Source organism: Glycine soja, chromosome 19 (genome assembly GCF_004193775.1).
Source record: "Glycine soja cultivar W05 chromosome 19, ASM419377v2, whole genome shotgun sequence".
NCBI lineage: Eukaryota > Viridiplantae > Streptophyta > Magnoliopsida > Fabales > Fabaceae > Glycine > Glycine soja.
The window spans coordinates 44695947-44984304 of NC_041020.1; the positions used below are offsets into that span (position 1 = coordinate 44695947).

Sequence of the window (288358 nt, forward strand, 5' to 3'; positions counted from 1 at the left end):
TATCAACTCTTGAAATAAAAGGCTCTAGGCTGCATGTTCCGGCACCCACATTGTTGGTTCAGTTTTCAAATAAAACCAATCTATATTAATCCCTGCCATATTATAAATGAACCGAAAAGTTAAAATAAATATGGCTTGTTGCTGTACTACTAAATGCCATGCATCAAGACACGCACCAACCAACCTACTATACCCCCATTAAAATTCAGCAACAAGGCATTATGCAGGATGTCAGGACACGTGTGGTTTTGAATGGAGTGCATCGGGTAATAATTATTCAACCTGGAAGGATTATGTGGAGTGATGGCATTGGAGGTGGCACTTGTATGGAGAATCAAAGACTTAAAAAAAGGTTTGTTATTAGTTTCGTGAGGGAAGCTCTGATTTTCGTGGCTTTGGGTATTCCCCTTGTATCTTCCTATATGCAACTATGCCAACTTGTATATAGTAAAATTCTAGTTTTACGGAATCAATTTATATTTGGGATTGGGTGCACTTTTGTGTACAACTTGTGTGGGGGAAATGGATTCCAAAAGGAAAAGGAGGTATCAGTTGGATTTTTTATTCGTAAACATACAAGAATTTTTTATTTATTTTTACTAAAATATACAAATACTTTCATTATTTACTAATATACATGTTTATTATTTACCTGTGTAAATTCAGATTGGAAACCTAAATTTATACTGTGTTTTAATTTATTTATTTTTTTGTAAAAGCCGTTGAGAATTCAGATTTTTCCAAACTGAATTCTCAACGTGATTTTTAATTTATTTATTTTTAGAAAAATTATTTTTTAAAAAATATAAATAAAAGAAATTAATAAAATTAAAGAATATTATGATATAATTTTTTAGTTATTAAATAGGTACTTAAATAAAAAAAATCTCGTGAAACTTCTATTGCTCATTATAGAGATAATTTTTCTTAGTTAAAAAAATGGATCTAATATGCTTTTCATTATTTTTAACAGAGACTGCAAGACTCAGAAAAAGAGAGAGAGAGAGAGAGAGATGCATAGTTTCACGGTTAAATTTGATCTTATGCTACCAATGGAAGGGAGTTTAGTCATCAGTGTGAGAAGCTTTTGATAGAAGGAACTTGGAAGCAGATGAAAAGGAGCATAATAAAGCAATACTAAGATCTAACAAGTACGTACTTCCCTAAAAAAAAATAAAAAATCTAACCAGTACTTCAGCAGTTTGATTAAAATCAAGCAAGTTGCATTCGAATGTTCTTTGTCTTTCAAAAACTGCATTATTTTAAACAGTGTTTTAACTAAGGCAATTGACTAAAAAGTCGTATTATTTTTTACATCATAAATTTGCTAATGAAGAAAATTCATTATGCATTGTGTAAATACCTTGTAAACTAAATTGATTCGATCAAATGTAACTTGCCTAAGAATAGAATCAACGCACTAAAAATAAAGCCACTATTCGGCAAAGCCTCCCGTTTGAAAATGATAGCTATACAGCGCTGGTAACATTAACCTCCAGACGTTGTCAAGTGTCAACGTCAGTATATAAAAATTCGTTGTACATTCCATTCTTTCTCAAACGAACACCATTAAAAGATCTAGTGCTATTAGCACAATCCAGTGTATCTCTTGTGCCAACTTTTGTATCAACCCTGCACACATAGTTGAGAGCTACAAGAAGATCAATTATTGCAGCCTCAGTTTTTGGTTGATTTGCAAAGTAAAGAGTTTGGACAAGTAAAACATTTGTGTTGAAAATCGATTGCTCCTTCTCAAAATTTCTCTCAGAATGCCAGCTTATCATGTTATGTGCCAGAGGAGCCAACCAATCCAATATCTGTGCAAGCACCGGACTCCATTCGGCAGCAAGGTTTGCATCATGACCATTGGAAGATGATTTACTTTTCACATGGCGCTTAAGCTTAGCCCTTAGAGCAGTTCTTACAGTAGTTGGAAGCATATTGTACAGATCATCTCTTGCTGCAAGATCCACAAGGTGAGGTGATGACGCCATCCTCTCAATCAATACAATCATTTTTGCATAATGTAGGGCAAGAGCCGCATCACCAAGGGTAAGTGAGGATGCCTTTAACCGGTTTTTGATGGATAATTTAGAATATATTCTAATTCTGTTGGAGGGAGATAACTTGTCCACTGTTTTCATTTTATCAATAGATTTCAAATGACAATCAGTCAACCTCATGGAACCACCATTTGTCTGCATACAGCTCTGTATGACAGGAGAATTGTTTGCAGCAGACATACAACCTTTGAAGGTTACAATATGTCCTAACTGCTTGCTTTCTGAATGCAGGTTGTTTCTGAATAAAGCTGGTTCGTGACGAGCTTGCTGCAGTTTCTTTTTTCTTCTGCCTTTGTCAACTAAAAAGCCTGATTTTGATACTGGCCTCCCCCCAACAGGTCCTGAATTGAAGCCACAGAGATCATGCTCCGAAGGATGTACAGAAGAATGTATAACAGAAAAGGAATGACTTCGCAGAAGATTGTTAGCATTCATATGCTGATAATCATTTTGTTCTTGAACAGTTGATGGGTGATTATTTGCAAAGACAAGTATGATCCTCTCCAGGATTGTAAATAGTGATCTTGCCAACAACCGGACAACATAATCATAACTTCTATTCCATGGAGACATGTCTCTCAGATTCCTCACCTCCTGGCACTGCAACATGACCTTCTTCTGAAACTCAAGCAATTTCAACTTGTGCAATTCCGGATTTGCCTGCATTCTCCTGAAAGTCTGTTCAACCTCTGCTAGCACCTCAACCTCTTGGCAAAGCTGTGTCATAGCGGCAACAAATTTTTCCATTTTCTTCACTTTCCTCTCCATCTTTTTCCACCTATACTCCCACCCAGACCATTGGAAATAATTCTGAGCCGGGTTATGAACAAAATGTTCAAAACGATGATAAACTGGATCCACACACTTCTTACCCAACCTAGCCACAGACCGTGCTAGAGATTGAAAGTTATCCAGTATCTCGTTCAATGCAAGTTCCATCAAGTAATCGTCATCGTCCGATACCAGTGTTTTGACTCCAACTGAGTTCACTATCCCTTCCCTCAGACTCAATACCTCCGCATCACTCAAAGATTGCCATAAATTAACCACCTTCAACATCAACCCTGCAACTTCTAATGCCAAAACTCCAACTACTGCCTTGTTATCTGATGCACTCTTGCGAGAGACTGGCCACAAAACACTGAACCATGACCCGTTCACCGTTTCACCCCCCATTGACACTTAAATCCCCAATCCAATGGATTAACCTAATCAACAGTCCTAATGCACACTCAGTATCCTGTATGCAACCAAACCCACTAATAAAAATTAGAAAGTCAAAACAGTGAAACACACAATGTCATGGATTAAGACAGTAATAATTGCATAATTATGAAAACTGAAAATATAAAGTAAAAAGAAAAGAAGAAAAAACCCTAACCCCAATTGTCGTCTTGCATTGGTCATAGTAAGACATGAAACAAAACATGAAAGAGAGAGAGAGAGAGAGAGAGAGAGAAACAACAACATACCTTGGAGTAGCATTGAGTTGAAGGAGAAGAAATTGAAGCGTGGGGGGAGAGAGAGGAGAAGAAGAGAGGGATCACAAAGCTGAAACCGTAACGGAGGAGTGAAGAGTGAGTGATTTATGGATGTGGGGAACAGGATAAAGAGAAAGAGAATTCGGTCAAAACGAGGTATGTGGGGTTTCGGGGGAAGTGGATATTACGTTGACAGTTCAGGCTTGATTGGGTTTGGTTATTGCTCCTTCAATTTGAATGTGTCTCATGCTGGATGCTGAGATGCCACTGTTGCTCTTTCTTTGGCCCTTTTAACTTTACCTCCTTAACATTGGGGTTTCGATTTAGCATGAGTTTCATTTTAAAAATTACTAGCTTTCAACCAATTCATGTTGAAAAAAAAAAAAAGTGAATGTTATAAAGAAAAGTAAATTATAGTACTACTGGTATTTAATAATAACAAATGTTGATATCAAAGACATCTAATGTTTATAAATATTAAATATGTTATAATGGCATAATTTAAAAGATTAGATTTATTCATTGATAAAGTAAGTGCGGATAACTAAATGATGTCTATAATAATCACGAATAGTTTGTAGTTTCAAATTACAAAGGTATTGCATAAATATTGTCCAAAACATTGTCTCTTGAAAATTCAAATTTTCTTGTTGAAAATCAATTATTTAATACGCCGAAGCATTAAAGTTTATACATTATTTAATGCGCAAATTAAAAGCAGTAAAACAAAAGATAAAAAAAAGTTGTAATATTGTTGTAATGTGAAAATAAAAGAAAAATGTTGACATAAATACAAAAAAAATTATTAAAAAAAAAAGATAGATTGTTTTGTACATAAAGTAATAACTACACAGTAAGACAACTATTGTACCGTAACATTCAAAACATTAAAGACGTTATCAAACATTTTTTTTCCTTCTTCATTCATTTTTTTAATTTAATTGTATTAGTTCCTAAATACTTTATCCAATTTTAGTTTTTCTGCTGTTTTCTCTATCTTTTTCCCCTGATAAAAAAAACTATCATTTAACATTTATTATATACTCATAATAGTATTTTTTTTTTTTTACACGCCCTTCTTGTTTTCCTCTAAATAACTAATTAAAAGTGAGTTTGAAAAATATTTTTCAAGATAAAATACTTGAATTTTTTATAGAGCCTCGAAGAGACTTGTGTAAACAATACTTTAGCATAAGAGATATCAGTTATATTTTGAACTTGTTATAGTATTTATTTTATCAAGATAAGTTTCTTGTGTGTCTCTCTCTTATTCATCTCACTCAAATCTTGTTTTCCTAACTAATGAAAATATTTATAAAAAAATCTTCTATTTAAAAGTTCACAAATCAATTTTATCATAATACTAAATTTTCAAAGATATCACTAAATCAGATAGCTAGTTGCATGTCTAAAATAAACATTTATTTTGTGCAATGCACAAGCTAATATATTAATTATAATATAATTTATGCTACTAATATATAATATAATTTTAAAAAAGTCTAAACAATAATGTTAATCTTTTTTTTTTAGTTGAATTGGGTGGTGGGAGTGGGACCAATTAATGCAAATGGGTTGTTGGGTTGGATTGTTTGTTGTAGTTGGTACGTATGAGCGCGTGTTTTCTTTTTCTTTAACTTCTCCGTCGTCTCATTCTGTCAGTCACAGTTGGTGAATTTTAAGGGAGTGCATGCCTGTAACGTACGCACTGTGGCTGTTGAATGCATGAGAACAAAAAATCCTATCTGCATTGGAACGCTGTTAATTGGCTGGTTAATGGTAATCGTTTGTTTTTTCCTTTTGCAACTTTGCAAGGCATTTGGGTATGCTTCGTGGACAATTCATTTATCAATATATAAAAAATGTAACAGGGTACAATTATTTGGAATTACTCAATTTACAAGTTTCTATGTTAACCTATAAGAGAATTATTTGAGTTTATTCTAAATATTACTAACAATATTTGTATTAACCATGCACAGAGAAGCAACAATGGTATTTACGTCTCCCTACACTTACAGCGTAGCATCCTAATAAGAACTAGCTAGGAAATAAGAACACGGTCAACTTGACAATAAGATTTGGAACACTGTCCCAAATGACAAGATGATATTGATACTTTCAAAGATAGTTCCAGCACTACTACAGCAAAACAAAACAGGTAGATTAGTGAAGGAAAGAACTTCGCGGCGTATACTAGAATATTTAACATGGCTGTTACGTTAAAAAACTGTACTCATGTAGTGCTATATTTAGCATCAACATTTTTAATAATATGAGACTCTCATTTTTCTCCCTCTTACTATTAGTTGATACCGAAAAAGTTGTATTCTACTTTATCTAAGTTGAATCGATCGAAGACATGACTTTTCACTTTTTATCCTAACAAATATATTTTTATGTAATTTTTTTAATTTATGTAGTATTGTAAGATTTATAAAATTAAGATAAATAACTCATTTAAGCAATCATACATTGTTCTATGTATTCTTTTTAATCAATTAACACTTTCAACTTGAAGACACTGGTTAATTTAAAATATTTGTTCAATATCATTGTTGAGATTTTAATAAGTTAGATTTAGCATTGAATTTGAGTGTAATCTTAATTTTGTGATTTTGTTGCATTTAACACTTACTAGATTAATTAAGTGTGAATTAGAAGAAACTTGTATTGGATAACCGAGTTCATTTAAAGAGATTTCCAATAGATTTCATCCTCCATAGCCTAAGTGAATTTAGCAAAAGAAAGAAATAATGGCTTTATAGAAGTACCAAAATACTTTCCCAAGGTGCAATCTTTTTTATTTTTTAAAGATAACAAGGTGCAAATCTTCAGTGGATGGAAAATGTAGTATCTCTAATTTTGCCTCAAATTTCATAACCCCTCTCTTTTTCAAAATTGTGCTTTTTATAGAGTGAGGTCACTACCCTGCTACCAGCCCTGTCTTCACTAGTGAGGTCGCACTCTCGGTTTTTATTATTTCATTGTTTGCTTCTAATGGACCTTATTAACAGTTAAAGAGTGACCACAAGGCCCATCCATCTGATCCACAAAACATTTTTAAGTCATGTATGTATACTTCAGGCTTATAATTTCCTCGTAACATATAAAAGGATCTATTCACCGTGTGAATTTTTAAGCAACCTTTGCCTCAAGAAACTGCTTTCTAATAATGTCTTCAATTCCTTCACTTCAGAACAGCCAACAAACCATGCAACACAGAAGCTACAACATGCCTCTGTCTGATTTTGATTAACAAACAAGAAATACCATCAAAACCTAAAAGTCAGTCTTCAAGACTAAATATCTTACCCCTTCCATGAGGTTTTTATTTGCATGCAGTGGATTAGCCTGGTCTAGCTAATCGTTAAAACTATTGATTGAATCGTGGCATTAGATTAAATTCCTATCTATGATAAATTTGAAGGAGGAAAATAGAATCCTGAACCTCAATGAATCCACACAGTAAAAGATACTCTTTTCATAAAATAAAACTTAAGAAACAATTATTTTTTATCTCTTAGTTGTTTTAATTTTAATCTCCTTTTAAATTTATTTACGAATTTAATCATTTAACTATGATATTCCATCAAAACATATCATATGACCGTAATACATCCATTAAATATGAACTTGGAATTACATTTATTGAATTGAACATAGTTAGATAATTAAATTCTTAAATAAATTTAAATAAGAATTAAACTCAAAATTAAAGATGACTAAAAGGGCCAGAAATACAATTTTATTAGAATGATATTAACTTCTTTTTAAATTATTCATTTTATAATATTTTTTATTTTTAAATTAAAAATATATTTTATAAAAAAGAAAAAATATATTACAAAACCATTAAAAAATATTAATAACGAAAATATTTTGAAAAAATATAAGTTTAAAATAAATTTATTATTATAATTAAATTAATCATTTTTTTAATCTTATAAATTAGATAATTTGATCTTATATAAAAAAAGAAAGAAAGGAAAAAAATATGCAGATATTAACCTTATCAAGCTTAAAAGCCCACACTTGTTAACCCAGAGCTGCAACACGTGGCAGAGACTTCTAGCATAACCACGAGAGCTCGAAGGCTGGAACATATCCTCCACTTCCATTATATTCTAGTCACCGAATGTGCCAAACACCGAAGCTCTTATAAAAGCATGCACTTGACACTTACTAGGCCATAGCATCATAAGCTTGGAAGAACCTCGCTGAAGAGTTAAGGAGAGAAAACATCAACATCAAACCAAACCATAAAGATGAAGCCCATTGACGACAAACAAGAGACAGTGACGATAAGAACGGTGAGCCACGACGAGGAAGGGAAAAAGAGGGTGGAGAAGACAGAGCTTAGCACTCACAACATCGACACTATAAGGTACGTCGAGAAGAAGCTCATCAACAAGGGTGTCCAGCGACAGGACCGCCACCCCGCCGACGGCATCGGAATCAGCCGGCCACCGCCAAAGTCCGGCCACGGCGGCAAGTTCACGTGGGAGGGCCCTGCTACAGTGGAGAATAGCGAACTCATGGCGGCGCCGGCGGCCATGGACGAGGGAGACCCCAACTATGTGGACTGGGAAGAGAACGGAGAAGAGGCGTCGGAGTTAGTTGTTGGGGAGGTGGAAGTGTCCAAGGTTGCTCAGGAACACGATGGGCTTGCTAGAGTTGACGTTGATCCTCGCTTGCAAGTTAACTAATTAACCATCATCGTCGGTTGATTTGTTTCGTGTAATCGTGTATGGGTTCGCTGATCTATGTTTAATCAATCTTGTTAAGTTTGGGTTTTGATTTGGACTTAATTTGTTTTATATAACTTTTCAAAAACTATGAGCTACTTTTTTATTTATTAAGAACACCTTTTTCAAATAAATACAATAAATTCGATTTTTTAAAATATGATTAAATAGGTTTTAAAAAAAGGCTGTAAATATTCCTAAAGTTAGAATCAGCAAGAACGTTGCATTGGACAAAAATTTGAAATAAAATATTTCTATTTATCTATTTTTTATATAATATCAAATATCTATTTCATCGAATATATATACCAATAATTTACTAACTAGATGGTAGATAATTCGATCAAAATCTGTAACTATTGTGATCTTACATCAATACTTTGAAACCGTAACAATTGTAGATAAAAAATAATTCAAATTTATTCTGTTTCATTTATTTCGAGTTTGGATTAACTTTGTATCCGACATCTTCTGTGTCTCATCACTGCAAACAAAATTATTCACGTTTCATTTACGTGTGACCATTAAAACAACGGATAAAACAAATCCATATCTATGAGGAGTTTGGATTACCTTTGTATCCGACAACTTCAGAAAACAACGGATAAAACAAATCCATATCTATGAGGAGTTTGGACTACCTTTGTATCCGACAACTTCAGTGTCTCATCACTGCAAACAAATTTAATCACGTTTGATTTATGTGTAACCATGAAAACTATGGATAAAAAAAATTCCATATGTAAGAAATTTTTAAAAATTATCTTTAGTCGGGTTTTTTTATTTTTTAAATAAATGATTAAAGTTCTATTGATTGCAGAATGAATGATTCGGACATTCCAATTCATAAATGACAATCTCTTGGGAACACTACCAACAAAGAATAAAAAAGGAAGGTAGATTAACAGAGAAGTAACTTGGAAAAAAGACAAGTAATTAATGACGGATGGGATAGGATGTTACTAAACAGTACATGCATAAATAACAAATATTACAATAACAAAAATTAATAAATCCAACAATCAAAACAGTGGATGCATAAATAAATAATATCACAATTTTAATAAATTAACATCATGAATAAGAAATTTTTTTTATTTAGTTCATATTTTTTTAATTCTTACTCTGTTGCTTTCTTTTGCCAAACACAATTCAATGCTGACTTAATATTTATCACATAACATCACGAGCATTTAAAACATGTTCTCGCACCTAACAAAGGCATACACAGAAAAATACAGCGATCTTTCACTCTTCAGTTTCTCTATCAGTTTAATTTATGCTGAACTATTATATTCTTCTAAACACAAAAAGAAAGACTGCGATATCTTTCTCTCTCTAGCTTTTCGTTTAATTTATGCTGAAACATTGAGTTTTGTTCCAATTTTCATTAAATAATAAATTATGGTTTAACTGCCACAAATTAATCAATAATATTAATACAAATACAAATTAATCAATAAAATTAATACAAATTTATGCACTAGTAAATCAACACCCACGATTCTGAATACCAAAAACAACTTCAATTTATATATAAATTTAAAGTAAATAAATAGAACCATAAAATTTGAAAATCGAATAAAAAGTGAAACATACGTCCATTGAAAACCACATAACACTTCAACTAACCAAAATACTTAAAGCATAACAAAAACCAAAAAAAAAACGAGAGATAAGATACTCAATTTCTTAATTTCCTAATCCCAAGACACATTCTTCAATCCCCTCTCTTTTTGTCAACACATTCTTTCACTGGGGAGTAAAAATTCCAATCTGGATGCGTAGAAGAAATTGCAGGTATTCCAAAAGGATGATCCTTCACGTAAGACTGAACATCAGGAGACTCCATAACACCCTTCAAGTACGTGCACATCAAACCCTTTGGATCTACATTTGAAAAACAACAGAAATAACGAAAAAAACAAAAATAAAAATAAAAATAAATCCTTACATAATTACAAAATATAACATCTCACCTAAAGCTCTATCCGCATAATTATCCGGCTTATACGACTGAGGGAATACAGCTGTATTAGGCTGCATTCAAAAGTAACTGGATCTGTTAAATGTAAAAACAGAATATTAAATAAAGTAGAATATATATATATATATATTACAGGATTGAGGAACGCCTTGTATGGTCTGTCATCAATCAACAGAGTATTTGAAGCAGAATATGGACCTCCCTTCTTCACAGTTTCCCAAACTTTCTTCAATTCCTTGAAAAACAAAGGCTTCGAAGCTTTTTCTAAGGATTTGAAGCCGGAATTAGTACATTGACGTTGATCCTAAAATTAATGAGCAAACAATAAGAAAAATAATGAGACAGAAAAAAAATTTACATTTATTTATTTTTACAAAAACAGCCACTCACCCAAACAAATAACAGTTTGCTTCTTAAAGATCCAATGGCATAATTCAAGGCAGCATCTATGTTGTGCCTGTTTTCATAGCGAAAACTGTATCAGTAAAACACGAATAAGAAAAGAAAATAAAGAGAAAAAAAATTCTAAAAAGCGTGCTACTTACTCCATTGCAGATGACCAAATACCAACTTCAAATCTTTCCAAGCAGAATTTCATAAACTCTTGACTAAATGGTCTCTTAAAAACTACAACAATGATTTTAAAAAATAATACCTTAAATATAACGAAAACAAGCAACTTACGCATTAGCAGTAACCTACGTAAATGAGAATCTTATATACGTTTGAATTTGTATATTTACATACCAAGATAGCCTCTGTAGTGCCCATCAGCTGCACGAGACTTCGGAATTTCACTTTTAGAACAACGATGAACTCTAAGGAGCAGTAACCCGTTAAGGTTCATAATAAGCAACTTCTTTCGTGGTCCAAGATTCAGTTTCTCCAAATGAAGATTCAAGTCAGTCCCCGAGTCGTCGGTTTCATAATCATACTCGTCTTCAGAATCACTAAACTTGATACTCTTGTTCTTTCCTGCCATACTCACAAAGAAGTTTTTTTGTTTTGATGCTTGATGAAACAAAGATTAGTACTATACTTGCTTTATATACATGTACACCTAGAGGTGGAAATAGGGCGCATCATATTCCAATATTCTTTTATGAATGATTTAATGCACCCTCGTTGATCCAAATCTAAAACGTTACCCGTCTTAACCTTATTCTCTTCTTCTTGGAAATATCCATAATTCATGTATTCCAAGATGAGTTAAACCCATGGCATCCTCCTTCCTCGGTCCTGACTTCGGAAATCTTAAACAACACTAACGTTGCGATATATTGGAAATTTATTTATGCCGCACACACAAGTCTACAATGCCACATTAATTCTTGCCCTTTAATTGGAATTTGGAAATTTATATATTGGGTCCCTCAATATCCACCAATAACAAATTAAGGCATGCTGGAGACCACACATTTTAATGCACGTTTTGGTAGAAATAACCAGAATTTTTAGATTTTGGTTGAACATCCTTTCAAGTTCTCTCAACGGAAAAATAAACACGCACTTAAGGATATTAGAGGTTACTACATATTAAAAAAAAACTTAAATATCATTTTAGTCTTTATAATTTAAGATTTTTTTTAACTTTAATCCTTCTTGGAAAATTATTTTTTTTATTTTTAATTTTTATAAACTATGTTTGTTATATTATTCACTCTTATGACACTTTAGATAATATTTTTTCACCGTTGAAAACTCTATTTAAAATGTCTTAATGACTAAAAATAAAAACATAATTTTACAAGAATGAAAATAAACAAATACTAAATTGCGATGACGGAAATATATTTAACCCATAAAAGAATATTAACTAATGTATTTTAGACTAAAAAATATCTCTATTTTATCATGTTGCTGGACCACCATTAGTCGTCAATAATATTTGGATAGTGAAAAGTCTAAAGTCAGTGGGCATTTCCATTAATGGATGGTTAACTACTATTGGCTTGGGTAGTACCTGACTTGGATAACAATAAAAATTAAATACATTAGTAATTATAAACAAAAGTATAATTGATATTATAGTTTTGAATTTGTAAAACATTTTCATTATATATTTTATTATACGTTTTCAACTCTTTATATACATGATTTCTCAACTATTTAAAAATAATAATTATATTTTATCAATTTATATTTTAATTTTAATTTAATTTAAATACATCAACATTGTAAATAGTTTTTATATTTGTCTTATACGTAGTTTTACTTTTAAATAACTACTTAAAAAGTATAATTTGAATGTTTTTCAATTAATTGACATAAAAAACTATTTAAAATCATGCATGAAAATTAAACTCTTTTAATTTTTATTATAACTTGCTTAAATTTAAAAATAAAATGTATTCAAAACTTGTTAGTTATTGACTTATTGTACAAGTACAACCGTAAGAAGATGGACCGGTTCTAAGCTCATCTAAGGTTTCTCAGTAAAATGGCCCACCATCCGTGCGATAGATAAGTTAGTAGTTAGATTGGGCTTGGTTTCTGGCGTTGGGTCTTCAGCTTCAAAATAATTGCTGGACCAACATTTTTGTTAATTCAACACTGTTTGTCGAGGACTCGAGGCACAGTCATTATATTTCATTACTCATTAGCTGCATATTGGCTAGTGATTTTAATTTATACTTTTTTTTTGGTTTTTTAATTTAAAATATAGTACAAAAAATTGTATATAACATTTTTTTTTTTTAATTTCTTGCTGACCAATTTGAATAACTCGAAGTTCAGGTTACTCCTAACAAAATTATTGTAGCTAATTTTGATTAGTTTTCCTTCGTCACCTTTCATTTTTTAGCAATCATCTAAAAAAAAGTCCATCATTGATTAGATGAAGAGAACTTTCACTGTTAGACGGACACTATTGCTTAAACTTTGTCTTGTTATTATAGGAAGAAGTGAAGAACTCAAAGCCCGTAACTATCCAAGTCCCAGATACGATGGAATCTCATGCGCAATTATGCGATAACTTAATCGTGTGAGGGACGACAAGGCCCGTGTATAAAAATTTGGAATCTTAAACAATTTGAATAAATAGTTCATGCAAGGCTTACTTAAATATAATTCTTTAAATTTCGCTTTTATTGTTCTAATCTTTTTAGTTACAAAATTACTTATAAAAAAACTAATTTGTAATTAAGTAATTATTAGCATTTATTCAATACACACGTCATTAATTCATTTAACATAATTTACAACATAATTAATCTCAAATAATTTTAACAACGTATTTATTTGGAAAAAAAATCTAATCTTATAATATAATTTAATATTCTAATGAGTTTTAATTTGGTTGGTCAATATTTCTTTCTTGAGATTTTAAAATTTGAAGGTAAATCCAGTTCATTAATATTTTAAAGCTCAAATGTGTTCATATGTAGAAGACAATTGTGTTAATCTATTTAATGCAAAAAAAATTATATTTGATTTTTTTAGTGAATAAAATTCGGTTGGACCAACAATAATTACTGTAAGCGAAATTAATCTTTGACAGTTATTGAGTTGGAGTACATCCATAATCTTTTACCTACGACCCAAAAAATATATGAAGTGCATACATATGAAAATATAAATATGGAAAACTGGTTATTTAAAAAAAATGAAATTAAAAACCGTTTTCTCAAAACGAAATTGTTCCTTAAATTCTATCATGCAGTGATTATCATAATTAATTATAAAATGTGCTAATGACAAAAAATATGTTATTTTTCTTTTTTCCTCTTCAACAGTATCTATTAATCAAGAATAGTAGATTATTCAAATACCATAAATTACACTTTATGCGTATAAAAAACTGGATTTAATTATTTTAAGTTTCAAAACCTCAAAATAAAATCCTAATATTCCAAACTAAGGATCCCTTGCAACCTTTAATATAGAAAGCATATCATTTATAGGGTTATATATCGCATACCCTCTCCCGTTTTCTCCTCTTTAATTAAGTTCCTTTGTCATTAGGTTTAGGTGCAGGCGTATTAGGGACGTTTTGGGTTGTGCGGTGTAAGAGTAGTAGATGACAAATTGAACAGCAGAACTATCAATGTTAAAAGCCGGTTAAATGGATCTAGAATTTATTGAAGTTCCTAGGATTTAAATAATCAGTTTCAGGTGAGCTTTCTATTACATTAATCAAAGGTCTTGTTCACAACATGAACTCAACGTAAAACTTGTGATTCAAGAACTTTGAAGTTTGAACGGTTGAACACATGAAGTGAAGTATAAAAGAGACCTGTCGAGGATTATGGTCACCTCGAGATGTTACGGAATTTTCAATGTGGTTGTACCGTCACCTTGTGCTTGCCACTAAATGGAAATTTGCTAAACGGGGCAAAAGGCTTGACACTTGAAAATGATTGGATTGCAGAACCAGCTAGAAAGGTTAATGATTGAATTTTAGCTGGCACTTTAATTACAAAGTTTTAATTATTAAGCCTTAATAAGGGGATTTTTTTGTATTAATTTTTAATCATGGGAAAGAAATTCGTGGCTTTTTTTAAAATGGTTGCTTGCGACGCATCACATTTGATTTGTCTTTCCTACTAATTTGAAATTAAGTGTTGAACCACATGTCTAGCTTCCAATTAGTCATCTTTCAAGAAACAGAATCGTTGTCGCAACATGCCTAGTAAAGACCTAACTGCGCATGAAATACTTCAATGTATTGTCTCGTGTTACCATCTGGTTCGGCCAAAGGGTTAAAGTGTTTCAAAAAGGCCAGATCTCAATATTGAAATTATGAACTAACAAGAATTGAGTATGTTGAAGAGGTTAGTTTCTCACAAGTCATGAACCAATGTTAGAATTCTTGTTGAAAGAAGTGTTAATATTTAATGTTTAATCGAATATAATTACCTTTAAGGAATGTGTATGAGAAAAAAAAAATTGAAAATTGAGGAATAAGGGGAGTAAAAACGGATTTTACGTATAAAATAAACAAGTAAAAGTGGATACAATTTTATGGACTTTCTCTAAAACTAATTCTATATTTTTAATAAACTATCATTGTAAAAAAAACTCTATTAATCAAATAAAATTATTTTAAATATAAATTTAAAATTAATTATTATAAAAATTGATATTTTTCAAATATATAACAATATATGAATATATGATTCAATCTTAACATATAAAATCTTTAGAAGATTAATGTATTTCAATTAAATTCTAAAATTAATTTCATTTTAAAAAATAGAAAATAAATGAAATAGAATGTCCTAATAATATAATTTTTATATTATTATCCAATAATAGATTGTTATATAAAGTGATTTTTTCACTTTAAAAGCCGCATTAAAAATAATTCCTTATTAATTAATAATATAAAAAACTTATACAAAGAGTTTAATAAATTAAATTTTAAAAAAAATATTGACCTTTTTTTGTAAAAGGTTATGTCTTTGTGGAGCCGCGTGTCATGTTTATTCCCCTCATTATATTTTTTGATTATTTATTTTTGTTGAGATTATGGGCATCTTTAATTGAAGGCTTTCAAATCGAGTTTGATAAGATTATTAGAAGAAACAAAATTATCTCCTCAGATATTTAATTAAAAATCGATATCACCCATTAAACTGAAATAATCTTACCTAATTAATTTATATTATTATTATTATTATACTTCAGACATGTAGTGTGCGGAAATTAAAATCACAAGATACATTCTTAAGAGAAAAAAAAAAAAGATACCATTAGTATATATTTGATTTACACTTAACATTGTTGTGGCTCATGTCTCAATAACACATCCAACAAATAAAAATCACTTTTACCCCATAATATTTTTTTTTTACCAAATTTCTAAACATGCTTTTAATTCATATCAAGGCAATGATCTCAGCCACTAGAATGGAACAAATTCAACTTTACTGTATTTGGTTAAGCATTCTTTCATGTCTTAGGTGCCTGAGACGATCGAGGAAACTATCTGTTGTAGTCATTGCCATTAGGTAGATGATTAATCACGTTGTTGTGACTGTTTACGTTAATCAATGGTGCTGATCTACTGTTAACTTAAATGTTTAGGCAATATTAATCCTTACTAAGTATTATTTACTGAATGTCTTTTTTTACTAAATAGAACTTAACCAGTAACAAATATTCATATTGTATGGATATATGAGAGAAATTAAAATATCAATAATTATTTTAAAACATCTAAAACATAAATTAAAAGAGAAAAATATTTTAAATTAATAAAAAGTAAATCTTAATTGGTTGAATTTTGTGTTTTTGATACAATACTTTTTAAAAATATTTTTTCTATTTTTTGTATAAATTTAGCGGGGTAATGTGAAATATTTATACTATATAATAATATCTCAACTTTCTTAATTAAAAGAATAAATGTAATATTCTTCAAAAAGAGGATATATATTTCCTTTATCTCATAGTAGTCAAGTATTAAGAGGGTTTAACTCAGATAATTGAATTGAGTATTTGAATTGTTATGAATCTTTTAGTATATGACTTTAATTTTTACAAATAAAAATAATAACAAGAGTCACGTGAGAGTGTAAGAAATAACTATTAAAATAAGTATTATTTTAGTTTTTAAATGTAATATTAATTATCTCTTTTCATTTACATTTTTCATAATATTAATATCAATAATGAACAACAAAAATTATAAATAAATTAATAATAAAAAGGTTAATCTTATAAAATTATTATACTCTTTCAATTAATTACTAACTTTTTTTTGCTTATATAAAAAGTATACATGATGATAACACTCGTTATAAGACAAAGAGAGTATCATAATAAAAAAAATATTTTGATTTATAAATTAGCAATTAAAATATTTTTGTGTCCGTGAATGCAACATATTTCCAGTTAGATTTTTTTTCTAATACACTCAACTATTTTTACCACTTAAAATTTCAATTTTAATTTATGTATTTTACCAACGTTGGTGTGTCACTAAAAAAATTAAAAAATAAAATGATGTTACTTTATTACTAATTTTTGAAAAATGACATCTTTTTATAAACATGATAATAAAATATGTAAAAATAACAAAAAATATGATGATGTGCGGAAAAAAAATTGGATAATAAAATCGTAAAATAATAATAGTTGAATAATAAAATGAGTAATTAATTTTTTTTTTGTATTTTCAAGTCTAAAGTCAATAATTATTTTAATTATCAATATATATATTAAATTTCATTCTTGATCTCTATCAGAAAATACTTTTCCAAATTAGGGTTTAAAATCAAAATATATTCATTCACTAACATTACATTTTATTAATATTGTCGTATACTCATATAGTTATATGAATGTTTTTTTATACATTTATAATTTTATAATTATATCAGCCCAAGAATGTTCTTGTCGCATCTGATGACGGCATCATAGTAGCATCCAAATAATTATTTAAAAAGTTGGTTATAGCACAAATAATTGGGTCAATTTAGAGAAAATGGTTTAATTATTTTCTTAAAATAAACAATAGGTTGACCTTATTAAAAAAATTTAAAAGCTTAACTGAACATTATGATATGACAGAAAAACAAAAATAAAACATTAAATGAAAGAAGACTAACACTACACCATGGAAAGTTACACATTACAATATTTTAATATCTTTTTTATACTAAATATTTTAAGAGAAAAAGGATTATACACTGTAATTTTTTTATATATTCATTTAATCATTTTTTTTACTTTTAAAATAATTATCTTAAAATAATTTAATCAGTTATTTATAATTATATGATAATATAAAATAATTCTACACGCATATATGCACTCACAATTCTTTTATGATATGTTAAGGGGATATAGAAAGAGAAAAAAGTTTATAGAAAGATAATGTAAAAAAATTTATACAATTTTTCAATCATAATTCATTATGTATAGTAAATTCGTTAACTTTTAAAATAATTATTTTAAAGTAGTTTAAATGGTGATTTATGAATGGAGAACAATATAAAAAAATTACATTATCAATATTTAGGCATTAAACTCATAAAAAATACAAAACTATATTAACGGGTGTTGAGTTTATTGTGGAAGAGGTTCAAATGTGGGGCGTATCTCAACTTGTGGCAAATAAGGTTCAAATTTTTATTGGAAGAAATATCCACTATTAAGATTGTCTTATAAAAAAAGATACCCATCAGAAACTAAGGGAATAAAAAATAGATAATGAATTATTTGTTATTAAATTTTAAAAAATGATTTCTAGAAACAAGATTTTATTTCTTTCAATTTTTTTTAATTATTTAAATTTTAAATTTTTTCTCTTTATTTTTATCTTCTAAAACAAAAGGATTTTTTTTTTCAAAAACAAAAAGGATTAAGTATCAATCAAGGTTGGGTCTAACTAAAAAGGGATTAGTCTGCCCATGAAATGATAAACCATGATTCAATTTTTTTTAAAAGAAAAGTGCCCATACTTAATATCAAATAGTACCTTGAATTGCATAGGATTAATCCAAAAGAGGATATCTATAGAGGAAAAGAAACATAGGAAAAGGCTCCATTTTATACTTTCTCAATAATAAAGTAAAGGGGATTAGGTTAAACATCAGATGAAATTAAAATTGATTTTGCTCTAACATTTTATATCTTGTTATTGTGACAACGATATATAATTTGTGATTTTACACTTGCTTATTTTATTTTATTGTTTTTAACGGAACTTTTTTCTAGTCTACTTATAAAGAAATACATATAATTATTTAAGCCAATAAAAATAGTGGAATGTAAGGATAATATATAAAACTAAAAAATGTTGATATAACTTCTTAAAAATAATATTTGTAGGTGTAATAAGTGATAAATTGACAGCTGAGGAGTTAAGTAATAACTTTAAAAGAAGTGTATATTTTACTTTAAAGAAAGGAAAGTATCTATAAATATATTATCACTAGGCGTCAGGGATGAAAGCGGTTTTCCTTAATTTTTAATAAGATATGATTCCTCATTGTTGCAAAAAGAAGCTATCAGATTGGTTGAAGGAAATTACATATCCCATCTGAAATAGAATAACTGGATCGATCCAAAGCAGAGAAACAAGTTTAACTTTTAAGTTTTAACAAAAAAGCACTGTGGAGCATACGTAGATGACAATAGTCAATAAATCTTTCATCATAGTGTGGACACTAATAGCTGTGCATCTGTAATTGGAGTATTGCCTGTCAGCGTGCATGGGTAATAGTAATAACAATGATCACAAAAATGATAAGCAATGAGATAGAATATGAATATGATCATATAAAAGCTATACATACTAATAAAGTATCTAAAGAATTGATCTAGCTTAGCTGTTTACAAGACCTTTCACTGTTTCTCAAACTAGCTTGTAGTACTCCACATATATTCACAGGACCACATGCCCCTCGTGTTGGCAATTTATCAAATTCGAAACTTTTTTTTATTGTTTCTTCTACAATGCTTTAGTACCAAATTACATTAATTAGCTTATACGCGAATATTGAACTGACTATAATAAAGTTTTCTCCTTATTCTTTATCTCATAGTAGTCGATTTTTTTTTAAAAATGATAACTATTAAATAATGACACGGGAAACAAACTATTATTACAATACAAAATTAAGTACATTGGCATAAACAGCAAATTAAAATATTTTGCATGCAGTATAAGCGTCTTGCTTTGTCAACCGAAAGATTAATTGAAATCAAGATTGATTCAAACATGGCAACAATATATATATATATAGTTGATTATATTATACCACAAAACAATGTCTTTTTTTCTCTCTGATTAACACAACAATGGCTGAGCTTTGAACCAATGCAAGCATGGTTAGAATATATAATTGTTTTGGTATATAATGATAACAACAAGATTTGAACTTAAAATTTTGTGCTAACCATCCAAATTCTTCCACCACTAGACCAATCCTGGTATGCCCAAGCTTGGTTAGATATTTAAATGAAGTAGAAAAAAGTGAGAAAAATATAAATATTATAGGTGATAAGAAGAAAAACACAGAAAGAAATGATCAGTATTAATAAAGTATTTTAAAAAAATAAAATATCTAAAAATCATTACTCATTAGGTATTGCCCTTTAACTATATATTGAAATTCAACACTTTTTTGGTGCTTACGGTGCACTTGTTGTGCTTATTAAACAGAAGAATTAAGAAAGTATTTCTTTTTCTAGGCTCATACTTGCTAAAAAAATCAAGAAATTAAAAAATATTTAATAAGAAGTATACATATTTAATAAATTAATTTAATTTAAAACATAAAATTAGTTTTTTTTTATTTTCTATTTGAATTATTGACAAGTAAACTAACACGTAGTAGACGATAGTCAATGCTGTGAGGAAGAAGACGTGTGTGGACAACCTTGGGATTCAAGACTAAGAATGATATGCTGCAGAATAGGCATAAGGGTCGTGAAGAAGGTGCAATGTCTAATCTAAGAAAGGCACACCCACTCAATTCACATGCATATTGCAAGGAATGTGAAAGTTCTGCCACCAATCGTTACCGAACCCAAATGGGGTCTCTGTGTGTTACCGAAACGTTTTGAAGACAAAATAGCTAGAATAGGGAACATCAATCACCCCCAAGTATGGTGTATTATGACATATATAATGGACATAACGTTAGTAGTAGGAGCCCACAGGACTGAATTTGCTCCAAAGTTGTAATAAATTCAACAATTGACTGCATTATACAAGGTTGGCCCTTGCACTTGCTCATTTTTTTACAGGCAAAGAAAATTGTACTTTATAAAAAATGGACCAATAGCACAAGGTACGTGCTAGAGCCCATGGAAATATTCGGTACATATCCTATGAAGACATGTACTTGCTCGTTTTGTTATTAGAATTTCTATTTTGTTCCAAAACAAACAATATAAAAATACTGAATGGGTCATTAATTTTATTTATTATGCCTTTAGAGATTAGAAAGAATTAATAGACAATAGCTTAAAGAAATTGGGAATCTCTCTTAGTCTGCCTTTGAAAACAAAGTTAAAGAAAGTACCTTCAACCATACAGTTGTTGTTTGTTGTTTGTTCTTTGTTTGGCTTTTTCCAGAATTTAACCAAGAATTTAAACGAATTAAAATACGAATGCATATGTTTTTATGGTGCCCTAAACAAATGCCGACGCTTTGTTTAGCTGTTAAAGACAGAGACGTGAAACTAAAATGATAATAATGTGGCAAGGATAATCTAGATGATTCACAATTTTAAATTGAGTTTATCCAAATGATTTTATATTTCCATAGAATGGGAAATGTATTTTTAATTTATTCAATGCACAAGTAGTAGGTGGAAGATTAGAAACTTTTGACTATTTACGTTGATTATATATCTTCCCCAAAAAGCTCGAGTGTATTCTATACAAAAGGTTCATTGTATAGCTTACAATTTCCTCACAACCATTTTAAAACAATACACACGAATAAACAACAGGTATAACAATAACGTCATATTAAATCATCAAATCCTTTTATTTTTAGATAATGATCTGTCTGTCTGCATGAGAGAGACTTAAAACTAAAAGATAATGCTATGGATATTAGTCTAAAATGAATTATAGTTAATGATGTGTTAGTAGAGATTAATCAGAATGTGCCTTTAAGTTAATAAGAAAAGTAATAATTAATTTTACGCATCGGTTAAAATAAACTATATATTGTTTGACCATGGAAAGTGTATTAGGTGAAGATTTAGAGAGATTTGTGACTATTGATAGTATTGATTATTCCCTCTGGTTTCCCCTTAATTTCCCTTATGACAATTTATTTGTTACAAAAGATACATTAAACAACTTACGTTTAGTTCTTCAAACTTTCATTATACAAAGGCCCACAACATGAAGTATGTTGACATAACAATTGTATCATAATGTATTAAGTTCTTTACTTTGCTTAGCTTAAAGCAATTGGCACCTCTAGTATAAAAAAAAATCACTTGGGGGATACTTGTAATGACAGTTTCACTTTTTCTCATCACACCTTCATTCAGTCGGTGTATTCACTCTTGCAATTTCTTACATTTTTTTCTGGTACCATTTTTTATTCAGGAAGAAAAACTCAATTCTGGAAGTATAAAACATCAAACCAAAATTAAAGTCTCATCTTTGTATAGACGAGTTAATGTGTACGCAAAAGATAATTCAATTTTTTTTTTATCAACCTGTTAGTATATTTGTCAAAATTTATAGTTAGCCTGTGTTTGTAGACTTGATTATTAACACATATTTTATGGCTCATTATCACCCACTTTTCCCTTATTTTAATTGGTAAAAGCATATTATTATTGACTTTTTCTTTTCGAGTGGCATATGTCCATCAACTTTAATTCAAACGCCTTTTTTATTTGCAATTCGAATACAAAACCCAGAATACAAAGTTCACTTTATTTTGAATGAAATATAAAGATCGCGTAATGATGTTCATTTTCCTTAAATAAATTGCCCTATAACAAATCGTTTTTGTTGCATTTCGTCTTTATGCCAGATTCAATAGTTCCAAATTTCACACGTGGTGCCAAAGAACTAAAAAAATTCAACAAATTAAGCCCGTTTAATACTGCGTGATTTTCATTTTGGAAAGAAAAATAAAAAGTAATGGCTGTTGTTAACAGAATTGAAGGAACTAGGAAGGACTCAAGGAAGGGCAGGATGCCGCTGACCATAAAGAGATTCGTCATTCGTTGAGTTTGGTCGGTAGACATTTAAGGGTACGAAAGTGACATGCTATTACACCGCCACAACAAAAAGAGTTTCTAATTTTACAAGACTTTATTTCTCTCTGTGAATCAATTTACGGATTAAAAACTAAACACGGACAAATATGTTAGGTTTATTATATACATGTCGGTTGAAATAAGAAAATTGTAAAATAGAATTTGCATAGTTTTCAATTTTTCAAAATGTAAACATTCTATCAATTATTCCTTGGTTCAAATAAAATTGGATTCAATCCTTTTAAATAAAGTTTAATTTAAATTTTATGAATAAATTAAACATGATTAAAAGGAAAAATTCTACTAAGAATAATCAATTAAATTTTTCGATAATAACTAATCATAAATAAAATTAATATATTTTTTCACCAATGTTATGATTAAAAAAATTATAAAATAGTAAATAGTAGTGAGTTAATGTAGTATACTATGCATCCAACTTCTAATGCCTGCTTCATATAATCTTTTTTAAAGCTTGCACAAAAAATAATTGCGGTTATTACACCATGATTTAGGGTTATTTTTGTGTTTGTGGGGTTAGATACAAATTTAAATAATTTGTCCCTAAATATTTACTAGAAAAAAATATAAAGGTAAGATAAACTAAATTTTCCCAATAAATTAAAGTTAAGTTATATATATTTTACTTTTTATAAATTAAATGATAGATTTTTTTAAAAATGATCTCAAACAAAAAATTGAATAATTTTAATGTTAAGAATTTCTTTTAACAATATCAATAATTACAAGTACTGTCAATATAATATTTTAAAAGTAATGCTTGTATTTTAAAAAGAATAAAATCTTTTAATGTAGTTTAAAACTATTATTAAAATATGATTTTCCTTTACTTGTGCTTCTTGCAATGCCTTCAATTCTAAACATAAATCAAGGTTTTTAACAATAATACTTACTAAAACTTGAAATAGTTTTAAAGATTAATGCAATCTTTTTCAATTCATACTCATCCAAAATTTAAAACTTGTCGGTTTAAAATAAGACTAAATAAACAAAATTTAATATTCTAAAAATCTTTTAAAATTGACTTCCAATAGGAAAAGTAAATTAATCTAATATGTACATAAAATAATAAATACAAAAATAAACTTTATGTAAATATGTAATTTATCACCAACATTTTCACTAAAATATTTTTTTATAAATCACATTTATTTATGAAATTTAATTAAGCGTTATATTAATTTAATATCTTTTTTTGAGGGACGGAGAAGTATTCAAAATAGATATAAAACTTTAGAGATTCGATTTCTCTAAATTTGCGAGATTGTACTTAAAGGATAATGTGATATAATATTGATTAGTTAGAAAATAAATGGTTAAAGTTGTAATAAATTTTAAATTTTATTATATACATATTTGATTTTATCGCAATTCTCAATTGTTGAATTTCGATCTCATTATGATTGTGAGTAAACTTTATTCTTTAAGGGACGTTTGGTACAAGAACAAATTTTTCGTGCTTGAAAATAAAGATTTTTGAGAATCATGAATCCTCATGATTCTAAAGATTAATAAAATTTATTTATTTAGTCATAAATATTTTTTGAAATAATTATATAAATTTCATAGAAATTAAAGATTAGTGATATTTCATCAGCTATTTCCATTATTTATCATAATAAATAATTTAATAGAGTATTGTGATATTTTACTGTTTAAAAAAAAATAATCCGGAAAACTTAGGTTCTTATTTCCTCACGAAAATAATTTTGTGTGAAACCTAACTAAAAACCAATCTTAATAAATATTTTTTTAAATAGATATTAAATATGAAAAACCAAAGCTCTTAATTTAAGATTCCTTAAAAACTTACAAATTATCTCCTACTAAATGTACTCACAAAGTGCATAAGTGAGTACCCGAGTATTCACTTCAGAAAAGTCGCATCTCTAATATTTCTGTTTTTTTTTTTAAGAGAATCTAATATTTCTGTTTAAAAACGAAGTATTGTACTATTGCACATTTAAAACTTCCATAACAATATGACTGTTAAGGCTTTATAATTATATGGTTATTCAATGATATTTTATACTATATTACATCGTTAAAAGCAAGTGTGTGGCTTTTGAAATAATTATTTATTTAGTTTTTTAATAATATGATAATGAATGAGTAATTAACAATACCGAAAACTTTGATATCAAGAATATATTAGAATTAAATCTAATATTGTTATAATATTTTCTTACATTAATGTCTTCCATTAAGTATTTATATTCAATATTCAATAATAATATAGTTGTGCATAAGCTTTGACTCACATAACTCTCATAAAATATGGTGGGCCAGGACGACGGGTTGGAAAGAAAAGGAGAAGAGAAATAATACTATTTTTTTAAGAAAGAAATAATACTATTATATTAGTTAAAATAGTTCCAAAAAACGGAAGAAAATATGTGCAATTAATCTAGTATTAGGCCAATCAAATGTCATGTGCCGGGAAAATTAAGGCAAATGATTATAACGTTCTTAAATCATCGTGTGTTTTCCATAATTTTTTTTTTTATATATATTTTGATATTCCCACCCTACCTTACCAAGCTGTTTCCAATTTTATATAAGCCGCACAGTGGCTGCAGAACTTAGTACTTAACAGTTACCTGAGACCTTAAGCATTGTGAAGGTAAACACTAAACACATTATAAAAGGCACAAGAGAGAGAGAGAATGCAAGGCACCCACGTAGAGAACCTCTAAAAACAAAAATAAAAACATTCTCTCCCATTCCTCCCCCCCTTAGCCCTTCCTTCCTTCATTTTTTTTCTCTTTCTTTTGTTGGTTTGTTTGTTCCTTTTGTTGTACGTTCTCCTTTGTTCTCTTCTTCCGCATTTGGTACATGCGGTGTTCTACTTCTCTCTTGGTTTGATAACAGGATTTGACACAAGTGTTGTGGTCTCCCATTTCAGGAGAATCACTCACTGGCATAATATAGAGCTTGTTAAAAGCAAAAAAAAAAAAAAAAGTGAAGTGTTTTGAGATCTGGCATGTTATCCTTTTCTCTCTAGCTTTAATTTCTTTGTGGGGGTGTGTATGTGCTAGAGTAACTGACATTCCAGCTCTGCTTCCTTTGTTTTGCGTGGCCCAGAAGCAAAATAACAATCACCAAAAGAAAAAATACATATATATTCCACCCAAGTGATTCTTTTAAACCCTTTTCGATCCACCATTCTCACCTTGTTGAGCTTGGCCTAGCTAGCTTTGCTTCCCACTCCTCACTAGTTAACTCTCTTTTATTATTTTTCTGACACCAAGCTTGATCAAAACGTACGGTTCCAATGGATCGCTTTTCTTCCAGTACCATTCTCCCCGAAGCGTTTCAAGGTGCCAAAGATGACTTCACCATGCAGCTTGCATTGGTGTGGAACCAAATCAAAGCGCCACTGATTGTCCCGTTGCTGAGACTAGCAGTGTTTCTGTGCTTGATCATGTCGGTGATGATGTTCATTGAGAGAGTCTACATGGGCATTGTCATCACTCTGGTGAAGTTGTTTGGGAGAAAGCCAGAGAAACGTTACAAGTGGGAGCCAATGAAGGACGACATTGAGTTGGGAAACTCTTGTTACCCAATGGTTCTTGTTCAAGTCCCCATGTACAACGAAAGAGAGGTACTATTACCAATAAGGCAATAACTTAGTTTTTTTCCCTCATCATCACTTTTAACACTTATACTATTAAGCACAACACTTTCAAGCCTCGATCTCGATCAGTTTCCCTTGTTACTTAAATGCAGGTTTATCAGTTGTCTATTGGAGCAGCATGTGGGCTTTCTTGGCCTTCAGATAGGATCATCATACAAGTCCTTGATGACTCCACTGACCCAACAATCAAGGTTAATTAGCACTAAATAAATGTTCCATGTGATTACGAATTTTGGATATCATTCTGAGTCATTTTTTTGGTGACTGAATACAAATGCAGGAGTTGGTGCAGCTTGAATGCCAAAGATGGGCAAGCAAAGGGGTGAACATAAAGTATGAGGTTAGGGACAATAGGAATGGGTACAAAGCAGGGGCTCTCAAAGAAGGCATGAAGCGTAGCTACGTGAAACAATGTGATTGTGTTGCTATCTTTGACGCTGATTTTCAACCAGAGCCTGATTTCCTGTGGCGGACCGTTCCATTTCTCGTGCACAATCCCGAATTAGCCCTCATTCAAGCACGGTGGAAATTTGGTAATCATTTTTTTAATTATTTTTCTATTGAGTCTTAACATTCAACATCAACAATCATAAGGACAACAACCCTTGCTTAATTTAGAATTTGGTTTTCTTGATGGCGGCTTTCGTTGCATTAATCTAGACTAGTTAGTATCTTAGATTAGATAGCTTGTCCTAAATTTAGAACTTGTGTTTTAAAAACTGTCGGTGGGTTGTTAGTTTTGAACTTGTTTTCAAGAACTAGTTTGGTTGGGGTGGGGTAGGCCCTACTTTGTGGTTGAACAACCGTGTAACATCACAGTCTATAGTCTACCACCTTCAAATTTCGTGGCTGCCTTTGATTTAGGCCACGTATTCTTTTCTTATCGTTTTTTCACTTCTTTGTGTCTCTGGGACCCACTGTTTCTACTCCCCTCCAAAAACTATAATGGAGAAGTGTTACTTCTCCTTTTTCTTTTAGTTGTCATTTCCGTGGTTTGATTTCTTTTGAGTTTTGTCCCGTGCTCTAGAAAGAAAAAATAAAGTGGGAATGGCAGATTCAGATTGGCAAACCTCTTTTCATTATTTTTGGGGACAGTCTGTCATGAAAAGTCATCTGTGAACTGTTAGATGATTAACCATTGATACAATAATAATGGCTGTCATGTGTATATTGTCCTTGCTAATGAATTCATTTATAGCTGAAAAGGGTTTGGTTGTGTCATTGTGTGGCCGAAAAGTCAGATACATAAACACTGGACCACTGCTTAATGCGGAAACGGGTAATTAAATTTGTAGGTAAAATGGATTGTAGACTGGATAAGTGAGTAACCAAGAAGTTCATAATAGAATGTTTTAACAAACACAGAAATTTCAGTCAAGAACCCTGGTATAATCCGAGTTTCAAAAATTAGTATTTGGCATCTAGTTATACTTTTTTATATATAAAAAATCTCTTTAGTTATACTAGTACTATAGTTCCATGTATTTTACTACATGCTATATATAACTTTCATGAAACAATAACGATTATAAAAGCTTTGATTAAAGCGTAAGTTTCAAAAACAACCGTGCATATGATTAAGGCAAAGTACATTTTTTTATAAAAAAAAAAAGGTTTTTTCTGTAAGAAACCGTGTTCCCGAGTATGTTATCTTATGATAATAAAAGAAAATAAAATAAAATGAAGATGATAATGTTTTGGAAAAGTGTGTGTTCTATGGGTGACTTTCAAGAATACTATAAATTCTAAAATGAGAACTAGTGAAGGGCGACACTCCACTGACATAAAGAGTAGTTTCGGCCCTGAGTAGTACCAATTTTTTTTCTTCGGTGACTATTTTGTTTTTTTGTTAGCAAATTGAATATTTGGCGGGTCCAAATATTATTATTGCTGATTTCTGCTACCGCATAGGTGGGCAATACTTGAAACCTGCATGTATGTATAATTATATTTCAAAGGGTATTTCAGTCTTGTAAAAAACAACACCGTTGTTGATATTATCGTGGTTGTTGTTGTCATCATTGTTCTTGTTGCGCTTCTTCATCTTCTTTTTTCCCCCTTACATGTCTTGTGCTGCTTCCGCAGTTGCATGTGCAAATTTAATGGTGGACCTTATTTCGTAGTCACTGTCTATCTCTACTAACCGACAACTGGATCTATTTTTAACTCCTACAAAATCAATATAATTACAAAAATGGCATTGCAAATTTCATGCCAGCTAAGCTGTTGACGAGGCAATTTATTGATCTTTTTTATTTTGTGATTTTCCAGTGAATGCCGATGAATGTTTGATGACCCGAATGCAAGAGATGTCACTAGATTACCATTTTACTGTGGAACAAGAAGTGGGGTCTTCCACTTACGCCTTCTTTGGTTTCAACGGTAATATGCATGACCAATATTTCACTTTATACAATTAAAAAAATCGAAATAGAATCTTTCCATTTTCCTTTTATGAAAAAAAAAACATGGATTTTTGTGCAATAGTGGAAGCTAGCTCTTTTATGAAAATAGAAGATTTAGCCAAATTTTTTTGTACTCTTGTAAATACATTAGGGACAGCGGGAGTATGGAGAATTTCGGCGCTTAATGAGGCTGGTGGATGGAAGGATAGGACCACAGTGGAAGATATGGACTTGGCCGTGCGAGCCAGTCTCAAAGGATGGAAATTCTTATACTTGTCTGACTTGAAGGTTCGCTTTCTTCAAACTTTGTTATTATATTTCATTTGATGATTTGAATTAAAGTATCTTGGAAACTTACTTTCTTACTTTATAAAATATCTTTAAGTTAGAAGAACTAAATCCTTATAATTAAATATTATCAAAACTTCATGGTTGTGAGAATTCATGTTTAAATCATCTTTTTGTGATATATCACTTCTACTTAATAATACTTTATGTATGTGTGTGTGCTATCAATTTGTTTCTGATATGGGCTATTCAATTGGCTACAGGTTAAAAATGAGTTGCCAAGTACTTTCAAGGCCTACCGCTACCAACAGCACCGTTGGTCTTGTGGTCCAGCCAATCTTTTTAGGAAAATGGTCATGGAGATCATAAATAACAAGGTATATAAGTTTATTTATTTTTTTCCTTGAATTATCAGGAATATATGCAGGAGCAGGACAAAATTTGTTGACTACTTTTGCTCCAAATTCATATGTATGTTATGTCCATTGCAGAAAGTGTCATTGTGGAAGAAGATACATGTGATTTACAGCTTCTTCTTTGTTCGGAAGGTCGTAGCACACATAAACACGTTTGTGTTTTATTGCATTGTATTACCTGCAACAGTTTTGGTGCCTGAGGTTGTGGTCCCAAAGTGGGGAGCTGTCTATATCCCTTCCATCATCACTATTCTTAATGCAGTTGGAACTCCAAGGTCTTGATTTCTCTTGAGTTTTGCTCTATTATCAAATCACATGATCCAATTTTAAAGACAAGGAACTTGTTTTGCAAGTAAGAGTTTGTTGACTTTATTCATTGTGTTTTCTATGTTTCAGGTCACTCCATTTGATGGTCTTCTGGATTCTCTTTGAGAATGTCATGTCTCTGCATCGAACAAAGGCAACGATTATTGGTTTACTTGAGGCAAGTCGAGTGAACGAATGGGTTGTCACTGAAAAACTTGGTGATGCTCTCAAGACTAAAGCAGGAGGTAAAGCACCTAAAAAGCCTCGATTCAGGATTGGAGACAGGTATGAATGAGTATTCTTGGCTCGATTATTTGATAACTTTCACTGATTTCTAAGTAGTAAATTTTATATGATATTGGGCTGCTAACCTATATTTATTGTTTTTGTGTTCAAATATCATTAGGATTCACTTGTTGGAACTTGGTGTCGCATTCTACCTCTTCTTTTGTGGCTGCTATGATATTATGTTTGGGAAAAACCACTTCTTCATCTTCCTCTTTATCCAATCTTTGGCCTTCCTCATCATGGCATTTGGATATGTTGGCACCATTGTTCCCAACTCCTAAGAAGGATTCGGCACTTCATTCGGCTATTTCAGCTTCTGTGCCTTCATGTCAACGTGTATTGTAGTGTTTTCAACATAGTTCTGGAAAATCACAGCTTGTTACTATAAAAAAGAAAGGGTGGTCATTCTTCAAGGTGTTGCATAATCAGAGTCAGTGACTCCAAAGAGTTACTTTTCTTGTGAATATACCGCAAAGATATATAAGCAAATTACTGAAATTCTTCTCATGAAAGGTAAGTATACAGAACAAGATCGCAGCAATCATGTGGCATCGATCCTCCGGGGAGCAAACATTGGATGGATTGTTTATAAGATTTTGTAGTTTTTTTTTTTTAACTTTTGCTTTTCTTTACATTGTATTTGTTTGAAGAAATAAACAGCTTCAAGAAATGGGATAAAATACACAGTTTCATTTTGCATTTCTTCTGTGTTAGTCAAATTTGACAGGAATGGTTGTATGGGGGCAGAGACGAGTCTTTTGAAGTGCAAGCCATAGATTTCCTAATAGAAACAACTAAGTTAATGTTATACCAAAGAAAGTTAATAACTGAATTGGCTTGATTATATATGATGAAATAATTGACGGGGAAATTCAATGGCTGACGAAGTAATTACTACTTCTAACCTCCAAGAATACTGAACAAAATAAATGACATAATAAGACAGAATTTAGTAGAAGCCTTTTGCAATTTCCTTTCTATGTATTCGTTAAAGGCAAGCACAATATGGAAATAGACAAGAGTTGACTTTAGAATACAAACAGAGTCTAAATAAGACTGACGTCATTTTCATGTCATGCAATCATAATTTTTACATCTACCCACTTTATCAAGAAATAAAGTATAGATGACAGAGATTTTTACTTTTTAAAAAGAATAAAATAATATTAAGTTTGTGGTTCGGATTGAATAATTCAATTTGTTATTTAAAATATTAACACATTAACAATATTTAAATACTAACACAATCTTATATAAAAAATCATCCCAAAAAAATAACGCAATTATACTTATTTTAATATTTTCATCTAAGAATTAGTACTTTGGAAAAATATTTCTTATACCACTTAAATAACTGAAGATAATTTATCATATGGACTTTTGTCAACTTATTCTAATCTTTTAACACTTACAAAATTTAAAGACTTCATTCAAAATATAATGAAAGTAAGTCTTATGTTGAATTTTTCTTTTGTAAACTACGGTGTCTTTGGGTTAAGTCTCTTTTAAGTCTCAATAGTTTTTTTCTTTTTGACGTGAATGAAAGATTAAACTTTTATTCACATATTTAAGTAATAAGGTTATCTATTAATTATGTTATACCATTTAAATTGTTCTTAATTTATATTTATTCTTATTATCAATAAAAGATAAAAGATGGTTGTTTAACTTAACTTAAGAATGGTTATTTAACTTAAAGAAAAAATATAATAACATTAAGAATTAAAAAATATTTTTAAAAAATTTGGTTAACTGTTGCATTTTCAATTTTTTAAAATTAAATATATTAGTTTAGATTTAAATGAGATTAAAATTGAATCGTTGAAGATAATATGTGAGTTTGATTTTGGAAGGAAACAATTTTTAGTAAAACTTTTCTTACATAAACGGGAGGATTAAGGAGAAAAAAAAAGTTTAGATTTAAATTGGGTACAGAAACAAATTGGGCCGAAAGCACAGCCCACAAACAATGACCCAAATTATTTGGGAAGCGAGCTACCCATGAAGAATTCCAGTTCCAGCAATGTGAATTACATAGCAGAAGGGGTTTTGGCGCGCCATACAATGGGATTTGGAGCTCGTTCTGCTCTCCGTCTTCGTCCCAATTCGCATTTCAACAATTCCATTTGCTTCTTCTGCTCCCAATCACTCACACTCTGTGAATCCGATCCCCAATACCAGAATCGCCTTCAAAAGGTTCAAAAACTCGAAACCTTACTAAACCGCGGTCGCACGGTCACCGCAAGAAGGTTCCTCAGATCCCTTCTTCTCACCAAAACCGCATTCTCTTCTCTCTCCGAACTCCACGCGCACGTCTCCAAACCCCTCTTTTCGGACACCCTCTTATGGCTCTGTTCCGTTTCCAAAATGCTCGACGAAGCCACTGACTTGTACTCTTCCATGCGAAAAGACGGTTTTATCCCTTCCACCCGTTCCGTCAATCGCTTGCTCCGAACCCTGGTGGATTCCCGACACTTCGAGAAAACCCTCCCTGTCTTCGCCGACGTTGTCGATTCTGGTATTCGACCCGATGCTGTCACTTACGGAAAGGCTGTTCAGGCGGCAGTGATGTTGAAGGACCTCGACAAGGGTTTTGAGTTGATGAAATCCATGGAAAAGGATGGAATGGGCCCTTCTGTGTTCGCTTATAACTTGATACTGGGTGGATTGTGTAAAGTGAGAAGGATCAAGGATGCTCGGAAGCTGTTCGATAAAACGATTCAGAGAAACGTGGTTCCGAATACTGTTACTTATAACACGCTCATTGATGGGTACTGTAAGGTGGGTGATATAGAGGAAGCTTTTGGCTTCAAGGAGAGGATGAGGGAACAAAATGTGGAGTGTAATCTTGTTACATATAATTCCTTGTTAAATGGTCTTTGTGGTTCGGGGAGGGTGGAGGATGCGAAGGAGGTGTTGTTAGAGATGGAGGACAGTGGTTTTTTGCCTGGTGGGTTTTTGAGTTTTGTGTTTGATGATCATTCGAATGTTGCTGGTGACGACAGTTTGTTTGATGGAAAAGAAATAAGGATCGATGAGCAAACTTATTGTATTTTGTTGAATGGACTATGCAGGGTTGGGAGAATTGAAAAGGCTGAAGAGGTTCTGGCCAAACTAGTGGAAAATGGAGTTACTTCAAGCAAGATTTCATATAACATATTGGTGAATGCATATTGCCAAGAGGGTGACTTGAAGAAAGCTATACTGACAACTGAACAAATGGAAGAATGAGGGTTGGAGCCTAATCGAATCACTTTTAATACTCTGATTAGCAAGTTCTGTGAAACTGGGGAGGTGGACCAGGCAGAGACATGGGTTAGGAGAATGGTAGAGAAGGGTGTTTCCCCGACTGTGGAAACCTATAACTTATTGATTAATGGTTATGGCCAGAGGGGCCATTTTGTCAGGTGTTTTGAGTTTCTTGATGAAATGGACAAGGCAGGGATAAAGCCTAATGTCATCAGCCATGGTTCTCTAATAAATTGTCTTTGCAAAGATCGTAAACTTATTGATGCTGAGATTGTGCTTGCAGATATGATAGGTCGTGGGGTTTCTCCGAATGCAGAAAGATATAATATGCTCATTGAAGCTAGTTGCTCATTGAGTAAATTGAAAGATGCTTTCAGATTTTTTGATGAAATGATACAAAGTGGAATAGACGCAACTCTTGTGACTCACAATACTTTGATAAATGGACTCGGAAGAAATGGAAGAGTAAAGGAAGCTGAGGATTTGTTTCTCCAAATGGCAGGCAAGGGATGTAACCCGGATGTAATAACATACCATTCTCTGATCTCAGGATATGCCAAGTCAGTAAACACCCAGAAATGCCTTGAATGGTATGATAAGATGAAGATGCTAGGCATAAAACCTACAGTTGGGACTTTTCACCCTTTGATCTGTGCATGCAGGAAGGAAGGCGTAGTGAAAATGGAGAAAATGTTTCAAGAAATGTTACAAATGGATTTAGTCCCAGATCAATTTGTATATAATGAAATGATTTACAGTTATGCTGAAGATGGAAATGTTCCTAAGGCAATGTCTTTGCACCAGCAGATGGTTGATCAGGGAGTTGATTCCGACAAGGTGACTTACAACTGCTTGATTCTAGCATATCTTAGAGATAGAAGGGTTTCTGAAACGAAGCATCTTGTTGATGATATGAAGGCTAAAGGACTGGTTCCAAAAGTTGATACTTATAACATTCTGGTTAAGGGGCATTGTGACTTAAAAGATTTCAATGGTGCATACTTTTGGTATAGGGAAATGGTAGACGGGGGTTTGCTTTTAAATGCCAGTATGTGCTACCAGCTAATTTCCGGGCTAAGAGAGGAGGGAATGCTGCGAGAGGCTCAAATTGTATCCTCAGAATTGAGCAGTAGAGGACTGAATAACTAGAAAAATGCCAAGGTAAAATCCTTGCCCCATTGTTCAGTGCATATGATTGGAAAATAAGGACAGGTGCCTAATAACACAGGGCATGTGGTATATGTTTGTTCTACATTATCAAACATCACTTTTTGTTGATGTTACGTCTAAATGGGGGTTGTTAACCCTTTGGAGGGGAGACGAAAGTCAGATTCCCAGAGAAGACGAAGTTAATACAAGCTCAAAATGGTAGGTAAGGGCTATTCGCAGTCCTAATTGTTTGTTCAGAGTTCTCTGTGGATTTTAGTTATTGATAATTGAACGTTTAGAAAAGCTTGCGTGAAACTTCTTTGAACATATGAAAATGAATCGTGCCTCTTACGAGTTTTTCTTTAACTTATTTCAATAAACATTTTAGTGAAACTTATCGAAATAATTTTTTTCTTAATTTATTTTGATAAGTTTCATAATTAAATTCATATATATTTATATATAAGCTATCATGTGATACGAACTTATTGAATAAATAATTAACACATTTCCTAACAGTCTGTTTAAAGACGCAATACACATAAATTGTTGTCTGGTTGTACGAGTCAGATATATACACCCTCCTATAATTATTTGGGGATATTCCTGTTTAATTATAAAAACACACCCGAAGCTTGATATTGCTTTTCTTTTTAAAAAAGAAATGGCGTTTGTTAATTATATGCCCAAAACTTTATTCGAGTGTTTAGTAACATTTCATTGATGATATGAAGATTAGAGGGCTGGATCCAAAAGCTTATACGCACATATATTCATGCTAAGGCACATTCGAAGTTCACGATTTCAATGGAGCCTATTTTTTTTTAGTGCAGGAATATGTTTGAGGGAGGTTTTCATGAGTATCAACTTCAAAGAAATATCGTAGGTCTCCATCACCTGCATCTCCTAGCTGGATGTCATTGTTGATGGCTGTTTGTAAGGCTGAAATTCAACCTTTATTTGCCAAAAAGAAACAAACGGTATTAAATTTTCAGCGCATACACGAGGGATGGTGTCGCAATCTTGTCCGAATATGACAAAGATCAAAGGAAAATGCCAGAAGTTTCAGCATCAAAGAATAATTCCAGACTTATGTTTCACATATCCTGCCTCTTTTGCGTAGTGAAACGGCGTTCAATTTTGTTGTGGTGATTACTTCAGTAACTTTGTAAGGGTGATAGTCGAATTGCACAACAAATTTAGCATGAGGTTGGTAGACCTGCTGAAAAGCTTTCGAGTGTGCTTATTGCTGGAGGTTAGGGTGTCTTGTAAACATTAATACTAGCAGAGTGATTTGTGGGTAAATTGTATTGAATAATCTTTGATTTAAATAAATTATATGTATATCCAACAATCAAAGTATTCTAAGATTCTTTGAGAACCACAAATAGATCGTTTTTTGGTTATCCTCTTGTGCAAAATGGGACGGCACAAAACTTGGGTTCCGTTTTCACATTCATATTGTTTTTTTCCTCCATCCATTTTACATCGTTTCAAAGGAATACAAATTCCTTTTACTTGATATAATTATAAAACGTTAAGCTGATAATTAACCACGATTCATTATTTAACTTAATTGAAACTACCTAGGAATACACAAGTTAGAAGGTTTTTGAAAAGTGATCTACTTTACCAGAGAATGTTTTTATAGAAAAGGAACATTGTGATCTCGAGGATGAGGTTACTTTTTTTAAAATCAGGAGGAATCGTATCTTAGAAGTTACTTTTTGTTCAATCAACCAAGTGAAAAACATATTGATTAAAACACATCAGACAAGTCAAAGCATAACGATCATTAAAGGCGTCACTGCAGAGTAAATCCTACCTGTCCAACAGAAGAGGATCTAGGAAGTCCAAAATTGATAAACTTTACACAAGGTCCTGAAAATGCCAAACAAATGGCCACAAAAGCTCAACACCAGCACATGAGTTTCATTATTATAGGCACAGGTAACAGTAACAGCACTGAGGTCCAATTAATCCATCCACGTTATTATGAGAGGAAAGAAACCCTAACCGGATTGAAAAGAGTAGTAACTGGAGTGTGGAATAAACGAAAGAGGAAGAATAATTCAAAGAACATCAAGGATGTCCTGAGCGCCGCTGAAAGTGAAGGCACCCCCTTCCTCCAAATTGAAGAGCTTGACAACCCCATCCTCGGCCAAAAGCGCGTAACGCCTAGACCTAACGCCCAAACCAACGGGCTTGTCGCTGAGATCAAGTTCGACCCCAATGGCTTTGGTGAAGGTTCCGTTACCGTCAGATAACAGGAGGACTTCCTCGTTGACCTTGAGGTCCTCCTTCCATGCCTTCATGACGAAGGCGTCGTTGACCGAAATGCATGCGATTGTGTCGATCCCCTTCGCCCTCAGCTCCCCCGATTTCTCCACGAAGCCCGGCACGTGCTTCTGCGAGCACGTGGGGGTGAAAGCGCCGGGGACCGCGAACAGCACCGCCTTCTTCCCCTTCGTCAGTTCCGACACCGTCGTCGTCTGCACCTCGCCGGACGAGTCCAGGTAGGAGAAGGTGGCCTCCGGGAGCTTGTCGCCGACGGAGATGGTGGCGGTGATGGTGGAGGAGGAGAATCTGAGTGGCTTGGGGTGGCGGCGGGTGGGGAGTCGGAGAGAGGAGAGTTTGGAAGGCAGGGTTATGGGTGGGAAGAAAGAGGCAGTGGTGAGGGTGGAAGAGACGAGCCTGGACAATGTAATGGATGCGGCCATGGTGAGGTGAGTTACTGAACTGAATGAATGAATGGTTTGCGTTTGGCTAGGGTTGGGAGTGAAGAGTGAAGAGTGAAGAATGAAGAGTATGGGGAGGCCTCACGTGTTAGCCCAAAACTATGGGTGCTTCTTTTTGTGCCAAGTCGCACCCTAGTACTTGCTAGTAACACATTTTTTTGTATCACTACTTTAAAAAACAATAATCGCATCATAATTAACGAAATATGTGGGGGAAAATGATTAATTATCAAACAATGTGAGTACACCGCCACTTAATTAAAAATTACATTACATTGTAAATTTTAAACAATTACTAAAAAAATCTTAATATATATGACAAAATATTATGTCAGATTTGAATCTCGGACGGATAATTGAGTTTAATATTAAGAAGAAAACTTCATCATTTATAATAATTTTGTTCGGTTCAAACAATAATATTTTTCATAAAAAAATACTTGTATTCTCTACTAAAAAAACATAATATTATAAAATATTATTACATATATTCTAATTAAATTGATAAAATAAAATATTAATTAATATTCTAAGAGTATTTATAATTATATATTTAAAATAAATAAAAGTTTTGTTTTCACGTATTATTAATATAGAGAAGTTTATGCTATTAACTAATTAGAAATTATCTTATTTTTAACTTAAATTAATCAAATCTAGTATCATTTTAAACAATTTATGGTGTTAAATATAAAGTAAGTAGAATATCTTAAATTATAATTTGTATAATATAAATTTAAAAAATGATGTGGACCAAATTTTTTTATAAAAAAAAGGCTTAATTATATATTTTACTCTCAACTTTTTAATTTTTGGTAAATTTTATCTTCAACAAATTAATTTGATTTATTTTATCCCTAACTTTTAAAAAACTTAAAAATTTCACCTTTCTTGAATTTACTCCTAACATAATTACATTTTTTCCCACAATTTTTTATTATTTTGACAAATTTTGCATCTAACTTTTTTTATTTTTTAGTGAATTTTATTCTTAATTTTTTTTGACAAATTTTATCCTAACTTTTGTACTTATTAATAAAGAAATAATAAATGATAAAATTTGTAAAATTCTTAAAAAATTAGACGTAAAATGTGTAAAGTTAATTTGTTGGATGTAAAATTTAATAAGAAAAAATAGAAATACAAATGCAATTAAACCTTAAAAAAAAAAAAAAGATTTTGGTTAGGTGACAAAAGGATTAGGTGGAAAGTAGCGGTAGACAATTTTCATCATTGTTTAAGCCGTGCTAGCGTGGAGGATCCAAGGCCCAAGGGGGGCAATGAATTGGGACATCCGTCTCCTTTTGTTTCTTTTGAATTTTAATCAATGATATTTCATATTTGTATATGCGGCGGTTGTGTTTGGTATTTTAAAACTTATTATTTTGATACCCTTTTCTCGGCCGGTACTTTTGTATTTTGACATGAGGATATCATTAACTTTAGGAATTTTCTTCATGCACCAAGCGTTTTTTTTAATATATCATTTATTTTTTCTTTAATTCCCATATTGTCTTTATGTATAGTTTATACGAATTGATAATTTGTATGAGACTTACAGATTGATCATATGGATTGAATTTATATATGTACAAAAAAATATTATTATATCAAAATTAATTATGTAAACTTATATGGGTATTAAATATATATTGTAAATTTTAGTTTTATATATAACGATATTAATTATTTTTTAATATAATTAGTCTATTAATTCAGTTTATTAGAGTGTCATACTAATAACACAAAGATCATAATTTGGAGATCTATATGGACTATTAATTTTAAATTATTTCGTAAAATATATTTTTAATATAATATTGGCAATACGGATTTGTATGATCAATCTGTAATCCGTACATCTTATATGGATTATCGTATGAACTATATGTAAAGGTATTTTTTATTTTTCTCTTACTGTTGGGTGTATGAGAAAATATGCTGGGTGCAAAGAAGAAAATCTCTAAACGTTAACTATTTGTGGTCCTAGAACCAATGGGCCATGGGCTATAGCCGTAGCCTTGTCAGCTTTACTACATGCCTGCATGGAAAAGATGAAGCTGGGCTAATCTACATGTCTCTATTCATTGTTTTTCATGTGAACTGAGAACTTGAAGAAAAAAACAAGGAAAAATAAAAGAATGTTTTTGTTTCTACAATTTTTTATTAAAGTTGATTTTAATCCTTATATTTAGTGCAGAATTTGCATTAAGAGGGGCCAAGACCAAATCTTTTTTTTTTCACGGGCGCCATAATATACTTTATATAAGAATCTTAAAGGATTTGAAGGTGACATTGGCATGCATAGGTTTTTCACTCCTTGAATTCTGTTTATATTTTAAAATTGACAAATTTAATCCTTTGATTTTTAAAAGTATTTGACTTTAGCTCCTCTTTCAACTTTACAGCCATAAAAAATTGTCACTAAATATTAAGTTTACATATTTTAAAAAGTTATAGGACTAAATTTATTAATTTAAAATACAGAGACCAAAAAATAATTTTAAATATTTTATTTTCATTAACAAATGTTCAACTTTTTGATATTTTAAACTATTAAACGTGTTTTGTTTTTGTTTAATCTTTAAGCAATATTAAAAAATAATAATGTTTATAATAAAAAAAAATATAACATTAATAAAAGATAAATTACTCACATTTAAATAAGAGAAAAACCTAATAAAGGAGAAAAAGAAATTTCATTTAATTAACTCGATCTGAAATTCCCAAAATGACATAGTATTTGCCAACATTGAATCCCATGAAATTATCCTCACTGTATTCTGGTATGATAGGTGCCATTGTATTCACCGGTAATACTTGGAAGGTATCATTAAAAGGCCAATTTATTGGAGAAGTATGGTAGACATTATTAAAAGGCTTCATTTTTTTCTTATTTTAGTTGTATAATAATAAATTTTATTTTGCTCATAAAATAATATTTTTATTATTACTGCAAAAAAAGAAAGGCATTGCGTAAAAAAAAAAAAGCTTAAAAGAAAGAGAAAGGAGATTAAATCGAAAATGAGAGAGCTTGTGACCGGGAGAAAGGGGGATCAGTCACCACATACAATTAAAGAGTAATAATGTTTTAAAAATGAAAATCAAAGGAGCCTATTATCATTATATATTATCATAGATACTATTTATATTTTTTGAAAAATAATGAAAACATGTATTCCAACAACATTATATTTTTTCGTAAAAAAAATTATCAAAAAAGTCAAGGAAGAAAAAAGGAACTTTTGAAGTAGCATTATAATATCCCTTCATATTTTTTCAATTGCAAGATGGCACTAAAGCTTAACTGTTCATATTTTTAAAAATTTCATCTTACTTCAACACAAAATTCAAACTTAATTAATACCTCTTTTAAGAGTCTAAATTTAACTATTTAAGTTGTCTTGTGTGAGGTAAGAGATAAGAGTTTTTTTAATATTAAATTTAATTATTTAATTAAATTATATGTTTCGGAAAAATGGTTAAATGCTATCGAACAAAAACAATTAAAAATCAATTTTACATATAAGATATAAGAGAACTATTGACAACATTAAACTATAAAACAAATACAATATAAAAAATATTATTCTATTAATATAAGCCATAATTTATTAAAATAATAATATAAATTTTCATGGCACACCTTGAAAACCATGAAAATGGTATAAAAATATTAAACTCAACTTTGTTTCATTAAGTCTAAACTTAAATAGATAGAAATATCATAATCCACATTTTGTGTTAGACATTTCTAAAAATTTATTTGTAAATCACAATAAATATTTTTTGTACGCATTGTCTTCATCTTCAGTTATCAAAATCTCCAATCTCTTTCTAAATGTAACTCTTGATATAATAATATATAACTGGTCATGAGAAAAAATTGATTGTGAGATAAATATTTCAACATGCTTCACGGATTGACCTTGACTTTTGTCAATAATCATTATAGATGAAACAGATAAAAGGAAACTATTTTTAAAAAAAAAATTGAAAGGAATTCTAAGATTTGAATGAGTTAATGGCAGTGTAGGTATGTGAATTTTCATACCCACTTTACTTCCATCCAGATATGACTTTTCCTTCAAGAACATATTTGTCCATTTTTGTAATGATGAGTTTAGTCTCATTAGACAATCAAAATTAGGTATACCCGAAGTAGTAATTGTATTAAAAATTAAAGGATGTAAACATCACCAATTTAGTAAAAAATTATATATTAATAATATTTTATGATTCACTCTAGTTTAGTTCATAGTATAATTGATGATCTAAAATGACCAATCAACATCGTTTCTTAAAATGTTTATATGGAGAAGATTGAAATATGAATATTCTTGATATTTGTATGGATACTTGATGGTTTGTTCTACATATAAAAGAGTCTTAAATGATATTTTTGTGTGTTTTACATATAATTATATACTTAGTAATTGAGTTTTATTTTATGGATTTTTTTTAAGTATTCACAAAAATTAAAAAACATGAAAATTATTTTTAATAATATATAAAGGAATTGGATCATTGTAGGGATTGGGAGTTGGGATACACAACCATTATATTTGAGAGTCATTGCTTGGATTTGGTTCAAAGCCAGATACTTTAGTTCATGTGCTACCCTTAGAAGTTAGAAGTCAATGACTTAGTAGTGGGAGAATATTGTTATATTCATTAGTGCAGCAGCAATTTGATAAATTTAAATTCAATATCTTTAAAAATTACATAAATTTGTAGATATAAATTGACAATAAATTAACTTGAAATGTAAAAGTAGTTCTAAACATATCTTATAATATCTAACAAAATACATATTAATAACTTACCCCAACTTCTTACCATGTTCATTTGCAAAATATATACCGTCATCATCACTTTCGGATTGAGAGTTAGAATCCATTATGGACATCGGATACGAAATTTCAATATCTTGTTGGTCATAAAGTCTCATTTCAAAATTGTTGTGTTCAACATAATCGACATGAATTTCATGTTTTCTATTAAACTTGTAAAATCCATAAAAAATTTCAAAAAACTCAAAAAAAGTGAGCCTTGATATTAGATGTTTTTGTGACTTCAACTTGTATCAATTTTTTTCAACATACTTCAATTTTGTGTTGCTAACTTCAATTTTTTAACAAAAAATACGAGAAAAATCTACCCAAATATAAAATTTCCTACAAAAAAAATTAATGAAAGAAATTGAATAAACCTATTTGAAAGAACAAAAAAAATATAGCATAAAAAAGAAATCAATATACCTCTCCATGAACCAAACCCAATCTAAGTATTTTTTAAAAATCTTCCATAAAATTATTTATAGGCGGTGAAACTTACAAAAATCCAAATGCATAATTTCATGTAATTCCGTATCAAATATTCTTATATGAAAATTATTTTCTCTTATGTAATGAAACATCACAGCATGATCCTCTATCAAGTAATAAAAAGTTGCAAAAATGTTGCCAACTTTATTGATACAAATTGATTGTCTTGAACATCAAATTAAATTTCATGTTCATTGTATTTTCATAGGGATCATTTAAATTAACAACTCCAGCTTCTAAGTCGACTTCATAACAATTCAAGAAATTGGTAGAAAACATTGCACGAAATTTGAGAACAAATTAATTAAAATATGTAGAAGAATATAAATCATGATGAAAAAAATCACATTTAAATATAAAATCAACATACATTTTAAATAAAAAAATGTGTAGAAGAATATAAATTAAAAAAACAAAAAATTACATATAAATAAAAAATCAACAGAAATTCAGAATGAAAAAAAAAAACAATAAGAAATTTAATAGTAACATATTTAACCCAGTTTGGGTTAAATTTAACAGTAAAACTCTTAAACCAATCATGAATTTCACAAGTTGGATGATATCCATCTTACTATTTTTTTAAAGGGGAAAAAATCAATATTGTAGTTTGTGTCACTACTTTAACGGTAAAATCCTGTTTTTTTTTCTTCAAACGCACTCCAATGTTCAACCACACAAACCTCTTAAACTTTAATATTTTCTCTTAATGCTACCTCTTCATCCTTAATGTAGGGATGCTCATGCAATGCTAGCTCCTCAAGTTTTTGTTTTTTTTTTATCCTCCCTTAATGACAAATTTGAAACAAAGGTAAAACCTTTAATGATAATTGACGTGAGGATATGAACGATTGTATTCTTTTAATAATAATATACTAATTTATTAACCTTTAATATATTATCAATTTATAATTATAAATATAACTTTAATGACAATAAAAATAAAGATGTAAAGAAATGAGAATTGGTATTCACATAATATGCAAACGAAAGAAGATTTATATATAATATAGATATAAATTATAGTTAAACCAACAATGTATTCATTCTTATAGTCTTATTTTTTTTATACAATAATTATATTAAAATTTGAACTCATCATCTCATATATATTAGGAATACTCTAATTTTTCACCACTAAATCGATATTAATAGTGTTTTTTTACAGTATAGTTTTATCCGATGGGGCGATAAGAAAATGTTGAATTCTGTACTATAATCCTTTCTGGAAAATTAACAATGCAAACCTATTTTCTATACTAAAAAAATGTCATATAAATTAAAAACATCATTATCAGTTGACAACTACTCAACTAGTAACGATGAAAACAAATGGCATGCGTAATGACGGAGAAACGCACGCTGCAACAATGTACGTCAGAAGGGATCACACTGGGTATAACTACCTACTCTCATTGATTAAATTATAATTATAATTAGTATATAAATTACTATATATAGGCGTCGTTCAACTTGACGGTTTGTTCTAGCAGTGATTCTTTTATTGTATTTTTCATCACAAGTACCATCGACTTATTGTTTTTTTTAAGCTGACTTATTGCTGATATCTAATATTGCAGTCGATTTTTTTTTTTTCGTTCACATTGGTTCATAGTAGTCGTAAAAATAATTCAATTTATATATAATTTGGGACATTATAAAATGTTTAATATATGAACTAGTACCAAGTGCAATTTTAAATAAGGAGTTGTTACTAACACCGAGAATCGGGCTAATATACTTTCTTTTGGTAGTGAGACGTGACACATATTGCAACAAGTCTTGAATGAGCGTCTCGGGTGGGCATTTTTCACTTCAACACCATCACAGGCTCAGCCACATATAATAAAGTTATGTCTATTTTTTCAGTTGAGAGACTCTCAACGCCCGTTTATAAAATAAAACTAAAACAAATATTGTTTACTTTTTAATTAGGTTTAACTGTAAAGTGAATTTTACTTCAATTTTGTTTTGAATCTCAGTTTGAAATAGAAATAAATAAAAGGAGGAACACTTTTGATATTCAGTTTACAAGTTCATTAAAATTTAAGTTTGAAACTCTAGTTCATCTTACAGAATATATATAATTTGTCAAAAGGAAACTTCCAACTTAATTAGTTAAACATGTATGTGAGTTGTGTGAGTTGTGAGTTATTGTAAATTCTTAATACTGTTTTTGTTTTTTATTTTTATGGAATATATATATATATATATATATATATATATATATATATATATATATTCCTCAATAAATCCTTTTCGTTTTCTGATTTTCTTAGTAATTTTAATTAATTATTTTTTAATCTGATTGATAGTAATTAATGGCAATAATCATGAAAACCAAATAAACACAAATTTATTTGTACAGATTAATATTAAACTAGAATAGTTTTTTTTGGTACAACTATCTTTTTTTGGTATGGATTAAACTAGAGTGAGTAATTTCATGTAATCTTTTTATTATATGATAAAACCATACATATAAAAAAATTACACATATGATTCTATTAATAAATGTTAAATAAATAAAAATGATTAAGTTTGTGAAATTCTACTCACATCCCTTCACACTTACATGGACGTGACTAAAGTCTATGCTACTTTATATATTAATATATTATTTTATTATGATTTTTAAGTATAATATAATTAATACTAAAAATATTTATTATTTGAATTTTAATTATTTAAAAAATATTATATACAATATACAATTTAAAATACTAATTTATACATATAAATATCCCCCCCTTAACCCTCAGAACTCAAACACATATATTGTCTGCAAAGGCCCACTTCTCTTGCTCACCAAGCAAACTGAAGACGAAGACAAAATGTAAAACATCTCATGACCAAACCAGCAAAATCGCCACTTCGAATAACTATATTTCTCAGCACTCCTTTAGTTAGTTTCAAGAAAATATTATTAAGCCATCAACATACGGAACACATTTTAAATACCAAGGTTTTTTAATTTAATGCATATTAGCATTTTGTTTTATTTTTATCTGGTCAGAAAATTAGTATCCCTACAATGTAAAATATTAAAATTTTGTTGACATAAAACTGAGCTGATATTTTTAAAAAAAGTTTATTTAATGTAAAATTTGATATTAATGTATCAAAGCTTGATCGAATAGTCCCTTCTGTGCGAGATGTTGTTAGTTGTGATACTCGCTCTGCTTGCGAGTTTGAATAGAACAGTGTAAATGTGGTCCATGCATGCATCCATCCATCAAATCAGTCACCTAACATATTCACTTTGTATGTACTTGCCAATGCTAACTTTCTCTTGCGCATCAAGCAAATTGAAGAGCAAACAAAAAAGTAAACTATCCCATGACCAGAACAGCGAAATCAACAGTTTAGATATAAACATATTTTTCAACACTCAGTGGATTAATTTCATCATAATCAGGCGTGAAAGCATCCGAATGGAAAAAATACTTGTCACATGAGAGCATTTTTGATGCTCATTAAAGTCGTTTAATTGGTACATAAAAGTGTGAGTCATTGATATATTAATTTTTAAAGAATAAAAAATTCATATTTAATTCTTAAATGTAAAATAATACCACAAATTGACTTGAATGGCTTCTGTACGAGATGTTTGTACTCCTGCATAGTGCGGACTTGTTTGAATAAAACTTTGCAGTCTGCACAATTAAAACGTGGTGCATGCATCCACGACCACGAAATTATTTACCCTACAATGTGTACGAGCTGTAGTTGTATGTACTTGTTGGCTGCTGCGAATGCTAACTTTCTCTTGGGCATCAAGCAAATTGAAGAGCAAACCAAAAAAATTAAATATCTCATTACCAGAACGGCAAAATCACCAGTTTAGATATATAATGACTATATTTTTCAGCACTCATTATTGGATTAATTTCAAGAAAATAATGAATCTATCTGGATACCAAACATCAATTTTTCATCACAATCATAGCGTAAAAGCACCCGAATGGAAAAATAGTTATCACATTAAACGAAATACTTTGAAAAGGAAATTAACTTTTTTAAAAATATATATTTTTTCTTGTAGAAAGAAGAAAACAAGAGGAAAAAAAACTAAACAAAAAACCAAAATATACTATTTATGAACATATGTCAAGAGGAGTAATTTTTTTTCCTTTTTCTCTCTCTAGTAATTAGGCATTCCATAATTGAACATTTTTAACCTACAAATAATTAAGCCATCAATCAAACAAGCTAAATATATATTTAATTTTTTTTTGTATTCAAAATAATTTATCCTTATTTTTAGTCAGAAACGAAAGAGTTTTTGAAATCATTAAGAATATAATCAAAATTAAATGGATATTAAGCACTATTTTCTCACTAATTACCTTTTCCAAATCAATAAACTAAGTAATAAATTAACAGCGTTATTTGAATGAAAATATTAAAAAAAATTACACTATTAATTAATTAATTAAAATAAAAATAAATTGTTGACTTTATTATTTTAAAAATTATACTAAACATGATTTTTTTCCCACAAGTATTTTGTTTTGGAGATATTCATATGTTGAGAATAAATCAAACTAACTCCATGATAGTTTGAGATAAACAATTAATTTATTGAACTTGATTCCCAAACAAAATGAGCTTTGAGTTAAATAAATTTATTATGAGATTAAATTAAAAATTAAACTTGTTAAATAAATGAGTTGACATATAATAAGACTCAACTAGTATATAAGTTAAATTGACATACACGCACATGTAATGAACAAGGAACAACATAATTAATAGTTGATTGAATTTCATAAGCATTATGTTAGGAGTTTGATTCATGATCTTATGTATTAAAAAAACAAAATCAAATAATATATACACATCAGAGGATTAGTTTTAAGTTGAACAAGTTAAATCAAATTATTTGTGAACTAAAATTAACTTCGAGCTAAAAAAGAAAAAGAAAATTCATATCAAAATTATTTGTGAACTAAAATTAACTTCGAGCTAAAAAAGAAAATGAAAGTTCATATCAAATTTGAGTTGAACCTTGAGTGAAGTTAGATTCACTTCTAATCATTATTAATTAGTAATGATATCGATAATAATGGTGGCACGACATTAAAGGTGACGATGACAATGATAATAACAATATCAATGATGATGATAGTGAAAGTGCTAATAATATTAGTGGTGATTATGATAATATTGATGATAATAATATCAACAATAATAATGTCAAGATGATTATGGTATTAATATCAATGTCAATTCTGACAACAACTCCTTATCAAATGTAAGGAGAATGTGTTTCTTTCAAATTAAATATTTAAACTTTTTTAATTTTAAAAATAAACATAAAAGTGTTTTAAAATCAAGTTAAAAAAGTTGAGTTTCATGTCAAATTTATTTTATTTTAAAAGTGTTTGATTTTTTTGGTTTAATTATCCATTTAATTTCTATAGTTTTTAAACTTATTTTTTTAAATCCTCAAAGTTAATAAGTGGACTTCTAGTTCATCAAATTTAATAAGTGAATTTTTTAGTTTCTAAAATTTATATTGTAATTTTCAAAAAGTTCCTGCAGTTAATTTTTTTTAATTTTGTTAGTTAAAAAATTTTAATGATAAAAACCTCTTAAAAATTAAAATGTAAATTTTTTTAAAAAAATCTGCATATTAACTATAAAGACTAAGAGAAATAAATTAAAAAAAGACTAAACAAATAATTAAGTTTTTTTTTTAATAGAGTATCATGTGACTTTGAAAGCGAGAAATCACATGATGTTTAAGTTTCCTAAACCTAAAAGTGAGCGACGCTTAGTCGGGCCTATAAATAATCCCAGACACTTGTCCTGCCTCCCAAGACTCACCACATCTTCTTCCCAACCACTACTACTCACTCACTGCAGATCTCAATTGCATCGCTGTCCATGGCTACCATCGTTAGCATCAAGGCCCGCCAGATCTTCGACAGTCGTGGCAATCCAACTGTCGAGGTTCGATTCTTCCTCTTCCTCTTTCATTTCCATACTTCTCCACTTTATTATTCACTTTCCTCATCACTTTTCTGTTAGTATTACTCGTTTTTTTATTCACTCATTTTTTGATAGCTTCTATTCCATAGAGTTTTTTCTTTCCTATTTTTTTCAAGGATGAATTTAAATTTGATGAGGTCTAGTGTTGGTTTATTTTTTGAAACTTATCATGGATGATTGCTATAATAGGTGGATTTGACTTGCTCCGATGGTACTTTTGCCAGAGCTGCTGTTCCAAGTGGTGCATCCACTGGTATACTCACTCACTCATTTCTCTCTATTCCGATTTTGCCACCGCGTTTTGTAGATTCCGAAATTGCTTTCGTGCGTATAAATTGTCATTTAAGAAAGTACAAACGTTATTTTTAGTAGTGTTTTTTTTTTATAAGCCAATCTCTTGTTCGTTTGGCACAACGCACGTAGGATTAGTTTGGACTTTGGATGGATATGTTTTCTCAAATAATATTTTGGATAAGTTTCTAAGATAGCTTCTATGTTTAAAATTTTCCAAGAAATTTAGATAGTTTCTCACATATAGTTCCCACTGCCCATGTATTGACGGTAGCCTGCTTGCTCGATTTTAATTGTATTGATGTTTTTTTAATTTAAAGGGATTTATGAGGCCCTTGAATTGAGAGATGGAGGATCTGACTACCTTGGAAAGGGTGTATCAAAGGTAAGTCTCGTGTTATTATACTAAATAGTGTGGAAGGTCGTCACGTTAGATTGTTCTAATCGTTTATTTTTACCTGGTATTTTCTTTTGCATGCAGGCTGTTGACAATGTGAACACCGTCATTGGCCCTGCTTTGATTGGCAAGGTTGGTTCAGTTTTCGCTTATGTTAGAACTTGCTCATTATGTGGTTAACATTATAGTTCGGTTTATATAAACCTGTAATATGTAATGTAACTTTAGGTCTTTTACTTAAAGATTATTTGGCATGATCTAATTTTTGTGTTACGCATGTGATGATGATCAGGACCCAACTGAGCAGACTGCTATTGACAACTTAATGGTTCAACAGCTTGATGGAACTGTTAACGAATGGGGTTGGTGCAAGCAAAAGGTGCATAGCTGATTATATTTTGAAAATTGCATTTTTAATGTGATCCATATAATTCTAATGCTACTTTTGTTGTTTTAGCTAGGAGCAAATGCCATATTGGCAGTGTCTCTTGCAGTCTGCAAAGCTGGTGCTAGCGTCCTGAAAATTCCTCTTTACAAGGTATTTACCCACGAGCTGCGGTACTTAATCATCTGAAATGAAACTTGTTCATTGAATCCATTATGTGTAATTGAAGCTGTCCTGAAAATTTATATAAATATGCGATGATGAAAAAAATGAAATATTTGTTGCTTGATGGCTTGCTTATAGTCATCTAAATTTTATGAAATTTGGTATTCAAGATCAACATAATAACTAGGTGTTATCTTACAGTCATATTGAGGTTTTCTGTTGTTTTCATATATATGACTTCACTATGGCCATTTCACTCCTTTGGTGCAGCATATTGCTAATATCGCGGGTAACAAAAAGTTGGTTTTGCCTGTTCCTGCTTTCAATGTCATTAATGGTGGATCACATGCTGGAAACAAACTTGCTATGCAGGCATGCTTTCTAAGACCTTTCTTCTGTCTCTCTGTGTGTGTAAGAGAGAGAGAGAGATAAAGCAAGACGAGTTTCATATATTTGTGAAATGTTATGTATATGCAGGAGTTTATGGTTCTTCCTGTGGGAGCTTCCTCGTTCAAGGAAGCCATGAAGATGGGTGTAGAAGTGTATCACAATTTGAAGGTCAGTTTGCTTGTTACATTCATTTACTTCTTCCCAAATGTATTTTTAAATCTTGCCAAACTAGGATAACGCCAATGGATAGTACGCCGTTTCATTATTGGTTTCTAAGCTTTGGTTTTCCCCCATTATTGAGTGCTTTTACTAGAAAGTTAGCTTATAAAGTTATCACAGCCTGTTAGGCCTGGTGTTTATCTGTGAATGCTTCCATTCCTTGATGGTTTGTCAACTTGATTGTAGAGCTGTATGACTGTGATACAGTTAATGATGGGTTTTGCCATTTTGATTTCAGTCTGTGATTAAGAAGAAATATGGTCAAGATGCAATAAATGTTGGTGACGAAGGTGGCTTTGCCCCTAACATCCAGGTCAATATTTTAACTCATTTCTTTTTATGCATGGAACTCTGGTACCTGCTCATCTTTTTGGCCAGTAACTGATAAGCTCTTTTGAGTGTTCAGGAAAACAAGGAAGGCTTGGAATTGCTGAAAACTGCCATCGCCAAAGCTGGTTACACAGGCAAAGTTAGTATTTTCCCCTCATCAAAAATTTGTTTATGGTGCTTTGGCATTTCAGGTGTCTTCATTTACAGGACTTTGACAATTGCTATTATGTTCTTAGGTTGTCATTGGAATGGATGTTGCAGCTTCTGAATTCTACAAGGAAGACAAAACATACGATTTGAACTTCAAGGAAGATGTAAGCTCTTTTAGCTTATTTCTGCTACTGTTAGTCTAATTGGAAAGTGATAAGAAACAGATATCTATTTACAGGCAAATGAGAAAAATCCCCAATTGGAGGAACATGTATAGCAAAGAGGATCTCACACTCATTAGAAACAACATTAAATGAAAACAGTATAGTCAGTAAACACTAAAAAAATAGCAAAGGAAAAAGTAGAAATAGAGCAGACTGCAAGGGTCTTCCAATAATCCAATCTCTACTCTTCCTTCTCTTCATATTTATTCTCACTTACCCCAACTGAATTTATCTTCTCACTCATTTGCAGCTGATCATTATTTTGAATATTCATTATACATAACGGATTACTGTAGAAGAGATCTTGTATTAAGTAATACTGATACAATTGTTACATAATTAGATTTAGATTAGATTGTTTATGTCTTGGCCTTTTCTGTTTGACCTGCAGAACAATGATGGCTCCCAGAGGATCTCTGGAGATGCTTTGAAAGATCTGTACAAGTCATTTGTGTCAGAGTACCCAATTGTTTCAATTGAGGATCCATTTGACCAGGATGACTGGGAGCACTATGCTAAGCTAACTGCTGAGGTTGGAGCCAATGTACAAATTGTTGGTGATGATCTCTTGGTTACCAACCCCAAGGTTTGCATATTGATCAAACAAAATTTCCCCCTCCATCAAAAAATGTTTTTATTCTGTTGGAGAGCCCAGAGGGATTGTCGTTTGACTTTTTGCATTGTGTCCACAGAGGGTTCAGAAGGCAATTGATACTAAAGCATGCAATGCTCTTCTCCTCAAGGTACTCTTATTCCACTCATGTAAATCTTTTAGGGAAAAGTTGTTGGAGCTATGTTGATGTGCATATACACCATAACTTGACACAAACCTTAATTGAACAGGTCAACCAAATTGGTTCTGTGACTGAGAGTATTGAAGCTGTCAGGATGTCCAAAAAAGCTGGATGGGGTGTCATGGCCAGTCACAGAAGGTTTGGAACTGTCTTTAAACGCAGATGACAGCAGTGAAAAATACAAATCCTACAGCTGTAAGATCTTTAACAAGGCAACCACATTCTATGTACTAACATTCTTATATTTTGGTTGCAGTGGAGAGACTGAGGATACCTTCATTGCTGACCTTTCTGTTGGTTTGGCTACGGTATTGCCTTGTTGCATTCAACTTTTGGGTTATTACCACTCCGATGACCAAGTTCAACATATTAATGCTTCCTTTTTCTTGAACAGGGTCAAATTAAGACTGGAGCTCCATGCAGGTCTGAGCGTCTTGCTAAATATAACCAGGTTGGTGTTGTTCATTCATTACACTAGTTTTAGTTTTCATTAAGCCTTTTTCTAAATGTTTTGAGCGCTCTTGGCAGCTCTTGAGAATTGAGGAGGAGCTTGGTGCTGAAGCAGTGTACGCCGGAGCTAACTTCCGTACCCCCGTTGAACCCTACTAAAGTTTTCAAGTGGAAAAAACCTGGAGATCCACACGAGTTTGAGCATTGAGATTTGGATGCGCGGTTTTTGGTGTGATATATAAGTTGATAGTTGGAACATTAGTCTTGGTATGATAAAGACCTTGCCAATAATTTGAGTTCTGATTCACAGAGCTAGGACAGTTATGTCTTAAGACTTTGAAAGGTGTTTAATGATATTTAGCTTTAATACTTGAAGCCTACTTACAGTTTATTTCCAATTTTATGGGCTATCCCCAAATATTTCTTACTCGTTGCTAAGTTATTTTTATTCCTTGATCCGTGATATCCCCAATGCTACGATTTTCAGACAGATGCGACCAATTTTATTTTGTCTCGAGAGTTGGTTTTGATAGGCACAAATTATATTTTATCTTCATCCATGTCAAGCCGAAGGTTGTTGACACACTTGCATTGTCATTCTTATTGGTCTGAAATAAAACCTTGGATGTTATAGTAAAGTAAATTGGCAGTGCATCACTTTTCCATGGTTTCCCAGATTCTGTTTCCAAATCTTTGTGGTCCATTGGAGATGTGCTCTGGGGGGTTACTTAAAAAGTGATACCAGGAGGATGATGTGGTCTTGAGCACCGGATAGTTGACAACTTTAAGACAGTGGAAAGGTTTCACTGAAAATTCCATTGGCGTTGACCATTTCCAGGCCTAATAAAATCGTTCGCTCGAGCCCAGTAAAAACCCTTTGTACTTATGCCTATTCGTGCCATTAACCATTAATGGGAACATTGAAGGAACATGCATGGGAGCTACAAGGGGCAAGTGAATATCCCGTCAACCTCTCACTTCTCATTGCCATACAGATAAGAAATCCCCTCTTTCTGCTACACTATCTTCTCCTTAATATGCTGGATTATACTCACGGTAGTTATAGTGTTTGTAGATGAGATGAAACCGTCCATCCGACATGTAGCAGACAACAGCAGCCTATCAGACTAGTTTGTTTCAGTTCACCACAAACAACAGTAACTTTATTTTTTGATGAAATGAAAAATCATACTAAAAAATTAATCTCTAATAATTAAAGATATTTTATTGGTTTAAGTGGTAGAGAATTTGATTTTTCTTAAATATGTTAAATTGTGTTTTGTGGTATCACATAATCAACGAAAAGTGAATTTAGGAATATCTGGTTCTTATAACATTACTAGGCATTGTTTATTTTCCGGAATATAAAATATTTACTTTTGTTTTACTTATTATTCTTAATATTTGTTTCAGGAATATAACTGATTTTTACTTCATTCTTCTACATCTTTTTTACTTATATTTTTAAATTAAATAACTTTTTTTCTTAAATTACTAAGTGCCAACCAAAAGGTTAAGAATAATAAGTAAAACACGATCCGTGAGAATATAATATTACATTTTGAAACAAACGTCTTTTTTTAAGAGTGAAAAGTGAAACAAACGTTTTCTTAGAACAAAGTATTATGAATGGAAAAAAAGGTGTTAGAAAAGCCTTTTTAAATGAGTTTACCCAATTCGACTTAAATTAGTCTAAATTTAACGTGACTTCCAAATATAAGATAAAAAATAATGAAAAAATGTTAAAGACACACATTAAGAAATCAAAATATTTTTGTATAGAAAATATAACACTATACACCTAATGTTATCAACATATTCCACTATAATTTATAATAAAAAAATATTTGTTATTTTCTTCATTTTTTTGGACAAATATATTTAAATTACTTATTTAATAAGGAAAAAATTTATTTAGGAGATTGCACATGTGGTAATCACATGTTTGAACTGCCATTCATTTTCTTAAAATAAAATAAATATAAGTATATTATTTTTTGAATTTGAAGGTTTTTCTTTTTTAAGAGGAGACATCTTTCTCTGATTTTAAATCTTAATTCATAAAAAAATATTATAAGAAGTTCACATTTTGAATCTTCTTCTTAAATAATGAGAAACTTAAGATGTGTTTGATTAAGAAGATAAAAATGAATTATTTATTTTGAATTAAATTAAAATGCAAAAAATGTGAGACTCGCATAATTTTTTATTCATTTATTTTCTTCTTTTTTTTTTCTCTTAAACACACTCTTGATTAATGTAGTCTTTGGATATAACAAAAACTACCTATATCCTCGTAGCAAATAAGTAGACAACAATACATGGATATTTTTCTAAATTTTAAACATTTTCTATTAAAAATATGTTCCATAATTTAGAATATTATTTACGTGTCATTAATTTAAATTGAATTGAACTAAATTTATACACGTAACACATAAATCAGCCGATAAAAATAATTTTAACTTAGCTACAAATTTCGATTTTTTTTAAAGAGAAACTACATTAAAAACTCAAAACAAATTACTAGTTAATTATAAATTAATTAACTAAATGCAAAAAACAAAAAAAAAAAAGAAAAAACAAAAAAGAGCAGGAGTGTACTGGTTAATGAGTATATAAAAGGATAAGCATCGCGGAGTGCACGAGGAAAAGGAAAGGAAAGGGAAGCCAAAGCGAAACCCTAACCCTAACGGAGAGATGGCGGAGCACTTGGCATCGATATTCGGGACGGAGAAGGACAGGGTGAACTGTCCGTTCTACTTCAAGATCGGCGCGTGCAGGCACGGCGACCGGTGCTCCCGGCTTCACACGAAGCCCACAATTAGCCCAACGTTGGTTCTGTCGAACATGTACCAGAGGCCCGACATGAACATGAACATCATCACCAACCCCGATCAGCCCCAGCCCCAATCTCTCGACCCCGATAAGGTCCAGGATCACTTCGACGACTTCTACGAAGATCTCTTTGAGGAGCTTAGCAAGTACGGCCCCATTCAGAGCTTGAATATTTGCGACAACCTCGCCGATCATATGGTCTCTCTCTCCGCTTCCTTCACGCAATTTTAATTTTTCTTAAATTTAATTGTTTTAATTGTTTATTTTGCTTCTTTCGTTGTTTGCGCAGGTTGGAAATGTGTACGTTCAGTTTAGGGAGGAAGACCATGCAGCCAACGCCCTCATGAATCTGACTGGGAGGTTTTATTCAGGTCCTTCATTTGCCCTTTCACTCCCTTGCTTAGGGTTTTTAACTATTTCGTTTTGTGTGCCTTGATTCCTTGACTACGTGTTGTCATTATTTGTGATTTTGATTCTGTTTGTGTGTTGTGAGTTGTTGTTTGTTGCAACTGTAAAAGTATCGCAGGGGGAGAGCTATGTGTAATAACTGATGAAGATCCCACATAGACTTGTGATATGCCCAAAATTTGCAATCCTCACTTCATGAGTTAGCATTTGGGGTTAAGTTGGGTTCAAACTCAAATTTTAAGATGGTATTAAACCTTGTACAAGTCGTTGTTGTTGGACATGTTGGCCTAGTTGTTATCAGGCTGTTGTTGACCTTCAGTCCTAGAAACTTTAGTGTGTAGGATTGGGTTAGCCGTTATGTTCAAGATGTCCTGTACTCGGCATAAGGTCTGTGTGTTGGATATCTTACATGGATTAGTGATATGGCCAAAATCTTATCTCATGACTTAGTTGGCTAGCTTTTGGGTTTGAGTTAAACTCAAATCCAAATCCATGAATAACAATATGAAAGCCATTTTTTGATATTTTTTCAGTTTTTGATTTCTTGTGTAAGGAATGTTAATGTTCATTTGGTTTTCAGGGCACTAGATTGGAGATAACCCTATTGGTTTAGCATTAGGTCTTTATCATAACCATTTTTCTTGGACCTTCTTTTAGCTGTGTCAGAGCCTTGAGCTTTATATGATGAAAAATGCATTTTGACCAGGTTCCTTCTGCTGGATTTAGCTCCTCTAAAGTGTATTGTATAATTCATACTATGTGATTTCACAAAGCTGTTGTGAATTGTGTGATGACTGGAACAGAACATAATCATATGTAGAAAATTAATTCTCTATATAACATGCTTCTTTTGAAATTTCTGTTGACCCCATTCCCAAATAGGAACTTTATTTTGATGAAATTTATAACTTCATGATTCATCTAGGTCGACCCATCATTGTTGATTTCTCTCCTGTTACGGATTTTCGAGAAGCTACTTGTAGGCAGTATGAGGAAAATGTATGCAATCGAGGTGGCTATTGCAACTTCATGCACCTAAAGAAGATTAGCAGGTTGATTTCTTTGCATAGTTCTCATGCTTTTCAAGATGTTGCACTTGCATTTTAATTTGGCTGTTCTTGGCTTAAAACCTGCTTGTTTAATTTCAGGGATTTGAGAAGGAAATTATTTGGAAGAAATAGGCGATGGAATGGCCGCAGTGGAAGCAGAAGCAAGAGTCCTCCAAGGAATCGTAACCATGGGGAGCATTTACATTCTGGTCGTGGTTCTGGTAGAAGAGATTTTGACAGGTCCCATGGCCACCATGGTAGGAGGCCTAGAAGCCGTAGTCCTCGATATAGAGGGAAACGAAGTAGAAGTCCTGTGGGTAGGGATAGGAGTCCTCCGATCAGAGAAAATAGTGCAGAAAGGAGAGCTAAAATTGAGCAATGGAACAGGGAGAAGGAACAAGGGGAAACTAGTAACAAGAACAATACAAAAAGCAATGATGATTATCAAGAACAGAGTGTTGCACAAAATGGCAGTGAGTCTGGTAATCATCAGATATAGCAACAACAACGTTGAGGTTTGGCCCAAAATCTGCTATCAAGAGTGGCAAGTAATCTGGTTTGTGACTTTGTCGTTTGCGCTGAGTTAGATGGATTCAGTTGCCATTGTTTTTATTCTATTTGGAATTGTCAATTTAGTGATAGAACCTTGTAACATCCATAGCATCAATGTTTTAATTTTCTGCTTCAATTGTAATGTTCTGCAAGGGAGGAAGAAAAATGGAAAAAGCGGCGAGTTTAACTTGTTGCGAGGATGAAGCGATACATTTGATAAAGTTCACCTATGAATGTTTCATATTTTGTTGTCGAGCATTTATTGTATGTCACCAATGTTGAAGGGTATTTAGATGGAAAACAGATGAAATGATGTATGAATTTCGACTATGTGAATAGCTAAAGGTTTTTTTTTTTGTTAAGTAAACGCATTAGCAATTTATTTTTTACTTTTTATCAAAAAAATTCCCTACCTGTGCCTGCCTATCCATAGCGTGGGATTCATTGTGATGAGCTACTTATAAATTGAAATTTATTCAAATTGAATAATCTTAAACACGATTTCGTTATACATGTGTGATGAATAATGAAATTATATTTTTGTTGCATATTTTATCCTATCTCAAACATATATAATAGAAACGTGATTCTGCTTACAATTGTATAACAAAATTGTATCTTGGTTATATTTATTTTTTCCACTTCGAATATAAGTAATGAAAATGCGTTTAAGTTGGAAGGATTTTTAAAATTTTACTCAAGTGAGTGATGAGTAACAATTTGAGGGGTGATAATAACAACTCCTGTTAAGAACGCAATTCTCCCATTGGAGATGCTCCATAGATCAAATGTGAAACATTAAAAAAAGAATTGGAAAAAAATAGGAGATGCACTATAAATTCTCCTCTTACAATTTTATAATTTAAATGCTCCTCCAACAAAACAATTCTCTAATTTTCTGTGTAAAATGTATAGAATACTTCTGTTTCTAAAACATTGTTTACCTTTATTGATATTTTTTTTATAGAATATTAGGAAAATTTCTAAGATATAAATTACTCGTATTTTACACATGTATTATTATTATACTTATTTTACTTAATATATAGTCAAAATTCTCAACAACAAAAAAACATGGCACTATTTAAAGCTTTAAAAGGCATCTTAAAAAATTTGCTTGATGATTGGAAATATACGAACGAAAGTGATAAAAAAATAAAAATACCCTCCATCCAAATAATAATTAGAAACATTGGTTGATGGCTTAGCAACGTTAAATACCAACTTACTTTTGTCAGGAATACCATTTCATGAGTTGTACGGAGTATTTACGCATTTCATCACAGATTCGGTTGAAAGAAGGCCGACATGGGATCAAGGTCAAGGTCAAAGACCAGTTAGCACAAACCCAAGTTGAATACCAAAATCACTAGACCAGCTTTCCTACATCAACTACACTGTTTTTTTACTATCATCCAACACCAGAAACACCAACATTCACTGTCACTGCTCAGGCAAAAAAGCAAGACTTCACTTAGCACTGTGCTTGGCCTTGTTATGAGAACTTAAGGCATCTTCTGTCTTAAATAACCTGCAAGCCAATATAAAAATTATGCGTGAATTGATGTGCCTGATTACTTAGAAAAAAGAAAATAAGGAAAATAAGGAGGCAAATCAACATAAAAAGACATCTCCAATCACCTGTTGCAAGGCTTGCAGCTGTAATCTCCACCTGACTTCGGAGACTGCAGCTTGTTATTTGCAGTTGCTTTACCAGCCTGCTTAGAAGGGTGAGGAGTTGCAGCATGGACAACATTCTTGCTATCTGAACAGATCATTAAATCTCATAATATCGTTTCAGTTTTACTGTGGTCACAACATGCATGCACAGACAAGTAAAACAATCACAGTTAAACTAGCGATAAGGAACAAATTCGTGACCACTTCATAGAGGCTCTCATGCCACATCATTAACTAACTATTCTAAAAGCTTACACATTAACAATTTATATACATCTCCCACATGAACATCAAAAGTTCATTCTACTCGTGACCCGTCAACATTTCCTTTGCTCCAATTCCTCTTTACATAGTGCAACTCCAATTTCATGATAGCTTGAAATTTTTTTATTGCACAATATTGAAACTTGAAAGATATTTCATTCCTACAAAAAATATCAAGCTATGCACTGAACATTTCTAGCCCTTGCTTCTTTATCACAAGCATCATCTATGCTTGTTTGAATTTTCATCTTTTCTAATTAAATAGTTACTTCTGATATACAAGAAATAAATCTGTGCCTTCAATTTCTTTGCACGAGCAGAAAGAGCATCATTTTGATGACACAACTCTTATTCCAATTCAAATATTAATAATTTTTTGCACTTTTTCCTTTTCATCATCTTCCTGCAACTCAGGATGTATGCATCCTTTTTAGCCTTGGTCTTCTCAAAAGCTTCTTTAAACAACTTATTTAGGGGGGATTCTATTACAATAGTTTACATCTCCCTCCCATTACCATTTGGTGTCTATTTTGGCCAGGTAATGCCATTAACAGTAACTTATCCATAGAAATCACCAGTCACACTTAGCAAATATGACTAAAACACATTTGACCATAAGCTATATGAAATCACAATCACCTTAAACAAATAAGTGGGACACAACGTAAAAAAAAAGGGGTAAAGTGAGGGGGTTCCCCTCTGAATAGAATAGTGACAGTGAATGCATGATAGCCAGCAATGAGGACTGTTCCAAGAATATGAGAAGTGATGAGTAAAGCATCATGGGGGAACCAAGCTCAAGTCATGACAACTTGATAACAGCATGAAATGCTGCTATTAACTACCCCCTAAAACCTCACATCTAAATTACAATATTCACATCTTAAAGCACACCCAAAATGAGTATAAAAATAAAACAAACAAAACTTGGGGTGAAAAATATAATAGATGATTTAGAAAAATAAATGTCACAAGAAAAGAGCTTGGAAGGAAAAAAAAACATAACCAACTAACCAGTCTTTTGAGGAGTAACAAACTTTGTCTTCTTCACAGGAACAGGTGTTTTCTTAGAAGACTCAATACCCCTCTTATTGCTTGCTTCAATCTATATGGGGGAAAAAAGGGAAGGTTAAATTCAAATCCAACCACAAAAATGAAACACCTTATAGTCCCTCCATACCTTCTTGGCTGTCTCCTCATCAGATTCATCATCCCCCTCCTCCTCCTCATCATCATCGCTATCATCATCACCTTCACTACTTTCTATGTCGCCATTCGCTGTGGGCTAAACAATAATCATCAATAATCAATTAAACAAACTTAAACATCAATCATTTGAGGGTGAGGCACGGCACAGTAGTAATTTTGTGCCTTGGTCACCAGTTAGCCATGGGTTCAAATCCGGAAACGGCCTCTTGGCATATGTAAAGGTAAGGCTGCGTACAATGACCCTCACCCATACCTTCACATAGCAAGGAGCCTCCGGGCACTGGGTTACATTAAATATCAATCATTTAAAATCTCCTTCAATCGATAATTCACTAATCGGAATAACTAGTCAGAATGCACACATAAAAACATTTCATCTATGTTTACAAGTTTTTATCACTGTAGGAACCATCAAAGGAATGCTTCACTGCCCAACAATCTACTTTCTCTCATATATCTAGCAATGACAATGCCATCATTGTGTTACAATCAACACTTATTATTCTGCCTTTTTTCAGGCCAATCATTAGTATTTTGGACTTAAATTCTTCAAAGCATTTCATTTCACTATATACCATCAGACAAATCATGCAAGAGTCAAGATCATCAGCAGTTCATTATAAAATCTGCTTTCTAGATTATATAAATACCTTATCTTCACTTGAATCATCATCAGAATCAGATTCGGATGAATCGTCATCTTCACCATTTGCATCCCTCTTTCTTGGATCTGCTATCTTCTTCTGTTTAGCTTCATTTGCATCAGGTTTGACGCCAACCTCGGGTTTACCTATTTAAATGTTAGCAATATACACTAGATAAACTGCTTTATGACATTATAACTACAATACCACATAAGATGGACATATTACCATTGACTGCACTAACTGGAATATCTTCATCAATATCTGAAACAAGGATGATAACAGGTGCAAGTAAGTTGTATAATAATAGTATCAAATTAATAATAGTACTCAAATCAAGAAGAGAATCTCACCATCAGAATCTTCATCATCATCAGTAATGATAAAAGAAGAATGAAGTTAAGGACACGTAATATGCATATATGTGAGAGAATATTATAGAATGCATTAGTGACTGTCAAGAGAAAATGTGTTCTTATATCAATGTAAAATAGTATTAAAAAAGGATATGACTCCGACTGAGGTTGAGCTTTAAATCCAGTAAAGAAGACACTTCCATATTTCCAGTTATGGGATAGCTCAAATTCCTTCTCAAATACCAAATCATAAGATATCTGAGGAAATTTATCAGAAGAAAGTGTTCCAAGTACAAACTTCTGGTTACCAAACTTCACATACAGGGCTACTGGTCCACCTCCTATATCCTTAGTGACATCCCCCATGCATGCCTGTCACAAGATGATTTAATCATTCAAACAAAACCATTATCAATTCCAAGTAAGCAGAATGACTCTATGTTTATTTGTCATAAAGATATACATTTGAAAGGTGGATAATCTTGTCATCTCCTGGATCAACCTTGAGAGATTCTCCATTTTTCACCTCAACACCTAAAAAGGATTATAAATAGGCATACGATGTTAATTTAATAATAATGCTTGTTAGATTATCAACTTTTTTGTCCTCATAAGATGCGTTTCTATGACAAAATGATGATTACTTACCTTCATTCAACTTCCACACCCCCAACCCAAGATATCTTTCAACAGGATGAATAAACCCAAATAGGGAAACAAATCTAATTAATTTTGCAACTGTAAATAGTTTGACACTGCACAGGACCCATCTTTAAAACCTCAACATTAAATTTTAATACAAAAGAACATACTAAATTTTCTTTACAAAAGAAACATTGGGGTCAAATACTTCAAAGACACGCTAAAAAATTTGGTAGAACGATGAAGTTCTTCACAAACTCAATTACTCAACAAATGACTTACGAAGTGAACAAACAGTTACTACATAGTGGCACCGGTGGCATATAACAAGCATGATGGTTGATGATGATAATTGGTAAAAGTTGAGTAATGAGTAACTAAAACTATAGAAACAATGATCGCATTTGCACCAACATTATCCAGAAAGCAAAATATACAAAACCTAAGAACAATTACCTTATATAATAAAGTACACATTTATATTATTAATTAAAAAAATATATGCACGAAGATACGTGAATCATGATTATCTAATAAACATAGCAAAAGCACGAGTTCAACACATTCTAACAAAATTAAAGGAATGCTCTTCCCTCCCCGAAAAATGAAAAAAATAAATCAACAAAATTTTCAGAGTTAGAAAACGGAAGAAGGAAAATTCAGAATAAGAAAACACGAAACAGAAGAGACAGGGCAAGGCTAACGAAATGAAGTGAGAACTGAAAAGAAATGGTGTTACCCCAAAACTCCATGGACGCAGAGAGAGAGAGTTGAGAGAAGAAAAAAAGTTTCCAGAAAAACGGAACACTTTCGAGTATTTAATCAATGAATGAATTTATTTATTATTATTTATTTAGGGATCCATTCCGCATATAATAGATTTTGAATTTGAATAAATTATTTATTATTTTATTTTTATATTCCCTCCATTCATCTATATTTATAATTATTAATAATTAAAATTTTACATTTCAATTCATAATTTTATTCTTTAATTATTTCTTAAATTTTAAATTTTTCTTTTAGCTTACATAATTATTAATAATGGGAATGATTTCATTTGATGTATGGGATAATTTTATATTTAAATTTCAAAATTTTCTTCTAACTTATATTAATTTTTCACTACTTTATATTAATGTTTTAATTTATTTTTTAATTAATTATATTTAACTTCTATTTTTTTATCATTTTAAAAATTTAGAGAGACACTTCTCCTACTATTTATAATATCCAATTGTTTAATTCATAATTTTTTTAAATAATTATTAAAAATGAATTTATCTTAAATTTATATATTTTATCAAAATTAATCATATCATTAATAGTCTTCTCTCTTTTCTTTTCTTTGATATGAATTTTTCTGTATCTTCTAATTAGTTGTCCGTCAATATTAATAATTAGGAATATTTTAATTTAAAAATAATTAATATAAAAGATAATATAAATTGTATATTATAAAAAAAACAATTATTACTTTTGATTTGGGTTTTATGAATAGAATTGGAATGAGTATTATTAGACATTTTATAATTTTTATAATTTGCAAGAAAATTTTGTTACTTACATTTTTTTTCCTAACTTGAAATTTTGACCTGATGAACCCGATAAAATTAAGTTTTAAGATATGTGGGACAAAATTATATCAATATAATGACGAGGTAAATTTATATTAATATTATAAGAAACACTCTGTTTCTCTCTTCGTATTTTAAATCTATACTGTTAATAAAAATAGAATAAAATATTTTGGTATGCACATTTATTTCTCATTTTATTCATAAAATTACCTTTTCAAATTTATTTTTTATCCCTATAACTATTCTCTTCAATCAATTCACATTCCACTCATATTTCAAAAACTATCTATTTTTTTTATATAAAAAATATAGAGAAACACGAAGTGTCTTTTTTTCCTACTAAAAATAAAAGAAAAGAAAAAAAGGGATTTATAGGTTAAACAAAAATAAGACTAATAAAAAATAAGTAAGATGAGAATAGTGGAAAATTATCAAAAGAGAGTAATAAAAATATAAAATCTGAAAAATGATAAAATTGTTTAAAATTTATTGACAACAAAAGGAGTATTTCCTTTATTAACAGTGTACATATATAATTATATCATAAAATTTAACAGGTATATAACTTTATTTTAACAATGTTTAAATTATGTGTTTCAGATACTAAAGTAACCTTATATCTAACAATAAAACACTAAATTATTACATTGCACATTATGAAAAAATTATAAGATTATTATATGTAAAATTCTTAAGAAAATTTTAAAGTTTAAAATCATTATATAGATAACAATTTTTGCACCAAAAAAACAAATTCAAAATGATTTTAAATAGTTTTAAACACTAAGTTATTTTTAAACATCATTTAAAATTTTGCATATTAGTTTATTAAAAAAATTATTTGTAATTATTGAATCCTTTTTAACATAGTTTTAAAACTCACACCATCAATTTACCCAATCAAACAATGAGGTAAATGGTATGAGGTAAATGGTTGAATCAATAAATCACTAATTGAACCACAATCAACCTTTATAAAATAAAATAAATAATTAAGGTCACCATATATTATTTTGCTTGTCGTTTATAAGTATTAAAATATTGAATTAGTGTAGTGCCAATGTTGCTCTCTTTGAATGTTCTCCTCCTACATGGGTTTGATTCCAACATTTGTAACATTTGGTCTTCACATTTTAATTTTAATCTAATACTACAAGAGAGTGTTGTGTTTGGTAGTGTGAAAAATTCAGTGTCTGGTGATGTTTACACTAGTTAAACATACTTTTAAGACCGGTTTAATGACGTCAATCACACAACCAATGGAATAATATGGAATTGAGTCATTTGTAGTAGTGATTCTCGATCAGAGTAGATTTTAATTAAAATTATGCGACAATTGAAGTGAAAAATTATTCTTAAATCAACCAATTACAATATTAGGAACATAGTTCTAACTTCTATCAGAATAACAAGGAAAGGTTATGCGAGAGCATGAACTACATGATTGCGACACTACAATGCTTTTGTCTAAAGACATTGTAATGTGTTTTTTTATGTGAAAGGCATTGAAATGTTGAATGAGGACGAGGACAATGACAAGTAAAGTTTTCCAACGATTAGAGTGAAAAATGAAAATCCGACAACGAATGAAGTGGGCAATGCCACCATTGAAAGTTAACTTTGCATTACAAGCAGACTAACTCAACAATGCCACCAATGTTTCCTAGTTGTTTGGTAATGAACTAAGCAACAACAATGTATGTCGTCATCTCCATAGTATTCAGTTGATTCAAAAATTATGAAAACTGCTCATATGTTTACCAATCGAGGTACCATGTACTTTAAGTTTATCAATTTCCAAATCAATAATGCCTTGTTCTATGCATTTTTAGACTCAAGCAAGTCACTCAATTTTTTTCCACAAGTTGTGGGCATTAATTATTAATTGTTATTCATGAACTTTAAATGCATTAAAAATAGGAGAAAAAGTAGCAATGTACCTCTAATTTGTGGTATCTTTTGCGAGATTTGTAAATAATTTATTCTTGTGTGAGTTTATACAATGGAAACTCCATTTTTTGTTGACTAATGTTTAACTTAATTAGGTTTTTAGGCTGAAGAAGATAAGATTTTGAAATGTTGCTTAAGGGTTCACTCAGCGAGCCAGATTGGCTAAGCAAGACTCATCCTCTTAGCGAGCAAGAACAAAACCCTAGAGAATGTTGAGCCAGAGAGCAACACACTTATTGCACAACCAGTCCGCCTAGCGAGGACATTGTTTCTTCTCACACTTAGCACGTACAAACCCGCTTAGCGCACAACCACTTACTCTCGCTTAGTGAGACATGCTCGCTGAGCGCGCCTTCGTAAGCTGAGAAATCCAAAAGTCTTTAAAACATTGAGAAGAAAGGGAAGTGAAGAGGAAGGAGAAGAAAGGAAGAAGGCACCAAGGCTGAAGAAAAGACATTTTCTTCACACTCTTACCATTTTCTTTGATTCCTACATCATTTCACCTTTGTATTAAGCCCTCCTTGCTAATGAAGGGCTAAACACTTCACTATTGGAGAGTTTTTCTACCAAACACTCTTGATGTAAAACTTCTAAGTATATTTAATGTTATTGCCAGTGTTCTTTGCTTCTATCAGTGTTTATTTTACATATTTGTGGCTTAATCACTCATTTATATGCTTTGTTAGGTTTTAAGTATTTGCTTAAAGTCCTTAGAACTTGATAGAATAGTAAGAAGTCTACATTTCTAGGAATAGTGTGGAGTAATCTAGTAAATGTTGCATCTTATGCATAGTGCAACTCGCTTAGAATGAGTTTGTTGAAGAATCAAAAACGAAAATATGAGGGTTAGACTCTTTCATGTAAAAAATTACAGTTAGAGTAATATGACAATACAAGAACATTAGACTAATATTAATTAGAGAAAAACTTATTTAGTTGCATCAAGAAAAAATTCAGTAGAATACTCCTAGATATTTTTATCTTTATTTGTTCTATTATACAATTTTGTGTTTGTTTTGTTATGCATTTTTTAAGTCTAGAAAAAATAATTAAATAATTTGAAACATGAATGGGTTGCTCTACTTTTATTCCACTGCAATTGAAAATATTTACAAACCGGATATGCAACATCCAAGTATAACAAATTCTCTATGGACATGATAATTTAACTTACTGACTACTTGTACAAATTAGTACACTTGTCAATTGGTCTAGCAATAATCTTACTAGATAATGGTTTATCAATTTTTTCATGTTTATTTCTTTACATCCTTTCACAGATTTATTTGCTGTTTTAGTACCATTATTCTCAACGTGATACACAGGTCTTTACAAAATAGCAAGTCTTCCATTTGGAATTTTCAAATGAACTAATTAGTAGCATCCAATCTAATTATAGTATCAACAAGATCACCTTCTCTCATTTTAATAGTAGAAATCAAAGCCCAATTGTTGGAGAAAGATAACAAATAATAACAAATAAACCAAAGCAAACCAAATTTGCTTTTCTTCTTGTGCAATTATCAACTATAACAAATAATAACAACTTGTGTACATAGAGGATATGTGGGGAAGAAGAGAGAGGGTGGGTTCACGATGGCTGTGATTGATGAATTGAAACTTGCCTCTTTAACTGTCTTCTGCGTTCACTTGGGAAAAAGCAAACAAAATTCCCAATGCCACAAGCAAATACACGAGTAAAACATAAAAATACATGGGGATTATGTTTTCAGAAATGTGATGATAATAGCAATTAACTACAATTCAATTCTGATGTTACATTAGCTATATTTCATAATCATTGATACAAGTACAAATTATCGAGCCAAATCGTATGCTTACCTGGTGCAAACGCCAGAGCCTTTGTTCTTCAACGACGTGGACTATTCAATACTTGTCTAATATACAAAGTATGATGTTTCAAATGTTTATTGCCTTCATTTTTTCCAATCATTACATAAACAAATAAGATGACCATCTTTTGCCAATTAAAATATCATCATAATGATATTGGGTTTTCTGTTCCCAACTTTATTCTGTCAATAAAATCATCAACTGGCATGGTTCCAAGCTCCCCACCAAACCTAGATCTAACAGTGACTGTTTCTGTTTCAACTTCCTTTGAGCCCACCACAACCATTAATGGAATTTTCTGCTTCTCTGCATTTCTTATTAGTTTAGGTAGGCGCTCACCATGGCAAACTTCAGCTCGGATGCCATACATTTTAAGTTTGTTGGTCACAACATTGCAATATTCAAGCTGCATTAGATATAATAGAGAAAAATAATTCCCATTATCACTACCATGTTCTCATAAATTTTTTAAAAACATCAGTCTACCTAGTTAGGTACTTGGCAGTCCTATAAATATAACAAATATGCAAATAGTTTTAAAATTAACTAACAAATGCATCTCGTTGTCAATCTGATAGGAACAAGAAAATGATGGAAGAGATATATATGTATTGAACAATGAAAAACCTCAAATGGAACAGTTCATACAAGCAAATACTGATCTGACTTGCAATAAGAAAACAAAATGAGTGCAAAGAAAATGAAGAAAAGGAAATGATATGAACAACTCCTCCCTCAAGCCAGTAGGCTTCCCAAACCTTTTCCAAATACCTTCTCTCCTAGACACTATTCATAGCCAACCCCTTATTAACAGTTGTCCCCTTCTGTTATTTTTCTCTCCTTAACTGAATGGTCCACCTATAGTTGGACCCCTCCTTTCTTACTTCTTTCTTTCATACACTTTGAGGCCTTTATCATTATCATTGGGCCTCTGAGGCTTTCTTCTCTTATACACCTTAGTTTTGGGCCAAACAAAATCATATTGTCTGTTTTTGCATTCTTTGTGGTGATTTTGCTCTATGGGGCTATTTAAACTGAGAAAATGTTTTATTTTTTTCATTTTTAAATATAAATATTGCATCATGTTTTCACTTTATTTCTTATAGATATAGCAGAGGGAAGTACAACATATAATCAGAATATACAAATCACCAAAGATTTCTTAGTAGTCAATTACCTGGGCATCAGTAACAGGTAAAACTCGAGCTTGTATTGGAGAAAGCCATAATGGAAAATCACCAGCATAATGCTCAATGAGAATGCCAAAGAATCTTTCCAATGATCCAAGCACTGCTCTATGGATCATTATAGGCCTCCTTTTCTCAGTATTTGAGTCAACATATGTGATGTCAAAACGCTGTGGTAGATTGAAATCAACCTGTAAGTTAAAAAGAATTTTAAGTTAAGCCAAGACAGAAATAGTTCCCCGCAAATTGATTCATTCAAGATTAAGTAACCAATGTCCAATATATAAGAAATAAACAGAATAGTCACAAGCCTTAAACCCCTGACGAGTTAAGAGATTTAAGAAAAGCTTAGGATACTCCATGCAGGTACGTGATTAGTTTCAATTCTGTAACTTCCTCCCTCATGGGAGATTCTTTGGGCTTAAAGAATGGACAATGTAGAGGCCAAATGTACCTAGTTCTAAATGAGCAGCAGGTGCCACCATGCCAGGGGAAGCAAGGATATACTCCTGACCACTTGGTCACATAAACTCTAATACATGGCCCCATTTGGATAGACAACTAATTTTGATAGCTTAATGAGATTATTTTAGTAAAACTATTACAACAACACCCATCAACTAAGCTGTCTCTAGCTTTTATTGCAGCTTATTTTCATAAGCCAGAACCCCAAAATAGTTTTAGGGGTTTTCTAAGCTGTTTTCATATACTCATTCATCCAAACAAGACAACAATAGCCCCAAAAGTGCAGTAGCCAAAATAAGCAGAAAATCCTATAACAAAAAGAAAACTGAAAATAAGACTTCCCAAATCAGGTCATGTCATCCATTCAAGACTGAATCTCTTCAAACCTAAAGCTATTAGATGAAGGCAAATAAGTGCTTTTATATAGGAACAAATTATGAGTAAAGAATTGCCTGTATGGTTGAGCATTGCCACTTCCTACCAAGAGCATCCTCAATCTTGATATCAACCTTTGGCCCATAAAAGGCACCTCCTCCATCATCAATTTGATAGGTCCAACCTTTATCATCCAAAGCATCTTCTAAAGCAGAGGTAGCTTTTTCCCATATATCATCGTCTCCCACAGCCTTTTCAGGCCTTGTAGATAAATTTACTTCATACTTTTCAAAACCAAATTGCAATAGTATTTCTTCAGTAAGATCTAGGACACCCCTGATCTCATCTTTAATCTGGTCATCTAAACAAAATATATGTGCGTCATCCTGTAAAAACGATATATTGAAGTCAAACAAGAAGCGATTTAACAACCAATTTGCAAAAAAAAAAAAAAAGAAACCAAATGTAGCAATTTGTAGATGCTAAACAATAGTGCACATTAAGGCTCCACGTGAGGGGAAAAAAAAAGGTGACCCAGTGCATGAGGTTTGCACAATTGTAGACTCCAGTCAAATGCACAACCTTACTAGTGAGAAAGGGCACTCTTTCCACTAAGTAGAAGTCAACATTGAGGACAAATTTTAAGATAAACTAGATCAACATAATCTTAGTAGTTCACAAGACGATGAGCTATGTATAACAACAAACCTGTGTGAAACCTCTAACACGGAAAAGGCCATGTAAACTTCCAGATAGTTCATATCTATAAACAGTTCCTAATTCTGCTACCCTGATAGGGAAATCACGATAGGAATGAAGCTTGCTTTTGTACACCAAAATATGATAAGGACAATTCATTGGCCGAAGCTGATAAAGCTCATCCTCAACGCTCATCTGATCATACATATTCTCTTTGTAGAAATCCAAATGACCACTGATCTTCCAAAGATCAGCTTTTGCCACATGCGGTGTGTACAGTAGATCATAGCCACGTTTCATGTGAATTTTTTTCCAGAAATCTTCAATTATGTGTCTGACCATAGCACCCTTTGGGTGCCAGAAAACTAGACCCCCACCAGCATCATCCTGCACGAATGTAGTAAAATTATTTACCCACAAAATTAGGAATAATAAAAATAAACCCTAATATCTGTTCCATCAATAAAATCAAAAATAGAAAGCAAAATCAATGAGCAGAACAATACGAAGTATAAACATCACTGTTAATTTTACCTGTATAGAAAACAAATCAAGATCTTGCCCTAGGCGCCTGTGATCTCGACGCTTGGCTTCCTCTTTGAAGTGAAGGTAAGCTTTCAACTGCTCTTCATTCTCCCATGCAGTACCGTATATCCGTTGCAACATTGGCTTCCTTTCATCTCCTCTCCAGTATGCACCAGCAATAGACTCAAGTTCAACTGCTTTCTTATTGATATGTCCAGTAGAATCAACATGAGGTCCAGCACAGAGGTCCCACCACTCATCACCTTTAAGGAAAAAGGAATACAAGATGAGACAAAAAAACAGATGAGACACCACAGGCAATAACTTCTTTTTAATGCAATGTGAGACCTGCAGCACTCTCTCTGAGCATATCCTTGCCTCGTCATTGTTATTCTACTTTACACTTCCATCTTCACAGTTCCAATATCAGACACATTACATTGTCCATTTTCATTCTGCTGAAGCATGTTAATTGATCATGTTAAAGATGCAGAAGAAGTTCAGTGCTCTAAATACTTAGGCTCAGTGACCATATAGTTTAGAGGCAACTAAGAAATATAACTCCCCAGTTGATTAAGGGTAACCAAACAGATACCACACTACATTATTACCAACTTTAAATATATGGCAACATTAAACATATTCTTGCCATATTAAAATAAGGGTAGGTAAAATGCAGTGGCAAGATTGACAAATAGAAAATCAAAGTATTATGTTATGGCTCAAACTACTAATGAACCGGTTACAAGTGTGGGTGATGATGAGATTGGCAGTGGCTACAGAACTACTAAGTCTACACAAATTTTTTCGTACGCATATCGAGACAGATTCTCACTTGATCCGAGAGAAATCTTAGCAAGTATATAATTCTACCAATCATATGTGCAATAGGATGCGTTAGCAGACTTTTTTAATCAAGTTATAGGTTATAATTATATCAGTAAAAATGTAGGCAAGATTAACATATACACCATAGCATGAGGTAGTGTTTTAAATTGTAATAATTTATGTTAGCTGTTCTTATACTAGCTTGTACAACACTCGAATGATTGGTATAAATCACACAAAAAGTCTAGACATCATGAAGTTATCACATCCATATATCAACTCTTATCTATGCTTTCACCAAAGTGAGTACATGAGCATAGCAATAATGAACTAAGTGCATAGATGACACAGATAATCATTCCCTCTCTCTATAGTCGCTCTCTCACACACATACACTTGGCATGAGAGAATTAAAACGGTAAAAACTGAGAAGAACAAGAACACTACCGATGTGATAAATGGTGATGGGATCATCCTTAATGCTTTCCAAAATCTCCAACTTGTATGGTTCATTCAGAGCCGATATTCTTCTATGAGCTTCGCCTCTTGAAACTTCTTCTCTTACAAGTGGCAAATTTTTTCCAATAATTCGATCCTGCATACAACATGCAAGAATCGCATTCGCGTGGTACGCAGTGTATAATTTGCTTGAGATGCATGAAAAGAAATTAAGAAAAATAAAAAAAGGCCCCTCGAAAAGATTTAATGGACTGTTTCTGCTTACCATCTCTTTCTTAATTCTCTTCAAATCTTTATCAGTCAAAGGCTCCATGTCGAAGTCATAATAAAACCCATTTTCTATCCAAGGCCCAATTGTGACTTTTGCATCAGGGTAAAGCTTTTGAACAGCCATTGCCATCACATGCGCACTCTGCATGCCTGCAACTTGTTAGCGAAACTAAAGATACAGAAGCATTCGGTAAACCACAAAATTGCATTGCACATCACCGTGTGGCGGATTCTGAGAAGCATCTCCGATGATTCGTTGGAAGGGAGAACAAGCTGATTGGGATTAGGGTTAGGGTTGGGGTTGGGATTGGGATTGAAACAAACGGAAGAGTCGGTGGCGACAGCGAGGGTAGTGGTGATTGAGGGGCGTTTTGGTTTTGTGGTTGGAGAAAGGAAGGAGCCAAAACCAAAACCAAAACCAAAACCACGTCGTGCATTAAGGGGAGCGATAGAAGATGTCGAAAGTGTTGTTGCAACCGCGAAGGTAGCCATTCCGAGCGAAGAAGGCCAGACGAGACGATGATGAAAATGTGTGTATCACACTCCCTTATCCACTACATCCTAATCCAACTTAGGTGCATACAGAAATAGGGAAGAAGTAAGACTGGGTTTGGGGTGGTTTTTTTTTTCAATTTCATAATCATTGAAATCTAAATTCAGTATATGTCTTATCTTGCTCCATGATGAGATCATAGAATATATAAAAAAATAAAAAATATATAACTTTTTAAAAATTAAAAAAAATAATGATATAAACATAACACTAGTAATGCTATGTTGAGATATATAGTAATGCTATGTTGAGATATATAAGAAGAAATTGATTTTTCTGTTCTCATTTTCTTATGCTATTGTTTTGCTAGAATAAATAATAATGAAATTATTATTTTAATAAATGATGCAACAGAGGGTAATATTGACATTGATTCACGAGAAGCACAACAAAACTCTTGAAATAGTTGAAGCTAATTTGAATAAGGCAAGAGACCATAATTGAGACAAATCTAGTTCTTAGACGAACTAGGACACGAGTAAAGACTATCAATGTAATTTTATAATATATCAATGTGATTTCATAACAAGTTAATGTGTTCATCCATGTAACTGTGTCAATATTGTGATTGAATTTTAAAATTATGCAGTTACGGAGAAGTCTGATCCTACATAAGACATGTTTCATTCATAAATAACTACTTCTACAACCTATGCATGAGCTTAATGCTCCAATCTGGTGAGTTTAATGAGTTCAACGATACAGAGGTGGTTAACGAGCCATTATTTCTCAATATTATTTAATTAGTTATTATTTCTTATTCGATGTGAATAAAAAATTTAATTTATTAATTATAAAAATTAGTTCATATTATTTAATTTTATTAATTTTTAGTAAAAAAAATAAATTATTTTAAAAATATTTTTCATTGAAATTTATTATCATAAATAAAAAAATATGAAAAAAATAAAAAAAAGTTAAATGAATAATATTCTAAAAATAATAATATTAAATTTAATAAAATTTGTAATATTTACTTATATTTAAATTAACATAACATATAACCTTTTTACTTATACATGAGTTGAGTTTAGAAAGACTGTCATTTGATTTTATTAGTCTAAAAAAGAAAGTCATTTTATTTTCTAAAATAATCTTGATATTTAATTGCATAAAAATATTGAAAACAAAACTCTAATTCATAAATGATAGTCTGAAGATGATATCATTAAATATAAAATAATTAATTAAAATTTATTTATATTTTACTTCGGTAGTATACATCTGTTTTGTTTATATTTCAGTCCATAGAGTATTATTAAAAGTCACATAAATACTCTATTATCTTTTTCTTAATATATTTTTATAATAATTGATTTTTTAAAAATTAAAAATTTTAATAAGTTTAAATTCTTATTTAATGAATGGGGTTATTAAAATTAATACTCTATTATCCTGAATTAGTGAAAAGTTCTTACAATTTATACTGATATTCTGTTCCCTTCATGCAGTTATGAACTCCCTGATTCACATCCTCTTCTGAATGGGGTTAGTTGTTGCTACATTCATTAACATAGTTGTGTTTGTTGATATATGTATAATTTTATTAATTTGTTGTGAACTACAGTGGAACAAGCGAGAACCTGATGATCTAGGCAAATACCTTCTAGCTATATGGACCCCAGGTGGGCAAAAGTAACTTGACCGCCATACCCTTTCTAAATTAAATTGGATTCATTGTAAAGTTTTTGTTGGCATTCTACAGCATTATAAGTTGGAACATTTTGCAATATATGATTGCTTTTGGTTTTCTGGTGTTTCACAATTCATTTTGCCAAATGCAATGTGTTCAACAGGGGAGACAGCAGATTCTATACAGCCACCAGAAAGCAAATGCAGCTCTCAGGACTGTGACCAGCTCTGTAATGAGAAGGAATGTTTTTCATGCAACAGTTTCCGTGAAGCAAATACACAGATAGTTCGAGGGACACTCCTGGTATGAATGCTTAATTAAACATGCATTGTTTATTAATTCTTATGCATTATAACATTATAGTGGAAAAACCAAGTTGAGAAGCAAGTAATTTGCCTATGAATGCAAGTATTATAATAGGCTGACCAAATATAATTCATGAATAGATACCATGTCGAACAGCTATGAGAGGGAGCTTTCCGCTAAACGGCACCTATTTTCAAGTCAACGAGGTAAATAGTGTGGAATCTCATATTATCAAATCTCTTTCCCTTAAATAAATAAGTGTGTGTGTGTGTTTGTAATTTAAGAAGTACTAAAAACATGCCATTTGAAGCAGGTTTTTGCAGACAATGACTCAAGTCTTAATCCAATTAGTGTTCCCTGAAGTTGGATCTGGAACCTTGATAGGCGAACAGTGTATTTTGGAACCTCCATACCATCCATATTCAAAGGTAAACTCTTAAAAATTAACCTATTATAATAGATATCAAACAATAAATTGAGTATATGCTTTTTGTCAACCAGGTTTATCAACACGAGAAATTCAACAATGCTTTTGGAGTGGTAAGATTTAGCTCCCAGAATGTAATCCTGTTTATTGTAATTGGACATCCTAGTTCAGCCTATTTTTATCAGTGCAATAGTATTCATTAGTTTGCAGACTTTGTAGACACACTAAGAGGTCAAAGGAATAAAACCTAACACGCTTGCACAATTTGATTCACTCGTCACATGATGGATGGCATCATCATGTGCCACCAGCTATCTGTTGCTCTTAGGTTAAAATATCTAATTCATCTATAGAAGGACAGTGGAGTATGTAGTCATTTCACAATATGCGCTACACTTCCACTTTTATAAATGCTACTTAAGTTTGAATCTGTAGCACATTAAATAATCAGATAACTGTATACAAACAAGGGCAGAGACATCACCGTTCCAATCAATTAGAAACTGACTTCCTGCACAAGTGATGAGGCATTTGACAACTTTTGACCCAGTTAAGTATACATGGCAACTTCTAGTTCTACACTTCTACTTACTAGTAAAGCCACCCGTGTAGTTTAATTCCAGCAACAACACTCCTTAATCAGAACGAACTGAAAGCCTCAAACCATAGTTGATACTTGACAGGAACTCTCCTTGGTAGGAATTACCTTTTGCCAAAGAACTCTGACCATGGACTTTTTTAATAATGTAGCAAGCAACCACGTTTCTCCTCATCAATTCAACCATTTAATACTTGGTCTTCCATATGCTCTTCTCACATTGGAATATTGGCATGTACATATTAGAATGTTTGCAGTATCTGTTTTATATCTATCTCAATCATCTTATTTTCATACCAATTTGTAAATCTGAAAATCATGATTCCTTTTTTTTTTTTGGAGGAATACATGACATACTACTTTTAAGTGCATCTACAAACAATTTTCATTTCTTTCTCTTCTTTTAGTTAGAGTTTATTTCTAAAACAATGATGAAAAGGCAATTTTTCCTATTAGGAGGAACACAGGATAATCAACAAGAAAAGCAAGTGACCATATAGCTTAACACATCTAAACAAGTAGTGAAAAATGTTTTGCAGGATCTGTCTGTGTGCGAGGATTTGACCGGGAAAAGACCAAAAAAGAGTCCGCATCTCCAAATTCACAAGGATTGAATTTTAAACAAAATCCAGAACAACCAGAATTTCTTTCCAACAATTGGGAGACTGGAGGATCCTGAAGGCCAACAATTGCTCTTGATATTCATCATGTACTCTCTGTATAATAACAATGCCATTGTCACGCTAGGATACTAAGCAGTTTTCCCAGACTAGGACTAGGACTAGGACCAAGACAGTATAATGGTAACAGGAGCTTTTTTGCTCCATGAAAATTAAAGAGGAATGTGAGCTAGGTGAGATATGAGGCTACTTGCGCAAGAGCTCAGTAAAGATACACTCATCAATATTCTTCTGGTTCTAGATTTGAATTCTTATGTCTTTCAATTGACTAGTTCCGGTTGTAGAAATAATCAGATTTTCAACTCGCGATTCAGTTTCTTAGTTGTAGAAAGATGTCATTACTAAATAATTTATAATTCCTCCAAATTCTAGATCTTATAGCAACAAACTAAGGTCACTTATCTTCAAGTTCAAATTGTAAATATAATTGTTAACCGTTGTTAGTAGTATAGTAAAATTTCATGAATGTCGCCAAAAAGATGAACAGATAACTCAAATCAATCATAACGTAGTACAGATATCAAATCGAAGTATTGGAAGGATGAACGGTAAACTGAAGGTATAGAGTTTATTCAGATCAAGAAGTATAGAGAGGTTTCAGATCAAGAAGAGTACCTTTCATTAAGTCTTTGCTTCCAGAACCAAAAACTGGAAAACTGGCTCGCAAAGAGAATGAGAAGAGCGATGTAGATGCGAGCGAGAGAAAAAAGAGTTAACGAGACGTGCAGCAGCATATATACTTCCCCTTTTTTGCCGCCTTACCGCCATTTTCATATGCATTTCCTTCCCTTTTTTTTTTTTTTAATTTTGTTTGCGTCTCGGGAAAGGGATAACTCTGTCTTTGGGTGAATTACTTCTACCTTAAAATGTTTGAACAGTGACTGAATTGATAGTAGTAATTAAGTTTATATTTTTAATATTATATAATATTTTAATTAAAGAAATAGTATAAAATTATAAGAAAAAAATAAAATTAATATAAATCTAATTATACATTCTACGTGATAAAAATTAGCAATAATAAATAAATATTATCTTTGGTCTTATATATAAAAATTAATACATAATCTATGAAAACAAATAAAAGTATTTAAGTTAATAAATTTTAATTAAAAATATCATAAATTTAAATTGTGTTTCAAAAATATGCTTAAAATTAAATTATTCAAGTGTTAGGTATATTTAATGACACTATTTATAAATCAGAAAATGATTTTCAAACAATACGTGGGACTTGTTTTTGTAATTTCTATGGGGAATGAATGTATATATGTTATTAATTGACTCCCGATTAATTAGGATTATTAAAGAAAATTAAGAAATAACATAGAATGTAATTTTATATTGCTGATAATTAGGACATTGAAAATAATATATAATTTATTTCTTGTGTATAGGATTAGAGGTAGTAATTTATGTTTATTTAAAAAAATTAAATGCGTTATTATTATCTTTCTGATTCAAGATTATTTTCATTGATTTTCCACTACTTTGGCTGGTTTTTTATTGGTTCCAACTTCAAGGATATTTTGGCTTTTGGAGTTAATTGACCAGTCATTGGGTTGATTTTTTATTGGCTTGGTTGGACCGAGACCGATTGAACCAATCAATTCGGTTAGTTTTTTAAGACAATGGTTCCACCCTGTAGTTACTTATTAAGGGTGGTCAAAGGTTTGAATGGTTCATCTTTAGAGTAAGATCAAATCAAAATCAATCATATTTTATTTGATCGGTTTAGGTTAGGTTTTAAAAAATTTATCATCCAAAATGAATCAAACTAATCTTATTAGAATTTAGTTAGTTTAGTTTTGAATCAAACTAGAAAGTTATGATGAAAAATAAGTTAGACTTAATTGTATTTTTGGTTTATTTAGTATTATAATTGTGCAATTTTGATTCATTGGATTCCAAAAGCGCAAATTGAATTTCTCAAATACTACTGTAAATGTGTTTTTTAGGTCCCTTCATTGGTATTCTGTAAAATATTTAACAATATTTTCAAATATTACATCAAATAATAACTAGACAAGTATAACCAACTAGTTGTGTTAACACATGTGCAAAAATTACTTAATTATACACTGTATCCCTCATGATTGTGATATCAGAGGAACTAAAGTGTAATTAAGCAACATCAGTTCTATTTGGTTTTACAACCGAAATCAAAATCAAAGCAAGTTGTAAAAATATGCATTTTTTCTTTATTTTTTGTTGGGCCAATTTAACGTTTGACAGTGTTTTTATTTGAATTTGAACACCTTCATATCTTGTATTGTAATATCCTTGACAGGTGGGGAGTGATTGCCATTGAAAAAAAAAAAAAGACAAGCACAACTTTTGGCTCTTGGCTCTTCTTGAAATAAGGATACATGGATGAATTGAATATACACGGAAACGAGAGAGGTATGAAAAGTATGTGCATGTTTCAGAATTTACAATCAAAAAGATAAAAATGATTTGAATAATATTACATAAAGTAACAACATATATAAACTTTATATATAAGTCTGTTATTTAAGAATTTCATAATTTAAATACTTTACTTTGAGCAATTTTGAAATATATAACCTCCAAATATTTAAAAAAAAAAAAAAGCGAGTGAAGACTAATCATGCCAAAAATCTTGTAATGGTTTAAGAGGATCATAAAAGTAATAAAGTGTTACATATAATATAAATTAAAATTTAAAACTTGAAATCCTCTCCATCTCAACCAGAATTCCAACGATATCATTTTTATAGTTGAGAAATGTATTTCACACATTACTTTTGCAATTAATAAAAACTACGTCCCTTGATTGTCTAAAACTATCCTCTTTTATTTATCTCTCTATATATGTTTGATTTTCTTAACTTTATATTAATTTCAATTGTAAAATAATCTTATATCACGATATTAAAAATATTTATTTGCTATATTTGTTTATTATAGTATCATTATATATTTTAAAATATTAATTTATTACAATATTCATTATATAAAAATATTTATCGTATCATATTTGATACTTCTTCAGATGTAATTAATTTTATAAAAGATGATAATTATTAGTTATCTAAACTATGGTGTATATTTAATAAAATTGGTTTTTTTACTATTTTTTTTTGCACCTGTCCATGTGTTGTTCATGTAGTTGTGTTGTAATACAGAGACAACTTAAAAAGGAACATCAAAGAAGTTGGATCCATACTTAATGAGATAAATGTACGTACGAAAATAAACATAAATATAATATATGGTATAATATGATAGAATAAAGAGAGATAGATTTTTTTTTAATATTTATCCTATCACATTTGATACTTTTTCTTAATGTAATTAATTTTATGAAAAATAAAAAAAATGGACAGACATCCAAACTCTGGTCGATAGCTAATGAGATAAAAACACTTAGATCATACTATCTTTATTAACAAACAAATGATTAATTCATCAAGATGAACAAATATGGTTAATTTAGTTGATTTTAATTAATAATATCATGTTTATTTTTTGCTAAAAAATATTCATTAAATTAAATACTTCAAGCACTAATTATATTTATGGCCCTATTATTAACTCAAGAGATCATTTTTTATTAATGGATGTCACTTTTTTAGTTAGTACAATAGTTTTAGTTTTTGAATGGATAAATTGATGACAAATTAGTTTTGAAAGGAATAAACTTTTTTATTCACTTCATAAATATGTAAAATTGTAAAGAAAAACCAATTCCAAAAATCGAATAAAATACTAATAAATTTATTAATTTAAATATTTAATTAAAGAATTTTTTTATAAAAGAAATAATTTGAATTTCATTTTAATAAGAATTCAATTTTGTAATATTTAGTTATAAATTATGATTTAAAAATTTATGTTAAAATTAACGTTAACATGTGATGTATTTATTTTATAACAAAAAGATTTTGTTCTATGCAACTATGTTATGTGATAATCTCATATTCATTCCTTTCAAAAAATAAAATATTAAATGAAATTAAATCATATATTTATCTTTTAAGAATATATAATTTATAGATTAGATTTATAATAATTAATATATTAATTATTTCTATTGTATAAATGATTCCATTGCAAAATCAATCACAATAAATAAATATTTAATAAATCACAAATTTAATTATTCTATTAACTAAATGTATACAGATTTTTTTGTAAATCAATCACAATAATTATTTACAAATACATTGTGCTTTATAATTAGTGGTTAATAGAAAATTTACAAATTTAATTTTTCAAATTCTAAGAATTATTATTATACTTATACTTATTTATAATTAGAGGTAAAATTTACTATTAATATAAGATCTATTTAAGTAATTATAAATGCAATTTAATTTGATATATTATTATTTTGTATACATTTATACTCAATTCTAACAATTATATCTATACTTTCCTTCTAACAAATCATTAATATATATATTTTTATTCAATTTTAATTCCTTACCAGCGAGATCTTTAAAATGCAATGAAATATTTTTTTGTAATTGAGGTGCGTTTAAATTTATAAATTCTAAGAATTATTATTATATTAATTTATAATTATCAATTAAATTTGCTATTAATATAAGCTCTATTTAAAGTACTATAGACATTATTCATGAATTTTGCAAATCTTTAATATATTATTATTTATAACACATTTAGATGCAATTCTAAGAATTATAGTACTGTCTTTTTAACAAGTAATATAGCTTAATCATGGAAAAAAATACTATATATTCAGCCCCAATAACATAGTAAAAAAAAAAGAAAATAAACTAAATCAAATTCTTTTAAAAAAAGTTAAAGAAAGAACATACAAAATCTCACCAAAGTGAATGAGATTCCCTACCTTAGACAATGGTCCCGTGATTAAAAAAAATTGTGACAAATGTGTGGATAAAAATAAATTTAAATGTTCATTGATATCATATCTATTGACATATATTTGTTAGAATTTAAACTAAATAATTTGTGTGGAATCAATTTGTAGATAAAACATAATGATTAAATACTAATTTAACAATAAATCATAAAATTTATGAAAAAAATTATCTTGAAGTTATACCACATAACCTAATTATTGTACCTTTTTACATTTAGAAATTAAATTAATTTTGTTTATCTTTTAGGAACGAAAGTGTATTTGTTTATTTAGGAATTATAATTCTAATTTACTCTTTTTTATGGTTAAAGTAAAATCATTTATTTATTATATAAAAAAATTTGGATACCATCAAGTATTCATGAATGTTCATGTATTCACGCATATACATATATATATTCAAAATCATGTATTGAGTAGTATTCCCTGAGAGATGGAGCATGTATCCAAGAAACGAGAGTGAATCTTCTCCATTAATAAAAAAAATGCATAATTTTAATTAATAAGTAATAACAATTGGATTAAAATTAATAGTTACAGTAGATTTAATAAAACTAATTGTTTTACTTCACTTATTGTTTAATTCATATTAAACTTATTACTCTTGTTGCTTCATTTTGCAACTTCTTTCTCGTTACTTACTCTAACTTCCGAGTTAAAAAAAGGCACACATGATTTATTGGCTTCTCTATCTCCCACCTCATGGAAGTTTTGCTTTTTTTTTTTTTCACCATTCATATCATTGAACTAGTGACAGTCTAAACACAAAGATAAAAGAAGGTTGAGGTTTTTACCAGAGGCATTGTTTTAAGCCCGTGCATTTTATTGGACATTATTAATCTTATTGATGATTAATATGATAATACCTTATAAAATTAGAGATCAAATTAATAATTTATTATTAATAAGATGTTGAGTATATTTTTTCCTTTTGAATTATGATACTAAATATGACAAGAGATTATAAGAATGCAAGTCTAGTTTCAATACAAAAGTTTAATTCCAATGCATCATTTCTCCCAATGAAATTTTCATCTTAAACTTTCATACATACACATCTCAATTATTAAACAAAATCCACCAAAAAGTTTAACTTCTTTAAGTCTTGGTTCTTGCTTCCTATCAGCATTGATGTAATTTTAAACCCTTCTAAAAATTCATTTCAATACAAAAGTTCCCCGACATTTAGTTTCTATAGACGCCAATTTTAGTCCTATAGCAAAAACAATCTCAATGGTAGCAGCATTTTCATCCTGAAAAATAGAAAAACGCATAAAAATACCCATCAAACACTATAAAAAATTTCAACTTAATTAAAGTTATTACCCACAAAATCTTAACAAGTAATTAGTTCTCAAAGTAATTTTAGAGCAATAAATGTGAAGCCGATAAATAAAGAATATATCACAATGCATACTTCATTAATGACTAGCATTTGCCCATTATTTTTATTCACCTTCTTCAATCTTCTCAAAATTAAAAAACTACAAAAATCATCTTTGTCAATAATAATAAAATGATCAATGACCATTCTATATAAAAATATAAAAAAATTCTTAATTTTATTGAATCGGTGATGAATACGAAAAAGAAGAGAAAATCATACCAGACATTTGGTTTGACACACCCTCTCGATGTGGTTGGTGTCTTGTTGTGGAACCTTGTTAATGTCGCTTTGTCGTTTTTGCTCTTTGGTCGCCATCGCGCTCAGGTTGCTAGAGTCACCAAGACGCCGAGATTATCGCGTATTCTTCGAAAACTTGTTCACCCCTTGTCATTAACTTGCGTAGAGCTCTACTTCCGGTCACAGGAGGCCCCACAATATCGAGGTTATTGCGTCCTCTTTGGACCATTAGTTGTCAACCTTCTTAAAAATATCCCGCAAATTGAGCAAACGGTAATGAAAATAGGATTGAAGAGTTGTTTTTACCTACAGTGAAATAGTGAATTTTATTAGGGTGTTGTTAGGTGCACCCAACATTATTGCTGATGCACCCACACTTAACATGAAAAGACAAAAATACCCTTGTGTATTTTTAAAAATATTTTTGTGCACCCTGCTCATTCAAGTTGATCCGCATAGGTTTTAGTTGATCCACAGTTGATATAGATGATCCGCAAGCTTCTCACGGATCAAGTTGATCCACAAGTAGATTTTTAAGACTTACGGATCAAGTTGATCCGTAAGTCTTTTACGAATCAAGTTGATCCGTAAGTTTTTTACGGATCAAGTTGATCTGCAAGTTGATTTATAAGACTTACGAATCAAGTTGATCCGCAAGTCTTTTACGGATCAACTTGATCCGCAAGTTGATTTTTAAGACTTACAGATCAAGTTGATCCTTAAGTCTTAAAAATCAACTTGATCCATAAAGAAAAAAAAAACAAAGATAATTTTACCATTTTTTAAAAATGCTGGGTGCACCAGTAATAATACTAGGTGCACCTAGCAACACTCATTTTATTACCATTCATGGTAACCATTAATTTTTTTTATTTATAAATTGAGGAGATACACTGTTCGAAAGAAGCACTGTTCACTAGTTAATTTTTTTTTTTTTTAAAGTCAAACATTCGTACATTTGAGAAAAAAGGAGAGCTAAAATGGTACTAGGCCGGCGGGGAAATGCAGCGGGACCTGCTGTGCTGCTGATGCAACGTGTGAACGAAAAACCGACTGCGCCACGCTTCGAAAAAGTTACCAAACCGCTAAAATATAATTAAAAAAAAACGAACCATCACAACTGCGCCACCAATAGAAATACCTCGCCCTCCCCGACAACAATCAAATTCTAGAGAGAGAGAAAGGAAAAAAGAAAGACCCAGTCAGAAAGTGAGAAACAAAACGAAACCATTCTGCATTGGCGGGGTTTTAGGGTTTTGTGATCACTGCACAGTGCACAGCGCCTCCATGGAAATGCCTGCCAGAAGATCCGGCAACTACACCCTCCTCAGTCAAACTCCTGACGACAACTTAACGGCGCCGTTGTTCGGTTGCTCCTCCGGCGACGGTCAAATCAACAGCAGCAAGTTCGAGAGAGTCTCCGATTGGGACTCCGGCGTCGAACACCGACAGGGGAATCGGATCGGGAATTTGCACTCCTCGTTCGGGATGCAGCGGCAGTCCAGCGAGGGCAGTTTCGGCGAGAGCTCTCTCTCCGGCGAGTTCTACGCGCCGACTCTGTCGGCTATCGCGGCGAATGAGATCGACGGATTCAGAGGCACGTTTGCGGGAAATTCGGCGGCGAGGAGCGGAGGTTCCTCCGGCAAGAGCTGGGCGCAGCAGACGGAGGAGAGTTACCAATTACAGTTGGCACTGGCTCTTCGGCTTTCCTCGGAGGCCACGTGTGCTGATGATCCCAATTTTCTGGATCCCGTGCCCGACGAATCCGCGTTGAGGTCTTTGTCCTCGTTTTCCGCAGAGGCAGTGTCGCATAGGTTTTGGGTAAGTTGAGTATTAGTTACGCCTGTTGTTCCTTGCTATTGCTATTCCGATTGTGGTTGGCTGGGTTGCTAAGTTTCGGTGATGGTTAAGAACTTGTGAGCTTGAGACTCTGCATTTTAAGTTAATATCTTATATGCGGTATATTCAGCTCAACCAGTAACCAACGAAAAAACATGTGAATGAGCGTTGCCATAGTCTAGTTCTGGACTTCTGGTTCTCGTGACTGTAGCTTGAGAATATTTATTAGTAAAATTAAGACTCTTTTTGGATAAACTTCTTCAAATAAGCACGTATAGGGAAGTTGAAAATGAGAAGGTAAAATAAATTTAGCTTCTTCTATAAGCTAAAATTAACTTGTGCACCTTAGCTTTTGGTGAAGTTAGATGAAGAGTTTTTATAAAAGTTAAGTACGTGAGTTGATTTTAGCATATGGGAGGAGCTTAATTCCTTTTTTCCCTCTTATAAGTGCTCATGGAGAAATTTAATTTATTTTGTCAGGTATAGCTGCAGTTGTTCTATGGTTGATATCATGATATGCGTGTGGAAATTTTTGGGTTTATATAGGTTTGTCTGGATTTTCTAGCTTGTATCGATACCAGTGTGCGGTATTTTTGACGATGGTAAATTTTGTGGGGAATTTTAAGTTCATGAATGAGTGATTCTGGGTATTTGACTTGATTGGATGGGAATGGAACTGCTTTAGTAAAAAAACCCTATTTGAAGTTGTGTTCATTAGTTGCTAAGGGTGGAGTTGGATCTTGAATTACAATGTGCAAGTCTGCTAGGATAAGCAAGTATGTCAGATTTTTTCCTTTTGGTATGCTTGGAAAAAAATATCAACTACTCCCACTTGTTGTGGCACTGACAGTTGAAACATTGCCTCTTGGAATTCTGGCATTTTACTCTTAGTCTGTTCCGTATGTGATGCTTCTTGAAACTAGTATTACTTAAAGAAATCCTTTTCCCACTTTCGTATTTTTTAAAACTCATTTATTGGAATTTTAACTGTTTTAAGGAGTTGAGCCAATCTTGAAAATATGTGATTAATATTTTTGCAATATTGAGGATGACATAACATGCTTGTTACCGACCAACTAGAACTAGTCTCATTTTTTCATTGACAACAGAAAACTAACTTCTTGAATTGTGGCTTTTCACTGTAAATTTGTACTACTTTTGTGTGCTTCTGCCCAAATGGGCAGATTATCCTGTTACTATGTTCCTTAAATGGTGTTTCTTAAAGCTTGCATTGCTTGTTCTAAATATTTACTATGTTCCTGTTGCTTCTTATTAATTGAAAAATGTACTGTTTTAAGGAATCAGGTAAATCTTGAAAATGTATGTTCGATATTTTGTATTTTAAGGATTTGGATAACTCGTGAAAATGTGTGTTTAATATTTTGGCAATATTGTGGGTGACTGAATGTGCTTTTGTACTATAAGTGGAAATTGCTGTCAGTGGGTTTAGTTATCATTTTTGGGGGGAAGAAGTTAAAATATGGTTGTTAAGTTGATGTGTGAATTAAGTTAAATAGGGGCAAAAAAACCTTTCCTCTCTTAATTATGCCCCCCCCCCCCCAAAAAAAAAGAAGAATTGCTCTAATTTTATGTAAAATTTAAAATTTATGGAGTAAACTGGAATTGTCTCCATCTTGATATTCTTGTTTCACTCATTGCTGGGCATGCAATTGATATGCTGTTTTATTAATAACGTGCACCAGGTGAAGGGATGCCTATTATACTTCGACAAAATTCCTGATGGCTTTTATCTAATTCATGGGATGGATCCCTATGTATGGACTGTGTGCACCAATCTTCAGGAAAATGGCCGAATTCCTTCGCTTGAGACACTAAAATCTATAAATCCTTCTGATTCTTCACTTGAAGTAGTTTTTGTGGATAGACGTAATGATCCTAGCTTACGAGAACTGCAAAACAAAGTACAAGACATTTCTTGTTGCTGCATAGCAACAACTGATGTTGTAGACCAGCTTGCGAAGCTGGTTTGCAATTGTATGGGGTGAGTCTCCTTGGCCTTATTGGCTTTGAACTATTTAGCTTGCACCAGTCTAACTATGTTTTATTGTTGTAACAAGGGGCTCAGCTTCTGTATGGGAAGATGATCTTTTTCCTATATGGAGGGAGCGCATTAATGATCTAAGAGATTGCTTAGGATCTGTCGTTGTACCAATTGGAAGTCTATCTACTGGACTTTGCAGGCATCGTGCTGTATTATTCAAAGTAGTACTTCAATTTTATCTGATGGTCAAGGCTGTGATTATGCATTTTGACTAAATTATTATTATTATTATTATTATTATCTTTTTAAGGGGTGGGGGGTGGAATTTCAGTGGTTGAATACAAAATATGGCCTTTGTGTTGTTTTTGCGATGACATGCTTTATACATGATACCTTCAGGTACTAGCTGACACCATTGATTTGCCATGCCGAATTGCTAAGGGCTGTAAATATTGTTCAAGAGATGATGCCTCCTCATGTCTTGTTCGATTTGGACTTGACAGGTATATGTTTCGTTGCTTAGCACATCTGCTATTCTGCTTATAAGCAGGACTGCAATTTCAAAGAATTGTTTTCCCATGAGCTGTGAACCGTGACCATGGAATGATGAAGTGTAAAATTATGAATGCATTGTAGCCTTGCAGTTAACATCCTGTAAACTGACACCTGTCTGAAACCATATAATTACAGGGAATACATGGTTGATCTTATTGGGAAGCCGGGTTGCTTATGCGAGCCTGATTCCTTGGTCAATGGTCCATCTTCCATTTCATTTTCTTCACCCTTGTGCTTTCCGAGACATAAACCAGCTGAACCTACCATTGATTTCAGGTCACTGGCCAAACAATATTTCTCGGATTGTATGTCTGCTGAGCTTGTCTTCGATAGTAGTTCTGCAGGTGACATTCATTTTTCATATTCAATGACTGATACTCTAATTCTGAACTGGTGATATTATCGCTATCATGGTGTCTTGGTGTACTTAGTGCTTATTGTTGTACTGTTTAAAAATTTAAGATCAACTTGTCCTTGCTATTTATTTATTTATTTCTATTTTAATGAATGATATCATTTCTATGCTAGCTCTCCATATTCAATTTGTCAAACTTGCTAATTAAGTATGAACTTAAATAATGTGTTACAGTTTCCGTATTTCAATTGAATTGTGTCCCTTTGCTGTTTTTATCAGTTTTTTTTTCTAAATTTTTTTACCTAGTGATTAGATAGCACCCATTGGTATTTTTGTTGACTGTAATTATGTTACAAATTCCTCTTCTTTTCAATCTAAGATATCCCAAGCATTTGGCTGCCTAAGTAAAACACAAAAAGGAGTTTGGTTCTGCAGATGTTGAAATTGAATGATGTTCCAAGTTTATTATTTTGATTTCTCAATCATGGAAGTGGAAGAACAATTCAAGTGACTTGGTCAAGCCTATTGAATGCCATTACCAATTCCTGTTTAGTTTTATGAAGAGAGGGGCTAAACATGTCAATTATTCTCTTTGCACTTCGCACAATGAACTTGAATAATGACATATTGAAGTATTTTTCTTCAAATACATATAACATTTGATCAATTTGCTGTTAAACAATTTGTGAAATGTGAGCTAGTCAATGTCTAGAATAATGCCAAAAACCATGAACCTTGTATGAATGTTAATGTAGGAAGTTTTATATTAGTTGTAGTTTAACATTCTATTCTGTTTTTTCTACACACCGGAACTTACCTGTGTATGTCTGAATAACTTTTATAACTGGATGCAAGTATAGGATACTCTGAATTTTTTATTACAGTACCTTTTATTTATAAAGATTTTGGATTCTCCATTCCAGAACAGTATGAAAGGCAGTACAGGGACAGGAACCCTGGGTCAATTCCAAATGATAACAACAGAAGTTCTCTCGTTCCTCTGCATCCACAACCTTATCGTTCAAGTGCACATGATCGAGGCTATGAAACATTTAAATCAGGTAAGCCTCCTCAGAATGCTGTAGAGCCGACCATGACAAGCCGGGATTCATTGCCTTTAAAGCATAACCGTCCTGGTCATAGAGATACACAGACCCGACTACTGATTCCTAGCAAACCAACTAGAGAGTTTTCCCTTGATATGGAGGATTTGGACATATCGTGGACTGATCTTGTTTTGAAAGGGAGAATTGGATCAGGTATTTATGCTTTTCTATAAATTGCATAGTATTTAAAGTCTTGTGTTTTTTTTGGTTGATTTGGGTGGGGTGAGGTAGGCATTTAGAAGAGAAACATTGAGAGTGAGAGAGAGCATAGTGAAGGTTAAAAAAGGAAGATAAGGTAGTGGTAGTGTCGATGAAAATAGAAAAGAAGATAATAACAAAGTGAGCTTATCAATACAATGAAGCTTTCCAATCCCTCTGCATATCTGACTGGGAGAGCATCTGTTAAAAGAAGTCATGGTTCAGAGTATCAAACAACAGTCATTTGACTCATTTCAAGTATCTGATTGTATGAAAGCAGTATTACCTTAGCAGTGGAAAGAAGACAAGAAGAAAATAATAAAAAGTTAACTAATTAATGCAATAAAACACTCCAATCCCTCTTCTTATCTGAGGGAGGTTCTGTAATGATGTCATGGTTCACAGAACCAAAGAAAAGTCATTTCAACTATCCTATCGCATAATAGCAGTAGGATAACAATGGGCCTCTAGCACATGTATAAGAGAAGAAAAAAGGAAAATGGACTAGAGGGTGTTGGGCAAAGGAAAGTTATACTTGTTTATGAGAGAAGTAGGCATACTGCTATGAGTAAGGAGGAAACATTGGTGGGAGAGTGTAATATAATATACACATGACATCAAGGATTTCGAGAGGAGAAGCAAGGATTTTGGATCCCTCCTGTTTGTAAATAACAGGATATGGTCCTGTTTGAGAGAGAATGACACAAGAAGAAAAATATAATTGGTGGGTTATAATCAATCAATCATGGTGGACCTTCTCTTGCGTTTTTCTCCAACAAGACCTTATCCTCTTTCCGATCCCCTTTTGGTGCATTTACTGGATAGTTCTGGGCTGTCACTTTCTCCTGTGATAGTGGAAACTGTAAAAATTAGAACACACTGCGATTCTTATGGCGGCCTACCCACTGCTTAAGGGGATTTAAAAACTGATTTAACACATATTGGGTCACAAAGAAATCAACTCCATCTCCATGAATTCTCCTCAAGTACAAGAGATGTTCCAAATCCATTGTGCAATGATGGGAGACAGAAAAAGAAACATGAATTAGGGGGTATAGAAGACTGGAGAGGTATAACAGAATAGTGGGACAGTGGGAGTGAATTGGTGGCATTATGGCATAGGCCTGGGAAGGTAGAGTCCCTGTATCAGCTCTGTTTGTTATCCCTTATTGTTGCATTTTCTGCATCTGTCCAGTATCTGTGTTGCTGTTTATTAAGCAGTATTTTTTCCCTTGTAAAAGATGTCTCCTCCTTGAGTTCTTTTCTATTTCATTAATACCAGTTACTATCAAATAACAATATGCCTAAGAAAATATGATCATTGTTCCCCTATAAAATACACTATAGAAGAGGAAAAATATCACATCACCACAATAATTTCCAATGGTCCTACAAAATGCTCTGTAGTAAATTGTAAACCAATAAAAACTTAGCCTATGTTAAGCACACCGTATTTAATGAATTACTAGCATTACATGCTTCCTTTGGCATGATATGCAACTGGTATCAATAGTCATTAATTAAATTTGGTCTGTTATATTTTCAGGTTCTTTTGGAACTGTACATCACGCAGAGTGGAATGGCTCGGTAAGCCCCTCTCTTTTTTTCTTTCATTGGTGCTGTATAAAATAAGATTAACTCATGGTTGTTTGTTTTTCCATGGGTTGTCTATATTGGTTGTTTTTTCAGCATCTCTATCATTGTATCTTGCAAATTCACCTGAATCATGTGTAATTAGAATATTAATATGTGAATGACCTCTTCATCTCTATATCTGTACAATAATCACATTTTAAAATCAGTTTCTACTCTATATTTGTTAAAGATTGTGTTGGAAAAACCGCCTTACTTGTGGACTCCCTAGCCTGCCTTAGTCATGGCCTCTTTGGGGTTGCCTAAATTGCAACCTTGAGGGTGGTGGTTTAGTCCCACATTGACTAGAGATGGCCAAAATGGAGTATATAAATGGGGGGTAACCTTCACCTTACAAACCGGTTTTGTAAGACTGATTTAGGTCCAAAACCCATATTCTAAGATATTGTTTCAAAAGCATTCAGTTCTTATAGATTATATATAAATAAAGGTATGATAAAATCATCGAGGGCAGTTTTGAAAATAACGTGCCTACTTCTTGCCATATCTAATGATTGCATATTGATCTTGTTATAAGCTACAATTATACTCTTAAAATAGGACTTCTTGCCATTCAAAGGCTGCTGTGCTCTATCAGCAGAGCTCAGTCCATAACCTGTTGTTATTTGTACTTAGTAGCTGATTGGCATCCCATTTGCCAATCTTTTGAATAGCTCATTGCCACACTACAACCAAACCTTGTTAAGCGATTTTCTAACGTAACCACAGGGCACAGGCTTATTAAAAAAAAATCATTGTCCAAGAGAATGCATGTTTTCCATTGAACTGTATTCCCCTCTTTTGCTACGTTACAATAATGAAATGCTTGCAGCATCCAAACATTGTTTTATTTATGGGTGCAGTCAATTTATCTACCCTAAGGCTTCATTTATTAGTAAATAAATGAAGCCTTATTGTTGCAAGGTGGCATATTTTATTAATGCTCTTTTTTGCTTTCAATTGGAAGACTTCTGTCCTTGTACTTTTGCTGCTCTGTCTTTCTTCTTTTTTTTCCCACTATTAGTGTTATGATTTAGAATGCATTTTTTTAAATTTTTTTGGAAGGTGTATGCAAGGGTGTGTATTTATTCATTAAAGTTTGAAGCCGGAGTAGTGCTTAATATTTAATTTTGTTTAATACATCTTTTCCCCTTTCTCTACTTACTTGTTGCATGTGTTCTTTGAGTTTGTTGTATTTACATCTGTCAAAATGTTAAGCACTGCAGGAGGTTGCTGTGAAAATTCTGATGGAACAAGACTTCAAAGGTGAACGCTTCAAGGAATTCCTGAGGGAGGTATGCTCTGAAGTTCTTATCTTGTTTTGTGCAGAAAAAACACCAATTGCACTTTAAGTTTTGCTTGCTATTGATTTGAGCTGTATTTTTACCTCTTTTGCTAGGTTGCAATAATGAAAGGCTTACGGCATCCAAACATTGTTTTACTTATGGGTGCAGTCACTAAGCCTCCTAATTTATCAATTGTCACGGAATATTTGTCAAGGTTTTGCAAGAATATCTCATCTACCAGTTCCTTTACCTTCCCCCCTATAAGAGGGATCTCTTTTCATGGCTATAAAATATCTTACACTTGAGACCTAAAGGATTTGATTGAACTGTGCAGGGGTAGCTTGTACAGGCTGTTGCATAAACCTGGCGCTACAGAGATGTTGGATGAGAGACGTAGGCTTAGTATGGCTTATGATGTGGTAAACTTTCAGAAAATAAATATTATTGTTTTTGGTTCTATTTATTTTTTGAATTAATATGATCATTATGATGTCATAACCTTTGTACCCATTGGTTAAGTAATTTGTCATTTTCATGTGCAGGCTAAGGGAATGAATTATCTTCATAAACGCAATCCTCCCATTGTTCATAGAGATCTGAAATCTCCAAACCTTCTTGTTGACAAGAAATATACAGTGAAGGTAAGAATGCAATTTTCTCGTGTCGGAAAAATTGTTCAGAGTTTCATTTAATCCATAAGTCACCTTTGGTAGTATTGTTCCACTTCTCCGGCACTCACAAATTTCCTTCTACAATCACAAGCCATGTTTGTGTATGCTAGCTTGAAAGCACTAAGATAGTCCATGTTGAGTGACACTGTTTAGCCATCATCTTTTTTTTAACTTTTTGTGAACTGGTGAAAGATAGAAATGCTATCGCAAAACTTGGTCTATGCAGGGTTGATAGAAGTTTCAACATTCTGCTATAGCTGGGCTTCATTTGATTCAAATTTGACATATTGACAAAAATCAATTTAATTCTTAAACTATATGTGAAGTGTCTTAGCAAATTTTATTTTGTGGGAGGGCAAGTTGTTAGGAAGGTTGATCAGATTCAGTCACAGCAGGAGCCAAAGGCCTTGCAAGTGTACCAAATGAGGAATACGGTCCATTAATTGTAGCTAGAGTAATAAAGAGTTTGTTATCATGCTGTTATGACAGTTAGTATCATTCTGTTAGAGCAGTCATGGTAGTTAGGGGTAATGAGAATAAATAGACCTTTTTAGCAATAGCTGGGGATTATGTATTGTACCTTTGGTGTTGACAAGGCTAGTCCTTGTGGAAAGGAGAGTGTTCTTTTGTCAACAGTTACTGATCTTTCATTATAGAAACCATTTTTTTCTCTGTTCTCTCTGAATCTTTACTCTCATATCTCTTTTTTCTCTTCCCACATCCCTATTATCTCCATAATCAACAAGGATGCCTAACGCGAGTTGGTTTTGGTCTTTGCTTGGGCATTATTGGAATAATTTGAATTTTGACAGATCCTTATTTACTTGTACCTCTTCCCTTTAGGTTGGTGATTTTGGGCTTTCCCGACTAAAGGCAAATACATTTCTCTCATCCAAGTCAGCTGCTGGGACTGTAAGTTTACTTTCAAAACGTGTATCAGCCTTTTGAATTGTTTGTCTCAGATGCCATTTTTATTTTTGCAAATTAAGTTGAACTCCTTTTTCTCTACTTAGCCTGAGTGGATGGCTCCAGAAGTTCTTCGTGACGAGCCATCCAATGAGAAGTCAGATGTTTACAGCTTTGGTGTCATCTTGTGGGAGATCGCAACATTGCAACAGCCTTGGAGTAATTTGAATCCACCACAGGTTTGTTGTATAACTTTGATATATTTCAGTGTGCTTATGCTTAGATTTTCCAATACGATTATATTGCTTTGATTTTTATGAAAGATTCTTTAAGATCTGATGACTGTAATAATATAACATCAAATAGAATGCTAATGGTATTGGTAATAGAAATCTGAAAATGATTGCAAGAGATGTATATTGGTGGAAGCATGTATTGTACTGGCCAATGATAACAAGATGAGTTTGGAGTTTTACTCTGTTTCATGGTGGCATGTTATCAACATATATTTTTTTTTTTGCTCAGCAAAAATAGGTATATTATTAATATGGAATAGTATCAGTGGTACTAGAGTTACATATATTGAGGTAAGTATGTAGCTGGTTCGAGTGTATTCACAGAACCAAGCTAATGCGCATGTAGTTGTTACATGATTACAGAACACCCATCCCTTCCTAGTTACTGAATGCTTCCTCTAGGTTAGAGGACCATTGGTTAAAATGTATGGCAAAATCCTTCTCCATGGATTTGACCCACATCCAGAGTAAGAGAACAGCATCATCCAACATTTTACTTCCGTCAAACGTGTGATTTTGGAATACTATTTTATTTCTATGATTCCAAATTGTCCATGTCAGAGCAATCCACCAACATTTCCATCTTGTGAGCCTCTTTCCCTTAGCTATCCCGATTGCATGCTGCAGGTAGTGGTCCCTTGGGTTTTGTGGCAATGCTGTTGCTAGATTAACCAAGACAATGACTCCCACCATAGAGGTAGGGTATTGCTGCAGTTGAAGAATAAGTGAGCAATAAGTGAGCAGCCTCCTCTTCTTTAAGTCCGCATAATGGGCACATCGTGTCATTTACCATCACCTGTCGCCTTCTAAGGTTCATCTTTGTTGGTAGTCTATCCCTGATTAGCCTCCATGCAAACATAGTTGATTTAGCTGGGATTTTTAGCTTCCATATGTCCACAAAGTTAGAATTCTGGTGTGCCCCCATTAGCTCTCCCATATCAGGCCATACCCGCTTTTTGTTGAATAATATCCACTTGGATCATGCTTCCAAATCCAGTTATCTTCCCTGTGAGGCTGTACTTGCTGTTGTGATAGTTCCCCAATAAAAGTATCCGCCATTGCTACTTCAGAGTCAAAAAGATCCCTCCTCCAGGTGAGCTTCCATTCCCATTCGGTGTTGTTGTTGCTCCCCATATGCATAATGATTGCCTTTTGTTGGCATGAGATGTGATACAACCCTGGGTATTTCTCCATTAATGGCATAACATTGTCTGTCTAAGGATCTTTCCAAAATCTAAACTTATCACCACCACCCACCTTCCAAACAGTTTCCCTTTTGATTACTATGTTTTGCTGCTGTTGCTGAATTGAGACCAGGTCCTTCCACCACGTGGATTCATGATTTCCTCTCGTGCCTTCCTCCAATGCCCTCCATCCGCCATACTTCGAGTTGATTATTTTTGCCCATGGTTCCTCCTGCTTGTAAAAGACATCCCAATGCCATTTCCCCATCAGAGCTGAATTAAATGTCCTGAGGTCTTTGATTCCAAGGCCACCTTTGTCTTTTGGTTGACATACCGTCTTCCAGTTGACCCATGCAATCTTCCTATGCTCTGATCCCCTTCCCCATAGAAATCGTTTCTGAATGGCTTCCAATTTGGCTATTATTTTTGAAGGTACCTTGAAAAAAGAGAAAAGATAAATAGGAATTGTTGTTAGGACTGCATTAATGATAGTCACTCTCCCCTCGAAGGATATGTGTTTGTGTTTTTCAAGTGGCTAGTTTTATCTCATACTTTCTGATTAGAGGATCCCAAAGTTCACTACGTCTTGGGTTATCCCGAATAGGGAGACCCAAGTACGTGAAAGGCAAAAACAAGATTCTACAATTAAGGTATTTAGCTGCCTCAATCCCCCATTGCTCAGGCTTCCCGATTGTCCCAAAACTGCTCTTTGCGAAATTTAACTTTAGCCCGGATACAAGTTTGAAACTTCTCAAAATGGACTTAATTGTCTTCACATTCTGCATTGTTGCCTCCCCAAAAAATATGGTGTCATCTGCGTACTGTAGTATGTTGACTGGTGTGTGTTTTTTTCGCACAAGGAAGCTATTGAAGAGGCTCTTATCTAGTGCTTCTCTCATCAAGTCAGTTAAACCTTCAGCGACAATATTGAAAAGAAGAGGTGCTAGTGGTTCACCTTGCCTGAGGCCTCTGTGTGGTATGAATTCATTTGTGGGGCTGCCATTAACTAGGACAGAAACCGAGGCTGATTTAAGACATCCCTCTATCCAGCATATCCACTTAGGGCAGAATCCTAATCTCTTCATCATATATGATCGGAAAGCCCATGAGACTGAGTCATATGCTCTTTCATAGTCCACTTTGAACACCAGAAATGGCTTAGGGCGCCTATTTGCTTCCTTCACTGCCTCATTAGCTATCAACACGCTATGCAACAAGTGTCTTCCACTTATGAATGTAGACTGTCTCTCATCAATTATGTCTGACATCACCTTCTTCAGTCTGTTCGTTAGGAGCTTTGCCACAATCTTATAAACACAGCCTATTAGTGAGATAGGTCTATATTCGTTAAGATTTCGCGGATCTTTCAACTTTGGGATCAGGGCAATAAATGATGCATTGTTGCCCCTCGGGAAGATCCCATTTGCATGGAATTCAGCAAGGAACCGGCTGATGTCAGACTTTAGTACTTCCCAGAACTGTTTAACGAACTTGAAGTTTAGTCCATCCAGTCCAGGGCTTTTTTCACTTCCATAGTCCCATACTGCCGCCCTTATTTCTTCCTCATTGAAAACTCCCACCAACATGTCATTTTGGTGTTGTCCAATACCACAGAATCTGACTCCATTAAGGACTGGTCTGCACTGCTCAGGTTCGCTGAATCTGTTGCTGAAAAAGCGGCGGACCTCCTCTTTCACTCTTAAGGGGTGATCAACCCATGAGCCATCAATAAGTACTCCTTTGACTGCGTTATTTGAGCGTCTAGAATTCATCAAGAAGTGGAAATAGCGTGAATTGCAGCCCCCCTCTTTAGTCCATCTTACTCTCACCTTTTGTCTCATCAAAGACTCATGTGAGAGTGCTGCAGCCCATAATTCCTCCTGTAGTTTTTTGCGGGTCATAAATTCTTGGGAGGTCAGCTGCCTGTTAATACTGACATCTTCCAATCTGTTTAAATCTGTCTCAATTCTTTGTACCTTGTTGAATGTATCTCCATACTGCACCCTGTTCCATACCTTCATTGCCTCCTTGAGTTTCTTGATTTTTCTTTGAGTACAAAGCCCCCCCAGCCCCTTGGGTGAAAGTTTGTCCAACATTCTCTGACTGCCTTTTCAAAAGTTTTATCCTTCAACCAACAATCAAATACCCTAAACAGTTTTGGCCCCCAGTCAATGGATTTAGCCATAAGCAGAATTGGACAGTGGTATGAAAAGTTTCTATCCAAGGTGAAACTTGTGCAGCCTGGCCATTTGAGTAGCCAGTTGAGGGATACAAGGAACCTATCTAATTTGCTCTTTGCGGCCCCGTTTGGCTTAAACCACGTGAATTTTCTCCCCACAGAAGGTATTTCTTTGAGCTCTATGTCAGCTATCCATTCATTGAAATCATTGGTGTTATTGACTTCCCCTCCCCTATGAGACACACCTTCTCTTTCAGAATGATGTCTGATGCTGTTGAAATCAACATATAATTTTACTGACTGAAATTTTCATCAATATTTGTTTCTATTTTATTTTTTTTACTTTTGGACTATCAGGTTATTCACTAATGTGTTAGATGCAGGGAATTTTGTAATTTAGTACCTCTGGTACTCAGTTATCTATCTATCTATCTATCTATCTATATATATATATATATTTATTTTTGCTGATAAAAAAAAAACTAATGTGTTAGATGCAGGGCATTTTGTATTACTTAGTCTTCACAAGTCTGTAATGTTTTGTAGGTTGTGGCAGCTGTTGGCTTTAAGGGAAAAAGACTTGAGATACCACGTGATTTAAATCCTCAATTAGCCTCTATAATTGAGTCTTGTTGGGCCAAGTGAGTGCAGATATTTCTTTCATTTGTAGTCTGCTTCAATATTCTGATCAATTTTATTGATATCCTTGGTTTTCTGCAGTGAACCCTGGAAACGCCCTTCTTTTTCAAGTATAATGGATTCTTTGAAAGTATTGCTCAAGCCCCCTATGCCTCAACCTGGTCGTCCAAGCATGTCATTACTGACCTGAATGGTTGGAATCATAGTTGTTATTCATGCACATACTACAGGATTTTATTAGTTTTGATGTCTAACAGGAATACACTGTTTCAATAGTCCCAGGTGCGTACCAAATTCCGTAATGACTTTGCTTAGCATTAAATCCTGTTTGGATGTAGTCTTTTTCTATAAAAAATATTTGTGTTTTGTGGTGAAGGGAATGATTATCAATTTTCAAGTGGGGAGTGGAGAGATTATCTTCCAAATATTTTGTCACGAATCAACTATCTTGAAAGCTAAAACTGTTAGGTAGAGATACATAAATTATTCAATACTTTTATAACATCTCTAACCCACTTCACACGAGCCAGTTGGACTTGAAATGTGAACAAGGCATAGACCCATTTACCTTGTGTTTGAGTTTGACATTTTTTATTTAGAAGAATAGGGGTGAGAAGGATTTAACTTTATATCACATGATCATAGAAGTTGAATACCATGTCATGAACTAATTAGATCAAAAGCTTAAGCTATTAAGGTAAAGAGACAGGAATGATTTTATACTTTTATAACATCTCTAACAATTATCATTAGAGTGTGAATTACTGACTCCATAGGGATTTTGCAAAAATAAAATTAAACGAGCTAATAAATTCACCAAAATGATTCCTTGTGGTCACCCAAACAAGCATGTTTACCCTTCCATTAGTGTTTCTTCTACCTCACCAATGGAAAGCACGGAAAAATGGCCTTACATGTCCATTCCTTGTCTTAGTTGCTCAAATATGTTTGCAGTCAAATGTGGACAGCTTGGAGTATGCTTCTGGAATGAAACATTTTGAGGGCCTTCACATTTTTGGGTTGCTGTGTTAATGGCTTAGGAGAGAAAGCCAAATATCCCCAATAAGGGTAGACCAACTTATGGTCTGTGAGAGGAAGGACAAAAGGGCTATTTAAGTGAGAGGTTCATATAGTGTTGTAGTTAGGGGAAAGCATGACACTGATGCCTCTTTCAACAATTCAATCCAAAATCAGACCTTGTAACTTCCTCAAATAATTACACGGGATGTAGTTTTTGAGCTCACCAAGCTTTCATCCAATTCAAGAAAGATTTCTAAGAATTTACTGGGATTCATGGTTTTTGATAAACATTTTCATTTGAGAGGATTTGTTAATGCTTTTTTCACTAAGGTGTGGGTCCATATAAAATAATTCGCGGAGTAAATCTAAAATCATCACTCTATTAGCGCCGTGCCGCCATTGCCTTTCTTTAGTAAGGTGGATGGAGCATTGTTAGGTTGGCTACGAGGATTTTAATGAGTTTAAAAGCACTTGTTTTCTTTTCTTTACTTTTATTTTGCATAACCCCTATGATTTGAGGGGGTAATTTACATTCTTTGCCTTTATTATAGTCATTCTTTTCAAAGTAAGAGGTCTAGCTTAGTTGATTGAGCAGGTGTTATAAATCTCTTGGTATTATTTTTTATTCTATGAATTAAAAAAAAGTTTAATATGTTGAGCATAACTTCAACTCAATCAAAATTAATTGGGACTTGGGAGGCTTATGTTGAGTTATGTACTTTATTTTTGGGTGTTGGAGAGGGGTTTGGTTTAAGGGGGTTGGTGGTGTTAACGTTTTTCGTCCTTGATGGTTGTTGCTTGTAAAAGTTAGTGCATGCCGTAGCCCCAATGATCGAACTAATACTTGTTCTTTTTTCGGTTGCAGAGGCACAGTTGTACATTTCTGTTCTAATTCGGAGTAAGAATACCCATTTTCAACGCAAAGCCAGGATACTCCATCTTTATTCCAACAAAATATTGTTTAGTTAGGTGATACTATATTTTGTGAAGAAATGTATAATTTTTTTCATCCATAAATTTGTATGAAAAATTATTCTCATTGTAATTATAATCAGTTAATGATAAGCAGCTTTAACGGTCTTGGCTACTTGATTTTTTTTTGGGGCGTGTTTTTAATTCCCCATTAATCCAGAGTGTCCTCGCTTTTGGGGACTGAATCAACCATTCAAAAAAGATTAGGCTATTTACAGTTCGTTACAAGGGTTGGATCAGTAGATTCGGCTGTCATCAACATTGAGATACCATTTTGAATACAAGCAACTAAAGCATAGCAAAATAAGTGGCAGTGTTATAAAAATCAAATAGGTGATTGACTTGGTAGAGGGACCAAGAGTCTAACTAGTGAGTCAATGATTAAGCTGCATGGATCGGTAAAATTTATAATTAAAATAATTAAATATGGAACATGTACTTTGTTTTGTCTCTTACATATGAATGAATTTAAATGAAGTGGTTTAACGAAATTTTGCAAATGGACCAGTCAGATTGGCTTGTCCTGTCGTGTTTAATAACACTCGATAGAGAGAATATTTTGTGGGAATAGTACGTGAAATGTCCATTCGAAAGCGAGGAGATAACATTAAGAATGTCTAATTAAAAAATTATAATGATAAATATTTACTTCCTAAATTTTGTATTTTAATTTATAATATAAGATTGAGTTATTGTTTTAAAATTAAACTTAAAATAGTAAAATTTTAAGTTAAAAATAAATAACGAAAAGCGGAATTGCTTATGAGGTCTATTTAGTAAATCTCTTGGGGAAGTACCAGTACAAAAAATAGTTAATTAAAGTGAAAAAAAGATTGTGTATGGTACTGGGATTTAATAAAACAAAACTATAACATATAGACTTAAGCTACTTGAGCTAGGTGCACTTCGAAAGTTATTTCGTGCTGTATAGCCAAATTAGTAGCTCTTGTTAATGTGGAATCGTATCCAACCTATGCATGACATTGCCATGATTCGAGCGGTGCCAAATGAGTAGTAACAAGGCAGCAAAATCTTCGAAGTTCTAATATAAAGTGCGAAGCAAAAAGATATTTTCTAATCTTTAACGGGTTAAAATCATGCTATAAATATGATAAATTCCCCCATCGCTAAGGTTTGTTTCAGAAAAAGAGATATGGGCTAATGGGCCATGAGAGTAATATGGGTCCATCCAATGTTGGCTGTAGACGTGGCAACAGAGGGGAAAGAGTGAGAGCAATTTTCCGTTATTATGGTAGAGAGGTTTGAGCCAAAGAGACGAGAGAAGGTGTCTGAAAACCGAAAATGAAGTTTTAGTACTCTGTTTAGAGCAGTATTACACAATCTTGCGTTGCGTTCTCTATTTACAAACGCAATTGCCAGGAAACAATCTCAATCTCAATATGTTTTCCCACCACAAAATATGAACCTAAACTCATACCAGAGGGACCAGTTGTGTTCCCTACCACTCTTTCGTTCTGATCAAGCATTGCCGTTAACCTCTTTACCTTCTCTTCCTTTGAAGCATTCTCGACCATGTCTTCTTCCCAGTTACCTTCCTCAAGTCCTGATTTTGAGACGGTAAATAGTTTGCCACGGCCACTTGAATGCTTGCAAGGGAACCCGGTTCGGGCACTTTTTTCCAAGACTTTCGACCTCGTCGACGATCCGTCGCTGGATCCGATCATATCCTGGGGCTCCTCCGGTGTTAGCTTCGTGGTGTGGGATCGTACCCTGTTTGCAAGACACGTCTTGCCAAGGAATTTCAAGCATAACAATTTCTCCAGTTTTGTTCGCCTGTTAAATACTTATGTGGGTACTCTATATGTATTTTGATGCTTGTAATTTGTAACTGGTTTGATGAAGATCAACCATGTGTAGTTGTGATTTGAGACATGTTTTGTCAACTGGGAATGGATTTTTTTTTTTTGGCATTTTGTTGGTGTATCCGAAGTTTCTCTTGATGCTTAAGATGTGACTTGTAATAAATTTTCTGATTGTATCTTAATTTTCGAATGATTGGATCTGTTTCAGCAGGTACAGTAGTGTGTCAAAAGTCGTTTTTTATTTGAGGTTACTCTGTGTTTTCTTATTTGTCACTTGCTAAAACTCAACTTCCATGTTATGGACTTTTCTATGGTAGTGCCTATTACTACTGATGGAGCAGTGTGATAAGAATATGGTTCAGATATTTTCCTATGTGGATTTTAGAACTAGAAATGGCAGCAGAAGGAGTGCTCTCCGAGTGTCTACTATATTAGGGATTTCACCCTCAGCAGGTAGTGTTTCTATGTTTCTGTGGGGCGTTTGTATGCTGCCAGAACTTACATTATGTTATTACCATCTTGATTATTTCCTTTTGTTTGTGTAAAGCTTGTTTTGGATTCACAGATTGCAAATTCCAACACAGCTTCTTTCATCTGCTCCTAATGACTTTAAACTCTGGTGTGTCTTAACCAAAATTTATTCTGTTCCATTCATTCTTAATTCACTTGGCATTTGTATCCAGGTATTCCGCAAGATTAACACAGATAAGTGGGAGTTTTTTAATGAAGCTTTCCAGCGAGGAAAGAGACATCTTCTGAAGAACATTCGAAGGTGCGGGCCACCTCAGTCCCATCAGGTTGGTAGCTATATTGTGCCTTATTCTGATGCAGGTAAGGCTGGGCTTGAATTTGAGATAGAAAGTCTAAGGAAGGACAGGAGTGTGTTGATGCAAGAGGTGCTTGAGTTGCAACAACAGCAGAGAACAACACTTCAATGTGCGAAACAGGTGAATTAGAGGCTTCAATCTGCAGAACTGATACAGAAACAAATGGTTTCTTTCTTGGCAAGGTTATTTGAAAAGCCAAGTTTTTTAACCCACCTTCAGCATGAGAAGGAACAAAGAGATATAGGGTCTCCTAAGGTGAGAAGGAAGTTTGTCAAGCAGCACCAATGCCAAACAGGAATATCAGATTTTTTGAATGATGGGCATATTGTAAGATACCAACCTGATTGGAGAAATGTATCCATTTTCACCTGAAGAGTCTCCTAATTACCTTTCTCAGGCTTTGGCAAAAGAATTGAGTGAAGGCGCAGAGAATATGATATCAGATGAATTGGCCACAGTCCATGAGGTAATGCCAACTGCTGACACCATTGGGTTAAAGTCATCAAGCTTTGGACTTGAAGATACCCTTTTCAAAGGGAAAAATGTCATGAGCTCAAATCAAGAAGTTCTTCAATTTGACCAAGGGGGCAGGATTTCCAGAGCTTTCACCTCTTGAAACTGAAAGAATCATCAAGCAAGAGGATAAATGGAACACCAGCTTTAATGCTAGTGGCGCTCCTTCAAGGTTTGGGAATGAGCAGTGGGGAAATCCTACCAATTATGAAGTGCCAGAATTTGGAGTCACGAGTGGTATGTCAGACATGTGGGATATTAACTCACTTTTAGCGACAGAAAGTTTCCCAACTGATGATTCAACACTTGATGAAATAGAAAGATAATAAGAATATGGATCCATCGGGCTTCATCTGCTTCTGCACATATTGTGCTGTGTTTAGTTCCCAGAGGTTCAATTATTGAATAAATTGATTTGTAACTGGTGTTCATTCACTAATCACCAGCTTTCATTCTTTTAGATTAGTTGTATATTGTTCATGCGAATAGTCATGAACCAAATTCTTAATTTGAATATTGTTCTCCTTAGTTTCTTTACTTTATGGTTGGATTCATATCTAGTATTTAATGTTAAGGCATGTGATAAATATGAAAGATATGAGAGAAATGCAAGATATAAGAGACATTTGTTTCTAACAGACAATTAACCGAGTCAGGATGAACAGAATTTTTTTTACTTGGTTCCTGTGAGTTATTAATACATGTATTAGAGAATTTGTTGAGGCGTGAGAAGGGTAGATTGAGATGCTTGGTAGAATTAGAATGTAGGACAACGATGATTGGTAAGGATTTGTGGGATGGAGAAGATTCAGAGTGTTTGGAGACATTATCCTGTAATCTTGTTTTGATAGTAAACTCTTCACATATGTTGAGCATTCACCATTTCACAAAAATAACGCCTGAAGCGTCAGCAAACAACGATGTTACCATATGTTGAGGACAAGTTTCCCAAAGTGTCCATGTAAATATCACTTGATGATCCATGCTTGGCTAACCAATTTGCACATTGATTCCCTTCTTGCATGGTATGAGTAAAGTAGAGCTGCCATTGTTCCCTTGCGAAGGCTTTTATTTGATTAAGAATAAATGCATGAGGATGCCAGGTAGCAGATGTATCTCGAGTTAAATTCCAAGCCACGAGAGAATTTGTTTCACATAATACCTTTTTTAAAACCAGCATTCCATACAACACGTAAACCATGAAGAATTGTCATAAACTCTGTTGTCATGTTAGCAGTGTGACCACAACAAACTGAGAATCCCGTCAGCTAGTTCCAAGAGAAATTCTGTCAATACTTTTACAAAATCATATTCAGGTGGAATCCAAGATATTTGACGTTAAGAAGAAGTTTTTGTAGTTGTTGAGGAAGCTAATAAAATTCCTAGAGTAACTTTTACAATGTACCATGTAGACCAAATGCGTTTCTCAAAGATCTCCACGTACCTTGATATCCAAATCAACCAACCAGCAAGTACAAGCAAAAAGATTTCTATGTCGTTTCAGTTGAGTTGCGAACCAAATGTCTTAATTCACAATGAAGAAGTCAACACTGGAATCCATATTTATAAGACTCCATATTTGAGTTTCCTTGCTACAATCTCTCAGTAAGTGAACTATGATTAGCAGACTCGTGAATCAATCATTTGCATGGGTGGACTTGGCAGTGTAGATACCAGATTGGATATGCCCCGAAATGATCACACCATGACTATTTTCATCAAGAATTAAGTTCATCATCTTATGCTTAACATCAATTAGAATAATGGAGGAAAAAATATTTCCAACGCCAATGGCCATCAACAAAGACATCACGAATAAGAAGTTGGGTATCACTTACACGTTGGAATTTTTTGGCCTTATCTCATAAGGATATTTAAATCATGTTAGTGTTTTGATACTGTAATAAAATTCCTAGCATGAAAACAACTTATTATTAATTATATTTAAGTCGGATGTAAGTAATATGTTATGTTGGAAATTAAAGTATCAAAACAACATAATATTAATATTATTACATTGATTTGATTTAGATCGACTGAAGATACTTTAAAACACTAAATTAATTTATTTAAATACGATTGATTTGAATTTTATTTCATCTTAAATCCTATCCAAACACTCCTAATCTAAAAAGATTTTTAAAAATATTTAATTTTAAGGTTAATTTTAAACATTTAAACGTGATATATTCTTTACACAAAAAAGTGATATTTTTTTTTATCAGAAAATGTTTATTTTACTTTAATAAAATTTTATCGTTTAAAATCAAGCTTTAGGAAACCGTTAAAAAATATAAGAACTCCATCATAAGTTTTTGAACTCTTTCTTCTTCGTTTTTTTTTTCCAACCAAGATCACAGCCTACTTATAAACACTCCACCTCCTTCCACCTTCTTCCATCTCTCTCTTTTATTTTTTATTTTTTATTAATTCATGTAAATTAGGATTAGGGTTTATCTCAATTCGCCCTCTACAATTTTAAATCCGAGCTTCTCTTCGATTCATTCCCCCTCCCCAATAAAACCGGCGCGAGAACCAATAAAGGTTAGGATTAGGGTTTTAAATTCGTTTGCATTTGATTCGAATGAACATGGAGAGATCGTTGGACAGATCGAGAGAACCCGGTCCCAAGAAGCCTCGATTAATCGAGGAACTCAGCGCCCGACAATTACCTCTACGCCCTGCGGCAGTTACTACGTTGCCGTCTACGAGGTTCCGAGCATATGACAGAGACTCCGGCGGCGGCGGAGGGTATCAGCCGCAGCCTCCGCCGCACCAAGAGCTTGTGATTCAGTACAAGACCGCGCTTGCTGAGCTCACTTTCAATTCGAAGCCAATAATTACCAACTTGACTATTATTGCTGGAGAGAACTTGTCTGCTGCCAAGGCAATTGCTGCCACCGTTTGTGCTAATATTATAGAGGTGAACAAAATATGCAGTTGTTTATGTCAAGTTTATTGAATTGAATAGTAATGGATTTGGAATGAAGAAAGAGCAATTCAATTAGTTTTATTGTTTGTCATGCTATGCGTTGATGAATTGGGTTAGTGTTGTACTTAGATGGAAATGAATGCTAGTCAGAAAAAGGGCATTCATAGTTTGTTCAAATTGAATTTCATCTCATTTCATTGGCCCTGTAGATGTAGATTGGTTCTTAAGTGGTACACTCTGCCCTGCACCTTAAAAGAACGAAAAACATATTTAGTTTTCCAATCAGAGTTACAAAGAAAAACAAATACTGTCCTTTGGCCAAATTACGGTAGCTTGGTATTTTGACTACGTGTGTAACTGGTAATTAGCACCATTGGGGAGTGGTTTTGGTATGCACAGGGGATTGAGAATCCTGGTAAACATGGATTTTTCCATTTACAAGAGAGAAGTGAACCCTAAAAGTTTCCAATCTCAATCAGTGCTAAAGTCCACTTTTGGTGAAATTTGATACTAACTTTTAATTGGATTAGATATCGTTGATTGCAGCTGTTTCCCTTGTTTTCATATGTCAGGGAAATCTTATTTCTCTCATGGCGTCTTTGTATTATGGAAAAAAGGTCTTGTTTAATTGAAATGAGTTCATGACTTTCCAGGTTCCGAGTGATCAAAAACTGCCATCTCTTTATCTCTTAGACAGTATTGTGAAGAACATTGGACGGGATTATATAAAATATTTTGCTTCCAGACTACCTGAGGTCAGATATTTATTATCTTTAACCACTTTACCTTCATACCTTTTCTTTGATATGCTTATATGATGAATCCTTTAGATTGTGAAGTTATCAAAATGTATACTGAACTATTCTGATAAAAGTCAGTTACATGAATCAAGAGATTGTAAGAATTCTTGTATTTCCCTTAAAAATAAATAATCTATTTATAATGAAATGGAACCAAATTTTCCCTTTGCATTTTTCCTGCAATATATGTTTTCTAATTCTATACACCTATTTTTAACTAGGTACTACTACTTTACATTTTAGGTATTCTGCAAGGCTTACAGACAGGTTGATCCTTGTGTTCATTCAAGTATGAAACATCTTTTTGGAACTTGGAAAGGAGTCTTTCCTCCTCAGTCCCTTCAGATGATTGAGAAGGAACTTGGCTTTGCACCTGCAGTCAATAGTTCAGCTTCAGTATCTGCTACAGTCAGGAGTGATTTGCAGTCACAACGCCCACCTCATAGTATCCATGTGAATCCCAAGTATTTAGAAAGGCAGCGTCTTCAGCAGTCAAGTAGGGTAGGTGCAATTATGTCAAAACTTGTCCTTTAAAGGTTTGAAATGATGCATTTTGATAGGAATCAGTCAAGATTGGACAGTGATACAGAAGCTTTTGTGATGGAACTGAAATTTAGAGTCATGTGTTTCTTGGATGATGAAACAGGACTGGAAGACATGTCATTTTTAATCTTGAATATGAGACAATACAGTATTTTTGCAATAAGTGTAATTGAATTGGAATTTTCATTGAACTAATTTGAATTTCTTTTTTTTTCTTCTTAATCATGAATTATCCTGATTTTGCGGTTCTGTTTATGGTTTGACATGTGACATATGTGCTATTAACCTTTTTAGACATTAGTTAAAAGTAATATTTTGAACATCATCTTCATATTATTTTTATGTACATATTTTAGATTTTTGTTTTCACTTTGTAACTGTATCTTAAAGTCTGATTCACAATTCAAGTCTTTTGGTCCACCATCTCTTGTACTTATTTCTTTTGCCATGTCCTTTTTTTATGTCATGAAGAGTAAAGGAGTAGTTAATGATATGACTGAAGCTGTTTTAAACTCAAATGAGGATTTGGAGAGGCCAGATAGAGCTTTGAGTGCTGCTCGACCATGGCTGGATCCTAGGATTAACATGCTTGTATGTGAAGTAGCTTTTCTTTTCCTCTTTATACTATTCACTCTATCAGTTGTCATATTTTTAATGTAGTGCTGTATATTGCAGAATAATCAGCACACACATAGAGATGCATTTAATGATTCTGTTCCTGAAAAGAGCATGGATGGGTCATCATACGGAGGCAGTGAATATAGTTCTGTCATTTCAAGTAATTTGGGTTCAGGGGCTGGAAGAACTGGAAGTAAGCTCATTGATTTAGGACATGACAGAACATGGTTCAAAACAGATGGTGGTGATGCAGATACTACATCTGGGCAAAGAAATGGTTTCAATCTGAAGCATAGTTTTTCTAATCATGAAGCACCAAAGTCCATGAATTTGGATGCACATTGTCAGCCGAGACAAAGCATAACTAACAAACAGAACGATGTGATGTCATGTAACTGGAAAACTTCTGAAGAAGAGGAGTTCATGTGGGATGAGATTGACAATGGTTTGATTGATCATGGACCCAATGTATCAAAAACTTTGAGCACGGACACATGGATGGCAGATGTTGAAAATTTGGTAAGCTTGAGGAAAGGGTCAGTTGCACTTTGCCATTTATTCATCCAATTGCAGTTTTTCTCCTTTCTCCTAATTTATAAAATGAAGTGCATTCCTCTTTGACTTAACATGATTTTTTTAGGGGGGGAATGGTGTCCCATGTCCTCCAAATTAATAAAATTCTATCTGATTTGAAAAGCACTTGTCCCACCAGTAATTTTTTCACGTAACAATTAAGTCCAGTTAATGGTGTCTAATTTTAATCAGACGGTATAAACAGTGGCAGATCCACTCATTGGGGTGTGGGGGCAATTGCTCCCACAAAGTAAATCTTTTACTTGAATATATTGAATAAATATTTTTTTTGTCCCGATAAAAGAATAGGTCTTGTCCCCACAAGATAATTTTTTTTAATAAGATGAATATAAATAGTTGTAAAAGATAAAAGAGAAAATAAATTGATACTAATTTTACTCACTTTATCCTTTTTAATTTTACTGTTTTAAATTTTTTATTACTATTTTTAATAAAGCTTATACAATTTTTTGTTTGAGAAAATATTAGACTATTTTTTTCCCCCACTTAAAAAAATTTCTGGATCCGCCACTGTTATAAGCTTATCACTTTTTGCACAGATAGAACATCATTTAGAGTCTTTTATCCCATTAAAAAGTCACTTGTGTAAGCTTCTTCTAATTATGAGAATCAATCCCTATCTTGAAAGATGGGGACATTTCAGAAAATCATATTTTAAAGGAAGGGCCAAATTGCTTGGTAGTTAGTGGCTTAGTGCAATAGAACTATTAGTGTGGTAACATGCAATTACCCCTAATATTTAACTTTTGTATCAAAGAAGTTCTTTTATAATCGTTGTAGGGCCGATTGCCTGAATTCCCTAAGATAATATGCCTAATTTTGTTGATTAAATCAAACACTAATTTATCAAAGCCGAGCAATCCAAAGTTCTAAATATCCTAATACAAACGAAGAAAAAAACCCTGATTTAATTTGTTATAAGATAACCCGGTTCCAAAACATTCAAACCCTAATAATTAAACCACTTAATCCCTAATTACAAAGCCTCAAATTATGGATGCATCACAAATTAATACAATCATCTGAAACTATATATATATATATATATATATATATATATATATATATATATTATTGGTTATACTTGGCTGATTTATCTTTTCCATGTGCAGGAAGGTGAAGATCACCTCCAAATTACACGCCCTTTTGGGGCAAAGGTCAATAGAGAAATATCCACTGTTAAGAATCAATTACCTGGTTTGGGGGGCCATCCACCATCATCGTGGCAATTGCAGAATCTAAAGCCAGGCTACTCAGAAGGATTTGTGTCCTCTCATAGTGCCTTACCAGCCAATGCAAGTTCTTTGACTGTCAAGAAGGGGAACCAATCCTTTATGTCGAATTCGGTAGTAGGAAGGGTCAAATTTGTGGGACAACAATTTGATTCTGGGGAAACTGAATCCCCTTCTTGGCAGTCACCTTTGCGGCAACAGTCTCCATCACTGCCAGGAACAGTACACCACCCTCATTCAATGCAAAATTTTGCTGACCAAGAATTACCCCAGAATCTCAAAACCTCTCAATTTTTGGGAGGTCCGATAACTCAGCATATTAGAGATCACTCCCTTACGCTACGCCCGATTGTTCAGGTTGGTAACTTGCGAAGATCACAGGAAAAGGACATGCAGGGCCCGTTATCTTCCATGACTTCTTTTCGACCAAAGCTTCAGCAAAAGCAGCTGGACCCGTCTCAGTCTAAAGTTTCTTTAACCAGAGAAACTTCAGCACAGTTGACCACAAATAATTTGTCAGCTGCACCTGTCAAGAGTGGAGTCATCCCCAAGAAATCAATTACCTGTGATCCGGATCCAAGGAAGCATCCATCTCAGACTGGGGTTCAGCCTACTCAGTCTGGTAGACCTACCACATTAGATCCTCTGCATAATGACTCATCTACACTGCCAAAAAACACTCAAGGAAAGGCTGGACAACCACCACAAAGGCTTTCTACTCAACCACCCGCTTCCTCTAACATTAGCAGTTCCTCAGCTCCGACCTTAAATACTGCCAAAAATAATAAACTAAATCCAATTTCAAACCTTTTAAGCTCATTGGTTGCAAAGGGTTTGATATCTGCAGAAACAGAATCACCAACTATGGTACCAAGTGAGGTTCCGAAGGGATCCAAAGATCAAACTGAAATAATTACCACCAGTTGTTCTTTACCAGTTACATCAATTTCTGGTTCTGCAGCTGTCCCAGTATCGTCTTCCGGAGATGAGGTAGATTCTGCTACAAAAACCTCTCTCGCCTCACCTCAATCAACTAGCACGGAAATCAGAAATCTTGTTGGCTTTGATTTTAGACCTAATGTAATTCGAGAATTCCACCCATCAGTAATTAGGGAATTATGGGATGATTTCCCTCATAATTGCAAAGTTTGTGGTATTAAGCTTAAACAAGAAGAACTGTTTAATAGACATTTGGAGTGGCATGCCACAAGAGAACATGGTCCAATTAAGGCATCAAGAAGTTGGTATGCTGAGTCTAGTGACTGGATTGCTGGCAAGGCAGAATATTCATCTGAGTCTGGGTTTAATGATTCTGTTGATGTACACGAACAAAAAACAGACAGCAGTCAATTGGATACGATGGTTCTAGCAGATGAAAACCAGTGTCTGTGTGTATTGTGTGGCGAGCTATTTGAAGATGCGTACTGTCATGAAAGGAACGAGTGGATGTTCAAAGGGGCCGTTTACATGAACTATTCAGATGTCAACTGTGAGATGGAAAGTAGAAATGTGGGTCCCATCATTCATGCCAAATGCTTATCAGAGAACTCAATCGTCACCAATTTGGTAAGGCCTATTATCTGATATTGGTTGACGTCTTCCAGTTTAATGTTTAAACTTCAAAGCTTCAATTTGTCTACTTGAAGGAGTGTGTTTAAATTTTGGCTTATTGCACTTTTTTCCCTCAACTTTTTAATTTTTGATGCATTTTTATCCCTTACAAAATAATTTAGTGTACTTTATTCTCAACTTTTAAGAAACTTGTGAATTTTACCTTCTATCATTTATCCATTAATAATTGCTAAAATTGGAGTAGGGTTGAAAAAAGGTCAAATGGCCCGTCAGGGCTTGCAGCTTGGCCTGACCTATTTAGGCTCTAGCTAATGCTTTTCATAAAGTCTTTTTAACTAAAAAGGTCAAACTGTAGACTTTAAAAAAAGTCTATTAAACGGGATAGACTGACTTGTTTATACAATAGTATATATAATATTATATATATATATATATATATATATATATATATTTATATTTAATATATAATTATTAATAATTTTATAATAAAAATAATATATGTAAGGATCAAGGTTTGTTGGCCCAGTTAGACCTATTGGCTTGTTTATAGGTCCTTCTATAAAATAGGTTGCTTAAACGGACTTTTAAACAAGACTAAGGCTTAAAGAAAGGTTAGGTAGGCCATGGGCTTTCAATCAAGCCAGGCTCAGGCTTAATAAAAGCCTATTAAGCCTGATAGCTATTTATAATATATATATATATATATATATATATATATATATATATATATATATATATATATATAATATTTTTTATTGGATTTTGCTAACTACACATCCTTGTTTTATAGGCCTTTCTACAAAAACAGATTGCATAAACATTCAGGTCAGATCAGACTTTTATATAAACAAGATTAAGGCTTTAAAAAAGGCCTGTAAAAGGTAAAGGTCAGCCTGCCTGTTTCCAATTGATAGGTTTCTTGTCAACCCTCCTCTCTCCTGTTCAATTGTTTTAAACAGTATTTTTCCTACCTTTAGGATAAGATCAAATTAAAGGTATGTAAAAAAAAAAGGAAATTAAGGGGAAGCCTCCGTTTCAGTATTAGGGGTCTAAAATATAATAATTAATTGAACGAGCTTCGCAAGACGTGAATAAGTGAATCACTAGTGTATTTGTTTTGGCTCCTATTTCTCCTATCCCTTTTCTTTATCCAAAGTTAATAAGATTTCTTGTGTAAAAATAAATTTAATTAATAAATAGAGAAAAAATTAAATGCCAAGTCAAACGTCGGGATTCATATCTCAAGAATGTGAGTTCACATTCTACTTTCGATATATGAATCTTATTGGTGAGCGATAAGTAAGTGTCTCTATTAGTACTTAATGAGCCTTGCGGGTTGAGACATGTCATGACTTGGTAAGCCTTGAGACTCAATTCTCCTAAATTTTTTATAATAAAAAAATCAAATATCAGATGTGAATGCAATGCTAATTTAACACGATCTAGAAAGAAAATTATAGGATCTGGAAGCAGCAGCCCAACAATGATTCCCATGGATGTTTCTTGTCTCAATAGTGCATGTTTAAATTAAAGTTGGAAGAATTCAAAAGTATATTTATCTTAGAAGCTACAATTTTTTTCTTCTTCGACTGGTGTATTAATCCAAACATAAGATTAACATGATTATTAGCCATAAAAATCGTGGATCTATTTTTTAGGCAAGCCGCAAGTCCTTTTACATATATGACTTATTGTATTATATAATACTTCTCTTTTTATATAATGTTTAAAGGTTTTGACACATCAAATAATGTAATTTGTTGAATTTCAAAGAAAACACTAGGTAACTTTTAAATATATCCTTTATCTCTCTAAAATGTATTTAATGCAATATTGATTTTGTAAAATTACCTAATTTTTGTAACAATTTTTTCTCTATAAAATGTTATATAATTTGAAACGATGGGAGTATATGCAATAGGCACATGATCAGAAACAGTTATAATATGGCCTTCTTTTCTTTATGTTTATTAATCTGATACATCTTTTTCTTTATTTATGTTAGGTCTAGGGCTTTTGTGTTTTGTCTTTAATTTTTTGAATTATAAAAAAAAAATAACTATACGTATTGTTATTGGGGATCTGGCTGTGAATATATCCACCAATGGGTTTCCACACTCATCTAAAATGCTCAAGTAATTAAAAAATAATTGTGGGAGTCAATGCAAATATCATTGTAACATGCACGCATATGTTGTAATGTGGTATATACTTCACATGAGTGGAAGGTCATTATAAATTGAAACGGATTCAGTGATTTTAAAGCGGGAAATCACTGTGACTTTTCTCCTTTTTAGGCCATTAGATTAATTTTTAATGGTCTAGGTTTTTGCCATTTATTTTAAAAATATTTTTAATTTAATTATTAATTTGGTTTCTATATTTTATATATTTAAAAGTTATAAAAAATATCACTGAGCATGTAGATTAATTTACACATCATCTGTATCTTCTTTTTGGAGAGAATGTTGTTCAAACTGAAGACTAATATGACCAGTAAAGTTTTTTTAGAGACTACTTGATTAAACTGAAATAATTTATATAATAGTTAATCTATATGCTTAATAATACTTTTTATGGTTTTAAAGTATAAAAAATATAAGATTGAGTTAATAACTTGATTAAAAAAATCTTTTAAAACAAGTGACAAAATATATAGACCAACAAATTAAATTAATGATATAAAAATGAGGGAAATTCACTTCCCTCCACAAAGTCACTGAATTCATGCCCATTGTAATTAGAGAATTGTGTTTTCTCAAGCGTGAAAGTCAACTCCATGAAGAGACGAGAAAAACTAAGGCTTCAGCATATATATGCAGTACACACTAGAGTTTAGATCAATGAGTCAAGAGAAAAAGAGAAGAGAAATATCAATGGATATTGAGCGTTTGAATTGTGGCAAAGTAAAAAAAGTAGAGGAAAAAATTATAAGATAAAAATTCGGAATATATTCTATAGAATAAGAGGAGTTATCACAATTAGTATATGATCTACATATACAAAAGAAAATGTAGCTAATCTACCAATCATCTAACTAATACGATAACAACCAAATGAATTCCAAATTAATTTCAAATTATTTTCTTGTAACATTCTCAGCAAGCTGAGATACATATAAGCTAATATCGCTTGAGATTTGCATATATAATGCAAAATTTATTAAGTAACAACATAAAAAAATAAAATAAACAAGCTGTAATCACTTTGTAAAAATAAATAATAAGCTGAATTCAAGCACAAGCTACATTTTATCCTTTACTTTGATTGAAGTTTTTTTAAGTAAAATTTAGTATGAATCAATTGTTTATAAAATGCTACTTTTACATTATTCTGCATCTTTTATTTACGTTTTCAACCATTAATATTCATTTGTAATATTTTTGTGAAAATTGTTCATACCAAACAACATCTCCCTTTTTTCAATATGTCATCCTTCGTTCTTCAAGTATAAGAGGCAAGAACATGTATTTGAGTAAATAAATGTTTATTTCATAAATTCTTATTAAATGAGAATTAGTGTAATAAATTTGAATCATTTGATTATAAATTTATTTTATTTTTTTATGGAATTTGATTATAAATTTATAAAAAAAAATTAAAAATTATTTTCATGAATGAATTTACTAAAAACTATTAAAATAAACTAAAATTATATATAGTCAAAAATTATTTTTCTGAATCTAAATAAATTTTGTATAAATTCTTTGTGACACTCCTATGACTTAATGAGAACCTTTGTGTGAAATACTAGTTGATTCATAAATAGTCAACCCTTCACTTTAACTTGAAGATTTGTTTAGACCTGAGAGTTTCAACCCTATTGTGCCTTCTGTTAATAATATTTGACAATGAACCAAATTGTACAAATAACATAAAATAGAAAAAGTTCAAGTATTATTTTTTTCAAAGGAGTGGAGTAATATCAAACACTTGCTCACAATTGTCAATTACAATTAATTAATGAATAAAGAATTGAGTTTTCAAAGATGGTTTGATTAAAACTAAAACTATTCTATCCTTGGATTCAATAACAAAATTTAAATAGAATCAAAAGAAGAAAAACTGTTTAGGCTTTTTATCGAACAAGTAATATGCAGTAAAATTAATTAAGAAATAATAAGGAATCGGGGTTGAACTTCATGAGATGTCATTCATCATGTATCATAACAATAATAAAATCAACGCCAACTCACACACTCACTTGATATATCTCCATGCACAAAAGTTCATCAATTTTCAATTCCTTAGACAATTGAAATCAAATTCCACCACTAAACCCCTAATCCCTTAGGAGGTGTTAATAAAGGAATTTGCATTAATCATAAGCATACAAGGAGGTCGTTAAATTTATACCCATTCCTAGGTCTGAATTCAATGACAGTTCCACTTCAATTCAAGCATTAAGAAGAGTTATCCAATCACAAATCAGCTCAACTCATATCATGAGTGGTCAAGCCATGGAGCAATTTAAGCATGGAAGTAGAAAAGCAAAATGTTAAATGAAGAGTTAGGGTTCACAAGCAATATATAAGCGAGTCTCACTAGATCCAACCCCAACAATTCTAGATTTAGCTACTCCTAGCCATTAAGTTGCAAAAATTCCATGGAGAAATGAAGAATTGAAGAGAAGAAGCCATGAGAGCTTTATAGGTCACTATCATGGTTATTACAAAGCAAAAAGGGGTTTGAGAATTTTATAGAACGAAAAAGTGCAAAGCAACAATATGAAAATCTCTTAAGTAGGGTACAACATGCGCCAAATTAAGTCATCACGTGCAAACAAGCGCTTAAGTGCACTTAGAGTGATGCTTAGGCGCTATGAAAATCAAACTGGTTGCTTCTTAATTGGCGCTTAAATGCTTCTCTTCTCTGCCAACCTCTTGCTTGTGGCACTTAAGCGCCAACAACTCCACGCTTAAGATAATGGTCTCCAAAATAATCATTCAAACCAAATTAAAAAGGCAATTATCACCTTCGCTTTTTGATAAGTAACTTTACTTTCTATTCAAAACCCATGGGCTAGTAGTAAATTATTGTATTTGTAGGTCATATTTTGCCGCTAGAAATCTGTGATAAGGCATGGCCATTTCGTCATAGTGGGCTATGGCAACTACACTGATTAAGCGCATTTTGGGGTTATGATCTCAAACACGTGCAGATGGATGGATGGAAATTTAAAACGCGATAATGACAACATGCAATGCAAGTGCGGAAGTGTCCCAATCTTCCCGCTGTTGGAACATGTTGAGGGGGAGGTTGATGAAATTAAATAACTCCACCAATTTTTCTGACTTTATACATACATCAATAACTTTTTGACTGGCTTACACACTTTTTTAATTATGGTTTCACAATTGAACTGCAAAATCTCTTTTTTTTTTGTTTCTAAGTCTCCAAATTACCGTTCTATAAAAAGGAAATCTTTGTTGTGTTTAGTTCTTGAATTTATGATGCCACAAATCCACATAGTGCATGTTTATGTGTGTGAGACTTGAATCTTTTTCTAGTTACCATAAAAACTCATCATAAAATGACATATAAACACTTGAGTCAAAACTATTCTAGACAATGTAGAACTTACCTATTGTGATATCCTTCAAACTACAACATAAAATTGATTTGTAAATGGTACTTATGAACCAAATCACCAAATTGATGCTGGTACTTGTGAACTAAATTCTTAATTTGAATATTGTTCTCCTTAGTTTCTTTATTTCATGGCCAGATTCATATCAAGTATTCAATATTAAGGCATGTGATAAATATGAAAGATATGTGAGAAATGCAAGATGTAGTGGGAAACATTTGTTTTTAACAGAAAATTAACCAAGCTAGGATGAACAGAAAATTACTTGTCAAGCAAGTTCCTGTGAGTTATTAATATATGTATTTGAGAATTTTTTGAGGCGTGAGAAGGGTAGATTGAGATGCTTGGTAGAATTAGAAATGTAGGACAATGATGATAGGTAAGGATTTGCGGGATGGAGGAGATTCAGAGTGTTTGGAGACATTATCTTGTAATCCTGTTTCGATTGTAAACTCTACTCATATTTTGAGCATTCACCATTTTGTAATTAGCAAGAGGATGTATTGTGTATTTGCGTAGGAAGACACTTTACTCGTTATTTTTTTTCTTCTAATAAAAGATTTTAAAAAATATTTGAAATTTTAATGTTAATTTCAAACATTTAAAACTGATACATTCTTTCTTTTATGTTCAAGGATCCAATGCAGTTTCATGATTTATAATAACTCATATTTAATCAACTTAGACGCTATAATAACAGTATATTCTTTACACAAAAAAAGTGATATTTTTTTATCAAGCTTTAGGAAACCGTTAAAAAAAATATAAAAACTCCATTATAAGATTTTGAACTCTTTCTTCTTCGTTTTTTTTTCCAACCAAGATCACAGCCTACTTATAAACACTCCACCTCCTTCCACCTTCTTCCATCTCTCTTATTTTTTTTTTTATTAATTCATGTAAATTAGGATTAGGGTTTATCTCAAATCGCCCTCTACAATTTTAAATCCGAACTTCTCTTCGATTCATTCCCCCTCCCCAATAAAACCGGCGCGAGAACCAATAAAGGTTAGGATTAGGGTTTTAAATTCGTTTGCATTTGATTCGAATGAGCATGGAGAGATCGTTGGACAGATCGAGAGAACCTGGTCCCAAGAAGCCTCGATTGATCGAGGAACTCAACGCCCGACAGTTACCTCAACGCCCTACGGCAGTTACTACGTTGCCGTCTACGAGGTTTCGAGCATATGGCAGAGACTCCGAAATCAGCGATTTGGGTCGTGGCGGTGGCGGCGGGTACCAGCCGCAGCCTCCGCCGCACCAAGAGCTTGTGACTCAGTACAAGACTGCGCTTGCTGAGCTCACTTTCAATTCGAAGCCGATAATTACCAACTTGACTATTATTGCCGGAGAGAACCTTTCTGCTGCCAAGGCAATTGCTGCTGCTGTTTATGATAATATTCTGGAGGTGAACAAAATGTGTAGTTGTTTACGTTAAGTTTGTTGAGTTGAATTGTAATGGATTTGGAATGAAGAAAGAGCAATTCGAGTTAATCTCTCTGACTAGTGAGGAGTGGTGTTATTGTTTGTCATGCTATACGTTGATGAATTGGGTTAGTGTTGTACCTAGATGGAAATGAATGCTAGTCAGAAAAAAGGCATTCATAATTTGTTGAAATTTAATTTCATCTCATTTCATTGGCCCTGTAGATGTAGATTGGTTCTTAAATGGTACACTCTGCCCTGCACCTTAAAAGAACGAAAAACATAATTAGTTTTCCAATCAGAGTTACAAAGAAAAACAAATACTGTCCTTTGGCCAAATGACGGTAGCTTGGTATTTTGACTACGTGGGTAACTGGTAATTAGCACCATTGGGGAGTGGTTTTGGTATGCACAGGGGATTGAGAATCCTGGAAAACATGGATTTTTTCATTTGCAAGAGAAAAGTGAACCCTAACAGTTTCCAATCTCAATGCTAAAGTCCACTTTTGGTGAAATTTGATACTAACTTTTAATTGGATTAGATATCGTTGATTGCTGTTGTTTCCCTTGTTTTCATATGTCAGGGCAATCTTATTTCTCTCATTGTGTCTTTGTATTATGGAAATAAGGTCTTGCTTAATTGAAATGTGTTCTTGACTTTCCAGGTTCCTAGTGATCAAAAACTGCCATCTCTTTATCTCTTAGACAGTATTGTTAAGAATATCGGACGGGATTATATAAAATATTTTGCTTACAGACTACCTGAGGTCAGATATTTATTATCTTTGACCATTTTACCTTCACACCTTTATTTTGATATGCTTATATGATCAATGCTTTAGATTGTGAAGTTATGAAATTTTATAGTGATCTGTTCTGATAAAAGTCAGTTACATGAATCAAGAGATTGTAAGAATTCTTGTATTTGCCTAAAAAATAAATCTATTTATAATGAAATGGAACCAATATTTCCCTTTGCATTTTTCGTGTGATATATGTTTTCTAATTCTATACACCTATTTTTAACTAGGTACTACTACTTTACATTTTAGGTATTCTGCAAGGCTTACAAACAGGTTGATCCTTGTGTTCATTCAAGTATGCAACATCTTTTTGGAACTTGGAAAGGAGTCTTTCCTCCTCAGTCCCTTCAGATGATTGAGAAGGAACTTGGCTTTGCACCTGCAGTCAATAGTTCAGCTTCAGTATCTGCTACAGACAGAAGTGATTTGCAGTCACAACGCCCACCTCATAGTATCCATGTGAATCCCAAGTATTTAGAAAGGCAGCGTCTTCAGCAGTCAAGTAGGGTAAGTGAAACCATTGCATCAAAACTTGTCCTTTAAAGGTTTAAAATGATGGATTTTGATGGGAATCAGTCAAGATTGGATACTGTTACAGAATTTTTTGTGATGTACTGAAATTTGCAGTCATTTGTTCCTTGGATGATGAAACAGGACTGGAAGGCATGCTGTTTTTCATCTTGAATATGAGACACTATACAGTATTCTTGCGATAAGTGTATTTGTATTGGAATTATCCGTTGAACTAATTTGAATTTCTTTATTCTTCTTAATCATGAATTATCTTGATTATGTGGTTCTGTTTATGGTTTGACATGTGACATGTGCTACTGCTATTAAACATTTTAGACATTAGTAATGTTTTGAACACCATCTTCATATTATTTTTATGTACATATTTTAGATTTCTTTTTTGATTTTGTATCTGTATCTTAAAGTTTGATTCACAATTCAAGTCTTTTGGTCCACCATCTCTTGTACTTATTTCTTTTTCCATGCCCTTTTTTATGTCATGAAGAGTAAAGGGGTAGTTAATGATATGACTGGAGCTGTTTTAAACTCAAATGAGGATTCGGAGAGGCCAGATAGAGCTTTGAGTGCTGCACGACCATGGCTGGATCCTAGGATTAACATGCTTGTATGTGAAGTAGCTTTTCTTTTCCTCTTTATACTATTCACTCTATCAGTTGTCATATTTTAATGTAGTGGTGTATATTGCAGAATAATCAGCACACACATAGAGATGTATTTAATGATTCTGTTCCTGAAAAGAGCATGGATGGGTCATCATACGGAGGCAGTGAATATAGTTCTGTCATTTCAAGTAATTTGGTCTCAGGGGCTGGAAGAACTGGAAGTAAGCTCATTGATTTAGGACATGACAAAACATGGTTCAAAACAGATGGTGGTGATGCAGATACTACATCTGGGCAAAGAAATGGTTTCAATCTCAAGCGTAGTTATTCAAATCGTGAAGCACCAAAGCTCACGAATTTGGATGCACATCGTCAGCCAAGACAAAGCACAACTGACATACGGAACAATTTGATGTCAGGTAACTGGAAAACTTCTGAAGAAGAGGAGTTCATGTGGGGTGAGATGAACATTGGTTTGACTGATCATGGAGCCAATGTATCAAGCAATTTGAGCACAGACACATGGATGGCAGATGATGAGAATTTGGTAAGCTTGCCAAAAGGGTCAGTTGCACTTTGCCATTTATTCATCCAATTGCAGTTTTTCTCCTTTCTCCTAATTTATAAAACGAAGTGCATTCCTCTTTGATTTAACATGATTTTTTGTAATTATTTTGCAATTGTGTCCCATGTCCTGGTGCAGCGGTAAAGTTGTGCCTTGGTGACTTGTTGGTCATGGGTTCGAATCCGGAAACAGCCTCTTTGCATATGCAAGGGTAAGGCTGCGTACAATATCCCTCCCCCATACCTTCGCATAGCGAAGAGCCTCTGGGCAATGGGGTACGAAGTTTTTTGTGTCCCATGTCCTCCAAATTAATAAAACTATTGCTGATTTGAAAAGCACTTGCCCCACCAGTAATTTTTTCACGTAACAATTAAGACCAGTTAATGGTGTCTAATTTTAATCAGATCCACTTAAGGTATAAGCTTATCACTTTTTGCACAATTAGAACATCATTCATAGTCGTTTTATCCCATTGAAAGTCACTTGTGTAAGCTTCTTCTAATTATGAGGATCAATCCCTATCTTGAAAGATGGGGAACATTTCAGAAAGTCATATTAAAGGAAGGGGTAAATTGCTTGGTAGTTAGTGCAATAGGATTAATAGTGTGGTAACATGCAATTTTCCCTAATATTTAACTCTTGTATCAAATAAATTCTTTTGTAATCATTCTAGGGCTGAATGCCTGAATTCTCTAAGATAATATCCCTAATTTTGTTGATTAAAACAAACACTAATTTATCAAAACCGAGCAATCCGAAGTTCTAAATATCCTAATACAAACAAATAAAAAATCCTAATTTAATTTGGCATAAGATATCCCGGTTCCAAAACATTCAAACCCTAATAATTAAACCACTTAATCCCTAATTACAAAGCCTTTAATTACGGATGTGTCACAAATTAATACATTGATCTGAAATTATATATATATTTTGTTGGTTATACTTGACTGATTTATTTTTTCCATGTGCAGGAAGGTGAAGATCACCTCCAAATCACACGCCCTTTTGGAGCAAAGGTCGATAGAGAAATATCCACTGCTAAGAAACAACCACCTGGTTTTGGGGGTCATCCACCGTCATCCTGGCAATTGCAGAAGCACCACTCAATTGATAAGTTGAATCTAAAGCCAGGTTACTCAGAAGGATTTGTGTCAACTCTTAGTGGATTACCAGCCAACCCAAGTTCTTTGGCTGTCAAGAAGGGGAACCAATCCTTTACATCGAATGCAGTAGTAGGAATGGCCAAATTTGTGGGACAACAATTTGATTCTGGGGAAACTGAATCCCCTTCTGGGCAGTCACCTTTGCGGCAACAGTCTCCATCACTTCCAGGAGCAGTACACCATACTCATTCAATGCAAAATTTTGCTGACCAAGAATTGCCCCAGAATCTCAAAACCTCTCGATTTTTGGGAGGTCCGATAAGTCAGCATATTAGAGATCGCTCACCTACCGGTCATCCAATTGTTCAGGTTGGTAACTTGCGAAGATCACAGGAAAGGGACATGCACGGCCCATTATCTTCCATGACTTCTTTTCGACCAAAGCTTCAGCAAAAGCAGCTGAACCCATCTCAGACTGAAGTTACTGCTAAAACTAAGCTGCCCCAGTCTAAAGTTTCTTTAACCAGAGAAACTTCAGAACAGTTGAGCACAAATAATTTGTCAGCTGTACCTGTCAAGAGTGGAATCATCCCCAAGAAATCAATTTCCAGTAATCTGGATTCAAGGGAGGATCCATCTCAGACTGGGGTTCAACCTACTCAGTCTGGTAGGCCTACCACATTAATTTCTTCAGGGTCTGCTGTGGCATCACCATCTTCATTAGATCCTCTGCATAATGATTCATCTACTCTGCCAAAAAAACCTCAAGGAAAGGCTGGACAACCACCACAAAGGCTTTCTACTCAACCACCTGCTTCCTCTAGTGTTAGCAGTTCCTCAGCTCCAACCTTAAATGCTGCCAAAAATAATAAATTAAATCCAATTGCAAACCTTTTAAGCTCATTGGTTGCAAAGGGTTTGATATCTGCAGAAACAGAATCACCAACTACGGTACCAAGTGAAGCGCCGAAGGGATCCAAAGATCAAACTGAAATAATTACCACCAGTTGTTCTTTACCAGTTACATCAATTTCTGGTTCTGCAGCTATCCCAGTATCATCTTCCGGAGATAAGGTAGATGCTGCTACAAAAATCTCTCATGCCTCACCTCAATCAACTAGCACGGAAATCAGAAATCTCATCGGCTTTGATTTTAGACCTAATGTAATTCGAGAATTCCACCCATCAGTAATTAGGGAATTATGGGATGATTTCCCTCATAATTGCAAAGTTTGTGGTATTAAGCTTAAACAAGAACTGTTTAATAGACACTTGGAGTGGCATGCCGCAAGAGAACATGGTCCAATTAAGGCATCAAGAAGTTGGTATGCTAAGTCAATTGATTGGATTGCTGGCAGGACAGAATATTCATCTGAGTCCGAGTTTACTGACTCTGTTGATTTACAAGACAAAAAAATAGACAGCAGTCAATTGGATACGATGGTTCTAGCAGATGAAAACCAGTGTCTGTGTGTATTGTGTGGCGAGCTATTTGAAGATGTGTACTGTCATGACAGGAACGAGTGGATGTTCAAAGGGGCCGTTTACATGAACTTTTCAGATGTCAATTGTGAGATGGAAAGTAGAAATGTGGGTCCCATCATTCATGCCAAATGCTTATCAGAGAACTCAGTGATCACCAATTCGGTAAGGCCTATTATCTGATATTAGTGGACGTCTTCCAGTTGAAAAATGCATGTTAGGATAGTAAAATCCGTGCATCTCTCACGAATAACGTGGAAAACAGATTTTTTTTTCTCCTTCCGCTTATTTCTCTCAATTTTCCTCTTCTTTTTTTTTTCGGGTTGTTTCATCCTCCCACCATGCACCTAACATATGCAGCAATTATGAGAGAATGGAGTGCTGAAAGGCATGCTTAAGAATGCGAAATTAGAAGCCATGCTTAACCTATGCCACTGGCATGTCGTGCACCATGGAAGGCAGGTGTGAGAATTGAGAAGCACAAGCACATGGTTTTCAATTGGTTTTGTTGTGTGTATTGCAGCGTGAGCAACAGATAATATAATACCATATTTTCATTTTATTTAGTAAATCTTTTTGCTGTAAGAAAAAAAAATTTATTTAATAAGCTGTGCGTATAATTAGAACAAATAACCTGGGCACGTGTGGGGGAAAGATTTGCACGCTGTTGGTGCAATTCGTGGGATTCGTAACATATAGCACCTCTCCTTCCAGTTTGATGTTTAAACATCAAAGCTTCAATTTGTCTACTTGAAGGGGTGTGTTTAAATTTTTTATAGTAATTTGATTTGACCTGTTCTATTTTTGCAGGATAATGATTAATGGTTTGCTTCTATAGCATTTGAGCTATGGCGTAGTCAGAAGCTTACCAAGGGTAACCCACCCAGTTTCACATTGCATAATAAATTTTGATGGTCTTTTATACTTAAAATTTATTGCCTCTAACTGGTTCTTAGAGCGGTCAAACAAATTTTGTGCTTTTATTTTTCTTGTACCCAAAAAAAGAATTGCGTAGTGGTCAAAATATGTAAATGCGAGATAAGTTTTTGCAGCTAAACTTGGTCGTTGATGTGGTTGTGTTAACTTTATTTCAACTATGGAGAGGCGGATTTTCTGCATTTGTTAATCTAAAATAATTGCGTAGTTGTCAAAATATATAAATGCGATAATACTAGGCAAATGAACCATGACCATGGTAATCCAAATATGTTCGATAACGTTATCTGTGTCTGTAAAATTAAATTTCCCCCGTTGTTCAGGAGGGAATTGGAAGTAACATAACCTGTTTCCTGGACATTGCTTTCCTGAATTTCTCACCTTCATAGGCATGTTTGGTTTGCCGGTGGGAGAGTTTGAAATAATGTTTGATTTCTTCTTAAAAGTATGTTTGATGTTAAAACTTAATCTGAAAATTCAATTTAGGAGAAGCAACTATTGAAACATTTTTGTAAACTGCGATATAAATATGCATATAATCATATTAGGCTCACTATACTTTTTATTGGTAGTCTTTTTAGGTAATTGTTTTGTGCATTAATCGTTTTTTTTCATTTTTTCAAAATTATAAATTTATAGATATGTAATCCATATGAACTAATATAAGATAACATGTGACTTTTAAATTATTAACACAACGCTCTAATTAATTAAGTTAATAGGTCAATTATGTTATAAAATAATTAATGTTATTATATGTAATATTAAAATTTTTAATGTATATTTATTGTACATGTAAATTTATATGATAAATTTTGTGGTAATTAATTTTGGTGTAATAATTTTAATATATATTTAATGTATACGTAAATTTATATAATTAATTTTGTGATAATTAATTTTTGTGTATTAAATAAATTAAAATAAAATTAATTGTGACAAAATTTATTAAGTAAGAGTGCATATAAGTTAATTAAATTTACATGTCAAATATTTAGAAGTACCAAGATCTTAAATATTATAAGACTGCTTAAACTATCTTGGTGACTAAAAGAAGCACGGACACTTTTAAATTATCATGTGATCTTTATTGGTTCAACACAAACAGGCCGTGAGATGATGCAGGCTGCAGCAAAGAGCATCTTGAAACAAGTTTCACTTGAATTAGGAGGCAAGTCACCCCTCAATTTTTTATGAGGCTGAATTGCTGATATAGATAAAGCTGTTGAGAGTTCTACTAGGCATCCTATATAACAAGATGAAATTGCTTTAAGGAAATCCTTTCTTTTCAAATATTATATAGCGTCCAGTTATGGGCTAAATTATTCACAATCTCATGCAAATCCCTCTATTTTGAAGGAGCACTAAGTAAAACAATTAATTTTTAATTTTTTCAAAATTTAAAACATTAACGAAGCACTAATATTTTTAACGGAAAATAAAAAAAAATGACTAAAATAAAATTTTCAAAAACATAAAAAACTAAAACAAAATTTTTAAGTACCAAAAGTAAAAAAAAAAAATACTAAAACATAATGCAAAAAAGATAACATTTAGCCTTAAATCTATTATGTAGTAAATTCTTACTCCCTTTGTTTCCAAATAATAGTTATTTAAGGTTGTTTTAGATAGATCAAAAATAGTAATAAATAGATGAAAGAGAGTAAAAATTTTACAACATTAATCTTATATCATCATTAATTCATTTCTAGATTTTGTAGTTCATCATATAAGGGATAACAAGTGAAAAAAATAATTAATATTGTATTAAAAAAATAAAATGACAATTATATTTAGACAATTTTTTATTTCTTATATGACAATTATAATGAAACAGACGTATAATTAATTGTTACATCTAGAAGGAAATAACATAAAAAAACATCTAGAAGAAAATTAAGGGGAAGTATCAGTTTCAGTTTTAGTTTCAATTTCAATATGAGGGATCTATAATAAAATAACAATTAGGTTAATGACATTCACATTAAGTGAATCATTAGTATATTTGTTTGGAATCAACAAGGTCCAACATAATTGATAGATAGTTGTATTTTTTAAGTATGTTGACAAAGGGGGTTGAACCTCTAGTCATGTGTATGAAAAGAACTTTGTTAGAAGAGACAAAATTAACTTTCGTGATCTCTACGTCTTGAGGATTAGTCTCATGATCTTCACTTATGAAGATATCTTGGTGACGAGAGAAAAAATTGTTTGACTCCTATTTCACCTATTTATTGTTTATCTTTATCCGAATTTAATAAGATTTACCGTGTAAAATAAATTCAATAGAGAAAAAATTAAATGGCTTATCAAATGCCGTATGTGAAAGTAATGCTAATTTCTTCTCCTTTTCTTCCTTTAACTATAAGTCAATCTTATAATTTCCCAATTTTGGCATATGATTTATTGTACTGTATATGCAATGGACTCGTGAACAAAACAGTTAGAATAGGTCTTCCTTTATGTTTATTAATTAATCGGATACATCCTTGCTCTTTTATGTGGTTATACTATCCGTATTGGGGATCTGGCAGTGAGTATGTACACCAATGGGTTCCCACACTAAAAATGCTTGGTAATTAAAACTTAATTATGGGAGTCAATACACGTCATTGCACCATGCACATATGCGCGCACATGTAGAGATGTATATACTACACATGAGCTGAAGATCATTATAGCTAGAGAATTATGTTTTCTCGAGCATGAAAGTCAACTTTGAAGTTCATGGGGAAGAGACCAGGGAAACTAAGGCTTCAGCATATATGCAGTACTTTAGAGTTTAGATCAATGAAATTAAAGATCAAAAGGGAAGAGAAATATAAGAGCATTTTTATAAGAGTAATTCTTTTAAGAGAATTTTTATTTTCTAATAAAAATTATTATTTAAAGAATTAAATATGTTTTTACTTCGTGAGACTTTTTTTTGTCCTTTAAATTTAAGATTATTTTTTTAGTCGTTAGAATACGTAAAATGTTATCTTTTTATCCTTCTACAAAGTAGGAATCAAAAAAAAAAATAAGAAATTCACACTTTTTGATATTTTTTACCATCATAATTTAATTTTCTATTTTATATTTTAAAGTATAATTTTTGGGTAGTTTGAAACTATCAAAATCAACTCAATAAAAAAATTAAAACAACTTTTAAAGTGATTAATGGATTTTTTATTTTTTTTACTGATTTGATTATTATATTTTTTAATCACCGTAAAATATAATTTAAAATATAAAATAAAAAATCAAACTATCATGCTAAAAATATCAAAAATATGATTTTTTTTTTGTTTAGTTCAAAGTTTGCAAAACGACATGGATTCTATATACTAAAAAATAACTTCAAATTTAAAAAATTAAAAAAATAAATTAGATTTAAAAAACTAAAAACATATTTAAGTTTAATTTAAACTGTGGAATAATGTTTTTTATTGGCATTAAATTAAATTGTGAAATAGTAGTTGATTGACAAATAGCCAACCCTTTTAATTGACAGCTGTTTCTGAATGTGAAACCCCTGTGGTGTCTTCACTTTTTTATAAGTAACTTTACACTTTTTATTCAAAATCCATGGGCTAGTAATTAATCTTATTGTATGTCATTTTGCCACTAGAAATCTGTGATAAGACATGGCCATTGTCAAATGTCAACCATTTCGTCTTAGTGAGCTATGGCAACTCCATTGAGCATTTTGGGGTTATGATCTCAAACACGTGCAGATGTATTAGTGAGAATTTAAAACATAACAATGGCTACATGCAATGCAAGTGCGGAAGTGCCCGAATCTTGCCGCTGTTGGAACATGTTGAGGGGGAGGTTGATGAAATTAAATAGCTCCACCAATTCTTCTGACTTTATACATACATCAATAATATTTCTACTGACTTACACACTTTTTGAAGTATTATGCATGATTTCATACTTGAACCGCAAAATCTCCTTTTTTCGGTTTCTAAGTGTTCCTTTCATTTGTAAACATTAATTTTGCATGAACACATAATGACTAATATCAAAAGTTAAATTATAGCACATGAACTTTACTGTAGAGTTTATTGTTAATTATTTATATATAATTCTCATGGTATAATTAAATAGTGTAAAAGATGAAAACTCCTCCTAATGAAATTATTTTTCATATACATGAATCTTAGGATCAACATTTAGAATTGCATATGCTTGAGAAACTTGAATTTCTATCCCGTGAACCAACAAAAATACTGTATTTGGAAATTGAACTGTAAAACATTTTAGTATTCTAGGAAAAAAAATTACTGTGTCGGACTGTCTGTCATTTTAATTTGTTAAAACACATGTATGACTAGTTTTCTTTATTGAGATAATTAAAATAAAATTATAATCTAATCAAAAGTAGTAATATATTTTCTAAAAAATAAAAACTAATGATTCATTGCAAAAAAGTTGTAACAAAAATATAACCAAACACCAACCAACATTAAATTCTAAAAAAGTCATCGCTATTTGTAGATCCAGATTTTCTTTTATTGGTCAATACTAGCTGAGCTAGCTAAGCAGCTTGTCAAATATAACTCTACTAATCTATACTGATTTCTGACTCATTTAGGGTTCACTGCATCCACTTGCCTACACACAACAATGACCTAACTTATTTTAGTTATTTGGAGTCTGGACACTCAGGTTCAACTAAGTTGATATGAGAACTTCGACCTTGTCAATTGAAAGTTAGCTAGAAATCACTACTCAAGTGTACTGGATGTTGGTTAGTCAATTGCATCACTTATTAATAAGTCTCACCTATCTATCAAGCGTGAATTCACTCGTGCAAGATTATTTTTTCTTAATCAATCATTTTTAATTTAAATTTTGAATATACAAACGTTAAATTATACTCTATTTAAAAAAAAATGTTCACCCCATAATAATAATAGTTGTATTAACTTGAAACACGATTGTCTTTGAAAAAAAAAACACTTGTAACTTGTACTTATAAAAAAAAGTATCGCCTGGTTCATTTCAACCCAAAAGCCCACACCTATAAATGGCAGAGATTATCACTGTTCACGTATAAGACTTTCACCTGACCATAGACTTACCACTATTGCCACATCTTCCACCGTGAATTACCACGTACACCCACCAACATCAAAATTCAAAGGACGTTGCAACTTGGAAACTCTACACGTTAACACCACCCATATTATATTATCCATGAGCTCCTCGTTGTTTTCAAAGTGTTGTCACCAAACGTGGTAAGGTTAGAAAATGATCCCAATATGCACTATTATATATCTAAAGTTGTAGTTAAACTGGCGGAAGCTTGTTTAACTTTGATAATAACCCAAATCAAATTAAAATTCAAGATGTGATATATATATATATATATATATATATATATATATATATATATATATATATATATATATATATATGGCCAGTTCGTGTGCAAGACTTCCCAAATTCTTAATTAGAACCGCTTGCATTATTAATCACAAAAGGTGGATGGATATATATACCCTGAATAAAAATAGAGAAAATATATTAATATTTCTCAACAATTTTCATATATTATTTTATTATTTACTTACTTGTTGTATGGGCGGTGAATCCGTTGTTGTTTTCTAAATTCTCCATAAGATAAAAAAAATTATGCATTAATATAAAAAAAATTATGCAATCATTTAATTATAAAACATCATATAAATTATTTTTAAAATTAAAATACTTAATTAATGTGTATTTTGCTTGTTAAGCATTTTGTTCAACAACTAATGTTATTTTATACAGTCTGACAGTCACAGTCTATCAAAAATGTGTACCAATACACGAGCAGCCATATTTTATTTTTCCTTCTCGAACATCTTAAATTAATACTACTGCTGTATGAAATTTTAATTACTCCATTTTATATACAGATAGAGCCTAAACCTTATAAATCTCCTACCACCTTCATCAACTCACTTTCGATATGCTACGCCAAGAACTGTGATGTTCAACATGTTGCAAACTCATCACCTCCAGTTTCTAGCGATTCTCTTTCTATATACGCTGACATGCTCTGAAACCGCAGCCACTTCCATCCCACAAGAGCTTCACATAGGCTTCTCTGTGACGCCAGAGTCTTGGACGACGCCGTTTCAAGCAGTTCTGAGCGATCATAGTGGCAACTTCTCTCTAGGCTTCCTCCGCGTGAACCAAAACCAGCTGGCACTGGCGGTCCTCCACGTGGCATCCTCGGAGCCATTCTGGGTGGCCAACCCATCCCACGCGCCATCATGGTCCGACAACACGCGCCTCTTCTTCAACGGCAGCCTCGTCCTGTCCGACCCCGAAACGCTCGTTTTGTGGTCAACCGCCACAAACGGAGACCGCGTGGTGCTCCTCAACAGCTCCAATTTACAAGTTCACCACAATGGCATTCCCCTATGGGAGAGTTTTCACTTTCCCAAAAATACTCTCGTCCAGGACCAGAATTTCACCTCCAACATGACTCTTTTGTCCTCCAACGGCATTTATTCCATGAGGTTAGGCAACGATTTCATGGGGTTATACGAAAACCATGTCCAATTATATTGGAAACGCACGCCACTGGGAGCAAAAGCGGAAGTAAAGGAAGGGCAGGGACCGATTTACGCCCGAGTCAACCCGGAGGGTTACCTCGGGATGTATCAGACAACCGACGAGAAGCCCACGGATGTTCAAAAGTTCAACACGTTCCAACAAACGTCGTCGTTTTTGTTCGTGCGGTTGGAACCGGACGGGAATCTGAAGGGCTACTACTGGGACGGTTCCACGTGGCAGCTCAACTACCAGGCTATTACTGAAGCCTGCGACCTCCCCCGCTCCTGCGGTTCGTACGGTTTGTGCACTCCGGGAGGGTCTGGGTGCTCCTGTTTAGAAAACCGAACCCGGTTCGAACCGGATGGGTGTTTTAAAGATGTTGGTGGAGAGTCGTCTGGGGACTTGTGTAGTAGTGAAGGGATTGGTGGAAGTAAAAGCAGTTACTGGGTGCTGAGAAGAACGGGAGTGGAAGCACCGCATAAGGAGCTAGTAAGGCACCTAACGACGTCGTCTCGGGCGGATTGTGAGGGATTGTGCCAGAACAACTGTAGCTGCTGGGGGGCGCTGTATAGCAACGCAACCGGGTTTTGTTATATGTTGGACTATCCGATCCAGACAATGGTGGGTACTGGGGATGGGTCAAAAGTGGGTTACTTCAAGGTTAAAAAAGAGGAACGAGGAAAGAACCGGGTTTGGATACGGGTTGGGGTTGTGGTTACGGTTTTGGTTGGGGTTGGGGTTATTATTGTTGGAACCGGATTTTGCGTGACGAGATGGAGAAAGAGGAGAGGGGTGAAGGAAGAGGAATGGGGTTCGCCCGGCCCGTATAAGAATCTTGGATCCGCAAGTTTTAGATTCATAGAAATGAGCAATGCCCATGACGCAAGGGGTGACGCATGTGCTCAAAGTTGACATTGTTGGCAGAATCAGAATGCATTTGGATTGGTGGGGTCCATCTAATCTAATGTTTGTTTTCTCTTATGATCTTCCCACTTGCAAACAATGATAGTGGTTGGCGCACCTCCGCATGTGATGTGACTCTCCTTATTTATACAAAGCAAATGCATGGGTTGAGTTCCGGTGAAAAGGTTGACCAACGCAAGTGCCGGTTTGGAGTGCGGAATGAAACCTTTCAAAAACATGTCACCAATCAGCATCATAGACTCAACTTAAACTAAATAAATTCTTTGTCTAGTTTTGCTGTCGGACGTGTCTTTTTTATATTGCAATTTGACTTCAAACTCTCATTTGAAGTGAGCCTGCATTAGTTAACTTCAAATTCCTTGCTCACAGATATGAATGAATATTGTAATGCAATTCGGCCTGCTCTTCGACCCCTTTTTTATTATTATTATTATTCTACAGTAAGTAAGGTCAAATTACAGGGAGCCAAGGCCATCGTAGCCAAGACACACACACACACAAAAGGTAAAACACTGTCTGGATTGATGATTTTTAGTTTTAGGACAAACTTACTTGAAGTTCTCTTTCACTAGATACACATACACACACAGAGATATCGGACATATGGAATGTGTTTGGCAAACTACTCTAATTGTTTGTAAATTGATTTGACTAAAATAAACTTGTTTAATCTGACACAAAAATTTATTTTAATACCTTCTAACTTATTTTCAAAAACTACTTCAATTAGTGTTATAGTTTATAAGCTGTTTTTTTTTCTTTTTATTTATATTCTCACCAATTTACTTATTTTTTTTTCATTTTTAAAACCCTTTTGTCTACCATGTTACTTTTATGTCATTTTGTATTTATTAACTAACTTATTAGAAAATATCACCACACACTTTAAATTAAATCAATTAGCTTATAAGTTTTCAATTTTTCATCTCTTAACTTTCAATTTATAAACTGTCAGCTAATTTATAATTTTTTGACTAACTTATGAGCTGATTTTTCCAAAGACATTGTGATAACTGATAAGTGAAACGAGGAGTTCCTGTTAAGAACTTTGCCCCTGAAAGGCTTCCAATTTCCAATTTTAAGTTGAGAGGATATTATAAGTAAAATTGATTTATCTGATGCTTGCGCATACTTACCAAACAAAAAATTACCACGGGCTGGATCAATATGGCTAATTATCCTTCTGAACTATTTCTATAATGGGTCTTCTGGAAAATGTGATCCATTGCAAAGCGGGGATTGCTATTATCACCCTCTCAATTGCTAGTTGTACCCCAAGGGATTATAAAATATGACAGAAAATTGCGTTAAGTGAAAAAAATAAATCAATTAAAATTAAAAAGTCATACATAAAGACTAAATCTACATTTTTTTAAGTCTGAGGATCAAATTCATCAATATAAAAAGTATAGAAACCTTATCACCTTTGATCAAGGATTATCTCTATGTATAAAGATTATAAAATGATGAGAGGAGAGTAAGTAAATAAAATCAACCAATTAAAATATAAAAAAATGCTACAAATAATGACTACAACCATATATTTTTTAAGTCTGATCAAATTCATTTACCATCTTTGGTTGAGAGTAAAATTTTTCCATATAAATGCAATAGCCGACTAGATATAACCTTTGCACCTTACAAGTAACCAAATAGGAATGAGTAGGGAACTTGTTCAGTGACTTTGAGGGGGAAAAGTCAGTGATTTTCCCTCACTTTGTATAAGTGAGCAATAAGTTAAATAATGATTTATATAGGTGAACATGGAATTACATAAGTTGCTAACCACTTAATGAAAAATTAAGAAAAAAATCATTGTGATTTTCTCTCGTAAAAGTTACTGAACCCGTTTTTGAATCAGTTGGATATTATAACATAAATCCTTGTATAGTTGCATGTGTTTGAAAAAAAAAAATACTTGGGTTTACAATCATATCGATGCAAGTCACCAATTTTAACATCCAAGTCCATATCTTATATATCTGTGTATTTAAATCCATTACCCGTATTACTGAAATAAAATTATTTTATTTTTTTATGCATATTTTTTTGACAAACAACAAAAAAAAATTTATATCAATATGAGAAAATAATAATAAATTTCTTAATTACAAATGCAACTTCTAACTCAATTAAAAAGTATCCAAACATCTTTTATATTTTAATAAAAAACATATAACAAATAGAAATAACTTAATTAAATCCAAATACAATGTAATCAAGCACTTATTTAAAAATACAATGTACGTTTTAACGCTGATCAATAAATAATAGACAAACACGTGAAACATAAGATCAAGAGTTGGAAAATAGGATTTAGGGTTTTAAGTGACAAAGTTCAATATGTGACTAGCTAAGGGTACCCATTTTTTAGATAGAAGTATAAGGTATTATAATACCTTCCTATCAAATAGTAAGGTTATTCCTATAAGGATTATGGATTGATATGATAGGTGATGTAATATGTGAAAAACAAAACTAAGAGTTATCAAAATATTAAAGATGAGGTTAGAACTTATAACCTCAAACTCTAGTGACAATATATATACTAATTTAATATGTTTCATTAATATGTAATATATATATATATATATATTAATGTCATCATATCTCTGACAAAAATAATTTACTTTTTAAGGAAAGGCTGACAAAATTATCAAATGGTATAATTATGATATTTGAAGGACTTCATTCACTCAATTAAAACTTGAAAAATTCAAATCACACCGTTGAAATATTTGAGGTGACTAAAAATAACAGCCAAATAATAATTCTTAATCCTCTTAGCATATCTTCCTATAATAAATTTTAAATATGTTTTATACTTTCAAAAGATAATAAATATTTTTACTTTTCATTCCATACTTACCATAAAGAGATATTACGAGGATTTGTAGGAAGATTTAGCATTACTCTGAGCCAAAAGATTCATCTCCCAAACCCTTACTTAGACAGGTTTAAACTTTAGTATTCGTCCGAAATCCTATAGAGTAATTACATATACTTGCTTTTAAAAAGATAAAGTACTTATGTACTTGCTCTTCTTTTATTTTTTTTTAAAAACGGTACTTATAGAACATATAAATGAAACTTCACAAATTAGTAAAACAAAATCTCTATTTTAATAAAAAAAAAACAACTGTAAAATTAATAAAGCAAAGAATATTAATTAATTAAAAATGTAATGCCTAACTCAATTAAAAAATTGTAGCACGGTTATAGAACATATAATAATAGAAATTAAATATATTCCAGCACATTAGAGTAATTAATTATAGCATAAAACAAGAGTATATAACAAGTAAATTTGTGAAACAACTAATTCATAATAAACTTACGGGTCCATATACTCTCCATTCTCCAAGATTTATCATGTGTATTGTACAAGTATAATATTAGTTTTTTTTTATTTTAAATTTAATATTAATTGCGGATAAGGGACAGTGCAGGTAAATGCCTAAATCTGGACCTAAATCTATTTAGTAGATAACCTTCCTTTTCATTGTGATTATTTGTTCAAATACCCATTAACTCCGAGATATATCATTAACTCACCTGTATTACTGTATGCATAATATAATGTTTATATTTAAAATTTAATATATTAAAAATATGTTGGGTATAGGTGTGAACACTAATACATTTAATTGGACTTGTACCCATCATATTTTTTCAACATGTCTGTAAATACTTGTACTTCAAACATAAACCTATATATTCCAACATATAATTAATTTCGCTGTCTATATTTGATTAATTTTTGCATGTAAATAGAGACGGAGAGAGATGTCAGGTGGTTGCTTGAATTAATCTTTATGGCGTATATTTTGTGTGGTATTGCTTCATTGCATTGTTTGAACTTAATTTGCAGACGTATTTCGGCATGTCATCTCCTGAAACAATAAAACCTACACGCCATGTAAAGAATAAATGCTCTCGATCAGCTCACTTCATTAAGAGGAAGCATGATAGGATACCACAAGCAAAGGACAGCACTAGAAACAGAAGGCATAACAGTAACCATTGAGGAACCAAAGGTGCAAAAAGCAGAAAAACCCAAAAAGAAAGTCACAAGCCCATCATACCTGAAGGATTACGCTTAAGGGCAGTTTAGGCAATTAGGCAATAGCATCAACACGATTTGGCTTGGTTGATGTTTGTCTCTCTAGGATAGACAAGCATAACAAATTCTATTAGTAGAATATTCCTGTGGGCAAAATGGTATAATTTTGTTATCAAGAAAATGCTATAAATATCTATGTAAATAATCAATCAAGCATGGAAAAATATATTGTCTTTTACTCTTGAATTCCCTTCTTCCTTATACTTCTGGAGGTCCTAGCCCTCAAAGTCAGTCTTTATGCTCTATGTCTTATAATTTGGTGTTTTCGTTGAGAGCCCAATGGATGCCTTCCATGGCTGTCATACCAGCTCCAGCCACTGCAACCCACACCACCTGTCGAACCACCCCTTTCCATGCCATCCTTTCCACATAGCCACCCACTAGCAACCATTTCTGCAGCACCTATCTCCTTTGTTTTCAAACACCCCTCATCCTTTTATACATCCAGCTCAATTCCTTGGGGTTGATTTTGAGAGCACTCGCAAACGTTTGCTATGCTTGTTTGATACCGAGGGAAGTCTTCTTTTATTTTAGCAACCACCTATGTCCCTTCCATTTCAGCACCCACCTCGAATGGCGGACGCCAAACCTTCTCCCGCGGGCGTGAACCGCCTCGAGGCCGTCATGGCCAAACTTACTGCAGCTCAACTCCACCTCGAATCCACACTGGATGACCTTCTTTTAAAATTGCCTCTGAGAACCAGCCACCACTACCCATCTTCTTCCTTCATGCAATCACCACCGCCACTTCCACCTTCCAGGCTGACTGCGTCTCCATGCCCCGTACCAATGCAACACAACCAATCACCCTTATCAATTTCGCTGCCTACGCCGACTCCGTCACCCATGCCGACTGCGCCTCCTTGTCCTACACCCGTGCAACCATTCCTTCCATTATTGTCGGGTCCGCTTCCTATGCCTGCTCTTCATCTTCCCAATCTCGATCTCATTCGCACCGCCATTTCCTTCAACAAGCTCATCAACACGGTTCCTCTTTATGACCATGCAGTTGTTACGAATGACAAGCCTTGGACAAATAAAGACACATCGTTGTTTGAGATGGGACATGTGTCATATGGGATTGCCATGGCCGCATACAAGCTCCAACCAGTTGCCTTTGCACTATGCACAACCACTAAACCAAGTGCAATTCGTTGGAATAGATCTTGGGATCCCGGTATTGTTTTTGGACACCATAGTTTGAAAACCCAACACCTTGAGGACAATGTATTTTTTATGGGCTCGGGAAATGATAGAATACCAGAAGCCAAGGACATAGCACCAGAAACAGAAGGCATAACAGCAACCAATGAGGAACCAAAGATGCAGAAAGCATAAAAGTCCAAAAGGAAAGTCACAAGGTCATCATACTTGAAGGATTATGCTTAAGGGCAGTTTAGACAATTAGGCGGCAGCATCAACACGATCTAGCTTGGTTGATGTTTGTCTCCCTAGGACAGATCAGCATAACAAATTCTGTTAGTAGAATATTTCTGTAGCCAAAATGATATAATTCTGTTATCAGAAAAAAACTATAAATATCTATGTAAATAATCAATCAAACATGGAAAAATATATTGTCTTTTACTCTTGAATTCCTTCTTCCTTATACTTTTGGAGATCCTGGCCCTCCAATTCGGTCTTTATGCTCTGTGCTTAACAAAGCAACTAGCAAGTACTACAATATGTCAATATAAAGAAACGAAGAATATTCTTTCCATTTTTATCCAACGCAACATGCTTATGCTTATACTTTTCAATGTGTTTTATACACGTATATTATATCTTATTATAATATTACTATTTGGTCCCATATGCATCTTCGTGTATACAACCATAATAGGAAGAAAAGGCTAACACATAAATTAATAAACTCAAATAATTAAGAAAAAGTGTGTAGATAATTCACATATAGGAATATGCTTGATTCTGGCATGGCATTTGAATTTGAATGTTAGTTTGAAACATTCATTTTATTACTTGTATCAATTTTTCTTGGATAATTGATATTGGGTATGGAAGCAGAATAAAAATAAATTGGAAGAGGAGTTATTGGTAGATCTGATAAATATTTTGGGTTTTATTTGGGTAGAGGTTTACTAGATCAATATGGGTATGGAAAGAGATTTTTTTTCTGGCATTTTTACAGTTAAGTTAACATATACTTTGTTTCCATCCCAAAATGTTATCTTTTTAGAAGCCATCCCAAAATGTTATTAAGGAGCCCACTCTCTTATTCTTTTATTTAAAAAAAAATAAAAATTGGAAGAGTTGTGTTCCTCTCCAAGTGTTTCGGTATCTTATAATGTTGTTCTAGATAAGTTGTCAGCTCAGGTTCAATTTCAAGAATCATTTTTCACCATACTTCGTATTTCATAACTATTTTCGCTTCAAATTTTTATAATAATTTTTTTTGTTTACTAATACGTCACTTGTACTCACATGGATCGTGTTAGTCTTTGCACATATATCAAAATAATTTATAAATGTAATAGTATATTAACATATACTAAATTTATTCATGTAATTCATGACTGTTACACGGTACTAGTACTTTTTTTAATCAGCAAAGAAATAGAAAAGTTTCAGGTACAAGGAGTACCTTTCCCAATTCCCATGTACAAAGTTACAATACAAGAGACCATTACAAAAATATTAACCACACCCCCGTATGTTTGTTTATACCCTAGTTAGCGGTATAAGTGATTCGGATTGTGTTGTGTTTTGTTTATTTTTTAATTTAATTGAATTTAATTAGATTAGATTTTTTTAATTTAATATTATTATTTTTACTTATTAAACCACTTTAATTTTAAATATTTTATCTCTTTTATATTCTCTTTCATTTCAATCAAATAATCATATTTTCTAGTCTCTTTTATCCCTTTCACTTTTTTTCATTCTTTTTCACTCATCTTTATCAGCCTAAATCATGTTTATAACTTTAAATAAATATGGCATTATATTTTTAGTTTTCACTTGTGGTCCCCTTTTCTCAGGGTCGGATGGCCCAACCTGTATATACTTTATGAAATGTACTTTCATTGTTGTTAGTTTGGAAGTTGTAACCACTATATTAAGCTTTCTGTCAAAAAAAACAACAACACTGTGTTAAGCTGAAAATAAGATGTATACGAATCAAGATGCTCCTCTGCAGGCATGATATGGTCACATACAATCCTAATCAAGAATTAACTGTAATCTAAACTTCTATTTTTTTTCACGACTCATACTTTTCAATGAAACGTGTTTAAGCGTAAATTAACAATTCAGATTAATTTAAATATACATTCCAATTAGGTTGAGCAGTTTAAAATAATTTTTAGAAGGGTCTTACTAATAGGACATTAATTAAGAAATTAAAACAAAAAATATTTATTATTATAAAAATCATATATAACATAATTTTACACATTTCAATAAAAAAAATATTTTTTTAATTTTTTAACAATGCTCCAAGTTAAAAATACTAGTTAACATTTTTCTTTTTAGAAATCAATATTTTTACTCAATTTTAAACAAAATTGACCCTAGTACTACTCGTTCTACTATAGTCTATGGCTGCCTTTTATGTAGCCTTTAGTGGTTATTTGGTGGTGCGCTATTAATTTAACTAACGCAGCCAGCTAGCATATGTTTTTGAGATGAGCTACAGGGCAGAATTAGATTAGGTTACTCTTCATAAAAGTAAATTCTCATTTCTCAATTCTTCCTTTTCCTCTAGTATCGTATTTTTTTCTTCTCTATTGGGTACAAACACTATATTGGGATGAATGATCATGATTCATGCCTGTTTTTCCGTTTGCTAAACAAAATAGTATTTGTGTAGAAGAGGCATGTTGTTCCATTTACATGCATTGGAACACAGGGAGAGAGAATCAAACACACCAATGATGTATTCATTAAATAGGAACAATTAAGTGACTTCCCTATATAATGTCACAAAATGTGTGAAGAATAATTCTTTGCTGGGCCTAGAAAACAGAGATTTTATTTAGCCGTATGCAAGACATTCTCGAGTAAAATTAATAAATTCATATTTGTGACTGTGTTGTTTGTTCCCTCATGAAAGGATGATGTTGGCTGCGTACCATCGTGATGTGTTTCAACTTTCAATTGCTTGTCTGAAATCTGAATGATTTCCGCCAGCGTACACAAGTAACAAAAATTATTGTGGTCATCTCATATCTTCAGTGAAAAACTTGGGTGCATAATCGTATGCATGTGTGACACAAATCAATAGGTTTGTCCATGAAACTTTTCTTGGCCACGAAGCTAAGTCACTTAAAATTACTGTCACTTTAAACAAGTAAATTATAGTATTTTATTAATTTATCTATCATTGAATTAAATTTTTTGTTTACTGTCGGCTTTCTCTTTATAGGCTGTCAATGTGGTTGCAATCAGATGCATCCCGAGACATTAAATTTCTTTTTCATTTGGTCCATGGATATGAAATATTTTTCAAACTCCTATCCTAAGCGACTTTTTTTAATTATTTCTATCCAATTCACCACGCAATAGGCCCATCCGTTCCCTACGTAACTGGGGAGTGAAAAATTGTAATTACTCAGAATGCCTACCCAAAACTTCACTTAACAAATGACTTCATATACTAGTTGATGGGAAGTGCTAGCGAAAAAAAACTGAAAATAGAGTTACTTAAATTAGACCTTTTAACTTCCCTTTATGAGCAAGTTGAATTTGTGCTTCCCACGTAACTGAAAAAGTCCCTTTTTATAAGCACTATGAAAGCAAGTATACGAAAACTTCAATTTGGGTATCCAACCTCGTTTTCCTTTGTCCCTATTTTTAAAAACGGAAAGGATAAAGCTTCTGTAACTTATGGCAATAACTAACACGAAAAAAAAAGGTTAAAGCAAAACTTTCAATCATATTTTGTCTTCAGTTTAAGTAGGTGAATCTCAAGCATGACTTTAATTCGTGGGGTCCAAGTATCACTCTCATCCTTGCATTTTCGTCTCCATTTCCCCGTCAGCTTCGTTATCTTGTCACTGTGTCTGTCATAGTCATAGTCATCCCAACCCACATGTCAACACTTATCAAGGTATCAAGCAAATGAAATTACCCTCCTTCAACCTATAACAGCACCTTGCTTTTCTTTTCGCACAAACCCACAAGCCTAACCAAAATTGCATACTATTCAATGCCTTATGACTTGTATATATTTGCTATGAAACCCATAATTAACCCGGAAATACAATTGACAATGATTTTAATTATAATATAGGGTCAAACCATAACTAATCGCAATTTAATTACATCGAGTGATGGCAAGAGAAGCGTAACGTAACGTAAGCAATTTAAGATGCAGTCATTGCATTTGTTTTAGTAGTTTTCAATTTTCATCCGCTATACTAGTTGTGTAGTAAATTTTTAATTAATTTTAAAGGTTAGAATTATGGTATTGAATGCAGAGCCGAGAATCATGCATTTCATTTTCTTGCATTATATTTTGTCTTTACTAATGTTTCACTCAACAGCCATGCCAGAAAACAGAAAGGACATTTCACACATGGAACATCCCAGGAAGAGAAACTCCCCCTTGTCTTTTGTCACCTTCAAATTCAATCCTTCCCTTTCTCTCTCTTTCTCTCTCACACGGTCCTAGCTAATTCTTTCTACTCCTTCCACCATCATATGCAAGCACAAGCGTAACCAGCAACCTTACTTTTCTTCTTCTATTTCTTCTTCAATTACAAAATTGTCTTGATCCTTTTAATTTTCATGTCGGTTTATTTTTGAACCCCAAAGATAGAAACTTTTTTCTTTTTTATAATGAGAAGCATAGCATCTTGTTACAACGAACATGCAATTAGAGTGTCCGATTCATATTGTTCAAGACCTTCGAACCAGGCGTATCTCTGTCCAGAACTCAACCCTTCCACCAGAGATTCCGTTACCTGCATGTACAAACTCTCCCTCATCAAAACGCAAAAACAACTCTTCATCACAATAACTTGGGCCAAGAAACTCTTGGGCCAAGGCTTCACCATAACCATCTCCAATTCTGAACATTCTCTTTCTCCCTCTAATAATAAATCCAACGCAAGGCAATTGAGAAAGAACAAAGGCAACGAAACATTCCAATCCCAAAATTTTCAAGTCCAAGTCTTGTGGGATCTCTCCGATGCAAAGTACGAGGAAGGACCAGAACCGGTTGGTGGCTTTTACGTCGACGTTTTGGTGGACTCCGAACTGGGCCTACGCCTCGGCGACAAAAATTCCTCAATGGAAGAATTGTTACCAAACTTTGACGCAAAGGAAGCGACTTTCTCGATGGTTTCACGGAGCGAGACGTTTTCCGGCACAACGGTTTACGCGACGAAGGCGAAATTCTCGCAGACGGGAAGTTCTCACGATATATTGATTAGGTGCGGCGCGGAGGCGGAGCGAGGAGAGCCGAAGGGTCACGTGTTGTCCGTGTGCGTGGACAAGAAGACAATGTTCCAGGTTAAGAGGCTGAGGTGGAACTTTCGTGGGAACCAAACAATTTTTGTCGATGGTTTGGTCGTTGATATGATGTGGGACGTGCACGATTGGCTTTTTAATTCGAATTCTGCTTCATCTGCAGTGTTCATGTTCAGGACAAGGAGTGGCCTCGATAGTAGGCTATGGTTGGAGAAGAGTTTGCACGCGCACAAGGAACAGGACAAAATTGGGTTCTCTTTGTTGATTTGTGCCTGTAAGAACAATGACTGATTCAATCTTATATAGATTTTTTTTTCGTTTTAATTCATCTGGATTTTATAAGATTGAAAACACTGACACCTATTTAGATGATTTTTTTCTTCTTCTTAATCTTAATCTCTGTCGATGATATTTGGTCAGTGGTTATGTAATCCTGTCCGTTTGAACCGGAATAGATGAAAGTTTATAGATTATATTAATTATTTGTACCGTTGAAGTATTTTTGTTTTTATTTTTCTTACACGAAACATTGTTCGGCTGAGATATGCGTGTTTTAATGATTTTGTACGTTTTTGTTTATTAATGGGGATGGGTTGGAGGTTTGGACATGCGTGGGGTGCTTGAGGTGGCAAAACTGGAGTTTGGATGTGGTGAGATCATACATGACAGTGCACACTTAAATATCGTTGAACTTTCTGTTTATCATGATGATGTATGGTTTTTTGGGATTACTAGCTCTTTAATTTGTTGAATATAATTCTTTATTGTATAGATTCATATGTGAGATAATTACACTGGCAATTCATACATCTTAGATTTAGAATTTCTAATCAAAATTCCACCTACCTAATTGCTATCAGGTGGGTCGTTTAATTTAGAACATGTTTATGTGAAACGTCAATTTCCATGAGCATCCCGATTCATGTGTTTTCAATGAGAAAATGGAATGGAATTAAAATTATGTTTCACAACTTAGTTTTATATAGACATTGGTGCATGTTTGGATGCTAGGAGTCGAGTTAGCTCAAGAGTATTTTTAACATGTTTGTTTGTGAAAAAGATCTAGAAGTTAAATTATCTTATTTCCCAATTGACGTGAATCTCTCGGGTTATATGTTTGATCAGGGAAAGCCTTGTGCAAAAGAGTTTAAAAAAATTACACAACCAAAATGTAATTATATTGACAAAATCAAAATGGAATCACATTTTTTTTCAACTCTTCTTACACAACAATAATACGTTTACATTGTATACTTTGTTAACAGAATTTTGTTTTCGTGAAAATGGTATTTTAAAAAAAAAAAATTAAAGCGCACGTGTTGGTCGAAAATATAAAAGTGGAGATTAGAATAGCAATTCTTATGATGTGTTGTCCTCCAACACTGGGCTTTTAAAATTATCCAACTGGAAGTGAGTGAAAACCCATCCTACGGTTAATTAAATAATCATAGCTATTACTTTTTGTACCCCAAAAATTGCTTCCCGAACCTTTTTGGAATGTGTTTTCTTACCTTTTGGATTGACCTATCTGTATTGTAAAAGGTTTAATCAATCCAGAATGTAAAACTAGTTTTCGGGTTCACGAATTGAAAAAGCTACAGCCAATAATCACTGACATAACAAAAATATAAAAGTTTTTTTGTCCTAATAATGATGTGTATAAATCACAAATTGAAATGGATTTTTTAAAGTAATTTTATTCAATTATATAGGACTGATTTCAAAAATTCATTTTTTAATTATCGTAATTAGGATGTTTGGTTTTTCTGATGCAATTTTGAGATATTTTCACAAACTTTGATTATTTGGATCGACTATGAGATTAATTCTTGATTTGATAATTAGTCACACTTAAAGTTCATCATTCATCTCCAAAAGTATATTATGTAGAAATTCAAAAATTAATTTGATCTAATTTAAATTGAACATATTGCACATATATAGTTTTATTTATGAAATTATTATATCACTTTTTACATAAGTAGATATTTATCAAATTATTGTAATAATTTATTTAGTCTCTAAATGGTAAAAAGTGTGATATTTACATTTGTCATTAAGTTTTGTAAAATTATTTTATCATTAAGTTATATTTTTATAGAATCTATTTAATATTAAATTATAAAATTTATAGATCAAATTATCATTAAGTTTTATGATAAGATATAATTTTTGTATTTTTTACACATTTAAAGATTAAATAAGGACTTTAATTTTTTTTTAGAGATTAAAGATGATTATTTACCTTTTCACATTTACTTACATGTGTATTTGGTTTAATGTTTAACCCGACAGACAAATATGTGTAAGGGATGTAAATTTCTAAAACTATTGTTACAAACTTTTAAACCTAACATAATGTATATCTAAACATACTATTAATTTTCTTATTGTGCGGACGAAAGATGAAAGGTAGCCTTTTTTATTTTCTTACTTAAATCGATTTAAATTTTTATATATGAAGATAGCAATCGTTGATTTTTTTTACTTTGTTTTTTTTTTTTTTTGTCGAGCATTTTCACTGTTAATGGTGTACTTCTGGTAAAATGTGAGAAACTTAAATACATATTATGTGAAGATTAACCGAGATTATAGACAGAAAAATTCGTGGACAGACGACGAAGTCACGAACACGACCTCAAGGGGAGACATGTGGGCAAATGGTAACGAGGAAAACCATGAACACATCGTGAACTACAATTGCCAATTGCAGACAGAGAAAGGAAGGTCCTACATCTTTTTAGACTGCTTCTAGCACTAGGAGTTGTCACGCAAGTGATGAATTAGGTGATCTCAATAGTTGAAAATTTTCCGTATGCAATCAAGGGACAATTGAGAATCCCATCGAGTTAGATACTTAGATTGTTGTTGGACTGCACACGGAAGATCCTCTACCCTTGAGACCACCTAGTCCAACACCTAATGACTTTCATCTTTTTAACTTGAAAAAAAGTCTAAAGTCCAAACGCAAACCTAAACCTTTTTTTTTTTACTAGATCCAAACCCAAACCTACAACAACCTAACACCCATGCGTTGGCCGATACTTGTCAGTTGGCACCCTCTAATTTTTGTATTCATCAGTTGAATAAACTCTCAATTTTATATTGGAAGTATTATTGTCTTTCTTTAATGATTTTAAAAATTGTATAGTAATTTTTTAAATGTTAAATAGTAAAAAAAAGAAAAACTTTAACATTTGTCCTACAACATGGTTTTGTGTTTTGATTGGAAAATGGAAAAGTTTAAATTTCTTTAATCACTGTAATTAAAATATTTAGCTCACTAGTAAAACTCCAATGAGTTTCAGTCTATTAAATAGGTTACTAGATTAATTATTGATCTAAAATTTAATCATATTAAAGTTTTGCAAATTTTTTTATCATACTCATATCATTAAAATTTGTAGGTAATTAGCCATCTGACCCATATTAATTGAGTTAGAAATTATTCTATCTATCATGAATAATTTTTGTGTATAACCATTGTTCCGGTACTCATTAATCATTACCATCCCTGATAACAATTGGTCAAAAAATAATCTTCCCCAATAACAAAAGTTTCACATGTTTTGTGTATAATTAGTATAGTATTTAGCACAAATCTATAAAATAATTGATTTTGTAAGAAAAAAAAATTGATTTTGCACGAAAACGATGACAATTGTGTAGTACAAATCAGAAAGTGAGATATAATTTTATCGATATGTTTTTTTATAAGGCAGATTCTTTTATTTACTATTATTAATATAATGAATAAGCATCTGATTTTTTTTTTCAATGTTCTATATTATCCTTTATTATCTAAACTTGTGAGTTAAGGTGGTGGTGATGGTTCTCAAGTCACTGGTTCTTCGCGGCGAGTCACTAGTTCTCCGATCTGGATTTGTGGGTGTTGTTTGGGTGGGTTAAGATTGTTGTGATGGAGTTGGTTTTGTAGGTGAAGGATGGAGTTGGAGCGCCAGTGTTGGGGCCTGGGTGGTGGCGTGGCGGCGCAATGGTGGCACGGGGTTTGGGGAATGGGTCCGGGTAGACAGTGGTGGTGGCGCGCACTGTTATGGCTTGTCGAACCTCCCCTCCACCTCGGCCCTTCGCAAAATATCCTCTGACGCGGCCCCCACCCCTTCTTTCTTCTCCGACGACGGTTTGAGAGAGAATGATATAGTTCACTTTTTGCTGCTAGTTGTGTTGTTCGGGGCATTCACGAATTTGATTGCCATAGATTGGTCTAGATCTTTCACTTTGCTTTATTATTGTGCTCCTTTAAATTGAGTTAATAACTTTCTTCAAATTATAATTTTTTGCCACACAGGTATTTGATCTTGAGGCTTCTACCTTTGAATCCTTTTCTCACGCAAGTTATTATCATCCTTTTTGTGTGTATTCTGGTTATTTCTAGCAATTGGTTATCAATGTCGTTCTTGGTGGGGGATAAAACGGTGAATAAATTTGAAGCGCTTGGATTTTTTCTTTATATATAGAAACAATTTGTGGCGGTTTTTAGTTCCGACAATTGTTTTAAAAATAAAATTAAAAAAAGTGTGAAAGTCCGGCCCGAAACATGACTTCGTTAAAAAAAAAACCTTAAAGACCAAAATTAAATCTTTTGGAAACTTTTAAAATAATATGGGGATCAAATTGATAATTAAGCATTTTCTAACCTTGATGAATGTTTTGTTATCTGATTTACTCTGCTTCATATTCTGGCTACCTAAGATGGTAAAAGAAATTTAAATTCATAGATCCAGATTCCGATCTGTGTGTTTGAGGATTGGTTTAATGGAAAAGCTTAAATTGTGTGTTTTGATTGGAAAATAGAGAGCAACATGTGAACTTCGTTGCCTCGCGAAAATTTATCGATTTGATTTTATTTTGATATGCATGTATGTCCCTGAATTCTTTTGTGATTATTTTCTTTTTTTTTTTTCGTTCTTTACATTGAATGGCTTTGGTTGGGATATTCTTTGTATATCTTAATAAACAAGACAAACTATTGGACTATGTTTTTTATAGTAATGTTTAAATCTTGTTTGGGCTCGTTGATTTCTTTCTTGAATTTAGATCTGAGTGGTTGAGCGATAAAGTTGTGCAAACCTGTTAAATAGGGACTGGTTCATGACACATCTTAGGGAAGGGCTGAAAGTGAACAATATTTGACATGCAAAATTGTATTAGTAAACTACAATGTCATTTTTATATATATATAAAATTAAAGTCTAATCAAATGGTTTTTGAAAAATTGAGCGAGGGGCTCGGGGACACTTGCATCCTCTAGATCCCTCCCAATACAATTTAGTAATACTGGATTCGTATAAATTAGTTCAGTTTGTCGGTCTATTTTTTTTTTCCATGGAATTACTTTTATCAGTTTTCAATTTTTTTGCACAAATTTCCATTTTATCTTTGTTCAACTGTTGAGAATTTTTTAGTTTAACCTGTCTTTCTCCTTGTTTATTCATTTCAAGTTGAAGTGAGATCATTCTATTGTGGTAATATTAATATGGCTTGGTTCAAAATTTATATGTTCTACTGGTTAATGTGCTTACATTGGCACCCCAGGGAAGGCTATCCTTGTTGCTGATGAGTCAAGTGGTACAATTGGAAGGCATTTGGCCAGCATTAATTTAATGTCGAGAATGTTGAAGCAAATAGGCGTGCTCTTCGGGAACTCCTATTCACCACACCTGGTGCTTTTGAGTGCCTCAATGGTGTGATCTTGTTTGAGGAAACCCTATACCAAAAGACAGCTTCAGGTATTGATACTCAGTTTTACAATATTTAAAGGATTCATTACTATCTTCTCATGAGTAATAACTAGACATCTTATTTACACCTTTATTATGAATTTATTTATGAAAAACATTTTCCTAACTAAATTTTACCTTGCTTTTCAGTTGAATAATTCTAACTCTACACTATCTAGTATCTACTAATCTAGTAAGAGGATTAGTAGATATACTAAATGCATTGACTTGCTCATATATTATTTTCTTTATAAAGTATTAGGAGGATCAGTAGGATATTGTAGTAAATAACGGTACTCTATTCAGTTTTTGTCCAGACTCTTTCAATTCAATTTTATTAGTTTCTGAGTTTTTCTTTTTTAATGTAATTTATTGTAGGAAGACCCTTCGTAGAGTTGTTGAAGGAAGGTGGAGTTCTTGCTGGTATGAAGGTTGACAAGGGCACAGTAGAGATCGCTGGAACTAATGGGGAAACTACTACTCAAGGTTTGGCCTCAACCTCAACGTCATGAACAAGTACGAGGGAAATTGGAAGGGCAGTTCAGCAGAGCACTCTCAAGGCATGGGGTGGGAAAGATGAAAACATTAAGAAGGCTCAGGGTGCCTTCATTGCTAGGTGCAAGGCAAACTCACGTGCAACTTTGGGAGAACTTACAAGGGTGATGCTACCCTTGCTGAGGGTGCCTCCGAGTCTCTCCATGTCAAGGACTACAAATACTAACTAGAAAAGGTGTTGGCTTCTTTTGGAGAGTTTTTTTCCACTATTTGGCACCAACGTTTTCATGTTCTTTCTTTCATAGAAGTTAGACTCGGCCGTTTTGCTTTGCGATCTCGGTTATAGGAGGTTTACGGATTAAAGAATAATTGCATCAAGCTAAATTGGCTTGTTACCGTTGCTTTACATTTTGGTTTTTCTCTGATTGAGTTTTGCCAAAGATGGAAACAAGAAGCACGAGGAAGAGCCACTCAAGGGGTTGTTTTTACTTGGATAACAATGGTGACCGGTCCTCTATTTATAACCAAGGAGATGTCTATTGTGGTAGTATCAATTACTATTATCAAATGAGTCTCGGAGGCTACAAACAAGTGATGGTTCTTCCAATTCAAATGTTGGAAATGCAATTAGGAGTGATAAATGCTTTAAAGCCTCAATTATGCAACCTCAACGGTCATGGGTCCCAAAGCAGTCAATAATATGGTCACCATGACCTATCAAGCTAAACAACATAAAAGATGTTCTGCTAGACTAAAAGTTGGTATAAATATTTTGATGTTACTTGCACTTTTCTCTATCCATCCTCCTATAACACAATAGAGCATGGTATCGAAAGAGCAACATGGAACTCATAACATTGAAAACATAAAAGCATGTGTTGTCGTCCACAAACATGGAAGAGGAAAAGGGAATCGACAAACATTGAAAGTGTGATATGTGCTTTCCTTATTGAAAAGAGTAGACCCTCCTTTTTTTTCCCACAAAGGTGAAAGTGTGAAAGGTCTGTGGTTGAGGAGGGGAGCTGCAGGTTCCGACTTGCAAGAAGGTTTTGTCATGATGATTGACGATGGAAGAGGCATGTTACGAAATTTAAATTTGAATCGCAATTTTGAAAGGTAATGCTGAGCAAACAAAAGAAATACCTTTATTTCTCCATTTTTCCAATTTTAATTATTTTGCATATTCAATACCTTATGTTATTTTTTCTGAGTTTTTCTCACAAATATTGACTGCAAGTGTTTTGTAGTTTGGTTGGGAATATTTTTTTTTCATTGACCTAGTTTTGTTTGGTGCAGAGAGATTGGTCTAATATTGAATTTTTTTTATTGGTAATTTTGTATTGTTATTAAACTATTCAGAGATTTTATTGTGTAAAATTGTATGTTGTTCTTATCATTTGGTTGAAGTTTACTTATTAGTAGTTTCTTATGTTATAAACTACAGGTTCTGTAAATGGAGGAAATTACAAAGAATTGGCAGCATGACCAGCAAATAGATCATCATTGGTAATTAATCATGTTGATGGGTACTATATATGAACTTTTTTGGGACTCACCAAATTTTTGTCTACAGGTAAATTGATCTATCATAAAAAAGATTTGCAGGTAAGAGTCTACGCATCTTCCGTTTGGTCCTTGAGAGAGACATGGTTTCATCCTCCTTGAAATATATTTAGACCCTTAATTTTATGTTAATTTGCGTTTTTTTGTATGGTACCTATTTTTACTCATTTGTCTCCATTTTACTGATTAACTAATAATTTTTTTTTCTTATTCAAGGTACACTTTTATTATTTTATGATAGATTAGACAATTTAAACTAGTCTAATGCCTAACATTGGCTGCAGATAATGAAAAGAAAGAACCACGGCTGGTGGTTAGTTGCATGCACACTCTTCAGTTTAATCATTTTCAGTTTCATTGTCTTTGTCAAAAAATAAGTTTTAGCTTCTTGAGTGTTGGTTTGATTAAATTTCGAGCATCCTTAATCCTTATGATTCTATTTTTTACTTTGGCAGGTTCAGTGGGGATTTAGGACAACTGAGATGTACTAAAATGGATAAACAATTATTTGGACACTAATGAAATCAGTATTTCAACACGTGTCTTAGGAGATGGTGGACTAGTTCATACGAAGAAACTCTTATCATACAATATGGTTTGAAAATTTTCTTTTAGAAAAAAAATTGCAGGGACTGTCTGTACTGCTAAATACATATTCTTATATGGGAACAAATTCTAAGAACTGAGTATCTTTTCCTAGACTTGTTTCTTTGTTTGGTATGAAATTAATACTTTCCTGGAGCTCTACAACATTAGGAAGTTGATCCTCGTTAATGTATAATAATATGATTGATGAAATATTTTGAATGTTGAAGTTCAGGAATAGAAAAACAAAATCAGGAAAATATATTTAAATTTTCAATGGATTTAATATTCAAGACAACTAGATATTTTAAATTTAAAATTAATTAAAATATAGATGTAACTTTGTTTTCGGCCTAACTCAACCGTAATAAGGCAAAAAAAAATGGTCGTATTTTGGCACCAAAACCACTTGGACCCGCCTGATTCAACCCATAATCTGCAACAACCGACCCGCTGAAATTGACGGTCAATTCTGTCATAAATGGGCCTAAAAATAAAAAGGATGTGGATTGGTATATCAAGAGCTTGGGCTCGGAGATGGAAAATATTGGTTACAACATGAGAGCCTATGCTATTTGTAGCTTCCAATAACCCCTGGGGAACTGCTTGGGCACCCAGCAGTTTTCCAAAATAACATATTAGCTTTTTTCTTTCTGCAGTGCCTTTTTTTTCATAAAACTACACTCTCTTAGTGTAACTTGCTTCCATTAGCGTCCTTTTGTGAGTGTTTGTTATCACCGGTAGTGTACGTGCGTTGTTTACCGATATACGGTGAAATTCGGTGATTTTTCATCGTTGAAAAAGAAGAAGTGCGTATTTCTTTTTCAAACATACGGATTGGCAATCCGCATGGTTCATACGGATTGCCAATCCGTATGGCCATACGGATTGCCAATCCTTATGTTTTGAATTTTTTTTTAAATAATTTATTTAGAATCTTTTATACATTTAATTTATTTATAAATTTGATAATTAAACAAATTTGATATTTAATTGAATGTTGTATTTAGATATTTATTACAATAATTAATAGTTAAAAAAACTTGGTATTTAATTGAATAGTGTATTTAGATGTTTATTACAGTGATTGAAAATTAAAAAAATTTGGTATTTAATTGAATGATGTATTTAGATGTTTATATATATATAAAAATACATTATTAGATCAAAATTAACTGTAATAAGATCAAAAAATACATTAATAAATTTATGTTAATAATGTATTTTTTTTACGTATGTAAAAATTAATTGTCAAAAAATTTATTATGTACATTAAAATTTTAGTGTTACATATAACAACATTAATTATTTTATAACATAATTGATTTGTTAGCTCAGTTGGTTAGACCGTCATGCTAATAATGAAAAAGTCATATGTTCTATGGAAGGGCAAAATTGGAATTTCACATGCTATGCTGGGTGTCCCAGCAAAAATTCTGAGTGTCCAAAGCAACTTCCTAACCCCTGTATTGTCCAATTACCATTTCAAGTGATCCGCCATTGTTTTTTATGTTCTTCACGCTCACTAGTTGGGTGATATTGAGGGCCCATGAGCCCACGTATGCCCACTACTTTCTTACACTGCTACGTCCAAATTTAAAACAAAACAAGGACCCAAAAAGAAAACAAAATCAAAGGAGCCTGGACCAAAAACAAAAGGCCGAAATAAGGCCTTCATATCTATCTAAAGTTTAATCTGTGAGTGCGCCTAGAGAAGCATAGTTTGATCGAAATAATATGAGGAAAAAATAAATAAACATGCATTTACTTTCTCTTTCCTTTTAGTTCCACCCTGATCTCTTTTTTTTCTTTTTTAATCACACAACTTGAGATATTTATCACTTTTTTTCCTACCTTTTCTCTTTTCTTCCTAACACTCTCCTCTATCCATCCTAATCCATTCCATTTTGGGAAATGAAAATGAGATGGACATTAATTAGTGCTAATACTCATAGTATGCCTACCATAGAGGTTCACTCAATAATGCACCGTCTCCACCCTTATTAAAAAAATAAAAGCAAAAGGAAAAATGCTGAAGTCTTGGGCCATGAATTATTCCAATGGCTACGATAGGGTAGTTATTTTTGGTCTAGCCTACTAATCAACTTTATATAGACACAAATATATGAGGAAGCATTCCTCCAGCACCTTCCCTCTAGTCGCCACTCGAGAAGTCAGAACCTGATTGCGTATTTTTAACAATGGGTGAGATGCATAAAGGTTACCTTTTACAGTCCAAAATAATTATTAAAAAGCAAATAGCCCAAGCCAGAATTTCCCATCTTGATTCTGAGTTGGGGTACATTAGTACATAACCTTTTTATTTATTTATTTGTTTTAATTTTTTCCTGAGGTACTTGAGGTGCAGGGTGCAGCTGAGTAAGTAGTCACCTCAGGGGGCATCAGACAAAAAAAGCACATTTTTAAGTATGCATACACTTTAATTTCATACTATCATCTTTCCATTATTGTACACGTGATGCGATTTTGGGTTCGTTTGACTTGGCTAATTACTTAACTGCCTCTTATAAGCGTGAAGACAAAGCAAGGAAGGAACGAGGGTTCAAAAGAGAGAGAGAGGGATAAAAAAAAGCTGAGGCTGAGGGAGAAACGAAACGAAAGTGCTGTGTGTGTTGTGTTATGATAATGACTGCAAGTATGCCTTCCCAACCCTTGCATTTTGGTTTTCCTTTAGCAGGAAACTTCTTTACTCTTTCCCAAGTACGGATTCTGCCTGTTCAGGAGCGTAAGGTGTATCAGTAATATTTATGTAATGCTTATGCATATATATATACATATATATCTGTGTAGTTGTAGCGGTAGTTGTGCCAGTACCACATAGCCTTAAAATGCAACAAAATACTTGGACTGCAGATAAGGCTCAGTGTCATGCTACTGTCACTCACTCGCTTCTGTAACAACAAAATAATAATTTTAATTTTGGGAAGTGGGGTGTTTCACTTTCGTGACTTTACTATAATGTATTTAATGGTTGATTCACCTTTCAATGCCATACATATACGCCAGGGCCAGGACACGCAAGGTAGGGTTTTCATCTTTATATATAGGAAGTCAAAACTCAAAGGCTCACGTATTTGTCAAGGTAGGGTACCCGTTATTCCTCACTAAACTCGCCAGAGCTCACCTTTCAAATCAGTATTCGTATACAAATTTTATCTTAAAATCCTTATTTAATTTCCCCTAAGTATATACTATGATGTATATATAGGACTACTTCCGCTCACGTGCCTAATATAAATATTATTATTAAGTACATACGGCAGCACAAGTGTCCTTAGTCCGTAAAGGATGTAGGTATATATTTAAGAAATTATTCGTGCTTAAATGGAAGGTTATTGGACTAAGAACTGGACCCTGCATTCTTTAGTTCTATATCGACTTAATATGTATCATTTTTTTTCTCATGCTAGCATTTAAAAAAAAAAAAAGAGCACAAAAGAGGTAAGCCGAATGCACCCATGTGGATTTTGCTTCTTTCTTGTTCAATATCAAAACCAACTAGGACCACACAATACAATTGGGAACTGTATATGGCTATAGAGAATTCCCGTGCCGTTACTTTGCTGGGTAACATTTATTGATCCTTCTGTACAAAACCAGCCAATAAGATGGTCACGTTAGTGACCTATCGAACTCAACAGTACAAAGAAGTTCTACTAGAAGCTCGAATATATATTTTGATCTATGTTCCTTGCACTTTTTCTCTATCCGTCTTCCTTTAACAATAAATATAGTTTTAGACCATGCGTAATAGAAAATTTCATTTGCAGTACTAAGGCTGGAGGGGGTTGTGGGTTTAAGTCCATGTTCATTTAGTTAAATAGGCCGAAAAAATACTCAACATTTCTTGTTCTGAATTGCCTTTTTTTTAATTCATTAGATCTAGCTAGTGCTTAGTGGTAAAAGATTTAGAAATTTTGCATAAAATTTTTCGTTGAAACCTTATTACTATTGTAAAAGAAATTATTTGTATAATTAATACATATATATTTTTGCAACCTTTGAATTATACAAATATGGAAGCACTCTCTTTAATTTAATGCGTCTACAATAGTTGGGTGCACGCCAGGATGCAATACATCATATACCTCGCACAATGAAAACTCTAAAAGGTTTCCTATTTAAGTATTTAAGTTCCGTATCATGACTAATCAAATTAAATTGTTATGGTATAGTGAGAAGATATTTAAAATTTTTATTGAACACTCAAGTAATCTCTCATCAAATTGGTCTATTTTTTAGTAAATTAAATTACTGAGTTCATGTTCTTTGGTATTAGGTCTTATGAGTTTTCTCATATTCAGCAGCTTACTGGATTTAGCTTGAATGACTTCTAGATAATTGAGTGTTCCCCTTTTATCATCTAGATTAAATGTATGTCACTATACTCCCTTGCTTTTCAAGATTATTGGCCTGATTCAGGGATGGAGCAGGAAGTCTTTATCTTATGCAGGTAAGCTAGAGTTGATCAGAGCAGTTATTCAAGGAATTGTGAATTTCTTGATGGGAATTTTTCCTTTGCTTCAATCTGTTATGGACCGGATCAACGTTTCGTGCTGTAATTTTCTGTAGGGCAAAACGGATATTGACAAAAACAAGTCATTGGTTGCTTGGTCAGTAGTTTGTTCTCCGAAAAAAGAAAGGGGTTTAGGCCTTTTTAATTTCAAGAACTGGAACCTTGCGCTTCTTTTCCGTATCCTGTGGGACTTTCGTTGTAAGAAAGATTCTCTATGGGTTCGGTGGGTTCATCATTACTATTTCAGAAGGAGCGATGTGTGGAATTACAATACTTTTTCATTAGATTCAGTGTTGATAAAGAAAATCATTCAAATAAGGAATTTTATTATCTCCAAAGAACTAAGTACGAAAGAGGCCAAAAAGAGTATTCAATCTTGGAGCACCAATGAACAATTGCTTGTTGACAAAGTCTATGAATACATTAGAGGTGCCAAGTCTACTGTTAGTTGGTGTTATGTTATATGGAACCCAGCAATCCCGTCTAAGATGACTTTCATTCTATGACTTGCTAAAAGGAATCAACTGCTTACTCTTAACAAAACTGCTTTTTTGAACAAGGATTCCCTCTGCCCTTTATGTTCAAATGAGGCCGAGTCAAATGCTCATTCTTTTCTGGCCGGAAATCTCTCCAAGTTCGGGCTCACATTCGTGATTTGGCTCCTTTCCGCAGGCGTTTCACTTCTTTGCAGCGCATTACTGACTATTTAATTAGGGGCAGATCCACATCAGGTGTTCAAGAAAAATTTCGTTGTCTGACTATAGCAATTACAGTCTACTGCATCTGACTATCTAAGAACAAGCTGATTTTTTAAGATTATCAATTTTCTATAATAGAGGTTATTAGCAAGATTAAGTTTCTTATGTATAGACAAGCGCACCTGTTGCATTTGTTTTAACATCTTGATATAGACTTTCTTGTATTAGGGAGACTTTTGATTTTTTATAACTGCGGGGTATGTCCCGTTTATTGTTGTATCATTTTGGGTTTAATATAATTTACATTTTTCCCAAAAAATAAAGTGAAAAAAAAATGACAAAAACATATCCGAAGAGTTGCAATAATTTAGTCCCGTAGTCTGGAACCAGAAATTATCTGCTTATGTACAAGAACTGCTAGTCTAATTCAAAAAGATCATTCAATAAGTAAATCTGGCCTTTTTTATGCTTGTAACAATGTCCGATGCTTCAACAATATCCATCAATACATCACTTTCTCCCGGTTCATAAAACTATTGACCAATAAATAAATACCAAAGAAATTGCTACCTTTCAGTACACAAACACAAAAGGCCAGCACAGATAAATATCCAAAAAAATTAATTAAAAAAAAGGCAAGATAGGTGTGGAAGGTGGAAACTAGGAGAAAGACGGTGACCAACTAATGAATGATATGAACATTATCGGAAGATGCGACATGTGAAGTAATATAACTGCAAATTCCATTTGCACGCATAAAAGAAATCAGCTAATGGAGAAATTCACCTGAATTAGTGTCATACTCACACCCCAACAATTCAGTGATATTTGCCAATGTGTAGTCTCCCTCATTAAACTTACGTACGTGACTTGAACACATTATTTTTCACCTTGATTCCATAAATATAATAAGATTGAGCACCTTATCATCATCAGTCTCTATACATAAACGACCCTCATCAGTTAGCTCTTGCTTACATAATGTGAGATCATCTGAGATAAAAGGCTGCGAAATTTTCTTGCCTCTTACAAGTGTCAACCATATAATTTCACTCTCATCACTGGTTTTGGCTTGCTTTATTAACCTTTAAGCTATAGTTCTCCCACAAATTTCCACTCTCAGTCATCAAGAAGGGAAAGCAGTTATCAACCGCAACTGTATTTCCAACATTTGAATTGGAAGGTGAAGAGCCATCATTTGTTTGCAGCCTCCCAGTCTTGTGCCTTTGATCGTTGATATCACAATAGGCACCTCCTTGGTTATACAGAGAAGATTGGTCACTGTTATCGAAGTAAAAACAACTTCTTGAGTCTTCCTTGCGCTTCTTGCTTCCATCCTTGACACTCCTTGCATAGTTACTTATACTCTCCCATTTCTCTTTGAAGACCACAGCACTCCTTTCGTAACCAAAACAAGCCATTTTGGTAGCTATTTCCTCCCACATAACCTCTTCTGAACACCCACTTTGCATATACCTTGTCTCCATCTCAGCTCTCAACTGTTGAAGCCTTGCAATCTCAGATTCTGTCCAGCTTTCAGCACCTCTGGCAGTAGTGCTATTTAGTATTTCACTCCCATCTTCATTCTGGTTTTCACTGTGGTTCTGAATTCCAGTTACCATCAAACCATCAGGAGAATGAGTACTCTTTATGATCCCGTTTCCGGTTAATTTGTGCAAAGCCTCCATTAGAGCAGCATCCCTTGCTTCAATCCATGCTCTCTCTTTGGCCCAAAATTTGTGTTCCCTCTCCAACCTTGCAGCTTCTTGTCTCCTCCACTCTTCTTCTCTTAACACCCTCTCCTTCTCCTTCTGTTCCAGTGTCTTTGTGAGTTTATCCAACCACTCCTCTTGCTTCTCCACCAGCTTCCTCATCTGTGAGTCAATGAAGTCCTTTATCTTCACCTTCCAACTTCTTCCACTCACCCTCTTTCTCCTCTTCTCCATGGAGTCATTGTCCTTGAGTCCCCCGCCAGTGCTATTCTGATCATTGTCGTCCGATGATGACGTGTCCAAATCAGTGGAGTTGGTGAGGCTGAGGCTGTCACAATGCTTCTGAGACTGAAACATTTCTTGATTTGTTTGAGAAGGGTTGTTGTGGCTGCTTGTGTGGAAACGAAGGCTACCACTGCCAAAATTGGTTTCTGGCACCGAGGCTTGGTTACTGTTTTCACCATATAAGGCTTCAAGTTGACGAAAGAACCTGTAATGCTTCCCATCTTGTCTTCCTGCTTTCCCTTCCTTTGTCTTCTTGTAATATTTGTATAGGTTCTCGAACTTCTCCCTGCACTTCTTCCCACTCCTTTGATATCCATGTTCTTCAGACATGATCCTTCAACATTAACACAAGAAAACAAAAAGGCTAAGAACTGAGCTCAACGTAGGTGATGGAACATGGAACCCTAGTCTGAGCTGTGAATTAATGATATGATATGAGCATTCCTATGCAATTTCATGCACCGACGTTGTCTATGTTATAGCAACCTAGCTTTAGCAAATAGGACTCAGCTAATGACCATTTCGAATTGGTACAGAAACATGATTCATTGAAGGAAGAGCCTGCTGTTGATGTCATTCCATGAGATAAAAGCTAGAATCAAGAAAGCTAGCTGCTAAAAGCTTCGGAAAGTTGAGTAAGGGAAAAAACTAGTAATAAAAGGGAAGCTAGCACTTGCACTTAAAAGAGGCTAGGAAATTCTCAAAAAAGGGAAAAAGGGACAGTGGTAGAGACGTACTAATATTGGTATATGAACTTAAAGCTAGCACTTGGAAGTACACGTACACGATCAATAATCGAAAAATTGAGTAGCGAGACCACGACCCGTGTATTATAGTACAGTCACTTCCAGCAATTACTGGAGTTTCCAGAAAGTAGCATCACTACAACTAGTAACCAAATTAAAACCAATTAAGTGCAGTCATCTTAGTAGGAAACCGTCAAGAAGGTAGCTACACAAACATTGAATTGTTTTACTTCTTCAATCCCAAGCAAAGAAACAAACAAATAAATAATTATAATTTTCAGATGTTAAAGTTGAAAACAGAAGAGAGTAGTGTTTGAAATGGTACCTAGAAACTTCAACCCATAGGGGGCCTTTTTGATTAGCCTCTTTGAATTTAGAGTCGAGGCGAGATCTGATCTCAAGGAGAGTGAGAGTCTCTTGTCTGGGCCATCTTCCAGTGGAGGCGTCTCCACCGATGCATCCTGCGGTCTCGGCCTCTAAGCAACTAAGCGGAGGAGTAGAGGCGCTAGTGGTGGTGGTGGGAGTGGCAACGGCGATGTTGGTGGCGGAATCAGTGGGGGCGAAGTCGTGAAGACAACGAGGTATTATGTCCGCCACTTGACGACCAAACATCATCATCTCGTAGTGTTGTTGTGTCGCCGCCTGCAGGTTTGGGTGGCCGCCGCCGCCGCCTGGGAACAGCTCCGCCTTGGGCTGCGGAGGCATGGCGGGGAAATGGGTGGGCCGTGGGCCGTTCACCAGCTGCCTCAGATCAGCGATGCCATACTGATGATGGTCCTCCATTTCCATGTGAGAAGGTTAACAAAGAAGAAGAAAGTGGAGAGAAATGAAAATTAAAAAAAAAAAAGAGGTGAGGAAGGAGGATGATGATATGGAGAGGGAAGCGGCAGACTCGGATCCTGCGTCCACGAAAAAGATCAAAATTTAAACGCAGGGGAATGGTCCCATGTATGCTGTACGACACTACGAGAGATATTCAGATTGAAATGAAATGAAATCCTTCTCTCTCACACTCACTCTCACTTTCTCTGTTTAGTATAAGTAACAGTATTAGTGTGGTAATGCGTGTTATCTCTCTCTCGCTTTATGCTGCTTCTTCCTTCTGTGTCGTTGTTCAGTACAGTGTGAGAGGGTGGGCTTGGAGTGTCTTGCGGGTAAGCCTAAGCCCTAAGGCCACCAAAACATACAAAACAAAACTAATGTTAATGTATTATTATTAATATTAAGGTACTCCTATTCTGTATCATAATGTATCAGTTAAATAACTTAAAAAATAAATCATTTATTACATAAATCATACAAAAATTATAAACAATATAATTTTTCTTATCCTAAATAAAATATTTTATTTTAATTTTTTTAATCAATGTCATTAAGATACCTGATATTATTTGCCTTAATACTATTACATGTTTGATTGACTAATGAATGGACGACAGGTGGCCTAAAGTGAAACAACGAATGGAAGACAGCCGAGTTTGTCGTGCTGACGCGTGTATAGTGTCTCCGATGCTACTTTTTGACTTTTGGTAATGATTCCATACAACAACATTAACGTGTTCCCTTCTCTTTTAAGTTGAATTCTTAATTTTACCTTAATTTCTACTTTCCTTATTTATTTTCGTGAAACTTTTTTTTCTTCTTCTTATTTTTACTTTTTATGTGAAGTGCGGTAAAATTTAATTAAATTTTCAATTTATTCGCAAAATTTTCCCGATGTCCCTAATAGTCCTTTTCATCCAACTCTATTCCAGTGAGAAGCTAGCTCTGAGTGGTGAGTACTGAGTAGTATAAAATCACGTGTGGTTCGATCGTGTTTGTTATCAAGTGTTTGATAAGGATAATTTTGCCTTTGATAAAATTGAATTTAAACATGAAAGTAATATATATTTAAATTAATCTTAATTAAATAAAGAAGAATCAAATTATATTAATATAATTTTAAAATTATTATATTATTTTATAACTTTTAATTAAATAATATTTTTTTAAATCTGACGGTTAGATCGAAACTCAATCATAATGTGAAATTACACTTCTACCATGATGCCTTATCATTCTGAAGTCAACTAGAGGAGGATGAAAGCTATCAGTAGGGGAATTTTCGAAGTTTGAACGTTAGTTTGCTTTTTGAAATTGAAATCATTAAAAGAAGAGGGGAATAATTACGAATGTATAAAATCATCATAAAAGGATACGAGTTATCATCTTCGATCTTTATTATGTTGTTTGTGTAATTCTTGGTTCAATTCATGTTCTTTCGTGACTACCATTTTCATGAACCACTCCCTCCATCATAAAAGAATAACATATATTATTTGTATGAATCAAAATCTTTTGAATTAATTATAATGATTGAGTGTATTCTTTTATATTTTTAAATATCTTTTCTTTTAATTTATATTTTCCATAAATATAAAAATAGTACTGAAACTGTCTTGTTAGTTATCTAAAAAAGGTTAAACCGTTAAACTATTAACTGAGCTAGATCAATGATTATAAAGGATTTGATATTTTGTTATCAGCAAACGATCTCAGAACCACAATTTCCTATTGTTAACTTAAAAGTATCCTTAATCCACACAAAAACAAAAAATTTGGGATCAATAGGAACTTAAGAAGGAAATAATGGAAGGCCATGCAGACCAGGGGCAGAGCCCCAGAACTGATTGCTTGCTTTTTGAGTCCCTGGAAAAAAAAATAACTAAACGAGAGATTGATGGGTTTATGGTTTGTGACAGCTTGGGCTATTTGGTTATTGAATAATGTTATTTTTAATAATCAAGAGGTGGAAGCATAATCTTTATGGCACTCATTTGTGATACATATTTGATTGTGAATGTCATGCAAAACAAAACCAAAATATCTCTTTCTTTTATGATTGGTGCACAACCCCGTTCGAGTGCTTAAATCGATTTGTCATGTAGCAAAATTTGTAAGTTTTTGTTTATTTGTGTAGGTAGCTATAAAAGTACTGGTAAGGAATAAGATTAATATTACATGATCTTGTTCTCATTGTTTCTATTTAGAAAATGATTTTAAAAATTAGAACGGTTGTTCTAGTTAATCTGATTTATACGGGACTATTACTTATACTCACCTTAATATACTTATATTTGCCTAAAAAAACAGAAAGAAATTTAAAAGAAAAAAATTAGGCGAGTGTAATTTTTCATTTAACAATTGGTCGCACTAATGTATCAATTATATTTATCGTTATATTTTGTCGTTGTGATAAAATAATTTTTAAGAATTGATATGTTACGTTTTTTAAAAGTTAAGATCACACACAGTGAAAGGGGAAGGGTAATTAAGTACTTTTACGATAACGAAATTTTTTTAATAAAAAATCTAAAAGGTAGAAGCAAAGAGAATAGAGCACGAGCGGGGTGGGCAGTGGCAAACTGGCAATGAACCTGCTGATGAGGTGCAAGATGCCTCCATGGACTTGCATGTTTCTGACGTCGCAACATAAATGACTGAATGCTAAATGGTTAAATAGTATTTTAGATCAGTTTATTTCAAAAAAAAATTTGAGATTGCATCTTGTACGAACATTAGTATTTTTATTTTATTTTTAGATAATATTTTATAATTTAAATTTATTAAATTTAGCATGAAAAGTATTTTTTTATTAATAATAATTCTAAATTTTCCTATTTTATCCTCCTACAAATCTTACTACTACCTTTTATAATGAGTTTTCAATGTGTTTTATACTTTCAAGATATTAAATACTTTTATTTTTTATTTAATATTCTTGTCATAACAGATAGTAGGAGAATTTCTAGAAAGATATAACATTACTTTGTAATAAATATAAATATATATATATATATATATATATATATATATATATATATATATATATATTAGATTCTCAAGATATTATTAGATCATATGTAAATACTGATAAAAATATTCATATTTAAATTGTCAAAATTAAAGAAAAATACATAATTTTTTCAAGTGAATGTGACTATGAAACAAATTTTAATTTTTACCATCTATATATAATTGTATAACTCATCCTTAAAATTTTCATATTTTTAAAATGAGGACTATTCTAACTTAATATATCCTCGTATTTGTGTGTGTGCGCTTATATATATTAGCATATGAAGTATTATTCATTTTTACTTGCATAGGGTTTTATAGTTTTTATGGCATTTCAAAAAATGGAGAGAAATAAACATTTATAAACTATCTATGACCTCAATTCTTAAATGATATAAGTTTTTTTCTTACATCGAAACAACATAGTCCCACAATAAGGCTAACGGTAGTTGGACCTACATGTGTGGTCCAAACTCTTCTTTTTTAAGATTAGTGTTTCAATCTCAAGTTTCTTACATCTTTAGACTTTTCACAGTTGAGGTATTTTGTCTCAAATCAATCTTCACAGTTTTATACTTAAGAGATACGTCAATGAATCAAGGGAGGAAGAATGTTGATAGACTATCCATAAGTTCAATACTAGATTGTACTTTTATACCCAGGAGTGGATCCACATTTTCAGTTATGGGGTAATTTTCCAACAAAGTATTCTTATTTCTTTGAATATATTGAATAATTATTATTTTTGTTCTCATAAAAAATAGATATTACCTCCATTAAAAAAAATTAAAATAAAATAATGTAAAAATTGAAAGAAAAAAAATAATTTGATATTAAATTTACTCACTTTATCTTTCTAAAATTGTAGAAGTTTAGAAATTTTGGTTTTTCTATCATGAGATTGTATATTTTGTAAAAATTTAAAATATTTTTCGTTTATATAAGTATTATAAATTATTTATTTACCCAGTTAAAGAAATTTTCTAAATCCGCTACTGATTAACCCACAATCTCATAACATGTAGATACCATGAAAAATTGGTGATTCGAAGGAAAGTTTGTTTTAGCCCCCGCGGAGTGTGTTTTTATTGACTTATGAATGCTATGAGATACTCTCCAACGATCTTCTCGTGAACTATTTTTTTTTCTCCTTTTGGACTCTAGCTTGCTCGGTTATTCAATTTCCTTCAGGAGTAATGAGAATAATTGCAATATAACTTGGACATAATGTATTTTCTCAGTCTGGTAGTCTCTCATTTTGCTTACATCACTAGTACAACCTGCTGGATAATCATCCTCCTCAGTCCTCAACTACTTATGTCAACCTTTCCACTAAGTACATGCCTCCGTGATAGGTTAATAATGTACGTGACCGAATTATCCAAATTCCGAGACTATACAGTATAACATCCAAACTATAGAAAACCTACTTTATGACTGAAAGCATCAATTTGTTTCTTTTTTTCAATAATGTATGGATTAATTAAACAAATAAATAGGTAAATAATCATTTTTATTAATTCATTTTTAAAAGATGAAAATTCAAATTTTAGTTTTTAAAAATAAAAAAAATGCGACAAATTCATTCATCCATTAATTTTTGTTTATTATCGTTAGTGAAAGAGCCTACCTAACACATTCAGAGATGAATTTTTAGTGTTTTACATATTTAGAAAAAAAATTGACTATTTATCCAAAATATAATTTAGTCTTCATCTTTTTCTCTATTTTAATCGTTGCAAATATAACATTAAAATAAGAACTTAAAAAAAAAACAAGCATAAATTAAAACAAAACATAATAATAAACATAATTTTAATTAATAAATATAATTTGTTTATTTTTTTATATTTATTTTAACTTATGCTTGTTTTCCTATTTTTTAAAATATTTACTATAATGTTATACTTACAATGATTAAAAAAGAGAAGAAGATAAAAATTAAATTATATTTTGAATAAATACTTACTTTCATTACTAAATGAATAGAACGCAGACAAATTCGTTCTTAAATATATCAGGTAAACTTTTTCACTAACGATAGCAAATAGAACTTAATGGATGAATAAATTTATTACACTTTTTATTTTTGAAAGTTAAAATTTAAATTTTTATATTTCAAAAACGAATTTATGAATGTTATGTGTATTTATGAAAAAAATAACTATTTATTCTAAATAATTCATATAAAAGAAAATTGCTAAATTAAAGAGTAATATAGTATTAGTAGTAAGAGGGTGACCTGGTCTCGTGAGGCCGAGGCCCGAGGCTCCTGTCGGGACAGCAAATGGGAAAGTGGGTCCTTCCTAGCTGGCCATCACGCCCGTCCTTTCTACTATTAATAATTCTGTGATGGACGGGTAAGATTGGACTCATGCATCAGAAGTTCACGTTTCACACTTTCTTTTTTTTTTTTTTTTGCAATTTTCTTCACCCTCACTCACTTTTGTCGATTCTTTGATTTCTTTCATGCCCTGAAGCATCGGATCACACAAATTGTAAAGTGTAATCTCAAAAGCAAGCGGACCAAATATCATGAGACCATAGTCAATTCTTGCAACGTGAGCACCAAAAACATTTCAAACCCACATACATGGATACACACAAAAAGACACCCATTTAGATTTTGGTATAAATAAAGAAGGATAAAGTATAAACTACTTAAAAAAATCAGATCGAATTTTTCGCTTTGTGTGAACTAAGAGGGGTGTTAATGTCACAACTTTAGAATATTAAATAAGATGGAAATCAACTTATTCTAAAGTAATTACTTTTAGAGTTATTTTTATTTTTATCAATAATTTTTTTAAAAAATCTGATGATTAAGATTAATTATTTATTATATTTATTAGATTTTAAAAAAATAAGTAACTCTTAAAAAATATTCTTAAAATAAGTTGATTTCTCTTTAATAAATAAATATTATATATGCACGTCAAATCCTTATTTACAATTTTATTTTATGAGTATATCTCTTTTTCTTTCGTTATCATTGTGATATTATGATAAAATTCTAGATATTATTATTATTATCATTCTTATTAGGTTACAATCATATATATATATATATATAGGCCCTTATTTGATAGGGGCGTTTTTTTAAGTAAGGCACATGAATATAATGTAAGTTACGCGGCATACTCGTACGATTGACATTTGCAATGGAGTGTGTTACCCTTTGATTTGATTCGATTCGATCATTACATGGGGTCACTATGAGATACAATATCAACGAAAAAGCTTTGGGTGTCCATTAAAGAGCAGCCCTAAAATTCAAAATTGCTGCTTACGGATGGTTGTCACTATAAGAGATAGTGATTCATCGAGATCAAATGTGGGCCTTTTTTCCCATGATGGCTTCCGGACCCATTTCCTTGAAAAAGAAACTCTCTTGGTAGACTCTCGGGTTGGTTCAATATTTTAGCATGAAAATATCGTTCATCGTTGATTCAAATCTCTCTCTCTCCACACACACACACACACACACATTATATGATACATGTGACATTAAATAAAACAAATTTTATTGACCAAAAAATCAAATAAACAAAACTTTTTCTTTAAAATGGTGGCTATTTTGAAACAGAAAAATGTGTGCAAGAGTGGCGGAATTACAAGGGAAGGAATATATGAAAAGAATGAAAGAGGAGTTTGAGTAGTGGCAAACATCCAGCAGATGATAGAGGGAAATGGAATGGAAATATTTAATTTGTGGTGAATTTAAAAATTGTGTGATATAGCTAGGGTTATGTATATTTACGGGAGTGAGTTGTCAAAGGCTAAAAAAAGGCTTAATGATGAGAAGTGAGAAAGTTAGAGGATATAGATTTAAGCTGTGGTAATTAAAGGCAGTAGCTTTTCGGGCTGCGAAAGTATCTTTGCTTGAATCATTGTATCATTCCCAGCCAAATGTCCAAAGGTGTTTCATGCACATATAGGCATATAGCCGCCGGGTCAATTTTCGATTCTCATTCCTCTATGTTGAAATGGTGCAGCCATTGGATTGCTACGGTTGTGATTAAAATAATTCTTAAACTGTACTATCACATGATTTCTATCTACGGAACATAAGTTTTTAATGGTTTATGGAAGAAATAAAACGAAAGTAGTTTCTCTCACACACAAATTTTATGTTAAGAGTTGTAAAGTTGATCTAACATTGAAGAGATAAAGAAAAAAAAACAATAAATTTAAATCCTTCGCTATCAAAATAAAACCTAATAACTAATATTTACTAATAAAACATATATATTAAATTCAATGTATAATTGCGGATGAAAATTTGAAATTAAGTAAAATAATGGTGTTTTATAGACAATAACGAGTCTAGTAAAGTGACATACACTCAACTGACGGACATTTAAAAGAAGCTCGTGAGGTAATATTATTCGTACAAGTTCTGTGACTCACATTATTTGACTATCCCATCAAGTGGGATTAATTTAAGAAAATGAGTCAACAACATTTAATTAAGGTGAAATTCTACCAAAAGATAATGAACTAGGGAATGGAATTTTAGAGTCACTATCAACGCAAGTGCTTATTGTTGGTGTCACGGAACAGCGGAATATTGGAAGCTCAACAACTCTTCTTTTTCAGCAAAGTATCAAGCAAAAATAATTTGAACAGTAATAATAACGAAGATAAAAAATAACATGCATATTTTGATCTCAATTAATGTTAAATTATAATAAAGTGAATTCTTAAATAAGCTTATAAGAACTGACGGATATTGCCAGTTTCAACCAAGCTCCGTCACTGCTCATAAGTCAGATGATACCTTCATGTAAGTTAGGTTAGATGTTTATAAAAAAAACCTTTTAACATAAACATGTCAAACTTTGATTATATAAATTTAACCAAGGATAGACTCAGACCTAATAAAATTTAATATGATTCGACCTATTTTCATGACTAGTTGCTATCGCTTATTGTGAGAATTAATTCATTCCTATTGTTATATAGTAAAATAAGATTTTCATTTTTAGGAATAATTTTTTATTTTATATATATAATTTTTTAAAGTTCTTTAACATTTTTCAATTTGTTAATGTCAAAAATAACTTTTGTTCCTCTGAACCTTAATTGTTTACATTTTAAAATTAATTAAATTACCTTTTGAAATTAGTTTGTAGTTTTCGAAGAAAACTTAAGCTCCTTATACATTCAATTTTGAAGAAGAATCATGTGACTTTAATTTTTAATTTGAATTTAAAATTTAAAATTTATTAAACATACTTTTTTTAATTTTATTAGTATATGCTTTCAAAATTTTACACGAATATATCTCTTTATACATTCAATTTTGAAGAACAAACATGTGACTTTAATTTTTAATTTGAATTAAAAAAAATTAAATGAATTAAACATACTTTTTTTTTCATTTTAAACGAATACATTTCTTTTATTAATATATGCTTTTAAGATTTAACACGAATATTTTTAAAAATTCAATATTTTAAATCATATCTTTAAATTACTGAAACTTTTAAAAATCTGTGCAATATTCAAAACCTGCTAGTATCCCGTTAACGTAGAGTTTGATTGACTCATTATTACTCATACAACTTTGGGCTTAAATTCTATAATTCAAAATTTCAGATGTCATTTTTTTTTTGTTACAATTCCCATTTCTACATTCCGATTTTCTTTGATGATAAAGAAAGGCTCTTGCTATTTACGTTCCCATTTTTCTAAGTACACTCCCTATCCCTATTTTACATCTCAATTATTCATTATACCCTTTTTCTTAAAGAAATACACCTCTTTTGTTTTCCAAAATTACAAATACCTATTTCAGAAATATATCTCTGAAGCTATGAAATATAGTTTCAGAGATATACTTTTGAAATAGGTATATATTTTTTAATAAAATATCACTTAAGAATTAAGATGGTTGATGAAAAATAAATAAAAAATGATCATGTTTATTTTATACCCATGTTTGTTTTCATCCTATCATTAGTGTTCTTCAAATTTTATTTTCATCTTATCTTTACTATTCCTTAAGCCCTAAATTTAAACTATTCCCACTATATATTCATTATATTATATTGTGTTTTCATCATTATTATGTAATATTTCATGTTTCCCTTCATGTAGCAATGTGTTTTAAGGTACGTTCATCACTAATTTTGCAACATTGTTGATTTTTTATTTCTCGATGACTCTCACACTACGACACTTCATGCAGTGGCACTTCACTCAACATCCTTGTTGGTCAGAACCCTCCGTATTTAGACTTTTCCAATATCTTGACAATCAGGTTTGCCTACTTCTAGGATCATTGAATTACCCCACAAACCGACACGAGACTTTTTAGTATGTTTTGTCCTCACTCACACGTTTTCTGTAAAACTTTCCAAAAGGTCACCTATCCCATAACTACTAAAGTTAAACATGTTTAACTGTGTAATTCTTAAGTGATAGGCTACCCAAAAGCATGGTTGTTAAACTCTCGATTTAAATAATAAAATCTTACGATTTTACGATTCTACTAAGGGTTGGCGAGTTAAATCGGAAGTAGAATCGAAACCGGAGTAGACTCGTCTGATTTTGCGTAGACTTGGACGAGTTTGGGTAGACTCGCGAGTCTGCTCTGAGTCCACGAGTTTATGAAAATTCGAAATGACGTCGTACAACAACCCCCGAAAATGACTCTGACTCTCTCTACTCACTCACTCTACCTTGTTCAAGCTACTAATCCCCCAAAATGACTCTCGTTGAGCTACTCGCGTCGTGGTGGTTGTCGTCATCGTTGTCGTGCTGGACTGCTGAGCTAATCGCGTCGTGGTGGTCCTCGTCATTGTTTGAAACTTGAAAGCCCTCACTCGTCGAAAGCCCTCATTTCCTGACCTAGCTCCAAGCTTTGCTCCATGACGCTAAGGTGTTTTCTTTCTCAAAGCTTCTTTGTTAATTCATCTCTGTTAATTGAAAGTTTGAAACAATGCTTATTAAGGGAGTATCTATTAATTGAAATTCTGGCAATACTATTGTTAGCTTCATTGTAGTGAGTTTTGGGTTCTGTTGCTAAATTAAGGGAATATCTGTTAATTGAAATCTCTGTTAATTGAAACTTTGAAACGATGCTTAGTGTTAAATTCTGGCAACGCCAAGGTGGTCCCCCGAACATGGACAAATTATCTGTTAATTGAAATTTTGGCTTCATCAAGGGTGGGTAGTGGGTTTTGTTGTTGCCTTTTGAGTAAACTTTTACGAGTTTATGATTCGATTATACGAGTCGAGTTTACGGAACCTCTACGATTTTACGTAGAATCGCGAGTTTAACAACCATGCCCAAAAGTAGATAAATCTTGTTGGTATAAGTAGTACCAATTAACCTATTTAAGTCATCCTCAATTGTACAGTCTCATACTTGCATAGCCTCAAAATTTCTTTTATTTTGGTGTGATTTGATTGGAGTGTTACATGTCCACCAGCTTCCGCCTGATTAGTCCTTGAATCACATCACACTGACAAAGATGTTTGCTTTGATACCATTTGTAACATCTCTGATTTTTTTACTTTTTAACGCTCTCACACTATGGCATTTCACCTAACATCCTTGTGGGTCAAAATCCTCCGTAGGTAGCCTTTTTCAAGACTTTGACAATCAGTTATGCATACTTCCAAGATCAACGAATGACCTCATAAACTAACATGACACTTTTCAACATACTTTGTTCTCACTCACATGCTTTTTGGCAAACTACTCCAAAAGGTCACCCATCCTATAATTATTTAAAGCTAAATACGCTTAACTATGAAGTTCTTAAGTGATATGCTACCGAAAAGTAGATGCATCTTGTCGGTATAGGTAATACCAATTAACTTATTTAAGTCATTTTCAGTTATATAGTCTCATACCTTTGGATCTCTTTCATTATGGTGTAATTCAATCGGGTGTTACAAACTTCATGTGACACTAAATCGTTGACGTAGACTTGGATTAGAAGATGAAGGAATGCACTTAAAGGAAAGAAACCATCGTCAAAAGGCTTTGGTTTGTAATTAAGATGTATAATATATGAAGTTAGTGGTGAATGTACCTTGAAATGTACCTTAAACGCAATGCCACATGAAGGAAAACACAAAAATATTGTATAATGATGATGAAAATACAATATTATATAATGAATATATCATGACGATAGTTTAAAATTAGGGTTTAAAAAATAATAAAGATAAGATGAAAATAAAATTTTAGATATAATTTAAAAATACTAATAATAGGATGAAAATAAGACAAACAAGTATGAGAATAAGATGAACGTTTATCATTTTTTTATTTCTTATTAATCATCTTAATTCTTAAGTGATATTTTATTGTAAAAATATATATTTATTCTAAAAGTATATTTTTGGAACTATGAATAATAGTTTCTAAGATACATTTTTTGGAAAACAAAAGAGGTGTACTTCTTTAAGTAAAATGGTATAATTGAGAGGTAGAAAGGAGGTAAGGGAGTGTAAAGGGATTTTCTTTCTGCATTCATTATTTTGCCAATACACCTAACAGTGAGAGGAAAAAAAAAATCAAAAATAGCCTTACATATAATCACATATGGATTGATAATCCATATAGATTATTCATAAAGACAATATAGATTATTCATAAAGACAATGTTAAAATTATAAAAAATATGCTAGAAGAAAAATGACTCAGGAAAAAAATCTCTGGTGTAAAACTAGATTCACAAACCAAAGCCCAAATGCATCAAGCTCAAGCCCGAATGAATACAAAGCTCGGAACTAACGAAACGAAGTTCAACACGACAAAATTCAACATTACACAAAAGAAAGAAAATGTACAGTGTATTGTTTGGATGAAAATAAAATTAAGCAAAAGCTCCTTGGAATCTTCTGGCATTAATTTGTCCGTAAAGCCAATCTGAAACTAATCTGCAACCCATATCCATTTATAAAAGTTTCTCAAAAGGCTTTCAAAGTTAGCCCATTATCAATTGGACAAACTCAGCAGATTGAATCTTGAAATAAGTTACTTTTAATTTGGAGCATATAATAAGAATGTTAGGAGTATTTGGTATTTGGTAACAAATTTCAAACCCCACGCTTTTGAGAGTGTTGTGCATTGAACTACCATTTCTGCTTATGCTAAAACTAATGCTAAATTCTAATGGAATGTTTCCTTCAACAAAAAGAATGTTCCTAATAATTACAGTTTTAATAGTTGCATTAAATTCTTCTATATTTCATTTTATCTTCTTTTTAGGTGCTATTGCTGTATGCTACTCACTCGTTATACCTGCTTAATTTAGTGACATACATGCTTATGTTATCTATTAAATGATTCACTAAATTTAAGAAATATTAGTATAAGTATGAAATGAAATTTTAATAAAAAAGGTTGGATACTATATAAATAAATATATTAACTTAAGTTTTAAGGTTTTGATTTAAGGTGAGATGACAGTTTTATTTATGTGATTACTTATGGTTTATAATTTTTTTAAATATTTATCCCTTGATTTCACAACACACTGTACACACGAAAAAAAGAATACCAAACATCCTATCCGTATCCAGTAGCAATATCTTCCAAATCTGGTGTTTGTCTTGGTGATTGGTGAAACAAAATATCTAACAGCTAAATATATCGAAAGAATTCCGTCAAGTTTAATCTAGGTTTAACAATTAAGAATTATTAAATAAGTTTAGGATATTCAATTATCCCGTGTTAACAATAACAGTAAAAGTTAGTTTAAAAAAACAAACACAAGTTGAAGACTGTATAACAGTTATTTTTTAAAACTTATTTATAAAATAAAATGCAAGGAACCTAGTATTTATCTATTTGTCGTGTGTTCTCTTTCTTCTTTTCAAACTCCTCAATATAACGATCTAAGTCAGCAAATTATCATATTAATTAACATCTCCTTACATATTTAAAATAACTTAGGATGAAAGAAAGAGAAAGAATATATGAGAGAGACAAGAGAGGGAGGGAGGAGGGAGGGGGGAGGGCGAGAAGTAATATGTGTAATGATGCGAAGAAAAAAAATATAAAATATAAAAAACATGGAAATTAAAAATGTAAAAGCATTAAAGTTGTAATAAAAAAAGGCATCAAAATACCAATTACACCTCTCATTTCCAGAATTGAAAAGCACAAAGGAATTTTTGTAACTTACAATATTTATGTAAAATCTATTGAGTATACTATTGTTTATTAATTGATTACCAGTTGGTACGTACGTTTGCAACCACCTGTATGATTGGTCAAGGAAGTGATAATACCGATTCAATTTTTCTCTTTTTTTAAAGTGCATGTACTTGGACCTCATTGCCATGCTCCATTGTGGAGTACAGAAAGTGACTCTTGAATTCCCTGGCTCTTGAGACGGAAGGTACATGGCAGTGATTCTTGTGCCACTGTTGAGAGAATGTGCAAGAAATAGTCCTAAACATAACGTAAATAGATATTATGCTTACAGAAACATTGTGATATTCATATTATTATAGGTTCAAGTATATAGCAATTTCTATTTAGCACTATATCCCTGATGAGTTTTATATGAATGTTTAAATTGACATGTATTAATTATATGTAGAGCTCTGTTGCTTTTAGCTAGTAAAGGAACAAATACGGGCCGGGTGAGTTTCTTTCGGTGTTTCGTTTTTGTACATTAAGAGGAGTGAAATTGATTCTACCGAGGAATAGTTGAGTTACTAATCGATCGGTATAGATGATTTCAAGAAGATAAAAATTGATGAACATTACATCAAAGCAAATTAATACGCTTAAATTTAAAGAAAGGAGGGATACAACATAAATTGCGTTTACAATAACTGAATAACGATATTTTTTTTCCACCATTAAGTCACTAAAAAAATTAAAGAGTTAATTATTTTTTCGAAGCCAAAAAAAATTAAAGAGTTAATTAATGATCAATTTTATTGACAAAAGTTGTTTTTTTTTATCACTGGATCGGAATCACAAAGTTTTTAGCAATATTTTTTTAAATTACAAATAACTCGTTTCATAACTAATTTCAATATTTCTTGTAAGAAAGCTTAAGAAATACCATCCAAATGATGGTTTTGTCCAACACTAATAGTTTTCTTATGTCTTTGAAAAATAGGCATATATATTAGCATGCAAAAAAAAGAAACAATGTGTCCTTGTCTTTACTTTAGATCATTGCATATATAATTACAGTTTAAGTAGCTTACAAACTCATTTTAATTAGTAACCAACAGTTGGAAACAGAAATGAAGAGTTTTATATTAAGATAGATGTATGGACTTGGTTCAAGTCATCAAATTCTTTAGAATGACCCTTTATATGTCCTGTAACTGTTGATGATTGATTACAGTCATTTGAATTCTTTCTAATAGCGAAACTTCAACTTTAATGTTTCCACTCATCTGGATATGTCTCTTCTCAATCAGTTCATTGGTAGTTGCTACGTCTCAAGTTAACTTCTATTTGAAACTTCAAATTTCAGCGTTGAATGAATGCAATGAAAGAGTGATAGTTGTCAAAAGCTAGTGATTTTAAATAGGAAAAATTGACAAGAGCTTAATTAGATAGATTCATATTGAACACTGTTTTTAATTAAGCGGCTCACTAATTGAACAAGTTATATATACGCCAAAATTTAAAGAATATTTATTCTTGAAACTATGGATTTAACCAGCAAGTCCCATGCATATATTTTTGCAGTCCTGTAAATCAATTGTAAATGAGATTTAAGATAGTTAATTAGTTATTATGAAAACCATAAAAAATCTCATCTTCTATAAAACTTTGCTAAATACGTGCATATTGTATGTAATGATCTGTTTCCGGGCTTCAATCTAGGTTTTAACTATAAAAAAAACTAATTGGTGATAAAAATGTGGATTTATATAATGGAACGTATTTTTATTTCTTATCCCAGAACCCCTTCTTCTTGTTTGTACTTTGTTTAGTATAATAGGAAAAAGACATGCATACAAAAAGTAGTAGATAAATGTATTAATTTCTTTTATCATTTAATCTTTTGTGTGTATTTCTAAAAATAAGCGGAAGGCATCCACACTGTTCCATTAGTTTCATAAATATACTTAAATGTATGGGCAATTAATTATGCCTGGGTAGAGCGGTTATAATTTATTTATGCTCATGAATTACATAAATAATTAAATATGGACTAACCTTCTCAGGTGGGGGATAATGCATGTTTTGTTGTATATGCCTAAAGGTATCTCTGCTACCATCTATTATATATAAAGTATATTTTTGCCGATAAAATTAAAAAAACCAGTCTCTGACTCTTTCTAAAATAATAGAATATTAGTACTTACTTTTATGTGTCTGTAAACTCCAGACACCACTAAAGGTCCTCAACCTAGTTAGTTCAAAGTTCAAACCTATTTACATCCCTTAAAGCCTCATCAAGGATGGAGTGATTTATACTTAACACAGTCCCTTTGGCTATTGGAACTAGTTAAAACCCGAAGCTAGCGCTTCTTCGACTCTAATTTTAGAAATTAATTAGATAATAGTAGATGTATAGTCTAGTCTCATACATTGATATGTTTGAAGGCTTTATACAAAATAAGGACTTGCAGCATATAGATAGCAGTCATAGCACATAGTAAAAAGGTAAAATTTGTTTGCAAACATGTGCTGACAAAGAAAACTACGTATGGCCTTCTCATTTCTCATATCAATACTGCAGCAACAGCACCAGCAGCACAAACCCTACGTATAACAAAGGAAATTAATTTAAAGCCTCGTCCGATAAAATTCAGCCATTGAAAAATTTCCACGTCGGTCTTATATTGTGTGCCACAATAATAATAATAAGACGAAAATCATGTTAATCTCAAAGATATCAAAATCCCTGTTGAAAAAAAAACCAAGAATGGTGGTTAGTGATGTGCATATCGATTGACAGACAAAGTGCATTATCACTGTTGATAAATTTGACGTCGTTTAAAGGGGCGCAGCAAGAAGCTAATATAATTCCCTTTTCAATATTTTTTATTTGATAATTTTGTTATTATACAGCAAAACGCTCTCCAACTCCAACCCAGTTATCCAACACACACCACCAAGCTGTCTTACACTCTAATCCTTCACACACCGTAGTTCAGCAACAACTGGTTTGCACTTCTTTCTCAGAACTCCTTCTCCAGCCATCGCAATTCTTACCCTAATAAATGGCTCCCTTCAACTTCCAACAGCCATCACCGAAGTTACTCACCTTCACCTTCAAATGCCAACTGCAAACATCTAACTACTTTCAGGTTCACTTAGCCGAGAATCAGAGACTAATCACTAGAGATACCGAGACCTACTTTTCCTCACATCACCACCAACATGCGTTCCAGCAACGGTACATCAAGCAGCAGGGCCTCCAACGGTAACACAGGGCGCCACCCTGTTTACCGTGGAGTGAGGCGTAGGAGTAGTGGTAAATGGGTTTCTGAAATCCGTGAGCCCAAAAAACCTAACAGGATTTGGTTAGGGACATTTGCCACCCCTGAAATGGCTGCTATTGCCTATGACGTGGCAGCGCTTGCTCTTAAGGGTAAGGATGCTGAGCTCAACTTCCCTAACTCGGCTTCCTCCCTCCCTATCCCTGCATCATCTGCAGCTCACGACATTCAGATGGCTGCAGCACTAGCTGCAACCGCTGTCGAAGCAGCGAATGATGCACTGGAAGGAAGCCAAGGAGGAAATGTTTCGGTTTCATTGGCGGAAGAGTTTTCAGGGGGAAACTTAAATCACTTTGTGGATGAGGACTTGATCTTTGACATGCCGAATATTCTGGTCAATATGGCTGAAGGAATGCTACTCAGCCCTCCTCGTTTTGATAATTTTGCTGCTACCGACTATGAATACATGGATGAAGATCCTAACCTCTGGGGGTTCCCTAATTACTAGTTACTACCCATGGGATAATTAAAAGACTTTTTATATTACTAATGCAAAAATCTTAAGAAGGAAAGGTAAGTAAGCTGTAATAATAAATTATGGGAGAACTCTTACATCCAGACTTTGCTTAGACACCAGGAAAGGGTATGGTGTGTGTGTGGAAAGTGTATCTTTCTTTCCATATGTTTTTTTTCCACCTAGTGTACAGTGGTACCTTCTAGCTATAGTGAGGTTTGCTGCTGTTGCACCTCAAACTCAAATATGTATGTAATGTTTATATAATGTGTTAATTAAATAATCTTTTTTGGTCATTAATATGTTGTCTTAATCCTCAGCAATTAGATTTGCAGGTGCTCTTTCTGGTAAATTAAACAAATGCTGCTTAACTATATGGCACCGGCCATTTTATTTTAGGTTTGTTCGCAAAAACCATAATTGAATGTCTCCCTCGCTTAATTGAAATTGAAATCTAATCAACTCCTTAAAACTTAGTTCTACGTCGATTTGGTTCACACATCCCTCCCTTGATTATATAATTTTTATATAGCCAAAGATTCCCATCCAACTTGTCAGAAACTAGTTTGAAGACATTCTGATCGAGGACCAATTTAGCATCATGCACTCAGGTTGAAAGAGAAAAGAAACTCCAGTATTGATTAATTAATTAACGGTGTGGCTTTCATGTTAGGTTACCTTCATTCTCTCTCTCCCTGGGCGTTAATTTGATTAATTAGAATAAGAATGAACACAAAGTGAGAAAACCATATACCCTACCTACTTTGGTAAAGAAAAGGGGGCAAGTGGTGGGAAGGCTTAAGCATTCAGAATTGATTATTACTTCATAGAATTAATGGGTGCTGGTATCCTAATCATGTTTCAACTTACTATTCTATTGAGATTTCAAGAATAGTATTGTAGGCAAAAAAACTCTAGCTAGCTTCTTGGAGGCTGTTCCAAGTCAAGCATGTGGTCCACCTTAATTGCCCTTTGTTGACGTATCATTCTCAAGAAATTAGGAGTTTTTAAACGGAGTAATTTTATTTTTATAATATATACTATATATAAAAATTATAATTAAGATATAAAAACAAAGAAAGGTGTAAAAGAATAAATGATACTATAAAAAAATGTTACTGTTAAATAAATATTATAAAAAATTATGTATAAAAATAATATTATTGTTTCCATCGTTGTATTTAACTTGAAAAACATATACCATTGAGCATATTTTAGTGACAGTGACACTTTACCTTCCCTTGATGGCTATTGGTCTCTCAAGTCATGCATGCGTGTAGTGCCATACGTATATATTAAAATGTTTGACTATATGTTTCTGCATGTCTTTCAAGCGCCCCAAATTAAGGTAGTTTCAAAAGAAACACGAAGCCATTCTTCACAGGGTAATGATAAACATACACTATGTGAGACATGGGTAGAAAAGATCGAGAGAGATAGAGGGAAAATAAAAAGAAAGAGATAGAAACATGGGTTGAAAAGAGAGACAAAGAAAAAGAAATATAAAAGAAGGAAAAATATGTGATAAAAAATGTGAAGAAAAATAAAATGCAAGAAAAAGTGAGCGTATATTAATATTTTCCTTCTTGCAAAATGAGAAAGTTTGTAACTAGATACTCTATGATGATTAATTAAAACACAGATTGGTGCAAATACAGCAAAAGCACAGTTGATTTTGAAAGGTCCCCGTCGATACTGTATAAGAACATGGCATAATTGAATATATCAATTGTTTATCTTAATTTTATAAATTTTATAATTTTATATAAATTTAAATACTTTATAAAAAATTTACTTTAATGCTAAGAGATTGTTAATGTAAGTGTTTAATTTAATTTTACTTATTTTACTATATTTAAAAATATATTATTTATGATATAAATATTTTAAGCAACAATTACTTATATATCATCCACTTTAATGAGAAAAAAAGTTAAATAACATTGTTTAAAATTAAGTAATTCATGTAAGCACCCCATTAAAAATACACTAATTGAATAAATCCGATAATTTTCATTTACAAATTGTTCTTAAAAATTAGACTATAGAGTACATAATTTCCATTTATACTATTCTCAGTTAGGATATTCGGACTATTTTACTCAATTAGAGTAACAACATATTATGAATTCGTACAGCTTTAAATTAAATATGTTTTAAGTTCTCTGAAATATGATTCTGTCCTATTTTAGTTTTTGTAAAAAAAAACCAACTTTTAGATCCTAACATTTTATATATCGTGCCATTTTTAAGTTCTTATCATTAATTATAGTTAATTTAGTGCTGAAATGACTAATAAAATGAAGAATAATAATTAAGATAATCATAGTAATGAAAAATATTAATTAAGATGGCTAACGTAATTAGGTAATAAAGAATATTTTAAAATGAAATAAGAGTTATTTAAATTTTTAGTCCTTAAGCTTTTTTGAATTAGTCTTTGAACAAGAGTTTCACTGATGAAATTTCTTTAATTTTTTTTATTAAGATTTTTAATCCTTAAACTTTTTAAAAAATCAATTTTTTAATTCCTAAAATCTTATTATATAAATAAAAATAATAAATTCAAACTTTTTTTAGGAACTAAAAAGTAAAATTTCTAAAAATTTAAAAACTTCATCAATCAAACAAAAGTAAAAGAGGAGCTTCATCACTCAAACTTTTGTTTAAGGACTAAAAATTAAATTCTAAAAAATTTAACATATTAAAAACTTAGTTAACCTTAAAACAATTAGATTAGTTTTAGGTGTACAATTCAAAACTATCCTAAATAAACATGAATAAAAAGATTATTAATAAAAAATACTATCCTAAATAAATAAGGTGATTATGTATAATTTATTTTAATTTTTAATATTTTAACGAGACACTCAAGGAACCTGAAGTGTTGCATTGAAATATTTTCTCACAAATCATAGAATGAGTTATAGGATAGATCATACCTAATTAACTTTCACAAGCCATGGGGACAATGAACAAGTGAATAGGCTCAAGTTTGGACAATATACGTGACATAATCTTGGAGTTTTAAAAATGATATTATATACAGTACGTTTATCTTGACCCAGTGATTCCTCCTCAGCTATTAATTGTAGGTCTTCTAGCATCATATTGCACTACATCATCTACATCATCTTATATGTGAAACAACCTTTATTTTGGTAACCTCCCTCACTTTAGTAATGTCGCCTTCTCTAGCACCCTTGTGTCATGTATGTGCTTATAAATCACTCTTATTTCTCCGATAAAAAAATTATAAACCCTTCTCATTTTTAGCTTAAATTAAATCTCAATAGACCGCAAGTTTATCATATCGCAACACTATTATCACAACCTAAAATAGGTGTTGTTTTCTATATCAAATAACTTCCAACATATTACACTACCAGGAGGGATTCTACATCAATTATTTTGGGCACACTTCATCGGTTGGAGGATTGACTGTTTAATTTGATCCAATTATAATTTAACCAAGTCTAAACTTGCAAAAACCAGAAAAACCGAAAAAGAATCAATTTTTTTACAAGGCTTGCTCTCAATTTTTAATTTTTGAATTAAATTTGTTTTTTTTTTTTTACATAATCAGCTACAATTTGCAACCTTAATCGGACTGAATAGTCGATTTTGCCGTCTATAATATCAAGTATTTTAAATTTTATCATTTTTATTATTTTAACTAATATTTTTAATTGTTTATATTTCTTATTTATCTAGCTAATTGTTAAAACCAAACAATTTTATCTCTACGAATTTGTTATGAATTTAAATTTTGATATATCATATTTTATTAATTTATTTATAAATATACTCTTCATTCAGTTTATAAAAAATATCTTTAATTTATTCTTACATAATAAAACAAAAATATTCATTGTCGACAATGAACACATTTCGTATTATATATGTCGTTCTTTCTTAATGGTTTGATAATGATGACGCAATATTCTTCTCTTAATTTATATTTCTGAATTCTATCTAAATTTGAAATTTCCTATACAGTTTACAAAAGAACTAGGTCATGTATTTTAAAGTTTAGTTCATTTTATACTGCTTCCTTCTTTAGTTTCTAGATCTGTCCTAATTCATTAATATTTGGGGAATTATTAGGTGTGATAAAGATATAGTTAAAAATTATAATTATTTTTTTAAAAAAATTAAATGAATAAATAAATATAAATGATTTTATTTTTAAACAAACAAATAAAAATAAAGAGAGTAATTCATTATGTAATATTTAAGATATCATTAATATCAATCTTTATAATGAATTTAAATGAGTAAAAGTAAAAATATTTTATCAAAAAAAGAATTTACTATATTTTTTTAATGCAATGCGGTTTTTAATAAAATATTTTACTAAAATCGAGTTTTTCTTAGTAGTTAGTAGGTAAATGTTTAGGTAAGTTGAATTTTAGCAACTTATTAACATGACTTAAAGACAGGACAAATTTAAGAGTGTGTCAATGGGGACCAAATTGTTTTTTACACAATTATGTAAATATCTAACTTCTAATAAATATTTATTTAATAAATAGTAAGTTTAACAAAAATATTTATTATTAATTTTTGTGTAAAATTTGATATATAATCTAACTACTAAAAAAATTAAGTAAATATTAACTCAAAGGTCTATTTTTCTTATACATTTTCTTTTATTAGTATTTTTTAAAAATAACTTTTCTTCTCATATATACACGCATGCAGGGTCCGAAGAGACTAAGAAAGTGAGAACAAACATGGTGCTTATACCTTAGACTCGTTCCTACTCAAAAATATTTATAAAAACACTTACAAATCATCTGTCAATAACATCCTTACATTAATAACAAAATTCAAATGCCGACCAAAAAAAAAATAACAAAATTCAAACATACAATTTTTCGTACTATATGAGTTTAATCATTATCAAATATACTAACCTTAATCTGTTGGTAGTTAAAATTAAGTTAAGGGATGATGCTATCAGAATTTTTTTACTAAGCACGTCTCGAAAAGAAAATGTATGTTAATGGATGCAGTCAAGAGGTGTGATCATTAGGTAATAAGCATGGTTAAAGCAAAACGTAAAGGTTAATTATCGCTATTATTGACTGTTGTTATGATTATTATGTGTGCGCTTTTCCTGTTCATGTCTATATATAACATGACCCATGTTTTTAGTGTCCCCTGGAGCTCAAATTTCTGCAGATACACCACGTTGCCAGCTATAAAAGAAGTTAAGTTATTTTTTAATCATTTAAGTTTGACTAATTAAATATTTCATTAACTTAGAGTTTGATAACACTCAATTGATTAACTTATTTTTTAAAGGTATTAACTTATTTTATTTAGTTGAGTAAATAAATTAAAACTTAAAATTATTAAATATTTAATTATTTTTTAAAATTTATGAACTTAATATTAATATATAACTTGTGAGTAATGCATATATATGTGTTTACAATTTTTTAAATTAATTTTATAATTTATTTAAAATGTAGTTTTATTTGTTATTTTTATGTTTATCATTTGTGTAATTTTAATTTTTAAGAGTTATATTTTAGATAAAAATATTTTTTAAAAAATATCTACCATTTTGATAATTAAACACTTTATTTTCTAATCTTAAATTAATTTTATAAATTTAATTTATCTTTAACATGAACATATGTATTAAGTATTACATTAATATAATTGAAAAGAATATTAAAAATAATCAAAATAATAAAATATTTTTTTGACATAAAAATAATATAAGAATTAAATAAATGAAACTCAACATTTATAACTGTTGGCACATTTATTTTCTCAGCTAATTCAACTAACTGTTAATAAACTAATATCAACTATAAGCTAATAAACCACTATTAATTTTTTTAAAGTGCAAAAAAAAACCATTATTAATTTTTCTAAGTGCCAACAATTACGATATAAGCAAATTATTATTTTAAACAAACTTTACTTATGATTTTAAGAATTTACATCCTTAACTTACCACTCACTCATGAGAAGTATTTACCTAATCACAAATGATTTGTGTTTATAGAAAAACTCAATTAGAGATTAAAAGAAATTCAACATTTTTTTCTCTCACGAACCAAAACTTACACTTCATGTACAGCCATTTTACATCTGTCTTCATCGAAAACCACTTAATTAGTGCTGAACTATTTGGTACAAAGAATTCTGTCCAAATCTAATCTAATCTACAATTTCAAATAGCATTTTAGTTGTCCACTGTGCCACGGCACACTTTGTCTTCTCGGCCTTCAAACAGTTAAGCCACGTAGGCCCATTTACAAAGACCGTGATAAATGCTTGATTACAATGTTTAGCTAATCCACTGGATAAGAAAAAAAATCAAAGAAAAACTAGACCCCTTTTATTTGATAATGAAATAAATGCTTAACCCTCATATCAGAAAATTACAACCCCTTTAACTAGACTCAACAATATTAAATAAAACTTTATGCCATTTGACAAGAAAAAAGCCACAAACACTTGAATCAGTTAACTTTTTTTAAGATACCCTACTTGTTAAACAAAATATTAATTAAAAGCAAATGAGAACATTTTAAAAAAATTCTCTACTCACATGTACCTTGGTGAAGTTATACTTGTGATTAAGATTAAGATTAAAAATATAAAATTCAACGTTTAAAAAAAATAAATGCAACGGTATCTCTAACTGCACAACATCGTCTTTTTTTGCTATAAAAATGTGACGTAAAGTTGACTTATGTAATACTACATGAAGGCTCTACTTATTCCGTACATATTGAGATCCAGAATTCATAAAATCAAATTCTCATTGAAAACTAAAAAGTGGATAGAGAAGGATCTCAAAATGTTTGCGACTAATACTATATCTGCAATCTACAGTCTAGTTGAACATAATAAAATAAAAGAAATTAATTAGTTCGACTACTTTTATTACTCCTCTTTTAAGTTAGGGTAGAATTAATATATGAAGGAGGCTTAACTTGGACATTAATTAAAGACTAGAATCAGACCTTTAGCAGAGCTTTCAGAAGGAAGTTTGCTAGATATTTGGATAGAATGTGCATAAGGTTTATAAATCCAAAATAGACATGGTTGCGGATAAACTGACGATTAATATCAACGTGTTTCAAACGTTCATATGTCATATATGGGGCTGTTGGCCATTTGAAGTTGGGAGAAACTTCTTAGGCCCTTAATTATCGTTTTAACCAACGCAACTTAGTTGTAAAGGTTGCTAAGGCTTGATATTCAGCTGCTGCAAAAGACCTTGCAATGGTGTTTTGTTTCTTTAAGTGCCATGCAATTGAGGAGTTTTTCAATAGGTTAAAATACCAATTCTTCTCTTTTCTCTGCCAAACTCAGCGCACAAGTATAAGGAACCAATACACATGACTATGCGAATATAGGTAAAAATAATCTCACTCTGGAAATTAAATGAAAGGTCAAATTTGTAATATAAGAATTATTTGATCATAATTTATCCTAATGATTTATATATACAATCACGTCATTAATTTGCGAATATGATTATTAGATCTTCGGTAGTAGTACAATCATGTCTTGCTTATGGCAAACAACTACTTTTCGAAATTAGATTTCTAAGAAATTTAGCATCAGGTTACATATTCATGGATGGATTAAAAATAAAATAAAAAATCATCTTTTTCAATTGCTTTCCTCGCTTGCAATATCATCTACAATTACTGCTCGGACCTTGAATCGACCAAGTTTTCGAGCCAGCGACTGTAGGGGACCAGAACGACCACGAGTTCTGGTTGAATAAGCCCTTTTGGTTAGAATTAAACGCTTCTTTGTGGTTGGATATGGCGTGCAATTATGAGAAGAATTATATAGGTTGCCCTTGCTCTGTTTAAACAAGTAGGGAATATTGGAGCTGAAATTGTACCCATTGGTTGAAGTTGATGCTGCATATTCACCGGGGTGTGCCACGTGTGATTCAAAGGCTCTGTCATTGTTTTGCAATGTTTGCATGTTCTCAGCAGATTGAAAATTAGAAAAAACTAGTGTTGCACCAAACTTTGGTCGGGACTAGTGATTGAGTCCCTTGCAATGAAATGAAAATGATGCAGATGGAATTGGTGCTAGTGCTTATGCTAATGGAAATATTCAATGTTGGAGAATGGATTGGAGAGTATGACTATGATGTGTTGGCCTGTGCGATGCCAAGCTATATATAACGTATGTATATTTGACAATCAAAAGATGCTCTAGACGTTCGACTTGGTCTTAATTTAGGTCAAAACTCGGTTAGACTTCATAAGTTGGAACATTCGCACATTGGTTGCGTGATTTATCTCCAACACTTTGCTTCAACGTTCATTGGTGAGGCCAAGAAGGGTTCAACAAGGCTAGCCATCCTGTTTTCTGTGGAGAAATTCTTAAGTAATTTCCAACTACTGTGTTTATGAATTTAGTCAATCTATCTAACCTTTTCTCTACTGAGAAATTACTGTATTATTATTAAGTAATTTCAAACCCGGTCCTATGTATTTCGGGTTTAGAGTAATCTATGTAATATTCAATTTTTTAACTTACAAATAAAATTAATATCTTATTTTATGTTATATCGAAATTAATTAAAATTATGATGATGTCAAATCATTTAATAATTTTTTCTTCTGCTAACAAAAATTAATTCAATTTGTAATCCAATTCATATTTCACAAGAATGTCAATACAAGTTTTGTCTATAGATAATTAAATATTTTTTAAATCTTTGACACATGTGTGGTGAGTCTTTGAGATTCCATTTACCTCATTTTTTTTAGGAAAAATAATCTCTTCTTTCCTCAACTCTTGATTACACATATTGGATATGTTGTGATTTATTTGACCAACATAGGTCTTTTACAGCTTCTATAAATTGTCATACATACTACTTTTTAATGTATGTTACGCATGCTTTGAGTTGTTACGAGTATATGTACACTTAAAGAAATATCATTAGTTGTGAGTAATATTTTTTTGGCCATTAATATCGTTGATCATTGATAAATTTTTATATGACCCGTCGTTAACTTGACAAGTAACACTTTATATTAATTGGCGTCACTTTTTTTCTATCTGAGTTTTATTGCTTGCAAACAATTATCCTCGGTATATTTTTAATGCCAGTACGTACCCAATAAATGATGTTTTCAAAATTCACATCATTATAATCGTCACTGTCGATAATAATAAAATCTCAGTCATTTCTCAACAAAGATTTGCTCGGTACCTACCACAAGAACTAGTGGAGAGTGGCAACGGAATAATCTAGGTGCACAAATTAACCTAAATCTTTCTCAACTCTTTATCTAGTGCGGATTGCCTACGCAATACATTTAAGCAACATATAAATCCTTCTCAACTCTGGCACCTCTACATAGATTATTATGATCAGACTCCACAATAGCTATATAGTGTTGTCTTATTAACTCAAACAATTGTTTTCCATCCTTTTGATTACGGATCCCACTTGCCTAGTCTTCACTATTCATTTCATGACCAAGGGTAGTTTCAATGTAGTATATAGCAGCATTTCGTAGCAGAATAAATATCCAAGCAAGATATATATATAATACTAGTGCTTGACTGCTTGCTAGATAATTTTTACACACAAAAAATTTAAGGACAATGAGGTTACTAATTTTTAGATCTAAATATTTGTAACTCTCAAAGAAAATATATATAAGATTTAAAATGAATTACTAATAAAAATATATAAGATTTAAAATGAATTACTAATAAAAATAACCAACAAAAATTGAACTTCAACTTTGCACAGTATGCTTTTAACAGTTGAATGATCAGACATCAGTTCATCTCATGCTAAATAGCTTATCATCCATCATCCATGCGTGGAATATCTGATAATTATTTAGATTTTAACTAATCTGAGTTAATAAATCCACTTAATAGAATAAAATTTCTTACTAGCTATCTATTTTTGCAATCAAAAAGTTAACTCAAGTTCTTAAAAGAAAACTAGCTACTATTCCCTTTACCACTTAAACTAAATAAATATTGGTAAACACGAGAATTATCTAATATGTCTGTCTTTTCCCCTTCGTTGTGTGAAGGTGATTATTGTAATTGTGGAATAAATAAATAAATACAAGATAAAAATCCAGTTTGTATTGTAAATAAATTTGATAATCATTATAATATTTTTCTTTAATTTTTTTTTAAAAAAATCTTTAATATGACTTGACTTTCTTTTAGCTCCATTTTGTATTTGTATCACGAAGTTGTTGCTGTCTCGGGGTTCCCGGTTAGAGGTCACTTTACTTACATTTGGATCATACCAATGCCTGCAATTCTCATGTGGTTAAGAGGATTGATTGCAAGTATCGATTGCACTAACAATTTAGATGAAATTGGTTTTTTTTTTTTACTTGAGTAAATATTTGAAAATCTTTAATTCTTATTTCAATATTGTTTAATTTCTATGCGGAAGTCAAAATCACAAGTATAATATGTTTGATTATTATAAATTATAATAAATACTTGAATTCTTAATTAATTGCTTCCATATTAAAGTATTTTTTAATAATTATTGCAAAACTTTTGTGATAACTCAGTATAAGTATAATGAGAATTATAATATTTTTATAATATGTTAACTTATTAAGGTTTTTATTATTTTCTGCTCCTTTAATTTGACAAAAAAAAATAAAATTCATTAATAATAACTAATTAATGTAATTATCTTATAATATTAACTCACACTAATTATTAAAATATAGGTAAACATAACTGAATTGAAAAATAAATTACATTTCAAAAGTAATGAAATAAGCAAGTTGAACAAAGTCTTGTTGTCCTCTTCAACCACATCTTCATAGGGAAAAACAGGTCGAACCTTGAAGCGCTCAAGCTTCTCTTAAATAAGATGCTGAGGAACCACGGGAAGTGGTGTTTTGTGTTTCAGCACGTCTCTTCCTTTTCTTTGCCAACATTTCTTCTAAATTTATGTGGTCTCTAAAACTCACCGGAAGTTTCTCGCCCTTGTCCAAAACGCGATTCACAATTACCAACACGGGCCATTTTCCTTTCTCCCTCTTCTTCTTTTGCCATGGAAGCTTGGTGGCACTGGCACCGCATGGACATAATTCTCATCAATTGATTAATTGTTGTAGTGAGTGACAAAAGATAAGCGATGGTGTAAGTTTGGTACACCAAGTGCATATGCATTGGCCTTGCTAAAGTTGCAATATTTATAAGAGATTCCTAGATTCTCGGACTTACTTGGAAAATATGGCATCAATGAATTTACAATTCAAATGTCAAAATTGATGGTCAAAGAAATAGCGTTTCTTACAGACTGGGGATCATTTCGATTCCTTTGTGATTCAATAAAGATGAAATGATATCTTGATGAGTAGAAGAAAGTGACCACTAGCTAGGGAAATTCTCCAAACCTCCCATGAAGTTGATGTTGTGTTTTTTTTGGCTTTTCCTTTGGTGCGTCATTGTATCAGTTATCAGAGAACATGGATTAATAGAAACCTTCAAACGTTCATCCAGTCCGAGTTTAATTATGAGAATGTTCACATTAGTTAAGGGCCCAATATCTTAATCCAGCCCCGAGGACTCTAAACACGTTTAGTTTGAAATTGCAAAATTAAGTTTGAAGTAAAAATAATTTTTCCAACGAATCAAGATTTTTTATTTTGTATTTATATATTTTATCTTTATCTGTATGTCAAAATATTTTTAACTACAAACAAACATGCACTCTTTCACTGCGTCACCCCCGAAACTGGGATCAGAAGCAAGGGGGGAAATCTATAGTATGCAGCTGAATTTCTTAATGGATATATTTAAATAGATAGTGATGGGTGCAAGCTCATCTATGCAACGTGCATCAGTCCAGCAACCTTGAAGTTGCGATACATGTTCAAATTAGTGGAAGGAGACGGTTCTCATCAGCACCAATATATATTTGACGAGAACTTTACATGGTAAGAACTAAGAAGCTACTGAATGGAGAATGGTCTTAGTCTTGGTCTTGGCCAGTTGCCTTGTAACTCCAGCTCTACAACTGTACGTGGGAATGTGGCATCCAGAGCTGTCGAGAGCTATCGGCTTTTTTGAAATTTCAATTTGTTTGGTCCTACTACCAAAAGGGGATTAGAATTTTCTTTTCCTGAGTATAGAGAAGATTGGTCTTTCCGGGAAAAATAGGGAGCTCCATTTGCTTGGACCTCATACCCTTAAAATTTCAATTTGTTTCGTCCTACCAGAAGGGGATTAGAATTTTCTTTTGGTGAGTGTGGAGAACATTGATCTTTCCTGGAAAAATAGGATGCTCCATTTGCTTAGACAAACTTAAAAGAAGGGCAACTATGACGGGCTTTTAAAAAATAAGGATGTGCAGAAAATAAAAGTCTACTTTATGTTTAATTGGGCTTTCATTTAATCGTAGTGTCTACTAGTTAGCCCGAGTACTCTATATCTAACTTAGCAATCTATAGACTGGGTACCCTTTGCTTGCTTTATGTTTGACTGTGGGAAGAGAAATAGAGTGTAAATAAAGGAGAGAAATAAACTGAAAATATTTTAAAGTTACTTGATTCGAATGAGATGAGAGGAGAGAATTATTTTGAATTAAGTGAGGCTCATTTCATTTGGATAAGAGAGAAATAATTTTGAATCAATCACCTATATCAAACAATTGGTGCTATTTTCGTCTGCAGTAGACTGTCATCTCAGCCAAACAAAGCGTTAGGATTTATTACACCACTTGTTCTTTTTAAGGAAAGGACATTTATTTATCTTTGTTATTTTCAATAAATAATGGTATAGAAATTGTATGTAAAAGGAAGTTATGTTTAAATAAAAATAAGACTTGAAGTGTAATAAACCATGGGTCATGCTAATCAGCCATTAGAGTTCTATGTCAAGGAAGTAATAAATATTTTATTTTATTAAAAAATACAATAAGATACTTTAAAAATTACGAAGGAAATAAATTTGTGGTACTTTATAATAATAATAAAAAAAAATTATTTTTCCTTAAAGAAAGTCATTTTTAATTCATTAACCAATGTCTATGTGTCATAAATAACTCATTTTAATATAATTTAATTATGTCTTGGATAGGATAATTTTTTTTATGTAAGATTAAATTTCAAACTAAATTAGTTTCAACTGATTTAAAGGAATCTAAACTTGTGGAATACCTCATAATTCGAATCCAAAACTCTTAAGTATGATAGTTACAAAACATTATGTTTGGTAAGTTAGTGTAATTACTCTTAATGTAATTTGTTCGTAACTATTCACATTACGTCCTTGATCTGCAGTGCCCCAATTCTGTAACTGTTCCCCAGAAAAACAAAACATAGGTCTAAGAGCACAAATTCGAAGGTTGCAAATGATAGTGATCGATCAATGGCAGCAGAAAAGCATAAACAGAGATGCCACCTGGAGTGATTAGAAAAGGAAAAAGAAAGACCCAGAAATCAAGATGCAAATTTTACAAGTCGTTTATCCATTAAATAATAAAAGGGCCTTGGAAAAGAAAAGAACATGAGATTAAACTGATTAGTCGTTGTCAAATTCCTCCTTCCAAGAGAAATATCACCAAATTACAATATTTGATCCCCTTCCGACAATTGTAATTCTTTTACACTTACTGGCCCCCAGTTATAATATTCCTGCTGGAATGCCCGAGGAGTCAAGGACAGCCATTACAAACAGTCAAACACATTCAAATCCTTCTAAACAAAAGTGCTATCTGTATGTAGAGTTTTGCTTTACATATCTTCATTTTGCTCGTGAAAAATAAAAAAAGATAAATATCTAATTTCATATTTGAATTTATAAGATGTTGATACTTAGAGTTTTAATAGAGTCTTAAATTTTATTTCTGAATTTTTAAAAAATGTGCCAAATTTATTTCACTGTGTGTTGTGTGTGACTGTTATGTGTGCAAACGGATAATCACATAAATGAAATGATGAATAAAATGAACTGATTTGTCACCAAATTTTTTTCGGACAAATTTGATAGTTTATGTAAACCCAAACCCACACTCTCTCCGGCACACCTCCGTTGTAGCTACACTTGATGCAGTTCCAGAAAAACATCAAAGCTCTAAATTGACAAAAAAAGTGAGGAGAGTAAGTAATGATCTTCTTTTATGCTCAGATTTGTGCCCAATTCAAAGTGATTGTGCACAATCCCAAACAGAGAGGGAAAAAACACTCCACACCCACAGATTCACCTGAGTAAAAAAAATCCTAACTTTCTTCAAACACCTCTCAACATCCAATGAGATTTCACACCTAAATCATCAAATTAGAACCATTTCGGCGTATCCAGGACAAAGGGTAAACAAAAAAGGAATCAAATTTAAGAAATTTACCACACCCCCTTTTGATGAATGAGAATAGAATTCTTATTGAGAACACAAAACCACCTCCTCCACCGCAAATCAATCAGCCCCAGACGCAAAAATTGAGGCTGTATATAGAAAAATAGGACCTCGTTGACCCAACACAAACAGAATCCTTAATGCGTTTCAGGAATCACAAAAGGGGCAAAAAAAAGTGAACTTTTTTCGTGAAATGGATTGAGAAAGCAAAAGGGATAATAGGAGCATGTGGAAGATCAGAGAGGAAGAGACAAAAGTAATTCCACAAATAAGAAAGTGAGGAGATGAAGGGACGAAGCTGGTGTGGTTTGGTGTGAGGAGAGAGAAAGAAGAAGAAGAAGAAGAAGAATGTGAACGGAAAAAATCAGGCATGAGGATTATAAGAATCTTGTTTCCTTTATTTTGCCTGGCGAGGACGTGAGCGCAGCCGTAGGAAACTCAAATTATGTGGAGGAGGAGACGGGGAGGGATTGGAGGGAAAGAAATAGAAAAAATAGGAAAAAACAAAACTTACTAAGTAACAATTAAGTCTCACTGAGTCTTCATCACATATTGACACACTTTTTGTGATGACAAACAAGTTCAGAAGTGTCCCGTAGACACTTCCCTTTTAGTTAACAGAAAAAATGATAGGATGAATTTGTTATATTTTTTATAAATTTAAGAATTAAATTTTAATTTTTTAATTTTCAGTAATTTAACTGTCTGCATTTAATAAATTTAAGGATGAAATTGAATATTTAAAAAAAAAAAAAATTGTCAATCGTCATTTATCATCTAATAACATGATTATGACTTATGAGTTGTGACACATTAACATCAACGTTAGGGGTATGCCTTGAATTTTATCTGTATCCCATCCCTACCTAAATCCATACTTTGTTCATTAAATTAAAACAAAAAAAATTATAAGATATCATTGTAAGAATGGGACCAAGAAGTGTAAATTATATTATTACATTAAGAAAGGTAACTTACAGCATCCCCACAGCCAGCTACAAACACGAGTCATGTACATATATACCCTGATTATCTTTTTGGGTTACTTTTTTTTTTTTTTTCAATTACTAGCCTATCCCGTTGAAAGTCAGACTGTACTCTTAATTCTAAGAAAAAGAATAAAGATCATTCATACTAAGTTCTTCAGCTGCTTCAAAATTTAATTCATTAACATACTAGTTCCTCTGAAAATTCCTCCACCAGAAAGCCAAAGATAGCAAGCTCAAGCTCCCCAGCCATATTTCTTATATGCTCTATATTTCTCTTCCACTCACTATCCTCTCTAGAGAAGTCATCTTCTATCATCATGTCAATTGTATTAGACTCCACTTCTTTCCACAATTCCAGCCTCTTGCATATCCTGCTTATCACCATGTCCTTATCTTCTAAGGAATCAAGTGCTCTCTCTTCTTCCAAAATGAGATCAGAAACCAGCTTCTTAAAGTCCTCTGGGATTTGCTGTCTGTCATGGACCCTTGACTGGCACAGAGCTTGGAAAATTAGTTTTCTAAAGTCATTTTCTTTGCATGATGCTTGGTTTTTCTCATCATGGCCATCTTCCTCTTCCATAAATGTTTCATCCTCGTCCTCTTCTTGATCCTGCATTCTTTTCTCAAGTTCCACTGGATCCAACTCCGCCAGTTTCTCAAATCTACGAAGCTTATACAATAACTGCTGCTTGGCTCCTGTAAAATTCAGAGCTATTAGAGGCAAATCTTGAATTGATCATAAATTACTTGTGCTATTGATGAAAGAAAAATTCTGGCTCCACAAAATTCATAACCTTATATCATTAACATGCACTGTGGCGGGACTATAGAGTACTATATATGTAGCAAATAAGGCCAACTTTAACCAGATAGTAAAAAAATTGTGGGATTATAGATGACCATGAGAGTGTGTCAAGCATTATTGGTAAGGAAGTTTTCTCAACAACCAAAAAGTAGCATTTGAAACATGATGATAGGAATTTGCTTGTTCAAATGATATCCAACAAATTGAATGGAAAGGTGCCAATTAAGACATATCTCCTAACAAGAAAAATTGTGGGTCACATTTAAAATTTATAAGAAATGGCCTTATATCTATGAGATGTAAGGGATCCACATTAAATGGGAAATGCTGTTGGGATGTTGAGCAAGTGTGATCTTTTAGATGGAACCCACACGGATAGCACGGTTCAAGATCGACACAATCACATCACAACCATCAGCTTTAGCAACAATTAGCCCCCCCTCTCGTTGTATTGTGATTTTGTAACAGACAAGCAACTTTGAAGAAGCGTGTACGATGGTGCGTTGGTGGAAAACGACCACACAACAACAAACAAAAGAAATGGTACAAAAATAAATACTAAGCTGTGTGTGACAACATACTCTGTACAATCGCATAGCTGCACTCCAAATCAAAACCACCCTCCTCCTCTTCCTCTTCTTCTTCATCACCGTTTCCATGCCCTTCGTCGTCGTCCTCGAATGGTGGGTCTAACACACTCACTGGACTGCACTGTTCCTTATCTTCCTCCTCTTCTTCCCCTGATTCGAATTTCTTCAGACTCTCACCTTCATTACTTTCTTTCTCCTATTAAACATCCACAAAAAACTTTCATTAGTATCACTAAAAATATTAAAACTAGTGACAAAATAATATAATTTTTATTAAAATTGTTATAAACATATTATTAATGAGAAAACAAAGACACAATTTTTTATCACTCAATTATGTCTCTAATTCTTTATTTTTTTTTATTGAATACTAACATTATCATGATTTTTTAATGTCAACATTTTTAGACTTTAACAACTCTTTCATAAGTAGATAGTTATTCACTCCTTTTTTGTTGGGGTTATTTGCTACAGGACCCTCTAAGTAATTCAAACAAAATTACAAATGAGAAACTATGTTGTTCTAGTAAATCGAATGTGGGATCTAACGACAGAGAGAGACAGACAGCAAACAAGAGAACAAACAAAAACATAATTTATCTTATCATCTTTTGAGAAAGTAATTTACCGAACAACCAAGCCAGTACTAGAAGTGAAAAACATAATTTGTCACCCTTTAAGAAAGCAATTTACCAAACAACCCACTAGAAAGGAGAGAGAAGATTTGTATGACTGAAACACGATCGAAAAGTACAATTATGAAAAAAATTCAGAAAAACAAAACAAAAACATGAAATTGACATATGTAACCCTCCCCACAGTCCCACAGGCCCTGTTCTTTAACAATTTTCGGAAAGACTGGGCAGCTATGATTGTCACCGAAAAGCAACATTCCGGCTATTACCGACAAAAAACCATAAAGCTTCTCTCACGACTCACGAGTCCTGTTTTTTTCCTCTTCAACTCAGTCACCACAAACCAAACCAGTAATAAAAATAAATAAATATAATAATAATACAATTACCATAAAAAAGACAAACCTCAGTTGGGTGGCGACTCGGCGAGGGAAGCTCCGGCGTGTGGTGGCCGGAGGAAGGGGTGCTGGTTTGAAGAACAAAACGGAACGGGCTTTCGCAGAAGCACGTGGAGTAGTGTTTGTGTATATTGGTTACGAAGTGAATCTTTTCAGAGTAGCCACTACTTGAGGTTTCAATGTCTAGTGATTTATCTTCATTGCTCTCTGACCAAACAGCACTACTACTAGGCCTACCAATATTGTAAGAACACGCAAACCCCACTTCACTCGCATTCGTATTCACATTCCCTGTTTCCTTGCATTTCCCGTTGGCTTTAGAAGCTTTTCTTCGCCCCACAGAGGAATCCCACTTCAAAACATCCTTCACCGAGACCTTAACGCCACCACCACCACACTCTATCTCTCGCCTTTTATGGCTCCGCTGAGTGAGTCTCTTGTATAGTGACCCAAAGAGGCCGAAGGATTGGGCTTTTGTTTTGGGCTTTGAAGTGTGTTTCTGGATCCTGAGAGCGGCTTCTAGAAGCAGAGCAGCGGTTCTAGAAGGGATGTGAAGAAAAATAGGGTTTGGTGATTTGTAAGGGCTTTTGACTGGGGAAGCGAATTCGAAGAGTGGTGATTTTCTGAGGTCTGGAGTGTCTGTGAGGGAGAAAAGACAAGCGCTTTTGCAGAGATTTCTCGGGAAGTTTGCGTTTGGATTGGTTGATTTGCGTTTCTTCACTTGCAAACTCGTCATCGGGGAAGGCCTTTTCATTTGGCTTCGCCTATCGGAAATGTACTTGTTTAGAAGGAACGGCTCTTGATCCTCTTCAAGTAGCTGGTGCAAGTACCTCTGAGCCATAATAATAATGCTATGATGAACAACTAGAGAAAACTAAAACTCTAAGGTTGAAGAGGTTTCAACTCTGTTCACAAGGGAAGTGTGCGAGAAAGGAACCAAATAAAAGAAACAAGTAATGAGGAGTCTCTCTTCTTTGATTCAAATGAAGATGGGTTATAATATCGAGGCGAGAGAGTGATGAACTGGTTTGGTCATAAACGAATTATTGTAAAATAATGGGACACCGAATATAAATTAAAATTGTAGGTGTGTTTGAGTCCTAAAATCTATACTGGGAAGCTCAAATTAGGAGTATAGGGGGACGATTCTATAACTCATTTCAATTTCAATACACTAGACACGTACAATGCTGCTAGATCGTATATATGCATATAATGCAATAGTGTATAGTACTATATATTTTTAGATATTTATTAGGCTCCTTTTGTTTTTGTTACAGCTGTGTGTGGCGGCTTTTTTACTAAGTGAGTGTATTTTTAACGATTTTTTCTAATTGGGAGTAATTTTGAAATTATTTTCCAAGAGAAGATAAGTAGTGAAATTTTTTTAATATTTGGTTTCAAATTTTATTTTTTAAAATTTAAATATTTAAAATAAAAAAAAATTCAAAAAAAAAAATTAAATTTCATTAAGTTATTTTTATATTTCATTTTAAAAAAATTGCATAACATTATTAAAAAAATTATCTAAATTTTAAATATACAAGAATATATTAAATAAAAAATTAATAAAATATAATATATTTTAAATAAAAAAACATTAAAAATATATATAACATATTAAATAAAATCATAAAAAATATACAATATATTAAATAAAACTAATAACAAGTAAAATTATAATTATTTATTAAATATTTAAATAAATAAAATTGTTTATAATTTTTAAAAAATTGAAAAAAAAGAAAAAAAAACATGGAATAAAACAAAACAAAATTACGAGACTTTAAAGTTGTAATCCTAAAAAAAGAATTTAAAATTGTAAAAGAAAAAAAATATAAAAAATAAATTACGAATTTAAAGTTATAAAATAAATTACGATTAAAGTCCTAAAATTATTTAGGATTTCAGTTAAAAAAATTAAAATTATAATAGATATTACTACTTTTATCTTAAAAATCGTAACACAACTTACCTCTTTTTTAAAAAATAATTTAAAATTATCCCATTTGAAAAAAAAATAGCCCTTATTAAAAAAGCGGTGTGTCTAGTGTATTATTTTACGATGGAATAGGGAAGGGTAGTCCCCCCAGTAACAAGTAACAACAGTACTTGAGTGAGGAGACCAGATGTTGCATATTTTGTCCAAGCTCTCTCTGAGATAACGCCACGTAGCTCTCACTTCCCTTTCCCGATACCTGCAACTGGATCCTTTTTAATTTTTTCGTCCCTCAAAATAATTTCTATATTACAAACCTCACCAGCAATTGTCATTTTTTGGTAAATAAACTATGTCTCGGATTTTATTTTTGCGCCGAAAGCGCTCAGCACAAATTAATTGTGATAATATAGTTATTAAAAAATGAAAGTCTAATTAATTGTGATAATAGTTATTTATTTGAGGGATATATATATATATGTTTAACCAGCTGCGTTGCGTATTTGACTCGCGATGACAACTTACCCAGCAGAACACATGTGGGTTGTCCGTATTATTGTTAAATTTTCGTTGTTTTGATATTGAAAATTTTCTACTAGTTTACTACCCACCCAATCTCAGCCATATATGAAACTCACACATCAACGTCATGTTCTATTAATTGCATCCAAGTTATTGTTTTATATGTAAGTAAAGACAACGCATGCATCAGTAAGCCCACTACCGCACTTCTTAGACCAAGATATTTCAGCCACATGTATCCAATGTTCCTCCACCTCCCTATCAATGGTGTTTTCTTTCTCAAGAACCTATGAACCCCTCCCCTCCCCTCTACGTGGTAATGGCAATTTAGACATTCAATTTTCCATCAACTGTGATTCAAGAACCTATGAAATTTTGAGAACAGTACATTAATCAATAAGTGGGGTGACAAATGAAATTATTCTTTTTTATTTCTTCTTCTTCCTCACGTTTAGCAAATGAAAATATCATTACTAATCATAATTATTTTAAAGCGATGGACCGAGAGTCAGCCATAATAAATATGGTAATATGAGATCGATATTGAGAGACGAGACAAAGTCGTGGCACATACAGAAAGGAAAACGACAAAAGGGTTTGGGGATGGAGGCGAGGAAGATGCTTGTCTTATTTTGTGTAACATACACACTTCCACACAGCCAAGAACCGGATCTTGACCTTCTCAGTCCAATGCAATAACTAAAACTCTTTCCTTCTCTCTATATTTCCACATTTGATATCATAATCTTTTTCATTAGCTTCTACGTTAAAAATGATGGCTAGATCTCGAATCGTTAATTTTTTAGAGTGTAATGCGGATCCTTTCCTTTTGTCAATTAAGCCCGTCTGGTCCTTTTCTATTTCCACTTACTCCACCTTTAATTTAAATTTCAAAAAAACATGCCCCAGTTGTTTTGGTTTTTTTTTTTTTTTTTTATACACAAGCCCTTGGTAAATTCTCCAACCTTTGAGAATTGTCTAGAGTACCACACTTTTATATCTCTGTTTTTGCACTGTTAAAACAAAAAATACACAGGGTTTGTCTCGCCTAGGGAGGAGTGACGCGTGACCCACTCGATTTTATGGTCTCAGAATTTTCGCTCACTTTTTGTGTAAAGCCTTTGCCTTCCAACTTTCAAACTCCAGTGTCTTTATTTTTATTTTTAGAGATAGAAAGAGAGAAAGTGCGTGTCTGGTTGATTTTTGACGTACGAGTCTCACCGCACGCTTGCACTAAATCCAAACCAAGTCAATTTTTACGCTTCACACAATGTATGTTTCTCTAGCAAGGAGTCTGCAAATACCGGCATTTTGTGTATGTAACTATATGTTCATATCATAGCTTATATATTTCTTGTTCTGAACATAATAACAAGGAACGAGATGCATGGTTAAGGACAAGAGGGAGGGAAACAAATGGCATGTCTTTGCGACCATTCAAAATGAAAATAGTACAAATCAAATGGACCCTCTTTTAACACGTGATTATGGTGACGACCCCATACCAATTTAGCTATACACTAATTGACTATTAGTTTTAATAGTACCCACTTTTATGGAATGAATTAACTTCTTTCTTTTGTTGGGGATGCTTCTGTGTGGCGGGGGGAATAACTGAATTTATTTAACTACCACTATTCTTAGCTAAAGATTAATGAAAAATATTTGTCTCTGGCATCTCACATTGATGTGTGACAAGTACGTGCATTAAATCAGATATAAATGGGTTTAAATATATACCTTTTGCATTTTGTTTAATAAACTTGTAGTCTTCCTCCCATTTTGCAAACAGTTTTGATACGTTCATATCTTCTTGCTGCTGTGATTTGAACCCCTTTGTTTATGGTTCAACAATTTTTGGATTATCAAGTTTAAAAGAAAAAGGATATAACTCCTCAAAACTTCAGAATGTATTTTAGAAAAATTTAAAATTAAGATAAAATATAAGTATATATACACAAACATAACATACATATTATACAAATATTCGATTTGCCTTCCCAAAAAAAAACATAACATACTAAATTATGAAATTATATATTAAAAAAACTCAATTATGAATTTTTCAATTAATAATAATTATTCCACACCTGACCTTACAAAGTGCACCAGTATATCACCATCATAAGTGTTTTTTTTATAAAACTACTACCTCTAAATTATGAATTTTTCAATTTATAATTATTATTCCACATCAACTATATATATAATAGGTGGTGCATCAATATATCACCGTCATATAGTGTTCTTTTATAAAACTATTATCTCTAAATTAGACTATTGAGGTTATTTTAAAATGATGTGTCATACTTGTTTTGTTTATAGCTGAGGCATAATAGTTACTTTTCTTTCTTGATCATCACATTGAAACTTTCATATTCATGAAATCGTTTTTGATCTTTCTTATTTATTAGTTGTAAAACTTGAAATATTATAATAATATCTAAATTTCTTGCTTTGTAGGAAAATGGTTATTCTATTCGATTTGGTACTTGCTCAGGCAAGATTGTACTTGTAGCTCCCTGATGCATTCCATAGTTGAATTGAACATAGTCAAACAAGTATAACAAAGTTGTGTAAGACTCTGGATGATTTAGTTTGAATATGATTTGTCACCAATTAAAGTACACATATTTTGGTATAATGAAAGTTTGATACAAAAGTGAAGATATTTAACTATTGGAGAAAATATTGTATTTGGATTGGTGTAATGAAACTATACATATATGTGTTTAATTCTAATATATTTTTTGTCACTCTAATTTTTATAATTATGATTTTGACTCCTATACTTTTAAAGTTTGATTTTTAGTGTCATAGGTTTATTTATTTTAAATAATTATATACTACTGGATTGAAATTATACATGTTCAAGGATTTTAATTTATAAGGTGGTTTTAGAATATTAGGATGTTATTTTTGTTTTTGTTTTAATTCCCTAAAATGAGATGAGACTTGTAGGATTATATTCAATTGTTGGCGATCAATATTACGTTATATAAATGTATTTAACCGTTGTGTTGGCATCAATGAAAATATATGAATATTTATTTTATTCTCTTTGCAGCTTTTAAATATGGCAGGCTTTTTTTTAGGTTCTTACACCATGCTAATGGATGCAGTAATGGTGTATCCAATGCCTTTTAATGGCAGCTTTCTTAGTATTCCCGCATCTTAGAATTATCTTCTTAACAGTATACTGATGGAATCCAACTCCATAGAAATTAAGGATTCGACTTTCCCTTGTGCGTTATGATTATTATTTATCCCTATAATTGCAACATGCATGTTAACTTCTTGAAACTTTGTTTCACATCCAAATACTCATGTAATGACATTTTTTTTTATTTTTTTTTTGAAAAATGAATCTCCTCCTCCCCCTCTTAGCGGTAATTTTGCACAGGTTCTGTTCTAGTTCTTTATATATTTCAAGCACTTAATTAAAGTCCTCTTTTCATTGTTATTTTCCTCTTGAACATACTCATTAGCGCATATATAGAAATATAATAACTTGACTTTAAATTGTAATACGCTTATCTTCAAAATAATTGCTACTATACACTACACAATATGGGAGTAGCTATATTCTATGTTTAGGTTTTACACGACGCGAACTTGTTCTTGAGTGTATAGTTATTTATTTTGCTAACAGTTGCTTACAAGATAAAACATTGTGGATGAGATCGAATGTTGCAAATATAGTCATCATCATCACCATATTTCTAAATTCAATCTTAACAATTATTCTACCACTTTCCAGCACGAAGGCTGTGGAATGAAGGCAGAGAAAGGGGATTCCTCCTCCCTTTACTCCGGAATAAAGAATTAAAAAGAAGAAGTGAAAATGCAAAGAAAATAAATAAGCCAAATGATTGGTTTGATAAAGTGTTTAACCACTTTGACATGCGTTTACAGGTGGATGAATTATATTACCCACTAATTAGCAAATCATATTAGGACAATAAATTAAGATAGACAGATCATAGCCAAAGATTCTCACAATGACCCGTCACCTTTTGTTACCACATTGAGTTTCAGCATTAGGTGAGACGATAAGGAAACGTGCATACAGAAAACTAGTTAATTAATCAATGTTAATTTTGTTGTAATTATGCATGCTGCGTGGATGGCTTTTTAAATTTGGGTTATGCCCAACATATGGAAGTGAGTGTGAATTAAAATAATATGTCATAGGAAGACAATGTTGGGAAATTTACGCGACAGTGAGAAACAAATTGACTGAGGATGAACTCGAACTCTGTAATTTTATATCTTTATTTGGGTTTATGAGCTTCTTCTGTCGTATCAGCATTTTGTAGCCTTGAGAGAAAAAATGAGCGTGCACAAGATTTGTTATTTCTTGGTTAATCTATGCTCTTGTATCTTTGCTGTAAAGTGACTCGTTTTACTACATATAAACGAAGTAGTTAGGTGCACGTTCTGTTTGTATTAAGATTAAATTAAAAATTTCAACCTATAAAATTTGATTAAAAAAACCAACTTACGAGGAAATCATACCTCCACGTACTGTAAAAACAAAAGAGGAGACTATATATTGTTTACTCCATGCATGTTATTATTACTACATTTAGTAAATGAAACAAAATGAGTAACGTTAGTGTCGAAGTTATGAACTGACCTTTTTTAAAAAAATAAAATAAAGTATGTGTAGTATTATTTTGCATGATTTGACTCTTTTAAACACTTACAACTAATAAAAATCATTTCTCTGCAAAGCAAAAAATTTAGATGTTATCATAATATTTTAAGTTTTACAACTAATAAATAAGAAAGATCAAAAACGGTTTCATGAATATAAAAGTTTTAATGTGATGATCAAGAAAAAAAAATGACTATCATGCTTTAGCTATAAACAAAACAAGTATAACACATAATTTTAAAACAGTTTTATAAAAGAACACTAAATGATGATGATATACTAATGCACCACCTATTATATATATAGTTGATGGTTGACCCTAGAATTTACCATGGAAGGAAAACAAAAGAACTGTCCTCACCATACACTAAAAAATAAGATAGAACTAAAAAGAACACCACAAATTATATGCATTTTCATCTATTCATATATTAGATTTAATGGTTGACTTAACAGAAATAACCACAGTCACCAATTTATTGACTTATTAGCTGTTTGAGTTATTAATTGTTCCTAAAAAAATATTTGTGCCAAGAATTTACTTGTTTTAACTTTTCTATAATGAAACACTTTATGACACTTACCACAATTATATCCAGTTATAAAGGTCTGTGAAACCACATGTTGAAACAAAACCAACAAAGTATTAAACAAAAAGGAAGAGAGCAAATTCATAATCATAGCTTGAAAACTTGTTAGTTGAAGTTTGACATGTTATTATGTTACTACATAAATTTCTCATCACATGACTAAGATACTTACGAGTGTTCCAGACTCACAACACGTGCCTTCCTGCCTTTCCTACGGTTGGGGTTCAAACTCACTTGAAGAAAGATGAGATCTGAAGTATATGCTACCACACACCTTCATCAACCCAAACCAAATCCACTGATTGTTATATATAAAACCGTTGATAAACCTTTACTATTTAAGCTTTTGGATTAATTGATCTTAACATGGTAGGTAATATAGCCACTATGACCAAGCTAGTTCTTTCTTCCGGCACAAGTTTTCCAAATACAACACAAATTTTAAGAAAACTAGAAGCTATTTATGGCAACAGGCTCCATGGAATGCAAGCATTAGCACATCAGTGAAAGCCCTCCTAGCTCATGCATTTGGCAATTTCACAAAGATACTCAGAACTGAACATATCCAACAGTAAATATAAGTTATGTACCTATGCAAGGCTTGGCCATCTGAAAGTTTTCCCTTTGCTCTAAACCAGTATCTCAACTGCATTCAAATTTTAATTAAGATAATATGCAACATTAAATTCCCAGACATTAAGGCTCTGTAGATAAGATTTACAAAGAAAGTAAGACAAAGGATTGATGTTTCTGGAACTGGAATGGTACACCAATCCTTTCCCTTCTCATCTCTCTAAATCTTTGTCAACAACCATAGCATAAAAGACAGAGTCATAGACTCCCTCTTAATTTTAATTTACATTTTTGTTTTCCCAATGTATAGCACTTTAGTCTGTTAACTACTGTCCTGAAATTATTTAACTCCAAAAGTCTTGGTTCATATAGCATGGACGATTTAAAAAGCCTCAAATGGGAGAACTTTCAATAGTTTTTCATTTATTATACTTATTTATTAATCTTTCATAAAATTGATTTTTAACATCTTCAAAATCTGTTTTCCATTATTAAATAATGAGCCCCTCCACTCACAATTCAAACCTAAATCCTTTGGAATGTTATACTTCCTTATACAGTTTAGGCTTTCATTTTGGACACCAATACTCAATAAAACTCCTGTTATAGGAATTTGGAAAATGCGAGGACCTTTTATTGCATAGAAATGTTGCTACAGTTATTTCTCTCGTGAGCATTGAATTTCTGTAATCTTGTGAGTTTTTTTTCTTCTTGAGACCCATTTTGCAGATACCTGGAAAAGAAAGGAGGGAGAATCGTTGGGGAATAATATTGCAAAATTGAAATTTATATTACTAATTAAGACAAATATCAGGTCCTAAAATACAAGCTAAGTTTAAGAAAGAGAATTCAAAGCAATAAGTAAACATGTCTTCTAGGCTCAAAGCGTATTGCCAAATTAGTATGTATAAGAAAAGGATCTAACACCAGATCATCTGGTTTCACTGGGCAGAATGATGAAAATGGTATTCTAACCTGTCATTGTAATACAGACAGGAGATATGAAAGCTTCTCGTCAGTGATAAGAAAGATGAAATTTCGAAGTAGGATAGTAAGAATAGAGAAACCATAATTTGTTAAAAGGAAAATGATTCTTACCCTACAAAATCCCACTTTTGTACTAATTCTTGCAAAATACAATCTACTCAGACTTGGATCTACTGAAAGATCAGTGGTTGGATTATAAGTGTAAGGCAAAGTTTCACATCGGATAAAAGTAGAAAAGTTGAACACCATATAAGTGAGGAGAAGACCCATAAATTTAAACTTTAAAATTTTAGATTAAAGTGTGATATCAAATTTATTGATCATAGTAAAAATCAATTTTTTTAATAGCATTTTATCATTTACATGGGAGTTTAAACATCATGCATTATTTGGTATTGTTCTTTACGTGACCTCTTTATACAATGTTTGGTTGGCAGATAGCAGTTATGCAAGGTTAGGACAAATGTGAGAAATGAGGATGCATACATATGCAAAGCAGTTGCATTATTTAAATATAAAAAATTTAATGTCCTGCATAATTTATATCATATATAATTATCTTTATTTTTCTTCTTTTTTTGTTTGCATTTATCTTAAAGTTACTCTCTCAAATTTGAAGGAACGCATTTTTATTGTCCCATTTTTATGTTTGTAAACATTTTCCTTTGCAAAAAAAAATAATAATAACCATTAAGCTAGCGTATAAATAATTGGTGAGAGATTAATTAGCTTAATCAATAGTCTTGAACTCAAGCTTTAATTACTTTTTTTAAAAGGAAATTCAAGCTTTAATTTTGTAGTTATATTAAATATTTAAAAAGAAAAAATATTTAGTGTAAATGATCGATGTCTGTAATCTATGTCAAAAACAGAAGTGTGGGAGAATTTTTTTATATATTTCTATGTAAATGATTAAATGATAGAAAAGGTATATGAGAATAATTGTTGTCTAGATCTTATGGTGACTTTTGTGCACTCATTAAACTTGTGAGCATGCATGTTCTCGCGACTTTTTACCAACTATATAACTAGTTTGCAGCTTAAAAAAAGGATTATATTATTTATTAATGAATCTAAATGTTAAGATGTTGTAAGCTCTAACAAAGGAGCACATTATATAAATGAGAAATCAATGATAGGGAAACAAATTGACACACACGTAAGTATCTATCAGAAGCATTAGTATATAATATGTATAAACCTTTGGAAAAAAAGAATATAATATGAATAAAATAAATGATAGTAGTTACCCTCTTGATAAAAAAAAATTAAAATTGTCTAAAAGAATTGTTTAGCACTAGTCCATGAAAGTCGAATATTCGAATGAAATCTTCCCAAGTTTTCACGGGCAAACTCTGATATATATTTGTAATGACTATGATACTTGTCAATGTTTTTGTAAAAAAATAATGTAAAAAACAGTGTTTTTGTAATAAAAAAAATGTAAAAATTAAAGAGAGAAATACCTAGCCTTTTTTATCTATTATACATTTAGTTTCTTATGAGAGATGACTTGGGAAATATCTCTCGAGGCCAATCTTGTAAGAATTGCTACATCTAATGGATTTTTGGCAATGATTCGTTAATTTGTGTTTGTAACAAGGTTCTCAAGAGGATATTGGCTTAATTTGCTAAACTGATCCAAATTATCTAGAAGTCTAAAGTAATAATCATGCACACAAAAATTTCTCTTGTCCTTAGGTGGCATTTGCCATTCGGTATATACGTGCATGAACTTAAACGTGGCTCCCAAGACATAAGTTAATTCAGAGCTATCAATCTCTAAATGATCCAACTCATAAAGAAACACATCAAATGCAGATTGGTAATTTGAAAACCCTGCCTAACTAATTAGCACACTGCCATTGACAAGGTGAGCATTTGACGGATTTGTCTTTGTAGCATTCAGCAGCAACGATATCTCATGCATGAAAACTGCCTTTGCCAATTGCTACAGTCGAATTGTCGAAATGTGTCTTTGCCAAACTGGTGAACTAGAGGATGCATGACAAGACATGTTAAGTGTTTATAAGATATACAATGACATAATGCCATATCATTCCTATCTTGCTGGTTTGTTTGTGGATATGCACGGATCTATAGCAATATTCTTAAAGACAAAGTCCATTTTTCCTTCTTATTATTGTTCGCTAAGTACATGGCAACATATATATATTATATACCGAAAACTTTTCTGCGTCAACGTCTTTGGTTAATTTATCCTCATTTTATCATTGTTTAACAGGACCTCATCTACTGCATCCCACTTTGAATAGAATAAAGTAAATCATCTAGGCTCTATATTTCTCTTCATATTATTTATTATAAAAGACAACTATTAATGATGGCACAACCACTTACCCTACACTTTCATGTATCTAAAAAACCAAGATAAACTTATTAATTCTATGTTGATTTAACATCAAGTGGATTAGGTTTGAGATTCCTTTTGTTAAAACTTATAAAAAGAGGAGAATTAACTGAACTCTCAAGCCAGCAAAGAAGAGCTTATGGATGCCAGGCAAATGATGAGACATGCGTTCATACATTTCACACACACACGCACCTTTTCGAAAACTATGGGTATAAAGCAAAGAGACATTATTGCATGTACCACACTGCGGCCACGTAACCGATAGTCTAGGTCAATCTTAATTAACATTTTATTTTTTGAAGGAGAATCTTAATTAACATGACTTCTTATAAAATCACTCTCGTTCATCACTTTTCTACTTAAAAATTTTCGTAAGTTAGCTAAAGTTTTGCCACATGTCATGCATGCAAAGAAATTTAAATTTTCCCGAAAATTTTAAATTGATAATTAAAAAACACACGAGTAATTTTTTATATATTTTCAGCAAAGAAAACAAATTTACATATGGATATGAATTCGTTTAATTTTCATCCTTCAAATTTTTTTCATTAGCGCGCAGTTGAAATCATCATATCCATTTCCGTTGCTATATTATTTTCTTCAATCTCCCATATAATTAAGGAATAAAAACCAATTCATATTAATTAACATCATTTTGATTGTATCAATTTATTTAAAGACTAAATTGTTTCCTTAAACTATTATATTTTAAATTTTGATATAAAAAATAAAAGAGACATTAAAGTAAAAATCACTTAAATAAATGATATTTTGATGATAGTCTCGTTAATAATGTCTTTAAAAAAAGAGAAATGTTTTATATGTTATTCTTCTTCCTATTTTATGCTTTTTCCTTCAGTTTTTCTTCATTTATTCAGCTATTACAATTCCAATCGAAGACTGGCCTATTTCAATTCTTGCTGTCATCTTTCTCGCTTAATTAATGCTCTTCTTCTTCTCTTGCAGTCCAATTAAATAATGTTTTAGGCTTTTACCGGTGTGGCGGTCCAAACCATTTGAAACCTCTACATTCAAATTCAACTGTACAAATTAAGCATCTTACCTTTTAATGTTATTTAGAGCATTGTAAGAAAAGTCAAAACAATTTGGAAGCGATTCTGTGATTAACGGGATTAGCAGTGTAGATTCAAAAGTTTGTTATGCTGTAAAAAAATAAATGTTTATTATTTTATTTTTGTTTTTAACATTTTAATTTATTATTTTATCAGAAATTGTTTTGTGCATTTCGTACATAAATCCTTCATATTGATAATTGTGAAATTTGAATTAATTTAATAATTAATTTTGACTAATAATGATAATAATTTCTTTACTTTATTATTGATTTTAATGAAATAATGAAGAAATTAATATCTTTACAATTTTTTATTACCAGAAATCAAAAGAAAAAGATTTCAAACACTTTAGAGGAAATTAATGAAAAATCTAGAAGAAAAAACATTGAAAAAAGATTGGACAACTCCCTCAGCATGCAATTCAGGTTCAGCATGTACTCTCGCTTAGTGGGTAAGTTCAGGCTTTCGCTCAGCGTGCAACCCAGGCTTAGCCCGAGATGAGCAAGAAGGCCCACGAGGAAGCCCAAATGTATGCTTAGCGCGAAAGCCCGTGTTAAGCACGAGATCAACGTGAAAAGTAAACTACCTTAAGCCTATAAAAAATCTAGGAAACAGAAGATACACATTGAATCTCAGAGTTATCTAAAGTTTGAGCCCCTCCTTTAGGAAAAACTCTCTTTTTTAGTCATTCCTCTCTTTCTTGCTATTAGTCATCTCGTCCCTTCTTCTATTAGCTCCTGAAGTGTAAAGCCTCTCATGGATTTACATTTGTTTTGTCCTAAAGAATTTTTGCATCTTTTATCTTAATGTGGTTTGTTATTTTTGTCTCTACAAAGAAATTTGGAAGAAAATGATAAATAAACTAAGGCCCTTCATACTGGAAACCAAAAATAGAATAATTCAATAGAAACAGGTGAAAACAGAGATTTCATTTAATAGATAAAATATTTTACATTACATTATAAGTAGTTCTGACATACGAGGTCTTCGCCCCCAATATTGTTGCACTTCATCTTTTCGCATTTAAACTATTGTTTATTTTTGTTATCTTTTTTCTTTTCTTTTACCCCCAATTTTCACACTCACAATTCCTTATCATTTTCTTCTTCTATTTCTTCTCATTGTTTAATAATTGAATTTGCATCACTTAAGTACAACTAAAGTTCATGTGGATTCGACACTTAGACTTTCATTTTAATCTTTACTACTTGTGATAAAATTGATACATTTACCAATAAGTTTACAAGCACCCCTCTTAAAAGAATTTTCAAGAGCTTCAAATTCAATCTCTTAATTTATTGATTGAGCACGTTTGAACCATGTATATCTTAAAATTTTTGAAAAATAACTATTATCTTTTAAGAAGAAGAAAAAAAGATCATTCTAAAAGCAGGGGAAATGACTAGTTTATAAAAACAAACTAAATTAAGTGTGCATATATTTATTTAAGTATGTGATTTCTTTAAAAGCATCTAGTAATATATATCTAGAGTTTATTATGAGTCATTCTTCATATTGAATATAATAATGATGTAATACACATACTTGGAAAAAAAGAAAGTAAGGGACAGAAGACATAAAGTAAAATAGAAAAACAATTGAAAAATAAATGCACAACAAATAAGTTTTAAGTTTAACTCGATATTTTTCTTAAATGAATTTTTTTTAATAACATTACATTTAAATTTTTTATTTATCATATTTTTCAACATTAGATATGCAAGATTTGAAAATTAAATTTTTTAACCCTATTATTTTATTCATTTTATAGAATACATAAAGTATAATACATACACATTATCTTAATTAAATAAAAAAAGTGAACCAAGATTAATTTTTAAATTTGTCTTAATATTATTTCTTCTGGAATGAATTTTTTTAATAACACCACATTTGAATTTTCTATTTGCCAAATTTTTCGATTGTATTTTTCAGTATTACATGCAAGATTTATAAATTAGAATTTTTAACCCTATAATTTTGTTCATTTTATATAAAATAATACGACTTAATTTTTCTTATATGTAAATTTGCCTATAAATTGAATAACATCTATGCTTTAATTAATTGTTCACTTAAGTATTTGTAATAAATAAAATTCAATTTACTATATTATATACATAAAATAAAAATATGAAAAGATATAAAAAAATGATTGCATTAAATTAATTGTTAGCATATAACAAAATTTTAAATAAGTTTGAACTTATAATTTATTTGATGATATTACTCTTTCTTCTAACTATTGTTATACGTACAAATTACTGAATGAGAGTTTATATATTTAGTGGGGTAGTTTATATGAATTTTACTCGATATCAGAGAATATATTCAAACAAAAATGTTAAAGAATATATTAATGAGATCTTTTTACTTTTGTTTTTTTTTTCTTCTTGCCTGTGGACAAGTGTACATAGCTTAGTCTTTTTCCTAAAACTTTTGCTACGCTAGGGGTGAAGAAATGTGAAAAAAAAAAAAAAAAAGTTGACATGTGATAAACATTATTCTTTAATTGCACTTATTTTTGGGCTCAGTTCAACTCTATATAATATAATAAGCTTGGACTCCGAATGGTACGAAGTTGCATGAGACAGTCGTATAATAATATTGACATAGGTCCCTCCCACAGCAGACATGAAAATCTTTTCGACTTTTCTAAAATCTTTTACGGAGACTGAAGACCCACATAAAACGTCTTCCAAGCTTTTAATTTGGGAAAACGACGCCCAAAATCAATCTCTCCTCTCACTCAAATTTGAGGTTCTCTTTATGTGGCCATGGAATTGGTAGGGTTTGGTTCCCCCTTGAATAAAACATAAGATATGGAAATGAGTATATAGTTTTTATTTATTTACGTACAAATTGATATGTGATTAATTTACATTATATGTATTTGGTCCTATTAGGCTACTGCCTAAGTATATCGAGTGAGAGATTCTGAGATTGAGCAAAATGAGTAACTAGTAATGGGTGGGAATATGGGATTGGGACCAATAATGAGGCATGTCGCGTAGGATTTAGGAATGTTCCTCCATACTGCAGTTGGATGCATTGCAAGGCTTGCCTTGTGGTTTTTCTCTAAAATATATGAATATAAAATTTGTTGCACATGAACATAATTGAATCCAATGTTCGCCTTTGTCTTTCGAATCTTGGTAGTAAAGTCATGGAGGCTTCTTCTTGTACTATATTGCAAGGTCCTCTCATCAATGATCACCCCAACATTTGTATTATTAATTTCAAATTTCAATTCATCAATCTTAGACCGTTTAATTCCTTGTCTGGTTCGATGTATCAGTTCATAGCGACTGACTACTTAACAAAACACTCAAACTAGGGTTTTTTCTCCCCATCCTAACACTCGTTTTAATTTAAAATTTAGGGTTGAAATTAATTTATATTTATATTTTAATTATGTTTAATAATTTAAAATTATTTTTACCTAACTTTGGAATTTAAATTTAGGGTTGAGATTATATTTAATAATTTAAAATGCTCTCACCAAAATTAATTTTAATTTACCAAATTTTTAAACAAAATATTTAGGTCGATTTCTCACGCCAAGTTTGAATTAGGATTGCCATGCCATCCTTTTTGGAAAATGCTGTGAGCGGGTTTGTATTAGTACTCTTTTTCTCTTTCTCTTTAAGGAAGATGATGAGTGTCTTGATTATTTTTCAGGTGAGATATACTAGGAATACACTTTCTACGGGTATCTCTATGAGTTGCTGAATTTTTATCGAATGTCAAAGTATGATAAATATCATGGAGGGGTTTACTTGCACTTTTGTTTTTTGTTTTCTGTTTTCATTTTTTGTTTTTATTTTTAAATTAAAAAAATTTCACCTTATTTTTAATATGTTTCTTGTACCCAATGGTTTGTATGGAAAACGCTAAAATAACATGTTTTGTTTTCTCTGTTTCCTACACAAATCTTTAAAAATAGGAGAAAATAAATTAAAAAAAAGTGGCAGTTTTGCATTTAAAAAGTGTAAAGAGAAAATAAAAGTGCAAGTAAACATTTTCTATTTTTCTCTATTCAACTTGAATGTTTTTTTTTTACTGTTTGAGTACGTATATTTTTATATTTGTTTAGTATTTAATTTTAAATCAAACAACATATCTATCTATGGTCATTTATACGGTATCAAAACTTTGTAGTTTGTAAGAAGAAAGTAACCGTCACAAATTTTCAATTCAGGAGGAAGGACGTGTCAAAAGTCAAAACCATGATAGTGTTAATTTCAGGTCCATGCTACATGCTAGAATGACATGCCACCCTTGATCTAAAACCCATACCCTAAGCAATGGGCCCAAAAATATACAGGATGGGGAGAGGGCACTTAGAATTTAACAACCTGCTGTTTTTGGTCTATCTCACTTTTAAATATTGCAATTTTTGTATGACACGGACAGGAAATAGTACTATAGTCCTTAAAACATTTAGAGAATATAATATCAATTGTGCATTTGTTAGTTCTTAAAAAGAGAAGAAATGTACTATAAGTCTGTATTGTTTGGAAAAGTCATAATAGGTGCGAAGGACACAAGGAGTTTCATTATTTAAATTGTTTGGAACAGCATGAACTGGAAAATAATTTAAATTTAATCCAAAAAAAATCATTTTATTTCATTGAATCTAATCAGTGTGTAAGTATTAATGGGTGATTGGTTGAAAAAATATGTTCTTTTCTAAACATAAAATCTTAAATTTGAGCTTTATATATGAAAAAAATCATTAAAAAGGTTAACTCTGTTATATTATAGTAAAAAATCCATTGTCACAAATTTTCAATTCAGGTAGAAGAAAGTGTCAAAAGTAAAAACCATGATAGTGTCACTTTCCTGGTCCATACTAGAATGACATGCCAGACCAGATTGAAAGCCCATACCGTAACGAAGTGGGCTGGAAAATAAATACATAGTGAGTGGGCACATAAAATTTAACAACGTACTGTTTCTGGTCTCTCCTACACTTCAATTACATTTTTTGTTTGGCACGAACAGAAAATAGCACTATAAATAGCAGTCTTAAAATTTTTTAGGGAAGGTCAATTGTGCATTTATTTAGTTCTAAAAAAACAGAGGAAAAAAATGTACGTTAAGTTTCAATTAATTGGAAAAGATAGAAATGGGTGAAAAGGACGCACGAACAAAGATTAATCCAAGTAGTAACGACTTAGGTATAAAAGAAATTATGTTGAAATAAAAATACATGATCAGAAAAACAAATGAAAAGGGCATAATGTTGCATTGTTTAAATTGTTTGGAACAAGATGAAATGGAATGACATGAACATTTAATCCATTTTTTTTCTTTTCTTTCCTTTTAATCTTCACAGTGAGTTAGTATTAATGAGTGACTGGTTCAAATAGTATATGCTATTATTTTAAAAGATTTAAATAGATTTTTAGTTTGTATAAAAAATTCTGATAGTTTTGGTCCTTATAAAATTTTGTTTTATAATTGTAGTCCTTAAATGGTATTTTTTTAATCTTTATAAACTTATAAGCTTTTGATATTAGTCTCGTTTATATCAAAAGATGTCCATTTTAGTTTGCATTATTTAAGAAACGTCAACCTTGTTTTCCAATAGATAGTTGACATGTCATCAATGAATAGTAAAAAAACTTAAATTATAAAATAAAATTTTAAAGGAAAAAAAATTCATAAGAATAAATTTATAAGAACTTAACATAAAATGAGAGTGTTATAGGGACTAAAAAGACATTAAAGTTTTTTTTTAAAAAAAAAAAAATTTAAGTTCAAGCTTTATATGTTAAAATAAAATCATTAAAAATATAACTTTTAATTATATTATGAATGTTGTTGATTTAAATAAGATTGATTATTGTAAAGCCATCTAGGATTGGTCTAATAGTGAGACATAAGTTGGAATAGTAGAATGAGGTAATATTAACAAGTTCTAACTTCAGTATGATGCATGAAAAAAAGAAAAAGGGTTAACTTTTAACTATTGTAAAGAAAAGTAGAAAACTAAAACAAATACAAATACTATAAGTTTTTGTCGTAAACGGAGTTAATGCATTATTGGTTATTAAGTTTTTAGAAAGTTGAATTATTTTTACGGGTAATTTCTTTCCACTATGTGATGTTTTAACTTTGACGCCCACTTCCAAACAAAAAAATTGCCATCCCTATCTCCCACCTAAAATCCGTAAAGAGCTGCTGTACCTTGATGCTTCTAGCTTCCAACGCTGGAGAATTTGCAGTACCCTGCTATAAACTGATTCTTCATGTTTTGCAGAATAACTTTTAGATTAATCGCGACTATTTTTTATTGGACCCTTACTTTTGAGGTGTATCCTCCTGGCTAAGGGTTAATTTGTGTCAAGTTGTAAGTTATAACCTCAAACCTGAAGTTTCCTCTCATTATTTGATTATTTTTTTAATTATGTTATTAATTTAAAATATTGATCGATTTGGTTGATTATTAATCTGTATTTGAGAACTTAATTGATTGTTTTAATAAAATTATTTTCTTTCAATTACCTTTTTTATTAATAAGATTCAAATTAAAAAAATTCAATATTATTTGATTATAATATAATAAACCACAATTTGTTAACGTAATCTAAGATACTGTCAGAGTTAGGTGCTGCTGTGATCAAGGGATACGGATAGAAAGATAATTTGTACGAATTCCCATATCCACACAACACGTCTCCCCTTTTCTTCGGATGCTTTTAAGAAGCGCGTCACAGGGCGTGGCTTATTCATTTGTGGTAAAACACAACAATTTGGGCATGTTTTACCGTTTATACTATTCCTGTACGCAATCTTTCTAAAGCCTTCATGAATATTAACTACTATAAGTTCCAATGGCAATGAACACTACACGGTGATTACCAGTGACGGTTATTTTTGGTTAAATATTATTTTGTGACGGCTTGGAATAAGCCCAAAATTAACCTATTTATCAAAGACACTCATTCGATATAGAATTAGTAACCGAAATTAATTTAGATATTTCAATCACATTCAACGATAGTACTTATATAATTTTATTTTTTAAGAACTATTTAAGATAGAGGATAATATTCAAGAAACCAAATTGATTAGCAAAATCCATAATATTCAATGATGTTAGTACAATAGTACCCATGGCCAAATCGCATTTCACAGTACAAAAATATAATTTTTGATTTTTTGTACGTTAATAATTGTTCAAGCTAACCCCACCTCCCCCAACTTCCCATAGGCAAAGAATGTATAATAAGTCTCCACGTCATTAGGTCATGCTTCAGCCCTATTAATTATCAATTTATCATTGCTGCGAACGGAATTTAGGATGACAAGGCGTGATTTGCACAGATGAAAATATGGAAAGTGGGAATTGATGTCCCAACAAATCACAATAAAGTTTAATCCGTATTTACTAACTCACTGTCCATGGTTTAAAAGAATCCAAGATGAAAAAACTATAGATCATGTTAAAAATCCTTTTTAAGTGTAAATGACTAATGAGAAGAGCTTTGAACCATAAATGAGAAGAAACGTTTCCCGTGAGAAATCACAACGGATAATTGAGTCTAATTTGTAAAGGTAATAAAACATGGCATATTCAATTCCATTAGAAATATTTCTCCAAGAGCACTGAACTGATGGATCGATTGTGTGAAGTATATAATATAATTTTATACTCAATTATAATTGTAATGGTAAATCATTGAACTAAAATCATAAACACACCAGGACTTTGTTGGAACCATCCTTCGTGGCAACAAAATTCAAATTACATCAATAAATTAAATTATAAGAGAACAAAGCAAAGAAAAGTGAATTGAAGGGAGAAAAAATGACAACAAAACGCAAGTGTTTAGTTACAAGCCTGCCTGTTTGTAGGGTATATAGCCCTCCTAAATTAGCTGATTGTCCCATCAAATGCTAGTTAAACAAACATCAACACCACAAAATTACACAAGCACAAAACAAAACACCCATACATATAAAATATACTATGTCATCATCTTTAATATACCACACAAGGCTAATCAGGAGTCATTAGCAGTTTGGCTAAATCATTGTATCGAATCTATGTTCTTACTCAGCTCCTCCAGCTTCTTCATCCTCAATCTTTCACTTTCACTCACCAACTGAAGAAAATAATAACAATATCCCACATATTAGAATAAGGAAAGTAAATGTATTTAAATTCAAATCATTCACAACCATGATTGAGCATGAGACTAACTAACCTCCATTAACTTGGTGATTAGCTGTACTTTTTCCCTGTTCTTTTCATTAAAAGCTTCAAGGGCGTCTTTGTATTCTTTCTCCTGAAATGCATCAAAATCCCAATTTCAATTGTGTCCCCAATAACATGTCATGGTCCGTATAATTCGGCACTTTATAACATGTTATTCAACCGAGTATTGATGGTTTTCTGTGAAATTCAATAAACTTCACCTTCTTCTGGCAAGTATGACCCAGTGGCTTTAATTCTTTGTTTACGGAATCAATTCTTTTTCGAACAAGCGCAACTTCTTTCCTCATTGGATCTGCCAGGGCTTCAAGCTCCTGATATTCCTCAAATAGAATAAGTTTGGGATTATTCAATTACATATCAATTTGAGTATAAATGACAAAATTGTATACACACACACGCTACATAAATATGTATAACAAGTTTCAGCATGAATCATGGCCAGTTGTTTATTTAAAACAAAAATTTTAAAATTGTAAGGCCAAAGAAATATACGTGATATTTGATATATTGTTTTCTAACAACAGATATTTAAAATCCTAGGTGCCAAATAAATTCTAGAAAGGAAGTATATGAATTATTAGGTTCTTAGCCCGACACTGCTTTCTGAAAAGAATATATTCAAGGGAACATGAAAGTTCAAATTTTGAAATATTTTCCTCAAAAAACCCAACGGAAAATAAAAGGAAAATGTTTTGGGGGCTGCAAATTCACTTTGTCGAGAAAAAAACCACAGATCGGACATATTCAAGTGCTGTAGATGTGCTCTAAACCTCTGGTATTCCCCTTGTTACATGATAACCCGATTTAATTAAATAAAATTTCACAAAAAAAAATACCAACGTTGTTTCCAGCAGGAGCTTTTTTTTATATTAAAAAAAAAAGGGTTTTCCTGTTAAGTGAAAATGAGAAATGGAAGTGAGAGAGAGAGATACCTCACGAATGGTTGCAAGACGCTTAGTTTCTTCTTCGACACGACCAAGCTGAAGCTGAACCTTTTCTCTGACCTCCATCTTCTTCCTTTCAATCTCTTCCTCCTTTGCCCTGAAGGTGGAGAGAGCAGACCGTGAAATCTCTTCATCTTCCTTCGACAAATGGCTGCTGAAGCTCAGGCTCCCCGAATTCTGCACTACCAGCTGGTTGTTCTGGTTCTCACTCTGCATCCTTTCTTTCACACAAACAAACCCTTTCTTCTTCCTTCACTTTATTATCTCTCTAACCCTCTCTTTTTTTTTTTTGCTTTCTCTGCTTTGTGTTGGCCTTGAAATGATGAGGCTGCAGTGCTCTGCTTCCTTCCCCTGTTGCGAGTGCGCTTCTTATGTTATCTGGGTTGGGTTTCCCCTTTTCTAGCGTCAAACCCCCTTTGCCTTTATGGACCCAACATATTTACTTTCTATTCCTAAATTAATAATCAAATACCACCAACGTTCAAATAAAAACAAACAAATTTAATTTCTATAACAATCATTCTAAATATTGTATTAGTTAAGTATCTAGATCAATTCATATTGAATTATTTTAGTTTAACAGTACTTTTAAATGAGTATATAATTATGTTATATTTATATAGTAAATCTTATTTCTTTTAATTATTTGAGTAAGATTATTTTTAATAAAATATTTATAATCTCTATAAAAAAGTTAACTTTTGTTTTCATTATTAAAAGATGAATAAACTTATTATATAATATCAACTTCTTTCAATTTATTAAAAAAAATCGATTAAATTTAACTTAATTAATTGAGTATATAAGTTATTGTAAATATGTTGATACTAGTTTTAACTCTTACAAATAAAAATAGTGATAATAAAAACTTTATTATTCAATTATTTAATTTGAGTAAGATTATTATTTTAGAATTAATGTAATTTGTACCAAAAGCTTATCATCATATAAGTATAAGAATATGTAATTCAATAATAATGTAAAAAATATAATTATAACTAGATGATATTTTAATATTTTGTATGAAATCAGACAATTCTTTGTATTTTCTTTTTCTTTTATCTGTAAAATTAGTAATAGCTGTCTCCTTCAATCTTTTCTGGATTGCTAAACAAATATTATTGGACACTTTGTGGGTGAGCTGTTCCAACTTACTCTCTTTCTTCCCAGCTTGGCAAAGACAAAGATTACAAAAGCAGAAGCTGATCCGGGCCAACTGGCTGACAATCACTGATGATGATAAAGAGGAAGGGAATGAAAGACCTTCTAGCTGCAAGAGAGAATTAGTAGAACGGAACAAACCTTGGAATTTGGCCACGGACTTCCTTCCTACACATTCTTTCCCAATGCGTTCAAATTTCTACCTCAACATAACTCCGCAACTTACTGTAAAAAACACTAATCTTTCCTTCATTCACGTCCTGTCACTTTCTATTAATTAATAACAAATAGGTTAAATTATAATTTTATTCTTTATATAATTTTATATTTATATTTTTAATCTTTTATTTTTATATCAATATATTTAGTTTTTTTTTATTTTTTCAAATAAATTTAAATAAACTGATCAATTGTCATAATAACTAAAATTACTTGTTTTAAAAATTTCTATTAAGAAATTAAATATCTTAATTTAAAAATAAGAGACAAAAAATGTAATTTAACCTAAAAAAATATTATTACATGAAATTTAAATTAGAAAATAACAGCGACGAGTGTGTAATTCACTGCTTATTCATGCAAAATTTTGAAAACAAAATAAGATGGAAGATTCGATACATCTGGCATGGATATGCTAAAAAAAATTTAATGAATTAAGCATGAATTTTTGTTTGATCGAAGATAAACATGTGTTGCGTAAAATAATAATTATCAATTATAAGTTTTAACCGTTAAATGAGAATATTTATTAGTATTGAAAGTCTTCTTTAAATCTTGACAAACGTTTCTACCAGTTTAATTATGTTTGAATGTTTAATAAACATATTAATATTCATACGGTGTGAGTCAATTGAACCCAAATCATAAGCGGCACAATATTATATAGTGCAATAATATAATATGAGTCAATTTGACTTTCTTAAAATAAACATTTAAAGTAAAAAAGGGCATTAAAACCTCAGTTTTTATTTTCTAAAACGAGAGATGACATTATTAAAAAGATATAGATCTTGAATTCTCGATTGGAAATAGCACCTTTGTTTTTACAATTTAAAAATCAGATATGTTAATTACAAATATAAGTACAAAAGAAGCCCCTCAAACTGCAAAGATAATGAAAGGATTATTCTTGCAAAATACATCAGAAAATACACGATGAAGGAGAAAACAATACAAAATAAAGAAATGGTTCATATATATGCATCGCCCTCTTCAATATATATATGCATCCCAATATGTTTAAAAAAGTATGAAATTTGACAATAATATGATAATATATTTTATTATTCGTGCCATATCCTGAATTACTTCAGGTTAAAAGTTTGGTCCTGCCTAAGACTTTGTCTAGAGTTGCACTGATGCATTCATTTTAATTTGCTATTGTTTGACCATTAATGTTTCTTGACAAATTCTTTTTCTCGATCTAAAAGTTGTAAACTAGGTAACTGTTTGTGAGTATTCTTTCTCAATTTGCACAGCCGGCCTCAATTTTACTTTTATGATTGTTCTTTTATTTACCAGTCTACCATAGTAAATGATCCAAAAGCTTCATAGATCAAGTTTTCAGAGAAATCTAAATTTCAATATAATACATCTTGACATCCTATGATCTATATTTAGAGGCTTGTGTGAAATGCACATTTGAAGGAGCAAAACAACAGAGAACAGTGTCATTTCTATGGACTTTATCACAACGTTAAATTATAATAAAGATGCTATCCTCTAGAAATTGAAAGAGCATTTCTCAACTTTACCTAGAAAAATGTTACTCCTAACGGATAATTTTTTTTTTTTTTGAGCGGACTAAGTTGTTAATCAGGTACTTTTGAAAGTTGTTTTTTAATCGGCAAACATTAATTTGTTTATTTTATTAGAAATGTATCTCTCCCTCCTTCTTTCCTCCCCCAGATCAACTTTATATCTTTTTTTTTATTATTACTTGTACATTGTTTTTGCACACTTGTTTGTTGCCAAATTGAACAAGACTTACTTGCAAGAGAAGAAAACTAATACAAAAAAAGAAGTAAAATAAGTCATTTTTTTCTAAGAAATTAAAATTAACTTAAATTTCTCTTCTAAAAACATCCTCATTCAACTTCTTTAATTATAAGAATCCATAAACTTAGTTTCTATTTAGAAATCAAATAAATATCTCAATTTAAAAATTCTTATTCTTATAAAGCTAAAAAATGATCTGAACTAAACCAAAAATGCTTTTCTTATAAGTTATAAGGCTGAATAACATTTAAAAAAGAAAAGGGAAATTAAGATCATAAAAAGTTGGTCAAGTTTAGATATGGCCATGGAAATGAACTGTAAACATTGACGGTTCTAAAGGGACAGGCCTGAGCCTCGATCGGCCACCCTTTAAATTTTTTTATGAAATTCTTATATATAGACTTTATTTTCTTATAAAAAAAAGTAGCAGACGTACTATAATTTAATTATTAATCAATATATATGCACAGTTACGTTTAATTACTTTTAACATTTGCCATACATGTTATTGGGTCTGTCCATGACGGTAAGTTTTACTTATATATATATGCAACCGTTGTATATGTCTATATTCTATAGTAGCCTTTTTGTTTCAAAACGCAGTAAGCACTTGCATAAATTCTAATACAGCCGGCGGGGGTCGCTTTGGAGAGTTTCTCGATCATTTTCTGCTCTGACGTGTTCATCATAACATATGCGCATGTGAAGGAGAGATCATCAAGGACCTGTGGTAATAGATAAGATCCCTAAAGGCTTTGTATCGTTATATATTCGGTTTAATTTGGTAGATTGAAATTTTCAACCAACTCTATTTTTGTTTCTTTTAACTCATTCATATGGCGTGTACTGGTCGGGGGAATTGAGAGAGAGATTAACTGCATAACATATATGATAATGTGTTTAGATAAGAACGTGTATCAGATAGGTCTAACCCACAATGTCAAGCAATCTTCCGGCAGGGTCACCATGCAATTTTTCTGTACGTATGGTTACCAAACTGTGTGGGTCGTTGCAAATTCTATCACAAGAATCTTGTCATTCAGTGTACTAATTTGCTATGTCCCATGAATACTTTTTACTGTCCAAATAAACATTGTGTATTTTTATTAGATATTTTTTATTCAATGCTCTAAAACACTGGTTAGCATTCTTTCATGTTTGGATATAAAACACCATTTGCGCATTGGAAAAGTTAATGTTTAGAATTCAAATTACCATTAACTTATCTTAAGAAAATAATGTTATTTGCTATGAAATAATTTCTACGTCACAAAAATCAACTATTGAATATTATAAATAGAGTAATATTTTATAAAGGCCACAACAGTGTAAACATCTCTTTTATCACGGCAAATTATCTCACATTTATTTAAGTAATAATTAGTCAACGAATGAATGCTAGCGACAATTTTTCTTATATTTTCTTTCTAATATTTCATCTATGATTGTTTTTTTTTAATTATCAATTTTGATAGGTTTTATTTCTAAATAAAGAGAGAGAACAATTAAATTAAATGAAAATTGAGACTCATCCAAATTAATAATTTTTTGTGAATTTCAATAAGTATTAAAAAAAGTATTAGTGATTGTTCTCGGTATTCCTTCCAGTAGATATCTCTTAACATCAAATATAAAAGGGGGTATGAGTCAATCTGATCTATTTTGGTTTGTGTTTAAATAAAATATACTGGGCTAGCGCGTTTATTAAACGTGTTGTGATTTTATTTTATTTTTGTCCAACTAACTTAGCTAGCGGAGTTAATGAATTTTTATGCCACCACAATAATAAAAAATAATAAATAAAAATTGTAAAAAAAATAAACAAAATGATTAAAACTATGAATTTTAAAAAAATATCCACCATAAGATTTAATGAAAAATACAAGAAAATGTATACTTTAGAATGTCAACCCAATAATCAGATTTTAATTATGTTTGGTCGGATTTAAGAAAATAAAATTCATTATTCAATAAGTTCATAATTAGGTTTTTATTATGTTGGGTCGAATTTGATCCTAATATTTTAGAATATCAACCCAATATATTTGAGTTGGATTGAATAATAAATTGATTTAAACCCATAAATATTTTAACTTGTTATATCTAATAAAACTACTTCATACCAATATTATAATAAAAAAATATTAATTAAATGGACCCATGAGTCCAAATACGTCCGCGTTTAAATAGAAAAGCATTTTAACTAATTTTAATCCTCTTGATTCACACATTAAAAGTATTAAGCAGACTGTCTCTGGATTTATTTTCATATACTCATGTCTAACTCTAGACATGTGATTGACACTTATATATTTGTTGTCTCTTTCTTTATTATATTATATTACTTATTATATTTATATTTTTCTTTTATATATATATATATATATATATATATATTCCTACTAATTATCATTTAGAATAAAAAATATTTATTAATCAAATTTTATGCTTCTATGTAATCCAACTTTATTATAAAGTTAAATATGCGCCGAAAAACACTCTGACAAAGCTAAGTTAAAGATTTAATTTGTCAAAATGATTGTATATCCTCATTTATATGGACGTCATGACCATTATCATTACCGTCCTCATTTATACCAGTGCTACCATCATATCGTGCGGATATTGCCATCAAAATGCTCTTTTGTTTTTTCAGTGGAGCCATGCACTGTCCGAATTATCAAAATTACTGTATATCACTGTGTTCGTATAATAACTGACAACTGTTTTGCAAATGTCATAATGTATCCATTATTGTCGTTATTGATCTCAAACCGTCGTTAATAATTGGTAGTATGTATTATACTCCATGTGACATGACTGGGTAGTTATATTTGTTATGTATTCAGGACTAGGAGTAAGGAGTTTGATTATCAAATATATATATATATATATGAAATAATCTGTTGAAAAATATATACCAGCTCAAAAGATTAGTCTCTAATATTTAGTTAGGGTCCAAAATATATCCTGAGTTTAAAAAAAATACACACAATTATCCTCAATTATAAATGATAATTAGTTATTTAAAAGAATTCTTGTGATTCAAAATTCAAACATGTAACTCTAACTTTGGCAAATCATCCAACTTGTAAAAGCAATCTAGTATGCAGGTGCGGAAAACTCTCAATAAAGGACCAGTATGCACCGCTTGATATATTAAATAATCGCTAAATTTTGAGCAAAGGAGGTCGACTACGTTACCGCTGATGTTACATATGAAAAACAAATATTTGTCAAGATTAATATAAATCATTAAATTGTTTAATTTTAAACAATAATATTATAAATTTAAACTTTATTAAAAAATACTCATAAAATTAAATAGTTTAAGTTATAATTGTATTTAATGACAATACTAATGATTCAAGGAGAAAAAATTTGACGGATGAAAAAACAGGAATAATTTTTTTCTACCAATCAACATGACTTAAATTGTTAATAGTCAATAGATGTATCTACTTTGATAAGAAATGAACGGATATCTCATTAATAGAATTTAATTTATAATAAATGAAGAGTATAAAAAAGTTAATAATTATACATTTAAAAGTAATTATATACCAACAAAGTTGGTCTTAATAGTATTGGACTTAATAAAATAAAATGATGAAATTAACAGATAAATACCCACTAAAAGTGATTAATTAAATTCTTCGTAGAAACGAGTCATCCACAAAGTCGCATTACTATACATGTAACATTTAGCAATACTGTTTTGCCTATTACTTAATAAAATATTAATAAAAACTTCTGACAATATTTTAAAAATATTACAAATATAAATAAATATTAAAATACATTTTCATGATATTTTATCAAATGTAAAGTATAATGTATACCAAGTGTTAAACATAAAATGTCGTTAAAAATCACATGTGTAACAGTGTCAATTGATATTTCATATCAATAATATAATTATAAAAAAATAAAAAAGATCATATATTTCTTGCATTTAAGAGTTAAAGAAAAAAAAACTCATTATTTTTTATATATATAGAACAGAAAATAATATATCTTTAAGTTATTATGTTGTAGTCTCTCGTTTCCTGCATTCTAGCGGGAAAGATTAAAGTGCATAGTGCTTCCGTGCTTAAAAAGTAATATATGGAATAAATTATTATTTTGATGTATTTTTTTGTTGGTGTTATTATTTTGATATTTGAAGTGTAGATGTTGCAAATTTAGTTCTTTAAAATGTTGAAAATCTAAAATAGTTTTTTAAATGATTGACCATAAGTTAACCCGGCCCAATTATCACTCTCACTTAAATAATAATATCAAATATTAATTACCATATTGACTTTTACATTGACTCATGTGTGTGGAAATTTTCATTTAAGTATCTAAAATTGTAGGACCTTGTTAATTCAATCCTCTAAAATAGACCCTAAAATTGTATGCTATTGTCCATCAACTTAGTCCCTTCAATTATTGAAATTCTAAAATAGTCTCCAAAATTAAATATTTTTGGTCAAGTTAATCCAATAGTCTTAGTCAACTAATGACATCATGTCAAATACGTTTCACGTGGCATGTTAAATACCTTGTTGGCTCCTATACATTGGCCCACTTGTACATGTGATACGTAATTAACCTAGTCACAAGAACCATTTTACCAAAAAAGAAATTGTAATGTTGATATACTTCCCTTCTTCCTCCTTGCTAAAAACATATCTAGAACCTTAAAATTTTCATGATCAAAAGAGGAAAAACAGAGAGGTGACAAGTGACAATGCAATTGACACCAAAAAAGAAAAACTCAAGTTGGACTTTGATTGCATATTGAGGGTAAATGTTTGGGAAAGGAGAGCTATAATTTGCAATTTTTCTGATGAGATTAAAGAGCAATTATGCAAACATTCAGAACTCAGAAATTTGAGAAGGCTTTCTACACATAAAAAAAACTTCGTACCCCATTGTCCAGAGGCTCTTCGCTATGCGAAGGTATGAGGGAGGGATGTTGTACGCAACCTTACCCTTGCATATGCAAAGAGGCTGTTTCCGGATTCGAACCCATGACCAACAAGTCACCAAGGCACAACTTTACCACTGCACCAGGGCTCGCCCTCAGAAGACTTTCTACACATATACCTACCAAAGTTATTTTGAACATAAATTTAAAATGAGCATGGTTATAAAGCATATTGAATTGTATTTTTAGAGTGATGTATCAAACTATAATTATTTTACAAAAATTGATGAAGGCCTGAGTGAAGTATGTGCTACTAAGGCAAATAGAAGAGAATAAATATATAGCGAGGGAACAATTGATGTCAAAGGTTGATAATTTGGATGTTATCGTAGTTAAAATGGAGGTTAACACTCAACAGTATGTCGAGGGAATGGTACCATAAACCACCTATGAACATGGTACATCAACTTTATATGCCTTGCCGTGATTTCCGTCATACATTCAATTTGTTTTAATCTGATAACATCCTGTTTTTTATTTGCATTTGCACAAAAAGCATTGGTAACTAATAGCAAAGCTGTAATTATAATTTTTAAACAAAAAAATTACAAAGTCTTACATATAACTTTTAACGTTGTTTTGAAGTTAGAACAGAAGAGACTGAGTGAGGATTTGACGGATAAATGAATAAATGAGTGTGAGTCCATACAGACATGGTTGAGGTAAACGCTTTGTGGATGTGAAGTGGGCAGAAAGGGTATTAGGCTGTAGTGGACCTTGGACGCCGAGACAGAAGAGCACGCAGGTTAAGTATTAGTCTTAGAGTATTCCTCAACAAGACGTGAGGTGTAAGGCAAAGTTGGACGAGTAGTGGCGGCACCTTCTCTAACCTTTTTGACAAATATTACATCCTTTGATCTTTCCAATTCTCGCATTCACGTCATTAAACAGAATCGGTATGCTTTTCTTTTTTTTCTTTTCTTGCTATGATTGAATCCGGGTCCGGGTCTACTTTACATATTTTTGTAATTTTGGTAGATAGAACTTTACACGTCCTAAACCAATATTAATCACACTCATAAATCTCTTTCTTTCTCATCGTTGGCGTGAGTGGACCATTATCCACTGAGGCAATGACAATGTATTCTTTTCCAACGTGAAATTCTTAAATGAGAAAACAAAAGGCAGTGATGGTTTTAATTCGACGGTGGTGATTAGGGGTGAAGACATGGAATCAGAGATGCCCATAGAGCAAGGAATCTTCAAGTGGGGGCCACTCCTCATGGTGGATGCCCAAACAAAGTATCAGTCGCCTGCGGCATGGGATTTTTTCTTCAGCTAAACAAATTCAAATTATTTAATTAGCCACCAAAGTAGAAAAGTTTAGCACCTACCCACCAAATATTAAATGAAGAAAGCAAAATATGAACGAGGCCATTAAACAAGCTAAAGGACCTAATGCCTACGTAAGCAATTTGGATTCATTAAAAAAGAGCGCGTTAATGTATTTGTCTCGAAAGGAATTAAAATACTTTGTAGTTTTATTGGATTTGCATTCAGAATTCAATAGTAAAAATTAAAATCATATTAATTACTAATACTTTCCATCACATCACCTTTTTTCAGTTAACATGTCTTCATTTTTTCAAAATTTGCAGAGGATCCACTTTCAATTTTATTATAATTCTGCTTATGTATATTGGTGATAAATATGATTTGATAAACAATTTTTAGGGCTAAGATTAGTGAGATAAACAAATGTTTATCTCTTCTTTTTTTATTAGTGAAAAATTTTCATTTTCATTTTCTTAGAGTCACTTTGGAAAAGAAATTCCAGCAAACATTTATAGAAAAAAAGGTAAAAACGAATTGTCATTTTTATATTATAGAAAAAGTTAAATGATAGAAGCTCTAAAAAGATTGAAATCAATAAATATTGTTTTTACTTATATAAAATAAATTTATTTTATTTTATTTATTTTTCTTCTTTGAATATATTTTTAAAATTTTATTTAAACTAAACTATTAAATATTTTTTGCTCTCTTCATATATATATATATATATGTGCGCGCGCGCGCGCCGGATATGTTTTGCTCTAAGACTGATGCTAGAATGCATGTTTGAGGTTAAAAAAAATGTACTATTATGATGTTATTTCAAAATTGTGAAAGTAGCGGGCGAAGTTAATCATCAGGTGGAGGTGCGCCTGAGAGTTTCCAAAATTCTCAATCGAGTTGGAAGTTCATTATAGTATATATTTTCAAAGGTAATGATGAGTAAGTGTAATTCAGGTTTTCACTTCAGCAACAAAAGAATGGAAACAGGATGTTTTTTTGAAATAGTTGATTTTTCTGAAAGGCTAAAATCCAAAATTGAACTCAAGAGTTTGAAACTTTTTTATTAATTTAATTCTTTATATATAAATGAAAGGAGTTAATTATATTTCATTTATATAATTTTAAGTACCACTATTTCGTCGAGGAAAAAAAAATACAAAGGAAGTGTGGAGGACATGTATATGACAGTATGAGTGTATCTACCGTTGTATGCCACATTTCCACTCTGTACTCACAAGACTGCTGCTTTCCGTAGCCGTTGGGTTTTTGGAGTTAGGTGACCATTACGTTACAGCCGTGACAACTGTTTTTGAAAGATTCGGTTCACGCTATTTATTGTTTTTTTTCTATGACGGAGAATTGTTCTTTTGAAAAATAATCAGTGATCAAAATTGTTATTAACGCTGTATGAATCTTGTAGATGCTCGGTCTTCCGTATAAAAATACCAAATAAGAACCTCTTCAGTTAATTTTATATGCAGCCAAAATCCAGTTAACCTTAAGCGTGTGTTTGATAGCACCTTAATTCGATCAAAGTTGTTCGGCAATGAAATGTACTTAAATTCTTTCACCCCTGCATTTGGAACAACTAAATTATGATGAAAGTTGTTGAGAGAATGTGGGCCCACATGTACATTCTTTCACCCCCTGAAGTCAATGATAACGTTTCCATCTTATCCTCATTTGTCCTGTGTGTGGTGTGTCTCGTTTTCATCCTCACCTCAAAATTGAAAATTTATAATTTTTTTTCTTTTAATATTTATCTGATCAATTGTAGTTTGAAACTTTCATCTTTTTTTATCTCATCTATATCAAATAATCTCACTTTCATGTCTTTTCATCTCTTATCTTTCATCTTTTTTTATTTCTCTCTATCAAATATACCCTAAACAGCTGATATGATAGGTCATTGCACTCTAAAGAGAGATCAATAAGATGAATTGTTTAGATTTTGACTAAAGAGAATATCTTGTTACAGAGGCAAGAGGGATTTTAGTCCAAAAAATAGTGACTTTACACGAGAGTAAAGTTTGGTTTTGTTAAAATATTGTGAAAAGATGAGTTTAATTTCTATGAACTATTTAATTGAGAAGTTTTTATATTATGCTACTAATCAATTTGAAATAATTTTTTATGTAGATTTTAAACTATACAAAAATTAGTTATCTTACCATGATAATTTATGAATAGATTATAGTGTTATTTTTTTTACATGAATTATATCATAGTATAAAAATTATTTATATTGTTAGTATATTTTAATTAAATTAATTCATAAAAAATCACAATTCATCAAACTTAGGTAAAATATGAAATGCATTTTCTTAAATGAATTAAATAATATGATATGTTTCTAAAATGTGTGAATTACTAATAAAATCTTCCAGACATCAATAAGGCCACTAAAAATAAAAAAAAAATCCATTTGATGATATACAATAATAGAATTTGAGAGGGATCTGGCAGCCACGGATTCATGAGTATATTAAAAGAGGAATTTATTTATTTTTACATAATTATTTAAATATTTAAGTTCTAATAAATAATTATTTAACAAATGAAAAGTTTTAAAAAAATATTTATTATTATTCTTATGAAGAAAATTAGAGATATGATCTACAAAAGCAAATATCAATTCAAAAACATATTTTTCTTATATATTTTACTTTATTAATATTTTTTAATGTTATTTTTTGTTTTTCTCTCTTTCATGTATACACAAAGGATCCTACAGTAGGCGGAGCAAGGCCCCTGATTGCCTCACTTGGATTTGTCCCTCAGATTAAGTATCATTTTTTTTTTATTCGATCTTGGGATTAAGTATCATTTTTTGCATTAAAAAAATAATAATACATAATATTTCATTATTTTAAATAGTCTTCCAACACTTTTTATTTTTTTTATATATCTCTTTTTATCACATCAAAATCCTATTATACTTATATATGTTTCTCCCTCCCTCTAAGTGTACAATAACAAATTGAATGTTGAAAGTAACATTTTTCTTTTAAAAAAAGTATCATTTTTTTTTATGTGTGTAAGTCTAGTGCCCTGATCCTAAAGTAGACTTTATATTCTTGATACGGTTTCCATGGGAGAGGTAAATATCTTAATTAGAACGATTAAAAAAAATTGTATAAATAATACAACGCTAAAGAAATTAACATCAACACTAGTAAAAGCACACAATTCAAGTATAAGAGTTTAGTAAATAATAGAGTAAATTACACTAATTATTTTTGAGATTTTGTGAAATTATATAATTTTTTCTCCTTTCATTTATTCTTATGATAATTTTTAAAAATATATACTGACATATTCTTATGTATTACATGAATATCTTTTAATTAATCTTTCATTTCTTTATTAAAAGAAACTACAAGTTGTTAAAGACAGTGGGCATGACATCTAAATGCAAAAGAATAGAAATTTGTTGGGGATGGCAATCTTGGCACAAGAAGAAAGGATAATCTGACGAGGAACCATGGTTGGCCAGCAAATCAACACAAGCATTTTCCTCCCTGAAGTTATGACGAATTATGGAAAGGAGCACAACATAAGAATGATGTTGATTTTGACCACCCTTAACAAGTCTCCAAACCGGAACTGCCTGGATTGTCTCTAGAGCTAGCTACCATCCACGTTAATCTTCACAACGTTTGTTGCTGGAGCAGCCAAAGTAGATGTTGGTGCCTGCTTGCTAAGAAGGTTGTTGAAGGTAGATGTAAGATCATCGATCTGGCCATATTTTATCCTTCAACACCTCAATGTTGCGAGCCTTCCAAACCTTAATAGTAAAACGAATCCCATAATCAGTGCTTGCATGGGTACAAAGCCACTACTCAAACACACATCATCTCTAGGTTGGACACAATCTTCTATTCCCATCATTACCCATATTCTTCTGGCTTTGAAACAATGGAAGACAATATGCATGATTGTTTCCTGATGAATGTCACACCTGCAACAAAAATTATCAACAGCAATGTCTCTATAGACACGAAATACGTTAAAAAAAGCAATAAGAATTTATGTAATTTTACGAAATTTATCTTATATTTACATAACAATTTTTTTTTTTTTTATACTGTGTTAACATAATTTTTTATTGGCTAACGGATTTGGTCTTCTAATCTATTTTCTTAATACTCTAATTATTAAATGATTCAATTTAATCCTTTAATTTTTAAAATTAGTTCAATTAAAATTTTCTGTCTAAATTTGGTTAATGACGTTAATGCAATGGGGACTCGCTTTTACGCTTTCTGGCGAGTAGTTTTCACATACGGAGCGTTTTAAAACGCCACAATTTCTTTATTTGATTTTATAATAATTCATAGCCTTGTTTGTAGACTGGTCATGAAGAAGTTGCAGATCTCCCTCGTTCGTAGTAGGGTTTTGACGACGGTGGCTCGGATTCAATGTTGCGTGTTGACGGCAACTGAGCGAAAGAGTTAAGGTTTGCAGAACCCTCATTCTCGACGACGGAGCGGTTGTCGATTTCTCTCGTTCGCGACAGCAGTTGACACAAATCTGGTGTCGTAGTTGTAGATCCGCCATGAACGAGTAGAGGGTTGCTACTAGGAGGGTCTCTTCCTTCTAGAGTCTCCTCTTCTTTGTGGCGAGTCAATCACGCTGCTTCCACTTATGTTTCTCAAAAGCAGATCTAATGCTATAGAAAATATATTTATTTCTTTTTTCTGGAGGTTGGGGATTTCATTGAACCAATTTATTGTGTGGGGGTGTCGAAGAGTGACGAGGTAGGTGCTATAGGAATTGTAGTTTGGGTCTGGGTGGGGTGTCGAAGCTGAAGGGGTTTGGGTTTATTGGAAATTTTCACTGATGGAAGGTAGACTTTTTTTTAGTATAAGAAATAAAATAAAAAACTAGCAAAACACTTACTGGCGGTTTTCAAACTTCTAGAAAGTATGAAAGTGACATCTGCATCCTACAATGCTAACATCATTAGCCTTAATTGAGAGAAAGACTTAATTCAATCAATTAAAAATAAATTAGGAAAAAAAATAATAATTTAAACTTTTTTATTTTTATCTTTGTTTCCTATTGATGGTCATAGCAAGGTTACTTAGAGAATGCAAATTTTGAAGAAAGTTATAGTTGTAGCATTAAATACCTTCCGCCTGGTCGAAAACTAGACAGAATAGCACGTCAGTTTCAAATTTCAACGGCGTGCTTTGGCAACGGAGTATAATTGAGATGAAATCATGGAATGTAGCCCATATATTCGACATATTTTAAATTTAATATATTCGTTCATAAAATAAAACGATTATGTTACGTTCGTCCAGTGTATTCAAACTAAAAGTCTTGTATATTTTATCTTTATTTTTTTCTCCCGTCAATAATAAGTCGTACCAAGTCTTGGTAAAGGATTAAGACCATTTTGGAGGCTGGCTTGGTTCTCTCGTCGGCAAAGCAAATAAAACACAAATTTGTTACATCCCTATTCTAAACCGTTCGTTTTTAATAATAATAATAATAATAATAATATAATCTTGTTATTAATGTGATTTTGCTAGCTATTAGTACTAAGTATCATGAACTAATAATTCTAAAAATTTAAATTCTTCAGGAAAAATATATGAAAATTTTGCATTATATTTTAATTTATTTTCATACACTCGAGTTTTTTAGATTTGAGGGATAAATAATGCGTAAATTCACCTAAAAAAAAGAATATCGCAAAAAAAAAAAATTGTATTTTAAAAACGGAGATAACAGAAATGAAATTCTAAACTAAGAACTTAATCTCTTGAGTGATCACACATGTAGTTTTACATAGCATCACTAACAATTACAACTATATTGGTTTATTGATGGCCAAGTTTTTACAACTACAATAACTAGTAAAATAGAACATTCAAAAAAAAAGATTATGAATAATTTAAAATTTAACTAAAAAATAAGTAAAATTTAATTAAAAAAATGATTTTCATGGAAAATGAAGTCAAATACTACCCAAATCATGCTTATAATGTTTATTGAGTGGCTTGTTTGGGTAAATAGTAAATACAACTAATAATTACACAAGGGGGGATTAGTATGTTGGAACAAACTGAGTCCTGCCTCCTGCGTTACCGGTTCATGGTGACTGAGCTCTCTCAGTCATTTGATTATGAGTTGTCGCCAAGAACCTTAGACGCCAAAACATAGTCACGTGGCGTGGGACATGATAGCGACTTCAGTTTTGGTTCCACTCTGCGGCCCAGCCCAACTCCAAATCCTTGATGGGCTTCTAGTTATGGAATTGGACTTGCAGTTTGTATTATAGATGCTCATATGTAATTAAAGACTTGTGTTGACAAAAACACTAAAAAAAAAGTTATTTTCTTTGAGTTTAATTTTTAGACACTGTTATTGAAATAATCTTTATACTGTCAATATATTAAATATGAAATTTAAAATAATTTTTATAAAAGTCAATAATTTTTTCATATATGGTAATTTTATGATTATATGAGAATCATGACATTATAAACAACTTTTATTTATTTCGGCTGTAAACCTCTGTTTTTAATCTCAGTAATGACGGGAAACCTTATGTGCGTGCGTCTGCTTGCATTCAGGACTATAACAGTATTTACAAGCTGGATATATTCAAATTAGGATGACCCACACATAATGAACGACTTTATATATTAATGGCATGAAATAGATTTTTTTTAACAATTAGGAAAAAGTTATTACTGAACTAAAATTACGTGATTTACTAACCAATAAATGACAATAAACCATATCATTGATGACACCGTAAATCAACATAAAAATAAATCTTTTTATGCATACTGCATGTAAAAGGGGTAAAATTATGGCTTAAGAAATAGGAATGTGATTAAGAGATCTAGCTCAGTTGGTTAGCTGAGCATGTGTACATTTGTTGTTGTAATTTTTTTGATATTGAAGTTCAACTCCTCCCTGTAAACCAAAAACGAAATAGGAATATGAATATTTTTTTAAGGAATATGAAATATTTTTTTTATAAGAGAGAACCGTGTTAAAAATGGAGGGAGGGGGTTGATTTGCTTGCAATGTTAAATTAGCAGTGAGCTTGTATATAAACCACTACCAACCTTTGAAAGTTGGAACAATTTTTTAGTTATTTTCTCTTTTTTTTAAAAAAAACTTTCGACACCGTATTCAACCTATTTTGTTCAGAGTGGGCCTATATGCCAAAAAAATGGCTTTGTACATTATATGCCAAAAATGTTAATTTTTTTTACAATGACAAAGTTCAAATACAAAATTTCATGTAAATTTCTCAAACTCCTCATTCATCACTATTAACTGACTCTGGTAGGTTGTTAAAATATTAATTTAATCTTTGAGAATAATATTATTAATTAATTGAGTTTTTTGTGTTATGAAAAATAAATTTAATCATTTAATTTAATAATTATTAATTAATTTAATTCTTAATATTAACAATGTGATATTCCTCTAATTTTGTGATTAATAATAATTTAGTACTTTTACTTAGTGTATATAAGTCAATTTAATCTTTAAAATTATAGATTATATTGACTTATGGTTATTAAATTGGAAAATTAAGTTAATTAATTTAATAAATATTAAAAGTTGATTTAATCAATAGTTTTAATTTCATGAAAAAAATTATTTTATAGTTATCCAAATTCAATATTACATTTTGTTCTTTTTATAAGGTTGAATATCAACTTCAATGATGATGCTACTTTGTTTTCAATGACTACATTATTTGCACACCCCAAATTATTCGGATCCGACAAAACAACAATAATAGGGCATTGGTATATTTCGAATAATTTGTGTCATTGAAATTTTTCTTTACGAACGAGTAATCACAGGAGATTTTCTATGACGATGTTTTAAGAAATTTTAAGACATTCTCATAAAACTATCACAAAACTTTACGACTAAAAAAGCCAGGAGAAAGTACAAACAAAAGCAGAATAAACTCATGAACATATCTTTAGAATTAAGCGGCTTAAATTCTTCCTTGTAATTTAATGGTGGTGTAATTTTAGCCTTTTATATTTGTACAATTTAGTGTTTTTAGTTTATTGTTAATTTGCCATCAATTTTTTAATAGAAATTATTGGCTTAATTAACATATAAGTCATAAAATATCCTAATATGACATGATAAATAATATAACAGTTTAACACATTATTAATATCACATCACTTAGATGTTATGTTAATAATTTCTATTGAAAAATTGAGGATAAATAAGAAAGGATCAAAATTGTTAAATTTAAAAACTATTGGACGAAAATTGAATTTAATCCAATTAAAATACATTCAATCGGTCAACAAGTTTCCTACAACATGCTAAATCAAAATGCGCCCCCTCCAAGGAAATTTGGTGGTGTGCTAAGGCTGATTGAAGGGAGCAATTCCAACTAGGTTAACACTCTAACCTTCAACAACCAAAATACAACACTCCATTATATTAAATCCATAAGAGAAAATCAAAATCATGGAGGGACAAAAAAATCAAAATTCATGTACAATCATTTCAACCTATAACAAGAAAGATCATATTTATTCCTATAAAACTCTTTTTGAATAAAAAGTGGAAACGAAATCCCACCAAACAAAACCATTTGTGGAACTACCATGAGAGGTAAGTTTATTTGCACACACACACAAAAAAAAAAAAAAAACCCTCACACTAAATGTGAGAAACACAAAAGGACATATTACAAGTGCTTTATATAGTTTAGCTACCTAATTTTAAGTGTCCAAGGAATTAGCATTGGGAGACTTGAAGGCTTTGAGAACCAGCATGAAATCACGTTGAATCCAAAGCTTTGTGCAACATCTCAAAATGGTGGTTTCAATGGCTAACATAATCATAATAACTCATGTACATTAAGTAACTAATTGAGTTAGACTTTCTTGATCAAATATGTTTATCTGTGAGGAAAAGATGTAAAAAAAAATTATTGGTTGGACAACTCAAGGCCACTTGTAAATAGATTTACACAAATTTATTAGGAGCCTTATTAGAAGAATTAAAATGAACATGGTTCATTGAGGTGATCCAATTAATCTAATATAAAATATAAATTAAACTAAAAACTTTAGTTTTCGAATTATTTTGGCATAATCTGATTCGAATTTTTTATAAAAAAAATAGTCCATCGTGGGATAATTTATGTTGATCCAATGTTTTCTAAAACTTTTGACGTTTGAGAAATTAATAAATTCATTTTTTCACTATGATAAAGGGATTTAATTATACCATATTTGTAACATTTACTCGTGCATGGCATGAGCTATTTTACCGGTGCTTTATAAATGCACATGTTTGTATGATAAGAAAAATCCATCTTAAGAAATTTTTTTGTTAATTTTATGCGAAAGTAAGAATTTTGAATTGAAACGTATCATATTCATAAAATTAAATAGAGTTACCGCTAATATGTACATCAATTAGCAACATTTATTTCAACTTAATCAATAGTCTCACATTTTAAATTTTGGATAAATAATTGCATTTAATACATAAAAATACTTTTCTTCCTTACTATCCAACTCGAGGAGGATAAATTTGTAATACATAAAGAAAAGGATTTTGGGAAAGTTTTAGATAGAGAAAATTTCAGATAAGAAGTGTAAATTAAAAGAAAGTTCGAATAATTTATTTTTTTATGAAGCTTTTTTAATCAATGTTTTTATTTCGAGTATGTGGTGAATGTTTTGTTTAACGTATGCACACAACTTTTTGTTGAATGGTTTTGAAATTTTTTTCATCAATAGTTTTTATTTTTATTAAAAAATATAACAATAAATTTGGCTTAAGGGTAACGGGAGAAGGAGAAAGAGATTACAAGTTTAAATTCTTCCAATATTTATATCCAAACTTGCAAATTAGCATTTGTTAGTAAAAAAATAACAATAAGTTAATCTCTTTTGATTCAATAACATGTAAAAGGCTATTAAAATATAGCCATTTAAGTATTGGGTTAAGACATGAAAAAATTATTAATTTTTTTTATTTGACATGGTTATCATTTTAAATTTCTTTGAATGCAATCCTATTTGAGGTACAGTTGGTTATTAAATATGACCACCTCTCATAACATAGATTTAAACCTTAATTTGTCACGTTATAAAAGTCACGATATAAAAGTTAATTCCTTCTACTAAAAACTTATTTGTATTTATAAAAATAGTTCTTATAATTTGTAATTTGTTTTAATAAATACTTAATTAAGTTTAATGAGTTATATTATTTTCATTTTATTTTAAAATTTCATTTCAATAAATTTAATATATGTTTTAGTTTGGATTTGAAGCTTAATATGAGATAACATAACAAAGTTATTGAGAGTCCAAATTTCGAGTTGAATAAAGGAAGTTTAGATTCCCAATTTTATGAACATATAGTACATGTTTGTGTATCATGTAATGCCAAAACAAGTGGCTTGTCACTGCATTTTTACATTGAAAACTTAATTTCTCCATTCAACATGGGTTAAACGGGGTATCCAAAGTCCAAGCTCACTTATAATCATAAACATATGTCAAGGAACTCAATGCCTCAATTTTTTTTTTTATTTTCTTTTCTATCAAATAACATAAAAACTATCTCATTCTCCCGTCTTTTTCTTTTTCTTTTCTACATCTTTTTGTGTCATTTTTTTTCTTCAACCAAACACGATCTTAGTGTAGAAGTATACATTTGTAAAATAACTTCAACAAGAATTGGCTTAACATAACACTCACTATACACATGCATTCACGTTAGTTAGGTTGGTAGTTAGAAGTAGTTGCCACTGAGTTTTTTTCTTTCGGTTCTGCTTCCTTGGCGTACTTTTACTCAGTGCCTCATTTTTTTCAATTTTCATGATTGTTTTGCTTGCTAAGAGAGAAAGTGGGAGAAAAAAAAATAACTAACGAAATATTTTCTTCTATTTAATTAGAGAGAAAATAAGAGAAAAAGTTATTTTATAGATACAAAAATTTAAAATTTTTCCTTTTTTTTTTCCAATTTTCCTTCCATCCAATCATATAAAAAATAAAGCTTCTCCGTTTTGTTTCAATTGTGGAAACACTCTCGTTAAGGTATTTCAATTGTAAATCAACAACCTCACTTAAAATATTTAAAGTTTGAATTCTCTTGTTATTAACAACCAGGTTGAATATAACATTATAGAACGATGATGATGATGATGATACGCCCATAAAGTCCAAAATGTGAAATGTCATTCGGTCAAATGCTCACTGATGTGATTATCATGAATAATTATATGAGGCACGAAAGTGTGTCCAACAAGACAAAAAAATATAAAGTAAAATAAATGAAGGAAAAGAAAAGACCCTCGAGAAAAGAAGTCACGTGAGATAATCTAAGGCCTCGCGTGCCGGCGTGCCTGGCTTTATCCAACAAAAAATGTTAAAATAAAGAGGTAAGATGGGACCCACGTGAACAGAAGTCTCATCTACTGTCACTAATGACAGTGTTGTGTGAGTGACATATTATTTCAGTTTTGAGACATGTGAATGTCATCACTTTTTTTCTTTACATTTTTTTAATTCTTATTCAACTCTGTGTCTCCACAAACGGACGAATTAAGTTACGTAAACTAAACTATGTTGATCCAATGCTTTTTTACTTCTATTTTGATATTTTCTTTATCTTATACTACTATTGTATTTTACTTAGACCGTTGCCTATTTGGCTATTCCTTCTATATTAAATCTGGAAACTTGAGATTCAACATATTAACAAAGCAAACAGATACAATAAACAATGGGTACGAGATTTGGAATAAATATCTTTCCGCCAGATACTAAAACAAAACACTATTGTTGTAATTGACTATAGTAATTAATTAATAAAATGCTCGTGAAAAATACTAACTGATATTCTTAAGATATTAATTAATAAATTTTTAAAAATATTATAAAAATTATATAAGAGCATAAAAAAAGAATCTTCTACCTTTTAGCACCCTCCTGCTTAAATAACCTTGATAATTAACTCTTAATGTTTTCAAGATCAAAATATTTCAAAATATTATTTATTAAGAAAAAACTAAGATTAAGTTGATTTTAGATTAATTTATAATACTTGTTTAATCAAAATTAAATGATTACATTTTTTTATTATAATATTACTTGACACAATAATATAGATTAATTATAATAATATATTAAATTATTAATATAAACATTTAACAATAGAACTATTTTATTGGTTTTCCACCCTAAGCCATATATACTAATTATATGTAAATATTTAATAGATTAACATTTAAAAAGAGCTATTAGTATACATATTTTTTTTGGTGGTAAAATTAGTATTTCATGATTTATTTATACACAAACTTATTTCTATATCCACATGCCGTTTGCAAACATGCGTAAAATGAAAAAAAAAAAAAACCGAAGAGGCAGGGATACATAACTAGTTAACTAAAAAGCTAGGATTTATGATCCTAATCTGAGACATGCAAATCACCCTTTTGATTTAGTTTGTTCATTTTTACACGATGATGTACATGTGTATGAAAGTAATTTTTACACAAAAAGAAAATATAAGCATAATTTTTATGAGTGTATATTACTTACTCTCATGAAGACGAATGTGTAAGGTGGAGTGAGAGTTTGTCGGAAGTTGGTTAGTTGAGACTGATTGAGAATGGAACACGGGTTAGTTAAGCTGAATGTTTAGTAAATGAATATATTTTACTTTATTTTTAATTTAATTTTCCTATTTTGTTATAAGATTATTTGATTAAGAGATTGAGTAAATTCTAAAAGAAACAACATTTTTCAATGGTTCAATGAAAAGATGTGAGACATTTTATGAGTATGAGGTTTTGAGAAGAGTATATAGTGTGAGATTAAAAAAAAAGTTTTTTAAGGTCTTTTTGAAGACAAAGCCCATGCCAGGTCATAATTAGATTAGGCCATAAAAATCCATATTTAATTTGTGAACAAAATTTTAGTTAAGCTTTTTATTTATTTTGCACAGTCAAAAGAATAGTATATTATATGAAAAAACCAATTAGCCTTTGACACAAGGAGTGACAAAGCTAACCAAGAGAAGTGTTAAACATAGAAAAGTCGTGTCTGATCAGCACTACATTTGCCAAATATAAACATAAAAGCCTCCAACCTGCATATCCAATTGCCGAAAACATTTATCCTCCCATGCAGCAGATTGATTTTGAATGTGGCAACTTTGGAATAATGCAGATAAAGATGACCAAATCCATATTAAGTGCAGCAGTTTGCCACGTGAAGAATTCACCCTGCATAAGGATCTCCCTCTGTCAAGGTTACCAACAATGATTCAAGCTATCTAAGGGGTCAATGCACCAACTATAAAGTGATATATCAAAGTCATTTACAGTGTTGCTTTTAGCCAAGTCCAAGCACAGTACTTAGCAGCATCCAAAACTGCTTCCTTCCAAATCACAGTTAGCATTATTGAACACAATGTCATTGCGGTGTTTCCACAGAGCCCAAACGACTGATAGCCAAACCACCCACCACGCAACCTTGATCTTTGTTACTCCTCATATTGCCACAATGTTGTAAGAAATGCGATTTTTAAACTTAAACCATATATTTCATATAACGATTAAGGTTAGGTTGGTCGTAAGCTCAATTTAAGCTACAAGCTATAGTGGGTTGGATAAAAGAACTCAAATTCAATTCAAGCTTCTAAATGAAGCCGAAGCTTGGGATGTGCTGATATTTTGCCAACTCTGAATTGAGTGGTGATATTACATAAGGCTAACAAGACTTAAATTTAATATATTGCCAAGATCTATTTTCTATCTATTTTTGGTGGAATGAAGGGGAGAACCCCATATCTATATTTAATTAATTAATAATTTGTAAGAAAACTTATTTATTTTTAATATATACATCCTAATCGAAAAATATTTCTCATTCATTTTTTTCGTATCACTTTGGTATGAGATAATATAATTATTAAGTAAGATTTCACGCTTTAGTGTTATAGATAGAAAAAATATGATTAAAAAGAAAAAAATTATTAAAAATAAGTAATTAGATTTTTTATAAAATTAATTTTTAATAAAGTCAATAAATATTTTTTATTAAATCAAGGTAAAAATAAAAGAGAATCATTATGTCATTTGTAGTATCTACATAGGAGAATAAATTAAAAAAAAAAAGGTAAATACACATATGGCTTTCTCACAAGTTTTGCTAATTAATTTTGATTTTAATTACTAAAACCAATTAGTAATTAAGTTTATGATTTACCCATATAATCACCAATGGAAGAGAATAACTCAAATCATAAAATCATCTCCATCGATCAATTACTAAATCTGTTTCTAATTTACCCGGCCCATATTATCTTGGCTAGAAAATAACTGTGCAATTAAACATCTTTGGATCATTAAAAGTCACATGATGTTTATAGAAGATTCGATCAAATAAAAAAAATTGCCTCTATTCATTTTATTGCAATCATAATGTTTAAAATGTGTAACATATCAATTACAAAAGTAATGGTTATAACTTGATACGTGTTAGTCAATTCTGTTGTAGTAAAAAAAAAAAGAAGAAATTTTTCTCTACAATGTTGGATTGATGTTTGTTAGCCAGTTGCAACCAAAACAATTAGATAAAAATATATAATATAATGGTAATTAAAATCAATTAGTGAAAAAATGTGTAACATATCAATTATAAAAGTAATAATTATAACTTGATACGTGTTAGGCAGTTGTGTTGTAGTGAAAAAAAGTTTTTCTCTACAATGTTGGATTAATATTATTCTAGAATCATGTAGATAAATTATTTTAAAGAAGTTTTCCTTCTACTCAGTAACAATTATAACTTTATGCTATTCTAGAATTTTCAGGCTACTAATATCTACCTTGACCTATTACAAAACATAAAAGTCACACATTATTTTCAAGAGTGAGAAATATTGACACCAACTCTAGAATCTGTTGAGCAAGTTAAAAAATGAAATACAAGGTCAATGGTTCACCACTAATTAAGTTCCTAAATGAAATTAAATGTTTTGAAATTCTTAATCACGCGTTGAAGTTAAAGGCTGGAGTCTCCATCATTCTTAAGAGGAACATTGATGAAGCAACTGACCAATGCAATGGAACTAGATTATTGGTTAACGATCTCAGAAATAATATTATATTTATAATTATTTTGACGGGCACTAATATAAGAAACAAAATATTGGTTCCTAGAATGAATATGGGGCCTACCAATTCCGGCTTACCCTTTAAATTCTAAAGGAGACAATTTCCATTGATTTTATGTTTTCAATGATGATTAATAAAAACTAAGATCAGTCTCTATCTTATGTGACCATCTATTTTCCAAGACCTGTTTTCACTCACAATGATCATAAATCTATCTTAAAATTTTGATATCAGACAATGATCATAAAATATGCACATCAATAAAAAAAAAGAAGTGATTTACAGATAAATATTTGACAATGCATAAATAAAAATATCTTTAACTTTTGGCTCACTAAAACAATAGGGTTTCTTCTTCTTTTTTTATTCTCATTTGTATTGGTCTATGTTCATCCATTATACTATTTAAATATATGTTCAAATCATTTTGCTTTATAAGTTCGTAAAATATACATTTTATACTATAAAAAGTTATAGACATGTTAAATTTATAATGGTATAATAGGGCCGAATTTTAGTTTATTATAATATATGTATTAAAATTGTATTTAAGATATCACATAGTATATTCAACAATAATGTGTCAATATATTAAATAAAATTTTTTCTAAGAAAAATATTTAAACATTATATAATATTTAATACAAATTTTAATAAAAATAAAGTGATAGCTATAAACCATTTTATAAAAAATTTCAAAAACAATATTAATCCGCGCGTGTTTGGCACGGATCACCTGATCTAGTTGAGTATAAGCTTAAATAATGTCATATCATAATAAAGAAATAGACATCATGCAGATATGAAATAATTAATAATGTATGCATTTTCCGTTCTAATTAATTAATGAGTTTTCTAATAAAGAATTTCCACATTTTTATTTTTTTCACTTTCAAACTCTCACAATTGAATATTTTATTTTATATATCTGTGACAATTTATACGTATTTTTTAAAATAATTTTTCTCATGAGTTTTGTTTTTATTATATATTAATTTTATGATACTCGATAAACGAATAAATAATGAATCATTGATATTTCATTTTAATAGACGCATAAAGCTTCTTCTAACTATAAAAGTAAAAAATTATTAAAAACCCTCTTACGAGGGCATATAGAATAAACAAATTTTTTGCTTGCTCTTTTGCTTCCACAACAATACCAATTAGTTATTATATTTTCGATTAAATATCTTTATTTAATTTTCTCCTTCAACTATAAATCATAGTAAATTACATAGATTTTTCTTTTTAACTGTATTCTTATCCTTTCCTTTTTGCACAAATGATTGCAAAAGTATATTTTAGTCGACCACTTAGATTTTTTTTATTAAATTCATGAGGAGAATTTAGTGTCATTTATAAGTGGACTGTTCCTTTCAATAAGAATATCTCCATCCGCATTATTCAGAAATCAAACCTTGAATCACATTATTAATGGAAGCAAATTTCAACCGCTTGATTTAATCATCGCTGGTCATAATCCTATCATCTAATTAACTAAGAGTGAGTTTGGATAGAAAAATTTTAAATTTTGAGAAAATTTAAATTTTAAGAATTTTAAATACTTTAATTGAATTTTTTTTATTTTTAAAATTTTATGTTTGGATAAAAAAAATTAAAATTATGAAGGTGAAAAAAAAAATGAAAAAAAAAATGATTGGTGTGCTAATTATACGGTGTTTGTTGAAGAAGAAGACGACTATAAGAAGAGAATTTCATTTTTCACCTTTTATAAGAAAATTGAAATTTCAAATTTTTAATTATTTAAAATTCTGTTTTAAAATTCTGAAATTTTAAATTTTTTTTAAAAAAACATCCAAACAATTCAAATTTTCTGATAAATTATTTTTCTTAATTAAATTTTTTTATCCAAAATAGTGTAAAAACCAAATGTTATTGATATAATATTATTTGTGTATTTTCCATAATAATATACTTAGATCTTAATTTTTTAAAACATCCATAATTTTAAAATAAACTAAAAATTCAAAGCATAAAAAGAGTATATACCATATACTATCATACTAGTTTAATAAATTTAGCAAATGATGGTGGTAGATATTCTATGGTATCATATGATATTATTTAAAATATAAGAAAAAGACAAGATTAGTTAAAATCCCTCTCCCTCGAAATGCTACATGCAAATGACATAATGTTAGACGAAACCCGAGATGTTAGCTCCTTAAATATGCTGAGTTTACAATAAACCTTGATTTTTAGTTCTTCTAGTCAGTCAGTCCCCAGCCCCAGGCTGAAGAAAATCCTCTCAAGCAGCTGCTGCAATGGAGCTGCACTGTCGGATCAAAATCTCCCTATCCCTATGTCCTTTGCATTGCATTGTTTCAGACACCACATTCGTCCAAAACCAACCCAATAAAAGCAGATGAATATAATAATACTATTATTCTATGCCACTCTACTGTTATAGACTCCTAGTAGTTATGATAATATTGTAAAAACTAAAAAGCTTTGGTTTTTCCACTTAGAAGCCCTACATGCTATGCTGCTGCTACTTCTTCCCTCGAGTGGTATTTCCAATGCAAAGCAGAAAGACAAAAACCGCAGGTTCTTTCTTTTATCTCTCTTACCTATCTCCTTATTTTATTATTTCTTAGCTCTTCTTTTTTTCTCTCACCTCAGTCACCTGTCTTGTCTCACTGTCTTTTTCTCAAGTGCTCTTAACCCTTCCCCCACTGCCTTCGAAACAAACTTTGCAGGCTTTGCTGTCAGAAACAAACAACCCTCTCTCTCTCTCTCTCCCTCTCCACCACCCTCTATTTTCTCTCTCCAACACAGGTAGGTATCTGCCAAAGATATAAAGGAACCCGCAGAGGACACTGCTAAAGCTTTTTACAAACTTGGTCTTTACACGTCCAACACACCTAACGAAGTTAATTAGCCACCACACTCACACACTAAGCCAAACTTAATACTAGTAAGTAGCAAGTCTCTCTCTCTCTCTCTCTCTCTCTCTCTCTCTCTCTCCATGGACTTCCATCTGAAGGAATGGAGAAACCAGCATGAGTCAGAGGAACAACAACATTCTACAAAGATGCCAAAACTTCTCCCTGAATCCCATCATCAACAGCCATCTGCCACTGCACTCCCTTTGTTTGTACCTGAACCCAACAGCAGCAGCAAAGTCAGCACCCTGTCAGATTCAACATTAGCAGCTGAAACTGAAACAATGACCACTACAACCACTAACAGATTATTTCCCAGTAAGATTTTTTATTTCCCCTCTTTTTTTCTTTCTTTCTTTTCCTTTTAGCAGAAAGAAAGAAAGTTTGATTAGCTTCAGGCATTAGTTGCCGTGCTTACTTTTTCAAGTTTTTTGCTTCTTCCACTACCACACAACCTTATTACCTACTACCTTTCTTCTTTGGCTCTTACGTTTTTCTCTCTTTTCCTTTTTTTTCCCTTTGTGGGTTGGTGTCTGCTCTTTAATACGCCTGTTCTGTTCAGGGATGGGGAGCTACTTCAGCTTGTCTCAGTGGCAGGAGCTTGAGTTGCAGGCTTTGATATTCAGGTACATGTTGGCTGGTGCTGCTGTTCCTCCTGAACTCCTTCAACCAATCAAGAAAAGCCTTCTTCATTCCCCTCACTATTTCCTCCATCACCCTCTCCAACATTACCAACCTGCTGCTTGTAACTCTCTCTCTCTCTCTCTCTCTCTAAGTATCTTATTATTATTATCTCATATATTCATATTCTTCACTGTCATACACCATTTCCCATATATTACATCATTTTCTCGTGTTTTGTGACTGTTCAACGTCCCCCAAAACTTACTTTTTTTTTAAAAAAAAAACAATAATTTGATCAAAGAAAAAACAACTTACCTCAAAGCTTACATTTTTTACAAGATATACTTGTTGCATCAGTCTTGGTTTCATAGCCGATCTCATGTGCGGATTAAGGAAGATGGTTGAGTTACAGCATGCTTGGAAAACGTTGTTTTCTTTTTGGTATTCAGGATACATGTTTAAGGGAAGTGCTTATCTGCTAACCATGCCACTACATATTAAAAATCTTCAGGCTTTTGATGAAATATGGAACACTTAAGATAAAAAAGACTTCTAACATCGTGAAATGTATGTGGTAAATAGAAATGTTGTATTGTGGAATAGGGTTTTTTGATGTTATATTATGTTGTTGCATCCTATTGGTGCTATAGAAGGTGAACATGGTTTTGTTTGTTGGATCAGTGTTGCAATCAGGGTATTGGGGTAGAGGAGCGATGGATCCGGAGCCAGGGCGGTGCCGGAGAACCGACGGCAAGAAATGGCGGTGCTCGAGGGACGTGGTGGCTGGGCAAAAGTACTGTGAGCGCCACATGCATCGTGGAAGAAACCGTTCAAGAAAGCCTGTGGAACTACCCACACCAACTAGTGCTAATAATTGTGATGGTGGATCTCTAGGACTAGGTGCTTCTTCATCTTCCATTTCTTCACCACCCCTAGCTTCTGCTTCACTCAAATCCCCATTTGATCTTCTTCGTCTTAATGAACGGTAATCTTAATGCCTTTCTTACTTCTCTCGCTCTCACTATCATTCTTATGTGATTTGTTAACCAAGAATATTGCAGCCTAAGTATTCCATTATGATTTTACTTTGGACTATTTAATAATGATGTTTGTGTGTAGTAGTGTATCTAATAAAAGGCAATCAGCGAGTGAGCTTTGCTTTGGAAAAAGGGTGACTAAATGTTAGTTCTATGCGAGCTTGTTCTTAAATATGGTGGGACATACTTTGCTTCTGTGGTTCAGTTTTTTTCTTTTTTGTCATTGTCGTTTTTGAGATTTAATTCATTGACGTTCAAAAAGTAAGTTTGAATTGGATGCATTCCGGTTTGAACAAGTAATCTAAGGAGATGTATATCCTTGTGACTTATTATTACTGTACTGGTGCCTCTGCCTAACTTGGGATGGGGACCCTATATGAGGTATGGCCACTATGTCTCGTACTTGGGAAATAAAGCAGGTTGGATTAGAACAAGATATCAAGTGGGGATCTATTTTCTCTATTTAATGTATCTTCAATGTAAAACACATCAGGAGATATGGGGAAAAAAGTGATACATTTTGTTTCTATTGAAGTGTTATCTTGCAAACTTGTGTCTCAAAATCAATGATTAGGTAATCGATAAAAAGAAGTTTTTATTAAAAAACAATGCCTAGGAGTTCACTAGAATCATAATTGAAGTGGACTAATAACACTTTTTAATGTTTTGTTTTCTTTCATTTTGATTCCTTAAATAGTTTGAGGCACCTTTATCAAAAGAGTGAAAGGACAAAATATATTGTTATGTTTTCGTTAAGTGCATGGCAAACACAACAATAACTTTAGATTTGGCACAAATAATCCCCAACCGTTCCTTTCTAAACTAAATTTAGAAATGATGCCTGTCCCTGTGTTAGAAGACCACAATTTTTATATTGTTGGCACCGTTGTGACATGTGATACAAAGAAAGTCCCAACTTGATATTTTTTGCTGCCTTGTTGATGGGCCACATGTAGTTCCTCTGGGACCAAGAATGAAGACGAAGACCATGTGGGTGGGGATGGCAGATCAGGTGGAGGGGGTGGCCATATGCTGAGGCATTTCTTCGATGATTGGCCACGATCACTGCAAGACTCTGACAACGTTGAAAACAATGCTGCTGGCCCTAGCCTCTCTATTTCAATGCCCGGAAATGCTGCTGCTGCTTCCTCGGATGTGTCATTGAAATTGTCCACGGGCTATGGAGAGGACCCAGGCCCAAGAAATGAGAATGTGGGCCTCGTGGCAGAGCAGCTGCAGTTGAATTGGGCCGGAGGATGGGCCTCGTCTAATCAAGTGGCTTCCATGGGAGGACCACTGGCCGAGGCACTCAGATCATCTATTTCAACTTCATCTCCCACTAGTGTTTTGCATCACTTGCCTCGTGGTTCTGGATCTGAGACCAGCATTATTAGCACCTGAACTTAGTTTGTAGGTGCCCCCAATTAATTTTCTCTTTTTTGTTTTGAGGTTAAGTTCCACTTTTAGAGCATTCTTGGACAACGGTTATGTTCATATCAAACCTCTGGACTACTTTTGTTTCTAAGTGGGCGATGAAAGGATATGGTCGGTTCCTGGTTGCATTTAATTCGTAATACTGGGTTTTGCCCATTAACAACACATTCTTTATGGCATTACTTACGCTAGGTAAATCACTCCAGTTCCTAAAATTTCCGCGAAATGATTACTAGTTAGTCAAACGACTTAAACCGCCTGTCTCTTATTGCTGATTTCCTTCCACCTCCCCTAGTTATTTTTTTTGATAAAAAAACAGAGAAAAAACATGTGAGCCCCTTATTAATACAAAAATTTCATACCAAGGAAAAAACAATACTAATGAACAAAGCAGAACGGAAACGAGATGATTCCAATGCAGCCAGTGGTGAACAAATACAGGATATTGGAACTTCCACGCGAAATCATTTACAAGACGATAACAATTTAGGCTTTTATTGTTCGAGAATTGTATTTTTCATAATTTTTAAAAATACTATATTTTCTGTTTCTTAAGTTCAAAGTGTGTCAGATACTAGGTAACACTCCTCTAAAAGTTAAACGGTGAAAGCAGCTTTGCTTGCTCCAATCTCCCCCAAATTACTTGGCTAAAAGTCATTTTTTTGGGAGGAAAATTAAGAAAAACAGAAAAAATAAGGAAACACTTGTGGGATTTTGAGATTCTAACTCCAGAAGCATCAGCAACCAAAGAAAATAGAAAAGTCTGAAATTTGCACCCATTACCTTGGAGTTAGAATAAATATTTCCTTCCCGAACATTAGACTGATAATTTTGCCACTGGTCACCGCAAAAAAAGGAAACTGATAACTATGGAAAATGAATGTAAACATTCTTTATTATTTTAAAAAAATACATGGTGAAAGGAAGTGAAGGAGCGACCCTATATACAGTAGGCGATTATTTTATTTTCTTTTTTATGACCGTGTACAATGTCTTTATTACACTGCATAGAATACTCTGAGTTGTGCTACAACTCAACTTTGAAATATAAAGGAAACAGTTTAATCAATAAATAAAAATAAAATCTAAAGGAAACATATTTAAAAGCCTCCTGCAAAATTTCCCACGGTAAAAGCCCCTTGGAAGCTTCCAACTCTTAACAGAGTATGCACTTAATGAAGATTGATATGTGCATAGGTACATTGAGTCTCAGGTTCGCGGACCATAGCTTTGTTGATTCACATTTCTCAATCGCGGCGCAACTTATAACATGTCAAGACGATAAATCCTAAAAAGTAAAAATAGGAAGATGGGTGTGCTATCACAACTTATTACCTAGCAAGGCACATGTACTAGATTTCGAGGCTAGTCTCCTGCCTCACTAAAGATGAACTAGCGCTTCACTTATTCCACTTCAAAATTCTGCTTCTTTGATGTTCCAGTGGCGGTTAAACCATCAGACGCTGGTTGGCTAGTTTGACTAGGGGTTTACTGCATCCATGCCTTTGTGCACTCGTAACATTCATCCCAGAAGCTTGTCATCAAGATCAACTGGCTCTGGTTCAGTTGCATCTGCTAGGGCAGGTTCAGCTTCATCTGCTAGGGCATAAACCACTGCTGTTCTAGAAGGTGCATAGATAAGAAAGGATCGAGGTCGGTCATCATACCATCCTTCCTGTAAAATCACCGAAGAGAATTCAAGGAGTTTGTTTATTCCATTGGGATAGTCAAAATGATAAAATTAGGTCTGCAAGAATGTAAAAGAACACGAATAGGAAATACAAACAAGACACAACACAACAACACACTTGGTGTGTCCATGCCAGAGCATGGTGCACACTCAGATACAAGTTTAGAGAAGTTCCATACTGAGGTGAAGTACTCAGCAGCGTGATTGAGCCTACTGAAGCCACCAAACAAGGCATCATCTGAATCCAAGACAATCTGGAAAAAGGAAATGCATAAACCACTTATTAAACATATTCTCAAACTTAGGAAAAGAAAAAGAGAAAATAATATTTGGTCATATCGCTGCACGCATTAGCATCCGGTGTCGGTATCAGTAGTACTCTCGTATCAAAAGTACACGATGGGACCAGACCATCCATAGATGGAATTGGATAAAAGAGTGCAAAACTAGACTATGTTTTTTGGGGACCTTTTGCTCATTGTTCTTGATTAAACTTCCGTTAAGATGAGCTTCAATTTGATGATTTGAATTTTGTGGACAGGGGAAGGCACCTTTGCCTAAACAACTCCAAATAGAATGAGCAGTTACCGATATGGATCGGCTTGAATGCTGGACACCATAGTTAAAGAAGTGAATTTGATGATAGGGCCATTGATTTCAATAATAATATGCTTTAGCATTGAGAGGATTAACTTGGTCCAATAAAGGGTTTTACGATTTAAAACTTAATCCACATATTGCGCATTCCTGAATTGGGATCTGAGTGAGGAGACTAACCAGACAAATGATAAAAATGATTGTTTCTTGAGATGAAAAATAACAGATGGTAGCTTTGCATAGTTATAAAGAAACTTCTAATATCACCATTAGTCTTGCCAGAGAATGACACACAAATATACCTTATATTTCCCAGGGGTTGAGCAGCCAACTCTGTAATCTGAATAGCTGTTGGTCCAATGAAAATTGAAGACAAAGATGAGGTTGCCCCTTTCGAAGACTATAATTTTGTCACCTTCATTTTTCCGTGAAATATACTGGTGCTCAGCAGTCATGAACTGCAGCAAAAAGGTAAGTACTAAGTACAGTTATTTTTCCTTAACTGCTTCTACCACGGGGGATAACTAACCTAGGTTAAAATACTATTAGTACTTGGGTTCCATAACCATGTGGGTAGAAACTGTTTTGGAAGAAAAATAAAATAAAAAATCTGCTTTCACAAGTGTCTATTGTTATCATGATTATGATGATGATCATGGTGTACTCAAAATTACACGTGTTATCTCCAATGATGAGCAATAGCCATAAGATCAAAGTTAGATAACCTTCCAATAGAGATTTCATAGGACAATTCATAGGAAATAGGAGAGGCAGGCGGAAAATGAAGACTTACACCAAACTTTTCTTCTAGGTGCTGCATAGCCTGATCAAATTCTTGCATCCCTTGATATCTTAGATAGTCCGCATCGCCCTGATTAAGAAGTACAGAAGATAAGTTTTGTAACTTTGAACTATTGCCTTGTAAATAATTCTTTTCTCTTTTCCGATAATAAGTACATGTACTGAATGCTTAATGTCAAAGTAATGTAGATAGTAAACAAAACAATGCATTTTTTTTATAGTTTTGCTCACAAAACTGAGATTCTATCAGTCAACAATTCATGATAATCTTTTTCAGATTTTTAAGTTCTATATATATACATGTTGCCCTACCTGGAGCAGGGGCTCTAGTTTCATTTTCTCACTCCATGTGTTTAACTGTTAGCAACTTTATTTGACTTTCATGACATGCATTGTCCGAGATACACATCACAAGCAAGTCATATGCTAGTTTCATCATTACTCCAGGTATTTCAACTGTTCAAATATATCATCTTACTTTAGTAACTGTTACTAAATTAGGATAATAATTTTCAGGAACAAAGAAAAACACTCTACATTTCAGTGGAAGAGGCATCCATGTTGATTATGTAATGGTTTGTAAGAAAACTGGAACAATCAACAATAACAAAGAAAATGCCGAAAGAGAACAATTTTGCCATAGATATCATAGCCATCTAGTTTTTGTCACACAAATATAAGAAATCCATGGTGCTTAGAGAACTTTGACTAGCATGTTAACTAGTTGGTGCATCAAATTATCCTTGTATTCACAAGAAAGAATAAGGATGAAGAAAGAAAAAGTTGCATGACTCTCATTCCTCTAATCTTCAAACATGTTCACATATGATCAGTATGGTTTATAATTCCTCAGTAATAAGATAAACACATTTTTGCAACAAAGTAGTGCTTAACTAACTGCAATCTCATAAAACACAAACACTAAACAGTGGGAATATAAATTAGTAATTGCACAGGTCCTGAATGAAGAAATCATGGACTTACCAAGTCAAATCTACGCCTGCACTTGTCAAAACTGTTGTTATTCCCTGGAACTACTACGCCATTAGGAAGATGTTGATCACCCCTTGGGAAATCAATCCACTCTGAAGTGAGCAACAATGAATGAGCAATGCTAAACTTAACTTGATAATATAAAATCTAACTGGTCATATCATTATTGAATCTCTACGTAAGTAATGACATGACACAAGTCAAATATGATTACCAGGATGGCCGAATTCATTCCCCATAAAATTTAAATACCCTTCACCACCAAGGCCCATGGTAATAAGCCTAATCATTTTGTGCAACGCTATACCACGATCTATAATAGGAGTGGATGGTCTGTCTAAAGCCATGAAGTCATACATATCCTGACGCAGCCAACAGAACATTAGTAAAATATATGTCAAATGGCAAACTGCAGCAATACACTTATAAAGCAAACATAAGTGTCCTCATATAATTTGACAGAAGCTAAGTAAGAACAAATAATTCAAGAAACAGCCAAAGAATTGATGGATGCTATATCAGGCATTCTTTCTAAGCTGATATACTCAACATCAGAAGCTGATTGCAAATGCGTATGATATGTTTACATAAGATTTATAATAGTCAAGCAAGTATTTTTTTATATGCTGTAAATAAGAACTTTATTGCAGCATGCAGTTTCAAATGGATGAGAACACAAAACATTGAAGAGATAAATACCTTGTCCATCAACCAGAATGCAATTGTCTTGTCACCAACCAAGGCCTGGTCATGACTTTCAGCATAAGCTACACATTTTTCCAGCCACCTTCTGTTTGTTAATGTGTGGATGATATCACCCATTTTCCAGTCTTCATCGTTCTTCCTACACAAAAAAAGACACTGCTGAAATCACCCATGGTTTCTTTTCACACTACTTGCAAACAGTAAGAATGAATGACAGTGGTTGTTGGAGATGAAATGATGAGATGGATTTTAAGGGTTTAGGATTTGAATAACAACTTGGAACCAAAAGGTATAGACAATTGCAATGTTAAGACACAAAAAGTGTTGCACCTTTTTAGATGCAAAGAATTAGCTAACACTCTAACAAGCTTCATCAAATTGAAGAACTACCTTGCATATAGTATATCAAAACAAAGAATTATTCTTCATTCACACTTATATCTAAATCTAACATTTTGGAGGGGTATTGAATGAGCTAAGAAGACTTTCACTTTAGCATACCTTTGAAGCTGGCATCTCAAAGTTCCCACTTTCCAAAGGGCTTAACATATTCTATTAGCATTTAGCATACTAGTAATTGATCAGAGAAAACCATGTCATATTTGACTTGCTTATACTATGGAACATTAGATTGGTACAATTTTTTGGGGCCCATTGATGCAGAATAGAGAATCATATTATTAGGATTTTATATTTGATGTAGAACAATAAAGCATTAAACCTGAATTACTCTCTTCTAAGGCAGAGTACTCCTCTAACTTGGGTTTCAAACAATCGGTAGAAACAATAATCTCAATACTATTTTATTAAGTATGAAAACACAAGGCACCTAATCTCAATACTGTTTTGTAAAAAGGTATGAAAATATAAGGCACCTAAAGGGTATTTGTAACCCAAAGATAATGAAAATTCTAGACAAATCATTATTCTAATTCTAATCAAATATAAAAATTCTTGAAAAATCACAAGTAAATATAAAATCCTATTAACATGGTTCTTTCTATGTCACCCACTCTCATTGGGTTTAACCCATTTATAGTCCTTCTTTTGGGTCAAGGTTGCAAAGCAAGAAAGTGTAATTTATGCACATGCCCTATATATAATTTTATATATACATAATCAGGACTATTTAAGAGGAAACATAAGATAACATGATGTATTTGTGCTCCAGAATAAAAGCAGAAGGTTACTTGAGAATCTCAATCCACTTGTCTGCAATGGCCATGTGCAGGCGATAATCAAAGCCAATCCCACCATCTTGTGTAGGAAGGCAGAATGTAGGCATTCCACTCACCTGGAAATGGAAAGAAAATTGAATTGTCAACTGCAAGTTTTCATACAGTCAAATAGAGGGTTCAAACATCATATTGTCTTTTTGCTCTTTACAACAGTTAAAGGACCATCTATATACTTGACCATGGAGAGTCAACTAAAATTTGAGACATGACAACTACTAAACTAAAACAGTTAGAATAAAATGTTAACAGAATTACATTAATTCAAAACTTTAAGAGACAACATACATCTTCACCAATTGTAACAGCCTCAGGGAAGAGCCCATGAATGACATCATTAGTCAGCATCAGGTAAACCACAGCATCAACATCAGTTGCAAAACCAAAATACTCATTGTAATTTCCAGTAAATGCTACCTGCAGCGAGATTCAATAATGCAAAAGAAAAAAAATTAAATGATTGAGAAAGAATATGAGTGAAATATAATCCTTTGCACTCTTTGCAGGGCTAATCGCTGCTAAAATATATTTCATCAGTTCTTCAACATAATTGTAGGTCTTGCACTCTTTGCACTTAGTATTTAGTATGTTGTACTGGTTTGAGGTTAATTGCAGGTCTTGCACTCTTTCCCTTGTTTAATAAGTTTGGGCTTAATTGTGTTCTCAGCATAATTGGGTTGATTCGAATGTACAGATGGAGTGGGGGTGGGGAGAATCCAGAACAGAGTTGCTGCTGCTATAACTTGGCCTTTAGGATGAGATTCGATGCATGATTTGTGATAGAACCAACACAATTCTGGATGGATTTCTTGGGTTGATTTGTTCTGTTAACTCATTGTTTTAACATAAGAAGGAAACAGAAATTTATCTCTGATTAGCTTAAGATAGTGTAGAATCCCCTAATGAAAATTTTAGCATACATAACAGGAAAAGTTACCATGATTAGAAAGACACACTCCATAGTCCATACTGGATTACACCAAAAAGGACCATAAGATGCTCAATCATGAGTAAAATATAGCTTCTGGAATCAAGTAATAAGTTATTGTGCAGAACTATTTTTGAGCCAAGGAAGAAATTTATTAGAAAGGGGAAAGAAGTGTGTAGGGGGAGGGGGGGACAAGGTATCTGCTACAACACATGAGGTATACGAAAACAAACACGCTCATGAAAACAATAAATCTGTCAAATTCTCTGCAATTTTCTGATAAAATACATAATGGCATTTAAAATTTCACCCATTTCTACTTCAATTGGCAATCCAGTAATCCTTGAACACTTAACTAAGAAAAAGGTAGCCAAGTTATCTTAAAATACCAAGAAACTTAAAGACCAAACACAAAATTCAATTACCTCCAATCCATGATGTGTGTACATCATTGATGTAACACCATCAAATCGAAATCCATCAAACTTGTATTCATCCAGCCACCATCGTGCATTCGAAAGTAGATACCTTAGAACCTAAATTAAGAATTAAAGTAAGTCATTTACTGTTGAACAGAAGGTATAGAAATTTTTTTCAGATACTATGCCAATGAATTCTTTGGAGCCAGCACTTACTTCCCAGCTTCCATAGTTAAAAAGGCGAGAATCCCACATCCAATGATAACCTCGTGACCCAGGATGGAAGTAATGACCATCAGTTCCATCAAACATGTTCAGCCCATCCAATGTATTATTTGATGCATGGCTACATTCATAAGATATTGGTAATCAGGTCTAAGCAGAAACTTAAATACCATGGATAAAACCTTACAAATAATATCATTCATGTAATAATAATTGAGGACAAGGTTGAAAGGAAAGAAATAGAGATATTGCCAAAATAATGAAAAGAATAATAACGTATAACCATTACCTGTGTACAATATCCATCAGAACAAGCAGACCCAGTTCATGGGCTCTGTCTATCAGAGACTTAAGTTCCTCTGGAGTTCCAAATCGGCTGCTAGGTGCAAAGAAATTTGTAACATGGTACCTGCATCATGCAGAACAATATTTTTACAATCAGGCCATCAAAGTTAGGAGGAAAACACTAATGCACTGAGAAACAAGAAATATAGGACACAAAACTGCCTGTTATTGTTTGAATCACATTGAAACCATCAGCAATTTGGGAGCAGAGAAAAATAATAACAGAAGAGTTACCCAAAGCTGGCATAATAAGAATGTTCTTGGATAGCCATAATCTGGACAGCATTATAGCCAAGCCTTTTAATGCGAGGCAGTACATCATCTCTAAAATTGACATATGTATTGATTTTTGGCTCCTGCGCCGCATGGTTCACAAAATTGTTAATAGTAGAAAAAGAACTGATACTATACATAGGAACTTTCTTGAACATCATAGATTTAATCTCTAATACAAAACAAAATATTCCGTCATTTAAATTCAATCGACATTCACTGTACAGTGTACAAATGAGATCAATGTCTTCATTGCAAATAAGTCATTCAATATAGAATTAAGTTTTCTTTTACAAAACTTAAAGTCTTTGTTGCACATAGCAACTGATACATTTTGCTTAGCATTTATTGGACATGGAGTCTCAGATGTTACTAGTGTTGCTTCTGCAAATGGTAAGATAGTTTCACTTTAAGACAGATTAAAAGAATTTGGAAACAAGTAACCATTTGCAGTTTGAAGTTTCTAGATTTTTTTTTTTTTTAGAATAATCACCAAATCAGAAAGGTGTCCTGTGAATGTCATTAGGTCAGCCTAGTCATACTTGCCCAAGGTACATCTATTCTGAACCCTGGAAAGAAATATGAGAAATTGATAGAAACAAACAAAGGAACTGAACAATTTTATTGAATGAAAGATAGTAAAAGAAAGAATTCTCCTCCAAAGGTCTCCCCTTCACATAGGGTTCCCCCTTACAAATCTTCTAAATCTCTGAATGAATTCTTCCATCCTTCTTCCCCCTATTTAAATCTAATTAACCCCTCTAACTAACTAACTGATTAGCTTCTTTAACTGTTGCTAACTAATTTTCCCTTCGCTCCTAACTCCTTACAATACTAGCATGTTGAAATTCAACAATGTCCCTAGGTTGAAATTCTGAAATTCAATCCTAGTTTTTCCTTTTGCCCCGTTCAGTAGGGAGGTGAAAAACACCATAAATGTGGGCCTGTTCTGAGATGAGATGCTGGACGGTAAGTGTCTCCATCTGCTTGAGGACCAAATAGAGATCCTGTCCTATTTTCCAATCACAATTTGCTTGTCCCATTAGTTCAAAACATGACCCTAGTTTATACATTTGTAACGTCCCACCTCTTTCTTCACAAACCCAAATACTGAGACAAGGTTGGGCTTGGCCCATTAGGTCAAGAATAAGACCCATTTTGCAGAATGCCATTCTGCTCCTCCTTTCTGTTTCTTCTAACCCAGCAATACATATCTCTCTTGTGCACACCCATGGTGGCTCTGCTGGTAACAATCCACTGGCTTCTGTATGCGAGCTTGTGTCTGGTGATGGTAGGGGTGTAATCAGTCTCTGTATAATCCTGATCTCGGTGCTGCTTCCATGAGAAACATTACCGCATCTTCCCTTTCATCCTCCACCTCAATCTGCTCACTTCACATCTTGTAGAACATTGCTACAATGGTCAAGTTTAGTGGGTTTGGAAGTGGCGGAGCAGTGGCCAATATTAGCATAGGTGGGCTCCTAGAAAATTTGAACTAACCAAGAAAGAATCTATTGCTTGAATTGCAGTTGATGACAAAATCCTAACTGGGTTGTAAGTTGCTTTACTAACCACAACATGTTTTCCACAACATTGAAGCCACCACATGTTCTGGCTGCCTGACCTGAAACATTGGCTATAGGCTTCGTGAAGTAACTATTGTTCTCAACCTATTCAACATTCCTTGCCCAAGAATGGTATTCTTCCATGACACACAATTACCTTGTAGTTTCTTGATTTTGGGGAATCTGGCAAATTCCATGTCTATTGAACAGGTTGTCCATCATTTTCTTTCACCCCAATCTCTTCTACCATTTCACAGCCTCACACAGCTCTATGATGCCATCTGCTACCCTTACTTCCTCACTAGAGTCCCTATTTCTTTATCCCTTGACCCAACAAATTCTTTATTTCTCCTTCCTCTTAAATACTTTTCTTGATCTCTAAAGGTGGTACCTCCACCCTTTTTCATCACAATCGAGTACCCACATCTCCATCAACCAATTCAGTATCTTGGGCTCAGGAATGGTGAATTCCCATGAACGAGGTTGTAATCCATAATTGTTGGTCACCTCTTTCAAGTACAGTGCTGCATTCTCCATTCTTCCCCAACCTGACTAGAGATCCAGCAGATTGGACCAATTGTTACAAACCCAGGAAAGAAATATGAGAAATTGACAAAGAAACTGAAAGTTTTACCGAATGATTCATGATAGGTTAAAAAAATTCTCTTCCAAGAGTTTCCCCTTCACAAAGGGTTTCTCACTTTCTCCTTTCTAACAAAAGTTTAAAATCTCTGAATGAATCCTTCCACCCTTCTTCCCCCTATTTGTATCTACTTAACCCCTCTAATTAAGTAACTTCTCTAACTGTTGCTACCTAACTTTCCCTCCCCTCTTTCCTAACTCTTAACAATAGCAAATTTAGTTTTGGATGGTGTCTACTTAGTAGTGCAAGTCAATTTGATGTCTTCTGGCATAATCATGAATAAAGCTTCCTCAAAGCAACCAAATAAAGATAGCCAATATCTTGGTTTTTAAAAGTTAAATGCAGTGGCTATTAAGAGAAAAAACAACTTTTCCTAGATTATAGGAAAATAATCTGACGAAAACTCACCCATTACTAGGGTGCACAGTAAATAAAGAGGCATAGCTTGGAAGCAATGACTCACAAGCAAGGCTTCAGACAGCTATGTGATTCATGATAGAAAAAAATAAAAAGATCAAACTTTATGATGTAATAGATCATTGACTTTGAAATAAGACAAGGAAAGGGAAAAGAAATTAATCACTTATTGATATCACATAAAGAAAGAAAACTCACCGGACTGCTCATTCCGATGTGTGACTCATATATTCTAAGTGATTTTGGTCTCTTTGGCTGTGGATGTTTGAAGACATATTTTTCCTGTGAAAAGAAAAAAATAAAGCCACCGAACACATTAGTGCATGACATTAAAATGAAAAAATATAAGTAACCATCACATGATATTTTGAAATATACCCAAGTTTTGTACAGATAACTGGGATGACTGCTGTCAACAGATAATTTTTTTTTTTCATTTCATATGCTAATGTTTTAACAGTGCTACCTTCAACATTATTCAGCATTCTGCCAGTTATGAAATATTCTTAAATATTGCAGTATTGACTATCTTTATTTTTGGTTATAATTAAGGAGAGAAATTATATACATCTATTATAGTATTATCCTTCTGAGAAAAGGAGTGGGGGATATTTCTTCCTAATATAAGAAAAAAGCCAGAGTGGCGATGGCTTGAAAAAAACTACAAAACTGTCAACATCATTGCATATCAGCATTAAAAGTTCTGTTGAAACCATGATGAGTACTACAAATGATGGGAAAAGAGATATTAGATTTGTCATCTCTTTTTCTAAGTGTATCCTACATGTAAGAAGTCTAGAATCTTTTACCTCTTCTGGGGGATCATAGTATATTCCGCTGTATGGAATTTCACCAGGAGCCTGTACAGAAAACTTAATCCAAGCAGGAATTGAGTCCTTGATTCCAGAGGGAGTATCCATGCGGATCTACAAATATATGTTTAAGAGATATTTAGTTCACACTTCACAGAGAATACCCACAAGCTTAGTTCAAGATATCTAGAAACATTTAACATGTATGATTATCCCAGCTAAGAAGTTGTCCTTATTCTTTTGTAGAAGAAATATAACAAGAGAAAGAAAGTAGTCAAGGATATGATGTCCTGGTAACGAAACAATTAACTTAAAAATACCAAATATAAAGAGAGACAGACCAACTAGGAACACTTCCTTAGCTTTTTCATAATTGGTGTGGTTTGCAAGAGCAATGCATACAATAGCAAAAAAATATCTGTAAGCTTGAAAATTATAGAGGACAATTTTTCAGATATCATACGTCACGTGCTTGTCTCTTCTCTACACATGCAAAGAATTTTATCTTCTTTCACAGTGTAATTCTTCATAAAAAGGGAAAACACAAATCAATATCAGTGAATGAGGAACCAGAACATATATTTAGAAAAACCCTGTTATAAATATCACAGATATTTTAGGGGGTCCAAAATATCTCAGTACTTGATATTTATTTTCTTATTTCCTTATTTCCTTTTCTAGGCATAGTTGTTTACCCTATAAAAAGGATATTGGAGAATGTATTATACACACAATATACAATTATTTTCCTTTCAACTCCCTGATTATTTGATATAGAATTCATTACCCATACAAGTACTTAGATGCCAATGAAAAGCAAAAGTTAGTTATTTGATAAAGTAAGTATATATAAAAATAAGAGAAATGATACTTGTACAACCAAGAGAGAGAAAGACATATGTTTAAAATGTAATTAATGATGGGATGGAGAGACATAGACACAAAAATAATGTTGTATAAGTTAATGTGCGTGTATCACCTCTAAAAACAAAGACTATCAAGGATTGTAAGAACATATATGAAGCTTATCCAAATCCAACAAAATAATAATTTGTTCAGGAGAAAAATTACCTTGACCCGAGAACCATGGGGAATTGGTGGTGAACCATCCACATTGTTTGGCAAGAAGATCTCCCACACACCAAATTCATTCTGTTAAGTCAAAACTAGAACATTTAAAGACTGCCAATAGGATAAAAATTTACAGTTGTCAAACAGAGGAAAAAAGAGGAAGTTGAAACCACAATATGTTCAACTTTTTATTTACATATGATATAAGGGCTTATTAATGAAAGAAGTATGCTGAATTTCACATGTATGAACTTTAAAGACCAATTAAGGATAACATACCCTGGTCATTACATCTGCATTTGGATTCCAATTGTTGAAGTCTCCAATTAATGCTGCTGACTGAAAAGCAATCAATAACATCCATAATGGTTTGCAGGGGAAATAAAAAACAGCTTTATAGAAATTGCGTAAGTAATTGTCTTCAAATTTAAAGACACACAACATCCAAACAAGATTTTCTCCAAAAAAGAAAATATAGAATGATATACTATAGAATGAGAGGGGAAGAATAGTGAGGAAAAAGATAGAGACCACTCCTTAAAACATATGTATACCCATATAGATTATAAATTAGATCTTTCCAATTTAACCAAATGAATGCATTTCCACCTTCAGGTAATTGGTGATTATTATTATTATTATTATTATTATTATTATTATATTGACAGTCAGTTACCATAAGTACATTCCGTAATGCAAGTAAATGCATGAATTTAACCACAAAGCCAAAGTTTGAAAGAGCATAGTTCATTCAAGCAATTTAGACTTTAAAGAAGTCTATTAAGTCCTAAACCCTAACATATAGAGTAGGTTGAAAGACAATACAGTACACACTGATTGAATGGACATTGATTGGGCACTTTGGATAGCCCTAACTGCATTTTATATTTTTCTTTTATTTGTTGAACTTTCATACTAATACAGATAGGAATACCACAATAATTAGATAAATGATAGCAGTAATTATGTTTACAATGACTGATTACTCATGTTCTGTGTCATATCCATGCTTTTTAGGACTCTACAAAATAATTTGAACCCAAAAACTAGAAACAATGCAATACCAATAAGGCTTAAATATGTTTTTTGTCCCTCAAATATGGGGTCTGTTTTTTTAGTCCCTCACATTAAAAGTTGCTTTTTTTAGTCCCTTAAAGTTGCAAAATGGTTTTTTTAGTCCTTCCGTGAAGACGGCTTTAATGGAGTCTGATGTGGTAAACAATGTTTCAATTTTGTGGCAGCTAAAAGCCGCTAAAATACGTAAAAAATAAAAACCGGGTCAGTTTAATTCCTTCATGAATCTCACCTAACACCAAATCCCCCACTGTCTACTTCCGTCTCCTCTCCATCTCCTCCCTGGAGGAAGCCACAGCGGAGCGCTGCCGCCCCACAATCTTCATCATTAGCACAGTCCTCGCCACCCTCTGTCAGTCCCGCCACTTTCTGGATCTTCCCAAAGTGGTGAAGGACGGACATTTACCGTGGTGATTCTTTGAAGTTTTATAGGAATGCTTGACGGAGAGAGGCTGACTGGGTCGTCACGCTAGTCAGCAAAGGCAGAGACACGAAAGAGCCATTGGACGTTCCTGGTGGAACAATCTCATCTTCTTCCTTTCGACAGATCTGCGAACATCTTCCATCATGATCGTTCGCAACGCCATAACAGCGTCCCTGGAATCTTCCCTCATCACATCCTGTAAGCTATACTTCCACACCCCCCAGAAACACGACTTTGTCCTTGCCTTCTTTGCCACTCACGGCTTCTCCCTCTCCTAGATCCACACCATCATCAAAGCCCACCTCAAATTTCGTTGTCTTTTTTTTTTATGGATTTTGAATCTGAGTGGTGTTCAAACACCACCTTATGTATTGCTTCTGTCCTTAGATAGAGTGTTTTTCAGTTTATTTCTTTTTTTCTGTTATCTTTACATAGCTTTGTTATTTCAAGTGCAAGTGCAAGTGCAAAGAAGAATCGATAGATTTGTTGGAAACAAAATTCTATTTGGCTAAGATGCAGGTTTTGAAGGCAATTTCAAAAAGAAGTGAAAATCTATAAATTCTAAAGATTTAACTTTTCTGTCGGCTAAAAAATGCCACAAATTGTAAATCTGTCGACTACATTAACGCCCAACCTAACACCATCTACCAGAAGGACTGAAAAAAGCATTTTATGAATTTTGAGGACTAAAAAAAGAGTTTTAATTTGGAGGACTAAAACAAGAATACTCCCATATTTGAGGGAGTGAGGGACTAAAAACATATTTATTCCTACCAATAATAAAGTAGAAATATACCTTAGCTCCAGGTGCCCACTCTCTGTAAGTAATGCCTGTAGCACTGCAAACAAAAGCTTACAGTCATTAAAGACCATATTGATAAACTGGAAATTAGGGTGTACAGATATGTGCATAATTTTCTTTTTCCTTTTTAATGTAAATTTATTGTTTTACTATTGTATTTGTACGTAACCTGTACTAACATTACTTAGTATTAAAAATTTAACACTAGAGGTGTAATTCACCGATTCATTCACTTTTTCTCTCCTCTCATGGCTGCAATCTCTATCTTGAAGATGTATGTTTCTCACCAACTGATCCCCACCACCTTGTTCACCATCCTCATTCTGGCCTGTTGCTGGAAGCTTGCAGCTGTTGGACCACATATGCACCACCATGTGCTGGTCATTGGAATCTTTCCAACCAGTATTTCTTGTGTGCTTGGAAGTTGGAACCACATGCTGCCTCCCTTCTAGCCACCACTACTTTTAATCCTCTTCCCTATTCATCTCTGGTCAGATCAAGCCTCCCTTGCCCTTAATTTGGTTGTTTGAGTCTCTTACAATTTCTAATTATTAATATTAGTTGGATTTTAACTTATTGCCCATCAAGGTTTTAGTCTAGTTGCCACTTGCCGGATTTCTTCTTGCAGTTGAACCAAGGTTATTTGAGTTGTTGCATTCATCAATTACACAAGGCTTAATCTCTCAGAGTATTCAATCAAGTGTTTTTTTATATTGTTTTGTTTATTATCAGCAATAGATATGTTGGATTGATTTAGCTATTTATTATCTTAGGAATATGACATCAATAATTTATGAAACAAAGTTAGATGTGTGCACGAGATATTAAACTCTAAAAATAATACCTGCGTATGAAGCCAAATTTTTCATAACCACGAGAAAATGTATCCAGACCGCCTTCATGCTTGTCAATTTCATAACACAATCTTTTGTATTGTCCATAACTGTGATTTAAGAAATAGCATTTAAAAAAATTACATTTTAAATTTAGTTACAGTATAGTAGGTATCAAAAGTGGAGGAAGGAAGAGTTTGGAAAACACAGAGTAATGTACAGAACAATAAGTTAAATTGTTAATAAATTACCTATATAAGAAGAAAAATGAACAATTAATTTGTTTCTTGGATTCAAAATTAATAAGGTAGATATCATATTAAATCGTAGCCCCATACCTTACCCATTTAATTGAGCATGCAATGTTTTGTGATTGTCAGTGTATATGTAGTATTCTAGTTTATTGGTTTCAGTTCTGATTCCGAACCACCAATGCAACACAACTGTACAGCATCAGCTGGTGACAGCTGTCAATCTGTTAGGATTTAATAGGTAGTTGTTATACAGAGAGTACTGTAACAGTCCAACGTAACTCGCTTGGACTCATTTTTTGAGGAACAAAAACATCAGATTCCCCCCCCCCCCCCTTCCCTTTCTGTTTACTGTTGTCTCCATTTAGAAAGTCAAATATTTGCTTCACCTAAATTGTGGTTCTTACCGGAAATCAAGATGGTCACGGTGAGCTAGCAAAGATGGATCTATCTCATATATTTTCTGTCCAGTGCCAGGTGGGGGAATGATCTTAGGTTTAACTTCATCACTTACTATCTTTGATTTCCTACCAACAGATACCGACGCTTTCTTGGCCGGAATGTTCACATCTACAAGTGATGATACAACAGAGCCTTGTCCATCTTCAATATGTCTGTAACTGCTAGCTGCTTCACTAATGTTGTATTTATCCTCATCTTCCATGGTTAAATCCTCTAAGTTCTGAAAAGAATAAAACATACATTCAGAAAAGAATATTCAAAGAAATTCATGATTTCCAGGAAAGCCAGTTTTGAGATTAATAATAACAAATAAACAGAAATTGCAAACAAAATTAACAAATCAAATGCATTTGTAACCATGCTACCCATATTAATTTCACCATCATATTTCAGTTTTTGACTTCATTACTATGTTCTTATTGCTCCCAAATTGATGAAGATTGTATTTGTAAATTATGACTTATTATTTATCATGAATTAATTTAATTTTTTGTTTGTTTGAGTATTTATGTGTAGTATAAATTATTTAGTTTGTATAATAATATTTAAAATAGCATCCCACTTCCTGCTATAGCATTTTCATAATTTTCTTTTTTGTGATTGATAACTATGGGATTAAGTTGGCCAATTATAGTATGGAGTGCCCAACCATACATGGGTTCAAACTATTGAGAGAAACCAAAGCCACGCTTACACGGGCAATATTTAAAAGAGCCTTGATTGCAAGCTTTGGTATAAGAAAGGTTGAAAATCCCTACGAAAATTAGGTTGAGTTAAAGCAAATGGGAAGTGTTGAGGACTACACAGAAGCCTTTGAATCTCTTCTTTACTTTCAAATGAGAAAACTACCAGAAGATAAGTATTTTGGTTATTTCCTTGGGGGACTTTAAACTGATATAAAACACATAATCCACAACTGTAAACCAAATACCCATTTGGATGCCAAGCAATTAGCATGAGATTTAGAAACAGAAAGGGGTGACTATTGTCCAGCAGTTGGAGGGAATTCATGGAAATCCAAAACTTGAAGCCAAGGAGGTGCTACAAGATTTTCAAAGGGTGACACAGGTTGGAACAATTGGGAGCACCAAGCTATAACTGCATCAAACAAAGGTGGTCATAACAGTGATAATGTTTTTGTATCTGTTTTCCCTCCATCCTCCAGATTATTTCTTGCTCATTAGTTACTATCAGATAATGAACACTGCTAAAAAGTCACCTAAACTGCACCAATTTTGCAATAAAAAAGCCACAAAGTTTTCAATCATTCTCCAGATGCGTTTGGCAAGAAAACCAGTACAAAGAAAGGTGTGTGACAACAAAAATTCAAAACTAATTACATTAACATATTCGATACGGAGTAGGAGAAAAGCACCTGTGTATCCTCTGAGGTTATATCAGGAGTTTCAAGTTGATCTGTCAAGGATGCAGAGTTATCTTGATCTTGAGGAATAAGTACTTTATCAGATTTGGCAATCGCAGAAGACAAGGAATCAGAATCATGGGAAGATTTTAGAGCAAGGGTTTTACCTGAAAGAGGCCATAAATTATACAAGTAAGGTGTTTTAAAGCCAATCATGTAGAATTTAGTGCCACAAACAATCTAGATTGAACTTTATGTTCATCTAAAGTAAAATTAATATTATCACATTCTTTGCCTTCTCTATTTTTATTGTTATCACACTGATGTTTTAGTAATTTAAACTAATCAAATATCAATCAATAAATATTTATAGCCAGTTTCACAAGTCAAATGATGCCAATTTCACGCAATGATGGTTTGTTTAAACATAGCCATTCAGATTACAGATCATTTCCCTTTCATCATCAAACCTTGTACAGTTACGATCCAATCATTCAATTCATATTCTGAACATACAAAAAAGAGTAAAGTAATGGGATTCAAGTCATTCAACTACAAATTTTGCATGCAGTAATGTAATTAAAAGAAACATATATGAAAGACGGATTACTTTCCCGTGCCTACAAGTCTACAACTCGATGGAACACATTTTGCCTATAGTGAGTCTAAAAGAATGACTTTATTACAATAGCTAATATTATAAATTCTTTCCGTAATTAATAAAATGCTGATGCAGAATTTCAAATGTTTGGTTTATCAGTTATACCAACCTACAGTGGCTTCACATACTATAAAATTATACGAATGCACAAATAATTTGGTGACAAAAAAAAATGACTCATATTATACTCTAATCAATATAATTATTACAACACCACCATTGGCATTTAACCTGGTATCATACGTTATTATGATTCTAATTAACAATGTAAAAACACAACCAAAGTTTACATCCTTCGCTTTATCTGCATGTGATTAATGAATTAGGAAAACGCATATAAACCTTATAATTCATCCAATCAGAGGATCACAGCCACACATTAAGTCATAAAAAAAAATCAATCGTCTCAGTTCGTCACAAAACGGAGCCACGCTAACATCGTGAACTTCAAAATGAACTGAAATAGAACACAAAATCGAAGTCCAACCTACGAAGTAAACAGTATGACCAGAATCTCACGTTTCAGCTACACTACGTTACCACTCGCTTCTCACACGGAATCAAAACCAAACGAACAAGTTTCCGCCGATGCATGTACTTTAACGATGAAGAAAGCAAATAATAATTATAACAATAGTAATAATATCAAGATAAACAACAACAACAACAACGATGATGATGATGATAACTGCAACAACAATAAAAACAAATCAAATCGAGAAATAGCAAGTACTATTCACATAACTCACTCGACAATAGAGGAATGTAACGGAATCGTAAAAGCAGAAGGCTAAAATGAGGAAGGTTTCATTACGAGAGAAGGAGTTGTTTCTGAGAAAAACGGGAAGAGACGCAGTTCTGCGATCGCCACGGAAGCGGGAGTTGTGCAGCGAAGGAAGAACCGGAAATCGAATTCCCGAGATGGTGTAAACCATCTTTGTCTGTTCTTAGGGTTTAGTTTCCGAGAGATTGAGATTCAAGAAGAGAATGTTGTCTCTTAGAAGCAGAAGAACAGATCCAGAGTTTCGAAGAGTGTGTTGAGTTCGAGGTGCCGAGAGAAACGTGACATGATGAGAATGAGAGACTGGCAATATGGTATTATATAGAATAAATATATTGAATTTTCGAGGCAATAAACGAAATTAAATAAGAAATGGAAATTGTACGGTGAAGGTGACAAGGAGAGTGCTACGTGTGTTTGTTTACAGTCCAAATAGCATGGCGATGGGAGTTATGGGGCCCACTGGGCTCAGTTCTTTTAATTCTGATCGTACATTGTCTTTCCCAAACAAATAATAAGGCCTTGCTTGGATATGAAATGTCTGGCTATGGACGCGCCTCTTTCATATCAGATATTTATATTTATTTTTCTTATATCGTAAAGGAAAGGAAAAACTAAAAAGTTCCATCAAAGCTAAAAGGATCTTTTGCGTTATGGCGAGTATATGCCTTGCCTTGCCTTGCGTCTCCTTCATCAAACACTGCTCACTGGTATTTCGGAAATTCCTTCATAACCCAGGAATCATGTTTAGAATCTATAGTTTTTTTTATATTGGTATAATTTATGAAAATCACATCCGAAGCATTAAATTAAACACTCTATTTGCATCTGTTATGTATATGTTTTTGGTGGGAAAATGTTGGAGAAATAAACATGATTATGCGCCAAATCACAACTTGTAAATTCCTTAAATTATTTTAATGGGTTCTCGTAGGATCAGATCCATATTTAAATTAAATTGGAAACTTAGATTCTAAAGATCTTTTATTTTAAGTTGTAAAAATATAATGATCGTAATAATAATAAAGTGACTATACTGAATCGAACTCATAATTATATTCCAACAAGGGATAAGAGACAATAAGTTGAATTTAAATTATGTGGAAAGTACCCCGTGAGCACCGCTTATTCAAAAATATAATAATGTTTTTCTGGTTCGATAGTCCCTTCCTGTCTGAGATGTTGGAAGGTTACAAAATGCAATATGCTGATCCTGTATGATATTGACAGTTTATCATATTATTTATTTGACACATATTATTTATTTTATTCCTTAGATATTTATAAGAGACACTGTCAGAAAAACAAGATACTGTCAGAGAAGCAAATTTTAGTCAATATTATATATAAAAGTTTTTTCTTTTCCATTCAAAATCTTCGTCACCTATTTAATACAATCTTCATTTTCCCACTCAAACGTTTATATTAATTGCATTCACTCTATGTCAATTTCATTCATTTTAACTATTTTCCTACCATAATTTCTTCATTCTCTCACTCTTTTATATTTTTTGTCTTAAAGTTTCATTTTAATTGTATTCATTCCGTATTTATGTCATTCATGTTAACTATTCTTCTATCTATTATGTTGATAATCTCTTTATTTTTTGTTTAGTGTTTTTTTATCCATATACGAGTCTATTTTGACTATTTTTTTTTATTTAGATCTTTGCTTTTCATACTCCACTACTTCTGGTCAAGATTTAGTTATATTGATGTTTGTTAGAAAACTATCATTTTTTTCATGTGATATAATATATTTAGGAATTTTATTTGTTTTTTATTTTAATAATCAAATAAAAGATTATTCTTATTACGATAATAAGAAAAAATCTATTGAAAATCTAAAATGATATATTTTTTATTGTGAAATCTCTATAATCGGTTATCAAATTGGTGTTTTTTGGCTCGATATAGCTATAGCCTTCATGAATGCATATCAATCTCAGGGTCTGGCTTAATTCCTGCTTCTCTCTCCCTTCTTGAGATTTCCTTCAACATCTCATACCTCGTGCCAACACCTAGACAATGTGCTGAAAAGTCTAAGGTCTCTCTCACCGTCATTTCTCCATGATGAAGGTCATGCATGTTGACTAATATAGGCACAAGTTTTTTTAGCAACAAATTTATTTAAGTCATGGCCACAATAATTAAGTAACTCTCCCGAAAGCTTGGTCACAACATAAGTTTGTCATAAAAAAAAAGTACACACAAATGAGAAGATAAGATCTAAGAAAAAATTATTTAAGTATACAAATTGACTAGAACTAAAGAAAAATATGAAAAGATAACTGGAACCAAACTCTCAAATGCCGATCAAACTTTTCTGCGAGTGCCAGAAGCAATGTTGTTTTCCCTGCACCTGGAGGACCCAGAAGTAGGGTAATCCTGGTATTTTACCCTGTTAAATAAAGTAAGATTAAATCTTAAATGCCAATAAATAATACTAGGATAAGCAACAAAGTAATTAAATAAAAAAAAGCATCAACAAATGTAGTTTTCTTCTAGAACTATGATGAATTCAAGAAAAGCAAAATTCAGCCATCCTTGGAACTGCTGATAATATATATATATATATATATATATATATATATATATATATATATATATATATATATATATATTCTTGTGTGCAAATAATTTTAGGCTACCTTGATGGTTTGACTATTCCACTGACATCGAGAATATGAATTTTTCTCGTCCTGAAAGATGCGAACTGAAACATCCTCAGAATCCTCTATTGTGCACAGCAAATGAATCAGAGAAATAGTTACTAATTTGAAACAACATTAACAGTACTCTTAAATTTGACTAAAATCATAGACACGCGCGTTATCAACCATATATAATTAGTACGGTTAAACCGGGAAGGAAGCATCTTGTTTAATTGACATCAAGAAAAAATATTTCTTCTAAACATTATTTTAGATTTTTAAAAGAAAAAACCGAATCAAGTAACTCAAAAGCATTGAGAGTAACATTATGTAGGGTAGGAAGTGCTCTCCTTCCAACACGCACATCTCCCTCCACTGATAAATTCTCAAATCGGACTTCAATTTTTGGAATTTCAATCCCCACCTCGTGTTATAAGGAAGAAAGGGAAACAAAGTAAAATTTAAAAGGCAACGTCCTCATTGCCCTAAAACTTGTTGAATTGGATGCCATATTCTAAAACTGTCTCACTGATAATAACCAAATGATCAATGGCAATATATATATATATAATTAACATGTATGCAGTTTTTATTTATTTATTTCGATACATTTTTTAATTAAATTAATGATAGATATATTTAAGGAACGAACCCTCTTTACCAGTCATACACGATTTCTTTTCCTAAATGGAAGCAGAAAAGTTAGAAACTAGGAGGATAAATTGTACAGCTTAGGTCATCGATATATAATTAAGGTGAATAAAAAATTATATAAGAGAAAATTATAAGGAGAAATTATAACAATATATTTTTAACACAATTCTTATATTAATTGAAAGTTATATAAAACCACTAACTGATTAAACAATGTGTCTAGCTACATAAAATTTAATGTAAAAATCACTTTATAATTAATATATAAAGAATGTGTCACTAAAATTATTTTATATTAATTTAAATAATGAAAATATTTTATTATATCTATTGACTAATCCTAATTTCCACAGCATTCATTACTTTTTTATTATTTGAAAATTTGTATATTTATATTAATTTTATGCCTTATATGATAGTTCTGTAGTGTCAGGTAACTTTTTCGAATTTATCTTTATCGGTTTACTTTTATTTAGTCACTCACTGGGCATCGTTATGAAGATGGTCAGTTTCATTCAACTGCGTTTAACACATTGACTATGCAGTCAAAGTAACAAAAAATCATATATATATATATATATATATATATATATATATATATATATATATATATATATATATAATGCTTTCTTAATTTTTTAATATTTTCTAGTTTTCTGTTTTATGTTTTTCAAATCAATACGGAACTTCAGGTTATTTTTTTTAATATAACAATTCTATAAATAATAAATATGGACCTTCTGTTCAATATTTTAAAAAAATGAAAATGTTGTTTTGTTTACTTTGACTGAGCATTAAAACAACCTAGCTTTAGTAATATGTTTGAAAATGAAGATATATAAGATTGTCTAAGTGATTCGAGAAGAATGAAAAAAGAAAAGAGAGGGAAAAAATCCTAGGTTTAAATCTTTATATTTTTAATAAAATTAATAAATTGATATTTGTTGATATAAAAAATATGATTAAAAACTTGGATAATTTTTAAAAATGTTCCAAATGAGCATGATTAAATTTAGAAAGATTAGTAAAAGTGAAAAAGTGAAATAAATTCTCTCATGACATCATGCCATGTATTAATTGTAAGCTTGTCACATTATCTTAAAGGTTGTGACTTCTGTTCTTTCACAGGTAACAACTTGCTCAACAATCTATATACTCATTTCCTAATCCATATTGGTAGGACTTACTCAAAGTGGAGATTCCTGAAGCACTATGAGCACATGAACTCCTACATACTAATAAATAAAAAATTTACACGTAATCCTAAAACTGATATATATATAACTTTGCTGAGACTATCTCCTTTGGAAATTCAAGAATTTGATGCCATAGGCAAAAACGAACATGAAGAGGATAACCCAGCCTACATGAGCAGCAGCAACAACGGGAAGGAAATCATAGTCAAAACCCAAGTTTTGTTTAAGGAATTCCTTCAATCCCATGCTTCCAGCACCTGGTATCTCCAATTCTGCATTTTTGTCACCCAGTTGTGAGGTAATAAGGCCATATAGTGTCCAAGAAACAGGAGAAGCCCAATAATACCATCTCCACCACACAGGAATTTGCTGCATAACATTTAAGAGAATAATATAAGCTTCAATAGGGAAAAAGAAGGAATAACATTTCTTAGAATTAAATTATGAATTACATGTCAAAATGACAACTATCACATACCGTCCTAGGAATGATAAAGCCAGAGAACAAGTTCCAGAAACTCAAGAAGAAGGACATACAAATTGCAGCAACCTGGTGACCCGGTGTTAGTGCTACAATCATCATTCCATACAACGTGAAGTACATAAAGCACATTAATATATAGTAGTAGAACCAAAAGAAGCTTGTTGCCTTCCAATCAAACCCAATCATTGAGTAAAGGATAAGAGAGTAAACTGCTGTTTGAATTGCATTATAAATTGCCTCTATTGCCACCTGCATAATCAATGAAGCGTCTTTAGTTTGAATATATTTTCTTTCTTTTCCATTGGAACAAGGCCTTTGTCCACGGAAATTGTCAAATGAAGATTTATCATTTCAGAAACAGAATAAACTAAGCTTCAAAATGGTGTCTTTATGTCACTCCTTCTTTACTTTTGTACCTGGCCAAATGCATAGGGCAATGCAGAGTACATCCCTGCTGCTCTTTCACGATAGAAGATAGTTCTTTCAATGGCAACAACTGGTTGCACTGATGAAGCATTCATGGCTCCAAGAAAAAGCATAGCAGCATACATGCCTCCCAAAAGATTCATCAAATCTTGTTGTTTATGGCTGCCAATAAAATTTATCAAGCAAACATCAAAATGGAATAATAACTGGAATGCAAATTTTAACGTGAAAGACTGTGACTTAATAGAACACCAAACATAATTGTAAGAGCGGTACACAAAGCCATCTGCGTCTTTAATATTATAGACAAGTTCAAATGTTCAATGACTTACGTCTTTTTGGCTTTATTCCAGAAAATCACACCAAACATTACTCCCACAACAATTGTCATAAAGAATCGGACAGCATTATACTGAGGATATCTCCAGTAGGACCAATATTGTTTCCAGAAATTAGCTTTGCACTGAACAAAAAACGATTGGGAATATTTGGTTGGGAAGTGCAAGTCCTTGGAATCTGGTACTGGGGTACTGAGCTCCTCAATAAGTTCTTGATTCCTCCTGAAGAAAGTACAGAAAAAACATGTTAGGAAATAATCAAGGAGAAAGAAGAGTTAGTTAAGATAGACTATTAATGAGTTAGTTAGTTAGGGGGGTTTATTAGATATAAATAGGGGAAGGAGGATAGGAGAGAGGAGATTTATTATCATTGTAAATTGAGCATTAGCTCTTTGTGAAGGGGAAACCCTTGGAAGAGAGTTATCTCTCCTATTTTCTCTTCTTTTACAATCAAGAAATTTCATCTTTCTTTCCTTTCTTCTATTTTCTAATCTGAGTTCCTATCAAAACAAGAGTTTTACAAAGACGGAGGTCTTGTTGCATAAACTTGTAAGCATTCAAAAAAGTAACATAGCATAGCATGAAAAATCATACCGGTAGAGGGTAGACTTAGCATAAATCTCTGCAAAATCTACCTCAAGATTAGCCTCCATTGTTGTAGAGCTGATATCAAGCATCCATGAGGCAGGATTATAACCATCCTTGATTTTTGGAACCCCTGGGATACCCTGACATATATGTGCAACAGATATAAATATATGAAAATTTTGCTGATGAAATTATAAGCAGACCATGGTACACAATGTATGAAACTAAGGTCTAAAGACGATATAGCCATATAAAAACTTCAATACTCACTTCAAAATATTCTATTAGCTTGTGTGAGTGACGACCAAGAGGTCCAGCATAGATAACTTGTCCTCCTCTTTTCATCAACAAAATCTACAGTAAGGGGGGAAAAAGACAAAGTTATATGCAATAATCAACCAAAGGAAATAACAGAGAAACTCTAGAGTCTATAGAGTTCATACTTACCTCATCAAAAGCTTCAAAAATGTCTATGCTTGGTTGATGAATTGTGCACACAACGGTTCTCCCTGTGTCTACTGTATTTCTCACAGTTCGCATGACAATAGCAGCAGCTCTAGCATCAAGGCCAGATGTTGGTTCATCCATGAAGATAATTGAAGGGTTGGCAACCAATTCTACCGCAATAGTAAGCCTTTTCCTTTGTTCTGTTGATAGACCATCCACTCCTGGAAGACCCACTAGTGCATCTCTGATTTGGTTAAGCTCAACCAACTCCATAACTTCTTCAACAAACATCTGCATCACCAAACAAAAATATAACCAAATCAAAATTAAAATTATAAATATTAGCATCAAAATTTACTTTATTAATAATGGCCGAGAAAATATAACAAGGCTTGTCCCTGACACACCTTTCGCTTTTGTGCATTTACATCTGAAGGAAGGCGAAGCCATGCTGAAAATAATAGTGATTCATATACAGTAACATGTGGAGAATGGATGTCATTTTGTTCACAATAACCGCTGATACGAGCAAATGTTGCTTGGTTCTTTGGGTAACCTGAGATGCTAATACTTCCTTCAATGTATCCTCCTGTTTTTCTTCCAGCTAATACATCCATAAGGGTTGTCTTTCCAGCACCACTAACACCCACAAGTGCTGTCAAAATTCCTGGTCTAAAAGCACCACTAACATCTTGTAGTAGTTGAAGTCGATCTTTATTGATTCCTCGACTCCTCATTTCCTGATGTAATAGAAGTAAAAAAAAAAACAAAACCAGAAGATTTACTATGAAGAAAAAAAAATAGGCTTGAATTATGTTTAACTTTTTCTAACAATTTTGATTAACATATAAGAGCATTGAATTTTTCAAGAACAATTTACATGACCTTAAGAGTTGAACAAGAGATTTTATATTTATTCTGTTATGTATTCAAGAAAGCTAAGCACTCGTGAATTCAAAGTGGTGGTTAACATGATTGACTGATGTTACAACACCAAACATATAGGGACAGATAGGACATCTGCAAGAACGAAATTTTCGCAATCATAACATGCCAGTGTAAGGAAAGCAGAAATGAAACCACTTTCTAGGATTTAGAGACTTACTGCAGGCATATCTACATAGTAGCTAATATGATTGAATGCAAGTGAAAGAGGTTGAAATGGTAGAACCATTCCCCTTCTTGGTTCTTGGTTCAAAGAACTAGCCATTTCTGAAGATTCTTTCACTGCCATGTCTGTTCCTGCTATTTTTCAAAAAGGATTAGCAGCATGAAAGGAAATAGTGTCATTGAATTGCATGAGAACTGCGTGCAACTAACATTTTTCTAAAAGTGTCACAGCAAAATGAAGAAAATAATTGTATTGAAAAGCTAATAAAACTATAGCAACTAAATTACCGTGAACATGTTTTTTAATAAAAAATAATGCTGCTGATTATTTACTACCTAGATAAATAACAATGAGGTGCACTCTGTATCCCCAAGAAATAAAGGAAAAGTAGATAAGTTTGAAAACCTTCAAGAATATGTTGGCTAGAGGATGACTTGTTATTCTTTTTGTCACCTTCATCGGCAATGACTGCTTTTGAATAACCCAAAGCTGAAATTTTGGTTTGACATTAAACGCGTTTAATCGGAGGTGCAAAGTTTACTCAGTTGAAGACTTTGAAAATCAAAAGGACATGACTTACGATTCAAATAAGTTAAAGCAACAATGAATAAGAGATTGAAGAGAAGAGAAAACCCAAGCAAGGCTCCAATGCAGATCCAAAACCAATACTCTTCTGTATAGAAGCCTCTAGATTTGAGAAGCACCTTTCCAACTGTAGGTGCATTAATTCTAGGGTCTGTATTTGGCTGTAAAAGATAAAAACGATGTTTAACAATGCTTGAAGTTCATAGAATAGAAGTAACTAACGCTTGAAACAAATTTATCTTGCTGTGTGCAAGTATTTAAAAAAAGCTAAGAGAAATTGATTTCTTACTTTACTCCATCTTTTATCTAAGAATTCATTCATTACTATGGCATTCTGACCATACATCATAGGAGATAGATAATAGCCCCACATCATCCATGGCTCAATGTCATCTACAAACACCAAAAGAAAATATGTTGCACAGAGTATTTGTTTGAACTATATAAATATGACTATAAAAGAAAAATAAGAAAAACGTAACATTATGATCTTATTAAGGCTTCCTTAAACAAAAAGATCTGTACAAAATTAAAAAGTGATCAACTACTTACCTTTGGCAATAACAAAACCTCCTAGCACAAATACCAATTGCAGGGACAAGGTACCCAGTGTATTAGCAACAACTAGTGTTCTACCAGCTGCAGCAAGGAACCGAAATAAAGAGAGAGCCATCTGATGAATGGCAAATAATGCCAAGAATTGCCGGATAAATCTGATGAAACAAAGTGACAATTGTGAATTAAGAAATTGTTATCATTCTAGCTTATAAAAAGAAAGTTAAAACGATCATAGCCTAAAAGAAAGGAAGAAATACATTGGAAAGTTGGCTTAAGTTGCTTTCCAGTGCCTAATTGTAATCTCATATTAATTACCTGCTAGCAGAAGGAGCAAACCCTATGGTGTAATATGTAAGGGCAATCCATATCCCTGATTCCATAATGGACAGAGGGATCCTGAGAAGCCATATAGGCAAACCAAATGCCCATGCAGGGTAGAACCTGAAATCCCTTTGTTTGTAAAAGACAGGAAGCCTAAAAACAGTCATAGATAGTTCTGCCATCCCATTAAACATCACGTTTATTAGCGAAAAGAATAATGCTCCAAAGAATTTTTGTCCATCTTCAACAGTTCCCACTGACATTTCTGTTCTAAGGAACACAGTAAATGTAATAATAGACATGATTGTTATCTGTGTTGTCTTGAATATATAAACAAAAGAACTGCGCTTCATGAGTAGCCATTCCCTTGAAAAACATGCCTTAAATAGTTCCCAGTTTGTTATACCATACTTGTCTTTCACTAAGGCAGCTGGGTGGGCTTGTCTCTTATCATAGGGAACTCCAAGCTCAGTGGCAAGTTGCTCTCCTATGTCAAATGAACTAAAGGCTTGCACAAATTCTGAAACGGAAACATATCTGTAAGGTTCATCTTTTCTAGACCAATATTGTTGCTGGTCTTTCTTGGATGTTACTTCTTGTAAAAAATCAGTAACTCCTTTTCTCTCAGGACACTTGAAACCCATGTGTTCAAAGAACTCTAACCCATTCTCACGTGGACCTTGATATACAATTTGACCTTCTGAAAGTAGGATAATGTCATCAAAGAGTTCAAATGTCTCTGGTGCGGGTTGTAGAAGCGAAATCACCATGGTTACGTCCATTACATGAACCATTTGCCTCATGAACTTGCATATCTGAAAGGTGGTGGAACTGTCTAATCCTGTTGATATTTCATCCATAAATAGTGCCTTTGCCGGTCCTACCAGCATCTCCCCTACATACAGTTACAATTAAAGCAGATTTTATAACTAATAGATAATTACAAATGCTTATTTACAAATCATTAGTTGAAAAGTTTCTTGGTTGTTATAAGATTATGTACCACAAGTAGCCAGCCTTATAGTTAGCACTTTATTATTTTTATTTGAACCTCAAGCATACAACATGAGATGTTTAATTATTTGATGTGTGATATTAAAACTTTGGTTTATTGGTTATGCATACACTAAATAAAAAATTAACCTGTTGTTACTCGCTTCTTCTGTCCACCAGAGATGCCTCTTCTCATCTCATCTCCAACCACAATGTCGGCACAAATATCCAATCCAAGGATCTGTCATAACACGTTCAAAGTGAATAAAATAGAAGCATATAAGTAATATTCATATAATTTGAAGTAGAGACAAAGAGAGACACCAACCTTGAGTACATAATCTGTTACCAAATTGGTTTTTTGACCTGACAAGGCTATAGCCTTCATGAATGCATCAATCTCAGGGTCTGGCTTTATTCCTGCTTCTCTCTCCCTTCTTGACAGTTCCACTAATGCTTCATACCTAGTACCAACACCTAGACAACGTCCTGAAAAATCTAATGTCTCTCTCACTGTCATTTCTCCATAGTGAATGTCGTGTTGACTGATATAGGCACAGGTTTTTTGTGGAACAAATTCATTTAGCTCATGGCCACAGTAAGTGATCCTCCCAGACACCTGATCACATCTCAACATAAAGCTCACTTTGTGGTTAAACAAAATACTCATATGATGATGAGGAGATACGATTGAAGTAAACTGATTTATAAGCAGAAAATGAGAACAAACCCTTAAATCACGATCAAGTTTCCCTGCAAGCGCCAAAAGCAATGTTGTTTTCCCCGAAGATGGAGGACCCAAAAGGAGAGTCATCCTGAGAGTACCACAATAAATAAAATAAGTCAAATACCATAAAAAATCATAAAATTGTCGAATACAACTGGGAGTCAACTTCCTCAACAAATGAAAGAATGCATACAAGTAATTTTCCCTTTTGCAGAACTTGACTTTCCAGAAAAAAACAGTTATAAAATCAGCACAACCAAGATCCATCCATCTTTGAAACTACTATTAAAATTTGAGTTTTGAACTTAACATCTCAATCCCAACAACTAGCTCATGATGTGAGGTTTGCATCTCACTTATATACACTACTTTGGTCATGTTATTAGTTGATATAAGATCACATCCCCTTACACCGAGGACTAGACATTTTAAACATAAAATTTACAGGAATAGATATGTTGAGTGGTACTATAATGACCCAATAACAGGTTGTATGATAGGCCAACAATAATCATTAGAATTCTAAGAACTACTAATAACATTTTTCTCGAGTGGTTCTGATGAAACTTTTGATAGGACTACCTTGAGGGTTTAACGATTCCACTAACATCTTTAAGAATCTGGATTTCCCTCTTCTTGGATGGTGCAAGGTGAAACATTCCCAGAACACTCTGCCGTTTAAGCAAAAGAATCAGACAAAGCATTAGTATATATAGAAGCATTAGCACTCTCAAATTCAACTAAAAATCTTATACTCAGTGAAATCTGATACATAAATCATCTTGCTTTGAATCTGAAATCAAGATTCTTCAATAACAAACAAAACAAGTACCTCAAAAGCATTGAGAGTAGCATTAAGCAGGGTAGGAAGTGCTCTACTCCCAACATGCACATCACCCTCCACAGATAAATTCTCGCACCGAACTTCAATCTTCGGAATTTCAATCCCTACTCTGCAATATAACAAAAACAAACCATGTCAGAAAAATAATAGTAGTAAATAGTAATAGTTTTTTGGTACGAGCACTCACAGAGCTCAATCATGTTTTTTAGCCGAATAGTACTATATTATGAACATTCAACAAAGTTCTCCTTCCGTGTATTCAATAGAACTACATACTCATGACTCAAACTTAACACTATTGGTTAAGCTGGATCAATCTCATGCCAATTGATGCATGCGCTCCGGTGGTTAACAATAGTAATAATAATAAAGACTAAAGAGAAGCGGTGATAAGTAAATATAGAGTAGAAATACTAAGCACTTACCTATCAACTCTATTTCTAAGTCTGCGTAGGAATTTTTCATTGTCTTCCTCGACAATCTTAAGTATGCTGTCAATTAAGAGCTTCTTGTCATGTAAGCAAAGGTTGGAAACATCGACTTCATCGAGCATCACATGTCCATCGTCGAGCACGTGCTTGAGGACGCCTTTTCTCATGCGTTCAAAAGTTGGCAAGCGGTCTATGGCAGCCCATTTGAGCTCTTCCTCGTCGTCCTCATACACGTGGCGGCCGCTCACGTTGAACACGTCCGGCGCTGCCGTCCATGCATCCCTGAAACTCGCCGTTGTCCAGCTCCGGCGACTGCTAGTTGATACGGCCAAATCATCCCCCGCCAGTGCCGATGCCATTGGTATCAACCACACTGAGATACTTGTGGATGAATATAGTATAGCAAGTTACGTGTATGTATATAACATAATAACATGCAGTGTGTTGGAATTCTTTTCGGAGTGGTTGAGGCGACTCAAGTTTGCAAGTAGTTGGTGGAAATTTTGAGTGGTGTGAGAGGAAATTTGTGTGTATATATAAGGGTGATGAGAAAGTTACGTGTCCAACTGTCCGTGGAAGCATATGCTCGAAAGTTAAACTCTCATGCTGAATGGAAGGTTTGCGTTGAGCTATAGTTGTCAACTTCTCATGTGGAATTTTTAGTTGGAAACTTTAAAATTCAAATAGCTTGCGTTGTATTTTTTTTTCTATATATATATATATAACTAATTATGTTCCAGGTAAGTCAGACCAACTCTATTCATACTTGTAAGGTTGTTACATTTTATAGCTCACTATGGTTTAGACTATAAAAAAAACAGAAAAAATTGCATATTTTTTACTGTTTGATTCAATTATTGGTATGATTGGTCAGTTAGCGCTGCTTATTAACATGGCTTAATGGATCTGTCTTCTGAGAAAAATATTTATTTTGTCTACAGTTTCACGTCAGATTATCTATTAATTATTAGTTAGAGTAGATACGTTAGCACTTAGTAGTATTAATCAATTACTAATCTGACAATGACAAACGTACCTTCAGAAGATATTCCCTTACTGATGTCTATTAACCCAAACAATAATAATATAATGTTTATAAAGATGCCAAAGCGATCTCTTCGTCAGATTCCCCAGGAATGAGCAAAACGAGCGTTTGTTATATATAGAGGATCATTTTTTTACACATGTTTCCCGTTTTTTGTAGACAGCATGATATATCACTTCTTGCAAGAACATGGCCCTAGCTATTCTACGATGATTATCGAAATGCTGGAATTGGAATCACAATGCGGAGCAACATGTGTAATTGTGTATCTACTTTTTCCAAGATACATGCTCTCTATTTGAGGCCTTTTCTTTCAAGTTCTTTATTATTGGGAAACTTAAATAAGTATCGGGAAGATTTACACGACGGATTTTTCCACTTCCATATGAGACTTCCTCACACTTATATTTCAACATTTATTATTATCCTACCTTATTTTTTAGTTGAATAGGATATCTCTTTTTTCATTCATTAATATCAACATAGGAAAATGAGGTGATATACACTTAATTTATAGATGTATATACTAGTGAGAGATAAGGGAGGAACAAAAAGAAGTAAAAGATATGATACATGCTGAAATGTGTTTAAAATATAGTTCTTCCTATTCCACTCATTTTGAATTAGGGGAGATGTAAGTAGAGAGTAGGAATATTAAAATGGAATTATAATGTTGTCCAAAACAAATTTTTACACAAGTATTTGATAAAGAGTAATGTTATTTTCATTTGATATTCCTATAACTATTTTAATAAGAGAATATGTAAACTAAAATAAATAATATGATAAAGAAAACGGTAGGGGAAAAAAATAGGAATGTGTGGATGATAAATCTAAATCATATGCTGCCAAAAAAAATCTAATCATATAATGATACATAGATAAATTAAATAAGATTAAGTTAATAATCATATAATCAATTAAAAAAAAGTGTGTACATGAGAAAATATTTGTATATAAAAATAAAAAATAAATATTGATCATTTATCATGAATAATTAATATTAAAATATGTGTATATATTAAAATTTATTGATTTTTCATTGATAATTATGTTTTCTTGTTCCGTCTGTAATGGAACCGCCCCCAATTATTAATACCCCACTATTCAGTCCTGATCCTAAATTTTAAATACTTAACATTTTTTTGGGGGGTACTTAAGGACATATGCAATGTCGCTTGATTTGCTAAGCGATGATGTAACTTATGCAAGAGTTTTGACACTTGTGCATTTCTATTATAATTTAAAATGCTATGTTAGTTGTTACATCCCTTTATTTAGACGTATTTGTTCAATTTTGTTCCGTAAGATTAATGGTACATGTAGCAGATACTTTGCACCACATGCAGAGTATTTTTCTCTTCCTTCCTTCAATCGGAACCAAATATTCAAAACGCAAACATTTCATAGTTCACCCGAGCGAGTGGATTGCAACTAATCAATCATTATCGTCTATAGTAAATAAAAGATTCCATACCCCTAAATAATTTACAATCATTCGTTTTTTCCATCATCAAGTGTATATAATGCATTTAAAAATTTGAGCTACGTAATTATATTATATAGTTTTCTTGGAAATATAATAAAACTTTCCACGTAACTCTTAATTGTAAATTGTCTTTGTCTAAAGGAATCTCTTCGAGCAAGATCTCTTCTCAATAAGGTTGGACTCAAAAGAAGTTGAGAAATGCAACTTGCAAATCAATCATGCATGTGTTTTGGGAAGAGAAACACTCAGCAACTTGGTCAACTAACTAAAGTATATCTGGATTTAAGTTCGCGTTGTGATTGCAGGTTCGTGTTGCAGAGCCACATTTCCCAAATCTAGTTTCTATTGATTTAGTATTGTTTGATTTAAGGAAAAAATCTTATAAAACTTTATTATCCATGCCACGGAACTATTTATATTCAACAATTTAACAACGCATATAAATATTTTCTGAAAATATAATTAATTTGTTATTACTATCTGATGAGAGAGATTCTCAAAGTACTATATACGACCCTGACATATTGCTGGTTCAGTAAAACTGAACTATAATTTTAAAATAAAGTCTTATTTTAAATTTTATAGATATAAAAAAAAACGTGAGTGAGAGATAACAAGCAAACATGCCAAAAATGCTATTCATATTTAACCATATTTTGAGAGCATCATTGTTTACTTTTATCTTATCTTATTACAAGAGATACATGGTTTGGTTGTTCCCCAAGTAACATTATATTTGAAAGAATACTTAAACGAATAATAATTTATTCGCAATTCTAGAAAAACTAAAATAAGGACACAACTTTAATTGATCTACTTAAAGGTTCACTCATTGTTAACATCGATTCATAATTTCATAAAATGCTACATATAAAAAATATTGAAAGATGTACTTGTGCTCGGCACTCCAATTTCAATAAGGTACATGAAGAAACAACTTTTAATCCGATCAAACGTGTTGCACTTAAAAATAGAAGCTCGATTCAATATGGAAATTGTCAAATTTTATGATTATCAAGTGCAATCCTAAAGATTCAAACTAACGGTGTATGTTTGAATTAGCCTGTTTTTATGTTCAAAACAGATAACTAAAACATCCAAGTACACTAGAAATTCTTTAAATTAATGCCTAGTAAATTAATAAACTTTATAAAATAATAAATTTATCCGATTTCGACTTGGATCAATGTAAAAAATTGAAAAACTCGATAAAATAATAAGATAATAATTTTTCGTGAGATCCCTTTATAATTTTCGGTTCCAAGAAAATCATCAATTAATAATTCATAGAAACTGAAAAAATATATTACACTATTAAAATATGATTTAATAGTTGTCTGTTTTCCTTTAAAGTTCAAGTCTATTGGAAGTTCATCTCTAACTTTTCTTATTGCATCCAATAGCTCAGGTGTTATATTTTTGTATTGTATCATAAAGTTGTGAAGAGTGTTCGACGCCATAAGTGCTTCCTTTTGCGTAACAGGCTCCAAAGACACCGTATCATCTTCGTTGTCATCCTCTGCATTGTTCTCAATGATAATACCCACAATATCTTCTAAACTCCGAACCTCCGAACATGCTTCATTTTCACCTGGGTAGTTCATTAGATTGTCGATATTCATCTTATCACGATAGCCACATTGATTGATCATAGTCTCGAGGTCTTGAGTTTCTTCATCAAAAGTGGATTCATCCAAATTTCTTGCAACGTCACTAGCTGAACGAATTTTACAGTGTCGAAAGCAATTCCCTATTGTTTCTTTTCGAACATCTATCGTCCAAGCTGAGATTGCCAAATTGATAGCATCAAGGACATTTATCTTCCCTGGATCAGATTGTCCCACCTCATAACCTTCCAATATTTTGCGATAAAACCTTCTACGGTAATGCATCTTATGCATCTTGAAAGCTCTTATTATCCCAACATCGCAAGGTTGAATCTTTGATGTCATGTTGGGTGGCAAGAAGAACAACTCAACGTTTCTTAGCCCTTCAATATTTCTTGGATGTGTTGGACAATTATCCACCACAAGTAGAACTCTTCTACCATGCATCATTTGGTCAAATGAACAAACATATTCATCAAAAAGCACACTAGTCATCCATGCTTTTTTGTTAGCTCGATACTGACAATCCAAGCTATTTATGTTGACATTCTTGAAGCAACGAGGCTTTGCATATTTTCCAATAATCCATAGAGAGATTTTTTCAAAGCTATCTTCATTGCAACAAATAACTATCGTCAGCCTTTCTTTATCTTGTTTTCTTCCTTAAAGTTGTTTTGTTGCCAGTGAATGATCAGCTTGTAGCCTATAAAGCAACCCAGTTTCATCCATATTGAAAACATCTTTCATAGGAAACTGATCAATTTTCTCCCGAATCGATACCAATTTCTGCTCCATGTCTTGTACATCAACAGACCCCTCTCGCCAAAACGACGAAATGACTTTATGCCATGTTGGTGCTTGAATTTCCCAAGCCATCTTATAGAAAAGTTAAAATCTGAATCATCATGAGGGTACATGAGTTTCATTGTATCTCTTGCCTTCTGCAAAATTAATTCTCCTGTGATATTCACACGTTCTTGATGCTGGAGAAACCACTCATAAACAACCTTCTCCATGTCAAGATATTTTGCTGGTTTGTGTCTTTTGATTTTTGCTCTTCCCTTTTCTATTTCAGCAAAAAGATAGTCATATGACTGCTTAAGTGTGTTTGATATTGTTCCTTGACTTACTTTCAACTCAAATTTTCCCTTAAGTCATCTCTACAAGTCTTTTTGTGTGCTTGCAGGATTATCTCTCTTGTACTCACACAACTCCTTACGTATTTGATCTGATATAGTTGATTTTACAACACCTTTTAGATGAGAAGCCATCTTGTGAGATATGATTTGAATACTCTAACATATTCATGTAATTTATATATGTCAAACTTGCTTAAGAATATATTGAACACATTTGTTGCTCTTGTTTAGATTTACTGTACTTCAAAAATCATTATTGATTTCCCATGCATATGAACACAGTAGTTACTAATTTACGTTGAGTCCCAAGGTTCGTTACAACGTAATTCTAAGAGACATAGACTAATTTATTTTTTTGTTTGGTATGTATAGTATAATTATTTAAAAACTCTTTAAATTAATAATTATTAATTTATCGATAAATTAATAACTCTCTAAATTAATAAATTTTTCCGGTCCTGACATTATTAATTTATAGAATTTTAACTGTAGTTAAATAATATTTTTTTAATTTTGGACTAATGTGATTGACAAATTACTCTTTCAGCGACATATTTGAAATTTTCTTAGTTTCATGCATTAATGCGAGTGTTAATACCAAAATGGTAGTTTACTCGGAAAAAAAAAACGAGGTGTAAGGTTAACATATTTTGTACAGGAAGCTCCCGCTGAGGAGGCCACGGAAATACAGAGATTGTTCAATGAGCCTGTAATGAAAGCAATTGCTAATTAATCAACCGACAATTAAACAGAATTGAATTGAATGAGAAAATCTTATATAGGGAAGGAAAGTGACGAACCTATTGCGATGTGCCTGAACTTTAATCGCCGGAAAAGTGAGAATCATAGGGAGATCCCAAGCGAGGATATCAGTGTTGGACACGAGAATCTCGTCGTTTAGGGTTTCCGTTGTTTCAATCGGATCAGTGTTAGTGCAAAGCAGGATAACGAGTTCGTCATCGTCGTCTGAGACCTCCATGGAGAGTAGGCAGTCAGCCACTTCGGTGGTGCTGTTTGGTTTGTTGTAAAGAAACTTAAATGAAACACGTAACGTTGCCGCCATAAATAAAATCGCAGTTTATTTTGGTAGGAAAGCAGAGTTTATTTAACAATCAGCACAAGTATGAACTAATGGATAAAAATAAATAAATACCTCCAAGATCCAGTTCGGTAGATGACTGGTTTGTTAAACATGCTGAGAGAAATTTAATTTCATACTGATGGGTGTGAAAAAGAAAAAGATTTTGTTAGAAAAAGAAAATTCATTTAGATGACCACGAAAGTTTAGTCTCATGATTTTTAGTTATAGAATATCTTACTTCAAAAAAAAAACTATCTATGTTTATTTAGATGAGTTAAAAAAATTAAAAATAAATATTATATTGATTAAAAAATAAATTTAACACAATAATTAAATCTTCTGCTATAATTATTTTCTTAATATAAAATCGTTTATTATTTCTTTTTTGTTATGGTTTTTTTAAGAAAACTAAAAAAAAAAAACAAGGTTCCTTCCAAGCTTCACACCTACTAGGAACAGAATTCATGTGTGGAGTAAGATGAAGTTAGATCTTTTCTCTCAATAACCTAGCTTTCTATTCACCCTGGCTTGTTTGATCCTATGCATTTCATTTCTTTGTAATTCATTGCAAATAAATGATGCGCCAATTTCTTTGTAATTTATGAATATAGGAAATTATTAGAAACATTCCAACTAGCTCTTGAGATCTTGTCTTATTGACAACGGAGATTTGAAGCTCTACCGCTATCATTTTTCTATTTAAGGTTAGAATTTTTATTTTTTTTCAAACCTTAAAGTGAAACAAAAAATGGTGACTAAAAATTTGGCTACCTGCTCTATTCAATGAACTTTGATAAGCAATTGCATCTCAGGACTCATGTAACGGAAAGGATCTAATTCTGTCTCTCAATCCATTCGAGTCTCACGTTAATGTAGCAGAATCTCCTATTGCCCTCTAGACAAGGCACAGGAAATGGGATTTTTTTTTATTCTCGGGAATATTTGTTTTTCCAGATTGTGATTATTAACCGTCAAGTTGCCATATAACATGAACCTCCTAGTGCCTAACTTCCTAATGCAAGATACCATGATACAAAACTTATTTGCAACATAGACTATTCGGCTTTAGGCTTACATATAAGATACATCTTGACACCGACATGGAGCCATAAATATTGGGAATCCATAACATGAATGCCATTCCTGATAGAAAGCAATGTCTTCAAAACAACTCGAATTCTACATGCTCTCCTACTTTACACTCTAAGTACTTAGCACCCTTGCACTGCGAGTTCATCATGTCTGAAACTCCAAAATCATAGAAGTCTGGAAGTTCTGGAGGCATAGCGCAGCGAATTAAGGCCCAGTTAAGGCCCTCGAAGAAGGGATGCTGTTTAATCTCGGCAGCCCCTTTCTCTGAACCCAAACGGTTTTCAGGCTCTTTAACCAACAACCCTCTTATCAGATCCTTTGCTTGGAAACTAACATTTGGGTGCTCGGGGAATCGAAGACCCAGCAACACTACGTTGGCCAATGTTTCTTCATTGTTTGAACCTTTAAAGGGTGTTCTGCCGTACAAAAGTTCGTAGAGAAAAACTCCAAATGTCCACCAGTCAACTGCAGCTCCATGTCCCTCTTCTTTGATGATCTCAGGAGCCAAGTATTCATGTGTGCCAACAAATGAGTTTGATCTTGCATCTGTGGGCTCGGCCACAAGCTGTGGCAATGATCTGACCTGGGCTGCAAGATCAACTTTTAGTTTCCTTGCTTTTGCAGCGGTGGGTAGCAATCTTGGGCTGAAGCATGGAACTTGACAAGATGGTTCAATGCAGAATGGCTCAATGCAACTTGCTTGTGCACTTAAACCAGAGATTTTTGCAGGGTCAACATCAGATGATTTCAGAAGCATTGGGTTAACAGCACACCTCAGGGACAGATCAAAATCTGTGAGCATAATGTGGCCATCTTCCCGAACAAGAATGTTTTCGGGTTTCAAATCACGGTAAACAACTCCAAGCATGTGCAAGTACTCCAAAGCAAGGAGAACTTCAGCAACATAAAACCTGCATGATAATAAGTAATTCAAACAATATCTCCTTTGTCAATGCTAAAGAAAGGGCAATCAATAACAGAGGGCAGGCTAGCGGAGAGTACTGCAAGGTTTTAGAAATACAGGGTACAGTGGCAGTAAGAGGCTGAAGATTTAGTATGTGACGTACATTGCACAGCCAAGTTGCACAACAGCAGACAGAGAACATAGCAGTAAAAGCCTTGTTAAACATGAAGCACAATCAAAGTGAAAAAAACTACTAACTTTATTTCATAACTAGTATGATATACAGGGAAATAGATTCTACTGGTTAAACAAGCCGCTACGATGCAGAAGTGTTCTTAATTTATGCAGCAACTTAAATTCATAAGAATCATATTCACTATAGTGCAGCAATAAAGTATATACAATGCAGAAGAAACATGTGAAAAACCTATTGAATACACCAGATAATAACATACATGCACAACAAAACGAGAATGAGCACAAGCACTGCAAGAATAATTAAGCAAAATTAGATATATTTGTTTATACCAGGAAATACTTGAGCAGTTGAGACATCTTATCATTTATTGCACCTCTAAAATTTATTAGGTGGGTGGTTGCTTATAACTTCAGACCAGACAGAAAATAAAATGCTAAAATATCGCTAGACACTTGCTCTTGGTATCTTACCTTGCTGCTGGCTCCGAGAAATATCTACCAAGCTGCTTCTGCCGTAGAACATGAAGATCTCCACCTGGACAATACTCCATGACCAGACACGATAGATTATCTGATGTAAATTGTGCATACATTGTGGGAAGAAAAGGATGATCCAGGATCCTTAATATTTCTCTTTCAGTTTGAGCCCTAGGCATCTTCTTTCTTCTTTCTAAAAATTCATTGTCCATGACCTTAATAGCAAACAAGCAGCTAGTGCCAATTAGTTCCGCAAGATATACAGTGCCAATGTCTCCACAACCAAGTTTCTTTAAAAGATTGAAGTGTCTCAAGCCCAAGACTCCATGCTGCACTTGAGCATGTCGTATGGCTGCCCACCTGACATCCTTTGACATGTGAGGCCTAGTGCTACGACTTGAACCACTCACATTGCTCTCATCACTAGTACTTGTACTACTGCTGTACTCACCTTGACTACTCTTTGAACTTTGTGAAAATTCAATTTGCTCTTTCAACTTGGTGTTCTTCACTTTTGCAACTGTTTTGCTTTTATTAACACTACTTGACACCAAACCAGGTTTATTTGAACCAGAGTGCACATTACTCAAGTTTACTCCGTTTTCAGGACTGGTAGAGTCTAATGCCACAATATCTTGGTTTTTTTCTTCACTAGTATTTTCCAAAGCACACCTACATCTCTCACAAATTAGCCGAGGTGTACCAGGAACAGGCTTATTAACTTCATTGGGCGTAGGACCACATAAAGTAGAGCATGAATCCTCCTTTTGTTTCTTCT

At 32.3% G+C, this 288358-nt stretch overlaps 24 protein-coding genes, 4 long non-coding RNA genes and 1 pseudogene across 47 annotated transcripts in view; 16 read left to right on the forward strand and 13 right to left on the reverse strand.

Moving 5' to 3' along the window:
- Nucleotides 1-1351: 1351 nt before the first annotated feature.
- On the reverse strand, nucleotides 1352-3806 carry LOC114399140. Its single transcript, XM_028361265.1, has 2 exons — nucleotides 3536-3806; nucleotides 1352-3303 (listed from the first exon to the last, which is right to left on the reverse strand). The coding sequence occupies exon 2, from the start codon at nucleotides 3237-3239 to the stop codon at nucleotides 1506-1508; it is 1734 nt and encodes a 577-aa protein (XP_028217066.1). The 5' UTR covers nucleotides 3240-3303; nucleotides 3536-3806; the 3' UTR covers nucleotides 1352-1505.
- A 3881-nt stretch (nucleotides 3807-7687) lies between these two features.
- On the forward strand, nucleotides 7688-8344 carry LOC114397965. Its single transcript, XM_028360057.1, has one exon. The coding sequence runs from the start codon at nucleotides 7813-7815 to the stop codon at nucleotides 8251-8253; it is 441 nt and encodes a 146-aa protein (XP_028215858.1). The 5' UTR covers nucleotides 7688-7812; the 3' UTR covers nucleotides 8254-8344.
- Nucleotides 8345-9869: 1525 nt separating this feature from the next.
- On the reverse strand, nucleotides 9870-11386 carry LOC114399290. The gene is made up of 6 exons (XM_028361454.1): nucleotides 11027-11386; nucleotides 10825-10906; nucleotides 10670-10736; nucleotides 10413-10583; nucleotides 10272-10332; nucleotides 9870-10182 (listed from the first exon to the last, which is right to left on the reverse strand). The coding sequence occupies exons 1-6, from the start codon at nucleotides 11259-11261 to the stop codon at nucleotides 10013-10015; spliced, it is 786 nt and encodes a 261-aa protein (XP_028217255.1). The 5' UTR covers nucleotides 11262-11386; the 3' UTR covers nucleotides 9870-10012.
- A 14215-nt stretch (nucleotides 11387-25601) lies between these two features.
- Nucleotides 25602-31029, forward strand: LOC114400614 (glucomannan 4-beta-mannosyltransferase 9-like). The gene is made up of 9 exons (XM_028363144.1): nucleotides 25602-26594; nucleotides 26720-26818; nucleotides 26908-27160; nucleotides 28899-29009; nucleotides 29184-29320; nucleotides 29584-29697; nucleotides 29812-30011; nucleotides 30133-30327; nucleotides 30449-31029. Exons 1-9 carry the CDS (start codon nucleotides 26265-26267, stop codon nucleotides 30609-30611), a joined length of 1602 nt encoding a protein of 533 aa, XP_028218945.1. The 5' UTR covers nucleotides 25602-26264; the 3' UTR covers nucleotides 30612-31029.
- A 1302-nt stretch (nucleotides 31030-32331) lies between these two features.
- On the forward strand, nucleotides 32332-33561 carry LOC114398865 (pentatricopeptide repeat-containing protein At5g12100, mitochondrial-like). The gene has a single exon (XM_028360978.1). It carries the CDS (start codon nucleotides 32332-32334, stop codon nucleotides 33559-33561), a length of 1230 nt encoding a protein of 409 aa, XP_028216779.1.
- Nucleotides 33562-33626: 65 nt separating this feature from the next.
- On the forward strand, nucleotides 33627-36134 carry LOC114400615 (pentatricopeptide repeat-containing protein At5g12100, mitochondrial-like). 3 transcript variants are annotated; one of them, XM_028363147.1, is made up of 2 exons: nucleotides 33627-34951; nucleotides 35562-36134. In XM_028363147.1, exon 1 carries the CDS (start codon nucleotides 33655-33657, stop codon nucleotides 34726-34728), a length of 1074 nt encoding a protein of 357 aa, XP_028218948.1. In that variant the 5' UTR covers nucleotides 33627-33654; the 3' UTR covers nucleotides 34729-34951; nucleotides 35562-36134. The 3 variants fall into 3 exon arrangements, with proteins under 3 accessions (XP_028218948.1, XP_028218947.1, XP_028218946.1); XM_028363146.1 differs by having other exon boundaries at nucleotides 33627-34947; nucleotides 35557-36134; XM_028363145.1 differs by having other exon boundaries at nucleotides 33627-34947.
- A 365-nt stretch (nucleotides 36135-36499) lies between these two features.
- LOC114400617 (peroxiredoxin-2E, chloroplastic) lies at nucleotides 36500-37587 on the reverse strand. Its single transcript, XM_028363148.1, has one exon. It carries the CDS (start codon nucleotides 37446-37448, stop codon nucleotides 36801-36803), a length of 648 nt encoding a protein of 215 aa, XP_028218949.1. The 5' UTR covers nucleotides 37449-37587; the 3' UTR covers nucleotides 36500-36800.
- An 11004-nt stretch (nucleotides 37588-48591) lies between these two features.
- Nucleotides 48592-53012, forward strand: LOC114400278 (enolase). Its single transcript, XM_028362646.1, has 17 exons — nucleotides 48592-48751; nucleotides 48980-49043; nucleotides 49402-49466; nucleotides 49563-49610; nucleotides 49771-49857; nucleotides 49936-50016; nucleotides 50299-50400; nucleotides 50506-50586; nucleotides 50876-50950; nucleotides 51044-51106; nucleotides 51204-51281; nucleotides 51733-51927; nucleotides 52034-52084; nucleotides 52185-52273; nucleotides 52392-52443; nucleotides 52530-52586; nucleotides 52664-53012. Exons 1-17 carry the CDS (start codon nucleotides 48686-48688, stop codon nucleotides 52742-52744), a joined length of 1335 nt encoding a protein of 444 aa, XP_028218447.1. The 5' UTR covers nucleotides 48592-48685; the 3' UTR covers nucleotides 52745-53012.
- Nucleotides 53013-55215: 2203 nt separating this feature from the next.
- Nucleotides 55216-57799, forward strand: LOC114400279 (splicing factor U2af small subunit B-like). Its single transcript, XM_028362647.1, has 4 exons — nucleotides 55216-55621; nucleotides 55713-55794; nucleotides 56757-56883; nucleotides 56980-57799. The coding sequence occupies exons 1-4, from the start codon at nucleotides 55286-55288 to the stop codon at nucleotides 57377-57379; spliced, it is 945 nt and encodes a 314-aa protein (XP_028218448.1). The 5' UTR covers nucleotides 55216-55285; the 3' UTR covers nucleotides 57380-57799.
- A 778-nt stretch (nucleotides 57800-58577) lies between these two features.
- On the reverse strand, nucleotides 58578-63042 carry LOC114398139 (histone deacetylase HDT1-like). The gene is made up of 10 exons (XM_028360294.1): nucleotides 62967-63042; nucleotides 62049-62119; nucleotides 61740-61957; nucleotides 61583-61605; nucleotides 61458-61493; nucleotides 61236-61375; nucleotides 60557-60661; nucleotides 60391-60481; nucleotides 59074-59197; nucleotides 58578-58963 (listed from the first exon to the last, which is right to left on the reverse strand). Exons 1-10 carry the CDS (start codon nucleotides 62977-62979, stop codon nucleotides 58903-58905), a joined length of 882 nt encoding a protein of 293 aa, XP_028216095.1. The 5' UTR covers nucleotides 62980-63042; the 3' UTR covers nucleotides 58578-58902.
- A 4280-nt stretch (nucleotides 63043-67322) lies between these two features.
- On the reverse strand, nucleotides 67323-73065 carry LOC114399477 (threonine--tRNA ligase, chloroplastic/mitochondrial 2). The gene is made up of 8 exons (XM_028361679.1): nucleotides 72639-73065; nucleotides 72415-72561; nucleotides 72138-72285; nucleotides 70872-71125; nucleotides 70347-70724; nucleotides 69716-70024; nucleotides 68789-68989; nucleotides 67323-68017 (listed from the first exon to the last, which is right to left on the reverse strand). Exons 1-8 carry the CDS (start codon nucleotides 72909-72911, stop codon nucleotides 67757-67759), a joined length of 1971 nt encoding a protein of 656 aa, XP_028217480.1. The 5' UTR covers nucleotides 72912-73065; the 3' UTR covers nucleotides 67323-67756.
- A 2173-nt stretch (nucleotides 73066-75238) lies between these two features.
- On the forward strand, nucleotides 75239-76510 carry LOC114399478. The gene is made up of 3 exons (XR_003663739.1): nucleotides 75239-75339; nucleotides 75413-75451; nucleotides 76476-76510. It is a non-coding gene; the product is annotated as an uncharacterized LOC114399478 (long non-coding RNA).
- LOC114399479 lies at nucleotides 75580-77456 on the reverse strand. The gene is made up of 2 exons (XR_003663740.1): nucleotides 77232-77456; nucleotides 75580-76652 (listed from the first exon to the last, which is right to left on the reverse strand). It is a non-coding gene; the product is annotated as an uncharacterized LOC114399479 (long non-coding RNA).
- Nucleotides 77457-84069: 6613 nt separating this feature from the next.
- Nucleotides 84070-100071, forward strand: LOC114400208 (serine/threonine-protein kinase CTR1-like). The gene is made up of 16 exons (XM_028362546.1): nucleotides 84070-84934; nucleotides 86656-86954; nucleotides 87031-87175; nucleotides 87354-87457; nucleotides 87645-87853; nucleotides 88788-89123; nucleotides 90715-90755; nucleotides 92027-92095; nucleotides 92200-92300; nucleotides 92421-92505; nucleotides 92629-92727; nucleotides 93601-93669; nucleotides 93771-93902; nucleotides 97869-97963; nucleotides 98043-98243; nucleotides 99847-100071. The coding sequence occupies exons 1-15, from the start codon at nucleotides 84401-84403 to the stop codon at nucleotides 98149-98151; spliced, it is 2427 nt and encodes an 808-aa protein (XP_028218347.1). The 5' UTR covers nucleotides 84070-84400; the 3' UTR covers nucleotides 98152-98243; nucleotides 99847-100071.
- Nucleotides 100072-101108: 1037 nt separating this feature from the next.
- On the forward strand, nucleotides 101109-103653 carry LOC114399233. Its single transcript, XR_003663685.1, has 2 exons — nucleotides 101109-102229; nucleotides 102460-103653. It is a non-coding gene; the product is annotated as an uncharacterized LOC114399233 (long non-coding RNA).
- Nucleotides 103654-105436: 1783 nt separating this feature from the next.
- On the forward strand, nucleotides 105437-112534 carry LOC114399899 (polyadenylation and cleavage factor homolog 4-like). 4 transcript variants are annotated; one of them, XM_028362119.1, is made up of 7 exons: nucleotides 105437-106039; nucleotides 106702-106803; nucleotides 107092-107349; nucleotides 107863-107982; nucleotides 108052-108528; nucleotides 109716-111401; nucleotides 112198-112534. In XM_028362119.1, exons 1-7 carry the CDS (start codon nucleotides 105701-105703, stop codon nucleotides 112222-112224), a joined length of 3009 nt encoding a protein of 1002 aa, XP_028217920.1. In that variant the 5' UTR covers nucleotides 105437-105700; the 3' UTR covers nucleotides 112225-112534. The 4 variants fall into 4 exon arrangements, with proteins under 4 accessions (XP_028217920.1, XP_028217922.1, XP_028217921.1 ...); XM_028362120.1 differs by having other exon boundaries at nucleotides 105438-106039; nucleotides 108067-108528; XM_028362121.1 differs by lacking the exon at nucleotides 107863-107982 and having other exon boundaries at nucleotides 108067-108528.
- Nucleotides 112535-117795: 5261 nt separating this feature from the next.
- Nucleotides 117796-124597, forward strand: LOC114399698. 6 transcript variants are annotated; one of them, XR_003663800.1, is made up of 8 exons: nucleotides 117796-118405; nucleotides 119088-119189; nucleotides 119475-119732; nucleotides 120244-120363; nucleotides 120447-120908; nucleotides 121901-123679; nucleotides 123875-123976; nucleotides 124325-124597. XR_003663800.1 is itself a non-coding variant. In XM_028361910.1 (7 exons), exons 1-7 carry the CDS (start codon nucleotides 118046-118048, stop codon nucleotides 124334-124336), a joined length of 3093 nt encoding a protein of 1030 aa, XP_028217711.1. In that variant the 5' UTR covers nucleotides 117796-118045; the 3' UTR covers nucleotides 124337-124597. The 6 variants fall into 6 exon arrangements, 4 of the variants coding, with proteins under 4 accessions (XP_028217711.1, XP_028217712.1, XP_028217710.1 ...); XR_003663799.1 differs by having other exon boundaries at nucleotides 121901-123976; XM_028361910.1 differs by lacking the exon at nucleotides 123875-123976.
- Nucleotides 124598-130288: 5691 nt separating this feature from the next.
- LOC114398129 (PAN domain-containing protein At5g03700-like) lies at nucleotides 130289-132316 on the forward strand. Its single transcript, XM_028360283.1, has one exon. It carries the CDS (start codon nucleotides 130412-130414, stop codon nucleotides 131894-131896), a length of 1485 nt encoding a protein of 494 aa, XP_028216084.1. The 5' UTR covers nucleotides 130289-130411; the 3' UTR covers nucleotides 131897-132316.
- A 9060-nt stretch (nucleotides 132317-141376) lies between these two features.
- Nucleotides 141377-143004, forward strand: LOC114399194. The gene has a single exon (XM_028361326.1). It carries the CDS (start codon nucleotides 141831-141833, stop codon nucleotides 142752-142754), a length of 924 nt encoding a protein of 307 aa, XP_028217127.1. The 5' UTR covers nucleotides 141377-141830; the 3' UTR covers nucleotides 142755-143004.
- A 5727-nt stretch (nucleotides 143005-148731) lies between these two features.
- Nucleotides 148732-151012, forward strand: LOC114399722. Of its 2 annotated transcripts, XR_003663802.1 has the most exons (3): nucleotides 148732-149815; nucleotides 150144-150575; nucleotides 150718-151012. It is a non-coding gene; the product is annotated as an uncharacterized LOC114399722 (long non-coding RNA). The 2 variants fall into 2 exon arrangements; XR_003663801.1 differs by having other exon boundaries at nucleotides 150144-151012.
- Nucleotides 151013-156502: 5490 nt separating this feature from the next.
- On the reverse strand, nucleotides 156503-159968 carry LOC114397976 (trihelix transcription factor PTL-like). Its single transcript, XM_028360070.1, has 2 exons — nucleotides 159151-159968; nucleotides 156503-158413 (listed from the first exon to the last, which is right to left on the reverse strand). Exons 1-2 carry the CDS (start codon nucleotides 159612-159614, stop codon nucleotides 157141-157143), a joined length of 1737 nt encoding a protein of 578 aa, XP_028215871.1. The 5' UTR covers nucleotides 159615-159968; the 3' UTR covers nucleotides 156503-157140.
- Nucleotides 159969-175685: 15717 nt separating this feature from the next.
- LOC114398099 (ethylene-responsive transcription factor ERF024-like) lies at nucleotides 175686-176865 on the forward strand. The gene has a single exon (XM_028360245.1). It carries the CDS (start codon nucleotides 175993-175995, stop codon nucleotides 176557-176559), a length of 567 nt encoding a protein of 188 aa, XP_028216046.1. The 5' UTR covers nucleotides 175686-175992; the 3' UTR covers nucleotides 176560-176865.
- A 14984-nt stretch (nucleotides 176866-191849) lies between these two features.
- Nucleotides 191850-195518, reverse strand: LOC114399018. Its single transcript, XM_028361113.1, has 3 exons — nucleotides 194355-195518; nucleotides 193306-193510; nucleotides 191850-192615 (listed from the first exon to the last, which is right to left on the reverse strand). Exons 1-3 carry the CDS (start codon nucleotides 195186-195188, stop codon nucleotides 192098-192100), a joined length of 1557 nt encoding a protein of 518 aa, XP_028216914.1. The 5' UTR covers nucleotides 195189-195518; the 3' UTR covers nucleotides 191850-192097.
- Nucleotides 195519-214764: 19246 nt separating this feature from the next.
- Nucleotides 214765-216656, reverse strand: LOC114397963 (ankyrin repeat domain-containing protein 30A-like). Its single transcript, XM_028360052.1, has 4 exons — nucleotides 216231-216656; nucleotides 215499-215609; nucleotides 215288-215368; nucleotides 214765-215185 (listed from the first exon to the last, which is right to left on the reverse strand). The coding sequence occupies exons 1-4, from the start codon at nucleotides 216456-216458 to the stop codon at nucleotides 215111-215113; spliced, it is 495 nt and encodes a 164-aa protein (XP_028215853.1). The 5' UTR covers nucleotides 216459-216656; the 3' UTR covers nucleotides 214765-215110.
- A 26775-nt stretch (nucleotides 216657-243431) lies between these two features.
- Nucleotides 243432-246986, forward strand: LOC114399337 (growth-regulating factor 3-like). The gene is made up of 4 exons (XM_028361519.1): nucleotides 243432-244044; nucleotides 244289-244471; nucleotides 245032-245335; nucleotides 246344-246986. The coding sequence occupies exons 1-4, from the start codon at nucleotides 243810-243812 to the stop codon at nucleotides 246786-246788; spliced, it is 1167 nt and encodes a 388-aa protein (XP_028217320.1). The 5' UTR covers nucleotides 243432-243809; the 3' UTR covers nucleotides 246789-246986.
- Nucleotides 246987-247743: 757 nt separating this feature from the next.
- Nucleotides 247744-266505, reverse strand: LOC114400846 (1,4-alpha-glucan-branching enzyme 1, chloroplastic/amyloplastic-like). 2 transcript variants are annotated; one of them, XM_028363492.1, is made up of 22 exons: nucleotides 266225-266503; nucleotides 264762-264916; nucleotides 263332-263606; nucleotides 262685-262783; nucleotides 261835-261877; nucleotides 259820-259879; nucleotides 259541-259621; nucleotides 258467-258583; nucleotides 257856-257939; nucleotides 254994-255115; nucleotides 254704-254823; nucleotides 254406-254535; nucleotides 254196-254306; nucleotides 253131-253259; nucleotides 252798-252901; nucleotides 251602-251746; nucleotides 251117-251264; nucleotides 250894-250994; nucleotides 249902-249979; nucleotides 249411-249566; nucleotides 248691-248765; nucleotides 247744-248496 (listed from the first exon to the last, which is right to left on the reverse strand). In XM_028363492.1, exons 1-22 carry the CDS (start codon nucleotides 266343-266345, stop codon nucleotides 248344-248346), a joined length of 2607 nt encoding a protein of 868 aa, XP_028219293.1. In that variant the 5' UTR covers nucleotides 266346-266503; the 3' UTR covers nucleotides 247744-248343. The 2 variants fall into 2 exon arrangements, 1 of the variants encoding a protein (XP_028219293.1); XR_003664020.1 differs by lacking the exons at nucleotides 247744-248496; nucleotides 248691-248765; nucleotides 249411-249566 and adding an exon at nucleotides 250222-250365 and having other exon boundaries at nucleotides 266225-266505.
- Nucleotides 266506-270520: 4015 nt separating this feature from the next.
- LOC114400769 (ABC transporter G family member 39-like) lies at nucleotides 270521-279183 on the reverse strand. Of its 2 annotated transcripts, none has more exons than XM_028363398.1 (20): nucleotides 278543-279183; nucleotides 278106-278226; nucleotides 277856-277944; nucleotides 277277-277361; nucleotides 276875-277165; nucleotides 276697-276787; nucleotides 275548-276448; nucleotides 275227-275387; nucleotides 274964-275067; nucleotides 274670-274835; nucleotides 274495-274578; nucleotides 274084-274223; nucleotides 273386-273718; nucleotides 272979-273269; nucleotides 272802-272885; nucleotides 272538-272671; nucleotides 271938-272165; nucleotides 271596-271767; nucleotides 271174-271428; nucleotides 270521-271064 (listed from the first exon to the last, which is right to left on the reverse strand). In XM_028363398.1, the coding sequence occupies exons 1-20, from the start codon at nucleotides 278905-278907 to the stop codon at nucleotides 270795-270797; spliced, it is 4365 nt and encodes a 1454-aa protein (XP_028219199.1). In that variant the 5' UTR covers nucleotides 278908-279183; the 3' UTR covers nucleotides 270521-270794. The 2 variants fall into 2 exon arrangements, with proteins under 2 accessions (XP_028219199.1, XP_028219200.1); XM_028363399.1 differs by having other exon boundaries at nucleotides 270795-271064; nucleotides 274084-274220; nucleotides 278543-278907.
- Nucleotides 279184-282121: 2938 nt separating this feature from the next.
- Nucleotides 282122-283705, reverse strand: LOC114398866 (annotated as a pseudogene).
- A 2078-nt stretch (nucleotides 283706-285783) lies between these two features.
- The window catches only part of LOC114397921 (serine/threonine-protein kinase D6PKL1-like), a 5145-nt gene continuing 2570 nt past the window's right edge, over nucleotides 285784-288358 (reverse strand). For 6 of the 7 annotated variants that reach the window (XM_028359983.1, XM_028359982.1, XM_028359981.1 and 3 more), the window contains exons 2-3: nucleotides 287575-288358; nucleotides 286072-286912 (exon numbers count right to left, since the gene is read on the reverse strand). The exon at nucleotides 287575-288358 is cut by the window's right edge. In XM_028359983.1, coding sequence (XP_028215784.1) covers nucleotides 286072-286912; nucleotides 287575-288358 — 1625 coding nt within the window. Of the gene's footprint in view, nucleotides 286913-287574 lie in introns of all 7 variants that reach the window. The other variant, XM_028359984.1, reaches the window with a different exon arrangement.

Coding starts and splice junctions, on each gene's coding strand:
- LOC114399337 (XM_028361519.1), top strand. CDS start 243,810: ATGGACTTCCATCTGAAGGAATGGAGAAACCAGCATGAGTCAGAGGAA. Junction 244,045..244,288: donor CACTAACAGATTATTTCCCA/GTAAGATTTTTT, acceptor TGTTCTGTTCAG/GGATGGGGAGCTACTTCAGC. Junction 245,336..246,343: donor CTTCTTCGTCTTAATGAACG/GTAATCTTAATG, acceptor GGCCACATGTAG/TTCCTCTGGGACCAAGAATG.
- LOC114399290 (XM_028361454.1), bottom strand. CDS start 11,261: ATGGCAGGAAAGAACAAGAGTATCAAGTTTAGTGATTCTGAAGACGAG. Junction 10,907..11,026: donor GCACTACAGAGGCTATCTTG/GTATGTAAATAT, acceptor TCATTGTTGTAG/TTTTTAAGAGACCATTTAGT. Junction 10,333..10,412: donor ACAAGGCGTTCCTCAATCCT/GTAATATATATA, acceptor TTTTGAATGCAG/CCTAATACAGCTGTATTCCC.
- LOC114400208 (XM_028362546.1), top strand. CDS start 84,401: ATGGAAATGCCTGCCAGAAGATCCGGCAACTACACCCTCCTCAGTCAA. Junction 89,124..90,714: donor GAAAGGGAGAATTGGATCAG/GTATTTATGCTT, acceptor TTATATTTTCAG/GTTCTTTTGGAACTGTACAT. Junction 92,096..92,199: donor TCAAGGAATTCCTGAGGGAG/GTATGCTCTGAA, acceptor CTCTTTTGCTAG/GTTGCAATAATGAAAGGCTT.
- LOC114399477 (XM_028361679.1), bottom strand. CDS start 72,911: ATGGCTACCTTCGCGGTTGCAACAACACTTTCGACATCTTCTATCGCT. Junction 72,286..72,414: donor AGAGAATTAAGAAAGAGATG/GTAAGCAGAAAC, acceptor TGTTGTATGCAG/GATCGAATTATTGGAAAAAA. Junction 70,025..70,346: donor GTGTTAGAGGTTTCACACAG/GTTTGTTGTTAT, acceptor TCGTTTTTACAG/GATGACGCACATATATTTTG.
- LOC114400278 (XM_028362646.1), top strand. CDS start 48,686: ATGGCTACCATCGTTAGCATCAAGGCCCGCCAGATCTTCGACAGTCGT. Junction 50,587..50,875: donor AAGTGTATCACAATTTGAAG/GTCAGTTTGCTT, acceptor TTTTGATTTCAG/TCTGTGATTAAGAAGAAATA. Junction 52,274..52,391: donor GTCATGGCCAGTCACAGAAG/GTTTGGAACTGT, acceptor TTTTGGTTGCAG/TGGAGAGACTGAGGATACCT.
- LOC114399899 (XM_028362119.1), top strand. CDS start 105,701: ATGAACATGGAGAGATCGTTGGACAGATCGAGAGAACCCGGTCCCAAG. Junction 106,804..107,091: donor TTGCTTCCAGACTACCTGAG/GTCAGATATTTA, acceptor TTTACATTTTAG/GTATTCTGCAAGGCTTACAG. Junction 108,529..109,715: donor TGGCAGATGTTGAAAATTTG/GTAAGCTTGAGG, acceptor TTCCATGTGCAG/GAAGGTGAAGATCACCTCCA.
- LOC114400769 (XM_028363398.1), bottom strand. CDS start 278,907: ATGGCATCGGCACTGGCGGGGGATGATTTGGCCGTATCAACTAGCAGT. Junction 277,945..278,105: donor CTACTCTCAATGCTTTTGAG/GTACTTGTTTTG, acceptor CTTAAACGGCAG/AGTGTTCTGGGAATGTTTCA. Junction 271,429..271,595: donor TGCCCTATGCATTTGGCCAG/GTACAAAAGTAA, acceptor TTGATTATGCAG/GTGGCAATAGAGGCAATTTA.
- LOC114400617 (XM_028363148.1), bottom strand. CDS start 37,448: ATGGCCGCATCCATTACATTGTCCAGGCTCGTCTCTTCCACCCTCACC.
- LOC114400615 (XM_028363147.1), top strand. CDS start 33,655: ATGGTAGAGAAGGGTGTTTCCCCGACTGTGGAAACCTATAACTTATTG.
- LOC114399018 (XM_028361113.1), bottom strand. CDS start 195,188: ATGGCTCAGAGGTACTTGCACCAGCTACTTGAAGAGGATCAAGAGCCG. Junction 193,511..194,354: donor CGAGTCGCCACCCAACTGAG/GTTTGTCTTTTT, acceptor GATGTTTAATAG/GAGAAAGAAAGTAATGAAGG. Junction 192,616..193,305: donor CAGCTATGCGATTGTACAGA/GTATGTTGTCAC, acceptor TGAATTTTACAG/GAGCCAAGCAGCAGTTATTG.
- LOC114400614 (XM_028363144.1), top strand. CDS start 26,265: ATGGATCGCTTTTCTTCCAGTACCATTCTCCCCGAAGCGTTTCAAGGT. Junction 29,321..29,583: donor TATACTTGTCTGACTTGAAG/GTTCGCTTTCTT, acceptor AATTGGCTACAG/GTTAAAAATGAGTTGCCAAG. Junction 30,012..30,132: donor AATGCAGTTGGAACTCCAAG/GTCTTGATTTCT, acceptor TCTATGTTTCAG/GTCACTCCATTTGATGGTCT.
- LOC114398129 (XM_028360283.1), top strand. CDS start 130,412: ATGTTCAACATGTTGCAAACTCATCACCTCCAGTTTCTAGCGATTCTC.
- LOC114400279 (XM_028362647.1), top strand. CDS start 55,286: ATGGCGGAGCACTTGGCATCGATATTCGGGACGGAGAAGGACAGGGTG. Junction 55,622..55,712: donor ACAACCTCGCCGATCATATG/GTCTCTCTCTCC, acceptor TTGTTTGCGCAG/GTTGGAAATGTGTACGTTCA. Junction 55,795..56,756: donor GACTGGGAGGTTTTATTCAG/GTCCTTCATTTG, acceptor TGATTCATCTAG/GTCGACCCATCATTGTTGAT.
- LOC114398139 (XM_028360294.1), bottom strand. Junction 61,606..61,739: donor GCTCAACCTCAGTCGGAGTC/ATATCCTTTTTT, acceptor TTTTATCATTAC/TGATGATGATGAAGATTCTG. Junction 58,964..59,073: donor AGCTGCAAGCCTTGCAACAG/GTGATTGGAGAT, acceptor ATTGGCTTGCAG/GTTATTTAAGACAGAAGATG.
- LOC114397965 (XM_028360057.1), top strand. CDS start 7,813: ATGAAGCCCATTGACGACAAACAAGAGACAGTGACGATAAGAACGGTG.
- LOC114397976 (XM_028360070.1), bottom strand. CDS start 159,614: ATGGAAATGGAGGACCATCATCAGTATGGCATCGCTGATCTGAGGCAG. Junction 158,414..159,150: donor CTATGGGTTGAAGTTTCTAG/GTACCATTTCAA, acceptor TTAATGTTGAAG/GATCATGTCTGAAGAACATG.
- LOC114397963 (XM_028360052.1), bottom strand. CDS start 216,458: ATGCAGAGTGAGAACCAGAACAACCAGCTGGTAGTGCAGAATTCGGGG. Junction 215,610..216,230: donor GTCTTGCAACCATTCGTGAG/GTATCTCTCTCT, acceptor GAGGAATATCAG/GAGCTTGAAGCCCTGGCAGA. Junction 215,369..215,498: donor GTCATACTTGCCAGAAGAAG/GTGAAGTTTATT, acceptor GATGCATTTCAG/GAGAAAGAATACAAAGACGC.
- LOC114399140 (XM_028361265.1), bottom strand. CDS start 3,239: ATGGGGGGTGAAACGGTGAACGGGTCATGGTTCAGTGTTTTGTGGCCA.
- LOC114398865 (XM_028360978.1), top strand. CDS start 32,332: ATGAAGAATTCCAGTTCCAGCAATGTGAATTACATAGCAGAAGGGGTT.
- LOC114400846 (XM_028363492.1), bottom strand. CDS start 266,345: ATGGTTTACACCATCTCGGGAATTCGATTTCCGGTTCTTCCTTCGCTG. Junction 254,824..254,993: donor TCTTATTATGCCAGCTTTGG/GTAACTCTTCTG, acceptor TGCATGATGCAG/GTACCATGTTACAAATTTCT. Junction 252,902..253,130: donor CTGTTACAATTGGTGAAGAT/GTATGTTGTCTC, acceptor TTCCATTTCCAG/GTGAGTGGAATGCCTACATT.
- LOC114399698 (XM_028361909.1), top strand. CDS start 118,046: ATGAGCATGGAGAGATCGTTGGACAGATCGAGAGAACCTGGTCCCAAG. Junction 119,733..120,243: donor GTCTTCAGCAGTCAAGTAGG/GTAAGTGAAACC, acceptor TATGTCATGAAG/AGTAAAGGGGTAGTTAATGA. Junction 120,909..121,900: donor TGGCAGATGATGAGAATTTG/GTAAGCTTGCCA, acceptor TTCCATGTGCAG/GAAGGTGAAGATCACCTCCA.
- LOC114399194 (XM_028361326.1), top strand. CDS start 141,831: ATGAGAAGCATAGCATCTTGTTACAACGAACATGCAATTAGAGTGTCC.
- LOC114398099 (XM_028360245.1), top strand. CDS start 175,993: ATGCGTTCCAGCAACGGTACATCAAGCAGCAGGGCCTCCAACGGTAAC.